The sequence below is a fragment of the Thamnophis elegans genome, chromosome 3 (genome assembly GCF_009769535.1).
Source record: "Thamnophis elegans isolate rThaEle1 chromosome 3, rThaEle1.pri, whole genome shotgun sequence".
Lineage (NCBI taxonomy): Eukaryota > Metazoa > Chordata > Lepidosauria > Squamata > Colubridae > Thamnophis > Thamnophis elegans.
Window position 1 is genome coordinate 105108209 of NC_045543.1, and position 288358 is coordinate 105396566.

At 37.2% G+C, this 288358-nt stretch overlaps 10 protein-coding genes and 1 long non-coding RNA gene across 15 annotated transcripts in view; 6 read left to right on the forward strand and 5 right to left on the reverse strand.

The window, feature by feature from the left end:
* The first annotated feature begins 10558 nt into the window (after positions 1-10558).
* Positions 10559-50246, forward strand: ELL2 (elongation factor for RNA polymerase II 2). 2 transcript variants are annotated; one of them, XM_032214788.1, is made up of 12 exons: positions 10560-10796; positions 18936-18983; positions 26976-27097; positions 31124-31287; positions 32815-33074; positions 36740-36864; positions 36991-37084; positions 40204-40777; positions 44717-44783; positions 46018-46189; positions 47631-47675; positions 48829-50246. In XM_032214788.1, exons 1-12 carry the CDS (start codon positions 10665-10667, stop codon positions 48943-48945), a joined length of 1920 nt encoding a protein of 639 aa, XP_032070679.1. In that variant the 5' UTR covers positions 10560-10664; the 3' UTR covers positions 48946-50246. The 2 variants fall into 2 exon arrangements, with proteins under 2 accessions (XP_032070680.1, XP_032070679.1); XM_032214789.1 differs by lacking the exon at positions 18936-18983 and having other exon boundaries at positions 10559-10796.
* An 18547-nt stretch (positions 50247-68793) lies between these two features.
* On the reverse strand, positions 68794-89234 carry LOC116505959. 2 transcript variants are annotated; one of them, XR_004254991.1, is made up of 3 exons: positions 89089-89234; positions 71065-71186; positions 68794-69894 (listed from the first exon to the last, which is right to left on the reverse strand). It is a non-coding gene; the product is annotated as an uncharacterized LOC116505959 (long non-coding RNA). The 2 variants fall into 2 exon arrangements; XR_004254992.1 differs by lacking the exon at positions 89089-89234 and adding an exon at positions 73613-73656.
* GLRX (glutaredoxin) lies at positions 86762-91975 on the forward strand. Its single transcript, XM_032213467.1, has 3 exons — positions 86762-87109; positions 89265-89377; positions 91741-91975. The coding sequence occupies exons 1-2, from the start codon at positions 86903-86905 to the stop codon at positions 89373-89375; spliced, it is 318 nt and encodes a 105-aa protein (XP_032069358.1). The 5' UTR covers positions 86762-86902; the 3' UTR covers positions 89376-89377; positions 91741-91975.
* A 3361-nt stretch (positions 91976-95336) lies between these two features.
* On the reverse strand, positions 95337-130788 carry RHOBTB3 (Rho related BTB domain containing 3). The gene is made up of 12 exons (XM_032214374.1): positions 130360-130788; positions 129925-130150; positions 126534-126726; positions 118275-118426; positions 116014-116125; positions 113868-114233; positions 111225-111337; positions 106955-107075; positions 103024-103197; positions 102136-102302; positions 100872-100968; positions 95337-100025 (listed from the first exon to the last, which is right to left on the reverse strand). Coding segments are annotated over exons 1-12 (1839 nt in total). The 5' UTR covers positions 130362-130788; the 3' UTR covers positions 95337-99909.
* Positions 130789-134728: 3940 nt separating this feature from the next.
* Positions 134729-147343, forward strand: LOC116506214 (carnitine O-palmitoyltransferase 2, mitochondrial-like). The gene is made up of 5 exons (XM_032213864.1): positions 134729-134907; positions 135937-136017; positions 136977-137083; positions 140639-141937; positions 147018-147343. Exons 1-5 carry the CDS (start codon positions 134729-134731, stop codon positions 147341-147343), a joined length of 1992 nt encoding a protein of 663 aa, XP_032069755.1.
* Positions 147344-149534: 2191 nt separating this feature from the next.
* On the forward strand, positions 149535-164276 carry SPATA9 (spermatogenesis associated 9). Its single transcript, XM_032214764.1, has 5 exons — positions 149535-149595; positions 150723-150811; positions 159975-160202; positions 161665-161760; positions 164049-164276. Exons 1-5 carry the CDS (start codon positions 149535-149537, stop codon positions 164274-164276), a joined length of 702 nt encoding a protein of 233 aa, XP_032070655.1.
* A 7071-nt stretch (positions 164277-171347) lies between these two features.
* RFESD (Rieske Fe-S domain containing) lies at positions 171348-179395 on the reverse strand. Of its 2 annotated transcripts, none has more exons than XM_032214766.1 (4): positions 178857-179395; positions 172182-172362; positions 171838-171872; positions 171348-171625 (listed from the first exon to the last, which is right to left on the reverse strand). In XM_032214766.1, exons 1-4 carry the CDS (start codon positions 178887-178889, stop codon positions 171362-171364), a joined length of 513 nt encoding a protein of 170 aa, XP_032070657.1. In that variant the 5' UTR covers positions 178890-179395; the 3' UTR covers positions 171348-171361. The 2 variants fall into 2 exon arrangements, with proteins under 2 accessions (XP_032070657.1, XP_032070656.1); XM_032214765.1 differs by lacking the exon at positions 178857-179395 and adding an exon at positions 178558-178707.
* Positions 179396-185449: 6054 nt separating this feature from the next.
* On the forward strand, positions 185450-186790 carry GPR150 (G protein-coupled receptor 150). Its single transcript, XM_032213865.1, has 2 exons — positions 185450-186239; positions 186345-186790. The coding sequence occupies exons 1-2, from the start codon at positions 185450-185452 to the stop codon at positions 186788-186790; spliced, it is 1236 nt and encodes a 411-aa protein (XP_032069756.1).
* A 6997-nt stretch (positions 186791-193787) lies between these two features.
* On the reverse strand, positions 193788-222256 carry ARSK (arylsulfatase family member K). The gene is made up of 8 exons (XM_032212533.1): positions 221236-222256; positions 219548-219677; positions 219115-219274; positions 215295-215577; positions 210204-210375; positions 207864-208085; positions 205399-205623; positions 193788-194358 (listed from the first exon to the last, which is right to left on the reverse strand). Exons 1-8 carry the CDS (start codon positions 221398-221400, stop codon positions 194090-194092), a joined length of 1626 nt encoding a protein of 541 aa, XP_032068424.1. The 5' UTR covers positions 221401-222256; the 3' UTR covers positions 193788-194089.
* A 123-nt stretch (positions 222257-222379) lies between these two features.
* Positions 222380-271137, forward strand: TTC37 (tetratricopeptide repeat domain 37). 2 transcript variants are annotated; one of them, XM_032213252.1, is made up of 41 exons: positions 222380-222470; positions 224130-224221; positions 224883-225026; positions 226243-226334; positions 227485-227560; positions 229067-229207; positions 230245-230343; positions 230425-230533; positions 231664-231804; positions 232179-232280; positions 232776-232915; positions 234824-234910; positions 235003-235106; positions 235179-235305; positions 236111-236290; positions 237798-237922; positions 238964-239217; positions 239741-239843; positions 240501-240677; positions 241494-241638; positions 242372-242450; positions 242549-242610; positions 242698-242754; positions 244792-244860; positions 245416-245490; positions 245939-246080; positions 247112-247205; positions 250314-250391; positions 251403-251527; positions 252218-252341; positions 254775-254996; positions 256560-256632; positions 258298-258351; positions 258449-258545; positions 261474-261602; positions 262853-262974; positions 263794-263952; positions 266410-266562; positions 267578-267708; positions 268663-268786; positions 270594-271137. In XM_032213252.1, exons 2-41 carry the CDS (start codon positions 224132-224134, stop codon positions 270672-270674), a joined length of 4686 nt encoding a protein of 1561 aa, XP_032069143.1. In that variant the 5' UTR covers positions 222380-222470; positions 224130-224131; the 3' UTR covers positions 270675-271137. The 2 variants fall into 2 exon arrangements, with proteins under 2 accessions (XP_032069143.1, XP_032069144.1); XM_032213253.1 differs by having other exon boundaries at positions 222431-222470; positions 224033-224221.
* A 1395-nt stretch (positions 271138-272532) lies between these two features.
* FAM81B (family with sequence similarity 81 member B) overlaps positions 272533-288358 on the reverse strand; it is a gene marked incomplete at its 5' end in the record, with an annotated part of 24632 nt that continues 8806 nt past the window's right edge. The window contains 5 exons of the mRNA XM_032213254.1: positions 272533-273630; positions 274277-274466; positions 278792-278927; positions 280360-280466; positions 284327-284456. Coding sequence (XP_032069145.1) covers positions 273500-273630; positions 274277-274466; positions 278792-278927; positions 280360-280466; positions 284327-284456 — 694 coding nt within the window. The remainder of the gene's footprint in view (positions 273631-274276; positions 274467-278791; positions 278928-280359; positions 280467-284326; positions 284457-288358) is intronic.

Below are 288358 nucleotides of genomic sequence, written 5' to 3' on the forward strand. Positions count from 1 at the left end.
GTGGAGCTGCTTTCCTAATGCATTTTAACCCTTTTGTGATAGCTACAAGGATCTCTCTTTCTCTCTGGCAGGTATTTCTTCCTTACATCCTATTACTGTCCCAGCCTGTTTTGTTACCCTTTCTGTTTTCTTCCCTTCCTTTTAGTAGTTACCTCTTAGCACATTTCCATTCAGATTCTTTTGTGGGGCTGTTGCTCTCAGAGGGAAGAAAAAATGTGTGAATGCTTATGTATGTAAATTTAAGCAAGTATTCGTATATTATGCACACAGGAACACACATGCACCCATATAAACACATACACTTCTGAAGTTATATGTACAAAAGAAAATGTTTTGTATATGCATAAGAAAAATAATGTTATAAATAAAGGACCTCATTTAATAGGCAATTAATTTTAATCAAAATTTATTAATTTAATTACTATCTTTGTCCTGGTCCAGCAGAATTCATTCAGATGAACTGGAAACCCTAGGTCAATTCACAAGATTGTTGTCTATTGGTTCATTCATTTATTCTGCCTCCTTTTCCTTTTGTGAGGTGAGTGGCCTTAAATAGTCAGATTTTTATAGAAATATGACACAAATATCTTGCCCTCTATTGAAAGCTGAAAAAGACCGTTGGCTTACCTGAACGGTCGTTCTCGGGGCACTGCGAAGAGAGCCCAAATGCTGGGTTAACACAGCCTATCTGCCCTTGGACTGAGTGATGTTTTTCTTGACCACGCCTCCCTTTGCCTGCACATGCTCAATTCGAAAACGAAGGAACCGTCCTGTAATCAATTACAGTCAATACAGCCACCATCGTTCAAAATACAAACACCCGGGTGGGTTTGGGCTCTCTTCGCAGTGCCCCGAGAACGACCGTTCAGGTAAGCCAACGGTCTTTCTCCAGTGCACTGCTCAGAGAGCCCAAATGCTGGGACATGCCCAAGCTATTGAGTCCCAGGGTGGGGAAGCGCCGAAGCCTCTGGCATTTCAGCCACTCTTTGTAATACTCTTCTGCCAAGGAGGCTTCGGCTGAGGCAAAGGTGTCAATCTTATAGTTTCTAATAAAGGCCGTGGGGGAAGCCCAGGTGGCCGCTCTACAAATGTCTAGGATAGAGGCCTGGGTTGCCCAGGCTGCAGACGTTGCAGCGCTCCTGGTGGAGTGAGCGGTGATTCGTCTCGGAGCCGTCTTGCCCTGGTGCTCATATGCCAGTTTGATGCCAGCACGTAGCCAACGTCCCACAGTGTGAGAGGAGATCTTGCGGCCCAGGGACGCAGGGAGGAAGGAGACAAAGAAAACCTCTGACCGGCGGTAGTCCTTTGTTCTCTTTACATACGTGCGCACGGCCCGTCTCACGTCCAGCTTGTGCCACTCACGCTCCTTAGGGTGAGAAGGATGGGGACAGAAGTTGGGCAAAATAAGTTCTTGAGTCCTGTGAAACAGGGAGTTAATTTTCGGAGCAAATAACGGATCAAGTCTCAATATTACTCTGTCCGGGTGAACTACGCACAAATCCTCCCTGACAGAGAGCGCAGCAAGCTCGGCTACCCTGCGAGCGGATGTAATGGCCACCAGGAAAGCAGTTTTGATGGTGAGGTAGTGCAGACTGGTCTTTTTCAAAGGCTCAAATGGGCTTTGGTCAGGGCCTTAAGCACAAATGGAAGATCCCATGACGGATACCGGTGAACAGTTGGAGGGCTGATGTTCGCTGCTCCCTTGAGAAAGCTCTTGATCTGGGGGAGCTGACTCAGCGAGCGAGAGGAGCCCTTTGCCAGGATGGTAGACAACGCTGCAACCTGGCGTCTGAGGGTGCTGACTGCAAGGCCCTTATCCAGACCCTCTTGCAAAAGTCTAGGGTCTGGGGGATCGAGGCTGAGGAGGCCTCTATGTTCCTAGTCTTGCACCACCGTGAGAAAGGCGGCCCAGGTGGCATCGTAGATTCTAGTCGTAGAGGGCTTCCTGGACGCTTGGATTGTTCGAATGACCTGGTCAGAGAATTTTTGCTTTCTCAGGAGCTCCCCTTCAAGTGCCAAACGGCTAGCTGCAGCCACTGGGGCTCCGGATGGGTGATGGCCCCCTGGCTGAGGGCAATCTTGTCCCGGGGGATTCTCCAAGGTCTTTGAACTGAGAGGCTGACCAGGTCTGCGTACCAGGGCCTTCTGGGCCAGAAGGGAGCCACCAGAATGAGGTCTGCCTTTCGGTCAGGAGCTTGTTCACCACTTGAGGGATGAGCGGAAGTGGAGGGAAGGCATACAGAAGTCCCTGAGGCCACGCTGACCTCAGAGCATTTGTTCCCTCCGTCTGGGGCGAGTGGTAGCGACTGAAGAAGCGTGGGAGCTGTGTGTTGTTGTGTGTGGCAACAGGTCTACCTGTGGCTTGCCGAACCTCCTCGCGATCTGCTGGAACAGGTCCGGGTGCAGGCGCCACTCCGAGTGGTCGATGCGTTGGCGGCTCAGCCAGTCTGCTTCCCGGTTGCTTACGCCAGAGATGTGATCTGCACTGAGAGAAGCCAGATGACGTTCCGCCCACCTGCCCAGCGCTTCTGCCTCGAGCATGAGGGCCTTTGATCGAGTGCCCCCTTGCCGGTTTATGTGCGCTTTTGTCGCCACATTGTCTGTCATCAACAGTACATGAGCCCCTCTTACTAGAGATGCGAACTTTCTCAGCGCTAGGCGAGCTGGCCTCAGTTCCAGCCAATTGATGCTGTGGGCGGCCTCCCTCTGAGTCCATCGGCCTTGGGCTAGGTGGCCCTGACAGTGAGCGCCCCACCCCAGGAGGCTGGCATCCGTGGTGACAACTAGTCTCTCCGGCTCCTTGAACAGGCAGCCCTTCCTGACTGCCTTGGACCTCCACCATGCCAGAGACCGGATCACCTTTCATGGGAGCCGAACCCGCCTGAGTGAGTTGCTGTTCCTGGCCCTCTGCACTGGCAGCAGAAACCACTGCAGCTCCCTGGCGTGAAGGCGAGCCCAGGGAACCACCCCCAGGCACGAGATCATTATCCCTAGGAGCTGGGACAGCTGAATGATGGGTACCGACCTGGCAAGGCTGCAGTGCTTCACTCTGCGTCTCAGGTTCGACAGCCGGTGTGGCGAAAGAATACCTGGCAGGAGGTGGAGTTGATGACCGCACCCAGGTGCTGTATACAGGTGGATGGTCGGAACTGGCTCTTCTCCATGTTGACAGAGAAGCCATGGTACTGCAGGGTCTGCACAGTTAGAGAAACATCGCGGTGTGCCTGCTTGGTGGTGAGAGAGTTAATGATTATGTCGTCTAAATAACATTCCAGACGAACCGGATGGTTGCGGAGATGAGCCGCTAGCACTGCCAGAATTTTGGTGAATGTTCTGGGCGCAGATGATAGCCCGAAGGGAAGAGCCCTGTACTGGAAAAGCTTCCCTTCCGCGTAGAACCTCAGGAACCGCCTGTGGGCCACATGGATGGGGACATGCAGGTAGGCCTCTTTGAGATCTATTGATGTCAATAGGTCCCCCTCCCTCACACAGCCCAGGATGGAGTGGAGTGACTGCATCTTGAACCTCTTGTAAGCCAGATTGCTGATTTAGGCTCTTGAGGTCCAAGATGGCCCTCCACCCCCCTGAACTTTTGGGCACTAGGAAGAGGATCGAATAGAAGCCCCTCCCTGCTGATCCCTGGGGACTGGCTCTATCGCCTCTATCTCTAGGAGATGGCAGATTTCTGCCCTCATGCGTTCCCTCTTTTCTGGGTTCCTGGGGGTAGGACAGCGGATAACCTTTCTTTGGGGAAAGGATAGGAAGTCCAGGAGAAGGCCCTTGCGAATGGTGTTGAGGACCCACTTGTCCGATGTTATCTCCTCCCACCTGTCGGCATACAGCCGTAGCCGACCCCCGATGGGGGGATCCCTGTGACCGTCACTTTCCCTTACGAAAGGGCCGGGATCCACCACTGTTGTTTCCTCCTCCTCGGAATGGTCTCCGAAGGAAGACTGGGATTGGTTGGCACGAGCCCCGAAGGATCTGTCTTGGTGCCTATCCCCCCCTGCCTGAAAGGGCCTCTGATAGGGGGAAGGGTGAGAAGATTGTCCTGTTTCCTGGCTCCTGTAGGGTCTCTTACGAAAGGACCCCGCCCGTTTCCGGTCACCCCTTTTAAAGGTTGCCGGAAGGATCTTGCGTTTGTCCTTGGTTTCGGTGACAAACTTGTCCAGGGCCTCTCCAAACAGAAAGCCCCCTTTAAATGGGGCCGATGCCAGCTTCCATTTAGCCTTCATTTCGGCCTGCCAGTGCCTGAGCCATAGGAGGCGGCGGGAGGTGATATTGGAAGCTAGAGCTCTGGAAGAGAATTTTGCTGCTGTCAAGGTGGCATCCGCCGAATACTCGACAGCGGTAATAATCTTGGTTAGCTCATGGCGCCACCTAGATTTCCTGGGCGGGGGTCTGGACCTGAGTTGGCGCAGCCAGAATAGGGTGGCCCTAATAAAAAAAGGGAGGCAGAGGTGGATGCCTTGATGGCCCAGGCAGACGCCATGTGTGTTTTCTGACATGCCTTTTCTGACCTCTTATCTTCTGCCTTAAGTCCCTCTAGGAGCTCAGCTGGCAGGTTGGAATTGGAAGTCAGAGACACGACTGGGGCATCTACTTCTGGGAATTTGAGGATTTCCTCCATTTTATCTTCTACTGCATATAGAGTTCTATCCCCCCCACTGGGGTTTGTCTCTTTGAACAACCCATGCTTAAGATCCTTGGAAGTGGAAGCCTGAGAGGCCTCAGGCCTGGAGGTGGGGCCTAACTCTGTGGCCGTCATGGCTTTGTGCAAGATAGACTTGAATAATGACGGTTGAAATAGGCCAGAGAATTTTGGCTTGTCAGGGGTGGGGTTTTCGTCTTCGGAAAGGGCGAAAATCTCCCCTTCTTCCTGCTCAGAACTTGATAACCCAGAGTGAGAGGGGCTTGAAGATGGGGAGGAGGATACAGGCTCCTTAGAGGTGGAGGCCCGAGGTTTGCGTTTCTCCTTTGGGGCCTTGCCCTTGCGAGAGCCCTTGCGCTTAATGCCCTCAGCTATCCCTTGGGAGATGGCTAAGGCAATTACCTCCCTCATTTCATCCGAGAGAGCAGGACTTTTTCCCCTTTTTTTCTCTTGCTTACTGGGCCTGCGCTGGCTAGGCCTGCCTGAGCTGGATCCACCCTTCCCAAAGGGGGAATTCTGGACAGAATCTCGTTCCTCTCCGATGGAGGAGCTAGGGGAGTCGGGGTACCCCCAAGATGCTTCAGGAGATGGATCCCTGGATGCATAGTTATCCCCAGACAAGAATTCACTGTCCCCGGGGGATTGGGCCTCACGATCAGGGGAAGCTGACTCCCTGCTGCGACGGTCTGGGCTAGGTTCTGGCTGAAGGGGCCTTGAAACCTCCCTGGGATCCACTGTGGCTCTTGGAGAAGACCTTTCAAGTGAGCCTTTGTGCCCTTTGCCTTTATTTACAGAGGGATCCAGCTTGCAGCGCTTGCTGGAGGGCCCCACCTGATCCCCTAAGGCCTCCCTGCATTCCTCAGCCATTTCAGGTCCCCACGAGGCCTGGAAGATGGCTGGAGTTGGGATGGGCACGCGCTGGCCTTTGCAGTCCAAAAGCGCTGGCAGAATCTCCAGGAGGGAAGGGCCGCCTTGGGGTCGGATTTCCTTCCTCCCACCGCCCTCGGTTCCCCGAGACTTAGCTTATTTTCCGGAGGGAGAGACTAGCTGGCTTCCCAGACTAGCCCCCAGCCTCCCCGCGGCGTTCTGCAGTCGTTGAGGGCTCGCTGAGGCTCCGTTGGCTGGCTGGGCTCTTCTTGCTGCCTTGTTCCTAGCACGCTCTGAGCTCTGCCGCTCTGCCCAGTGAGTCGGAGCGATCCAAAATGGCGGGGGGTGCGCACGCAGCCGCTTCCCGCTCTTTCCAGCCCTGAAAGGCGTGCGAAGGCTCCAGCCGTCGCTGCTGTTGCCGGGCAAAATGGAGCAGGCGAGGGAATCCTAGCAATCCGGCTCACCTGCTTTAGAGCCTTCTCAGAGCCTTGCTGGACTTTTCCTCCCCCTGGGACGCCCCTGTTCCAACAGGGAACTTGGTTTATCCCACTAATTGCTCCCTTGCTAGCCAGCCCCTCCAACCCCCTGCAGTGCTTGCAATTAGCAACAGCAGGGAAACCCGGCAGCCCTTCTCTTAAAGCAACGGAAGCCTCACTGGAGGTAAATAGACAGACCTGATGTAGAAGCGTGATTTCCTCTATCTGAGAATTTAAACGTGGTCCAAATTGGGAAACTTTTTCCAGCCTTTCTGCTCTTAGACTGGAGCTCTCCCAAAACAGCCCTAACTCGGGCGGACTGAGTTTTCGAATTGAGCATGTGCAGGCAAAGGGAGGCGTGGTCAAGAAAAACATCACTCAGTCCAAGGGCAGATAGGCTGTGTTAACCCAGCATTTGGGCTCTCTGAGCAGTGCACTGGAGAAATATCCATACAGATAAGTATCAGTTAAATATTTATGGTCACCCAAATATACTACTACATAACAATCCTTTTCTCACCATGCCACAAAAAAAATTATTTTTAATTCTCTTTTGTCTCTGTACAACTGCCCTATTGAGTATTCATCACTTACATATTTTAAAAATGGCAATTTCACTCCTTCTTTTCCCTCCCATTTTCAGTTCCTATTCTAATTGTGTTTGTTGTAATAGCAATAGCACCTAGACTTACAGTACATACATATATTCAGGTGCTTTCCAGCACTCTCTAATCAGTTTACAGAGTCAGCATTTTGCCACCAATAATTTGGGTCTTCATTTTATCAACCTTGGAAGGATGGAAGGCTGAGTCAACCTTGAGCCAGTGAGAATTGAACTGCCAAACTGCTGGCAGTCAGCAGTCAGCAGAATTAGCCTGCAATGCTGCATTCTAACCACCATGCCATTAACCATGCTTGTAAATTGAATTAGAGGTTGTTCTTCCCCAAGCTGAATTCTTGAACACATACAATAAAAATGAAGGAAATGAATAATGACCAGGTAATTATTATTCAAAATGGCTACATATAGTGTAACTGCAGTAAAGCTACTTAAACCTCCTCAAGAAGTTTGGGATGTGTCACTGACTCACAGGGCCCTTCCAACTTTATTACATACAAATATTTTCCACAATTTCTCCTCCCAGCTTTTATCAGGTCACTAGGAAGATACTTCTGCTGCCATTCCATCAGGATAAGTAAAAGTCTAAAAAGCTCAGAGGTATTGTTTGTTAACCATTACTTGCTATCTCTACTTCCCATGACCCTTCCTACAAGTAGCACATGGCAGGATGTTTTCTTCCTGTTTTATCTCATTTGGGTTCAAAAATGTGGAGATACTGGAGTGGGGGGCTAAAAATCACAGGACCAATGTCGAGTGAAATTGAAATATGCTTCAAATATTTTTAAAACTGTACATTTAATGGACTTGATCATAGTCTAAACCTTGGCATATGAGAATCCTGCACTCATACTGCTTATCATTATGTTTTCATGGTATAAGTGCAGATGTTTCTCCTCAACTTTATTATGTACTTCCAATGGGAGAGGAAATGCTATTTCCAATGGGAAAGGAATTACTATTTCTACAAACAAAAGCTTGTAAAAACCTTAGGTAGACATAAGCAAATTTAAAATCTCAGCCATGCTTTTGATCCTAATTGGGTACCCGAGCAGCTTTTTTGTCTTGATAAATTTTTCCCTTTGAAGCTAGAAAGCTAGCATTGAATGTTCTGCAATAATATTTTGCACAATAATACTCTGCAAAGAATACAATTACATGCAAATATGTTTATCTTTAATTATCCTTAGATTAATCTTTCTAAAACCTAAATCATCCATATATTTTTAACTTTAATAGCTATGCTACTTGGTGATCTGGTGGAGTGCAATCATAATGTATCTCTTTATCAAACTTCTGGGAAAAAATACTTACCCAGCATTAAATCCTAATGCACAGAGAAGCAGTATTTAATCCTGGAAAAAACAGGATTATGCAACCAATCTGTTGTAATCAGCTACCAAGCAGATCACCATCACCTCCCTTTCTCGGTATATGTATCAAAAACTATGATGTTCTAAATTTGTACCCAATATAGTAGCCAATCTCATAACAGCAGTACATTTATTTTCATATCAGATTACATTCTGGTAAGAGTTTCAGTCTTGAAACTAAGTATTGTATAAAAATATGTCCCATTTAATAGGTATAAATATAACTGGAAACTAAACTTCCAACAATACCTTTAAAAGCATATTAATAACTTTCTTTACACCACTGGATTCTTATTCCAAATAAAAGTTTTTAAGACAAAATAAATACATCTCTGTCAACATGCAACTGTTAAAGATCTTTAAATGGTCTTGTTATTTTAATTCATTGGCCATATTCAATCTGCCACAAAACACAGAGTTTATTAGACATGCTATTGCAGAGTGAGCCAAGAGGAGGAAAATTGTGCAATATACAGGAATTAGAACCATAATCCATTCTGGCTTTAAACTAAGTAGAGGAAAGCATACTTTTTGCTTTTGGTTTGTTGAAGATACCAAGAAATCTATTATTGGTAAGTTAAATATGAGCTTCTATATGACTTAGCGAGACAGGTGATATTAAGGCAGGAGATAAAATGGATCAACATTTTAAAAATGACACTGAACTGTGATTTAGGGACTTTAACAATAGAGGCTGGAAAGAATTACCATAATGGTGGTCATTTAAACTGTAATTCTAAACATAGTATCTGCACTATACTACAGAACTACCGGTAAGATCTATCATTTATTTATTAACAATTAACTGCACCAGAGGGCAGAATAAGAAACAATAGTTGGAAACTAATCAAGGAGTGAAGCAACCTTTAATTAAGGAGAAACCTCCTAACAGTGAGAAAAATTAATCAGTGAAAGAGTTTGCCTTCAGAAATTGTGGGTGTTTCATCACTGGAGGTTTTTAAGAAGAGACTGGACAGCCACTTGTCTGAAATGGTATGGGGAAGTGATGGCGAACCTTTTCGGCACCAAGTGCCCAAACCAGAACCCATGCACACATGCATGTGCCAGAGCACCGGAAACCTAAAGACCAATTGGCGATGGCACGTGTACCCACAGAGAGGACTCTGCGTGACACTTCTGGCATGTGTTTCAAAGGTTCACCATCACAGGTAAAGGGTCTCCTGCTTGAGCAGGACTAGAAGACCTCCAAGGTCCCATCCAGCTCTATTCTATTCTTATTTTCATCAGATACAAAGAGAGAAAATAGCTGAGTCTGTCATATCAGAGAGATTTTCCCATACTGAGCATCATCACAAGTTCGCCAAGAATAAGATTACTTTAGAATAAACAAGTTTAGTAGTATGAAAGTAATCCAGTAATCCAGAAAGTAATCCAGAGCAGAGGGGAGATTGCTCTTAACATTTACTATAACCCCCTCCCCAAAACACACACATTAAGAAAAGATAAACATATGCACTTGACGGATAAGGTTGTACTACTGGGGGGAAAAAATCAACCGTAAGAGTATACTCCTAGTTTAGTCATGGTACTCCTGCCTTGCCTCATACCTATTTTCACCCATGTGAAATGAAGGAGCCCTTACTTTTTTTCAGCAAAAAAAGTTTTATGACACTTTAAGTATACATTATCAATTCACAAAAGTATGCATAATGATACAATTGTGACTTTTCAAGAAGTCACAACATTTTCTCATTAAGCAAGATTGATTTAGAAAAGGAGGGCTCTGCACGGGAGTTGGACTAGAAGACCTCCAAGGTCCCTTCCAGCTCTATTCTGATTAAACAACCTTGTCTAGTCAGTAGGCCAATCCACATGGAAGTTCTACACACTTATGTACAACTACAGCAGGCAGGGAATAATGGCACACCTGAGCTCCAGAAAGAAAAACACACCACGAAGAAGGCACTCTTGAGGCATTCAACTTTATATATATATAGTAATGGCATAAGTTGTGCTGCTGCTGCTGCAATAAAGGGGAATGCTGCTCTGAAGTTCAATCAGAATAGAGCTGGAAAGGACCTTCTAGGTCTTCTAATCCAACCCCCTGCTCAAGCAGGAGACCCTACCATTTAAGACAAGTTGACCCATTTATTGTAGTTAATTTTTTTTTACAGATCTGCTGTAGGAGGAAGCTAGGCTGCAAAGGTTTTACAATTGATCCCGGGCAGCACCAGAGTCGTGAGGGAGCCCACATAACGCAGGGCAACTCAGACCAAGCGTACATAATGAGTCTACAGGTGACTCAATCCCAAGCGTCAATAATGATATAAACGTGATCAAATACCGTATGAACCGACGTCACCAGGTAGCCCCACCTCCTCCCGCTGACCTCGGGTAAGCTCCTCCGCGCGGAGTTGGAAAGAGCGGTGGCCTGGCGCCTGCGCGTGGGGCGGGTCTTGCGTGCCGCGGCCAGGCCGGGCGCGTGGGAGAAAAGGGGCGGCGCTCCTGGGGTGTCGGGGAAGGGGCGGCGAGGCTCCTGCTGCTGGGCTGAGTGGGCGGGGTGCCGCGGCGGTGGCGGCGGCTGCGCGTTGCCTGGTACGTCAGCGGCAGGATGGCTGTTGCTGCCGAAGTGGCTGTAGCGGCAGCAGCAGCAGCAGCAGCCTCCGGTGGCGGCTTCGCGGCCCCGTCGGTGGCTGTGGGGCGGGAGGTGGCGTAAAATGGCGTCGCTGCGGGAAGGGGGCAGGTATGGCGTATCCTGCGGTAGAGTCACGCAGGACAATATCACGGTGCTGCATGTCAAGCTGACCGAGACCGCCTTTCGAGCACTGGAGAACTACCAGGGGAGCAAGGTGAGGAGAGCCCCGGTTAACCTGGTCTTAGCCGCCGAAGAAGGCGACGCTTCGCCTGGGTTAGGAGGTCGGTGACCCTCGGGGATTCCCCCTGGAGTTAGCGCGGAGACTTAAGGACCTTTTTTAAAAGGAAAAAAAAATAAAAAACTAACTGATGGAAAGAGGTAACCTTTATCCGGGGGCTCATCGGATCGGGGCTTGGAAGGAAAAGAAGGTTGAGAGGGAAGCAACTGCGGGAGCCACTTTAGGTTCTCCTTAAGAGAAGGATCCCCTTCAGTTTCCTTCTATGGCTGCCCGATCAGTCCAGAGCCTTAACTTTTTCCTAAAGTCTGTTTCCCTGTTCTTCGATCCCCCTCCCCCTTACGATCTCTTTTCAAAAGAAAAAAAGAAAACTTTTACGGGATACAAAGTTTCCCGAGCCGCAGCTGCTTTCAGGCAGAAAGAGATGAGGGTGACGCCGCCTGGGGTTAATGCCATCTTTTAAAAATGGCATTTACCCAAGAAAATCGCCTTTCTGGGTGTCGGTGCCAGCTTGTACCTCCGGAGCTGGCCGTGACCAGTGCCGGCCGTTCCCAGATGAAACCGATTCTGCTGAGCTGTCATTTATTTATGGGCTTTGGTCTTCTCCCTCTGGCCTCTCGCTGCCATTAAATGTGTGTGGGAGAAAATAGGTGTGGGTACATTTGGGAACTCGGTTTTCTTCTTGATTTTCTGAAGCGTGTTTGGTGGCTGAGTTTTTAAGTGACAATTGTAACATTGACAGATTTATTGCACATCATTATAATGCTGTCACAAATATTAAATCTTCCTGCCATCCGAACTCCCTTCCCCCATTGGCTTTTTTCTCCCGATCCCCGAAATGGGGCCAAATTGTGTCACTTATTTGAAGTGGCCCTAACAGCTATTCAAATTTGCAGTGCAATATATTTAATTTGAAAAAAAAGATTAAATATTAAGATGCATTAGCTTCATATATGAGTGTCTGGGGACACTTAAAAAAAATCGGAGATCAGATCAACAAAAAGTGACCTGTAGGATCTGTGTTAATCTTCTTTTGCAGAAGTAGGAGGCAGGAGAGTTGCTGATCTCTTTTATTATCTAGCTGCAGCTTTCCAGTGGAAACTTGAGCCCTCATTTGTGTTTGTTCAAAGCACATTAGAGTTCCTGTGTGCTACCCTGTGCCCAGCAAGAAGGATTAAGCTCTATTTAACTGGAATTTTAACATGGAATTTCAAATTAAATTTGCTTCCCTTTCTTTTTACCTAAGTTTCTTTTGTTACTGGCTTTCTCTGAGTGTTCAGAGAAATCTTGGGGGAATTGTTGAATTGCAGAGATTCTAGGGAAAAGGTGCTGATCAAACTTTCTTCTTTTATTTTTAAATACTCTAGTAAAGTCATTTGCCAGCAGGCTTCTCTCAAAAGGGCTTTTCCTTTAAACCTTCTAACAGCAATAGATAAGCTGAGAACATAACTAAACCAGACAGAATTTAAATAACAGGTTCTTGACAGATGGCAGACTATTCCCCCATTCTCCGCCCTGTTTTCTCCTAGCTGTTCTTCTTGCAGAAAGATGAGTCAGACATGGTTTTCTGAGAATTGACCTCTAAATTGTGCCTTTTCTTATGACTAATGGTTGTTTTTCATAATAAGCAGGGTAAATCTAAAATAGTGAACAAAATAAGTCTCCTTCAATGAATCTGACTCTTCTGTAGCTGTGTGACTGGGTCAACTTTCTTTCCCCATTCAGCAAACTATAGCCAGTTCGGAATATATATGGAATAATTACTTAGTACATCAAACTCTTTCCCTTGTTAAGCACCAGTGGAAATTATTACTTCTGTCAAATAACCCTTACAAATCAACTTCAGATTGGAGCTTTAGCTATAGCATATGTTTGTTGAAGAATTGAAACTGCAGTTATTCTTATTTTACCATGAAACTTTTATTCAAGAACAATGCAGAAAATGCTGCTGGTTGTTAATGTAGCCACCACATTTCCTTCCCTTTATTTTTTGGAACTAGAGCAGTTTAGCTAGATTTCTAAATCAAATATTTAAAGAAGAAAATTAATCCTGAAAGTTTACACCATTACAGATATTTTTAGTTTCTTCTATTTCAGCTAAATGAAATGTAACACAAAAGAGTTTTCTTCCTCTTGGAAAAAAAACAGTTAATATTTGTATCAGGAAAATCTAATCTTATTGTACTGCGTATTAGGTTAGCTTTAAAATTACTATCAGTTCATTTCAGATTGAAAATGATTGTCTTCAAATTACTTTTACCTTTTCTATGATCAAAGGTATTCTGCATTGTCATACACTTGGAGTTATTTTTTTGAAGCAGTTTATTTTATAGAAAATAAAACATTGAGAAAAACTTTTAATATATATGAAATACCAAATCTACATAAAGGTAAAAATTAAATTTTAAACAATATTTTTTGTCCCCTATACAACTTTGCTCTGAAATATATTGTTTATCAGTTAAACAATTAATACAGTTTTAATTGTTAAAAATATATCCTAAAGCAGAAAAAATAATTTATTTTATCTGAAGCAGTGACATGGGTTCCACATTCATGACTATATAAAATGTGTGCTAATCTCAACTTTCTTATATGGAAAATAATTACATTTGCCTTGTAAAATTTAAATGATTAATTTAAAAAGTGTAAGGATGACAGGGAATCTGAAGTATTATAAATTAAACTAAGTATACAATCTTTATACATTGGGGAACAACTATACTAATATTTCAGTCTAGAACATATTTCTGAGAATGTGCATATATATATATATATATATATATATATATATATATATATATATATATATATATATATATATACACATACACACCCACACATACATACATACACACACATACATACACACATACACACACACACACACACACATACTGTAAATACAATGTTTATTTCTAAATGTTATAAACAGGTTCCTTAACTAGTTGAAAAACATAAAATGACCCATCTAATTTGTCTTATAAAATGATATTAAAATTGAATTTTTCAAAACGTAATTTTCAAAGCACTTTTGATACAAAGGAAGTTGCACATTATTTAGACAGTTATCTATAGAGCTATCAACTAGCTCTTGATAGCTTAAAAATCATCAATTTCTGAGCAAAAGTTAGGGTTAACCTTGCTTATATTGAAAAGGTAATCTACATTAGCTTTTCCATTACTGAACTAATTCAGCAGCAAAATATTCTTAAACATAGAATAGGAAGAAATAATTCCTATAACTAGATGTTATATATAGCAGGAATAAATATAAATTTTATTTATTTGTTGCATTGCATTTATTATTGCCATCCATTCTAAACGACTTAATTTAACACTATTGTAACCAGACATATGTATCGACAAATCCCAATAAACAAATTATTTAAAACAATGCAAAAGCTTAATATAAATTCCTTAATTTAGTAGGCCTTCGTGCCTGTTATTAATAAGGTATAGTGTTCATTAAAGAAATTTAGATGTTAACTGACAGGGTAACGTTCAAAATAAATGCAACCACTTTTAATATGCTTTATAGCATATTATGCTATAGCATAAACAATATAGAAATTGAAACGTTCACATTATTGTCTTACAAATAGGCAGTATTAGCTATGAGATGCATATGTCGTTTATAGAAACACTCAAACTTTTAAGCTATATTGAAATGTCATCTTTGTAATGATTAATAAAATAAACTAATGCTAGTATTAATCCATGACAGTCTGTCTTATATTTGACTCTGTCTCTCCTCAAATAAAAAACTTTTAATTTCATTTAAATATAATGATGAGAATATCTCTGTGACCAACTCTTTTTCTGTTGCTAATCTGTGTTCAGTCTTGCTATATTAGTATCTAAGCATACATTAGCACTATTCTAATTAGCAATATTCTAGATGTAATCATTCTTGAAGATCAGCCTCAAAATAAATGCTGTTAGAATTTGATGAATGTCAAGGCTTTTTATCTTCTTATAACTATATGGTAATTATGGTCAATACAAAAATGCATATGCAACTGATTTTTGACATTTTATCCTGGCACAATTAAGTTTCTTCGTAGACTTCTGGAACCAATTTCAAAATTCTGTTTTGAACTAAGATCCCCAAGTAATTTCAGACCAAGCTATCTAAGGAACCACTTACACATGTAGATCTCTGTATTCAGGTATTCAGAACTGTTTTAAATGTCATAGGTGTAAATGTCATAGGCTTATTCGGGGGAAGGAGTTACTCCCTCCCACTGTGTATACATGGGATCAATATCCTGCATTTTAAAATAAATGGTGAAATTGTCATTAAAGGCAATGGACATGTCTTCCAGCATTTCTGAGTTTCCAGTGTAGGATTAGCTATTCATTCAATGTGCATCTATTATTATATCTGCAGCCTTCCATTAATGTTGCTAGCTATGGCAGGGATAAATCTGTGTTTACTTTTTATTTCAAGTCTGTATGCACGTGGCTTCTCTTATCACTAGCTAAGATAACTTTAGTCATTCTGCTCAATTTCCACATATGGCCATGATCATTATCCCAGAACTAGTCAGAACACAAGCTTCCAAGGAACAAGGCAGGTGTTCAATTGCCCCTAGTCAATCTGGCTGAGCCCTAGAAATTAAGGGAGAGTGAAGAGAAACATAAATGCCCACAAGAGAGGGGGGAGGAATTATCTCCCCCCACATGAGTTTTAATACCAGTATTCCCAGGTTTTTTTTTATTAATTTCAAGCTCCTCCGGAAGCCATTTTAGCATACCAAATATGTAATCACTGTTCAATCACTTTCCAATAGAAAAGTCTGTTCTATTAATGATTGACATATACGGTCGGGAAAAGAAGTTCATGGTTAACTTTTTTTAAAAACATGCCTTGTGGGAATAGTTGGCTGCCTGTGAAATCCGGATTTTTGTTTTATTTATTAAATAGATTTATGTAGACTTGTGATTGAGCATTAGATTTTCTATCTAAAATCTAGGAATAGATTTTATTCCTACAAAATCTAGGAGTAATGGCAAGAATCTATTATTTCTAACATATTCTTAAAAACATTATTTTCTGAGTTTCTATAGATTTTATAAAAGTATCCTACAAATAGATGCAAATAATATTAGCATTATTTTATATACATTGTCAAAAGCTGGATGGTGCTTGAGAAATTGAGTTATGGCAGTTCTGCATATAATCTACTGCAATCTACTGCAGTGCTGTTGTCCAGTTTCCTAGTGTTTATGTGATGGAATGTAATCCACAGTTGCAGGCGGGAGGGGCTCGTTCCCAGTTTGGAATGTCTGGAAAGCAGGAAGAGGGCAAAGATGGCAACCCCTCCCCCAGGAGTTCACAGAATGAATCTAATTGTTATTGCAGATAGTTGCTCTAGTCTGACAAGATTCTGTTAATAGCTGAACAACAATAAAGAGCTACTCAGAAGTAACTCTACATGTAGTTCTTGGTTCTTTGAACCTGATAGCTTGGGTACATTCGTCTCTATTTGCATTTTTAGTTAGTTAAGCATGTAGTTAAGCAAAATGAATTGGAATTGATTGAAGTAACAATGCAATTTTTCAGTTCTTGAGTTTTGTGGACATGGCCATGTAGCTTGGTTGGCAAAAATACGGAATTTGTTTGCCGATGCTTTCTTGCCAAGGTTTTTTTTCCCTTCAACTTCCCAATCTAACCTGCATCCTTAGTAGTTCCTGATAGTTTCCTGTCCAAATATGAGTCAGGCTGCCTGACTGAACAGAATTTATTTGTCAAGAGTAACCAAGGTCAGCTTCTTGTGCCCATCAGCCTGGATTTCTTTTATTTTGCATTTTTATTTTTTAGTGTGGTTTAAAATAGCATAATCACTTTAAAATGTAACACTAAATAGAGTTGAGCAAAAGTGTGTTTGAAAGCTCTGCTTTGCAAAATGTAGTGTGTTTGTCTGATTGAAATATCCTTCTTTAAAGGGTTAAAGAAACTGCTTTGAAATGGTTACTTCAAAAACTGACTCTGATTGTCTGCACATGGGTGTCCATGCACAGACAACACTTTTGTTGATGCACTGTACAAACCTAGTACTAGCTGTAAAAAGGCCATTTGTCTTGAGATTGGGGGCAGTATGCTCTAAATACCAGTTCAAGGGGAACAATAATAGGAGCTAGATATTTCTCATCTGGTTGGCTTCTTTGAGTTTTAAAAAAGCTACATTTTTATGGGCTTTTTGCCTGATCTAGCAGGCTACTTATGTTGTTAAATATGCATAGGACTGAATTCTTAATTTATTAACATTTGTTGTATAACCAGCATTTCTTTTTTACATTCAAATTAAAATTGAGTAGAAAGATGTTTGGGAGCTACAGAAATGTAAGGCTAGGGGGCTGCATGGAGGCTGTGTGCAGTCACAGGTTGTCCACCCTTGTTTTGGTATCCCAATTCAACTCTCTCCATTGACAGAGCTACAGGAAGAAGTTGGAAGGATACAAATATATTTTATGAGGTTTGTTTTCTATAATAAACTAGCTAAAGCGTTTTACTAGTTTGTTGTAATTGAAATCCAAACCTACATTTTCTAGTGTTGCTCTTGAAGCCAAGCCAGATGAGAATACATTTTGGCCTATCTACTCAGCACTGAACTATGATTTAGCATTTTATATATATATACAGCCAATCTTTAAGTAATGAAGCCCCTACTATCCATTCCTTATGTCTCTCAGTGGTTAAATAAAGTTCCTTGAGTTAAATTCTAAAAAGTTGGCCTTTTTGTCGAGAGGAGATAGATAGCTTATAGTTTGAAGCTAAGGAGAGGGGAGATTACTTTTTAAAGTAAACTTCTTATAATTGATTTTTTCCTAATATTATAAATTTTAACAATACCAAAGTATTTTAAAAATCATTTTACAACTATTGAGTTGTTATTGATTGATATTTTTCTGAAATGAATTCATTGAGGTGCTGTGGAATACTTTTTAAAAAAGAAATAACTAAATTGGTCAGTTAGTTTTTGTTATTCTTATTAGGGCTATTTAAATTCTTCGAAAGGGGTGTTCAGGATATATAGCTGTTTTAACTGTTTTAATTGTTAAGGAAGCTATTTTTTCCAAGCTCATAAAGCTAACATTTTGCCTAGCAAAGCAATTACCGATGGGGAGACAGACAGGAATAGATTCTAAAACTGCTGTAGGAGTCAGGAAAAAGATGTAGCTGTGTTAACATTTTGAGAAATGGTGCTTTGTATACCTACCAAAGTGTTTCTAGGCATCTGTTTTGAAAGATTTGTACTGCCATAATTGTTATCAAAACCCAATTAAAAAAATTTTCTTCTATATATTTCATTAATACAAAAGGCAGCAGAAAAATTATGTATGCCACCCAAAGTCACATTCTGTAGGTGGCTATAGAAATCAAAAGTTCAAAAACAATTTTGAACAGAGACTTGGTATGTAGAAATCATTTGCTGTTTTATAGTCTGAGCTATGTGTTAATAAAAATTATGGTTCATGAGAGACAAATAGATTTTTTAATAATTAGATATTGCTGTTTTAATATTTTTGCATTGATTGAAGAGCATGACTTTTAGTATTTTCACAATAAAGCCATTCTTTCTATTTTATATTCATATAACTTCCAGTGTTTTCATTCACAGTTACTGGTTTCCTTTTACCACAATAGATACTGTATATGTAGTTAGGTAATTAGAGAGAAAGACAGAGCTCTATTTCAGTTTAACAAGCCATTTACTATTTAATATTTTAAATGCTATTCATTGTGTGAGCATTTTAAAACTAATAATATATTATGTGTCTAGCAACTATTGAAATAGATCCTTAATTAGTTAATATTAATAGCAAATCAACTAATGTTCTGCTTGTCTTTTACATTGAAACCAAATGAATTAAATTTTATTTGTTTTGCATCAGTACTGTATTTCTATTTTAACTAGAAGCACAAATAATGTTATTTCAGAGATTCCATATCTAAAGTCTATAATATTAGAAATTATTTAGTATATAATTTCTTATGGTATCTCTTAACATACTTCTGTTAAATATGCATTACTTACATAATTCTTTATAATGTTTTGCTAAAATATTTTTTACTTTTAAACTTTTGTAATCTTGCTTTTTTTGTTTTAGAATTTAATTCCTTCTCGACCTTCAATACAATTTCAAGGGCTCCAAGGGGTATGTATTTTTTATTTTAAAAAATGTATCTACCTACAGTTAAAGCAGTTTATATTAAATAATGAGCTACATCTGTTTTAAATTATTTTATGCATTGAATAAGCCATTTATAAACATTGTATATTGGAAAATCTTGTTTTATAATATTGTGATAAATGATCAGAATACCATGTGATTTATTCATTTATTAGATTTATGTCTGAATTTTGTCAGACACTAAACATAATGCTTCCTTCTCTCATTTACTTCCAAAAACCCTCTAAGGTAGGTTCAGTTAAGAGTGTATGACTGACCCAAAGTTAGCCTAAAACTCAGAGACACCTGGATGACTTTATTTATTCAACTGGACATTATGTTATCATGGTAATTTCTTGTACTTGTTAGTTTGGTAATTTTAAAATTATTTTTGAATGAAAATAGTTTGTAAGTTTGAATATTGGGAGGCAGAATGGCATTGAAAATTTTAAAATTAGCCAAAAAAATTTGAAGTTTTGCTATGTAATTATTTCTGATAATTGCTGGATATATCATTTAATACTGGCTTAGTATTTACTATTTACATCAGCTTATGCTACTTCTTTTAAATATTTTGTTTATAATATATCACTTGAAATATTGATCATTTGGACTGTGAAAAAAACTGTCATGTTTGCATTATTCATATGTAAATTTTTATCAGCCATATTACTTATTTTTTGACAAATGTTTAAATATTTAGGAGAAAGAAGTTAGGCATTAAATTAGAGGCAACATGGACTCTAGTTATGTATGTGATCAAATTCATCTTGTATTTATTTTTAATATAATATTGGTAGTTTTCTTTCTCTACACTTCTCCTTCACTGCCTAATATGAACTGAAGTAATACCGTATTTTTCGGCGTATAAGACGCACTGGAGTATAAGACGCACCCTGGTTTTGAAGAGGCTTTTTTTTTAAAAAAAAGTAGGTACATAGATAGAGGGATAGAGAGAGAGAAATAGAAACAGAGAGAGAGAAATACAGTAGATAGGTAGGGAGAGAGAGTAGGTAGGTTGGTAGATAGAGGGAGAGAGAGAGAAAAATAGAGAGGAATACAGTAGATAGGTGGGAGAGAGAGAGAGGGTAGGTAGGTAGGTAGGTAGATGTTACCAGGTGTTTTTATCCATGTGCTGGAGAAGGAAATCGTTGACAACCTGTAGCACCTAAACCTTTGTTTCTGCTGGCACAGCACTTGACCAATGTAATTCTCATCAATCCCTCTAACTAAAAGCTTTCTGAAAGGAAAAAAAAAGTTTTTGCACTCTGCAAACCTCCCCAAAACAGCCCATTTTTAAGGAAAACGGGCCCGTTTTTTTTTTTTCAAATAAAAGGCATGAATAGCTTTGGGGGGGGGGGCTTGCAGAGTGCTCCTGGGGAGTGGGAGGGCAAAAATGAGCCAAAAAAGTCCCGTTTTTCACAAAAACGGCCTTTTTTGTCAAAAAAATTGTATGCATAGCCTTATGGAGGCTTATAGAGTGCTCCGGGGGGGGGGGCAAAAATGCCCTGTTTTTGCTCATTTCTGCCCTCCCCAGCCCTCAGGAGCTCCCTGAAAGCTTCCATAAGGCTAAGCACAGCCATTTTGATGAAGGGGCGGGGCTTCGGGAGGCAAAAAATGCTGTATTCATTGTATAAGACACACCCATATTTTCATTCTCTTTTTAGTCTTATACTCCCAAAAATATGGTACTTTAAATGGAACATAAACTGTGACCAAAATTACACAAGCACAATTGTACTTGCATGTTATAAAATGTTGTAAAGTAATAAAAATTATTAAAATATAACAAAATGTGGCATGTAAGCATATTCATGTTTATAGGTGTCTATAAATTTCAGGTGTATGGTGGATATGATGGCTACCTGGTTATTCATTTGTTGTCTGTCTCCTAGCTACCTGAATTTTCTTAATTCTTTTTGGAAATATGGAATAGAAGATGAATAGCTTTTTTTAATTAGAGTAAGATGCTTTGAATGTTATGGCTATGATTACTAGAAGAAAATTAAATTAAATCAAACACAAAATAAAAAGCACACACATACACAAAAATCCTATATTCATGAATTTGCTTTTAATGATTTCAATAACTACATTTTAGTGTATTTTTTCCTCAAAACAGATCTGAGTTATTTTTTGCTTGTATATAAAACATTCAAACCATTTTGGGAATTTTTATGTACTGGCTTTTATGGCTGTACAGTGCTTTATACTAAGTTTTGGAATTGATTTTGAAGGCAGAAAGGTGTGAACGTAATATTTGTCTGCAACTGTTTAAAACAGCTGTGTTGTTTCCCAATATCATGTGGCAATTAAAGAGGACAGTTTTGTGATTTGGGGAGAGGTGCAGCTGTTTTAAAAAGTTGTAGACTACTCTTATGATTATCCTTCTATTAATTTTGAAATATCTTCTAATTATTTTCAAAGAGTTGCACAGTCCTGTTGGCTTGGACTCTATAATTAATAAGGCTCACAGTAATAATAATAATAATAATAATAATAATAATAATAATAATAATAATAATAATAAACTTCAAAGTATTCTTATTGGATCTGTTACAGAGTGATTACTTTGTTTCAAGGATTGTGTTTAACATTACAGAAATAGCCTTTTCATGCCCCAGATTGGTCTGGTGGTAACCCATTCTAATAGTTGCTGGTTCCACAGTATGATTTTAGAAAACATTTTCTCAGTATGTAACATGAGAAAGAGGTAAAGTGCCTATCTTTTTTTGGCTTGAGCTAAGAAAAAAAAAGAAAAAGAAACTATTATGGAGTGATGAACTATTCCCAATTTCATGGCAATCAGTATAGGTTGTTCGATTGTATGTGATCCACTTATTTAAAATAGCAATATCAGTTAGACTTATATACCGCTTCATAGGGCTTTCAGCCCTCTCTAAGCGGTTTACAGAGTCAGCATATTGCCCCCACAGTCTGGGTCCTCATTTCACCCACCTCAGAAGGATGGAAGGCTGAGTCAACCCTGAGCTGGTGAGATTTGAACCGCTGAACTGCAGGTAACAGTCAGCTGAAGTGGCCTACAGTACTGCACCCTAACTACTGTGCCACAATAAAATACAGTTTATTAAAGTTAAAGTACTTTGCACATATGAAATTCTCATGATAACTAGTTATCAGGAGTTGAAATTTGTCATAAAAATAAGTATGAGGAAGAGTTGAGTTATATACCATTTTGATTTTGATCATTGAAACTGCTTGTTCAGACTATTTCCTCAATATTTATATGCCATTCTTATCTGTGTACCCAGAGGGTTTCAGTCAAGGTGGCCCTTAGCAGGGTCAAATATTGGCTGTTTAATTTTATAGCAGAGTGGATTGAGTCTTGTGCATGACAAGAGTCAAATATGCAACATGACAAGCAGAATATAAATCAGTAGACCAAAAGGGAAAGAGGTCATCCCACACAGGTATACTAAACTGTATACATTCAATACTGTAGGATCAAAACCAAATGGGACTTATGGAGAGAAATGATATGAAGAAAACAGGCATGTAGAAAGATGTCTTTCATATAGAAAAACTAGTTAAAATTATTTATAGCAATAGCAATATTATTTCAATAGGGTATATTGTTTAAAATATATTGTTTAAAATAGGTGAATAATCACACACACACAAACACTTACATCATCATTTATCCTAAAGGCTGCAATAGATGTAGTCAGTGGTGGGTTAATTATATAAGTGCTGGATTTAGTTTATATAAGCTAAGTACATTATTTGCCATATTCCTGTTTTTATCAAGTCCTTTCCCAATCAACTTTCCAAAGGGTTTTTTTTTAAATACCTTTTTAAAAATAAATACCTCAACATATTGGGGGCAGAGTTCTGGAAAACACTTTCAAGTAGAAAAGGTGTGTTTCTGGATCTTTCTGCCCCAGATTTTTCATAAATTGCCAAAGGTTTGGAATTTGCCCAAAACAGAAACATTACCACAATTCTTATTATAAACCAATACTACTCTTAAGTGATGGGAAAGAGCAAAATGAAATCAAATATCAGGATAAGGGTGAGAAATATTTAATAAGCAAGCTTATTGAAGATATTTTAATGCAAAGTAAATTCTAGACTGCAAAGTACCATATGTTTGATTTTTCAGTAACCAAGTGGTTCTCTCTAATTTCCAAAGTTGCTACTACAGTAGTAATAATATGGTTGATAAAGTAAGGTCTATATTAACATGTTTGGATGTTAGTTATATAATAATACTGACAAGGCGATATAGAATTGTAATCAATATTGATTGTTAAAACATGACTTTTTGGTTAGCCACCTGTTAAAGCATTTGGGGGGGAAATCTTTCTTTGCTCCTATTTATTTAGCTTAAAGATGAAGCACAGTACTTCTATTCCTATTTGTGAATTCAAGTTATTTAACTACAGTTGTACATTGATCAGTCATCAAGTGAGCAGATCATACTACTCTTGTCTTTCCTATAACCAGTAGATTCAGTAATCATTAGTTTGCAAAAATTAGGCTACAAAACAATATTTGTAATTTATAGCATTGTATTAGTATAAAAGACTTATTAGACGTAATATTGCCTATTCAACATGCTAAATTTCAGTTCTTTATTTTTATAAATAAGTTCACACTGTAATTTCTTTGCCCTTGCTAAATGGGTTATTGGTGGTAGATTGCACTGTTGATATTCATGTATCAAATGTGGAACCATATTGTGCTGTCAGTCACAATCATATGTGAATATGTTTAGTTTTTATTGCCACTTCAACTGCAGCTATTTTTTTGTGTGTGTGCCTAATAGAACAATAAAGGGTATTATCTATAATTTCAAATAATGCTCTTCTGAGAACATTTCTTTATGAAAACCTTTGAAAAATATATTTAAAAGGAGACCATTTCTTTCTTTGTATATGCAACGCTCCTACTCCACACATAGATTACTCATGATAGCTACTTATCTTAGGATCAGCTGCAGCAATTTCTCAGGCAGGCTTTTCTCAAAATGAATAAGCTAAAAATAGGAATTTTGTTTTAGGTACATAAAGCATGTTCTACATTATTAAGGAAAAGCCCCTCCCTATATAATTATGTATAGAAGCAAACTACATAGATTGGCAGTCATTTCTTACTTGCACTCTGGTAGTTCAACAAAAACTTACAGACACTGAATGCAGGAGGCTAATTTAGGATGCAGATTAGGCTTGTGAAACACTCAGGTATTGCTTACCTCAGCCTACTCCTTATCATTTGCCTTCTTTGAGACAACTATTTCACATAGGTTTCATAAACTATGGAATCTTACACCCATTCAATTCTTTTCAAGTACACCATGAAGTAACATATAGGCATGTTCTCTTCTGTCTCAGCAATATACTTGACTGATGGCTGCCAACTTATTCTTGGTTGACTCTTACTTTGACTATGGGAGTGGTTTTAGATTAGAAACATTTGTTGGGCTCTCTGCTGAAAGGAAAAGCAATATATTTGGCATTTAAAAAAATTCAGCATGATATTCTTTGGGATATATTTTTTGAGATTTGGGGGCGGGGGCATTGCTTACTGATACATATGCACATATTTAAAAGGATGGGTTACGGAGGGGGATGCAGGAGTAGCAGCTTTGGCTTGGATTCCATGTATTGCCTGATATCTCCATGAATCAAATGGAAGAACCTATCCAGAGATCTGACATAAGATATAATATGATGTTATCAGCCAACTTAATTTCTTCTATGGGTTTGGGTGTCTGTACTTGGGCATAATAATGTCTGGATGAGAAGTAATAAGAGGTTCTGGCAACAGTGCCTGATATTCTCATCATCTCTCAAATTTTTGCAATACATTACAAATAAGACTGACTTGTCATGGCCCATCAGAGCCCAGTTTGAAGGAGGAGGAGGAGTTGAAACTGGCTGGCTGACAGGGATGGAACATCTTCTTTGGCATGTTTGGAGAGGCCAGAGGCTGAGGACATTGCTGTCCTCGTCCCCTCAGGCATTGGGGGAAGTGGTCAAGAGACAGAGAGTTTCCTGCCCTCACAGACATGGGAGGATTGGCTCCTGACAAGTTGCTGATAGACAGCAGATCTCCTCTTATGAGGAACATCTGCCTCCTTCACTGATCCAAGGGCACAGAGAGCAGAGCATAGGCAAGCTCAGAGAAGGTCTGCAGGGTACTTGGGAGAAGGCTGTCCCATTCCACCTCACACCTGGAGTGGAGTGATTTAAGGGGAAGCTGTGTTAATCTTTGCAGGAACAATTGTTTTGGATTACACACACACACAGACACAACACACACGCTTTGATTTGTGCCATTTTGCCTTTGTTTTGGGGACTGCTATTTGTCTTGCCCATGCCTTGTGGACTACTTTTGCCCTTTGCTGTACTTTACCTCCAGAACAGCCGTTGCCATGTAGCTTGTCTTTGCCCTGAGGACTGCCATTTGCCTTATGCCTGGATTTTGCCTTGTGGACTTTCCTAGTATTATATGGGCTGTTGTTTGGGGGACTGTGGGGTGGCTGCCTTCAAAATAGTATGGGGTGGAGCCTTATTGATTTTTGAAGGGCCATTTCTTGAACCACTTCTTGAGGACAGTAAAAGACTCTCTAAAGATCTGCCTTTCCTTGACCACCTGGGTCATAACATGACTGAGGACTACTCAGAAATTGCAGTTGATACAAAATGCAGCACTCCTCTTTTTGGCAGGTAAGAGATGCTACACACATATATAGCACTAATGGAAGACATTTTCAGTTTTCGTTTACCCATTTTTTTTAATATTACTTAGCAATCCTAAATATCTGTATATAGAGGTAATCCTTTCTTACCAACCGCAATTGGGACTGACTACTATCTTGTTAAGTGGTGCAGTTGTTGTCGTTAAGTGAATCACCACAGGTTGTTAAATACAATTTCATGTGATTGTGACTTGCAACTTCCTAACAGCTTCCCATTGACCGTACTTGTCGGAAACCTACTGTGCAGGTTGTAAATGGTATTTGTGGGATATTGCGGTGCTTATACATGCATGCTGGTTGCCAAGTGCCTGAATTGTAATCATGTGACTGTGGAGACACTGTGACAGAATATTGCATCAGAGCAAACCTTGAAGATAAAATGATGCAAATTTTCAGAAGCAATTACTGTGTTTCCTCGAAAATACGACCTGCCCTGAAACTAACGCCTAGCCACATTTTTTGCGTGGGCAAAAACATAAGCCCAGCCCCAAAAATAAGCCCCCTGGATACACACACCCCTCCAGCCAGGCAGAGCATTGCTCACCGACCTAGCGGTATGCCAAAAGCACCAGGCCACGGGAGCTGGGGGGGAAAGGCGCTCATGTTGCTTGGTGCCTTTGGGAGACTGCTAGGTTGGGGAGTGGCATTCTGCCTGGCCGGAGGGGGGAGTTGCCGGGAGGCTACTCCCTTGTGAGCTGGCTCCCGAAGAGCTGGGCACAGCCTCAGGGGCAAAGCAGCCATGAGTTGACCACGCTCATGAGCAGCCGCCCAGCAAACCCCCTCTTCAGCCAGGCAGAGCACCATTCACTGACCTAGAGGGTATCCCTAAGGCGCCAAGCCATGTGGCGCTCTGCCCACCCCCCAGTTCCCGCAGCTTGGCACATTCGAGATACCCCCTCGGTCAATGCATGGAGCTCTGCCCGGCTTGAGAAGGGGTTGCGTGAGTGCCTGTTCTGCCCTGCTGCGCTCTGAGCATAACTTCTTCTCCGGCTTCCAAACTCCAAAGCTAAACTGCCAAGTCTTCCAGCAGCGGCCGCTCTAGGTATGCGCTCTATGATTGTGGGCTGGCTGCTGGAAGACTCTCTGTCCAGAAGACTGTCTCTCTTGGACTCAGTGGATATGTCAATAGCATTTCACTTGTTATATCAGAATCCTATATTGTAAATTACTGTAGTTGTAAATATGAAAAAGTGTCTGCTTAGTTTCATAATTATAACATTATAGATAAATATTTGCATTTGTTTGTGTTTCAGCTTGTAAAGATTCCCAAAACTGATGTCCCAAATGAAGTCCATACCTTTGATTTCTACCTGTCAAATGTTGGCAAAGATAATCCTCAGGGAAGCTTTGATTGTGTCCAGCAAACTGTTTCAAGGTAAATGATTTACTAATGGGAATAAAAGTGAATTTTTTTTAATTGTTGCTGGTATCTGTAACCTTGTTTCAATGAACAGTGGAAAAAGAATTCAACTCAGCAAATACTAAGTATAAACTCTAGTTCTAAAATTGTTGTGGTCTTCTGAAAAATACAGTTAGAGAAATTGTCTTGATTAGATCTCATTAAGTTGTCTTTGGAAAATGCCAGTTCTACCTCTGGTCCTCCTTTGTTTTGTACGTATGACAAATTATGTTGTCTACTTTGGAATTCCATTCGTTGTAACAGTATACACATGGCTGAGCGATATTCCACAAAATTCACAGTGAGAAAGAACTATTTTATTTCTCAGCCTTCTAGAAATGGTGAACGAATCCAGGATGAAATAATTATGTGATCAAAAGTGTGTGTGTGTGTATGTGTGTGTTAGTTACATACATTAAACATACTTAAAACCATCTGGAAATCAAGAGAAAATGTGGTTTTTAATTTTAAGGATATCAGACTACCTTTTTTGTAATCTTAGAATTTTTATTAAGATGAACAGAATCAGAACATTGATAATAAAAAAGAGTTAGAAAGGAAGGAACAAATATAAAAGCAAATATAACCAAACCAAAAGTTAGCACAGGATGTTAATTATTTACATAACTTCAGGAAAAATGTAAAAGTCGTAAAATCTATATTCGGTATTTGTGTCTGAAAGATACTTGTATAGATGAAGGCATTATTTATATTAGATGAAACCTTTCTTAGGCAAATGTATTTTACAAATGTAAAATGTATTTTAAAATGAAGATTCATTGCATTTTGTTTCTCTAATACTATTCCTATACTTTTCAATATCTTTTAATTCAAAGAAAAATGTACTAGACTACTTAACTTGATGCACGAAGGAAAGTAAAAGTAGAGTTATTACATGCACACTAGAGTCCAAGATCTAAAATTCAAAACAGAGAGATTTAATTTGAATAGGAGATTTAAAGGTAACATGATTAAATCTAAACCAACTTGAGACCGGAATCAGAAAAGATTGGAATGTAGTAGTAGATTGGAATGGAAGTAGAGAATGGTAGATCTTTATATCCTGCCAGTTCAATTTAGGAATTTCACATAATAAAATTCTTGAAATATTTCTTTTGAAGCTCATTTAACAGAAAAATAGCCTGTTGAGAGAAGTATGTCCTGATAACTTCCAAAAAACAGTCCAACAAAACAGAAATGTTGAAACAAATTGGAAAATGACCTATTTTCCCCCGCTCCCCTCTCCTCATACTGCTTTAAAATAAATTCTTACTAAGGTTAAAATGTCTGCCAAGTTGGTACCCTCTGGCCAGAGTTTGTCAGTAGAAATAATATATTATGAGCTAATTATGAAATCAATCCTGAAAAAAATGATGTATATATTACCACTATTGAATAGGTAGTCCTTGACTTACAATCACAATTGGGACCAGAATTTCAGTTGTAAGTCATGACGGTCATAAGCTGAGACACCCATGTGATCAGACCCAATTTTATAACTATTTTTACAGTGGTCATGAAGAGAATCATGCTGTTATAATGCTGAATCATAGTCATTAAGTGAATCATGCAGTCTCAGTAGTGCAAATGCATTTCTCCAAATTGACTTTTTTTAACCATTAATTGCTGCAATTGATCATAAATGTGAGCCTATTAACAACTGCCTGAATCATGTGACTGGGGGAGGCATGACATTTGACAACATCCAGAAGTGGTTTAAGGGCCATAAAGCACCATTTCTGAGACTGTTGTAACTTTGAATAGTCATCAAACCAGTCATAAGTCAAAAACTACTACCAGTAGTAGATATAATTCAGTATGTGTATGAAGAAATAGCCTATGAAGGAATGACAGTTGAAAATGAAAGAGCCAAAGAATTTCAAAGTAGTCACAAGCCCTCGTACAGGTCAAATAAAGAGATTTGAGAGTTAGTGACGGATAGATTTAAATAGATTCAAGCAAGGTAGAGAATTGCACAGTAAAGGACAAATCCAATCCAGAAAAGAGCAGAAGAATCAAGTTGAGTCACTTTTTTTCCTCCCCCACTTCCCCATCTGCCAAAATGGATTCTAGCAGAATCAAGTTAAGTCATTTTTTTCCTCTCCCCCCCCCCGCCCTCATCTGCCAACATGGCTTCTAGCAGAAGATAGCAATAGCAATAAGACTTATATACCACTTCACAGTGGTTTACAGCCCTCTCTAAGCTGTTTACAGAGTCAGCGTATTGCCCTCAACAATCTGGGTCTTCATTTTACTGACTTCGGAAGCATGGAAGTCTGAGCCGGTCAGAATCGAATTCCTGGAGTGAGCAGTGAGTTAGTTACTGCATTCTAACCACTGCGCTACCATGGTTCTTGATGGCCTACTCTGAATCAAATTCAACTCTTGGTGACCCCATGCATACACCCATATAGTTTTTTTTTATTTGCTATGGTATAGAAATTTTTTACCATTATCAGGGTTTTTGTTTTATCTACCTTGGTATTTCTTGGTGATCTTGCATCTGAGGACCAAACAAGTTTCACCTTCCTAAATTTTTACATGATCAGCAAGTTGCTGTCATTTTTATGGACCTCTAGCAGAATTTGAGACATAAACAGCAGAGCAGCTCTTCTCAAAGTTCATTGATACGAGATGTTTTGGAAAAAACAAAACTGCAAGAGCGCCTCCTGTATTACTGAAGCTTCCTCTTCTGCATTAATGTTTGAGGCTGCATAAGTAGTAAGCATAAGAAAATCTATCCAATCTCTAAATCACTTTCCACACTTTCCAAAGCAATTCTTAGGCTTTTGATTTGCTTTAATGCCTCACTATAATATGAATAGTTTATAATAATCAAAAATCAAATTGACTTAATCTCCTTTGGACTAAATCACTCTTTAAGCTTCACATAGGCATCTTTCAACAGTTATTTTGTTCAGAAAATTACTTGACCTTGAAGCAATTTAAATGTTATTTTTATACAATACAGTATGGAGGATGTAAGTCATATGCATCTTTTAGGGAAATGAGTATTTTTAAGATTGAAATGTAGCATTAGAAATATGAAATCTGTTCTTTAACCCAAAGCCAAAAAAATTCTGAAATTTTATCAGCCTTCTGGTAAAGATCAGTCAAAATAAATATATGTGACCAGCATTCTTGAAAAAGACTTATTTATTTATTTAAGCATTATTAATGTACATCTCTTTTCCAAAGAGTTGAGATGACATACAGTTGCAAATAGATTAAGAAATTTAAAAATGAGCCCAGAAGGTAGGAGTGAAAAGAAAATAGCATCAATATGTTCATGTATTCTCCAATAGTTGAGTTCAATTCAGTTTAGTTCAGAGGTGGGTTGCTCCCGGTTCGGCCTGGTTCTGCCAAACCGGTAGTGTTGGCGGCAGGAGGTTCCACCCACACACTCAGACACTTCAGCGCATGCGCAGAAGCAGAGAGAGGGAGAGAGGGCGCACGAGCAAACCATCAGTAAAACCAGTACAAACCAATGACTGGTCTAGTTTATTTTTAGGGACAAACAAAATAAAATACTTTTCATAGCAAAGTCTTAATTTTCCCCCATAAAATATTGTGATGATTACTTAGTATTATGTCACTAAATAACATGGCAGTTATTCATAATCAATGTATGTTTCCTCCAGATTCAGAAAGGAATACTAGTTGCTTGAGAATCAACAACAGGAATAACTTTTTTAAAAAGCCTTATCCAAGTGAAATTGATTTCATTAATATGATTTTGCTTTCACAAATCATTTTAGATTTCATTTGATTTAATATGGCAGCAAATTACTTCATTTGATTTAATTTCCCAGTTTAACCCATATAGACATTTTTAAAGTTTGCTGAATTTTACAGATTTTCGTGTAGTTTTGGCAAAAAACAGAGTAGTACCTCAAAGTTTATAACTACCATTAAATGTATAGAAAGATATTGAATATTATTGGGACAATTCATTTTGCATATTTGTTGCAAATAAAATTGTTTTCTTCCTTTATTGCTTAGTACTGGATCATCACAGCTCAGTTGCCTGGGATTTATACAGGATAAAATTACTGTATGTGCAACAAATGATTCTTACCAAATGACCAGAGAACGTATGACCCAGGCAGAAGAAGAGTCTCGTAATCGAAGTACAAAAGTCATAAAACCGGGTGGACCATATGTAGGTATGACTGCGTTTTTCTTTTCTTTTCTGTAATTACTTAAATTCTAATTATTGTATCATTTAATACCAAAATATTGTAATTTCTATAAAGTTGGGGTTTTTTGTCATTTTCTCTTTGCTCTTTTCAGTAACGGTTCCAGTAGTTTAACATGTTCCTTTTGTAAATCCAAGTTAAGAAAGTTTTCATTCTTCTGATTTACTCTTTGAATGTCTCCTTTAATCATTTATTTAAATTATTATTATTTTAATAATTATTACTAATTGATAATACTATTCCATGTTAAATAAATAATTATTATTAATAATTATTTAATTATCCAGACATCAATTGGCTTCATTCGTAAATCCATTGTGCCATCTTTTTTCATGTAGCTTTTATATTCTGGCATTTTAAAATCCATTTTCAGATCCATTACATCTTCTTCAAAATCACTTTTGTAACCTGGCATTTCTTTTGAAGACCAAATCCCCAGATCAGCCTTAATCTCTGTTTTATCAACAACAACAAAAATCTGTTGTTCTTCTACATTATAGAATCAGTTTTGTAAATAATTGATTATACTGTTCCTAAACAGTCTTTAATTTCTTCTATAGTCAAATAGTATTAATTGAATTGTAATTCCAACAAAGACTACCAATTCAAAGCCACTTTCAAATCACTGTTTGAAGCCACAGTCATCTGATACTTTCTCTGAAAAACTGAGTTGGTGGTGATTCATCACATAACTTTGTCTTACTGTTCTTCTGTAATAGGATAAAGATAAGGTGACAGGTTTCCAGCTGTATGAACTATGCACATGCTCTATCGCTCTTACTCTCTTCTCTCTCTTTTGGCATATAAACAGAAAAACTTACCAATAGAAAGTAAGAGCATGGATTAGAGAAGGGGACACACTTTTTTCCCTGTCTCCCTAGTAATGGCAAATTCCCTCTTGGAATGGGAATTAAAATGAGGGGTTTTTTTTAAATTACTATTTCAAGACTTACAGTAACACTTTCAGTGTATGGGAGTGATTAAATGGCATTCTTTGTATAATTCTCAGTGTTTTGAGAGTAGAAGACAATTGTGGATTGGTCTTAAAGAACTTTTGAGAGATTAGGGAGAAGATATTTGTCTCCCATTGTTCTTCAACTAGCAATCTATTAGCTCATGCATTCTTAAATTACTATTTTTGAAGCACTATTGAACTATTAGGAGACCATAGGCTTGGCCACTAAAAATAGCTTTTGATTGTTCCATTGAATAACATGTTGCTGTCATTGAAGAATATAATTTCATAATTCTGTTTGATCACTTGTTAGACATTATAGTGCTTGAAATTATCAGAGATGATTATTTGTCTTGAACAATGAGAGACATGAATTAATGATTTATATAAATTAAACATATAAAATTCATAATTTGTAAACATAATTGAAACTCTTGTATTTGAGTTATATTTCTTTTTCAGTTTTTGTTGGGAAATAAACTTCAGGTTTGTCCAAGGTGTACAGATCTAAAAACAGGGGTTTTTTTTATTACTTGTAGGTAAAAGAGTACAAATTCGAAAAGCACCACAAAGTATTCCAGATGCAGTTCCTGAAAGGAAAAGGTCTACCCCCATCAACCCTGCAAATACAATACGGAAGACCCATACGAACAACAGTATTTCACAGCGGCCTTATAAGGATAGAATAATTCACTTATTGGCACTGAAGACCTACAAGAAACCAGAACTTCTTGCCCGCTTATTAAAAGATGGAGTTAGTCAAAAAGATAGGAATTCCCTTGCTGCTATTCTTCAGCAGGTGAAATTTTATTTACACTTCTGCTTTCTCTTTTGTTTTATAACTTCTATCAATTATGATGGATTCTTTCAAAAATTTTACTTTGCTGAGATCAAAATGAGTTTCTGGTTACACATGTAGGTTTTTAATTTGAGCGTATTGAAATTCATCCATATAGCACTAAATTAACATTTGATATTCCAGACATATTATGTCCAGAATTTGAAATTTCTTGATTCTTTTTTGCTCTTTATTCCATACTCTTCCTTTGTTACTCTGTTATTATTTGTACACCCTAATATAAAGAATAGTGAATGCATTACAATAAGATCAAGTACACAAAATTTATTTTTCTAATCTTTAACTGTCTAGACTTTCAATAATGATGTTTCAGTTGTAATGCATTGTAATGCATTTAATTTCTATCTAAAACGGGGGTGTCAAACTCATGGCCTGCAGGGCAGATGTATCATGCGTTGGCCACACCCACCCCAATTTAGCAAAGGAGGGAAAGTTGTGATACATCATGTTACCACGTGATGCCACGATTTTGACACCCCTGATCTAAAAGATGTGTATTTCTTTTTAAAAAACAAATTCACCAGGTTGTGATCAGAAAAAGTCTTTGGTAAAATCCTCACTTTAGAGGCCTGAGTAACAGTTTTTTGGAAATCCATATCATATCTATTCTTGAGAATGATTGGTGTCTTCCTAGAATTATCCTTTTTATGTTTCCATATATCTATTAGTATTGAAATGTCCAACAAATCAAAAAGTATTTAATAATTTTCCTGAGGTGTTTTTAATTTTTAATTTTGTTCCTGATGTTGGTTACATGTGGAGAAACAGCACTGTTCCAATTGCCTGTCAGGCAACAATTCTCATATAAAAGGTTTATCAATTTTTCCATAAGTTGTTTATAAAGTCCCAAAACAAAGGTTTCACATTCTTGTAAATGAATTTCTACTCTTACAAATCTACTGTCTTCATTAGTTATTATTAATTATGATTTTAATTGGAGTTTAATGTGTAGAACAGCACTGGGATTTTTTGGTGTTGCCGAAACTAATTCATCTCCCAAATTTAATAGATCAAGGATTTAACATCTTTATTTGTAATATATGTTTCTTGTAAGCAAATTATATCTTGTTTGAATTTCTTCATGTAATGAAATACATTCTCTAAATTTTATGAATGGAATTTGCCTAGTTTATATTCCAAGTTAAATTCAACTTTTAAAAAATAGGCATTTATGTTCCATGGTTAGATAAAGCTGTGCTTGTAGCACCAGGTTCCAAATTGTATTTTTCATCATCTTGTACATCTTGTGGTTTTTTTGTCAAATTGCTTATTAATGTTCTCTATGGTTTCATTTTGAATCTCTTGCAATATAAATTCCTCCAAAAATTATCTTGTCCTTTGGACAGTTTTTATCAAAATCTTTCTTGTTGAAAAGTAAAAGTTATCCCTTCTATTTTTTTCCCAATGAAATTGGATAGTTTTCCACTTCAGTGTTTCAATTTAAAAAATACTCCTTTCATCTAAAATTTGGATGGGAATTTTGTTTGAGATTATTTATCTCTTCATTGTCAATTTTCAGTTTTGAAATGGAATGCTGTTGAAAACATCTCTTATCCCTTTCCTTGTAAAGTATACTAAAACATCTCTTGGCACATCTCTTATTGTAGCAAATGAATTGATTTGGTACACTTTGTCAATTTACTCTTCAAAGTCATTCTCTTCCTAATCTAAAAGATCTGACAGAGACTGAGCCCACCTTATTTCTGATATCCTCTGAAGCCTCTGAAATAGCTATAAATCTCAGATGGAACTCTTTCTTCCAAACTACAATCAAAGCTACCAGATTGTGTGAGTGGGGTGTGTGTGTGTGTGTGTGTTGAGTATAAGATGCACGTTTCCCCCCCAAAAAAGAGCATGGAAATGTTGGTGCGTCTTATACACCAAATACAGCCATTTTTGTCCTCCCGAAGCATGCCCTGCACCCCATTTTTGCAAAAAAAATAAGGGGTTGTTTTTCGCAAAAACGGAGGTGTTTCTTCCTTCCTCAAGCCCCCAGAAGAAGCACTCTGCAGGCTTCAGCAGGACTGGGGAAAGGGGAAAATGTCCCCGTTTTTGAAAAAAAATGGGTGAAAAATGGGACGTTTTTCACAAAAACAGAGGCATTTTCCCTTTCCCCAGCCCTGCTGAAGCCTGCAGAGTGCTCCTGGGGACCAGGGAGGACAAAGCTTTTTTCCCCTTATTTACCTTTTCAAAATCTTGGTGAGTTTTATACATCAGTGCCTCTTATAGTCCGAAAAATATGGTACATTATCCAATCCTCTTTCAAATTTTATATCTCTGATTCCTGATCTATTTCTAGAATTTCTAATCTTTCATTAGTTTGCTTTATTTCTCCTGACACTTGTTTCATTTTTTTAGACATTTTTTTTACAAAATTATCCATCTTGTCCATTTTTTTTCAAACTTTCTTTCAAATGATGAAAACTTATCCTGTTTAAAGTCATGTGAATGTGTCAACTTAGCTTCTAGTTCCTCACACATTTAATTGATAGATGTTACTGGCATTACTCTTTCAGCAAACTACTTAGTGGATGGTGTTCTGATATCTCAGAAACTTTACAGGCTGCCATTCTAAAGTGATCAAGCTAATAAAATAAAAATAAAATAATGCCAGGAAAAAAAGTGAATTTCAACCTTATTGTTATAATTATCAGCAGTTGCCAGCATATGTCAGCCAGAGTGTCTAAAACTAAATCAGTCCACATATCATTTTGTTTGCTCTGCTTTATGAGCAATTTTTAACATAGATTAATTTAATATATCTCTAAGATGTAATAGTCCAAAAAAAGAAAAAAACACAAAAAGAAATACTTATCCGCTGAAGAGAAGACTCTCTTCAACTGCCAACTGTATTTGTAACACAAATCCAAAATTGATATAGAAACGTGTGTCAGCGGACTTGAATGTTCACAAACAAGTTGCACCTCAACCTTTAACAATATTATATTCCTTATACCCCAACTATTCCACTCACAAATTGTTTATTAGAACCTCTTTTTTTTGCAATTCACACTCAAGGAGCAGCTGTCCAGTGATCTAGCAGATTAGGTTCCAGCTCCCTCTTTGGTCCAGAGTGTATGAAGAATCCCATCACAGTTTGCAGGAAGCACTAAAAAGATGAAGGACTGACTCCATGCTGAGACAAGCTGAAGTTGTTTAAGCCGCCATGTCCCCCTGTGCCAGAAGTCCAGGCTCATTTAATTCATAAGGCAGAGTCAATACTGAGTTGCCTTTTTGTTTAAAATCTAAACGCAACATTCTTGAGAAAGATTTTAGTAACCCTTCCAGGTTAGGTAGTCTTCCAGAAATGTGATCTTGCAGTAGATCCCCAATTAACAGAGTGGCTTCTTTCTATTATTCTATTAGTTTTGGTTTTTTATTGAAAAACATAATAAAACTATAGTGGTAGATTTTATGATCCTTCTTTTTTTTTAGAAATCTATCTAATAACATGGTTTTAATAATTTACCAATTAAATATTCAATCATGGGCCACAATACCCATAAAATTAATTTATTAAGATTCAAGATATTAAGTGTGATATTTTCAGATACTTCATCTTGTAGTTAATTTTAAGTGTTTGTGTTTTTATCTCTAATCTGTAGGTAGCCAATCTGAATCCAAAAGACAACTCTTACACTTTGAAAGAATATGTTTATAAGGAAGTTCAAAAAGATTGGCCTGGATATAATGAAATAGATAGACAGTCGCTGGAATTAATACTTTCTCGGTAGGTTCAAGGCCTTTCACATCCTGTGTAGATATCCCAAAAAATTAAATACAATCTTTACAATCTTGATTTAGTGTAGGGCATTTTGATTTTCATTGTAATATTAAACGTGGATAATCTTTACAGAAAACTACATTCATCTCAGAATGCCACCAGCACCAGCCATCTGGGATCTCCTTTGAGGACTGTCAAAGAGGTTGCATCTTCTTCTCCTTCTCAGGTATTTTCCTTGTCACTTTAATTCTACGTTGTGTAATAAGATAATACATGACAAAAGTTGAGGGTTGGAGGAAACAGCAGTTGGAGAAATCTATGTGTGAGTGATGGAGACTTATTCTGAACTTTGGATCATTTGTGTACAGTCCTGTTGTATACACAGGTTGGATTGAAAGACTTGCTGCTGGCTAACATAGCCGGCACTGCAGAAGAAGCACAAATAATTTGGCTGCACAGGATATATGTTATGTTTTCAACGTATTAACTTATATGTCTCTAAATCAGTTTCACGGAATATCGACAGATAACAATAGCATTTCTCTTTATGATATAATGATGAAAAATATTGGTTTTATAGCAATATATGATGAAGGAAACCTACCAAACCTCGTCCAAATCAGCACCACAGAAATGATAGTTCCTTTAAATATTAATTTTAAAAAGTAAAATGAAATTGCCAATGGTTATATCATATCTTTGAAGAACTAAATAAAATGCACAAGTATATTTCTCCTGCTGAGGCTATACCAATATTTCATAAGATTTCAAGTGTCAAAACAAACATTATTTGCAAGATTTGGTAATCCCACAAGAATTTAAACACATAGATAAGCATCCTCACCACAATGTCTCTGAAGTATTCTTGCAAATGAGTTTGGGCTATCTGTTTATATTCTGACCTTGAAGATATAAATCCTTCCAGGGTGGCATTAATATAATACATTTTTTTTAAAGTAGTCGGGATCTTTTCCAAAGGTTGATGATTATGAAAATACAATAGGGAAAAATGAACCTACTTAAGAAATATACAGTATTTCAGAAGGATTGGGATAGTTTATTCCTTCTATGTTGTATACTTTTATTTTTGATTATTTTTATGAAAATGAAGTGCCAAGTAAGACACATGGAAAATTTCTGAAGGATAGATTCAGAGACTTGGGAATTTAGATAATTTTAAAAAATGCTGCTCTTATGCTGTGACCACAAAGCCACAGAAAATTCTTAAAACAGAGCTTTGGTGAGGTGTATGAAGCCAGCAATTGAAAGAAAAAGGGACTTAAACATCAATTTATTTTCAAGAACTCACTTCTCGTTCCTATAGATTCCATCAAATCTCTCCTACAATTTTTACCCTTAGAAAGAGAAAGGGGGGAGGGGAGGAATCACAGGAATCACAGGAACAGTTGTACTTGTAAACTGTATTAATTCAGTTTACTTTCCAAAAACACTATAATTATAGATCCTTTCATTAAAAAAACCCTACCAATTAGGAACTAGAGATATCAATCACAAATTATACTGTATCTTTTTGCTATATGAGGAATTTGAAGAGAAATTCATTTCTGCAGTCAGAGTGTTTCTTCAGATCACTAATGAAACCCAGGGAGGCTTCAGGCTACCCTTCAATCTTTAAGTCCAGTTAGTATATAATTTGGCTAAATGTCATGTTCACCACTACATGCTGTGTATGTGGTAAAAATAGTTTTAAGGTCAGTATTGTTTCAAGTACTGGAATAGAAATTATATAATTACAGTTACAAATGAGATTAATTAGAGCAGCAAAGTCCCTAATTTTAATTACTTTTCAAATAGATTTTTGTTTGATTTTTGGAATATTTTATTTGATATAATATTTATTTATTAAATTTATACATTGCCCACCTCACCAAAGGCAACATATAAAACTTTTTTCATTAAAACTGATTTATTTAGAGATGTAATCCAAAACTCTTTTCATCCTTTATATGGAGCACTAGGACATATCCTATTTCCTTCAGTGTCAGGAACATGTTTTGCAACTTAGCTATTGCCACATTAGTGTTGCGTCAAATGATAGCTGGCTCTCACGGCACTCCACTTTTTGTGTCAACATGAGAGCCACAAAAGGAAGTGCGTGTGCATGTATGCATCTGATTTGTCCTCAAATATTAACATTCTTATTTCTTAAGTTTTATACTATAATGATCTTTGTGCAAAAAATAATTTTAATTTGAAAAGCATATTATTACTTTTCTGTTTATTTGAAACCTTTCTTGCAATGAACAAGGTATACTCAATTCTTCAAATGAGTTTATGAGAGCCATATGGAAGTATGCTGAAAATTTAAATGTAATGTTCCTAAAACTTCAGGAAGTTTCTATATCAGCGGTTTATGAAGGAGCATACTGGCATAAATCAGAAAGGCATATAAGAATGGAGGGATTTGTCTCTTTGGTCTGCTGGTTTCACTGCCTATTGTTCCTCCCTTGAAAAATAGGACTGTATTCTGAAGCATAAAGCTGGTAGAAGCTTCTGCATTATTCTGAAATAATCCCTGTGCCTACTGATCTAAGGCCAATCAGTTTACTTAAGTTGCCATGTGCTTGCCATTAGTTGTTTTTCTAGGTTAGCAATCTCACACCAAAGTATCTTGAAGTAGCATCAAGGAGCTTCTGAATTAATAAATAGCACACAGCCTGGGTGTGTATCCTTATCTTCTTGGGCACACAGTCAATCTTTGTTTTTAAAATAAGATCAGCTCCACAGTCAAGTGTGATGACTTAATACATGGCGTGAAGAACGACTGAGCCTAATCAGAGGCTGGAAACTCAGCTCTTTGATTCTTAAAAATGTTTTAAGAGGGATGAGATTAAGTAAAAACTAAGCGTGTTAAGTTTTGTGGGCTGAACCCATTAGTGTTAAAAGTGCTAGAAGATTTTATATATAGTGTTCTACCTCAGAAACCTGATAGTAAAGCCTGGTCCCTAACCCTGTATTACATGGGCTATTAATTATTCTGGTTCTACTGTTTCCCTTAAGCCTGAAATAGTGGTCAGATTTTAGGGAAAGAAACCTATTTCTAATATGTTTATTGCTGATCTGCTAGGCACTGTGTATAATAATGGAATAACCAAACTGAGGACTTGTACTTAACTATGACCATTATTATCAATTAAATATAATCAACTATATCTTGTTCTTGACCACTTTTGAACTAATATTCTTTCTACTTATGCTTGATTTTTATCATTCTTTTTATTCCTCATCAAAGTAAAACAACCTAGTAATTGCAATCTCTACAATTTAAATTGAAATTTTAATATAGAGAGAACTAACCATTGTATTTACCATATTTTATTACAGAAACGGCTTTTGGATTCTGACTTTATTGATCCGTTAATGAATAAAAAACCAAGGATATCTCATCTTACCAATAGAGTTCAACCAACATTAAGTAGCCATTTGCCTGTTTCTGGTGAAAAAAGTGCTGAAACTTCTCAACCGCCACCACCTCCTGCAGTTGCTGCAGCACCAACTGCTCCACCATTTGTTTCAACTTGTCTCCCTGTTTCAAATCCTCCCCAGACTGCAAGTTCTAACTCCAATTCCCCAAGCACTCCCGAAGGTCGGGGTACCCAAGACCTGCCTGTTGACACCTTAAGCCAGAATGGCAATATTTATGAGGACCAGCATCAAAAATACACTTCCAGGACTCCACTGGAAATCCCAGCACCTTCTGAAAGTCTGTCAGTGTGCCCAAAGTCTACAGATGAAAAACATTCATCACTATACAAAAAGTCCAAAAAGAAATCAAAGAAGCATAAGGAGAAGGACCAAATAAAAGACCATAACACTGGGAATGAAGACAAGAAAATGAGAAACTGTGAAAGCCACGAAATTACCAAACTGAAGAATTCCAGCCAGAAAATGAGTGAAGGTATTGTTTTTGCATCTCACTTTGAACTGCAAGGGAGCTAGGCCAGACTACTACATTAGCATTGCTATGTGAGATCTCTTTGGAAATATTTATATTGAAGAAAGATTAGGGATAGGTTGTTGATATCTCTGATCCCACTTGGTTTCAGAATGCAACCATTTCTATTGTCAGGGTGATGGTGGTAACAGAACATGTGAAGGTATCGCTCATGTTGCAGAAATGTCATAGGAATCTAATGTGTACTTAACTGATTCCTAAATTTGAGAGGCTAATCAGAACAATCCTGAGCAAATCTACAGGGAAGGAAATGTCATATTTGAGCAAAGATTACCTTTTTTGTCAGTTAATTGTATCTTACAAAATGCTGTTTATAATAATTTACTCTTAATTATTTTAAGTGGTTGCATTAAATTATTTAACTAGTGAAGTAACCACTACAAATAATGATGGGAATGATTTACAACCAACTTTTGTATTTAAACTTTCCATTCCGTCAACAAATCATATTCATTTGCTATATAATAGGAAAGAATAGGAATACATTTTAATATAATTTTTATTGAAGACATTTTAACAAAGATTTAAACAATACAAGTATTGTGGGGGGGGGGGAGACAAAGAAAATAAGAAAGAATGGTAAATGGAAGAAAAAATAGAAAAAGACAGAAAAAATAGAAAATATTATAAAGAAGCAGCTTCCAAACATTTTGACAATGATTACAACTGTATTTATATTTTATCCCCTCTCTCTAACTTCAAAATTTCTTCCTTTTCATAAGCTACCCTTTCTAATTTTTAAACCCATAAATCAAAAGTTCGTTTTTCTTTTCTTTTTTTCAGCAAAAGGTCCATTAGGGATTTTAGTCACATAGTTGTTGATCTTTCGCTAATGAGTTAATTTTGCCATCTCTGCTAGCTCTGTCATCTTCACCAACCATCCTTCCATTGTGGCTATTTCAGAGTGTTTCAGTGTTTTGTTTACTCATGTAATAGTCTCAATGTCAACATCCACCTCAAGAATCCACCTCCACTTCCAATACTGATTAAGCAGCAAGTATAAATAAAAGTAATTTTCCATGGCTTCTTTTCTAATTCACCATCCATTAATTCCTGCAAGAAAATATCTGGTTTAAGTTGAAAGTTAACTTTGTAGCAATATATGTATTTGAAGCCAGAAATTTCTGATTTTTTTTTACTAATCCACCAAACATCATAAAATGACCCCTCATGTTGTCCAGTTTCAACATAAATTTGAAGTACCTTTATGAATTCTAGACATTTTTCTGAATGATAAATAATTTTATAAATGGTCATACATCATTTTATAAAAATGGTCTTTTAAATTATAATGTAAATTTCAATCCTTTTAACCACATACAGTATATTCCCACTTTTCCATCACTAAATAATATTCAAAGTTCGTAGTCCATTTTCTCATGCATTCTGTTTCAAATTTCAATAAAAATTTATACATTTTAGCAAGTTCATACTGATCATTTATACATAGTTCACTTTCAAATTCTGTCTTCTGCTCACTTTTATATGTCTTATTATTTACCTTAACTCTTAACTATGCACACAAAAACCAATACAAACTAAATCCCTGTGCAGTCAATTGATCTCTTAATTTCATTTTATATTCTCCATGTTCCTGTTCTAATCATTCTCAATAGGCTAACCATTTTTGTTTACTTACTGTTTCTTTCTTATAAAATGCTTCTTGTGTTGAGGCCCATAAAAATATTTTCAGGCATGGCCTGGATTTACGTCAATTCCATATTTTCAATATGGCACTGCTTATATAATTATTCTTAAACTTTGCATTAACCTTAACTTTATTGTACCATAGAAATCCATGTTATCCAAACCTCAAATCATGCATTTCTAATTCTAAGCTCCTTTTATTTCTCAGCAAAGGAGAGGAGCAATATTAACCAGTAAACACATCCCCTATTCAGTAGTTTACAAGTTTAGTTTAGTTTTGGTGCTTATCTAAAAATAAACATTCACTAGAACCATGCTCCTTCCCAAGAGAATGTGGGAGGAGTTTTGGAATCAGAACACAAAATAAACTTTTTGTCTATTACAGCTCCTAATCAGTGAAGAGGCCTTGAGACAGGCTTGGTTTGGGTTTTTGAGATATCTCTGTGTAACTTGGCAAAATCCAAATTGTAAACTGATTTCTCTGATGTAAACTGGAAACCTGATATATCTTAAAGGCAAAAGTTTGTCTTCACTAACTTGTATTGCTATGGCATGGCTATGACCACATTTAAAGCATAGTTTTAAAATGTTTCTAATAATTTCTAATAAGCCTTTGTTCAAATAAATGTGTAGGGATTACATGATGTTAATGGGTCATATTCTATGGGTCATATTCTATATGACTATGGGTCATATTCTAGAAATGCACATGCATGCATTTTATGGTGGAAAAAGATCAGCCTGGAGAAACCCAAGTGTAAGATTCAGCCATGAGTCATTAAGGGGTGACTTTAGTAAATCATTCTCTTCCAGCCTAATTTACATCACAGGATTGTTGTTCGGGAGTGAAACGGGGGGGGGGATACTCTATATGCCCTTCCTACCTCATAAAAGAAAAGTGGGATATAAATTTAATCAATAAAATTAATAAACACGAGATAAATTAATACCTGGAGCCAGTCCTGCATTCCATTTGGTTGATTTCTTAACACAGGGGTGCCTACTCCCCGGGTTGCAGCCCACTACCAGGCCTGGAGCTGTTCGGAACCAGGCCAAGAAAGTGGCAGGCGAGTGCATGCGCACACCTCCACACTTGTGCAAGCAGTGGGCGCACATGCCCACCACTCCTGTAAATTGAGCTGTGAGTGTGCGCTTGCGTGCCATTTGCACGGAACCATTCCATCCCTGCTGGGCCACAAAGCTGGAAAGATTGGGAACTCTGTCTTAGCATTGCATTATACCAGCTTGGCATTGTAATGTTTTTGCTAAAGATTATATTCTGCTTTTTCAGAAAGACCCAATTGCTAGAAAAAAAAGAGAACAAAGCTAGTTACTTACTAAATTTACTGAATACAAACAACTTCTAGTGACTAAAAATCTTGAATTATGAGCCTTCTCAAAAGGCATTAAATGAAAAGTTATAACAAATAACTTATGAAAATTTATCACTGAATGGATATAATAGGTCTTTTATTAACTGGAACTCCTAATATGGTATCTTAGATAGGTTACGAATGCTTTGATAGTCTCTTGTTTAATAATACAAAATAATACTCCAAGCTATCAAAGATAGCTACAAACATACACTTTTAAAGAAAAAAAACCCAGATCTGCCTTATATAACTTAACAACATAATTGGTGTTTTCTTCTTCCAGTATTTAACATTTCATGATATTGCAGCAAAATTGAAAGTGTTATAAATCTCATTAATACAAGAGATTCTTTACAACCCAAACCATTATTTTAACCATACCACTTTAAAGATTACTGTAATGGATCCATCTTATGTTATGCATTTCCATTTCTCTATATTACTTGTTCTGTGGTAAATTGCATGACAATCTAGCATGTTCAAAGTTTTATGTTACTGGATGAGGGACAAGAATCCACGAAAAGGAAAACACTAAGCGTTCCACTCTTTTTTATTGCAGTTCTGCCGGATGTTTGTGTAAAATTCCAACATATGTCAAATTTTTTGAATAGTTGGGAAGATGCTGTAACTTCTGAGAGGCTTGTCTAGTAGATTAGAATATTGTATGCAGGCTGCCATTATTTCTGCATTTGTATTTTTGCCCCTGGTTATTTAAAATTTTGCCATATAACTTGCAGTATAAATAGTTTAGCAGCGAAAGGTGCTCTTGATTCTCGCTTAAAGCTAATCCGTAAATAGGAGTAGCATCGTAATCAAGTTTGACTTGGAACATTATCAAAATCTGAAACTTCTATTTTTATAGGTGTTAAAAAGACATGTACTGCCACTACAGATCCTTTGTCAACAAGTGAACTACGAGACTACTTTGTGTAAGTGACTAATCTTGGAGAAAGGGGTGGAACAGTAAAAAAAACTATGTTTATGCAGCATTACCTAGATTGATGAACATTTAAAATGTAAGAGTTACCAGGGTTTTTATATCAGAGTTGCATAAAAATGTTGCACAATTATGCAATTTATGTTGTATAGAAAAACAACTTCATATATAAGCCACCTGTCTCAAATACTATTCCAAATTGAAGTGCCTGCTTTTGTTACCACTGGACTTTACAAAATAACTATTCACTAAGGTGTTTGGACAGCTTGCCAAGCAAAAAAAAAATGGCTTCTGATGCTACCACCTTGACACTAGTACAGAATTCTGACATTTTTCCTTCCAATGTATGTCCAGATATTTGTAGTAAATTGCTTTTTCTTAAACAGAAGGAGTTTTCAAAAAGGAAAGTGTAATAAAACTTTTGCAAAAACAATCTTGCATTTATATAACATTTTAAAGCTTGCATAATTCTAATAAAGGTAACATTAATGGCAGCAATGGAAGAGAGATAGATAAAGAGCTAAAAATCACTGGAAGTTTGCTTTTATCCAATACTGACAGATTGTTGCATGCTGCTTTTTTATTTTTTACTATCTAGTTTTTCATCCTTGCAACACTATGCAAGGGAAGTATATTTTCTGAAAATTGGCGTAGGACAAGGTTTTTGTTTGTTAGCATTTCTAAATGGGTTGTACTAATTTGTTATAGATAGATACAGAGAGAGACAAAGGGTCAATTAAAAAAACTGCAGGATTTTAGAGACAGCAGAGCAGCAAGGACTGAAAAAAATTGGCAGCAAAGTGCTTGTCATAATGAGAACTCCAGATAAAGTCCTGAGTGTTCTGATACAGTTGGATAATTTTCCTTTGCTTTAAATAAGTTGGGCTTTTTATTAACTTTGTTTTCAAAGTTGAATCAGTTGTATTAATTCTAGAAAGTATGAAATTTGAACATATATTCATAGAGGGATTAAACAGTTAACTCTCTTTAAATATTCTTGGAACTTTATTTGAATCATCTCAACTATTAGCTTTATTAAATAGCTTTGCATGAAGCCATGAAAAGAATGAGATATATCTGAAGTGTAGAAAATTTAGTTAATAATGATCATGCAATGAGTGTTATGGATTAAGGATTATAAGTGTTTTAGATAAGGTTTTGAAGAATTTCTACAATATTTAGGACCAGGCAATATTATAAAAACATCGTTTTTTTATTTGCAACAGCAAATACATAGCGATTGTCTCATATGAGCAACGTCAAAGTTACAAGGATGATTTTAATGCAGAATATGACGAGTACAGAACTTTGCATGCCAGGATGGAGAGTGTAACTCGGAGATTTATGAAACTAGATGCACAGCGTAAACTACTCTCTCCGGGAACTAAGGAATATCAGGTAAAGGTTGCATTTACAACTGTTAAAACTCTCTTCGTAAAAGTCTACCTCATGGCTGAGATAGTAATACTGGATTATACAAATGTGCAAGTAGTTACGTGCAGTAGTCAGGTGCAAGAAGACATTGAAGCATAGCCAGCCGAACAAATAAGTTTAAAAATAGTTTCTATCCTTGGGCTGTCAGACTCTTAAATACAACCACAATCACTCCACACACATGTGGAAACATATGACTAGTTTCTCTTTTTCTTTTTTTTCCTAATTACTTGCATTGGGATTATTCTTTCTACTATTTATGTTGTTTGTATTTTTTATCATGGATTGCACCAGAGAGGCTAAACCAACTTTCGTTGTATACATGATGCACAATGACAATAAAGGCTATACTAGTCAGGTTATTTTTGCTTCTTTTAAAAGAATCCATCGAGTGGATGAATGAACAAAAGAATGAATGAATGATTCATACAGTAAAACTTTTATAAAAATATTTATTGAAGAATATTCCACTGTTAGTGATTCCTACTATGTAGATTTATTTGTTTTTTGTTTATTATTTATTATGATGATGTAATCTTGCTCAATTCTTTCAAGGCTGCTGCAAAAATGGTATAATTAGATTGGATTGTTTGTTTATTTATTATATTTCTGACAATACCTTTAATAGTCAAAATACTGAATTACAGTGCTGAGTGCAGATGATGAAACAGAACAGAAGTAATTTAGTGCTTAGGAATAGGTCCAAATCGGGTTTTTTTCCATTCTATAAACTGGAAGAGTTAATATTATCGTTTAATTTAATTATTGATTAACAAAAAAGAACTGGATAGCAGAGAAATACAATTAAGAGGAAACTGCCCTATCTAGGTCTGCTTAGCATGATGGTCAGAAAGCTTTATCAAATTTTCTGATATAAAAAATCTCTGTTACAGAAAGGCAGTACTAGTAACACATCTCTCACTGCTAATAAGATTTTTCCTTTTTGTTAGATCATGATAGAAAAAGGAACCAATGAGCGATCTCTCATTTGGATTTTCAGACTCTAGATGTAAAACACTCTAACTTTGAGGGAAGAAGTGACAATTTTTGGTAAAAAGAAGGGAAATGTTTTGCATACATCGTCCTAGGTCTTCATACTGCACATGTTTTATACACTGCCTGCTTGCTTAGTTCAAAGAAACTGTTAATAATTAAAAGTTATGTAATTGTATTGATTCAATTCCCAAAAATGCTTTGCTACACACAGGGGTGTGAAAATAGCATCTGTCTACATACTATCTACTATATTTAAGCAACCACATCCTTCCCCAGGATCATGTGATAGCTGTAAAATCCCAGGAAAAACTTGGATTTTTATGCCCCTATGTACACTTTTATGGAATCAAATTCAAAGTGCTATAGATTTAGCTGAACTTTATAGCCATTGAATTGTTCTTGCTTCTAGGTCCTTCATGAGGAAGTCTTACAAGAATATCGGAAGATTAAACAGGTTGGTGTAATTTCTATTAAAAATGATACACCATATTTTTAAGTTAGCGTTGTTATAGTCTACTTTATATAACTGTATAAATTTAATTTTGTTGGATGTGATTTAAAACTACTTTAAAAAGCATTGGGAAATATATGTATAGGAATGATAAATGTTAAAACACTTGTAACCAAATGACATGCTATATGTGATGATGGGTTTTTTCTGTTTTGTTTTTTGTTTTTTTTCATTGTTGTGGGTATGTGTTGTCTATGTAACAAAAAAAAAATTTAAAAAAATTATATAAAAAGCACTGGGAAATATTTGAAATAGGCAGCTAGAAAAGCTTAGCCAGATTGAGACGCGAGCTCAGTGTAACAGAAGCTATTTTATCCTTTCAGTAAAAGTTGTGGTTTCATGTTATATTGTTTCTTAATCTTTTTGTAAAAAAATTGTGTTGCTCATATTTGTGGGAACTACAAAGGCACAGAGATAAAACCATATAGCAGTTTTTAGGTGCGTCATTTCATTTGAAATTTGACTAAATATACACTGCTTATCCCTTTCTTTAAAGTAAATTTCAGAAAATGCTATTTTTTACTATTTTGAAATTAATGAATTTATCCTATTTCTGTATTTCTTGTTTGATCTGTGAAATATACTAATTATATTTTTAGCTGCCTTGGGAGTATCATATTTTTAGAGTACAAGACACACCAAGATTTTGAAGAGGCAAATTAAAAAAAAAAGTTTTTGCACTCTGCAGATCTCCCCAAAACAGCTGTTTTTTTGCAAAAACAGGCCCCTTTGTTTTGTTTTTTTTAAAAGGGCATGAATATAAGGAGGCTATAAGGAGTGCTGCTGGGGGGCAAAACTGAGCAAAAAACGACCCTTTTTCGCTCATTTCTGCTCTCCCCAGCCCCCAGGAGCACTCTGGAAGACTCCTAAATGCAATGCACGGCCATTTTGATGAAGGGGGCGGGGTTTCAGGAGGCAAAAAATGCTGTATCAGTGTATAAGACGCACCCAGATTTTCAGCCTCTTTTTTGAGGGAAAAAGGTGCGTCTTTTACTCCAAAAAATATGGTATTTATTAAAAACAATAAAGCTATGTAATTTGTTTAAAAGAATGATGTTCTGTCAAAAACTTACTTTATTTTTATTTTCTGTTACAGTCTAGTCCCAACTACCATGAAGAAAAGTACAGATGTGAATATCTTCATAACAAGTTGGCTCATATCAAAAGACTTATAGGAGAATTTGACCAACAACAAGCAGGGTCATGGCACTAGGGCTCTGGACCAGAAGATGTGAATAAACTAAAGATTATTTATTTAAAATTCCATACAGCTTATTCTAAGATTTAAAAATAAGTGAACATTCTCTAAGGCAGGAGCATTAGCAGTCTGAATTTGCTATTTTGTTGTTGGTGAGGATGTTGCTTCTCTGCATAGTTGAAGCTGCTTTTCTCTGGTCCCCTTTTCCTTAATTCTTACTTGTTTATCCATGGAAATCATTTTACCATTGGGTAATGGGGATCCAGACTCTATAGTTCTGAGATTGTACACAGTTTTCAAATGAAAAATTGTAGTTTAAAAAAAAAGCTTTTCAATAACTACAGGTCTATTTTCTGAATTGTTTTCTTCTGAATGCAAAACTATTTGCCTTAAGTGGTACAGCGTTTTAAAATTTGCACAAAATAAAACAAAAATGATACATTGTTCGGGGAGGGTTAAAAGGTGGTATATAACTTTTATATATATATCTATATATATACACCTATCAACAAGAAACACTTATTCCTGTGATTTCAACCCCCACTACAGTGGTTGCCTTACGGTGTTTTCTTATGTACCTAAAATATACTTAATTAATTTTACCATAAGTACACTGCTTCCCTTTGTGTAAAATGGGGAGCATTCTGTGGCCTACTGTGTGTGTGTGCGTGTGTGTGTGTGTGTGTGTGTGTGTGAGAGAGAGAGAGAGAGAGAGAGAGAGAGAGAGACCGAGAGAGAGGAAAGAGAGTTGCATGCATACACAATATGGGGGCTGGAATGGTACATAGGCCAAATGTTCAGGTTGATGTAACTAACAAGTGTTAGTACAGGACAAATTTGTCAGCTTTCTTACCAGAGATGAATTGATACTCTAAAAATAATTCTATAGTTTGGAGCAAAATTATAAAATTAAACATGTAGGTGGCCTATTTATATACTGCTATAAAAGTATTTTTGAAGAGAAATATGCAATGAAGCTATTGCCTACATAAAATGTATATTTAAAGATTTTTTTTCCTGAGGATCAGGATATAACAAAGATGTATTTAACTACAAAATACTGTGATCATCAAACAGCACAAACTTTCATTTCATGGTGTTAATTGGTTTAATTTAATTAAACCATTTTATCATGTGGGAACATAAGTTATTTGGTCAAAACTTAGACTTATATTTGTCTTTTCTTTTTGTCTTAATATATTTCTTTCAAAGTGCTGCCAATTGAAAAGGGAAGCATTATGTTTACAAATCTAATTTTTTTTAATGTTTGCCAAAAATTTTGGTAGTATCTTTAATAAACTTGTCTTCAGCATCAACTCTGTTGTCATGTATTGCTTACTAGAATCTAACTTACAATGGAATCTGAGTTGGTGTATTATTGTCTTACAAAAAAGTTTAGATAATAGTGAGGCAGCGCAATTGTAGCCATTATAGTATCTCAGGTTTGAGAGGAAGGTAGCAGACTTCATAATATGCCAGCTTTGAGTCTGTACCAAATCCTGCAGTGTTTTAGGTACACAGAAGAACTCAGGAAGTGGCACACTCACACAGACATCCAAGCACTGCCTCATTCCCATTCTCTACACTAGAAGATTGTCTGGGAAGGCAGTTGCTCATCTCTGGAAGTTCTGAGCTCCTCTACCTGTCTTTTCCATCCCCCTTAACTCAGTTATTCTGCACCCCCTCTTCCTCTCTGGTGACTCTTTCAAGGCCTGAGGGACCCAGAACTACCTCTTCCTCCTCCGGTCATTGCTCCTAGGCCAGAGAGTCTACACCCTCTTCCTCTGTTGACCCTGGCTTCATCTCCTCCTCAGAACTGGGCTTTGATGGGACCATGACACCCACTGGAACAGTGCTTTATACCTAGTGTCCTAAAATGCCACTCTAGACACTTCTAGAACAATAGTCAAAATATCCTCAGCCAATGGACCCAGAATGGAAAATGGCAATCATGCAGCAATTCATTATACATTTGCTTGAAACATGCTATTTTATTTCAGTTATGTTTTGCATAAATGCAGTTATTTTTGCATAAATGATATATATTTGCATAAACGATCAGATCTCTTTTTTTAACAGTGGTATATAATAAGGCCGTAGAATGTTTTGTTTTGATTTGATTTAGCTGAGGTATTTTAAAAGACATGAAAATACAATGAGAATTTACCGTATATACAGTCATTGAGGCTGCTACATTTGCTTCTAGGATTGCATTGCTTGCTATTGAAAGCTCCCTACCACAGCTGCATTGTTGAGGGGGAAAAGCACAGTGCTTTCATGACTTGCTGACACAAGCCATGTTTGTTCACCTGCACTTTCAAAATATATCATCCAAATGAAATCTAAAGCATTGCACAGTCCTAGCATTTATACAGGAAGGAGAATGTGATTTATCACTTGCTCTTTACTCATCAGATAATATTACCTTTGTCTCTTGCTATTTCCATCCCAAATCCTAAATGTTGCACATACAAATCGTGTTGCTTCATGTATACTGTTACATTAATCCTATGAAACTATATCTGTCTGCTTCATAATGAAAATATTATACTGGGTACTTACCGTATGGGAAAGATCAATAATTTAGTTACTCATTTTAATGGTTAACAAGGAAGAATTTTAAAACTCCAGTTGAACTGGCACTTCTAATTCATTTATACAATCAGCTTTGATGTATTGTGGAAATGGTGTATCTTATTACAAAAGAAAACAAAAAAAAATTCATAATAAGGTAACTTTCCTGTGTGTCCCTGTCAGCTAGATTCCCTTTCTGGACAACTCAGCAAAACAGAAAAACACATTATGAAATCAGTGAAAAGGTGTATCACATTGTTCACATTGTTTAACTCATCTTATTTGAAAGCAAAGCTTTGTTCCACAGAGATTGTTTTTTTCTCTTCTGCCTTGGTAGGATCACAACTAGAATATTACATCCAGATCTAGGCACTGTATTTTAGAAAGGATATTGACAAATTGGAGCATCTCCAGAGAAAAGAACCAAGATAATCAGAGGTTTAGAAGAAAAGTATGAATTTAGTCTGAAGAAAAGAAGACCACAGGGAGACGTGATATCTGTCTTCATAAATCCAAAGGATTTTCGTGTTATAGACAGGACAGACTTGCTCTGCATTGTTCCAGGAATGTAGACAAGAAAAAAATGATTTTAAATTATAAGGCAGGAGATGTTGAGGGACATCAGGAAGAGTTTCCAACCATAATAGCTATTTAACAGTGGAGCAGACTGTCTCACAAAGTGGTTGACTGTCTTGTGCTGAAAATACTTTAACTAAGACTGGATAGCCAATGACAGAGAAACTGTAGTGTTGCATTCTTGCCCTGGGCAGGAGATTGATCTTTCATGATCTCCTAAGATACTTTCCAAGCTTTACATTCTAGAATTCTCTAGCACAAGATAAGATATAGTTCCTTTAGAGCAGGGCTGTCAAACTCCCGGCCTATAGGCCAAATGCATCACATGCTGGCCATGCCCACACCCTGTTCAAGGGGGGGGAGTCCTGATATGTCACATGACCCCCGCCATGACGATGTGAGTTTGACCCCCCTGCTTTAGAGAATTTTAATCAAGAGCTATATTTATATCCCACCACAAAATATCCAAAATATTTTAGAAACAAATTCTAAAGTGTTCTATATTACTGTGTTTCCCTGAAAATAAGACAGGGTCTTACTTTCTTTTGATCCCTGAAATAAGCACTTCGCCTTATTTTCAGGTTTTTTGAGGTGCAGGAAGCGGCGAGCGTGGTCACCTCATGGCTGCTGTGTTGCAATATTTTTGGGGAGGACTTATTTTCAGGGGAGGGATTATTTTAGTACATGCACTCAAAAGCCCGATTGGGCTTATTAAAGTTTTAACAGAGTTCAATGTACTTTGCAATTTAAAACAAGGTTAACTAGGCTTTAGGAACAAACAAAACAAAACATAAGGTAAAAGTGCCATAAAATTGCACCAATATTTGAATGCCTGTTACCCACATACAGCTAATGATGACCAGAACTGACTGTAGAAACAGGGCTATTCGGGAATGATAGTCTTCTCCTGAGAAGACTATTTTATCTGAGCAGAGGACTATTCCCAATGTGCTTTTCCAAGCAATGTAACTTGACACTTCTTTACTACCTGCCCTTTGAATTCAGCAGCATCATTGCTTCCTTCCAATTGTGGAGGCAACAGTGTATTATGTCAGGCTCAGAGTCTTTGCCCCTAGACCAGTGATGGCGGACCTTTTTTGGCTCACGTGTCAAAAGCAGGGGGGTCATGTGCAGGCTTGCCACACCCATAATGCTATGTGCACGTCTCCAGCATGCATGGACGCATGACCAATGCTTCCCCCCCATTTTTGGCATGGTTTTTTCGCCCTCCCCAGGCTTCAGATGCTTTATGGGAGCCTGGGGGTGGCGAAAATAGCCTCACCCATCCCCCCCCCCCCGGAGTGTGAAAAACCGGCCTTACAGCCAAACCAGAAGTTCAGGAATGGACTTCCGGTTTGCTAGTAGAGTCATTTTTTGCCTTCAGGAAAGCCTCCTGATAGCTCCGGGAGGCTAAAACTGGCCCACCAGTTTGCTTGTGGGGTCAGTTTTTGCCCTCTGGAGCCTTCAGGGAAGCCTCCTGAAGGCTCTGGAGGGCTAAAACTGGCCCTTAGAGCAAACTGGAAGTACGTTCCTGAACTACCGGTTTGCTCATAGGGCCGGTTTTTTGCGCTCCAGAGGCTTGAAGCCTCCGGAGGATGAAAAATGGCCTCAAAAGATGGCTGAAGTCAGCTGGCCAGTGTGCGCATGTGCGCTGGCCAGCTGACAGGGCAAGCCTCGCGTGCCCTGACAAATGACTCCGCATGCCACAGGTGGCACACTTGCCATAGGTTCGCCATTACAGCCCTAGACTGAAGAACCAACGAAATTAGTTCTATTATGATTTTTTTTGCAGCCCTCTCTCCAGCCTTGTTCCCACTCAGAAAGGAAACATCTGGGCCCAGGAGAATGGTGAAGTCAATAGCCAAGTAAAGGTCTTAACTGGACCTACCTAAGACTACTTTGCTAATATAGGTAGTCCTCAACTTATGACCACAATTGAGCCTGAAATTTATGTTGTTAAGTGAGAAATTTGTTAAGTGAGTTTTGCGCCATTTTATGACTTTTCTTTCAACACATGATCCTGGGAGACTGCAACCCTCATAAATATGAGTCAATTGCCAAGCATCTGAATTTTATTCACATGACCATGGGGATGCTGTAGCAGTCATAGAAAAATAGTCATAAGTCACTTTTTTCAGTGCTGTTGTAATGTCAAACGGTCCCTAAGTGAATTGTTGTAAGTCGAGGACTACCTATAATACCAACAATAATTGAGATTCATCATGACCATGCATTGTTTTAGGCTGGATTTTGTTCTTTTTTAGTGATGTAAGTAAGTTTAAATATTTTCCTCCTATCCAGCCCTCTCCAAATCTAGCACTGCCAGGAGAAAATAAGAAAACAGAGTCATTTTTTCCACTTTTACTGGTGATTTTTTTTCTCTGAACAATTTCTACAAATGAGATTAAATCAGCACCTATACCCGGCCTATATTTTGAAGTGTGGTTGTCCTGTTTCCCTTAGTTAACCTTCTCAACCATAGGATTTTACAACAAAATCAGAGAAAGGAACACAAGAAATCCTACATATTCAGGGATGTTATGCCAGGAATCATAGTTTGCTGCTTAGTCAAATGGTGAAATATTGTGACTCTAAAAGCTATCTATTGCGAGGTGATATTAAAATGTTTCAGCAGTGATGCTGCCTGTAATGAATTGCACAAATTTTTAGTCTTAGCATTTTGAATACTCACAGCACAAAGTGGAAAGTGAACATTAGAACACATTCCTATATTTCATGGTAGTAAGGAAGCAACTGCCTTGTTCAGAACAAAAGTCAAATAAAGAGATTGTGCCAAATTACAGTATTTGGAAAAGCACAGGGCTCTTTTCTTCAGTGGATTAAAAAAAAGGCAAATCAATCAATCAATGGGTGTTCAGATTGCTGACCCAATAATTTCTCTGCAGAGAACATGCACACACAAACAGCAGATACACTTGCAGAATTCTCTGATTAAAAAGGCACTGGTAGAATTTTGCTACGAAAAATTCCAGTCCAAGCTGGAAGATATTTCACTTCCAAAAAAAAAAATTGGAAACATGTTTGAAAAGCTAGGTGCATTTTACGTTGTTTGTAGCATTGACAGATTGGTATGATTTCTAGATTATCACGCTCATCAGTTTTTTAGGAATAACAGGGTACAAATAACATGCTGATAAATACCATTTTTAAAAATGCCACACTTCTTCAATGTAAAACCGGAATGACACAGTATGTAAAGTTTGCTTCCTTTATAAAAATATGATTTTTTCTCTCCTGTAATTGCTGTCCCATAGCTTGATTTGTATGTTGCCTGCTTCCAATTCAATCTTATTCACAGTACATTTTTGCATTGATTGATTTTGCATCCACAATATTAGTGTTTTGTACAGTAAAGTGGAATCATACAAGATTCCATATAACAGTATTTGTGAAGCATAAATTCCAGAGAGATTTTACCCACTGTAGCAATGGTGCTGTTTCACAATCTGCTCTTTGTTCACTTTCTTAATGCCTATATATTTATGTCTAGTCTAGTTTAGGCTATGCAAATGAATTTCTTACTGGTGCCTGTTTAACTCTAGCATTGCCATAGGAAAAAAAGTGTAGAAGACTTAATTGTCTTTTCATAAAGCCTGACAATCAGGTCCCTAAACAGCAAAGAACTTGGTGCATACAGTACTACTTACTGATTAATGAAGAACTGACCTCACACAGACAAGCCTACTGGTCATATATAATCTCTTTTTCCACCTAAAAAACCAGTTTGTTAATCTTTAGAACAGAAGGACTTTTGTATTCTTGGAAAGTCTTCTCCAAAAACAGAGGTTTTTTTTCCTATTACATAGTGCTTTCCTGCAATTTCTCACCTGAAAGCTACAACAGTATATGAAATAGGGCAGAAGCTCTTAGAGACAGACAGTGTGGCTGGCTTGACTAGAGATGAAGCATAACTTCAGACATCTTCCTGAATTTCCTTAGTTGCATTTCACAGTCACGTTAATTGCACTGTGTAATTGCTTTAATTGCATTGATGTTTTCTGTCTTTCAAAATGAGCGTCAGAGATGGATGATAGAAATAAAGCAAAGGAAGGAAAATTTCAGTTTTATACATATATATTCCCTTTACCTTCATGATGCAAATGATTTCAATGTCTCTAATAACAGCAGCCTCTATAGCAAGGTACTAACCTTGTACTAAGTGGTAGACATACGTACATTAAAATCAAGATACCGTCGACCTGCAGGCTTATGGTTTAAGGGCCCATGCATACATACAGACAAATTGATGGAGAAAGAAGGGAAGAAATTAAGTAGGACACAAGCTTTTAATTCTAACTTGGCTTAACTTGGTTTAGGTGAAACTTGGCTTAATGCCACTAGCTGTGAGAAGTATTTTAGAGTCCTAGTGACAATCATTTAGACATGAATCATCAGTATGCGGTGGCAGCAGCCAAAAAAGCCAATGCAATTCTAGGCTGCATTAATAGAAGGATAGAATCAAAATAATGTGACATTCGATTACTACTTTGCAAAGCCTTATTAAGACCATATTTTGAATACTGCATCCAATTCTGCTCACCACAATATAAAAAAAGATGTTGAGTCTCTGGAAAAAGTGCAGAGAAGAGCAACAAAAATGATTAGGCAGCTAGAGGCTAAAACTGGTTTCCAAACTTTTTCAGTCCACTGCCTCCCTGGTGCTACAAACTGATCCTCAGTGCCCCCCACCCAGTGGTAGAATTCAATTTTTTTATGACTGGTTCTGTGGGCGTGGCTTGGTGGGCATGGCTGGGGGAGTCATGTGACTGGGTGGTTTGCACGACGGAAGGAAGATAGTAACAGTAAAATTCAAAACTGTAACAATTAATTGCACATTTATTCAAAATCCAATTTAAAAACCTTTGTAGTTAATGTTAATTCAACAAAATTGTTGAACATGATCCAATGATACCAGGTTTTCAAAATCTGATAGTCATTTATCAAGAACCTTAGTAACTAGTAAGTTAGTAAACTTAGTAAAATTTAGTAACTACTTCACTGTTCAGTAAATTCTTAATGTGATGGATGGGCTTGATGAAGGGATACCAGTTTCTCAATGTCTGGTTTTAAGTCACTTAGCAGGAGTCTTAAATCACCACATTCAGTAATCTGGAGTCAATTTCTTTGCTTGGAGAGAAGTTGGATGACCACACTGAAGCCACGTTCCACCAAATATGATGTTGGAAATGCAACAAGGAGCTTCTTAACCACTGTCCATAGTGCAGGATAGCAATCAGAAATTTCTTTCTGTAATCAAAACTCTTGGTATGGTTTCTTGAACTTTGGCTTCAGCTCAATGTCACCAACATTTGCTTGAATTATTTGATAAGATTATTGCATGGTACCTAGGGATTCCCAATATGGAAAGTGAGAATGGGAACATTTTAACAAATCTATATGTTCTTGGGTTCTAATTTTCACTAAAGAACTAGGGGGATGGAAATGGAAATATAGACAATGGAGTCCAATCCCCTTCCTCAACAGTTTGTAAGCAAGAATAACTCTAGCAATATGTAGACTTTTACCTCTTTGGGGAATCATTTTCTTTTTTTAATTATTATTATTATGATTTTTTTTATTTGTCCCAATACAACTCATGCAAAGGGTCATCCACAACTACATTACATTTTCCACACTCATATTTGTGATTCCTTATAACTTCTTTAAGCTAAACATTTTTAGTACAAATCAACGCATTGACATATATTACTAATGCAGTTTCCTATCTCTTCCATTGACTTAATTAACACCTTATGTATTGAATACAAGTATATCAAGTATTGGTTAAACATGACTTGAAAAACATCTAATTCAAATGTATAAGCTGTGAATTTATTATATAATCACAGGCAAACATTGCACTTATGCCTAAGTCCTCTACCCACGCACATTATAAGACAAATAAAACTATCTTAGCTGGTTGTTGTAAATATTACTCTGCTAATTCAACAAGAAATGCTACTGCATGAATCAGTATTTTGCAATTTTCTTTCCAAATTAATTCAAAATGTATATCCAAATTTTCCTCTATTTTTTCCCCAAGCACTAGGGAGGATTATATTCAGAACCAGACACTTTTGCGCTCTCTCTCTCTCTCTCTCTCTCTGTGTGTGTGTATGCGCGCTTCTGATTTCTAGAAAGAATTTCATCTGTTTTTCAAATTTTGGTCCCTTACAGGGGTGGGTTTCTCGCCCCGTTCCAACCGGTTCAGTTGGAACGGGGCCGGCGGCGTCCTCGTGCACGCGCGCAGTGCCCGCATGCGTACTAGCGTCTGTGCGATGCTCCAGCTGCTCCTGGAGGATCACGCAGGCACTGTATGCGTCCTGCGCATGCGTGGAAGCGCAGAACTCGTCAAAACCGGGTAAGGAGCACGGGTGGGCCCTTTGCCGTTCCCGGAAGTTACTTACTTCCGGGTTTGCTGACCAACCGGTTCGCGGGGACCCACCCCTGGTCTCTTAGGATTCAGCAACCTTGCAAGGATCCCAGGCTCACTTATAGCGCAAGGTTGCATGGCGGCCTGCAAGCATGGACATGGGGGTAGGGACGGCGGTGGGAGCTTATCTCCTAGGCACTGGCCACACCACGCAAATTACCACCTGTCACCCCGGGGAGGGGAGGTCTGGCCACCAGCAAAGGGCTTCCACCGAGGTACCCCATGCAGGCAAAATAGCAAGCTAGCGAAGGAGGATCTGCAGGGCACTGAGGCTCCTTCGCCTTCCTTCGCTCCCACTTTGTCTTGATGAAGTCGCTGCAGCTGCCGGGCGCGGACGGATGGAGGTAGCCAGAGGGGCCCAAGTGGGCGAGTGGGTGAGCGATGGAGGATCAGGCTTGCTCGCCCACCCGCCCGGACTGCCCCGCCGCTCTGGCTACCTCCATCCGCCCACATCCGGCAGCTGCGGCAACCTCATCAAGACAAAATGGGAGCGAAGGGAGGTGAAGGGGCCTCCCTTTGATCACTCGCTCCCCCTGCCCATCCACACTATGCTAGCCCTGCCCACCGCTCACTGATTGGCTGGCTCACCAATCGTCCCGCCTGCCTCTAAGAGCCCTATCTATAGAAAGCCAAGCAGAAAAAAGGTAACTGGGTTTAGATAGGGCTCTTAGAGGCGGGCAGGGTGATTGGTGAGTCAGCCAATCAGTGAGCGGTGGGCAGGGCTAGCATAGTGCGGACGGGCGAGGGGAGCGAGTGATCAAGCAGCTTCCGGGTGGGCGGGCGTGAGTGAGTGAACTGGTTCTAAATGGCTTGCTAGAGGGGGCTACCTCCAGCACTCCTCTGCTGCCCCCCTTGCCTCTTAGCACCCCCCTAAGCCATCCCACCCACCCCCCAGGGGGCGGTACCACCCACTTTGGGAACCACTGGGCTAAAACATACAAAGAACTGTTATAGCTGGTCTGTCTAGTCTAATGAAAAGAGGGACTAGGAGTGACATAATAGTACTGTTCCAATATTTTAGGGGCTCCTACAAAGACAAGGGGTCAAACTATTTTATAAAGCACCAAAAGGCAAGACAGGAAACAATGGTTGGAAATTAACCAAGGTGGGAAACAATCTACAACTAAAGAGAAATTTCCTAATGGTGACAGCAATCAACCAATGGAATAGCTTGCCTTCAGAACTTGTGGGTGCTTCATCACTGGAGACTTTCAAAAAGATTGGACAATCATTTGTCTGAAATGGTACAGGGTCTCCTGCTCAAGCAGGAGGAACTAGAAGGCCTCCGAGGTCTCTTCCAACTCTATTATTCTATGTTCTAATTATGGAGAAGCAACTGGGATACTATATCAAACCCTCACCCTCTCCTTTCCTCCCTCCATTCTCCTAATTTCACCCTGGTTTTCAACATGAGTAACTAAAGAGAAAGACTCTATGTACATTCATCTGAAAATAATTGTAACCCATGTAATTAGGAATGCAGGAAATGCATTCAGTTATATAAATAAGCATTAATAATCAAAAGTGCTATAGTCCAAATCAGGCTTAATATATCTTCCTAATAACAGCCCCATATAGCTAATAACTGAATAAGTAATGAAGGAACATTAGTCTGGTTTCTTCATTTAGGACCAACTGCCCGAAGTAGGGCAGCAACTTGCCAGGCACACAACCCTCAGGCAGAGAAGAAATGGCTCCATGCTGGGCAGCTGAAGGGCAGGTGTGCCCATCGCCCCACATTGTGGTGTCATCAATCCATGGGCCCAGAGCTGTTTCTTCTCAGCTTAAGGGAGGACATGAAGGGCACGGCAAGATCAAAAAGCTGCTGCCCTACTTTCCTGCTGCTGCTGTGTGTAAGTAAGATATTTTCAATTGGTCTGAGCACCAACCTGGACAACCTGGAACTACGCCGCCTTTGGTCTGACCTAAGCATAGTACACAAAATTGTCTGCCACAATGTCCTGCCTGTCAACAACTACTTCAGCTTCAACCTCAATAATACAAGGGCAACCAATAGATACAAACTCAAGGTTAACAGCTTCAAACTCAGTTGCAGAAAATATGACTTCAGCAACAGAGTGGTCAATGCCTGGAATGCTCTACCCGACTCCGTTGTTACATCCTCAAACCCCCACAACTTCAACCTTAAACTGTCTACCGTGGACCTCACCCCATTCTTAAGAAGTCCGTAAAGGGGGCGTATATGAGCGCACCAGAGTGCCTACCATCCCTGTCCTACTGTCCCCATTTATTTGTACTCATTTCCTTTGTTCATATCCATGTTTATAGTTATACCTGTTATCTTTTACATGTTTGACTAAATAAATAAATGAATAAATGAATAAATAAATAAATAAATAAATAAATAAATAAATAAATAAATAAATAAATAAAGTGAGGCAGTGCTCTGTTTTCCCTTCCTCCTGCTGTCTTTCATTCTATTTAGTCCTCACTTCACTTCTTACACCCTCTAAAATAGGTAAGAAGCGATGCTCCATTGGGGGAGGGTGGAAGGAAGTTGTTACCATAAGAGAGGCATATGGTTATCAAGTTCTCCAGAGTTTAATTTAGCTCTCTAAAGATGCACATTTGCAGTTCTGTTTTCTCTGGGTCTGCCAGGGGACAGGTTGGCAATTTTTTTAAAAAAGCAACGTTTAACTTTTCAATTGCTTTCATGTAGCTTTCTTTAAAAAAAATATCTTTAGCCATCAGGGAACTTACTCAACCTACATACTTTTGGCAATATAGTGTATCTCCACTGTGACATATTTCATGAACCAAGGGCGTTTTTGGTCCATTCTTCTTCATTTGTAAATAATGCAGGCTTTCATTTCAAACTCATTGCAAACAAATCTTTTTTTATAAAATAAATATGAGGTTAGTCATTAGTGGGATGTGGGCAGGATCTACTATACATATTTACATGGCAAACACTGTACTGTACATTTAATTGAATTTTAGGCCAATAGCTCATTCATCCTACCCAAATAACTTGCAGGCAAATATTAAAAACTTCCAACCCAATATTTTTTTTAATGAATTACACTTTCAAATCCTGATAAGATTCAGGGGGGAACCAATTTAGAGCCCAGTTTAAACTATAGTTTAGGCTCAAGAAACCTGAAACCCTTGTGTTTTCCCATTAAATATAACTGGACAACACTGTGGGAAAATTATTCTTTTTTTTATGTGACGGAATGTATTCATTCAGTTAAATTACATACTACTAATGGTCTAAGAAAAACCAATACAGAAAGGGAAACAACCTTGAAATGCTGCAATGCTGATGAAGCCTAGGAAAAAAACACTGTTGGTAATGGAAAAAAATAAAAAGATTGACACATGAAATATATGAAATCTGAACCATATCTAGATGGAATGATTGGAGGTGCTAGAAAATTGAAAATAAAATTTCAAAACATTGGAAAGAATGGATAGAATTGAACTAAAATGTTTCTGAAAGTCAGATGTGACTTAATCAGATGAAGAGATGGGAACAAAATTATTTTTTGCCCTAAAGAAGTCATATTATCACAGCTCTAAAAATCACTTTAAAATCGGAATGGCTGGATATTAAACGAAAGCCACCGAGACTACTTTATGGTTTAATACAAAACATGAACCGCATCTTACAATAAATTATAATAATCTCATTAAATAATTAAGGACTCCAAGTCCACCCAGTATTGTGGTTGAATTAATAACTGAAGCTGGTAAAGGCATATAGCTGGTATTGCCACCACCATATTTTATTGGATAAAATATAGTGCTTTTGCATCTACTTCTAATTGTGCTTTCAGTTCTGTTGGATATGCTTAGGTCTACGACAATGTCATTGGCATCCACTATTTCCTAGATCCTGTCTGAAGCTTCAGGAGAATAAAAATGCCAGTATTTTGTGAGATATGATACTCCTGCTTGTCTAGGTATTTGTCTCGCTACACTGTTGTTTATCATGTGTTCTGTTGGCTGGCATGGTAATTCTTCCTCAAATGCTACATCCTTACAAACATGCTTGCCTAACCCTAACCTTAATCTTAACCCTAACCCTAACCCTAACCCTAACCCTTTCCCTAAAGGACTGGACAAAACAGCTCAAAATTACTTCAATCCTAAAATAATGCTTACCAGTGTAGTAGAACTGTAAATTGATTTGCTGGTCAGGATTATGAGGGTGCCCCTCCCATTGGCTTCTTATCAACACCAATTTGTATTTTTGAATCTGCATCGTCCAGAAGGAGAAGCAATCTTTCTTGGTTCTCCACCTCTTCTCTTATCGTCATAGAAAATGCTAACTGGAGATTAGCTCAAAGTCACTTGGTGAATTCCATGACTGGATTTGAACCTATCACAAATAAAATCAAGTTCATTTTTTAACTGTGAATTCTTATGCACTTGACACTGTCCCTTCCATACCAAAGAAAATTATTGGCAGCCTTGGAAGAATGAGGGGGTCCAAATAAATGCAAGGAGCTGGGAACCCCTCAAAATAACAAAATAATCCTACAGAGAACAAGAATAAACAGTCGCAAATTAAAAATATGTATTTATCATTTGATTTCCTGTGATTGACAGGACCTTTAAGGGGAGGTGGCCTTTCTAAGGCAACTGATGGGAGGTTGACAGCTATTGTATAAGCAGCTGAACTGTTCACCCTTTTGCAAAAAAGGGGGGTCTTTAAGGAATTCATCCTGTTTAAAGCAAGACCCCAAGCTTAGTAGATAAGCAATGCTGGTTGAAAGAATTAAAACTGAGGGGGTCAAAATGGAAGAAGTTTCCAGGAATAAAACAGGACTGATTAAGCAGATAGTAGACACCCTGCACTGTGACAAGTTGTGACAAGAGCCATATGTTTCATTGATTCTCTTTTACTGCTTTTCTGTGTCCCTGGGTTGCCTATATAAAGGTGAAAATCAGGTTGGCAGAATGTTTCTACACATAAGAAATTAATCAATGCAGCAGTATCATAAGCCCTTTTAATTAGGTACTTCTAACTCCTGGTCATATAAGCCAGCTATTTTTTGTTGTTGTTGTTCATCTTCTTAAGTGGGAGGGAATCCTGAAGACTGCTGACTCATGAAATGTTCCAGTAGTCATTTGAGAAGCCCTGGTGCCAAGCAAGTCTGATCATGATGAAGGTAATAGGAAATGTTTTAGCAATAACTGAGTGTTAGAAGATTAGAAGTGTTAGAAAATTCAGGTGTACATTTTAGGACTATTTAAACATAGTAATTGGAGAATTACAGGCAGTATAAAGAAACTTCTCTGCTTACTGAATGGGATCAGCATAACCTCAGGACATCTGTTATTTATCACGCACATGGATTGTCTATTATAATATATATACTGCTTTCACTGATCATTATGTTATACTGCACTCCACAAACTAATAAAAGGAATTTAAAAAATAGGGTTTCAACAATCTTAATTCTGCTTGTATTAACTGCTGTTATAGAACCCATTTACTAGAACCATGATGGCGAACCTATGGCATGGGTGCCACAGGCAATGTTCCCTCTAATTTTTTTTCCGTGTGTGCTGAAAAGTATAGTGTTCGAGCAGCACATTTTCATGCCTGAGCACCTGAATTTTTTTTAGCCATAATTGCCATCAGAGCAGATGTTTGGAGGGGGGCAAGGAGGAAAAGGGTCCCCTCCCTCTCCCTCAGACCCCCAGGAAGGAAGGGAGGGGAGGGGGAGGGAAAGGAAAGAAAATGAGAAACAAGAAAAGGAAAGGAAAAATGAAAGGAAATAGAAAAGAAGGAAAGGAAAAAGGAAAGGAAATGGGAAAGAAAGAAAGAAAGGAAAAAGGAAAGGAAAGGAGAAAGGAAAGGAAAAGAGAAAGGAAATAGAAAAGAAGGAAAGGAAAAAGGAAAGGAAATGGGAAAGAAGAAAGGAAAGGAAAAGAGAAAGGAAAAGAAAAAGAAAAGGTAATGGAAAAGAAGGAAAGGAAAAGAAGGAAAGGAAAAGAGAAAGGAAAGGAAAAAGGAAAGGAGAAAGAAAAGGAAATGGAAAAGAAGGAAAGGAAAAGGAAAAGAAGGAAAGGAAAAGAGAAAGGAAAGGAAAAAGGAAAGGAGAAAGAAAAGGAAATGGAAAAGAAGGGAAGGAAAAGGAAAAGAAGGAAAGGAAAGGAGAAAGGAAAGGAAAAAGGAAAAGAAGGAAAGGAAAAGAGAAAGGAAAGGAAAAAGGAAAGGTAAGGAAAAAGGAAAGGAAAGAAAAAGAGAAAGGAAATGGAAAAAAAAGGAAAGGAAAAGGAAAAGAAGGAAAGGAAAAGAGAAAGGAAAGGAAAAAGGAAAGGAAAGGAGAAAGAAAAGGAAATGGAAAAGAAGGAAAGGCAAAGAGAAAGAAAAGGAAAAAGAAAGGAAGTTAGAAGAAGGACAGAAAGGAAAAGGAAAGAGTGGAAAGGATTGGTACTGCTCAAAAATCAAGTCTCAAGATCCCGTGGACCGCTTTGGCTCAGGCAGTCCAATCCCATGCTGCTCCCCTCTCTCCCCAAAGCGAAGGGATCGCAGAAAAAATGCTGAGCTCAGAACGGGGCTTCAGATGAGACAATGCCTGAGAAACCCCGGATGTGCAGAGAAATGCAGGCTACAACCAGCAAATCCCATTTTCCCAGGAACTGACGAAGCCCCAGAGGACCAATAGGAATTCTCCCTTCTGCAGTGTCATCGGTCTCCGGGCAGAGTCTTCCTTGATTTCACCAATCAGAAATCAGAGTTCAGAAGAGAGGGAAGGGGGATATTTTCAGTCACATGTAAAGACATTAAAAAACACTGCGCTGCAGTTTGAAACTTGTGCACGGTGTTTCTTTGTTACCTGCGCGGCCGCTCACGCACACAGCTTAGAGGGAACGCTGGCCACAGGCGGCAGGCAGAGGCTTCTCTGCAAGCATATGAGCCGTCATACCAGCTCAGTTCCGCAGTGCACGCACGCACGCCTCCCACTGGCCAGCTGGTTTTCAGGTTCCTGCTGCACGGGGGCCAAAGGGCATGCAAGAGATGTGCATGCATGTATGGGGGCAGGGGGCACATGTGAGGGGTCATGCATGCATGCACAGGGATGGGGTGTGTGCAGGGGGCTGCATGCGTATGCACAGGGCAGGGCACTTGTACAGGGATCACACAAGCATGCATGGGGGCGCATTGTGTTATAGGTGAGCATACGCATGCTTTCAGCGCTCTGTGCCGAAAAGGTTATCCATCATTGTACTAGAAGATAACCTCCTGATATTGCATGCTGTTACTATGTGGAACCTGTTTCCCCATAGCTGCCATAGCTATTCCCCAAAAAAGGCCAAAGCAACATTAGGACCAGAGAAAATATGGTAGAGGATTGGGATGTGAGCTTATGCTGTTTTGTCTATTGGGCAAGACCTACAAAAAGCAGGCCTGTATCCATCCCATGTTTAAAAGTAATGTGATGTAAACCACAGCTGTTTGCAAACAGCCATGATTTATAGGCTAGTACAATGTGTGAAGTTAGCCAACAGTGGCCTATTCAATAAACCATTGACTGCTGCTTGTGGTGGACACAGGAATTCTAAATGCCATGAAAATAATAAGGATAAGCTGCAATTATGTCACAGGCAGATGCAACATGCATAATTTGTAGCATGATTCATGTGATATCACTTGCTGTACTGGTTACCCCCACCCCTAAGGATCCCTCTGGAATGCAGTGACTTTAAGGCACATACAGTTTGCTCCATTAGACTAGTCTGCCTACTCTGGTATCCTCTTAGATATTTAGATTAAAATTCTCATCATTCTTTCAATCAGCACATTCATTGGCCATCCTATTGGGTCAAATTAGAGTTGTAGCACCACACAACTAAAGAGGATCAGTTTAAAGAAGCCTACCCTAAAGACTGGATACTGCCTGTTGGCAACCATGCAGTCATCACACTTCATTCTTAAATAAGTGATATCTATCTGTCTGTCTGTCTATGTCTGTTGTCTGTCTGTCTGTCTATCTAATATATCTATATCTAGTTAGTATTAAGTCCTGCTGACTGACTGCATAGTCCCTGCGGGGTTGTTGCTGTTTTGGCAATATTTTGGAAGTGCCCCAAAGGTGCTTTTTCAAGAGGCAGCTGGACTTTCTGGTTTTTCTTTGAAGACATTTTGCTTCTCATCCAGAAGCTTCTTCGCCTCAGAGAAACACCAGGAAGTCCAATCGCCTCTTGAAAAAGCACCTCTGTGACAACCAATACCTGGATGACTAAGCATCTCCATAGACATTTTGGGAAGTGGTTTTGCCTTTACCTTCTTCCTAAGGCTGAGCTAGAATGATTTGCCCAGCTGACTTTGTACCTAAGGCGGGACCCTCATGGTCTCCCAGTTTCTAGCCTGGTGCCTTAATCACTAGGCCAAACTGACTCTTTAAACATAAAAAAGTTCTCCATAAAATAAATGTTTGTATATGTATTTTAAAGTTGAATCTCTTATCTGGATTGTGACTGTGATGAATTGTACATACACAGACTGGAGATGTAGAAATTGTGGCTGTACTAAAATTCCCTCCATTCCTCATTATTGCTAGTCCAATTTGAAAATTTAGTGATTTCCAAAGGTTCAAATATGTCTTTGAAATCAAGAAGAGCATCATTCCTAGTTCAGATGAGTAAATTTCCTTCCTCAGCAAACCCAACTTCATATCTTATTTTCTTGTGCTGCTGCTCACCTCCCAGGGTGGAGACCAGTCATTAGAATTAAGCATCAGCTCATTAAAAACAGGGCATTGCTATAAAAGCAAGGAAGCTGATGACAAACAGCACATCATTTATGAAAGCCCAACCTCAGCTTGGTATTCAAACTTGGTGAATCAGGAAATTTCACTGAATGAGTAGGACAACAGAGGATTGCAAAGCCTGTTTGTAATTAGCTACTGGCTTGCATATAGTCTACATCATCCTGGGATATGCACAGGATTGCCACAATTATTATTCATTTCTAATGGTGGTGTCATTGTAGATGATGCTTGATCTCAAATATTGTGATACTGCATCTTTTGTTGTTGTTTTCAGTCCTATGGATTGTAATCTTTGTAAGGTTTGACAAATGCACAGCTTTATTTCACCTTACTCACTCCATCCCATGCAGTAGGAGGAAGTAACTTTTCAAGTGAAACATGAGGCAATGGTAGATAAAATCAGGAACTGATGTCTGAGAAGAAAGAACACTTTTTAAATAGAAAAATATTTAATTTTTAAAAGCACTAATCATGATTCCCCATGTTTTCTGGGAAATTCTGGGAGTTGAAGATCCACACACTTATAGTTGCCTAGCTTGAGAATCACTGCTCTAGAGTAAATCCACCACAATGTTACAGTAATATCAATGATCACGGGTGATTGCAATAGCTGAATCCACAGACTTACAATGCAAATAAGTAAATAATGGTAATATTAGCAAGATTTCTCAAGCTCCTACCATTAAATGAAATTGAAACTATTAACTATATTCTTCTGTTTCTGACTAGCACTGAACTGATTGTTTCTCAAAAAGTTAATTTATTAATTTAATTTAATTTTAAAAAACTATCCCCACAACCACAATAAATACTTTTGAGTCACAATTGCTCTATCAACACACATCCCATTTATATATGTCATATTGTCCCCAATCCTTTCCAACCTGCTTTGCCCTATTTGGCTGGTTCCCTAAAGGCATCCTATTGCATCAGCATGAATAAACTCTCTGGAAAAAATGCTATCTTTCAAAAGCAAATATTGCACACATCATGAAAAGCAAATGTTCAGTAGATGCAATTAAACATAAAGAGATTTTGCAATTGTTGTTCAAAACTGACACAGAGGTTGACACTGAAGTGTTTTAGAAATTTTGTTTTTCTTCCTCTCTGTATGCCACACACACCATAAAACTAGAATTTTGAGAGCTGTAAGGCTCAGAGAATCATTCAGGTCATGAGCTGAAAGAACAGCAATAGACTTTTTTTCTATAGCAAGATCAAGGTTTGTGATGGGGCTTCTTAAAATCCAAAGCCTTATAAAATTGTGAGTCCACAATATATTGTTGTAGAGAAAAATAATGCCTTCCTGACATTCGGGAAGTGTGTACTCTTCAAGGATGTACTAAATTAATTTGCGTTGCATTTTTTTAAATTATCACCTAGCATTTATTTTGATGCCAAAGAAGCCCGAATTCCTATACAGTGATAATACTTAACAATGATAAAGAATTAGATAACATTTAATGTATATGTATTTGTTTGTATGTGTGCATATAAATAAACAAAAACTCATCTTTTAATTTGAGTTTATTTTTCATTCCATTGTTCAACAAACATTTCAAAAGGCATATTTAGTAGTCTTCTGCCCATTGTTTTGTCTTCCAATTATTCTGCGTAAACTACTCTTAGATATAATGTGTCATTTATTGTCACCAAGTGGCACCTGAGTGATTTGAACATGAATCACCTGGTTCCACATTCCGTTCCTTTATTTAAATATACATTGAATAAGTTGGCCAATTAGGATGAGTTTTAGGGTTCTTTTAAAGAAAAATCCATAGAAATAGGAAGAAAAAAAACAGGATATGGAATTTGCAGATCAGGAATTATGATAGTAGAATAGAAGCTATCAAACAAAGAAAAAGTTGTATAAAAACATTCTTTCTACTACCATTTTGCCATATGATTACTAAAATTGTGTTTTGTTTTATTTTTTTCTATTTTTTTCCCTTAGAACAGATGGTACTTTGTTAATGTAGCACTTCAAATCTGTGTGGGAGATACAGAGAGGCAGATCGGCCAGTAGAAAGAAAGAAAGAAAGAAAGAAAGAAAGAAAGAAAGAAAGAAAGAAAGAAAGAAAGAAAGAAAGAAAGAAAGACAGACAGACAGACAGACAGACAGACAGACAGACAGACAGACAGACAACAGATACGTACATGAGAAAGATTGTGCCCGGTCAAGGTACATGCAATACATCAGGAATCAATTTTGAAAGCAAGCTTAGTGGATGACAGTTTGTTTGAAAGTTTATTTTCAAGTGATGGCATACTAAGATATCAGAGGACTTCTAAAATGTTTGACCTTGGTATAAAACTCAAAAATAAACATTATTTATTTATAACTCACTTATTGTTACCCTAATGTTTAATGATTTGTGACTTTTTCCAATGTTTCTCTCTGCATTCTGATTCAATTTACTTATAACTTGCAATATATTGCACATAAACAGAAGAAAATGGTAGGAAATTTCTTTCCTACATTGATGACAACTTCATTGTTCATTGACACTGGAATACTTCATTGTTTATTGGTTGTTCTATTGATGCACAGACGTGTCTCCAGGCTGTTGATAGACTGGCAACAGAATCACATGTGTATGAATCAGAGTTCTGCAAAGACATTTTGAAGTACATAATCATTTCAGCTCCAATATATAAGTATTTAAAGAGAACATATCAAATGGTTTTAATTAAAAGTAGTATTGCTCCTAGGGCTAGAAGGTCAATTAGGGGCATGGAATTTCCTCAGTGTAATAGCATTTTGTTTCATATCTAACTGGAGTGTGTACCTCAAAGAGCAGCTAATAATCTAGGAAGGTAGCTAAGCTTTCCTTGGTTACTGACTCATAAAGAAAACATGATTTTAGTAACGCATCCCCCTCTATTTGGCATTTATTGTTTAATTTATTTATTTCATGAAACAAATATTCACAGCATTATTTTAAACTTTAGACTTAATGGTCTTAGTGAGCTTTTTGATGGTCATATCAGCTATTGGGGCACAGGGGAGGGGGTAGAGCTGTGCTCTATGCCAGTGTTTTTCAACCTTTTTTGTGCAAAGGCACACTTTTTTCATGAAAAAAATCACGAGGCACACCACCATTAGAAAATGTTAAAAAAATTTAACTCTGTGCCTATATTGACTATATATAAAGTGTTTTTCCCACGGCACACCTTACACTATGTCACGGCACACTAGTGTGCCGCGGCACAGTGGTTGAAAAACACTGCTCTATGCAGAATAATGTATTCTGTGCTGTTTTAAAAACTACATACGTTTTCACCCTTGAAGAAAACTAGTTTTTTGTCCAGTGGAGAATACAGAAACATGATGGTTGAAAAGTACCTGGCAAAAGTGAGCTATGATGCTGGACTGATAACCTAAGACAGTGTCTTTTTTCAGTCTGTTCTTGTTTTAGTCAAATATAATTTGTAAATTAATATTTAAGTTTGTTGGGTGCACATTTCCATGCATGCAGAAATGACTGAAAGTACAGATGGATACTGGTTAATATTAAATTCTAATATCCTGAGGATTTTAACTTAGTACATGTGAGATATTGATGTTTTCTAAGACATGCGGAAACTAAAATCTCAGGAAATAGAAGGGGACGGAGAAGAAAGACAATGAAAACTGTATACAACAAATGATATTTAAGTATCTCAATAATTCAATTCATAAAGATTATTAAGTGTTGCCTGGGGCCAAACTCTCTCAACATACTGTACTTAATCTGACAGAACTATTATAAAAAGTAAAACAGGGAGATGTTTATGGACCTTCTCAGTCATCCAGATCATGGTTGTCCCAAAGGTGCTTTTTCTGAAGGCAACTGGACTTTCTGGTTTTTCTTTGATGCCGTTTCGCTTCTCATCAAAGTACCCTAAAGTACCTTAAGTACCTTTAGATAAAACAGAGAGATAAAATAAGACAGGGAAAACACTGAAAGCATGACTTCTGACATGGTTCCCCAAGTCCTTTATCAGCATTGACAAGACATTTGTGTATGTGGGTGCGCTGCGAAGCTGAGGTGAGGATGCACATTCTTCTGCCTAGATCACTTGACCAGGTGGAAGGGGCTTAGACTGGAGGAGGCAATAATATTGTAAGTCTCTTGCATCTGCCTTTTCCATAGATCAGTGGTTCCCAAACTTGGCAACTTTAAGACTTGTGGACTTCAACTCAGAGCTGGCTGGAGAATTCTGGGATTTGAAGTCCACAAGTCTTAAAGTTGCCAAATTTGGGAACCACTGCCATAGACAAACACTGAAAGAAGTTGAAGGGAAAATTGCCTCATCTGACTTAACCCATTTTGAAAACTTGATCTTTCTTTTACTGTTCCTCCCACCAAGATACATCCATCAAATCTGCTCATATTCTATTTGATGAACAGGGGAAAAAAACCCTTTGTTGGGTTGGAAAGGAAGAAAAAGAACCAGTTAAATTAGACAAACCTTCCAAGCATGAGCATTGCAAAAAGTTAATGGACTAAACTGGGCTGAAATGCTAGATGAAGAGTAACAGTGTTTTGTTTCCTCCTGCCAGGATCAGTCAAATAATCCTAGCCTGGGTATAGAAAATCCAGCCTTCTTTATCACTCACGCATCCTGCAGTTTGTTCTTAAAAATCAAACAATTAATTTTGGGGAAGGCACATTCTTTTTGGAAGGATAACACAAGCGCCAGGGCTACAAGCTCTGTGTTGCTAACGTGATATACATCCTTTAAATAAATATATTCATTGCAGTGCTTTTAGGAAATGTTCAGATGTTACACAGAAAACAGCTATGTAACTACCAATTATATGAAGACTAGAAGCTCTATAGCTCTCCAGCTATGATTCAGCACAGCGCATTTTTCTTTGATCAGTGACCAAACTGGCTTTAGCTCCCAGGTGCTGGTGGCTAACTATAACTCAAAGGCTACACATTGCTCACCCCCCAAATTAAATAGATCCCATGGCTTATAAATGCCACATAAACTCTTAATCCCTGTTTAATTTGACTGGAATCTACTGGATACTTTTTCTTCTATTATTTCCCCCTAAAAACAATCTATCAGCCTGTGTCTATGATATATATGGTAGGGGAAAATTGTGCAAACATTTCATGTGAATGTACTTGCAAATGCTTACAATACTCATAGGTTTCCCTGAGATCAGTGGATACTACCGTGTTTCCCCCAAAATAAGACCGGGTCTTATTTTCTTTTGACCCCCTGAAATAAGCGCTTGGCCTTATTTTCAGGGAGGTCTTATTATTTTTGAGGTGCAGGAGGCAGTGAGCGTGGCCACCTCATGGTTGCTGCTGTGTTGCAATATTTTTGGGGAGGGCTTATTTTCAAGGGAGGGCTTATTTTAGCACATGCGTTCAAAAGCCCGATTGGGCTTATTACCCGGGGAAGTCTTATTTTCGGGGAAACAGGGTAATAGATGTGAATATCTGTCCAGGGCCATTAATGGAACATACCAGACAATACCAGTGTCAGATCAGGAGCCCAAAGTATTAGATTATATGAAACATGATAGCAACATGGATTACTATTTTCTGAATTATGAAATGTGTTCATTTTATTTGTTTTCTTTCTATTTTATTTCTATCTGAATATTCTGCCTGGTAAAACTGGGTGGAAATTGTTCAAAATAAAGCTCTTCTTTAAACTGTGCAAAGCTCTTCATTAAACTTCACAATAGGTCAGACTTAAAACTTTGATCAATTGCAGTATTTTTCTATGTTAATGAAATTAGAAAATGTAACATAATGGAACAATGATGCCATCTACAGGGCAAGATGGCATTACATAACATAAATGGATGAACTATATCCTCAAAAAATTTCATTAATGACACTTTGTGCATAAGAATAACCTATTAGGTATATTCATCCTGCCTTATGGAGACCATGTATAAAGAGAGGAAATTCTTCCAATTTTGTGGTCTATATATGCACCCAACTTTGGGTTATAAGCATATGACCTTGTTGATGATTTGGAATGCACCCACATTCCTCTAAGCTTTTCATAGGTTCTGGGCAAATTTGCATACCTTGGCTTCATTTTATAAATTGTCTTAAAATATGCACATTTCCTCAATTCTGCTTAACTCTAAAGAAATATTTGTTTCACCTCCAGTGTCTTTACTTTCTTTAAATTTAGATCTGAAGGGGAAGTCAATGAAAACCATATTTTAACCCTTTTAATCTTTTGTAATCAACCTGTAACTACTGAGGCTATTGTTGTTGTTATTGTTGTTTTGTTGTTGTTGTTATCTCTTTAATTCATTAAATATGAAACACAGTCAACTGAACTTTTAAAAATGTGTCACAAATACCTTTGACTGGTACTGATGGTTGATATGGGTTGCTGCCAGCATCCTAGGTATCAACCAAGTATCTTCTTAAAATGTACAATGTTCCGAGTAGCACAGTTTTTTGCAGTTCTGCTGGTATTATTGCAGGAAGCTGCAATTTATTAGTGTATTTTATAAAGTTCTTGGATATGGTATCAAGTGCCCCGATGACAATGGGTATCACTGTTATATGTTTCATCCACAGCCATGGAGTTTTGATGGCCAGGTCGTGATATTTTGTAATTTTTTTGTTTTTCTTCGACTCTGGCATCTCTTGTCAATAAACTGTATGCTTTGGCCCTCAACAACCATGATATCTGGCTTATTGGGTTCCAAATGATGGTCCGTCTGTATTCGAAAGTCCCACAAGATCTTCATTGTCCCATTTTCGGTGACTTGTTCCACTTTGTGCTCCCATGACCTGTCATATTTTTTTTAAATAATGTGTATTATTGTTATTGTGATTGTGGTTCATATAATGTCTTTCAACCCATAAGGTACCTAAAAAGTTAACAGCACACAAAATATACAAATTTAAAGTACTCTAAATTAACTCAAATTACTATAAACAGCCTTATTGTAAACTAGCTCAAAGAAGCTGCAAAGGAAGAATCTCGCCAAACTTTTCCTAAAGCCATAAAAATGGGAACTTAGGACAGCTCCTAAAGGAATACATCCTGTAGAACAGAGATCTCCAAACTTGGCAAATTTAAGACTTATGGGCTTCAACTCCCAGAATTCCTCAGCCAGCAGCTTGAGTTGAAATCCACAAATCTTAAACTTGCCAAGTTTGGAGAGCCCTGCTGTAGAAGAAGGAAGTCCTGTACGTGTCAAAGAAAGATATTTTTAAACGACCCTTTCCTACTGATTAACTGCTTCAGATCAAGGTAGATTGCTCCTCAAGAAGATTCCATTAGAAGATTCAGGTATCCTGTTTCTTTCCCACCAGACTAACATCTGCTTCTTTCCATTTGACATGCCCTCTAATAATCAGGTGGAGGAATATGCACTTAAGTAGACTGAGACAGAACCATGAGGGATCTTGTGTTCACAAGCTTCTTGTGTTGTTTTCCAATGGATATGAGAGACATAGTTATAATTCCCAGTGAACTGTTCAGAGTTGGCTGAAGACAGTTAATTTAATTCTGAACAGAACCAGGGCTGTTTGGAGTTAAATGTATCCCTTTACAAATATTAGACAGGTAATCTTACTTGCTTTTCTGAGCATATAATGTAATCCTAATCACCTCATAACTAAGTGCTATGCAACAGTGGTGGGATTAAAAAAAAAATATTATGGTTCTGTGGGCAAGGCTTGGTGGACGTGGCAGGGGAAGGATACTGTAAAACTCCATTCCCTTCCCATTCCAGGGGAAGGTTGCTGCAAAATCCCCATTTACTCCCAATCAGATGAGACTTGGGAGGTAGAGTGTAGATGGGGGCAGGGCCAGTCAGAGGTGGTATTTACTGGTTCTCCGAACTACTCAAAATTTCCGCTCCTGGTTCTCCAGAACTGGTCAGAACCTGCTGAATACCACCTCTGCTATGGGATCTGGGCCATTGAATGTATGGAAGATAATATCAAATGGTTATGGTTATTTTGTGAATCAAAGCCCTGAATTTAAAGAGTAGTTCAAAGTTATGCAGGGAAATTATTCTGGAAGTGCTCAGGAAAAAGCTAGATAATGTCATGGAGGCAACATTGATAATTACTTTAATACAAAATATGATTTTGTATTAATTAATGCAAAATACTTTAATACAAAAGATGATTCCATTATAAGTTTTACACACTATGCACAGAGGTGGGTTCCTACCAGTTCGCACCAGTTGGTAGAACCGGTTCGTCAAATCTACCGAACCGGTTAGAAGAGGTTCCACCAGTGGACCCGGAAAGCAGGCCACACCTACAGAAGAGGTTCCAAAAATGTTTGAAACCCACCACTGACAGACACACACACACACACACACACACACACACACACAGACTCACAAAGAGAGAGAAAGAGAAAGAAAGGAAGAAATAAATAAATAAATAAATAAAAAAGAAAGAAAAAGTGAGAGAGAGATGAAAGGATAAAGGGACAGAGAGACAAAAGGAAGGAGAGAGAGAGAGAGAGAGAGAGAGAGAGAGAGAGAACACATGGCCGGCAAGCCACTCCTACCAGGTCACATGACCGGCAAGCCACTCCCACAAAGGAGGCCACACCCACAGAGTAGATTCGAAAATTTTTTGAAACCCACCACTGACTATGCACCACATTCGTATAGGTACTGGTAAATAAACCCCATTAAGTTTGATAAGACGTATTCCATGTCAGCAGGATTAAAGATCTGATTTAAAATCTTGAAGTTGTGATTAAACTATGGATTGCTCTTCTGCAAGTCATCTCTTAGATGCTTTGCCTCCGTTTGTTTCCCTCTTTACTGTTTCATGGACTTCCTAACAGAATAAGCAAGGACAAGTCACGAGCCGCCTTGCTGCACAGGGCCATTTTCTCTTACCCTGTCCTCACTGACAGTCAGCATTCATCCAGGCTTACTTGCGCTTCCTAAATAACCCAACAGGATTTTGTATGGCTTTATATTTGTATAGTATTCTTCAAAATATCTGTGCATTCCCAAGTTTTCATTCACATTCATTCTAACATTTGTCCCCCCCCCCCCGCCCTTAGTTTCACAGTCCACCTGTGTGCACTGAAATCTCCATTCTGTATGGTCTGCAGAAGATCCCTAGCTGAGCTTTGCAGGGTGCGTGCCATCTTTCAATCAGTCAAACCTTATATTTCCAACCATCCATGTTGCTATCAACCTTCCAGCTTTAACTCTAGAGCTGTTATAAACCTTTTTTAAAATTGTGCTACAAAAAATTGCATGGCAATTATCATTTTTTCTCAGGAATGATGCCTGGGGGTAATGCCAAAGATATTTATCTTGTTTTCATTTGTCTAGCTTGTCTTGTGCCAAGTGACTACTTTAACCTGCTACAACAGGGTTGTCAAAGTCCAGGCCCACGGGTTGGATGCGTCACCCACTGGCCACGCTCACACCCATTTTAGCAAAGGGGGAGAAAGTCCCAATATGCCAAGGGACACTGACGTGATGACATGGGTTTGACACTCCGGTGCTACAAAGTTTGGAGAGCCTGTTCATGTTTCTCCATTGCTGACTTTCCATTCTATACATTGATATTGGTCTGATGACTATTTGATAGGCTTTGGATTTCAGGTATAAAGGAATCTTCTATGGCACTAATAAAAATGTAAATTTTGAAAAGGGATATTCTTTTGTAGAGGCACCCAACTTGTCTAAAATCCTTTCCTCTTTTTTATTCCTTGCTATAATTTCTCATCTACATAAGGCAAAAAGAAATTACTGCATGTCATCTAAATTAATTTTATCAAAGCCTATAGGAAAGAAAAATATATCTAGAAAAAGATTATTGATGTGAAACATGCATTTTGGTTTTGGGTTCTGCTTCTCCCATCTCTTCTACCTATTTTCTAGTTCCATCAAAAATGCATAAAATAAATGTTACCTTACATATCAATTTTTTTCTGTTCTATCCATTGTCACTCATGGTAGTACCAGACTAACTTGATAAATACAAGCAGGACTGAAACCGCGACAAGGCAGTTGAGAAACCAGAGTGAGGTGTCAGCAGGGATCCCTTGAGGATAACAAAACCACAGAACACACTTAGGGAACCAACTCCACAGAAAACGAAATGGAAAGTTACACACTAAAAGAACTGGAGTGAGAACTGAATGTACTTACTATGCATTTTATTGCAACAATAAGTAGTTGCAATAACTACACTGACATACAATAATAAGTTATTTATAACTGTGGCAAGACTTGCAGCATTTTAATCATGAGAATGATCAGAACTAACATTGCTCCATTGATAGATTGGCATCTTAATCCATTGTCCACATTCTCTGAGATACTCCACCATTCCCATTAGGCTTACAGAACATTCATTCCTCCAGAATAATGCTCAACAGCAAGCCAGTTGTGTTGGGAAGAAAGGATTGTTTTTTAATAAGCTGTGATCTGACTAATTGTTAATAACAATTGATGCGTATTATGCTTTTTTATTTTAAAATTATTTGAAAAGTCTTCATTGTGGCCTGAACTCTGTGAATTTTCCTTTGTTTATTTAAAAGATTTCTACCCATTCAGGGAAGAACTTGCAAAATGAGTCGCAAAAAATAGCAAAACCATGGAAAGGGAAAATATTAAAATACATTAAATATTAGTAAGCAGACTAAAGAATGGTTGTCACTTATATATTATATCTTAATGACATATAAAGAATAACTCCCAGCTTTAGAAACATACTTGGAAAAGATAGCTAAGCATAGCAGCTCATAGAATGCTACATAATTCCAAAAAGAATTGCAAAAATAACTGAAAAATATTTTAATTTGTTTCTAAACATATATAATAAAAAGAGGGAGGGTGGTTTATTGATGGCATTCAAAATTATAAGCATTATCAATCAATAATTAATTTTGTACTACATTGTAATTTGCAATATTGTACTAAAAATGAATGAGCAAATTGGAAGATGTTTTAACACCACCACCCCCTCCTCGAGGACAGCCCTAGCTTTAGGGAAGTAAACATGGATATAAGCAATCCTTCAGATATACTTGCTGTAAATAAAGAAAATTAACAGGCATTCACATTTATTTAAGGCAGGAATGTCAAACTTGATTTCATTGAGGGCCGCATCAGGGTTGAGTTTGGCCTCAGGGAGCCGGAGAGGCTATAGTCAGGATGGGGATAGTGGGTGCCTTAGCACTCTGCCTAGAAAACAGGCTCCTGAGCTCCATTTGCAGCTGCAACAGCCTCCTGCAACCCCCTGCTGGCAAAAATGGAGCTTGGGAGGGCCACAAGTGGCCCTACAGAGCTTCGTTTTTGCTGGCACAGGCACTGTGGGCTAGTCCTTCACTGTTCCCAGGGCGGCTCCATGGGCCAGATCTAAGCACCCCATAGGCCAGATCCGGCCCCCAGTCCTTGAGTTTGACACTCCTGATTTAAGGTAATGTTTTTGTCATGATCATGTAATAAAATCATCTCAAGTATAATTATCTCCATTTAAATAAAGACTTCAGGGTTCGTTAATATTTCATGTAGTTATTTTGAAATCAGAATTAGTAGACTTATCCTGACGTGCTAAAAATCCTTTAAAATAGAATTAAACTTTTCCTCAATCCCAAATAGGAAAGTGCAATCACATCCAAGATCAATGATTATAATATACACAAGTTGGAAGGTCCAACAACCAGGCAGTCTTGGCAGGATTGAACCAAAGTCCATTCCTCCCTATCCAGACCTAGTCTCCGGACACTGGATCAAGATATTGACAACTCACCTGTGTAGCCCAGGATTGAGATGTGCAGTTGGTATTATCTGTGTGGTGATGATACTAAAGCCCAAAAGGTTTCACATGCCAGAAGCAGGTCTTTTCCTTCCACTAGCTCATATTTTCTGATCTCACACAAAACTCACAGGATAGGATGCCCTTTCAATATTTGGGTTAGCTTCTGATTCAAATATGTTTCAAATGTTATTTTATATTTAAGAAAAAGAAACCCAAATGTAAATATTACGTTCAGGTTGAAAAACTGGATGGAAAAACACACTGTGATTGTATATTTTCACAAGCCTCCTTCAATTATCAGAAGTATTTAATCTTATCCAGAGCTTTCTGAGGAAAAAGAAAATGGTACATAATACATTTCTCCCCTCCTGGAATATATTTGCTTTATTCATACATTAGAAAGGAAAAAAAGTCAATTTAAGAGCAAACAGGGCTGAAAAAAATGGTGTTTCAAAAGGCACATAAAAGCTAAGCTTCCTTAATAGTTTTTAAAACCTGAACATTAGACATGTGTAAATCTTTACCTCAAAAGGCTCTTCAGGAAAAGATCAAACTTTCTAACACATAGGTCAAGACATTCTAGTCCTCAAGATTCTGCAATCATGAAGATTTTACTCATGTTCAAACAAATCCTGATGTTTTTATGTTTGCTCATGTTCTCGCTGAGCAAGACCAGCATTTTTTGCAACATCTCCAGTTTTATCCATCATGAGTTCTCATTAACCTCCAAAGAAATAAATAGATTAATAGAAAAGTCCAAAGTTTATTTTTAATCAGCGGAAAAGGTAGTGAAAAGCAGCATTGCCCTAATTATTATTGAAGTCTGAAAATTAATTATTTTTACCAATTAAAAATAATATTGAACCACAATATTATAACTTTCTGATACAGCCTATAAATCCTGCAAGGAACTTCTTCTTTCCTTCCTCTTTTACCACTTCAGGTGTTAAGGGAGGTACCAAGTTCTGGTTCTTGGTCTTCTGGTAGTCTCAACTATTGTTATTTAGTACTGTTGTAGTGTGGACACCCTTTGTCTCTCCATCTTCTTCTGGGTCTGCCCTGTGTTCTTTGACCTTCTCCTCTTTTTGTATATGCCTTGTAAGCTCAGTGGCTAAGATGCTGACCTTATCGATCAGAAAGTTCGGCAGTTCAGCTGTTTGAATCCCTAGCGCCCCATAATGGAGTGAGCTTCTGTTACTTGTCCCAGCTTCTGCCAACCTAGCAGTTTGAAAGCATGTAAAAATGCCAGTAGAAAAATAGGAACTACCCTTGATGGGAAGGTAACAGTGTTCTGTGTGCCTTTGGCATTTAGTCATGCCGGCCACATGACCAAGGAGACGTTTTTGGACATTACTGGCTCTTCGGCTTTGAAACAGAGATGAGCACTGCCCCCTAGAGTTGGAAACATATATATGCAAGGGAAATCTTTACCTTTACCTTTACAGTATGGAATCCCACTGCATTGTCTCCAGGTGAGCAAACCACTTTGTTTGCCACTTTTCTATGTAGTTTAAAATTATTTCTATGATTGTTCTGACCTAGGCTTCACAAAATCATGAAACAATCCTTGTCCCTGCCCCCCCCCCAAAAAAAACCTCTTTTTATTTGGCTAACCTGAATTCCTAGCATTCACATTCAGCAAAGTCCTGGCAAAAGTCTTTCAAGGGTGAATTGCAAACACAGACCTTATCAGTCCTTGTTGCCAGGCCTTTCACTTTACCTTATGTTTTATTGTTAGTGTCCATTTTGGCATTGGTAACTTAACATGGGAATGAATATGCTTTGCATGAGATGCTTCTTTGTACTGATAAGTACTGCCTTGTTTTGTAGGAATGAGCTTCTATAAGGAGCAAAACCAGGTATTGTGATGGGGAATTTTGTCACTTTTTTAAAACTTTCATTTGGGGGACAACAAACTTTCAGTTGCAGAATAAATATTTATGTATGCTTTCGCAACTCAACCTTCCTTTGTTTATATTATATTACCTAAGGGATTTACTTGTCTATCAATTATTAAAATGTTAGAAAACTGCTATATGGCATGAAACATAATATACATATTATTTTAATTTTGCATGCTTCTTTCTCTTTTTTATATTATCAATTTTTATTAGTTTATAATGTAGCATATGAATAAAATGGAAAAGTACATAGTACAAGAAAAAGGGAAGAGAAAAGTAGGGGAAAAAGAGAGGAGAAAAGAAAGAAAAGGTATTGACTTATGATTCTTCAGTGCAATAAATAAGGCATAAACATCAAACCTCAACTTTTTACTTTACATAACAATTTAAACTAGCCATTTTGTATAACAACAAATCTGTCTAATCAGTAAACCTCAAAGTCAAAGTTTCATTTTTATTCCACCTCAAGCATAAAATCTAGAAGCGATTTCTAAGTAGAAATAAAAGTATTTATGTTTTTTCTTTCTTTGACCAAAGCACTCAATTTAGCCATCTCTGGTAACTCCATCAGTTTTTGCAGCCATTTATCCATTGTGGGGATCGTGGTGGCCTTCCATTTCTGTGCTTAATGTAGTCTTGCTGCCGTCAACATATATAACATCAAAGTTCCCCAAAAAAAATTCCCAGGTCTTTTTCCATTAAAAGAAAAGTCTCTGGGCTTCTATAGTTACCTTAAGAATGTTCAGTATTAAGATATGAATCCTACTCCAATATTTCTTTGCTTTATCTATTTATGTCCACCATAACTGATAAAAACTCCCTTTTTTATTTTTACATTCCCATTTGAAATACCATTATACATTCTTGACAACTTGTCTGGAGTTAAATACCAACAATACATCATTTTATATGTGTTTTCTTTTATGCTACAATTTAAAGTACATTTTAAAGCTTTCTTCCACATATTCTCCCATTGTTCAAGCATTACATTATAGCCAAAGTTCCTAGCCCACTGAATCATACAATGCTTTACTTGTTCATTTTCCAAATTTAAATTCAATAACATTCTTTAGAATTTAGCAATAATATGTTCATCGTTATCTCACATTAAGATTTCCCATTCATTTTTATCAGTCAAACCCATAATTCCTCTTGTCTAATTTAAACTTTTCTTTCAATTGTAAATATGGAAAACAATGGCAGATATGACCTTCTGATTCTAGCTCCTCCTTAGGACTTGAGAATAGGGTCACCCAAGTTGAAAGATATTATTTTTCTGTAAGTCCACCAATTAGGCCTCGTCACCATGCATGCTTCTTTCTCAAAAGGCGGGCGGTGCCTTATTGATATCTACATTAGCGTAAGAACTGAATGTCTCAAGCCACACTCAAAAAGTAGGGCAAGGAGAAAAATTAATGGCAATTGCATTCTCATTTCTACTTAACCAAATTAAATATGCTAATGAACAATTATATGCATTTCATCATTTCCCTTATCTGTCACATAACAAATACAATTTAGAAATTACATATTACAATATGTACACATTACAGGTAGTCCTCGACTTATATTTAATGACCGTTCAATGTTACAGCGGTACTAAAAAAAGATGACATGACCATTTTTCACACAACTATTACATCGTGGTCATGTGATCAAAATCCAGGGGCTTGGAAACAGACTCATAGTTATGATGATTGTAGTGTCCTGGGCTCATGTGATCATCTTTTGCGACCTTCTTACAAGCAATAGGGAAGATGATTCACTTAACAACCATTTTATTAACTTAACAACTGCAGTGATTCACTTAGCAACTGTGACAAGAAAGTTCATAAAATGGGGCAAATTTCACTTAGCAAATGTTTCGCTTAGCAACAGAAATTTTGAGTTCAGTTGCGGACTACCTGTACTATATTACAACTTTTGGAACTCTCTGGAAATTGCATCAAACTTTTGAAAACTACTTGCTATCCTGGACTTATTGTCCAAATTGGCTAAGCTTGCATTTCAGTTGCAGATGAAGCATGCTTTTCAGATTAAATTAAGTGGAGAAACTCCATGAATAAATCATTTCCACTGCAGAAAATATCCGTCTATCCCAAATAAAGCTCTGCAGCTGCCAACAGAAGGAGGTTGGGCCAAGAGATTCTTGTTGTTCTCAGCCTCATTTGATTCTGATCATGAGACAGAGGAACAACTGAAGTTTCAAAAAGGAAAATGGGGATGTCCAGCACTGAAAACTGAAACCGTGACATTTGCCTTAAATAATTTCTGACCAGCAGCCAAATATACAAAATAAGCTTTGCCTACCAAGGAACAGTATCTCTTTTCCTCCCACACTTGAATCAGCCTGGGAAGAAATTTCCAATAGCAGCTAGTCTTTCCTTCTGAATGAATGCAAAAGATTTGATTCTCCAGATGTGGAGCATATTTTTTGTAACAATCCAATAGCCTCTCTTCTGCTCAGGATTTTCCCAAAAGGGACCAGGTAAACATAGCTTTCCTGAAGCCCCCGGAGCGCAAAAAACTGGCCCTACAGGCAAGCCAGAAGTTTGGGAATGGACTTCTGGTTTGCTCGTAGGGCCAGTTTAAGCCCTGACAAATGGCTCCGTGTACCACCTGTGGCATGAGTGCCATAGGCACTTCACCCCAGTTCTAGGCAGTGGTGGAATTCAGGCAGTTCGCACCACTTTGGGATAACCGGTTTTTAACTTTTGGATCAGTTTGGTGAATTGGTTGTCGCAAGAAATCATTAGGACAGAGAACTGGTTGTTAAATTATTTGAATCCTACCGCTGATTCTAGACTAAATGTAACTGGTTGTTTATGGTTCAGTATTTTGTGCCAATACAGCAGCTACTGTGAAACTGTAGTCAAATAATCCACTGTATTCTTCCACAAATGCCATAATCTGTATCCCTATGGGTCGATAGGCTGTATCTCTTTCCAGGAATCAAGCTGCAACATCTCACAAAATGACTACTTTAAACAATCTAGCAATCTAGCCCATATGTATTCAACAGATGAACTACGGTATAGTCAATGTGATTGATTGCTCAAAGCATTTGTTTTAAATAGGGATTGGTAAAAGTCTTAAGGACTTTTCCCCTCATGCCTCTGCAACTCCTCCGACTGCACCTCTCAGATATAATAGGTAAAAGGTTCCCAGTGTGAAAACTGCAACTTCATCTAGATCAGGGGTGTCAAACTGGCAGCCTGCAGGCCGGATGCATCACACGCAGACCAGACCCACCGCGGCTCCGCAAAGGCAAAAAAATGTCACGATACATCATGTGATGCAATTGAGTTTGACACCTGGGATCTAGGCTCGCTGCAATGTAAATCTTCACATAGGTTAAAACAAAAATTATATCCTCAAAGTACATGGTATCCTTCTGCGATGACTGCGGGAGGTGGGGCACTGTCCTACGGTGGTTCTCCTCTTACCTCTTGGACAGGTCGCAGTCGGTGTTGGTCGGAGGGCAGAGATCGACCCCTAGGCCCCTCAATTATGGGGTGCCGCAGGGTTCGGTCCTGTCCCCCCTCCTGTTTAACATCTACATGAAGCCGCTGGGTGAGATCATTCGACGGCACGGGATAAAATACCATCAGTATGCAGACGATACGCAGCTGTATCTGTCCGCCCCGTGCCAACTCAATGAAGCAGTTGACGTGATGTGCCAGTGCCTCGAGGCTGTTAGGGACTGGATGGGGGTTAACAAGCTTGTTCTCAATCCGGATAAGACCGAGTGGCTGGTGTGTTTCCCCCCTACTAATTGGCCAAGTTTTCCATCTCTCAGGCTGGGGGGTCAAACAGTACGCCCCTCAGACAGGGTTCGCAATTTGGGAGTCCTCCTGGACCCACAGCTGACTTTTGAACACCACTTGTCGGCTGTGACCAGGGGGGCATTTGCCCAGGTTCGCCTGGTGCACCAGTTGCGTCCCTACCTGAACTGGGAGGCCCTCACAACAGTCACTCGTGCCCTTGTGACCTCTAGACTGGACTACTGCAACATGCTCTACATGGGGCAGCCCTTGAAGAGCATTCGGAGACTTCAGCTTGTCCAGAATGCAGCCGTGCGAGCGATCGTGGGTGCACCTCGGTTCACCCACGTAACACCTATCCTCCGCGAGCTGCACTGGCTGCCTATTGGTCTCCGGATACGCTTCAAGGCGCTAGTTGTCACTTATAAAGCCCTTCATGGTATTGGACCTGGGTACTTGAGAGACCGCCTGCTGCCAATCACCTCCACTAGACCGATTAGATCCCACAGATTAGGCCTCCTCCGAATTCCATCCGCCGGCCAGTGTCGACTGGCGACTACCCGGAGGAGAGCCTTCTCTGTGGCTGCTCCGACCCTTTGGAATGAACTCCCCGTGGAGATTCGAACCCTCACCACCCTCCAGGCCTTCCGCAAAGCCATTAAAACCTGGCTGTTCCGACAGGCCTGGGGCTAAAGAGCTGTTGCCCCCATCTGGAATGGTATGACTGTTGTGTGTTTTTAAATTATGTATTGTTATGTACCATTTATTTTTTATTTTTTTGTCTGTACCCCCCCTTCCCTGATTTGATTTGTTAGTCGCCCTGAGTCCCCTTCGGGGGGAAAGGGCGGCATATAAATCTAATAAATGAAATGAATGAAATGAAATCATCCTGGTTGGCCCCACTCGTTTAGCATTAGTACCCTGCCCACTGCCTCAAATATTAAGGTAGACGCTGGTCATCAAAATTTCTCACCCCTACTTTAAAATGTAATCCAGGTGTGTCAAACTCAAGGACCGGGGGCCAGATCTGCCCATGGGGTGGTTAGATCTGGCCCATGGACCCACCTTGAAAACAGTGAAGCACTGGGTCATAATGCCTCTGCTAAAGAAAATGGAGCTTGGGAGAGCCACGCGTAGCCTACCTGGTCTCCGTTTTTTACCACAACAGCTTCCTGTGGCCCTCTGCCCACAAAAATGAACCAAGATGGGCTGTGCGTAGCCTCCTCAAGCTCCATTTTCACTGGCAGAAGGCTGAAGGAGGCCATCATGGCCAAAAACTGAGACTTGATCAGTGACATTGAGCTGGCCACGCCTACCCTGGCCATGCCATCTGCCCCCCCAAGGTCAACACAGTCCTGATGCCTCCCTCAATGAAATTGAGTTTGACACCCCTAGTATAATCCATTGAGTATTACAAATGTGTGTTGTAGAAGAACTGTATTAGTTTGTAATAGCAAAAAAAAAAAAAAAAAACCCCAGAAAAAGACTGGTGGCTCCTTTCCCAGCCAATGGATTTTATTAAAAGAGATGCAACTCATGAAAGCTTATGCCTTTCCAAAAAAAAAATCTTAGGAAAGATGGTACCAGACCTCTTCTGAAAAGTGGGCATTCTAGAAAGACACATGTTGGTTCCAATCAAGTGGCTATTAATTCTATTGACATGTCCAGAAATGGTAAAATAAATGCATTAAGGTAAAGGAGCAGGGATTACTGGTTTCATGCTATAACTTCAACGGTATTTATTGGACAAACTGATATTCCAGCCTTCCAGTAAATTCCCTGTGCATCTATGCATGATTTTCTGCAATTAGATACCCTTTTAAACCTTCATCCTGATGAGCAACTGTTGATTGATATAACAGAGTTTCAAGACAATAAAGCAGGCAAATCCAAACACAACACAACCAGCAGTAGTTAATTGTGGAATTTGTTAACTACCCGTGATCTAATCATTTCACACCCTGAGTGGGAAGCGCCTACATACTTCTACTAAGCAATTGTTCAAAGACTAAGCAATCATTGTGCATATCTCTTTAACAATAAGAAACAGAGAAGAAGAAGCTCCTCCTACAGGGTGTTGGCTCTCAAAATAAGGAGGAGGCTTGGAACTCATATAACCTGACTTTTGTAGAGCAACTGAGTTTTTGCTTTCTGTTTTTACTTCTCTCAACCTCAGAACTTGCTCTTGTTGCTGGGAGCTACTGAGAATTTTAGGATGGCCGAGCAATTTGTAGCTAGTCATATTGCATCTGATACAGTGGTTGTGTTTGGAAAGAAGAGCTGCCCTTTCTGTCAAAGGGCACTAGATCTTCTGAAACAAATTAATATCAAGTCTGGGCATTTCAAATACATTGATCTCACAAGCCAAAAGAATATGGATGACATTCAAGACTACCTTATGCAGTTAACGGGTGCCCGAACGGTGAGTTTTCTTTAAAAACAGAGTACAAGAGGAATGTTATATCTAAGAGTAAGATCATGTGTTTTGCCTTCTGAGTATATAAGGAAAAGATCTCTGTTTTCATGTGGCTGTTTTCCAATAATATAACCCACATAATATGCTCTTTTAACAATTGAACTGTTGATACAATATTGCTTTCCCAACAAGCTGAAATGTGGGTGAGGAAACAGCTGAGTAATTATTTGCAACAAAGTCACCAGCTATAGGATTTGTGTCTGGATCACATTATGTAGGTGGATAGAATGAGTTTTGGGCTACATTCCCACATATAAATGGAGTTTATTTGGAGCTAGTTTAGTGTTATGAATCAAGCCAGTTTCTGTAGTTTGTAAACTATGGTTTAGGTTTGGTAAGATGTGATAAATATCAATAAACTTTGATATGGCAAAGGGAAGCAATGCTTACAGCTGTTAGACCATAATATGAGTTGTTCATAATCTTTTAGCCTAACAAAGCTCAGAAAAATGGATGAAATGAGTTATGTGCTCTTTGCGTTCTAAATATAGCTTGTTTCTTCATCTGGCTCCTCAGAATGTGCTCAGAGCAGTACTCCCTTCTGTCTTTGCAAAACCCTTACCTGGTATCTTAAACTGGGAGAGGTAAAATTTGAATCCTGGATCTATCTTTGGAAACAGCACTATTTAGAGACCAGAATGCAATGTCTCTTTGAAGTTACGGGAATATAAATGACTATAGACAACATGATGCACTGGGTCATTCTTTCAGAGATAAACTAACGGGGGGAGCAATGGGAAAGGGAGTAACTTCTGACTTCCTGCTGGCTTCCTGATCAAGATTACTTGTGGAAAGCTGGCAGAGAATGTCGGAAATCAGTCCTCTTCCTCCTCAGTTAACCTGTGAAATTTCCTGCCCCTTTCCTGGGGACGGGGGAGAGAAAAGGACTGAGGACTATGCATCCCCACTCCCCATCCCTCCAGGGAAGAAAGCTTACCCATTGACTGATAGCATCCTCTAGTTCAGCTCTCTCTTGCCAACAGGTGTCCAAGTCACTGCCTTATCCTTCCCTCACTGCCCACCACTGTTAAGACATTTCAGATTTAGGTCTCCATTCCAAAGCAGTCAATGACTCTTGCCTGTTGGGCCCTACCACCAACCAATTCAACACCTTTGCCAAATTTCAGTCCCATGGTAGTAGTGGGTCTTGGATTTCGGATGCATTCTTTAAGTAAGCCCACATGTGGTATGTTGATTCAAAACTTGTTGCGCTGTGATGCACCTATATGTCTTGTTGAAGGTTACAAACACACAGTTTTAGTAGCATATAAACCAATATGTTGTTTTTAACTTTTGCAAGAAATACTTTTGCAAAACAACTTTCTCAGTGATTATTCTGGGAATTGTCTAGTAGATGTTACACTGGTAAAGTTTGAGGTACATTCATGTATCACTGAGTAAATGCAAGTATAATTGGTAAGGGAAAATTGTGTTGCTTTTTCCTAGTCATGGGGTGCATTATTTAAAATGGTTGAAAAATCTTCTACAAAGTAGGTTTTTGTTTCTTCATGGAAATACAATGTGTTCACTCCATAATCTTGGAAGTTCTACAACTTAATCATGACTAGTATGCAGAGATATAGGGAATTTGAAATATTCCCACACAGCAGACATACTTAAAAGGAAGATATCCCATATGTGTTCTGAACCAGCTGCATTGCATATCATAAGTTCTGTATTATATAAAGATGAAGTTTCATAAAAGTTTTTTTCATATTGCAGCAGAGAAAACAGAAAGCCAGAGTCCTATTTCCTGTTTACAGCTATGTAACTAAAATGTTTCTTGATATGCAAAGCAAGAGCCAAATAAATTTCTCTGCCTTCAGAACACAATGCATGAGAAATAACCCTGGGGCATTTCGGCCCCTCCCAAGAATAGCCCCAAGCAACTAATGTGAAACCAAATTGATGCCTTTTTTACTCACTCTCTTAATGGTTGAAGTATCCCTTCCCTTTGCTTGTTCCAAGAAAAGGAGGTACTGTAGAGTGAAAGAAGCTAGTTTCACTGAATACATTACTGCATGTGAAAGGCATAAATGCAGTGTGAGTGAAAATGAATCCATCAAGCACTGCTGAGTAATATGTTATGCTTGCTTTCTAGGTTCCTCGAATTTTTATTGGGGAAACGTGTATTGGTGGTTTTACAGATCTAGATGCTCTAAACAATAGTGGAGAACTTTCTGTCATGCTACAGAAGATTGGGGCTCTGTGAAGGTAAGCATCTAGGTGTGGTTCCAATTAATATAATGGGATAAGGAAATCAAGATTCCCTTTGAGAAAATTATCATCAGAGAGAGGCGTTTTACCTATAAGAATTTGCAAAGTCTCAATATACAGATAAGCAGCATGTTAGTGGCTGCTTTTGCAGATAACTTAGTGCACAGAACTACATCCAAGCAGTTGCATGAAGGCTGAGTTGCTCTAATTAGCACAAAGCTTACTATAAAACAGGGGTGTCAAGCTTGCGTCGTCGTGGCAGCATCACTTGACGTATCATGACTTTTTTTTCTCTTCGCCAAACCAGGCATGGGTGTGGCCAGCTCATGACGCATCCAGCCCACAAGTTTGACAGCTCTACTATAAAACATGATTGGTCCTTGACTAATATACTATTTTTTTTACCACCCTGCTTTTGCCTTTTCTTGGAATGCTTCAATTGGCTTCAATGCAATACTCTCTAGTTGTTAGCCTGATCGTTCCATTACTTCCAGCCAGTAGGATTTATGGGGACAGAAAGATGGCAGTAGGCTAACTGTACTAACTTTGAATATTCTACAGAAGCATGTAGTTCATGGCATCCTGTAGAGTAGGGCTATGCAACTTTTTCAATTTGAATGCCAGTATTCCTTCTTACATTTTGTAAAAGCCATATATCTAGGGAGATTCTCAGTAATCCAAGGACATGGTTGTCCCGAGGTTGCTTTTTCAAGAGGCAACTGGACTTTCTGGTTTTTCTGTGAAGATTTTTCCTTCTCATCCAAGAATGAAAAGCAAAACATCTTCAAAGAAAAACCAGAAAGTCCAGAAAGTTGCCTCTTGAAAAAGCACTTTCGTAGAAGCCATGTTCAATGTCATAACATTACTGAACTGGCAAAGGTTGACCTTTTCAGTTTCTTCTGTCTCTCATTCTCTCTCTTCATTTGGAAGAGGTTTGGATGTTAAGCTTGCAACATGGGAGCTCTAAGTCTTGCAGAGATTGAGGCAACTATTTTGTCTCCTAAATCATTACAGCAGTTAGAAGCATTTACCTAATTCAGAGTGAGGTTCACTAATTTTAAGATGTGCAGTGAATGTCCCCAAGCTTTTAAAATATTAAATATGTTTGAACTATTTGTAACTTTCTAGCATTAGCATGAGAAGATGTGTCCCTGAGATGAACACTGGTGGGCCTTTACTCCACCTTTGAGTTATTCCCTCCCCCCCCCAAGATTAATAATTTCTAGTGAGAGTTACAAGAAGCAGACAAAAATCATGTACATCTAGAAGGAGAGTTAAAGCAGGAAGAACAATCATATTCCCAGATTGTTCCTTGAAACCGAACAAGAACTTCTGAATTAGGATTAAGATATTGTTTACATTTCAGTGCAGAATGTGAGAAGTGCCTAATTTTGCATTTTCTAATAAATATTAAAATTGGGTAATATCCATTTTCCATATTTCACAAGTACTTTATAAATTAAAAATATTTGTTGATACTCTTCATATTATTTAGTTGAAAATCTGTAATATAAAAAAAAGTTGCTGGCAAAATAAGGACACTAGGCAGCATTACAAACAAATTATATCTATATATCTACACACACACTCACATGCACGCACACATATACATACACACACACACACACACACACACACACCAGAGGTGACATTCAGCAGGTTCTGACCAATTATGGAGAACCGGTAGTGGAAATTTTGAGTACTTCCGAGAACCGGTAAATACTACCTCTGACTGGCCCCACCCCATCTATTCTCTGCCTCCCAAGTTCCAGCTGATTGGGAGCAGAGATGGTATTCAACCAGTTCTGACAGATTCTGGAGAACCGATAGTGGAAATTTTGAGAGAGGGGAGAGAATTTTGCAGTAGCCTTCCCCTGCCATGCCCACAAAGCCACAGCCATAGAATCGGTAAAAAATTTGGAATCCCACCACCGACACACACCATGTGCATACAAAATTATCAAGTTCAGTTCACAAAACATAACAGATGTTATGTTTGAAATTAAGGAAAACTTTGATCTATGAATCATCCAATGTATCTCAGTTTAACATATTGTAAGTATACTGAAATATTAAGCACTTGCCTTTTCTCCCTTTCCCTTTCCCTCTCCATTCTTTTTCCTTTTTATGTTGTGACTTTTCCAGCTCCAAACTAGAAAACAATTATTACCTTGTTTTCATTAACCTATAAACTTCTTTGGCAATCTTTAACTCATGAGCAGACTAAACAAATACTTTAATAACAGCCGACTGTGAATCAGTTTTTCTTAAAACAAATGTGTCTTTTAATATTCAGCTGTTTTTTTTAACGCTCATTTTGCTTTGTCTGGAAATTCTTTAACTTTTTTTTAAACTTTCAGAGCAACAATAACTACAGGATGAAATCACCTTGAAGCAGCACTTACAGGATTTGGGAATTAGATTAATTGGCTGTCCCGTCATGTCTTCACACATTGTATATTTCTGAAGGAAGGCAATACAAAAAAAAAAGTTTTGCTTACTCTCTGGCTTCTAAGGCACAACTTTACCCTCTTTTGAGATCCTGTTTGTATGAACTGTTTCTCTGCTAATAAAGTACACATGACCCCAAAAGAATATTTGTTTCTTTTATTGTCGTTTGAGCAATTGGATTACCTCTGCTCTCTCTGGGACAGTTCATCTTTCTGTTTATCATTTCAATTTATGTGGCTGTCCACCCATGACTTTCCGTGCTTTTTTAAAAAATTACTTCTGTCATTTACAGCTTTCTTTGAATCCCTGCAATTTTTTCCCCTCTCTCCCCCCTTTTTATCCCATATTTAAAAGGCTTCTTGACCTTATTCCAAAGTTTGAGAGTTCCTCTTGTAAATCGGGTACCATATAATTCTTCAGTGTTACGGTCCAGATTATCTCCTTGATTCAGCCAATATACGTGACACATAAGGGACAATGATTTTGTCTTTTGATCCCTAGAACTATTTTATGATCACTTATGATCGTTAGGCACATTCTAAGAAGTCAGTAATGAGCAAAAAAAACACATGATGAGCATAGAAATAAGTATGTCCTAGATTGATGGCCCTCTGGTAAAATGTTTGCAGACTCAGTAATAAAAGCTAATGGTTGAGCATCTGGTAGCTGTTTTCCTATTCCTTCTTATAATGCCAAGGGACACCTGAGATGATATGGCAATCAATAAAATTAAAACAAAAGTGCCTTTTTGAAATTCTTTGAGAAAATTTGGGGTCATTACTCAGAAAGAAGTAATTAAGAAATGCTTAAGAAGAAGTAATTAAGAAGAAATTCTCCAGCTATTTTCCAAGGGCAGAAAAATGACAGCAGCACAACTACAGGAAAAATACAATGGAAGGGGATTCCCTTATGATTTCATCCTGTAGGATGTAATGAAGTCCAGGAAGCCAGAAAAAGAGCAGATCCTGGAACAATTATTAAAAATTGCCTAGCATGCAGCTCTTGGCTAAGTAAGTGTGAAAACAAACCATTCCAGTCATGAGAATTTCTGATTTTTGTCTCCTTTAAACATTTTTTTAAAGCAAATTACTTTTGGTGAGGTTGAGAAGGAGCAGATTTTTTTTGTCAGCCCTAGCAAATGACATATAAATCCTATGGCATAACTTTTGTTTACTAAGGCTGTGGTAAGAGGTAGATCTATATTTTAGTTAATTTTGGGGGGGGAAAAGGTGCATTCAAATTTATTACCAGATTTATATCTTGCACCCATCCCAAATGTCTAAATAGGTCAAAGATTATAAAATTATAATCCAAGAACCATTTAATGCAATGATAAGCCAGTTACTACTTAAACCAGGGGTAGTCAACCTTTTTATACCTACCGCCCACTTTTGTATCTGTTAGTAGTAAAATTTTCTAACCGCCCACCGGTTCCACAGTAATGATGATTTATAAAATAGGGAAGTAACTTTACTTTATAAAATTTATAAAGCAGAGTTACAGCAAACCCCTACCGCCCACCATGAAAGCTGGAACGCCCACTAGTGGGCGGTAGGGACCAGGTTGACTACCACGGACTTAAACTGACCTTTGAACTGTAGTGCTGGCGTAAGTTACTGTGTACACTATGGACAGCCAGAGTAACAAATTTTAAATTGTTTAAAACCAGACACATCATTGGAAGTTATAATCATAAAACTATATCTGATTTACTTTGGTCATGTATGTGTGCAAATTCATTGGATAAGCCAGTGATGCTAGGAATGGTTAGTGGACAAAGAAGGAGCAAGCAAGCACACTGGCTTGATAACATTTAACAATTAAAATTATTCAACAGTTAAAAGAAGCTGTGCTTGATAGGGTAGTCTGGAGAGCATTTGCCTATAAAGTCATCAAGAGTCAGATCCAACTAAATCAATGGTAGTCAACCTGGTCCCTACTGCCCACTAGTAGGCGTTCTAGCTTTCATGGTGGGCGATAAGAGTTTGCTGTAACTCTGCTTTATAAATTTTATAAAGTAAAATTATTTCCCTACTTTATAAATCACCATTACTGTGGGATCGGTGGGTGGTTAGAACATTTTACTACTAGCAAGATAGAAAAGTGGGTGGTAGGTATAAAAAGGTTGACTACCCCTGAACTAAATGGTTACAAACAACCATTAAACTGACAAAACCTTTGAAATCATTTTTATACAATAATTACTCTGCTTCCCCTGCCCCCAAACACATCCTGCTTTTTTATATTTACAATCTAAAAGAAGAGAGCTAAGCTTCAGTATTAGCTTCTGTTTTGTTTTTGTTTTTTAAAAATCAGGTTTAGCTGCAAGATGGCAAAATTAGTCATTTTTCTCTGTTGTGGTAGAAATAGTTCTTCATGTGTCTTTAGCAGTAAAATCAATGAGTCTTCATTCATTTTAAAATAGGAAGGCATCTATAGCGTCTCCAGTTTGGTGCACTTCAGGCAGATTGCATTTCAGTTCTTACAATTCTTTAATATCCTGGGTGGGTTTTTTTCATCCATACATCTAGAAATCTTATTTTTAATACAATTTTGTACTTTTGTTAACCATAAAAACAGTTCATTAGGAAAGCAACCACCCTGAATGATGGAAGAATTTGAAAACAGTGCTGCCTCCTGCTGTGGAGACTAAGCATAATTTAAATAATTAAATAATTTCAGCATTGAAGATTTAATGTGATTTTCTGTAGCCAAATAACCATTAGTGCTTTTTTTAAAGTACATTTAAACGTGTATACCCAATACATTTGTTTAAAGGGTTGCTTTTTAAAAGGCATTACATTTCTCTGTTATATGAAAAAAAGTTGAAAAGATGAAAACAGTCCTTCTCAAACTTCATTTCATTTGTTACTTATATAACAAATTCTCATGTCCTTACATATTTAGAAATCAAATTCAATAATTACAATGATGTATACATTCAATTTGCAACATGATTGTGCATATAGAGATGATGTCAATTTATGATCTCCTAGGGCAGTGATTGCTAACCTTTATGTCCTCACATGCTGGAAGCGTACTATTGTCCGTGCATGCCAACACCCACAATGCAATGCACCCCACTACCTGTGCAGCTGCGCTTGACCCCCCTGGTGCTTCCGCTCGCGACAACTCCCCCCCCCCCGTGCAGCTTACTCAGCCTCCTGCACCAAGCCAGGAGGGGCATTTTCACTCTCCCCAGGCTCCGGGGCTATCCTAGACGCTCTGGGAGGGTGAAAACAACCTGTCCTGGGCTCCAGAGGCCCTCCAGAGGCTGGAAACAGGCCCATCTCCGGAGTTCTGGAACTTCAGGGAAGCTCGTTTTTCACTCTCCCCAGATTCTGTAGGCTTTCCTTGAGCCTCTGGAAGGGGAAAAACAATCTCCGTCCGGGCTCCTGAGGCCCTCACTGAAATCTCCTGGCATAAAAAGGAGTATGAGGGGCCACACACCCCATGCTTATCCCACTCCCCTTTGCATGTGTGCACATGCCCCCATGCCCCCGCCCCTGCACATTTGCACGCATCTCCCGGCAGAGACCTGAAAATCAGCTGGCCAGTGGAAGGCATGAGCGCATGGTGGAGCTGACCTGGGCGATGGCTCGCGTACCCTCAGAGGGCTCTGCATGCCACTTGTGGCATGCATGCCATAGGTTCGCCATCACAGGTGTAGGGTTTCCAATCTATTGAAATATGTGCTCTGCTACCCAAAAAAATCTGGTGTATTTTGAAGATTGTTTCCTATATTTCTGCACAGAGTTAGATCATAAAGTGACACAGACCTCTTGGATTTCTGAGTACAGTAATAATAAGCATTAATATCAAATGAGTCTTTTGAAAGTTTTTATTATTATTTGATAAGCATATTTTCTTGTCACACTTCAGGCATTTATGAAGCTTAATTTTTTTAAAATGTTATTTTGAAAGGAAGAGGCCTTTATTTTAAGTGTTGCTAAGTAGTATAAAAGCAGGTTCCTTTTCAAAGCTATTGTCATTAGATACATGTAATTAGTGTAGAAAATATTGGAGTTTTGAACAACATAAACATATGCATGCTTTTTAGCTTCTTCTCGGCTATGCTCTGTCCTTACAAGTAAATGCATGATTTAAACATAAACCGATAGAGTTTGGGAATATACCAGACTATAAGCTTAAAAGGTTACCATTGTTACCTTATTGTTACGGTCAACAAACAACATAGATTTTGATGAGAAAGGTTTAGAATGTCTGAGAATTTTTACTTTGGATAAAAGACACAGAACTTCGGGTAAGGATATGACTGAGGTACATAAAATAATGCATGGTACAAGGATGATGGTTACTTGTATTGCTTTCAAAGGAGCTAAGATAAATTCACCTGGGCCAATTCATAACTATTCTGGATATTTTCAAATACCTGTGGTAGAAGAAATAAAAACAAGAGAGGAGAATGTCACCATCTCCTGTTTACAAGCATAACAGAGGAACCTAATTGCCAACATGTGAAACAAAATCCTGGACGTTTTCCAGGAGAGAGAGACATTGTGACAAAGGATCTATTTGCCTTTCCTACACTGGTTTAGTCAGTCATTCAGTTACAACTGTAATGAAGCCTGCCAAGGGCCAGTTTTGCAGAAAATTGTTAAGTAAATGCTGGTTTTGGGGAAACCATCACATAATTACAGGACACTGTAATAAATGCAAGCTGGAGTGTGGTCATATGACCCTTGGAAGAAGTAGAGGTCAGAACTTTGAATCCAGGTCATATATACCCCCAGGGCTGTCCTTCAGAACTCTGAATGGTTGCTACGCAACCAGTCACAAGTCAAGAATTACCTCTACACCTTACAGGTTAGTTAGCCTTTTCACCACTTGTTTGTTTGACTGAATGAAACTGTCTTCATGATTAAGTTTTGAGGTCTTTTAACATCACTGGACATAACAGTTCACAAAATATGCAATTTTATAGCATATTTTATATCAATCTATGCAAAGGAATTTGTACCAATAGGGCATCTGTCATCTTCCTTTAAAGACATCCCTAAAATTCATTTTAACTGAGAACCATGTCAGGATTGGCTGAAAAGAATTTTATTTTTTAAGAAAAACACAGCTCTCGCTCTCTCTTAGCCCAAGGTAGGTAGCAATGGCAAGCTGCTTCTGAACTCTTACTGAAGAATACTGCAGGGACTTGCCCAGGCAGTGATCAGGAATCAATACTGGTTTCAACACATTTTTTTAAAAAAGGAAATAGAAAGCTGTGCAATGCTTCAGATGGGGCTATGAATAAATGAAGCCCTGAGTCTCCAACTCAGAAAGATTGCTCTATCTGTTTCCAGCCGGATGCTGCATTCACTTTTCTGCACGTTATGATATACAGCTTCCTAGTCAAAATCTGCAGCTTTGCATTGCCAATCAATTACTTACAATTAAGGATATACAACGTATGATAATTTTTTTACTTTAAATTCTAAGATCCAATTAAATACAGACAGCTTAAAAAGTGTTTGGATTGAAGCTATTTAATGGATAGTCACAAATAAGCACTTAATAAAATGTCATACTACAAGAAATTAAATAGCATAATTAAATATTGTGAATTTAAGAACCTGTTAATCTGTAAAATTATTACATACCCAACACATAACAAAATGAAGGGGCTTTTTTTTTTCTTTTGCAACAAAGCCACAATCATTCATGTGATAAATTTCAACAAACACTTTAACTGTAATTTTAAGGTTGCATCTCTGTAAACTTCCATGCTGGCTTGATATTGACATTTATTCATTAAAAAACAGTAACATTGCAAATAGAAATGCTTTTCTTATAAAAATAGATTTTAAAGGAATGCATTCAATATGTGATCTCTATAGATTACTACTTATCAATTCTTGGGTATTAATAAATATAATGTTATCAGAAATGTAGAAGTTGCTGCAGATTATCTTTCACAGTAGGCATACCTGTCCATTAAAATGTTTTAAGAAATATAATAAATTACAACTTAATCCAATGAGTTTGAAGGACTATGAATAGCTGTCATAATCTGAAAAGAGATTATAGTGCAGTGCATGTGCATCCCAAATAAACCATGAATAGTCTGTCATTTTATGAGCTATTTTGCAAAACATGCCATTGCCATCCAAGGATTTGCAGGTTACTAGTTGCTAGTTATACATATCTGCAGGTGAATTCAAAGATGTTCAACAATACAGTATTCCTAGCTATGTAAGAATTAATAAACATAAGGTACTCTATATGTGGCTTCCCATTCTGTCCCTATACAGGCTTGTAACAGCATTCTTCATACTGTCATCTATAATTACCTTTGTCTACTACTGCTGCATTGGAATGTAAATATTTTGAAGATAAAATGTGTCATAAATATTATACACAACAACTTTCAGATAAAAGGAACATTTACACTAAATCATAATCTTAAAACATTTTAGTCATTTGAAAAATTATGCCTAGATTTATAGATAAAATCACTAAAATCATTAAAATACATTACCCTTTTTAAATTAAAGCAAAGGAACAGGTTAAAAATGGATTTTAATGTATCTATTTCCATGGAACTTATAGTCATACAAAAATGCTGAAAATGTTTTTAAGTTTCCTTAATAAATAAAAAAACCGCTACTAGAAATAAATTAGTTGTAGTATCCTATTTGGCATTTTAAAAAGAATACAAAATATTATATAAAACATTATTTATAAGAGCCATTGCAATATTGTGAAGCAGTGCGTTGTCTCTGAAAGTGTGTGCTGTGGGTCAGATAGTTCCTGATTCAAATGTTGCTTCAATTAACCATTGGAACATTCTAATGCCACCTTTGTACATATGGAGGATACAATGTAGAGGTCATTGCAGGTCTATGTGGGTTGTAAAACATACACTTAACCACATATAAAGACAGAAAATACTACAATCTTAGTAATAATGTGCACCTACGCAAAAAAGGGAGGTACAAAAACCTCAGAAAATTGGCCAGATCAGCCCCATTGTCTAAATGCAATGCAGACTCATCTGGGAAAATTGACAAGAACGCCTTAATGGATAAAATATGTCTGGGGAAAATGGACATGCAACACAGCCCCTAGTTGAGTTTATTAAATTCTGAAATGAGAAGGGAATTATAGAAAGGACTCAGTGGATTAGTGTGCTCATGTCCCAAGATTATAAAAGGTCTGGATCCATATGATCAGAGTATGTAAATTTAGTATTTCCGCCTTCTTCCCTTGGCCTCTCACATACTAAATATAGGAAACAAACTATAGAACAACTTTCGGGGATGAATTAAATAATATACAAACATACACAGGCTACTGATTGAATTTACACAGACCTTTTTAGGAATAATGTTATTTTCAAAATTGTGAAATGATTGTTAAATTATTATCTACCTGGTGGGAAGAATTTAAAATTGTTATTGTCAGAATACTGTAAGTGGGTTATTTTTGCACAAAAAAGAAACATAAGAAAATACTTTTATATATATGCAATTATACAGGAAACAACACCAAAATATTTTTCAAATGTAATTTTGTTTTACAATACCTAGAAAAACCATACTGGGATTTTTTTTTACTATACAAGATTCCCCAGTGAAGGGAAAGTTTAAATAATTTTCTGAAGAGATTTTTTTTTTCAGAAATTTGATGCAGATTGGGATGAGGTACAGTTTTAATTCCAAAATAGAATCTTTTTACAAGCTCTGTTTTTTACAAAATATACAATTTCTAAAAGCTCATAAATAACTTACTAAAATCTTCAAAGGAAATAGCTAAAAAAAGTGAGTAATGAATGCAGAATCTCTCCTTCAAGCTCCTGGAATCCTAGATACATAATAGACTAACAAATATTCCAAATTAGTACATATTCCTCCAAAAAATTTAAAATAGTATAGAATCAGACTTAACAATACAGCTGAAATTCATCTTAGTAAATGCATATGTTACAATATGTTTCACATGCTTTTAAACAGTACCTTAGTTATTCATTAGCAGGTGCAACATTTCAGCTAAATATCAAATTTCAGTTGTAAGATTTCTGAAGCACAGCTTTCAATCATTCATAAATAAAGATCATTTTTTAAATTTTACATTATTAGACAGTGACATTTCCGAGAATGAATGTAGTTCCTGTACTCTGCAAGCTGTCTCAGGTACATACTAGAAGGCCATCTGTGCATCTCTATGAAATTGCGTTCGTCCACTGAAGAATAAAAGGCAAAGTATTGTATATATTTTTAGTACTAGAAGGCTGCTTATTCAGCCTAATAAGTCTGAAAGTCTAAGACATTTTTCTTTATAAGTCAGAAATCTATGTGGTTTACCTTATCAAAGTATGACTGATACTTCCTCAGTCTAACAAGATGACAACATTTAACTAAAGAGACCTGGAGTGCACCCACTAAATCTGATGGCATTGGGATGGATAAAAGCAATTGTGACAGGTTGATACTGCAAATAATCAAGGTCCTGTACCATGAAGGATTTTATAGGTAAACTAACATCTTAAATTGCACCCAGAAGCTGACTGGTAACCAATGCAGCTCATGTACCAACTATGACACCTGGGCATGGCAGGCAGCATGCATATTTAATAAATGATTACTATAGTGTCCAATATTACTTATGCCACTGCCTTTTGAACCAAATGTAGCTTCCAGATGATCACCAAGGGGAACTCCATGCAGAATGTGTTGCAATAGTCCCATTATGAGATGACTAGGGCATGGGTGACCATTGTTTTAGGCCTCGGTTTCTTTAATTCCCTCCACCATTCTCCCAATTCACAAGCTTTTTAGAATCTTCCCTGCAATCAGTTTTGGAAAGATTTGTAAATCTTAAGTATCCAAGAAATTGTTTCATGCAGTATTTGCAGAGCAAGCCTCCTTTTTACAGTTAACTAAATCCACTTGATTTAAATTTGGTGACAAGACAGAATCCTACCCTCTTGCTAAAGAATATCAATTTATACATCCATTTGATATGGAACACAGCATAATTTGTCTCTTTAAATAGCATCAAGTTATTTAGGAAGCAAGTTGTCAGTTACCTGAAAGATCTTCAAACTCAGGTTTTTGACTGAAGATTAAGTAATTAGAAGCAATAAAATGAAGCAGCCAATTTGAAAGACAATCCGAATTATGAAACTGGAAAAAAGGATTAAAAAATAAAAGAGCATTGGTACTTTAGCAAGGAGTTTGGATTAAATACAGTAACTAGAATAAACCTTTGATTTGCAGAAAGGTAGTTGTGGTCTAACAGTTAAGATACTGTGCTGTGACCGGAATATAGGCAGTTTGATATCCAAGTACGATGTGACGCAAATGGGATGATCTCCCATTCTTGCCCCAGCAGTTTGAAAGCATACAATGTGAATAGATAGTTCTGGTGTTTGTTTGTTTTTTTTAAATGGGACTATTTAGGCAGTGTTTCATATAGCCACATTTGCATTTTAAGCTTTTGTTTCTCTCTACCTTTCATCAAATTAAATTAGAAAGCTTTTAAATTAAAGCTTTTAAAGCTTTCTATATTTCCTACAGTTGGGATAGAATAAAGAATATATAACTTTATTACGATTTTTTTTTGTTTCTTCCATTTTCAGTGTTTTCTCTGTCTGCTATTCCTAAGCAGATAGAAATGAAGGCATGCCATATTTCTTAGAATTCAGAAGTATGTAATTCTATTGTACTACCGTAGAAATTTAAACTATTTCAATTAAACTCAATTAAGACATGTTTAATTATATTTAAATGTTTATACTTTTCAACTTTATACAGTATGTCAAACATGGTTTTATGACCAAACCACTATATGCCTAATGCATTCTATAAAGTTACAAGATAACACTCTATCTGCTTATATCTGATAAAATGTATCTGCTTTAACATTTAATTTTTTTTCAGAATACCCAGAAATTGTGTTTTCTGTTGCTTGAAAATATTGAGAATTTTATATCACTAACTGATGGCATTAGCATTAGTTTATACAGTAAATGTGATAGAAGAAACCATACAAGACAGTAATTTGCATGGGAAATAATAGATTATGAAAAGAACTTCAAATTAATTTTAGTATTGATGTTTTTCCAGAAATCAGTTTTTTAATAATGAAAAAGGAAAGGATTTTCAGCTATCCTTTCCCCTCGGAAAAGTTTACAGTTGATCCATTAACTGCAGTTTAATATTGAGCAATCCGCAAGTGGTAAGTATTTCATGATATAAAAACAATATTTACTTTCAGCCTTTGAAATGAATCAGCCTTTGTTAACTACTGAAAAGATACAGATAAACAATATATCAACAGGAAGTACTTACTTTTGCTTTCTGAAGCAAGCTGACCACACTCAGGCTTGTAGATGTTAATTCTCTACTAGGCATGCTCTGGAGTTGTGTAATTATATAAAGCTCACAGATGTGCTGGAGCCTTGAAACCTGGTACATCTCAGCACATATTAAAAGTGACATGGCTTGCAGAATGCTGGCTGATTAAAATAGCAAACCCAGATTAAAACTGATGCAATAATTATCTACTCGTTTAAACATCGTATTAATCTGTAATTCCTATACTACTGATTCAGAATTAATTTTTAAAACATTCTGCCACTACGTATAATCTATTGTAAGAACACTTGAGATTTGATATCTGTGAAATAGATCTTCATCCCATCTCTTCAAAGTGGCTACTCCAAGGATGAATGCAATGCATGTTTAAATATGTTGCTTTCTCTTATTCACACCAAAAACATACATCAAAGTCACTTGCAAATTAATAAACACAAAGTATCATTCCTGATGTAAAAACAGATTGCATAAAAATTATTTTATTCAACATACATTCCTCTTAGCCTCCTTATGTCTACTGGAGTCTGTGTGAATGAACCACATTTAAACCCATTAATTTTATTTCAATTAATAACGATTCAAAATTTTTGGAATCTCATTTTAGAATAAACAGAATCAAGCTTTAAAAAGCACCCATTTTTGACTACTGTTGTTAATGTTGACTGCTGTTACTGAGATGTTTTACCATCATTTAATAATAAGTAACATGTTCAAATGTATTTATATCCAAATGCAAAAATCAATACATTCACAGCTCTCTCTCGAAAAGCCAAGACTTTCAATCCAAGAATTCCTTTTTGAGCTATCACAGTATTTAATGCTATTCAAAACTAAAGCCACTACAATTTAATATTTGCATACCTGGACAACAGGAGTCTGTATATAGATACTCTAAAAAAGATAGAAATGTATCTTTGGAAATTCCATAAACTGGAACCAAAAAACTATTTGATTCAATATAGTTGCCATTAAACATAGCAGCCATTACTTCACAGCGAGCCACCAGGACTGCTTTGTGAGCTGGTACTGTAGCACCTACAAGGAAAGAGGTTGGATGAAAACAGTATCATGTGAGGCAGGCATTCTAAGAAATTATTATTATTATACAGTTGTATCACAGCGGCCAGTTGTTTCGCCGGATTTGGCATTGGTTACTAGTCGGGCCCCACTCAGGGGCCTAGGACGTCATAACGTATTTTCGTAATATGCGTGCAGATCCAAGCAGTGCAACTTTTTGCATTTGACTGATGGTGATTTTGTCAATTTTTAACTGTTTTAAATGTAATTCCAGTGCTTTTGGAATAGCACCCAGTGTGCCAATTACCACTGGAATTACCACTGCTGGTTTGTGCCATAATCGTTGAATTTCGATTTTTAAGTCCTGGTATTTTGTGATTTTTTCATGTTCCTTCTCAGCTACCCTGCTATCACCTGGTATTGCGATGTCTATGATTGTGACCTTATTTTTCTCAACCAGTGTGATGTCTGGTGTATTATGCACCAGTATTTTGTCTGTTTGTATACGAAAATCCCACAAGATCTTGACCATCTGATTTTCGGTGACTTTTTCAGGCTGATGTTCCCACCAGTTTGTTGCTGTTTTAATATTATAATTTTTGCACAAATTCCAATGGATCATTTGTGCTACTGAATTGTGCCACAATTTATACAATCATTAATTAATAATTAATTGTAAATGGCAAGATGGTTCAAGCATCAATGTTTCAAGAAAAGCATCACATTTCAACTCAATACGAGAATAAATGTTTAGTTAAACTTGATTCATGATAGTATACTTTGCCTTCCCAAATATCATAGACTCCAGCTATTTTGGGACTGCAAATGTCCAGCCAGCAGGTCCCATGCTATGCTGACTGGGAAATCTGGGTATTACATTTCTAAAACATCTTGAGGGGATATTTTGCATTGTTTTATTAATACTGTAATCATATACTATAAATTTATCCTAGGTAAATATATATAGGAATTCAGATTTAATTTAATCTGCTTGGCATAAATTATTCTGATTTGTGAATCTATTCCGCCTTTAATATATATGAAATTAATAACTTCTACATGTTAATTGAGTTATTCTTATTCTATTTGGTGGGATTTCTTTAGTAAATATACTTGAAAATAAATCATACTATTGTTGAAAATCAATTCCTAAATAATACTACTCCTGTTCAAGATTTATACTGTAGTGCAAAAACAAACTGGCTGTGAAAATGTCTATTCCCATTAATTAATACATTCTACCTCTTTTTTAAAAAGGAAATAAAGAATAGACTGAAAGACATTTATTTCGCAGGTGTAATGGAAAGCTCCAATTAAGCAGACTATTTCTTTGAAAATAAAATTGCCAAAAAGCAATTTAGAAGTTGCCAAAAAGCATTTTGACATTTGATCAATGGTTAAAGGGGGGGGGGAAACCCTTTCAACATTTCCTATTTTTTAATGCATTATTCTGCAGCAATATATTCTGGCAAGGTATTTATCTATAAGTATCTATAAGTATCTATCTATGCATGGTACTCACTAATGACCACTTAAGTGCCATCATCATTTATTCATCAAGGACAGAACAATATTTTGCATATCACATAAAAGTACTCCCAATTATCACCTCACATATTCAGCTGAACCTTATCATTATAATGGTTCTGGAACTAATATACTGTCATGAATCCACCCCCGGATTCCTCTCCAGATATCAATTCGGAGAAGGAGGGTGAGTTTGAGTCTACAGAGAAAGGCATGGAACTGAGTATTGGTCAGGATTGGGGCTCAGAGAATTTGAGCAGCCTCAGCTGGGTCAATCGAACCAGCAACAATCTAAGGCCGAGGAAGACAAGCCACAGCTGCAGCAAGTTGGCCAGTAGGATCCTGGTAGGACTAAGAGCAGTTGTTGCTCATTAGCAATGAGAAGGCAGTCCACACCTCTTCCTGATCCAAGGACATGTACCGTGTTTCCCCAAAAATAAGACCACCAAAACATCGCCACCAAAAAAGGTCTTATATTTTGGGGGGGATGTCATCCACTGACTCACCTCACTTGCACATGTGCCCCCCCCTCCTTTTTGCTGTCATTAGGCCTTCAGGAACTTCTTCGGCTGGCAAGGAAAACAAGGCTTTCCTGAAGGCCTCTTCAGTCGATAACAGAGGTCCGGATTGATCCGGAGCTCTGGTATCGGCTACAGAAGCCTTCAGGAAAGGCCTTTAGGAATGGCCTCTGCAGCCGATAACAGAGTTCCAGATCAATCCGAAGCTCTGTTATTGGCTACAGAGGCTTTCAGGAAAGCCTTGCCAACTGCAGAAAAATGTGCAAGGCCTGGCTGCAACTATCCAAATGTAAGTAGTAGGGCAGCTCCACCACCACCCCCATCCCCATCCTAGCTTAATTTTTACCCATGCACCCTGGAGTGGGCAGGAGTCTTAATTAGGGATTATTCTGGGGATAGAGCTTATATTGGGTGCACATGTAAAAATCAAGGTAGGACTTACTTTTGGAGTAGGTTATATTTCGGGGACACACGGTAGAGCAGAGAGGGGACAGTCACAATGTGACTCTAATGAAGGGGTGCATTGGCATTGCCTCCTTAATCTCACCTTGAGGACTTGAGTATTGTTGCTGGAGCAATATGCCCAATTGTGTGCCTTGTGTGCTAGTGCTGTGCATCCTGACCTGTTTGACTCGTGGACTGCTTTCCTGGACTTTCCCTTTGGATTTGGTTACCCAGTGATTGTTGCTCTACTGAGCTTGGAATTTGGATGTGCACAATGGGGGTGCTTTCTGATGACCTGTTGGGGGAGGGGGTTGAATAAACACCTGTAGAACTCTTGCCATACATGCAGGAGGTAGCAGGGTAGCATATATATTTCTTGCCAACAATTCAGTCATCATAAATAAGTTTTATTCATTTCTGCACTACATTCTGTCAGCCCGATAAGTTAAAACAAAGCAGGGAATCAGCTGCATAGAAAGACTAAATTACCTTTATTGAATAACAGAATATTTTAAGTCTGAATGTGCTGACCCTTTTATCGCTGCCCCTCCCTACTTCTTATACCCCAGTGATCCAGGGAGGTGTCTGCTTGAATCACTTTTTAATCATGTTTCTCAAGGCTTAAAAATGTTTCACACTCATTTGCCTAGATAGCAGTTCTTGCCTATTTCTGTCCAGATCATCTTCTTTACTCTCTACACTTTCTTATCTAAAGAGAGACTCCCTTTTAAATTTCTTTAAAGAGGAATTAACATACAAATGAATAATTGTTTTCATTGTTTTTGTGAACCATGGTACTCTGGTTCATATCACTTTATTTCTCTTTGGAATTTTGAAACAAGCAACAACCATTGTTCCTTCACTTCCTACACAAAATGTCCAAAGATTAACATTTAAAAGCAAACTGTCTCTATTGCCAAGTTATGTTGTTGCATTTCAAAGACCTGTTTGTTTTCAGTTTAGGTTAAGGATTCTTTTCATAATAAGGGGATATCTAGAAAATAATTCCTTTGGACACATATCCAGTTTCCTTGACAAGTTTTTGTTTTTGTTTTGCCATTGCTTCCTTGCAATGGCAAGAAAGCCAAAGTTTCAAGAGACTGACTTGCTCAAGACCTCCCAGTTGATCCTCTAGTGAAAGGAAAGGGAAATTTTCTCACTTTTATGTTAACATTGTTTCCTAATTAAGTCAAGAAAATGTTGCTTTAAAGGCTCAGGGGATACAGTGACATTATTTTCTATTATTTAAAGAAAATATAAAAAAACAATAATGCTTTATAACATACCTTGTATTTTGAACATGACATCAGCTAATACTGTTGTGTTAAAGAAAAGTCTGAGAGAGGTGTTACATAAATGTAGCGGTGTTTTTGACAAATAAGTTCTATAATTTTGTGAACCGTTAACCTGCAGAATGAAAAGATGGTTAAATACATACAGTTTTTTAACTTAAGCTTTAATTTTTTTTTACCACTGCTATTACCATATTTTTCGGAGTATAAGATGCACTCCGCCCCCTAAAAGATGGTGAAAATTTGGGTGCATCTTATACACAGAATGTAGCCCTGCACGCCCACCAGCCCCCCACCCTTTGGCCTCTGCCTCTCAGTAAATTACCTCCTTGCAGCAAACGGGGAAATGGGCCTTGTGGAGGCAGCAATAGGCTATGGCAATCCCTGCACCTGAAACAGCTGATCATCAGGAGGCCCGTGCTGAAATTGAAATTGAAACTGAAACGGGCTGTTTGCTGCAAGGAGGTAAATTGCTGGGGGGCAGAGGCAGATTTTTTTTTCTTGTGCTAATCAGGCTAAATAGCAATAGCAATAGCAGTTAGACTTATATACCGCTTCATAGGGCTTTCAGCCCTCTCTAAGCGGTTTATAGAGTCAGCATATTGCCCCCAACAACAATCCGAGTCCTCATTTTACCCACCTCGGAAGGATGGAAGGCTGAGTCAACCCTGAGCCGGTGAGATTTGAACAGCTGAACTGCAGTCAGCTGAAATAGCCTGCAGTGCTGCATTTAACCACTGCGCCACCTCGGCTCTTACACTGAAACAGGCTGTTTGCTGTTTGCTGCAAGGAGGTAAGTCAATAACTACCGTATTTCCCTGAAAATAAGACAGGGTCTTATTTTCTTTTGACCGCCCCCCCAAAATGTTGCTTGGGCCTTATTATCTGGGGGGCTTATTGGTTTGGGGTTGCCGGGTGGCTGCTCTCTTGCGAATGGGGGCCTGAAGAGCCAGGCACAGTGGCAAACACAGGGGCAAACAGCTGTATTGTGCTGTCGCAGCAGTGCATCACAGAAGCCATGAGGTGACCACACTCACAAGCAGCCGCCCGGCAAACCCCCCCCCCCACTTTCTAGCCAGGCAGAGCACCACTCACCGACCCAGTAAAATCCCAAAGGTGCTAAGCCGCGTGGCGCTCTGCCCGGCTGGAAAGGGAGGTTGTGCGAGTGCCTGTTCCACCCCAGCTCGCATGGGGGGGGGGGAGATGTAATGCAAAAAGGCACAAACTGAAGTGATGAAATTTACAAGCAGGCTTGAGACCAATTGGTTAAGGGTATAGTTAATACTGAGAAATACAAAGGCAGGAGAAGAAAAAACAGTAGGAAACTTCAGTACACCACAAACAAGCAGAGCCCAAGTCCTAAAAAGATAACATAAGGGAACTTGTAGGAAGGCAGTTATGAGAAAAGTATTTACTATAGTAGTAGTATTTCTGTAAGGTGTAGTTGTTCTTCCAAAAACCTATATCCATTGGAAAATGAAAAGCAGAATAATTTGGCTTATAGGGAAGAATTTAGTTAATAATGTTATAATACCCATGTTTTAATTGGAGTTTTTCAGTCTTTCAATCAACACAATTCTCATTCTTTCTCTCAAACCAAAATATATTTTTAGTAACAATGACAGACGTGTATACAATCTCATCCCACCTTACTTTGTTCAGTATTTTATTCAACCAAATTTATATTTCATTTTTCAGATTTTTTAATCTTATTATGCCGTATTCCATAGTCCATAGAACAGTTTTGATGTAGGGCTTAACATATTATTACTAATATATTAATTCTAGTTGGCAACCCGGTGTTGCCTGGGCATTTATAGACATCGAAGCATTTGTCTGACAGGGAGCTATTGAGATGGGCCTTTCTTTCCCCTACTCCCATGCCAGGGGTGGGTTTCAACAGGTATGGACCGGTACGGCCGCACCGGATGGAGAAATTTAGCGTGCCTTCCGGTACCAGTTGATCAGGAGGCCCCGTACCGGAAAGCTATTTCCCCTCGTTCTTCACTCGCCCCGCCCATCCTCACCATGCTGCCGAAAAGTTCTCAGAAGAACCAGAAGAAGAAAAAACTGGTGAGTGGCTGGGGTGGGGGAGGAGGATGTTGGGGAAGAGGGAAGAGGCAGAGGGGCTGTTAGAAGAGTGTGTGCGTGTGCACAGGCTGTGAGTTTTAAAAAACATCTGAGTGAATCCAGGAAGAGGCAGAGTGGCTGGAAGATACTATAGGAACACACTCTTCCAGCCTCTCTGCCTCTTCCCTCTTCCTGGATTCACTCAGATGTTTTTTAAAACCCACAGCCTGTGCACACACACACACTCTTCTAACAGCCCCTCTGCCTCTTCCCTCTTCCCCAACATCCTCCTCCCCCATTACTCAGACGTTTTTAAAAGTTATAGCCTGTGCACACACACACACTTCCAGCCCCTCTGCCTCTTCCCACTTCCTGGATTTACTCAGACGTTTTTAAAACTCACAGCCTGTGCACACGCACACATTCTTCCACTTTTTAAAAAACATCTGAGTGAATCCAGGAAGAGGGAAGAAGCAGAGGGGCTGGAAGAGTGTGTGCTGTGCGCAGGCTGTGAGTTTTAAAAATGTCTGAGTGAATCCAGGAAGAGAGAAGAGGCAGAGGGGCTAGAAGTATGTGCGCTGTGCAGGGCATGTGAGTCTTAAAAACGTCTGAGTGAATCCAGGAAGAGGGAAGAGGCAGAGGGGCTGGAAGTGTGTGTGCTGTGCACAGGCTGTGGGTTTTAAAAATGTCTTGTGTGTGCACTGGCTGTGAATTTTAGAAATGTCTGAGTGAATCCAGGGAGAGGGAAGAGGCAGAGGGGATGGAAGTGTGTGTGTAATGTGGTCAGTAATGTTGAAGACCAACAAAGACAGCCATATTTCCTCTGTAAGTAGCTGTTTTATTGTTTTGTGTACTTATTTTATTCTTATTTAAGTAGTAAGTGAACAAAATAATAAATTTCCTTTTTTTATATCTTCTTTTTGTAGGTCATTCTTTTGGGCAAAGAATTCAGTGACATCAACTTGGTCATTCCCACCCAGTCACATGACTGCCAAGCTACTCCCACCCGGTCACATAACTGCCAAGCTGCTCCCACTCAGTCACATGACTGCCAAGCTACTCCCACCCGGTCACATGATCACCGAGCCACTCCCACCCGGTCACATCCACTCCCACAAAACAGGCCAAACCTACAGAATAGGTTCTAAAAAATTTGAAACCCATCACACTCCCATGCCCATCATCCCTGCCCTCTCCCTTCCCCCTTCCATGCCTTCCTAGATAGATAGATGATAGATAGATAGGTAGAGAGACAGACAGACAGACAGACAGACAGACAGACAGATGGATATGTGGTCCCAGAAAGATAATTAACATATACTCATGCAACTTACTTTTGCAACCCAACCCAAGATCACTAAATATTTTACCTTTTGTCCAACCCCCCTACCAAAGGAGGCCCCTTGTGGAGTACTGTGAGCCCTGCAAGAGCAACTTCTCCCTGAGCCCTGATTTCTGTGACAATTAAATTAGTTTAAAATGTTTTCCCTGTGTCCCCAGTGGCGTAATTTCTAATTTTTATTTTCCCCTTACTAGAGGGAGCCCTCTTGTGGAGTACTGTGAAGTACCATGGCAACTCCACTGCACTGTACAGTAGAAGCCATTTTACAGCAGTACAGTAGAAGCCATTTAAAGGCACAACAGGCTTTCTTTTCTCTCACTCTTTTTTATATGACAAAACGAAAGTAATGACAAGAAAAAATGTTGAATAATGAGACTATAATATAAGTATGCATTATTATTAGAAATATATAAACGGATTGAACACAAGGATTATGATTAACTTGATTTATTTGTGTTAGAATATATGACACTCAGGTGCCACACTATTCATGCATTGAATTGACATTTTGATAAAAAAATATAAAAATAAAAAACTTGAAACATAAAAAAAGGCACAACACGCTGCATCTTAACAGAACACACACACTCTTGAGGGGTGCTGGGGTGTCTTACCCTCACAGTATTTTTCTCCAGAGAGTAAGTCATCTGTGTACCAAGTGTGGTTGAAATTGCTCAACGCTGGAACATACATACATACATACATACATACATACATACAGCCTTTTTTGTATAGATTGAATTAATTAATTAATGAATTAATACTTTTTATAAATAAATATTAGCCTCATGTCTGAAGAATAAAAATCTCTTTATATCTTTTACTTATAATAAAAATAAGATTTCAACTTGCCTTTCCTGGAATTTTCAAGATACATTTTACTCTCTCAAGAACAAGCTCAACATCCCCTGAATTCTTCAGTTTCTTTTTAATGTGCTCTTCCAATAGGTCCCATTGGAAAGCACCTAAAGATATGAAACAAGTACTTTTAAAATGGCATACAGGACATCACTTTTAGCACAAATTATCAATCAAGATACCAATCAGATGTGTGTATGAGCTCCCTTAATGATTGCAACCCTGTGCAAACAGTATTTAATTTTTATAGATTCCACTGCATTGTCTTTCGCTGAATCTAATAAAAGGCAAATTTTACCCATTCACCCATAGAAATTTCACTGATATTGTGCACTACCACCCTGCCATAATTTTATTTAGAAGCAGCAATTATCTTCTTTCCTGCCAATTCAGATACTCATAATAGGAGGAAAACATCGTTTCTTTCCCTTGGCTGAAAAAGGAAAACAAAAGCCTTCACCTCTACTCTACACAAAAAGGAGAGAAGAGAAATAAACCAACAGGACAATAGTGTACATACAGCATAAGATCTGTGGAGTCCTTGGAGCTCTCTAAGCTTCTCTAAGCTCTAAGTTTCATTACCCAACTAAGTAACATGATCAATGTTATGAATGGGAGGTTTGCTGCCTGTTTATATACACTAAGTGACCTTGTCAGTATTTGTGGGGATGGGATACATGTAGTCTTCACAATTGAAACCATAATTTCTTTTGCTAAGTGAGACAGTTGTTAAATAAATTTAGAACCATTCTTGCCTCAATTGTTAAATGACTCACAGCAATTATTAAGTTACTAACATGGTTGCTAAGTGAATCTGACTTTCCCATTGGCTTTGTTTGTCAGACGATCACAAAAGATAATCACACGATCTCAGAATATTACACTTGTTATAAATATAGTCAGTTGCCAAGCGTCTGAATGTTGGCCAGATGATCATGGGAATGCTGCAACAGTTGTAAGTGTGAAAAAATGATGATGTCACTTTTTCAGTACCACTAAATGAACATTACTCAAGAAGTACCTATGTTTTCATTAATAGTTCATCGATTGTTTTCTGCTTGATTGTTTGCCTGGGGTTAATCCCGGGTTATCTGGATGGTGGTTACTACAGAAGATGCATGCTGATCCTTTTGTTTGCTTCTTCTCCTTTTTGTTGTTTCTTTTGAATGGTGCATAAATGTGGTTTATCTCTATATAGGAACTTTTCCAGATGCCATAGAATCTTCCCAAGCTTCAAAGAAGTAGAAAACTGGGAAAATACTATGTTTTTAGAACATTCTGTGCTTTAGTAATAACAGTTTAAACTGAAGGATCTAAATGTAATCTAGTTATACTTAGTTTCTGCTGTAAATAGGACTTCTGTGCTCAGTGTTTTGTATTTTAATTGTTTGTACCAGGACTGTACATTAAATAACTGAAAAAATAGCTCAGGGTCCAGGAAAAGGGGTGACACAGGTTGTTTCCAATTGGAACACAGAACTACAATTTTTCTAAACCCCAGCCCCAAATGAGTTTCCTATGACTTTCACTTATATTGCAGCTAAGCCAGTAATAAGTCAAAACTTGTTTTCCAGCCAGCCAGAATCCTGCCATAGAAGTTCCTTCAGCTGACTACTTTCATTAAACTAGGATTTTGTCCTTCATCATTCTGTTTCTGTATTTAGGTAAGAAATATCTCTGAAACAATGACCAATGAGCAACATTCTTTTAACCAAAGTATCTCAAATGGGATAACTTCCAGAATCTTGGACTCAGCCACAACAAATGTTATAAAGCACTTTATGACATAAAATGATCATAAAACGTTTTATGACATAATACAAAATGTCATAAAATATTTCCTGTGATCAACTTCTTGTGTTTCATTGTGCCATACAGTTCAACATGAGGTACTTTCAAGGCAGATACATCTCTGAATAGCTCCCTGAATTTTTAAGAATGTTTCAGTACATTAGAACATCTGCCACTGTTGAAGGCATTAAGGAATCTGGTAAGGAAATATCTCTACGATAGCCCAATGGGTTATGGATTGCCTACTGACTTTTAAATGATCAAAGAAAATAGAAAACACTATTGATATTCTTCAAAGTCTGCTGAAAGTCCTCTATAATATGACTGGCATTCAGATGGCTGTGGTCCCATATAGTTATAAACCTCCTTTCTGGATTTGGCAGTAGAGAGAAAACATTTTTGTTCTGTAGCAGCTTATCATACATTGAAAAAAACCTATCCCCACGTGTTCATCCAGATATCTTTAGTATCATAGTATTTTGTATTTCTATACTCTTCTTCTGATGCATACACAGACCTCTTGGAAAACATGGGCTCCCAACTTAGGGAATAAACCTAATAAGCATGTAAGTGGAAGTTGGTGGGAGATCTGTGTGCTTACAGAAACAACCCTACAATAAAAAAGCTTTTTATAAGAATATTTTTTTAAATGGACTTCTCTCAAATAGTTTGGTGGACTAGGAACACATGTCTCCACATGTACTCTGAAGGGATACTGTCAAAGTATACACTAACTCAAAATGCATAGGCTTCCATATTAATAAAATAATATGTACTCCGCTGGCAGTAAGTAACCTCTTCCTTGTTAACAGACAATAAACAGCTGGAACTATTGTAAGAGGATACCTGAATAAATGAAGTGCAGAATATCTGTCAAACAAGAAGAGAAGAATGAGTCTTTAACAATGACTCTTACTGGTGAACCACATGATGTGCCATGTTTTAATATGGGAAACAGAGTTTCCTGAGAGGCTGCAAAGAGAGACTGAGCAGTTCTAATGATAGAAGGATCCTGAATGTCAGTTGGGTTCTTCACATTAAAAAGCAACATGAAGACATGGCTAATAGAGCATAAAACAATCCTGTGTGCTTTTGCTACCTCCTTCATGTCTTCAGAGTAAAATATCACATCAACACACTGGCAGCAGAACAACAAGTTATGTAAATCAGAATCATAATGTGAGGCTTCGCCTTTTAAGATAGGCATTTTTTCTAAGCAAGAGAGACAGAGGGAGGGAGGGAGAGAGAGAGTGAGAATATATTAGAAAAGAATTCATAAAATCATTGTTCATAAAATTATCACAGTTGAAACTCTGCTCTTTCCCACATAAAATAAGATTGTCTTGTCTTAGAATAGGGTGACTGCTTTTATCATTTGTCTATCTCCCCATTTTACATATGCAGCTCACAAGGCTGGCTGCTTTCATACAGTATAAACACTAAGTTAAAATGTGGTTGTTTCACAACTCAGTTTGTCTCATAAAAAAGAGCTTTATGAGGATTTTTTAAGTAAGGCAATTCTGCTCCTAAATAGTAGGCTTGGAATATCCAGGTTACAAAAATATATAGAACTACATGATTTGTTGAAATAGTATTTCATAATATGAAATGTTATTTCAACAAATTTAAATAATTTCAAGCACAGAATAATTATGAATTATTTCATAATATTTCAATTAATGGTTTATTATAATAAAGACATGTTCTTGGACTCTGCTCAGTTTGCCTCATTATTTCACCCATTATAATCTATGCTACTACCAGGCACAAAAGGATTGCTCAATCCTGTACAAAAGGAAAGATCTAAGACCACTTCTTTGTACCAATCCCATTCTAGATAATATTTTGGACATAAAAATCAGATAACAACATCTCTTTTTTTTGTGCCTTCAAGTCAGTCTTTGTGCCATCAAGTTAGTCGTCCCAAAGGTGCTTTTTCAAAAGGCAACTGGACTTTGTTTTTCCTTGAAGACATTTCGCTTCTCATCCAAGAAGGAAACTTCTTTCTGGAGGAGAAGTGAAACATCTTCAAGGAAAAACGAAGTCCAGTTGTTTTTCAAAAAAACACCTTTGGGACAACCATGACCTGGGTGACTAAGAATCTCCATAGACCTTCAAGTCAATCCTGGCAACTGCCTGTACTAGATTCTTTAAAATTGAGATGAGTGGACAGAAAATGGCATACGATACCAACTTATTATTTTGCAATTTGGTAATCAGACATTCTACGCTTATCCTGAAAAATAAAGAGCATTTTGAGATGTCCAATTTATATTGGGAAATGAAATGAAACATAAAATAATAATTATCTGCTCATAATTCATGGATTACTTTACGTCAGTAGTAAATTTCTGTCAGCATTATCTGGACCTGAAAGGTCACCATTAAAAATTCTACATCAACTTCTTCCTATATTTTATATAATCAGAGAACATTATGCCCTATGTAATTGATGGGAAACATGCCCGTATCCTGACACAATTATCCACACACTGATGAAGACTCTGTACAATATTATTATTTTAAAGGGGGGGGGGGGGCATTCAAATGGATGTTCTAGTTTCCATCCTGTTACCATTTATTCTTCTGAATGCTTCTGGAATTATAAACCATAGAATAAGGATGGTATATGATATCCTTAAAGACAAGCATTTTGTTTTAAAGCACTCCTGTCCATCTTCAAGAAAAAAAGAAGGAAAGGACAAACCCTACAGATAATCCTCAACTTACAACTTGTTGTTTTGGTGAATGTGATATTTTATATTTTATTATATTTTATTTTTTATATTTATGGCAGCAATTATTTTAAGAATCAGCTCCTCTGATGAAAGTCACTTCGTAATGCTGCATTGATCATGACAAATTTCCAAATGTTCTCTCTGGCCCAGAAATGTTGGAGATTCCATTAGGAAATACAATTTTAAATACTAATCTCATGAGCTCTGTAAATTACAACATTATACAATCCACTGCAACAGATATTGGAAGGCACCTGGCTGATCAAGCTGAGGTGGCTTAACTCCATGACATTTATGGCTTTTCTTCCTTTTCTTCATTTTTTCAGATGATTTCTGATTCAAGCTTTGTATCATAAAATATTCCAGCTAAAATCAAACAAAAATGTATCACTAAATTTCGTAATAAAACTTATTTAAGAAGATGCAATTGATCAGTGTTATCCAAGTATTTCTAATTACTACTGTTGTGTTAATCTAAACTTTCCTAAATGCTCTGGATATAAATAGTTTGCAATCCTGCTTAAAAACTGTTTAATTCTCACTAAAACCAGCAGAAAGTAATCTAACGAGATTATATATCTGTAACAAAAATGCAGCTGACTGTAGTGTACTGAAAGTGTTAGAAACTATTTTTATAGTGTAAAAATCCTTCTTCTTGGACCAAATCATGTAATTTCATTTTCTCTGAAATCACATAAATGCCCAGCTTAAATTGCCACTGAGAGAACAAGAGACAAACAGCAAATAATCACAGTTAACCTGAGGTGACAGTCTGTGCTGCCCTTACCGTTCATTGCAACAGGTAGGCAGAATGACATACTGTATGGTAAGGTCTACATTTTTCTTCCAGATTTAATAACACAACTTTCTAAGACCACCATAATAAAATAGTAAAAGTTCATTATAACAAATAAGAAATTTATACAATTTATAAAATTATACTTTTATAAAAGATATATAAAAATTTTTGTATGCTCTAAAGATCCAAAGTCACATGTGTAATGAAAGCCATGTTTAGTATTGATTTAGCCTTGTGACAGAATTAGGAATAATTAACTTGTGATTTATAAGGAAAGATAGCCCTAAAATTAGTGCAAGTGGGGTATTAATATGCTTATCCTCAGAGTATGTTTTCACAAATAATATTTAACACTTCACAGAATTTTTGTGTGAGATTTAAATGTAATAATAGTTACATGACATTATATAAGAGATATGTGTTTAAAGTGGCAATAAAAACTATTTCATTTTTATTTTACCAGCACTTAGAAATGTTGCAACTATTTGTTTTATAAATGAGAGATACCATGTGTTTACATAAAAATATAATTAGCACACTTTACAAGTGATGATCCCTCATGCTTTTTTTAAAAATAGTTTGAGGAATACATCTAGAATAACTTTCCTTATTATTCTAGATTATTGATTACCCTATTTTTTTGATGTGAAAAATTCACACGCATTGAAGCCCCTTTTTAAATCTGCTGAATCAACAAAGTTGATGGCATAGTAGTTAGAATGCAGTACTGCTGGCAGACTCTGCCCACAGTCTGGAGGTTGATCTTGATCAGTTCAAGGTTGACTCAGCCTTCCATTCTTCCAAGGTTGGTAAAATGAGTACCCAGATTGTTGAGGGCAATATGCTGATATTGTAAACCATCCAGAGGGTGCCGTAAAGCACTATGGAGCAGTATATAAGTCTAATGCTAAGTGATATTGCAACTTCCAAATTAAGATTAGTGATTCTACTAGTAGCAGCATATATTATTTCTCAGAAATAATTTAAGAACCATTGTTTATATTTTAAGAAATTAATTCATTTGTAAATGCCATTTATTTTATGACTGAGTTTATTTCTCTAAGTCAAATTAATTTAATGGTGATTATATTTACAACATCTAATATTTATTTAGCCAATGATCAACTGAATTTATTAATAGAAATGAATTAGCTGTCTTCCCTGTAGACCCCGCATGATGTGATGACACTGATCTAGAATAGTAACTTCAGGTTATTAAATTCTTAAGTACCTCATGCTATTCTTTTAAAAATGTATTTTAGAATATTAAATATAACAATTGTGGCTAGAATGTCTACACTGATTTCTGTCACATGACTATTACTCCCTCTTTCTATAAGATACTGCAGCGTATTGAGAAAAAATATTAAACATATTTCTGTTACATAATTTATAATTATAAAAATAGTTTGGACTACATATACTGAAGTAATAAAATTTTAAATCAGCTCTCCACAAATTATCAACCTTCTGAGGTAGTAGGATTGCACTTTTCAGCAAAAATGTTGGGGAGAATTGCTGAGATTTGGTGAGAATTGAAAGTTTCAATCCAAATGTATCTGGAGGATGCCAATTTGCAAAAGACTGACTTATAAAAGCATGGACCCTGATTTTGTGTCACATAGTTTCACAGTTGTCCCCACTAACATCTGATCTGAATTTTGCAAACTCAAAAGAAAAACGGGAAAGACTTTTATCTTAACACATTATACTTACCACCCCACCAAAATATTTTCCTATGTAAAAATCATTGAGGCTATGCAGTTCCAAATAAGTGGCTCCTAGTTCTTTAGCAAGTTGAACACCTTCAGAAGCTGTAACACAGCTACCTCTGTCTGAGATACACAAAGGGCAAGTGCAGGGGACTTCTGTGAAAAGAAACAATTCGTGCAAAATAGTTTCAATACACTGGTTCTTATTCAATGATTCTAAACTCTAACATGTTAGTTATTCTTTAAACCATGCAGTATTATACCCCTAAGGAACGGATGTGGACAAAAAATTATATAATTATTTTAACTTGAACTGTTATTATTAGATACTATTTCTCTCTCTCTCTCTCTCTCTCTCTCTCTCTCTATATATATATATATATATATATATATATATATATATATATATATATATATATATATATATATATATATATATCTTTAAATTACTTCATGCTACTTAGATTTATCTGAAAAGCAATTGCATCGAAGTTTTCTATGATGAATCGCTTCCCACCTGAATACAAATATGATTTACTATACTAAAATTACTCTTCTTGTACTGTAGGGGGAAAACCTTTTTTTCCTAAGAGATCGAAATCTCATTCCTGGTCTCCTTTTGGATTACTTTAACCTGAATATGAGAAACTATCATGGCTATTATTTAACTATATATTATTACAACAAATGAAGTGTGTGTGTGTGTGCGCGCGCGCGCGCTAAATAAAGTTCACTTCTGCAACAGTTTTTGTTTTCTTTCCCAGAGCCTTCTGTAATTCCCCAAACTGGGTCTGAAAAGTTTATGTATTTTTTGGAATAATATTGGATGGAGCACTTAAGGTTCTCTGACATTCACAGAGAATTGTACTGCTGAAACAGAGAATATTTGTAGCGCAGGGTTGAAATGAGGAGTCCTCAGTATTTCTTGCAGATGTTTCATTAATCAAACTAGGGTTGAAATAAGGGGTTCTTGGTATTCTCTGACCTCGGTTGTTTTCAAACTAGGTAACATCTTTAATTGCCAGTAAGGAGTGTGACAACTCTTGACAGGTAGGATGTTGTCTGCTACCTGTCAACGACTTCTTCAGCTTCAACCTCAATAATATATAGGCAAACAATCGATACAAACTCAAGGTAAACCTCTCCAAACTCTATTGCAGAAAATACGACTTCAGCAACAGTGGTCAGTGCCTAGAATGCCCTACCAGATTCTGTTGTTACAGCCTCAAACCCTCACAGTTTCAACTGTCTACCAACTGTCTACCTTAGACTCTCTACCATGGACCTCACCCATTCCTAAGAGGTCCGTAAAGGGAGGGGTGGGTGCCTAAGTGTACCAGCGTGCCTACTGTCCCTGTCCTACTGTCCCCATTTATTTGAATTCATTACCTTTGTTCATACTTATACCTGCTATCTTGTACATACTAATAAACAAACAAACAAACAAACAAACAAATGTTAGCTAGTTTGGTAATGAAATGTACAAGAAAACAACCAAGTCTAGAGAACACCAATAACCCCTCAGTCATGTTCTTTTAAGATTCCAGCCATAAAATCACAATATTTTTTTTTAAAAAACAAGGAAGACAGAAATGAAAATCAAAGAAATATCCATTTATTATCTTTTCCCAAGAGATTAGTTTCAGATTATTAAAAGCTGGTTTTTGAGAAAAAGTGTAAAAAAAATGAGGCATCTTTGAATTATAATTCTGGAAAAAAATACTGATAAACTGTGAGAAAAAAACTAATCAATCCCAGACCAAATGCTATAAAGACTGTTCTCTTGAGTTGATAAGCAATAAGTGGAAACCACATACTTTAACATACGATGTGAGTGGATAATTGCTCAAAAAAATATTATGTGTGGCAATGCTGACATAAGGAGAAGGAAGAGATAGCCGAAAAGGTTTGTGGATGGGATTAAAGAAATTACAAGGGTGTCTTTGGAAGTTATTACTAGATACAAGTCAAGACAGAGAGCATTTATCCAGTAAATTACTTGATGGCAAAAGACATCTGAACTTTGCTTTTAGCTGGTTCTCTCCCCACTCTCCAATTGGCTGAAAGAACACAAAGGCTATAGGAAGTACTGGAAATTTGACTCAATTAGACTTTTTGTGATTTTATTGCTTACCCAAGGTTCTTTCTAGATCCAAGCCTATGACTATGATCCTATGAATGGGGCTTCCCTTGAAGAATATATAGAAGTTTCAACTAATACAAAATGCAGTGGTGTGCACAGTTGTGTATGTTATTAGAAAAGTACACTTTTATGTTCTGTAAGCTACATTGGTTGCCAGTTTGCTTCCAGTCCAATTTACAATGTTGGTTTTAACCTTTAAAGCCCTTCATGGTTTGGATTATCTGATGGACTGCTTCTTCAAATTTATACCTGCGCAATCTATTAGGTCTGATAGAAGGCATATTGCAGGTTATATCCTCAAGGGACTTACGCTTGGCGAGCCTTCTCTTTGTCAATAGGACTGGGGTCTCAGGAAACGAGTGAAATCTTATGATAGCTCCATCACTGTGGGTGATTCACTTTTTCCTGTGCAGTGTTTTTTTAATGATGACTGTTTTATACTTTTAATAATGATTGTTTTTATGTATTTGTTTTAACTAATTGTTGTACATATCCCAGAGTCATTCTTGTGGGGTGGACAAGCATATAAATGAGATAGCTAGCTATAGATAGATAGATAGATAGATAGATAGATAGATAGATAGATAGATAGATAGATAGATATAGATATAGATAGATATAGATATAGATATAGATAGATAGACAGACAGACACATAGACAGATAGATAGACAGACAGACAATATGTCTTTTCAGAAGTAGACCCTTCTTGTTCAATTAAATTCACTCTCAAACAGGATTATAACCTAAATAATAATAATAAAATAAAAATACATATGTATCAATACATGCAACAGATATTCTACTAGTTTATTATTAATATTGAAAGTTCTTGCTTCTTTAAAAAAACACAGTTCATTTTACTGAAATATTATCTGCGTCACACAGAAATAATCATCCTTTTTCATTTAAATTTTCAGCTAATGAAAACTTTCAAATATGAATTATAGTTCTAAGTGAATAGGCTATCGAACACAATAAGGAGAATTCTAAACTGAAAGCTATCACTCAGCAAAGGTATTGTGGTTAATATAATATTACAAGAGTATTCAATATTTATTGCTAGGGAGTCAATAAGCCTTGCAGACTGAATAAATATTCTCTGGAAGAAAGATATTCTTACAAGTGAACAAGCAATTATTCATGTGTGTGTTTGTGTGTGTGTATTCATAAAATTATTAAGATTTAAGATTAACTTAAATGCTTTTTAAAATGTATAATTGTACACCTCTTCATAGTACACTCAAAATTAGCTCTGTATCCACTTATTTTAATAAACTGCAAATGAATTCTACTTGATAATCCTTCAAACAAAAGGAAGAAATTCTCATCTATTAACAGTGGTAAATCACATTATAAATAACTAATTATTTCAATCAGCTTATCACCATAAATAAATTATGTCCATGTAGGACAACAGCAACAGTTTAAACAATATTTCTAGTTATATCTATAAATACACCTATTAGCACATCCACATTGTTATTCTTCAGAAGTACTAGTGATTAGGATTTACTTCATAGTAAATTTTCATTCTAAATCAGATATTAAATAAGTGAAGTCTTTTTATTTTTAATGCGACTCTGGTACTGTGATATTTTTCTTTGTACTGTCAATACAATTTCATCACAGTGCAAAGCTGTTTTTTCTTCCAAATCTGAAAGCGCTTTATTTTTTCTTCCCTAAAAAAAAAGCTACAATATACAGCAATGTAATAAAAAAGCACGCCCTTGCATATGATTATCAAACAAAAGATTTTTTTTGAGAAATATTACCACTTGAAATTTGAAATCCCAAATTACAAAATTGGAGTGTATTTTTAAGCAGTCAAATTCAGTCCTGTAATCCGATGAAAACACCCCGAGCAATTAGTTAACTTACCTCCACTAACACACACAACAAAGGGGAGACTACCAGAGGTGGAATTCTGCCAGTTCTGACCGGTTCACCCAAACCAGTGGCAGAAATCATGGGTGGCCCTGCCCACCCACCCCCACTCTACAGCGCATGTGCGGAAGGTGGAGTGCATGCACATATGTGTACACAAGCATGCTCACATTTGCGAACCAGCAGGGAAGGTAAGTCAATACCACTCTGGAGACTGCCACTTATCTGAGGAATTGGTTCTACTGTTAAACTGTTCTCACTCTTAGAAAAATTTTTCTAATTAAGTCAGAATGTATCTTTCTGCCCTGAATTCTTTCTGACACCATTTTATATATTTGGAGATTGTATCCTCCTTATCATCATTTTAAGCATACCCAGCTCCTTAGAACTGTCTTCATACCATAGTACTTCATAGTCCCATGATCATCCTCAATATCATTCTCCTAACGTCACAATTTCTCTGAATTTTTCTTCTAAGTAAATGTTCAGAACTGAGGGTAATATGAGGTGGGTCTGACTAAAGCAAAATAAATGGAAAGATTGCATTATTTGGGCATTATACTTCTACTAATGCAGTCTAAAATTGCACTTATTTTCTTTGCATCCACATTACACTGCTTCCTCATATATACAGTACATACATGCCTTATGTTCTCCTGCACATTTGATATTCCCTTCCTAAGAACTTTGTACTAAAGTTCATTTTGTTACTTCCAGCCTAGTTTTCTAACCTATTTTGATCACGTTCAATGGTGTTGCTAATATTTTAGCTATCCTAGCTAATTTTGTGACATCTATAAATCTGATAGGAATCCCATCCATCTCTTAAACTTATTTAGAAAAATACTAAAAATACCAGACCTAGGATTGATCCGTATAGCACCTGCTCAATATTGTATTCAGTAGTAGCACCGATAAGCATTCCCTGAGTACAATTTTGAACCAAGTGTATAGCCATATGTAACTACATTGCTAAACAGCATGTTTTGAATTCTTCTGTTGAAAGTCAAGATACATAATGACTACAGAATTTCCATAATCTATTAAGAAAATTACCTGATCAAAAATGAGGTAAGATTAAGTCTGGCATCCCAGCACCCCCATGGTAATATAATCCCAATCTAGGTGCTTGGCAATCAGTTGATACATCCAGTTGTATAATATAATTATCACATGATTATCAAGGTGCTACTTGTCACCCATAAAGCCCTACATGGTAGTGGATCTGGGTACTTGAGAGACCGCCTACTGCCAATTACCTCCACGCGACCTATTAGATCTCATCGATTAGGCTCCTCCGAGTTCCATCTGCCGGTCAATGCCGACTGGCAACTACACGGAGGAGAGCCTTCTCGGTGGCAGCTCCGACCCTATGGAACGATCTCCCCGTGGAGATTCGTACCCTCACCACCCTCCAGACCTTCCGCACAGCCCTCAGAATCTGGCTATCCCGTCAGGCCTGGGGCTAAGACTGTAACCCGCCCGAATGGTATGAATGTTGTGTTTTTAATTATGTATTGTCTTATATGTTAAAAGTTTGTCTCCCCCTCCCCCTTGGGTTGTGAGCCGCCCTGAGTCCCCCCAGGGAAAAGGGCGGCATATAAATAAACTTCTACAATCTACAATCATTTGCAATCTTCCTTGCCCGCTTCCCCAGGAAGTTAGTGGGGAAATCAGCAGGAAAGACCGCAGGTTGCTGGGGTAAATCTACACACACACACACACACAAACACACACACACACACACACAGCCTCTCATGCCATACTGGCACTCACATGCCTTGCGCATCCTCCCCAACCCACACCCCAATCTCTTACTCATGCTTCTGACACACACCATTCAACCTCCCCAACTTACCCCTCTTGTGCACCCTAACTGTTGCGCACCCTCCCCTCCCCTCCCCTGCCCAAACCAAACCTCTCATGTAATCTCTTGCACCCCCTCCAACTCACACCTCACCTCTTGCACATTCCTTTACACCAGAGGTATCAAACTAGCGGCCCTCAGGCCGGATGTATCACACACTAACCATGTCCACACGCAGTTTAGCAAAAGGGGGGGGAGTTGCGATACGTCACGTGACATCATGGTGACAACGCATGACCTGGGCCCTCACCACACTCTCGTGCATCCTTCCAACCCAACGTCAGCCCTTGGGCTGCCATTCAGGGAAGGAGCCCGTCCATCGCCACACTTGCTCGGTCATTCTTACACGCCACCAACGTTGCCACGTTGATGTTGACTCTCTGATGTTGGAGGAACCTGTAGCTGCATGTGGCTCTGTAAGGCTTCCCTCACCACTCTGCAGAGTAACTCTTCTACTTGGGTGTAACTGCCTCCTCAAAAGTAACTCTTCTACTCGGGTGCAACAGCCTACTCTGACGTAACTCTTCTGCTTGGATGCAGCTAACCAAGAAGGAGGCTATGATGACACTGAGTGGGGGTGTGGCTGAGGGTGTGGGTCATGGTGATTCGTGATGGTGATTGAGTGTCATCTGGGTGGAGTTGTGGATGGAGCTGGTTGGGGTAATGGTATATATATATGAGTGATGGTGTTAACTTGGTTAGAATTGACTTGGATTTGCTTACTTTTGTATCATTGTCATTTAGTGCTGGTTATCATGTAATATTAGATAGAGATAAAGTTTTTCACCAAACAAACTGACTCTCTGTTTGCACCTCTCAGGGATTCCCTCACATCCTCCCCAAACCCTTGCTATACCCTCACGCACCCTCCCCAATCCTTGCCTCACACATCCCCTCACTCTCCAACCTCCATAACACCTCTCACATGCCCTCTTGCAAACTCTCCACAACCCTCACAATTTCTCCTTCGCATCCCCATGTGTCATCTTGCTTTCTCCCAAACCCAGCAGTAGCCACTGACATGCCTGCCGGCCTGGGACTTACAACTTCCTGTCAGTTTCCCCACTGACTTAAGCCAAGGAAGTTGCCTTGCTTAATGATAATAAAATTTGATTAACAATAGTAACTCAGACTGTAGGATTTGCCACCTCTGAGTGATGCAGTTGTGCTTTACAAGGGCACTGCTTAGCGACCAAAATCCAGATCCCAATTGCAATTGTAAATCAAGGACAATTTGTATAACTTCACATAAATATTGTCTAAAATCATTAAACAATATTATGAAGAAGCTTAACTGCCAAATATGTTTTATGATCAAATACTCAACGCACCACACAAACTGTTAATTTATACACACATTACTTAGAAAACCTTCTCTCACAATTACAAAATTATGTGATTCTTTAGCATGCCTAATCTACTATGAGTTTAGGAATCACTGAAGTTATGCTAGTTTTGTTCCTTCTCAAGTTCAGAAAGGCACGCAGGTGCTCACAAGGAGGCAAGTGAAAATATGAAATGCCAAAACATCATATCACAAATCCTATGACTTAAATATTATGACAATAATCAAATATGATACAATAGACTTTGCATCATGACACTTTGTCATCTTTCCATCATTAATTGTAATTAGTCATATACCTCTATGGAAAAGTGATACTGTCCTGGAAAAATCTGCTGTTCATAGTTGTACCAAGTAAATGTTCAAAGAATCACATCCTTCAATTCTTTAACATTCTAACTCAGAAATCTGCTAATGCTTTTAGATGGTTTTTAAAATGAGCATACAGGTAGTCCTCGAGTTACGACCACAACTGAGCTCAAAATTTATGTTGCTAAGTGAAACATTTAAGTGAGTTTTGCCCAATTTTACAACTTTTTTTGCCACCATTGTTAAGTGAATCACTGCAGTTGTTACTAACATGGTTGTTACATGCATCTGGGTTCCCCTTTGATTTTGCTTGTCAAAAAGTCGCAAAAGGGAATCACGTGACCCCAGGACACTGCAACTATCATAAATATGAACCAGTTGCCAAGCATCTGAATTTTGATCATGTAACCATGGGGATACTGTAATGTCATAAGTGTGAAAAATGGTCATAAGTCACATTTTTCTGTGCCATTATAACTTTGAACATCAACTAAATGAACTGTTATAAGTCAAGATCTACCTGTATAGGATGATACTGTTCCAGGTTATTCTTATTTTTTTCTCTTTCAAAAGGTAGAATATTAAGTTCAGTTCTAAGAAGTATTAACTTTATCATGAGTGATCTAATAACAAAGCTTTTTCATCATGATTCATCCAACACTTAGCATAATACTGATATCTCAGCTTTTTATAACATGACTTCTAGCACATACCGTTTTGTCTTGCACCAACAGCAGAAATTATAACTGGAACTGAACAGTGACTAAGTGTTTTCTTTATCAGTGGTGCATAAATATCTTTAACTTCTTGAAATGAAGATTTGTCATTTACAGAATATTTAATCACAATGATATCTGCTTCTCCAATGAGGTTCCGAGATGTGTACCAGTCACTTTCAAAAATATCCTATATATACAAAACAAAAAGATGGAGCTAAATTCCCTTTTTTATTGATCAAGAGATCAGAGCACACAACTGTATAATAATTGAAAGTTTACTAAAACTTAGGATACATTTCTTTAAGATGTCCGCAATAAATCAATTTGTTCAAACCATCTTGCTTTCTATGTCTCGCCTGCAGCAAACTTTATGTTAATAAGTCTTTTTTACAGTTATGAGTTTGTATACATAGGGTGATGAAACTAACAGTTCATGGCTGTAAAGGATTTCCAATCCAGCTGTCTAAATATTAAGATAAAGTTTCTATTCAATTATTGATACATTTTATATACAAAATACATCCATCAAAACTACCACTCACTCATTTCAATTAATTATAGCAATATCAGTTATTGGTGCAGTACTAATACATTTTGAAAGCAGAAGCATTTGACTTTTAAAATGTTATTCTTACTGGAAATTAAGGAAAAGGTATAACTGAAAACCCTGACCTTGATTTACTAGATACCGTAAATAACTGTCACTAGTTCTTCATTTCTGAAGATCAGTAAAACTATTAGAAATCAATTGCTAAAATTCCTAACAAAAACAGTTCTTTTTTTTTAAGGTTGTTCCAACCTCCTTTAATGATTGAAGAGCAAATAGCTAACTAAACAAAACATTTTACAAGGGCAATTAGAAATACTTTTTCTGAGATACTGACTGTGCCAGCTTAAGTTTTCCTACATTTTCCCATCATTTACAAATACCATTGTACCCCTTGATCACTCCATCTTTTATTACAATCTTTATAATGCTTTTAAAGTTCAAGTTAGAATCATGATACATTTATTCTTATAAGAAATTGAAGTTTAACTGTTTTTCCCCCGTGACATTCTGGGAAGCTCACTACTTTAGAAATGAAAGGTCAGCCCGATGCCCTTATTGTCAGCTGATGAAAACTTTAGGCCTACTATGAGTGAATTTTCTGCACTTTTTTGTAGTATCACAATTCAAAGGACTTCAGAAATCACACAATTTGAAAACTCAATTAGATTATCCAATATTTTTAAGTAACTGAGAAAAAAGAGAACATAGACTAAGTTCAGAATGTTCAGAGGTATGAGGAGTACCTGCGAGTGGAGAAGGAATGGAAAAGAAAGACAAAAGTTATGCAGGAACAATATTAAGAGAAGACACAGAATAGACCGTAGGAATAACAAAATTGAACTGACATAATGTAGTTTGACATGATGAATATTCAGAAGTTTTACACCATGAATATGATGGACTGTATACATTTCTCAATCCACATTTTGAACCTAACAAATTATCCATTAGGAATGAAATTCCTAGATTTTTACACATGCAAGATATTGCTCAACCAATGACAGATATTCCTAGATATTGTCTCTCTATTTCAAAGATTCAGAGATCCTTATTCACATACAGGCAAAAATTATGGGGTGGGACTAGAATAATTAGAAAATAGCAAACATTCCATCTGAGTACAAATTAACATCGTAAATACCACAAGTGATGTCTGATTTATATATATGTAGAACACTTTACAAACTGCTGCAAAATAGTGACCTCCATAAAAAGTTAATCTCAGATGCAGTTTATTTCTGAAGTCTTATATAAGACATACGTAACTAATGGTTGAAATGCACTTTTGAGACAAAAATACAGGATCACCAGGATCAATAATCTTCAATTATCTGTGTTTGCATGTAAATGTATGAATTTAAAGTTAGTATGTAAACTTAGGTCATGTTTTCCTAATTACTTGGTACAGACAATTACCTTCAAATGTGCCCCAATCACTCTTCTGTCTCATTAGAAGTCTTGAGCACTAAATAGATTCCCCCCCAAAGTTATCTATGCATATTTCATATATAACACATTTCATGGAAGGGGGAGGGAAAGGGTGGACTGAAGCTGAGTATCGATCCAGTAAAGGTAGGTCCTAGATATGATCATCCAAATAAATTAGAAAAAGTGGTTTTGAGCATGTCTCTTCAAGCAAAAGTATTTTAACTAATTCTTTGTATTAATTAGCTTTTAAACCTGTCCCATCTCCAGACAGGAAACCCTCATCATAAGTGAAACTTCTATAAAAGAAATCCTTTTGGCTCAGATAACTGCAGTGGTTATAATACTGTAGTGTTATATAATTCTACTATTCAATAATGTCAGTAATAACAGTGTGAAAAACAACACTGTGGTGAATGATAAGAACTGTCTCATCTTGTTTAGCTTACTTTCTTAGTTTTCCAGGCCACCCTGCATATAGTGATTACTTCTGCTGTGTCCTGGTATTCTAAAAATACACTCACCCTAATATTCCTCTTAACCTCTTTCGGTCACAGATTGGAAGCCTATCGTTTACATTATAAAGGATTGTTTTATCATTTAAAATTTAAACTCTAGGAATATGGTCCACAACTATCAGATCGTTTCAGGGGATGGATCCTATTAAAATATGTTATCTATCACCAATAACTAAGATAAGCAGCATTTCACTTGTAAGGAATATACTACCAATATCATCTGACAATATTGATAGCCTTTCATAGAAATGTAGCTCTCTGCTTTTTTCAGATACGGGATTTATTTCTTGTATTTAAAATTTAAACTACAAGCTATTTATTCACATCCATATAAATCACTCAAAATCTCACATAAAGATATGAATCTAGGTAGTTGCCGATAGGAATTCTAATACTAACATCAGAAACATAACTGAAAGCTATTTTTTGCATGATTAAGAAAAACAACAGTCAATTTTTACAAGTTTACATTCATGCAGTATAAATAATATTCTAAGCTGAAAGTTAAACAATTTGCTTTTAGAAATGATCCAAATTAAAAGTTAATATTGAAAAAACATATTATATTCTATTGGTTTCAGTAAAAAGTTTTATTCTATGACAAAAAACTGTTTCAATATAGGAATAAAAATACTTTTTATATTTTAAGCTTATGAGATACCCCAAAATGTATTTGACGGGGAGCAATCTGTAAAAGATTCACTCTTTTTTATCCAATTCAACATATTAAGGGGTGAATATTATTTTAGCACTTGGCCCAGATTATAGTAAAACTACAATTCTGCATGTGATTGCAGTGAAATAAGCCTAATGGAATACTATGATACTTAGGTACTTCAAAATAAATATGTTTAAAATTGATCTATAACTTTTTTTTATTACATTCTCTTACCCAGAGAGGACAGTCATGTACCACCAATCTGACATTTCCAAACACACAAGCTTGATACTCGGTGAATGCAGGATTTCTAAGGTAACTGGCAGAGTTTAGTAACAAATTACTGTCAGTCTCTGAAACTAAAGCACTTCTCCCAAGATAGGTCCATATCAAACTCTTCTGCTGATCATCCTCAGAAAATCCATCTCTTTCATTCCCAAAGGCTACAATGTGAACAGACCTACAAATAAATAACATTTCAATATGTTGAATTAAACATTTACTAAAACAAAATTAAGAAAATATAGGGCGGGGAAAAGAGGAAAACCAAATTATATATATTTTTAAAAATAAACCCAGACCGGTGTACATTGATATAAACACAGACGCACAGATATGATTTTAGCGGATTCCTAACGCTAAAGGAACAAACAATAATAATCCACATACATGATTTTAAATCCAGAAGCACGAAAGCAAATTTCCTTGGAACTCCACAAAAGCTGCTTGCATTACAAATCCAGAGCCGTTTGAATTTATTCTTCCTCCATTTCCTGAGGGTCTTTCATTCACCTAGTCGCAATCGCGGTAGCTCTGGGGAGTTTCCGTTCATGTCTTGTTGAGCAATCTTGTCTCTGTAAACCAGAAAGAGGGTTAGCTCCGTGACAATAGCTTGCTTGCTTGCTTGCTGTGCTGAAAATGAAATTAGCACATAAACTCAGCAACTACAAGCCTCAAGCTCAGCCATTGCCTCGTGACGTCAGTATACGCTACCAACAAAGAATATTAACATCCGCAAAAGGAAGAGCGCTCTATATTTCTGCAAAGCCTGATACAATCAGACGAAACCCACACACATAAACTACAGCTTTGGGAAGGGTAGCATCTCACTGAACAGAAGGCGACTTCGTGATATATTGCTGCTGCTGAAAAGAGATGCATAATAAATCCATGAGCTCACTGGCAGCCAATCCACTTCCAGAGTTGCCATATGCAAGAAGTCAGGCAGATCAAGTTAAGAGAAATGTCAACATTCTAGAAAAGAAATGTCCCCAATTTTAAATACCTTCCACTAGGCAGTAGCAAGACAGTAGCAGTTTTTAAAACAGTAGGAATACAGAACCTGACAGATTTCACATTGAGCTGTTTATGATCAGTTAACCTGATCAGTTATGATCAGGCTAACATTAATTTTTACTTAATCTTAAAATAATCTGTTGGATGTATTTTTCAAAAAGTTTGCAATGATTTTCTCATTTCCTCATTTTTTGTGATCAGTTGAAAAAAAATGTCATTTTGAAGAAGAAAAAATGAGCATTTTAATTTCAACATTTTCCCTGTCCTGGGTGCTTCTATAAATTAATAATATTATAGAAATATCATTGTCAATAAAACTCCTGAAGGAATGTTTCAATTACAAACTCTGGAGTTTACATGAAATACAGAGGAAAAGACCTTTTCCTATATTCTGAATATAGTAGTGAAATCTGTATTGCTAAAATGAGGGGAAAGTATGCAACATTATTTCATCCCCCCCCCCAATTGCTAAAGTGTAGTTATTCAGCCTTGAAATGTAAAACAAGTTAGGTTTGCAGTAACTTTATATTATATAAAAATGTATTTTAAATTTATTTATTTTCAAAAATTTCAAATATGTTATTCAGAAAACAACTTGCTTAATTTAATGAATTTAGCATAGTATGCATAGCAAAGGTATTATTTAACCTACTGTCATTGTGCAACCAAAGAGGCATTCTTTAGCCCAAGAGGTAAGTACTGGCAAATTTGGGGTTGCAAAGTACAAAAACAAATGTAGAGGAGAAAATCTGGTAACTCAAAACAGCCCAGTAAATACTAAGAATATGCAATGTATACTGACTGTTGCAGGGCAGAAACATAACATGAGGAATTAAGGGAGGAATTGTATTTTTGATTAAAGGACCTGGAATTCTAATAAAATAAATGTTAATAATAAAATAACTCCAATTAAAGATGATTCACAGTAGTTTTTGTTTTTTGTCCCACTTTTGGAAAAAACAGTTCTGGGAAAACACTGTTTTATACACTAAATAGTCCCAAAGGATTCTGGAAAGTTTGGGCACACATACAAATATCCTCAAATGGAGCCAAAAACCTGCATGTGAGCTATCATTATTATAGTTCATATCCCCTGTGAATTCAGACAGTCAAAGAAATATATCTTTATTTGCTATTTCAGTACTTAGGTCCTTTTATTTATTTATTTTTCTTTCCATTTAACCCAATTGGAATTGGGAGTTAACTGTGCCAATTCTGCTATTGGGCAACTGTCAAAGCTCTAAGGAGGCTTAGGCTCCCTCCTATGTGTCTTTGGCTAACAATTTGACATGCACGTTCTAGTTGATGTTGCAGGCAGGGAATGTTATATAAGTAAACTTAGTCATCTTTGTATTCACCATAATGGGATGTGTAATTTCCTAGAGACAAGAAAATGCTCTGCAAAGTTAAAAAAAAATCACAGCCTTAAGCTGCATGTTTGTTTGTATGTTTGCATGTATTGTAGACAGAACGAACAAAGATATGCAGTTAGAACCTAGCACTGAAAAACACACACGGCCTAGTGTCCCAAAATATTATAAACTCTTATTAGTATTCTAAGACATTAGAAACAATAAAATTAAAATTGTTTGTGCAAATCATTGTTTTATTAAAATATTAATATGTATGTCTGCTCAAAACTGTATGAATTTCTAATATAAATCAATGTAAATTATTTAAATTAAGGTTTTTCCCTTAGTAATGTATATTAACTGCTATAAATCTGTCTAACCTGATACCCTTTATTGTTGTATAAGTAGTTTTACAACCATAATTAACCAGATCTTGAGTTAAATGGTCACTAAGTGAAACTGTGACAAAACTTATTTTACTTCAATCTTGCTTTATAAACCAAGTCATAAATGCAAGAACTGGTTGTAAAGTTATTTTTTCATCATTGTTCAGTTGTGAACAGTTGCTAAATGAATTACCGGTAGTTGCTAAACATGGACTATCTATAGCTTAGTATTTATTATAAATGTTTTATATAAGATATAAGGGAGTCAAGCTATACTCAAAAAAAGCACATAAAATGAAAGCCTAAACATGCACATTATTTTTTCCCGATAATTCAGTAATAAAAATAAGTGTCATAACAAGATCTATTATTTTAACTACCCACTGTGGCCTGATAATAAATTTGAGATAATATTCCACCCTGGAATATAGATTTATGACATAAACGAACATCGTGATCTCTCTCAGGGACTATATTACAGTGATAAAGCAAGATGTTAAAATGGAACTCAAGGTTTCTCTCTTGTCACAGCAAAATTAGTAGACAGAACTTTAAGGACCACAAAGCATTTTTTAAAGAAAGTTATTTCAGATTTTATATGATAAAATTAAATTTATGGAAAAAATAGCAATTTTTTATTTTCTTTGTTTGAATATAAAAATAACTTGAGAGCTCTTATAAAAATAGGAATTGTACATAATTCTAAAACAAATCTACTAGTAGCATGTTTATTAACTACGGTACTGTTTATAATTAAAGAGGATACTTTGAAATAAAGAAATATTTTGAAATACAAAAAATGGAAGGCACAAAATGTCAATGTCTGAATCACAAGCAGTGCTGCTTCATTTCATTTTAAATCTCTTCATTCAAAATCTGGTATCTCTGACATTGTTTATTGCAGAATTGTGTCCCTAATTTGTTGCAGATGACCTGAAGAATGACTTGTATACAATGAATATTATTGATGTAAAGTTAGGGAAGTTTTATTGGGCAAGATGCTTTTCATTAATTAGATTTTAATGGGAAAGTGATTGCTAGGCTCTGTCCCTTCCTCCTTCCGTCCCTCCATGCCAGAAAATAATGAGTGCCAGTGGCTTTTAACGTTGACTACAAGGTAATCCCATCAGATAAATTAGAGTAATAGAAATGATTTTTTCCTGTGACTTTACTTAGGGAAGATGAAGCTGATTATTATTAATGGTGATAATAATAATTCTTATGTAGCCTGACTACCAGCAACCTTTTTCTTTATGGTAGGTGAAATACTTTAGATAGAAATGAGTCACTGTTCCACTTCCATTGTTTCAAAAAGAAAAATTGAACTGGAATTTTTTTCTTTCCTATTTCCAAATACAGCATATTTCTGTAGTGTTTAGATTCATGTGTATTAAGAAGGTACGTCTCAAAGAAAGTCTACTGAAAAGAGAAAAACAGCCTTAGGAAATTCTATCGGGATTTTTTTTTAAGAGTACATATGTAAAGCTTTATTTTCTTGTTATTTTTAATATACAGAACGTGTTTTAATATATGTAAACTCCATCCCATACATGTTCCCCTTTAGGGGAGAGATGGGAAGATGCGGCCTCGGTAAATGGGACGGCGACAATAGGGATTCTCAGCTATTCCCACGACACGGAGGGTAGGGAAAAACGTTCGATGCTTCCCACGTCAGTCAGGTACCGTATAAATGATTTAGCAATAAAGCTCGGCCAGCAGCGTTTCCTCAAAGGCTGCTTCCCCCCGCGATGAGGTGCAGGGGTCAAATGCGGCGGTCAGCGAGCAAGGCAGCCACCGCGGCCTCGCTCGTCGTCCGCGTTGCCCCCTCAGAAGCGAAAACGGCTCCTCGCGTTCTCTGGTTGCCTTGGATACCAGACGGAGGCCTTCTTTCCTTCAGCCTTCGGCCGTTTGCCGCCATTTGGAGGAACGCGTGCTGCCGAAGGCCGGTTGCGGTGGGGTAGCATTTCGTCCTTTCTCTTCCCTCTCCAGGCCGAGTAGCCTGACATGCGCCGAGCGAAGCCCCCCTGGGGCGCCTCGATGCTGTGGGAGTGCGCGGTTAGCTGCCGCCAGTACTGGAGGACCGTGGGACAGCCGGAGGGGATCGTGTCGGAGCAGGATACTGACCATCATTTCGTGCATCGAAGCACCATTCCTACCATGCATTTCCAGCCCAGCTTGCCCAGGTTCCTCTGCCGTTCCCCAAGTTTCATGGAAATTTTTTGGGGGGGAGGAGTAAGCTGACTTTGAGTACATCGAAAACATCCTTCCTTCTCCCTTTTCCGTCATTCTTGCAGTGTAGCTGGATCACTTGGTTGTAGGGGAAAGCACTTGGATGCCCCATTTCTCACACACTCTTTGTGAATGTAACCCAAACAATACTATTTAAGCCGTTGGGCCTCTTTCAAAAACAGCATCCGGTTGCCGTTGGAGCAGGGCAGCTGAGCTCGGGGTTTGAAAAGAGGTCTGCAATAGCTTCTCCTTTTTCTAATGTAACTCTCCTGTGAAGATCCCCATACAAAGCCCAATCTCTTTCTGCCCTAGTCAAAACAAAAATGTTCGTGTTCAGGTGCCCTTGTCCAATATTTCATAAATCCAGATAAAAATATTCTTCAAGGAGGCGGGGGGGGGGGGACGGGACACCATACCTAAAACTGGCAAGGCAGTTTTGTATATAAACAGTATATAAACAGGGAATAAGCCTGCCTACTTTCACCAATTATGTTACCTAGTTGGGTAATAAAATATCTAAGCGAGCAATTAAACTCAAAGTGCAGTAAGGATTCCATAGGTAATTTCATCTAAGATCTGTTTAAATATAAACTTGGATATTGATTTTATAAGATTTATTAAGTTAGATTTTATAAAATAATAATTATTTACTTTCTGTTACAACACAAATATTAAAAATAACTAAGTTAATTTTAAGATTTATGTTGTTAAAAAAAAACAGCTACTCATCCATATGATTGTACTGAAGGGAATACTCTTGCTACATCTAGTGTGTATCTATCCTAGTTAATGAAAACATCTAGGAAGGTGACAGGAGGCTGGTTAAGGTAATCATCTGTGATTGCTGCCTTTCTCCTTGATAGAAATAATAGTATGTCCTTCAAAAAAATCTCTGGAAATAAATAACAGCTAAGTTCATATATGGGATGAGAGAATTGATACAAAATGCCAATTTATAATTTGTTAATTATATCCATTTTAAGGTTGCCTATTCCTAAACTGGAGGACACTATTGGTAGATACTTAGCTGCTCAGAAGCCGCTATTGAATGATGAACAATACAGGTATAAAAAGACATTATATAATTATATAATAAAAGAACAGATAAAGCAATTATATTTTTAAAAATATGAATATATCAAAATATACAAAATACTTGTTTCTCTGTAAATGATTGTATTTGGTACTCTAAATAGTCAGCTCTTTGTTTTGTTAGTGAATTTTCTTTTGCTGGCTATGCCTAGAGGAAGAATTATAGGACAATGCTGAATTATTGTTTTGCACACATTACAGACCTCCCCCCCCAAAAAAAAATCCCAGATTCAGCTTTCAATATGTCCTGATTTACTGAGCAAAGTTATTGTCTGGAATTCTAGAAAATTGTTGATTAGATCAGTGGACTAAATATCCATATTCATACATAGCACTAGGTCAGAATTCTATAGAACTCTGGCCTATCATTTATGATCATTTGCATCTTTTCCAATTGCTCCAGCTTGGGTTTGTTTCACTAGCAGGAGAGACAATATAATTATAAACTAATTGGTCTCCTCAACAATCTTAGAAACTAACTGTAGATACTGTTTCTTTATTCTGGTTTCTAATGAGAGAGGAAGACCAGAAATTCCAGTTTACAGTTTTTCTTTCTTTTTAGTTCTGTTTACTTTAGCATCTTTGACTAATGGGAAGGGGAGCCCAACAAAGTGATCAGGTAACACTCTGCACATGAACATAAGCTTTGAACTATTGTTACATACAAAATACAGGCAGCATTAGGTAATTTTTTTAAGTCATTTTTGGTTAGCTCGAAACACTGAAATCTCACAAAACTGGGCAATTTCATGGTATATGTTTGTTCCCACATGATTGTGCACAGCATCTGGAAAAGTTCCTGATCACTAACATATTTGGAACAAGAATATTTTATTATAATTAAATAATAAATTATAATGTAATTAAAATTATATTAGTTATAATTTCAATGACTATTCAAGTGCAATAATAATCCATTTGTAATTTCTAGACTTACTGTAAAAATTGCTACAGAGTTTGGAAAAGGAGAGGGGAAGATCATACATCATGATCTTCTTGAACATGATCGGATTAATAATCATACAAGTTATATATCAGGTTTGTTTTTAATATTCTTGATTATTCTTGAGTCAAACATAACATTATTTAAGCTTGTTTTATTTGCTATTTATTTTTATTGAGCAAATATATGTATTTTGTTTTTGATGATCTGGCTTTATAAGAATAGTATCTATTTTGAAACTGCAGTTTTTTATCCAAGCTTAAAAAGTATGTTATACAATGGCATGTTCACTCATGATGAAGGAAACAGGATGGTAAACAGTTTCATTGGAGTTCCATGGCCCACACTAATTTGATTGTTTCCTACAGTAATTTAAAGGTCATCTGCAAGCAAGTAATTTGGACCTTGATTAGGCTCCTTGATGATTTAATTAACTTCCATGATCATGAGAAAGGGATCACAGAAAAAGAATGGGCTATTTTTTATCATTATCCTACCTATTACAGTAATGAGGAGGCAGATCCTACAGATTAACTCTGAAAAAATATTATCTTGAATGGAATATTATTGCTTCTGAATAGAGAATTCACTGAAATCATATATGTTTTCATGTATGAACTCATGAAACTTAAGACTTTATTCAAACAGAAATATGAAATAACATATGATAAAAATATGCCTCTGTTAATGTGTTATATGAGGTGGACTACTTTTGAAGTTCTGCTCATAAGCTATGATCTTCATCTTATTGTCTATATCACATTTACAAACTAAGAAGAATCATGTATGAAACTTTATAGAAGTGAAAAACAGGTGAAAATCCCTAATTGACACATTGTTTTACAAAAGCAAATTAAAATATTTACTGCTTACCTTATAAGAATTGCTAAGCTAATACTTAGTTGCAATGTTGTTCAGAAATCTCATTTAATTACTTTGAGAAATTTGCAAAACATAAGTCAAATACAAAGAAATGAAATGAATAAAAATTAAAATGCCTAAAACATAACAATTGTAATTAATTGTTTTTAAGTATCTCAGCAGGTAATAATACTTAACTAGCCTTTTCGGATTTGGATTTGTTTAGGATTTAGGATTTGTTTTTATTTTTGTATTATTTTAATGGTTGAGAACAAATTATGTTCAGTTAAGCCGAGGTGGCGCAGTGGTTAAATGCAGCACTGCAGGCTACTGCAGGCTACTGCTAGATCAGCAGTTCAGCGGTTCAAATCCCACCGGCTCAGGGTTGACTCAGCCTTCCATCCTTCCGAGGTGGGTAAAATGAGGACCCAGATTGTTGGGGGCAATATGCTGACTCTCTGTAAACCGCTTAGAGAGGGCTGAAAGCCCTATGAAGCGGTATATAAGTCTACTGCTATTGCTATTGCTATTGCTATTGTTGTATGTTTGGTTTGCACAATAATATCGTATAAAATAAGGTATATTGGGACCGACTGTCTATTGCCTCGAAATTCCGTGGAATATTTGACCATAAATCAGTACTTGTGTGAAATGGTGCGCGTGCGGGTATCTGTCTTGATTCCTGTGATTACTTGGATTAGTTCCTGTAGTTATCTTGACAAGAGATTTCAGAAAAGAAAATATTAATAGCAATAGCACTTAGACTTATATACTGCTTCATGGTGCTTTATAGCCCTCTCTAAGCAGTTTACAGAGTCAGCATATTGCCCCCAACACTCTGGGTCCTCATTTTACCAATCTCGGAAGGATGGAAGACGAGTCAACCTTGAGCCGGTGAGGATCAAACTCCTGGCAGTGAAGTGAATTAGCCTGCACTACTGCATTCTAACCAATGCGCCTCCATACCTCTAATAGGTAGTTCGGTAACACATAACAGGTAGTCCTCAAAATATGACCACTCATTCATGACACTTTAAAATTACAACTTCTAAAAAAGTGGGTTTAAGATCTGTGACTGAAGTTATAACTATTTCAGTGCCCCACAGTCATGTTATCAAACTTTGAGTGCTTGACTGCTTGCAAACAATATAATAAGGCCGAGCAAACTGGAGTTAGCAGCAGGAGTAAACTGGCAAAGGTCAACTAGTGTCACTTGCCAATGGCAGCATCTGGGCTGGAGTAGAGGCCTCCAGAGGGCTCAGCCAGCTGTTACCGCCCCCAGGCCTCTACTTCAACTCCAGCACTGCCCTGCCCCTGAGAAATATTGCCTCAAGCCTCATACCCTGGCCAGCCACCCCACCACCAAATCCATAGTTCCACCACCACCCTCATTTCACACACTCCCTTGCACTCAGCTAACCTTCAGTTAATGATGTCTGACTGTGCTATATGTGAGGCAACTGCTGACCACTCCAGGCCTTCTTCCCATACACATGCCCCAAACCTTCCCCAGGACTTTCAAGAACAGGCACCCTATTTGGAGAGCGGCACAAACCCCGTTCTCACAGGGCTTTGGAAGACTTCATTCTCCAAATCATGGGTACCATTTCTTCTCCAAATAGTGCCCTTGATTTTGTAAGACCTGGGGAAGACCAGAAGATTTCTGAAAAATTGTGAAAATGGGGCATGCAATTTGGAGAAGGAATGGTGCACGCAGCCTTGGAAGAAGGCCTGGCATGGCCAGCAGCTGCTTACAAACAGTGTAATCAGGCCGAGCAAACTGGGGTTAGCAGCAGGAGTAAACTGGCAAAAGTCAACTAGTGTCACTTGCCAATGGCAGCATCAGGGCTGAAGTAGAGGCCTCCAGTGAGCTCAGCCAGCTGTTACTGCCTCTACTTCAACTCCAGCACTGCCCTGCCCCTGATAAATATTGCCTCAAACCCTGGCCAGCCATCCCAGCACCATTGTGCAAAGCTGGAAGATTGTGGTACAGACAGATGTTTGGTAGAACTAACTAGAGTAACACATTATGTTAACTTAAATGCCAGATTAAGGAAACTTGTACAAATATGAAGATGTGCTATTTTTATTTACTTGATTAAAAGTGACAATTTTATATGACATTAGGTTGAAATTAATCCACTTTTACAAGACATTTAAATACAATTACAGAAAAATAATATATCAATTTAATCAAAGGTGTTTCCAGTGTGGGGAGTTCTTATACAATTATGTCAGAGAAATTGAGGTTATGTTAGAAACTTAATTGTTTATAAGAAATAAATGAACTGATTTAATCCAGTGAAAGTAATGGAAATAGAGTGCTGTATTGGCACTATGATTAACAAGCTATGTTATGTATATTCAGGAGATGCTGGAGGGTCATATGCCATACATCAATTACACGGTACAAAAAGCCAACTGAAAGGCTCAGGAAAAAAACTAAACATTATGTATTCACCAGATGCTCTAGCTTCTTTATTTCTGACTTCACAGATCATAACTAAGAGCATATTCAGACACATATATTGGAGATTTTTTTTAAAAAAAGTATATTAAGAAAGGGTGTATGTTTTACAGAAAGTTACAAAAATAAATGCAGCTTTTCTGGTATTTAAAGAAAATGTAGAATGAAACAGATTTGAAGGGACCTGTTTGATTTTCCATAATACATCTATACAAACTAGTGTTTAGTGTGTTTAGTGTTTATTGGTCTTGTATGCTAGTCTTTCAAGTTTATATATTAAACATTAAAATGTATTTTAACTGAATTATTTTTATTTTTGTAGGACCCTGGTATGACATGTATCTTTCTGCGAGAGATTCAATTGTTTTCAACTACAACCCTTTCATTTCTTTAAATCCTGATCCCAAACCTGGATACAATGATCAAGTGGTTAGAGCAACCAATCTTGTTGTTTCGTCGTTAAAGTTTCTTAACACCTTGAAGAATGACTATTTACGGCCAGATATATATTATGTAAACCGCAAATGGGGTCAAAGCAAAATGTTCAAACACTTCATCCGTGCTCTTCCATCTAATCTATCCTGGTATGGAGCATATTTAGTGAATGCTTATCCTTTAGACATGTCACAGTATAAATCTCTCTTCAATAGTACCAGGATACCTAATTTAAGTAAGGATACATTATTTACAAGTGAATTTGCAAGACATTTGTTGGTGATGAGAAATGGTCATCTTTATGTTTTTGAAGTACTGGATCCGTTTGGTAACATTCTACATCCATCTGAAATTCAAGCTCATTTAGCACAAATAATATTTGATGCTGATCGTTTGCCTAAATTTGAACTTTCATATCTCACAACTGAAGAAAGAAATACTTGGGCAAATGTAAGGCAGCAACTTGTCCAAAACGGTAATGAAGAAAACTTGAAGAAAATTGACAGTTCAGTCTTCTGCCTTTGTTTAGATGATGCTTCCCCGCAAGATGAAATTGAACTCACTCATTGTTTTCTTCATGGATATGGTTTTAATCGCTGGTTTGACAAATCCTTTAGTATGATTGTCACTAGTGATGGAAATGCGGGAATAAATTTTGAACACTCTTGGGGAGATGGTGTTGCAATTCTGCGTTTTGTTAATGAAGTCTATAGAGACAGTACAGAGCATCCAGCTCTTGTGCCAGAATCCAGTCCAGCTTTATTTGTTACAGCTTCTGACAAGCTTGAATTTAATCTGAATAATTCAATAACATCTGCAATAAATGCTGCACATATGAAATTTAATGAAACATTGAAAAGGTTTACCGTAAAAGCATTTAGATATGAAAAATATGGGAAAGAGTATATAGTGAGTAAAAACTTGAGTCCGGATGCTGTGTTTCAACTTGCTTGTCAAATGGCTGTTTATCATCAATTTGGAAAATTTCTTCCTTCTTATGAAGCATGTAGTACTGCAGCTTTTAAACATGGTCGCACTGAAACAATTCGACCAACATCTATGTACACTGCAAAGTGTACAAAAGCATTTATTGCTGAACGAGGAAAGCATAGCATTCAAGATAAGAGAAATATGATTGAAGAATGTTCGATGTACCATAGACGCTTGCAGTTGGAAGCTACATTAGGTTAGGCCTTTTCAATACTTTGTTATTTTATTTTAGTCTTGTGATAAAGTCTAGGAATGATACTTACGTGGACTGTCAAATAATTTGTGTCATTTAACCTTATAGAATATGAAAAGAATGGGATTTCTGTTGTGGGATATACTTTATGGAAAGAATAGTTAGAAATTTTCACATAGTTTAACTAGTTCTTAGTTCCAACTTTGTTATAGTTATAGCTTTGGTATGGTTATAGAGAAATATAGAATGTAGCAACATTTTAAAATATTCTTTCATTTATATCTGCCTGTCTTCTAAGTAACTCAAGTCATGCTTCCTACTGAATGGGGATTTGAATCCTACTCTACCCATCTCTAATCCAATACCACTGCTACACTATATAGGCTTTTTTAATTATGGGAAGAAAAATGATATTTTTGCAAGCTGTTAAAGGATACATCTTTTTGTTTCCTTCTGGGCACTTTGAAAAGATTGCTAGATATTACCTTATTCATTTTTTTCAACTTCTACCATGCTGCAATTTTCTAGTGATCCCAATCCAAGCACTAATTAAATATGACTGTCAAGATTTTTTTCCATTTCAGTCAAGAAAGTGCCATAGTGTCATCAAGAATTGAGCTAGATTTGAGGGCTATTTTGTTTTTAATGATATTAACCAATATCTATTAAAGGTTTGTATAATTCATCACTTGTTTAGTGATGAAGAAATAACTTTATGACAAGTTGTTGCATTTACAACCTTCAAAAGTCTAAAGTAAAAGCCAAAATAAAATAATAAGTAAAGTTATGGTATCACTTAGCAACTACTTCACTTAACAACTGAGTGATTGTTAAACTGGAATTACCAATAGCATCTATTTAAATGAGAGAATATAATCTGTCCAAATGAAGGATAGTCAGGGCACAACATATTTTGAAAGGAGATGTATGATTATTATTTTTTATTAAACAAAAGTTGTTTGTATTAGAGAAAGACTTGGGAGAGGAGGGGACAGCAATAAGCAAACATTGGATTACAGTTCTATTTGGGGATTCTACAATAGAAGGAAGTAAGCTCAGTAATATCTGGATGATCCCAAATTCTCCAGTATTATAATTTATATACATTCTTTATCTTCCAAAAATTATGTGGAATTATGGTTTGTGATTGTTATAATTACAAAGGAAAGGAAAGGAAAAAGTTCTTTAATTCAGTAATTACTATATCAATAGCAGCTCCTATCCTGTGAAATACCTTTCTTCCTGAAATCTGGCAGGCCTTCACCCTTTTTGCTTTCTGGGAGGAACTACTAGCTTTTCCTCAAGAGCAAAGTTGGAGCCCAAAGATTAGGAGGATTGGGAATGGTAGATCAGGCAACTGATTGTCTTTGTTTTCTTGATTTATATATTATTTGGTTTTATTATTCTTGTGGCTGCCCATAATTGTGTTTGATGAGATAGGTGGCCATATATACGTGTATATTTAAAGTAAATAAATTACTATAGAAGCTTTTGCAATAATTCTACATTTAAAACTTAACTTTTTTAGCATCTTGGTTTATTTGTTTTACAAGCAGGTATTTCTAAGTAAAATCATCCTAGTAATACAGACTTGGATTTTTAAAATGTATTTATTTAGACTAAAGAGAATTATTTGAGACTGATTTTTAATCAATTATGGTATATAGAAATTATCTTTTTCTTGATATGGGATTAGTTATTAGGACTAGCCATGAAAGTTCAGTATTTACTAAATAAATACTGTTGAAGACACACACACACACACAAATCGTAGATTTTCACAGGTGTAGGTATGCTGGTCTTGTTGCATTTGGGTCTTGTCCCGCTCCTAAACAGTGTGAATCAGAAATGTCTTCACTTTGGGGAGTAATTATAAACCATTGTTTAATGAAGTCCACTTTCCAGTTTAGTAGGATTTCAAATTTAACAAAACTAAATAATTTGGGCTGAAAAAACTTTGCCTTGGCATTTATTATATTTAGTTTTTCCTTTTATTTTCTATCATGCAATAGCACAGGGGTGTCAAACTCACATTGTCACGGTGGTGGCACATGACATATCAGGACTTTTTTCCCCTTTGTTAAACCGGGTGTGGGCGTGGCCAGCACGGGACACATCCAGCCCGCAGGCCACAAGCAGTACTTGTGTACTTATGTCTGGATACTGCAAAATGTCTGGATACGGGATACTTATGTCTGGATACTGCAGTATCCAGACATAATGCATTCTCACATAATGCGTTCTCAGCATTGTAAAAGCCAGTCTGCATGTTACTAATAGTGTAATTCTGCTATAACATTCAATGCTAAATCTATAAGGTCCATTGGTATTTTTGCTTGGAAAAGATTTGTGACCATTTTATACATTGCATCTGACATGCACAAGAGTAATTCACTTTTACAGAGACCTTTCTTAATAACCACTCATTTAATGATCGTTCAAACGTACGACATTGCTGAACAAATGACACTTACAAGGTCCTCACAGTTTCAGCCATTGTGGCACCTCTGCACAATGATGACACATGATGTCACATGATCACAGTTCAGACAATTGGTAACTGGTCTACATTTCTGACCATTGTAGCTTCCTAGAATCATACAATTGAAATTTGCAACAAAATTAATGGGGAGGTGAATAAGAAGTTGAAGTTGCAATCACATGAGATCCTTAAATGACCCACAGTGATTCACAATAGAGGACTGCTGGAACTACCATAACTAAACAACATGGGCATGTAACAAAATAAACAAAATATTAAAAAGTTATGATATTTATGCAGTTACTTATCAAGCACCTCTAAATTATATTAAAGTAATCAAAATATCTTTACAATTCCCAAGGCAAGTCACAACTTTTGAGCACCCCTAATATTTGGAATTTTAAAGTTGACAAATTTGACACACCCTAAAATTGTAACATAACACTTTACAGTTATTTAGTGACAGAAATTCCAGTTTAATTGCCATTGTTGAGCAAGAACTACTACTAATTTTTAAACAATATATTACTTACTAATTAATTAAACTTGAAAACCTAATTCAATATTCCTTTTTCATTTAAATCTTTTCTGTCGTGTGTATATCATGTCATAATAATACTAGTTCTTCATTATTGTGGTCTCTGTGCAAAAGGCATAGGTGTTCTGCGTTTGCACTGAAACTCCATCTGGAACCTTCTTTAACTGAGATTTTAGCAGGAAGTGAATCCATACAGTTCATGCTCCGGGCCAAAAATTGGTCCACCAATGCCTCTCAGGATCAAAGCACTCCTAATTGGGTAAACATAACCAGAACTAAGAAATTTTGTCTCCTCCCCTTCCCTTTTGGAATTTGGGAATATAAGGAGCAAATGGAAAGAACATCATTACTTAAATGGAATAATAAGCTGCACTGATACAAGCAATTTCTTTTCAGAGAGAAGCAAATCAAATGTTACTGTTACTGTCACTTATTATTCATATATGTGGTGCCCAGAGACCATGATGAAAGAATAGATTGCTTAACTGTAACTACAGCTCTTTGTCTTGTCATCCATGCCACAATTTACTGAGCCACAATTTTCCTTGCTACAGGTGCCTGCCTTGGTAGGCATTCCTGATTTCTGAACTGAAATGACAGTCTCTTGAGAACTGAGGGGAATGCAGGAGTTTCTTCTAGGAGCATGCACAGTAGGGATACACTTTCTGCCAGAAATCCCATCTGCAGAAGATTTCTGGTTGAGCTTGGTGCAGGTACAGAACCCATGTATTTGTTGGACAGATGATCACTCAAACAACCATAGTTACAGGTAAGCTAAAATTCATGTCGCCATTCGTTTGTATAGCTGGTTTTTGAATGTTTGGTGAAAAATGGACACAAATATTTTCATAAACTTCCTGTATTCCTTCTGCCAAAATCCACACTAGTGTTTGTATGTGTGTGTGTGTCACTGCCAATTAGGATCCCATGAAAAAGTCTGAAGTTTTCAGATTTTTATTGTCATTTATAAAATAGTTATTTAATATTATGGAATAATATGGAAATAATGTATAACAGAAGATGAAAAAGTAAATAGAGAATAGAATAGAGGACAAAGTTTGGGAGAAAAATAGATAAAATGATAACAAAATATTAAAAGCAGAATGCAGAGTTGCAGTACTGATAATACAGTGCTTAACTTCAATTTATTTCTATAAGCTACAAACATTTGTATTTGTATATATATATATTTGTAATATATATACTATATATTAAATGATACCCCAAATTATATAAAACCCAATGGCTGGATTCATACAACAACTTAAGCAAAAGCATACAAATTAATTCATGTCTTAGTGCACTGCAAAACTATTCAGTCTCTCTTTGGAGAGTTATAATATTTAGGATTAGGATTAGGATTTATTTCATTTATATGCCGCCCTTTTCCCCGAAGGGGACTCAGGGCGGCTCACAACTCAGTCAAGGGAAGGAGGTACAAATGGGGGATAAAAAAGACAAACAAACAATACAGAATTTAACACACACAACAACCATACCATTCGAGAAGGGGGGGGCAGAAGCTCTTTAGCCCCAGGCCTGCCGGAATAGCCAGGTTTTAAGGGCTTTGCGGAAGGCCTGGAGGGTGGTGAGGGTTCGAATCTCCACGGGGAGTTCGTTCCAGAGGATCGGAGCAGCCACAGAGAAGGCTCTCCTCCGGGTAGTCGCCAGTCGACATTGGCCGGCGTTTGGAATTCGGAGGAGGCCTAATCTGTGGGATCTGATCGGTCTATTGGAGGTGATTGGCAGCAGGCGGTCTCTCTTATATTTTAACATGATAAAGTAGGAGGAGTTGTTTTCTTGCACAGTACTAGAAATCAGAAATTATATAAAGAGGCAAACAATCAGATTCCACAGTCGACCAAACATGAAACAATTCCATGACTTAAGAAATGTTGATTATGTCCAGAGTTTGTTGGTACTGATGAGTCTTAAGAATAAATCTATTTATGGTTAGATGGTGCTTGATTTCATCATGTTCTGCACATACCTATAATGTGTTCATAGTATAAATATCCTACTCACTCTTTATATTCAATGAATCTGTCTCTTTTTTTATCCAGGTCAAGGATTTGATCGCCACTTATTTGCTTTGAAGTATCTTGTCCAGCGCAGAGGTGGAACTATTCCTGATATTTATACAGATCCAGCCTATAAAAACATAAACCACATTAACATTTCAACCAGTACACTAAGCACTCCAGCAGTTAATCATGGTGGATTTGGACCAGTAGTGCCAGATGGTTTTGGGATAGGATATAATGTGTTTGATAACTGGATAGGATGCATCATTACTAGCTATTTGGAACAGGAATTAGATGAACATCTAACATGTCTTCGGTGCACATTAGATGATATATTTGAAGTCTTAGAAGGCCACCTTAAATAATATTACATTATTTTGAATTGAGTACATAGCTATTCAAAAACAGCTGATATTTAAATAATGCATATATTACTATGAAGGGTAATAGAAGATTAAGTAGCACAACAAAGCTGTTCAAAATGTGTTCAAAATTAACACTTTAAATCTTAAAGTAGTTTTAATGACATAATAATACTTAAATCTTTGTTCTCCATTATATTGTAACCTCTTTTTTAAAAAAATATATATATCAATATTTTCAATTAATTTTATTGATTTTCTGGAGCTCTATGTGCTAATAAATCAACATTTGTGGAAGAGTATAAAATGTTGAAATTCCAAAAACCAGCAAAAGTAAACTATGTAAATTATTTATTAGATATATTTTTATTTGACAAAGCCAATGCACAATGGGTTTTTAAAAATAAAATGTTGAGCTGGATTTCATAACATGGAAAACAGTGCAAATATGTTTTGTCATGTGAAAGGATGATATTATTAAAATAAAGCGACTTTTCCCTTTTATATTTGCTTGCTGAAATTACTTCATCTAAATGAGAATAATCAGATATAGTATTGGTGTATTGTATAATGCAGTGTGCTATACTAGTCATTAATAATGAGTGTTGTTATTTTTGTAACATTGAGAATCTCCATAAATACTGCTTTTTGTATTTGCCTTTCACATCTAAGATATTTAATGTACAACTCTGAATCAAATGAGCTTTTCCACTGCCATATTCGGAGTGTAAGACGCCTTTTTTTCCCTCCTAAAAGAGGGTGAAAATTTGGGTGTGCCTTATATGCTGAATATTGCTGAAGCCTCGCCCACCCACTGGCTGTTTTCGGACTCTGCAGGCTCTGTTTTAGACCTGTTCCAAATTGCAGGGATCACCACAGCACATCACTGCTTCCATACCTCATGTTTTTGATCTCTGAGTCACATTTTCAACCTCCGAACACCCCATTTTAGACCCATTTCAGGCTGCGGGGATCGCCACAGCACATTGCCACTGATCACCACCTCTGCGTATCACATTTTTACTTCCCGCACACCCCATTTTTCGGCTCTGCATGTTGCGTTTTTGGGTGGTTGCAGGAGGCAGGGATTGGTGGCGGCGGGGATCTGAAACTGCCCAAAAATGCGACACGCGGAGGCCAAAAATGGGGCGCATGAAGGCTGAACACAATGCGTGAAGGCAATTGGTGGCAATGTGCTGTGGCGATCACCATAGCCTGAATTGGGTGTAAAACAGCTTTTGGGGGCCCAAAATGTGACGCGATGGTCTGTGGCGATCCCCACAGCCTGAAACAGTTGATTGTGGGTATTCCGGGAGGCTGATCCACCCACCAATCAGCTGCTCGTGCTGAATCAGGCTGCAATAACGTGCTGAAGCTGATCAGGCTGTTTACTGTTTGCTGCAAGGACGCTAGCCAGATGAATACCAATGGATGCTGGTAGGCAGAGACAGAATTTTTCCCCCCTCATTTTCCTCCCCCAAAACTAATGTGTGTCTTATACTCCGAAAAATACAGATATATATTTCTCTGGAAATAACACATATGGTATTTCAAACTTTTATTACAATATTATTAGTTATTATAGTAACAAATATTCACATTAGTCTGTAATCTCATGTGAAGACAATCACAATTAGAGGATACAAGGAAGAAATTTAGGAAAGAATTATGAAAAAATATTTTTGGGGGGGTTCTAAAATTGAAATATTTTTATATGAAATGAGATGGAAATCAGGAAATCTTGAGTCCTGATCTTGAGAAATAGAGACTTACATTTTTTAAAATTAAAGAGTATGAAATTTGGAATATTTTATTTGTTCTAAATTTTGAATAACCCAGAAATCTTGTCGTCCCCCAAACTGGTTTTGAATTTTGGGTTTGAGTCTACTAATGATTATACATCTGCTGATGTTGTACCAGTTTTCAGATTATCTCATACATTCCTCCATTCCAGTATATTGGAACTATTTGAAAGTCCTGTCTGTTAAAAAGGCTAATTTGGTATACATGAGGCACACTGATTGCCCCAGGCTGTAACTGTGTTTGAGAGGTACATTATGTTCTCATAAAGGTCTCCTGCCTTGAAGGTAGAGATATGCATATGTATGGGATGCTGTCATTTGTGGTTTGAACTATCCGTTTGATTGGAAGACACCATCCTCTAACTTTAGTAGTAGTAGCAAGCATCAAAAAAATGGCCCTTAGGCCAATTGGCTGGATATGTGGAGAGATTGTCAGGAAATTTGCTGGACAAGGTATGAAGTCTAAGAATATTTTCAACTTAAATTTTCAAACATTTAAAAGAACTCCAGCTTCTATCATATGTGCACACATATACCTAACTTTGTTAAATTTGGCTTAAGATAACCAAACTCGAAGAGAAATGTCATTGAGCGAAAAGTTTCAGTAAACTGCCTATACGTTTAGAAATATGTGAGAGATGGGCTAAGTTCCCACAATATTTTTCCTTACAGAAATTTCTGAAACTCATTGCCTCCAGTTGCCTCCACAATTTTAGTCAACAGTAAAGGAATTTAGCAATAAATTAGTCCAGCCAAATTATTAACCTCTTGGAAACAGGAGGCAGATCTCATCAATCTGGCTAAAAATTGACTAAAGTTTATACATATAAGAAGTTGTCCTTAGGCCATACCACCATTTTGCTAACTGGATGCCAAAAAAAATTTGATTTCTCCAAATTACTGCTTAAAAGCGAGATCAGGAGAATCATAGAATCGTAAGGTTGGAGGGGTCATTCTAGTTCAACCCCCCAAAATGGAAATTAGACTTTCCTGGGACTGAGCCACTGTACAATGCAGTGGTGGGTTCCGGTAGAGACTACTGCCGGTTTACTCAGGGATGCGCCTTGCATGTGCTTTGCGTTTAATACGCAGTACAACTAAAATTGCTCTGCGCATGTACAGAAGCAAAAAAGAAGGTGCTGCCAGGAGAACCATTTCAGGGGCGTGGCAGGCCTGGGTCGCTGCTGGTTCCAGCGACTCAGGCCACCAAGCTACTACTAGTGCAGCTGAACCGGTCCGAGCCCACCACTAGCACAACGGAGAAAAAAAGAAAAGAATATTGATACTGGGCATAATCATCACATAGTCTTCAGAATATGGTTCAAATTGGGTAGGATCCTGTGTTCATGAATGGGGCCTAACAAAACCTGAAGGGCATTTTAGTTTCCAATGCTAGCTTAACATAATAACATGGTTTCCCACTATAGTAATCAAATATTGATTGATACCTACTCAGTCCTTAGCCCTGATATTATACCTCATTTAACCCATTTTTTTTTACAAATATACAACGCTTCATGTTTGAAATCAAATTTTGAAGATCAAAATTTTATTATTTTAATTATTATATTTCAATTCAGCTGGGGTTATACAGAGAGCCATCTTGGAAGTTATAGATGAGATTAGGGATGAATTTCCAAATCTATTGAGGCTGACACGTTCAAACCAGGTAATATTTCTTAAATTACTGCATTTCCTCGCTATCTTAATGTTCAAACGTTTCCATAAGGTACTTTGTTACATTTCATTTACTTTTCATTTTGCAAAGTCTCAGATTAGAATGAAAAATTTACCATATAACAGTAAATATATTCAGTTCACTAAATACATTTACAATACTGCATACCTACGTATGTCATATTTAGTTTAACTTTCTTTAGTATGAGTAACCATAAGTTACAGTGTCATATAAGAAATAAATATGATTAAAAGCAACAAAAAAATTTTAATTATTCAGTGATGCAGGTATCCATGTTGTACCTTTATATCATACTAAAAATGTACATATATAATTTATACTAGAATAAAGGTGATCTTGAATATATCTCTGTAACAGTGGCCAATTTGTATAACAGCTTGCAAAAGATATAGAAATAAGGGAAGTAGATACAGTAATTGTCTCCTTACTCTCCCCTGTCTCCTTGCAACATTTTTTATCAGTTATATTGGTTTGAGTGGTTGCTACAACTATTTTGTTTTAATAGAACAGAATGGATAGATTTTTTTTTTTAAATTATGAACCTCGTGTGAAATAAAACTCTTGGCAATTGTTGACCAATTTTCACTAAGCAATGATCATGCTGGCTCAACATGAGAATATCTATGCAAAAGTATGTGGCAGGGAATCAAGTTGAAGAATGATGTTTTAGCAAATGACAATATTTATTCCTTGTGTGCAACACATTTGTGAAATTGCTTTCATTTTCATAAAATAATATGATAATGTAATAGCATACAGTGCTGAGTATAACAGGCACATTGTATTGAGCCACCAACATTGGGCCACCAGCTAGCCAACCAGACTTTAGGCTTAAAGTTCTGCAAACTCTATGATCAGTTTATGGTTCAGTATGTTGTTCAAACAAAGAAACTGGCTTGGATACCCCACAGTTAACTATAGTTAGACAGGTAACATGAATGGAGTTGCTCAATTGCGAGGGTGAAAGCTATTGTTATAAGTAGATACAATCTAGTCAAAATATCTGCTTTAACTTGTAAAGTTTAACTAACTTTGATGTTAGTCATACAATTGAAGGACAAATCTATTTATCCCCATATAAAGAATATCATAACAACAACATTTATCCATCATAAAGACATTGCCAAAACCCAAGTTCATGGGAGTTTGTAAATTTGGAGCTACCAGACCTGGTCCGCAAAGATCCATAGGTCACTAAATGTCAATACAAATAAAGAAACTCCTAATTGAAGTAATGCAATCAGATAGACATGTCAACATTTGAAAAAAGATTGTGTCAGTTTTCTTCAAAATAGGAGATTGATCTGAAGACTACAAATCTTTTGTTTTGGATATATCCATATATGTTTTTGTTTTAAACTGTTTAGTGATGTCTTACACTGAAGCAAGGGTTTTAGATATGACTTTTGCAAAAACTTTTTCTTACAGACTCCTTTGATTCCTCAGATATTTGTCTGAAAAACTGAGTTGAGCCTCAGGAGCAGTGTGCTGCAAGGGGGGTTATACAAAAATCTCCTCCTCCTCCTCCTCCTCCTCCTCCTCCTCCTCCTCCTCCTCCTCCTCCTCCTTTCACAGAACAAGCCCATCTGGCCATAGAACAGTCAACCTATGCTGGAATGTAGTCTAGATTCCCACAAAGGAGGGTCTACATTCCAGAGGATCAAGAGACAGCAAAATTTAGATAGTTTGATTGGGAGAAAGAGGGTCAAGATTGCTCCTCCTTAGAACTTCTCAGAGTATATCTTTAGTGATTTAAGTAGTTACTTTAGTTTGGAAACATTTCTGCCTATATAGGTAAGGAACAATATTTCCCTGATAGAGGAAACTGTTTAGAAGTATCTCTACTTGTCTTTATTTTTGCGGGCCTGACATAGCCTGGATTTCACCATTTATATAAGTTAAAGGCAAATCAAACCACTTCTGAAACTTCATGCAATTTGTCACCAAATTGTATGAAGTTGTCTATGCAGTTGCCCAAGTTAAAACTGACTTAGGCATAAATAAATAAAGTTTCCAAATGAATTTTAAATAGCATCTCACCCCTGCTTTTATTTTAAAAAACATAACATACAGGAGACTATTGTAATAACAAATGTCATTATTGGATAAGAGATTCCTTTCTATGCAACAATATTTAATGTTTGAACAGCCTTTGGAAGAAAAAAATTGCTAACTATTTTACAATAGAAACCTATGGCCCAGTTACAGCACATTGATGTTGAGACATTCTCTAGCAATAGCTTGAAATTTGGAAGATGAAGAGTTGCATTTTCTAATGTTTCACCTTTTTAAAGACTTTAATTTGGAAAGATAGTATAAGCTTAACTAACAAGGAAGGAGTGATCTCAATTTTTCTATATGTTGCAATATTCCACTATTTGGAGCTTGCTAATGTTGGATTTGGAAAATAATCAGTCTCATAAGATTGGCAAGAAGATGATTTGTAACTTTCAGATTTATACCCCTTTCTCATAATTCTCAAGACACAAGCCTTCAAAAATGCTGGGATTGTAGCTAACACATCATTAAAATCCCCCCTCCCCAAGCTCTTCTATACGAAGCAAGGTTGAGTAGAAATATTTGAAAGAGGTTTATACACTACACTTATAATTGCTATAAAAGAAAATTGGAGGTTACTTCTTTATAATTCTTCTTTTTCTTTTTAAAAATGTCTGCACCTTTGTCTTTGCTCTTTTTCTTTCTTTCATTTCTTCTCTTTTTCATTCTAAATATTAGTTCTTTTTAGGTTTTATTCTGTATTAAAAATTAATCAAAAGTTATTTTTTAAAAATACTCCTGATATTTTGAAAAAGAAAATCTTCCAGGCAGTGTACTCATCAAATTTATTGAAAGGTGGAACTGATTTATGAATCACTAGAATATGAATTATTAAGATTATTTCAATAATGTATGCTTGGCTTGCATACACTGCTTTAATTTTTTAATGGTTTATATTATACTTTTATTTAGAGACAAAATAATTTATACTTTTATGAATGTATGATTTGTATCTGTACTTTCACATCATTTTTAACAGTTTCAAACGTATTACTAGATTCACAATCTGAAGAGCCACTCGTCTTTCTGGAGGACTAGATATACAACTTGGTATCTTCAATTAGATCCTCAATTTAAAAGTGGGCCAGAACATTTTTTAAAAATTATTATTTTTCTTCCCCTGAGCTACCATCTGTATGCTTCTTCTGTTTTGTTTTTTTTTAATTAGTTCAATGGTACCCTGTGTCACCATACTTGCTGCCACCAGTCCAAATGGATAAGCACAGCACTGATGCCTGAGTTTAAACAATAAATCAAATAAATCATATTACTAAATATATACAAGTTTCAACATTCCACCAACAATCTAACCTTCAAAAAAAAGTACTGTGAAAAAAATGGATAGTTTGGGGAGTGGTGAGGGATAGTAAATGAAGTTGAGGTGGCAAGTTTCAAACCTGGCACTTGCACAAGCCTGTTGGTCAAAACATGAACTGCCCCCACCCCCACCCCAGAATGCTGAATTTGTTTTTCCCTGCTGGGAAAGTAGCCAATTTATAACACAATGTGGTAAATTGCAAGCTTTTTATTCTGTACAGCCCAAAGAGTTGTAATCTTGGGACTAAATCACAAATTAGCATAGCTTTTATGCACCCTTGGAAAACATGGTCATTAGCAAGCAATAGGCAATGAGGGACAAAGTATTCACAGCCCTGCTAGAGAATGGCCCTCCCAGAAGTAGATTCATTACTAAAATATAGCCCTTGTCCTTCTGTCCCTAACTGATAAAGCTGGTAATGAAGTATGCAAACGAATTTATATGCGAAAGGATAGCGGAAGTTAACTCTGACTCAGCTGCTGGCTTCGTACAAATTCCATGATAAGGGTATCACATAGGCTTCCCAGAATTTTAGGGCAAGGCTGTGAGGCCCAAGAATAAGAAGCCCAGAGAGAAAACATCTACGGGCAGAAGTGAGCAAAATGAAGGCTTTTGGGTTTGGTTTGGTTTGGTTTGGTTTTTTTTTTTTTTTTAACAAAATGGACTTTCTCTGGCTAAAACTAGCTAGATCAGTCCCACAGGCAGGATAAGACATGCAAGCAGGCTAACCACTGTACTGTTGAAGCAGGAGGATAGCAATATAGGCAGCAGAATCAAGACACTCTCCTGGAAAAGGACAAGAAAATAAGTTTTACTTTAAAGCAGGTTGTCCTGAGTGCATATGACACTTATTTGTTTCTAAAAATGAAGAATAAATAATAAACCAAGGCAAAGGTTTTTCACTCTCTGACAAAGTATAATCTGACAGCATAAGTGAGAAGCTAATTCATAATAAGATCTCACATGACACATGCAATCAGGTTATGTGAACTTGTCCCCTTTAGAGAAGTCAGTGGTTCAGTGTTATAAACCCTAAGAAGGTTCCTTCTGAGCAGGGTTCAGCAGCTCAAGATGAAATGGCTTTGCAAGACAAAGACCAACAGGAAGGGGGTATTCCAACCACAATAAATATTACCCAATCAGAGAGTGGAGGCTTCTGCTTTCAATGCCGCCAAGTGCAGTGGATAAATTGTTATCCCTTTGTCTGTAAGAAGTGGAAAAGATACTTTTTGAGACAATGCAAACTAGGGGTGAGTTGAGGAAGAGGTTGTATATACAGTATTACAGTCCTCCAGAAAGACGGGTGGCTTATGTTTGCACTAGTACAACAGGAAGAGTGGATTTGTCCCCAGGCTTCCAACTGTGTATTATTTATGTACAGATGGGAAATAAAAGGTTAACAGGCACTCCTTTGTTAAAATGTAAACCTCTGTGTGCTCCAAGGAAACATGGCCCTTTTCTGTCCCCCATTTCCAGTTCCATTTTCCCCTCTCTACTCTATTGCTAACTATTCTCCATGGATGGCTTTTGTTTGTTTTAGCATTGAGCACTCCCTCTCAAACAACAAGATTTGGTGTATCTGTTTTTCTAAAATATGCTGACATTTCCCTCCTGGTTTTCAGTGGATGAACATGGGCTACAGTTCTGAAGTGCACTAATAATCTTGACAGCATTTAGTGAATGAACAATAAATAAATTCATGCTGAGTCTGTAACCTCTTATTTAATACAGTTTATTCTGCTTTTCAGTGGTAATCCTATGTTAAAAGGCTAATAAGATTACTAGAAATAGTGATGCTTATTCAATTGAAATAATAACTGACATTATAAATAGAATACAGCTGTTTGGGAGTTGTAATATTAGAATATAATAATTAGAATGTAATATTAGAAATATATAGTACTTCTTTATAATCAGACTATTTTAGTACCAAATTTTACTGTTTTCAATGAAATTATTATTATTATTATTATTATACAATTGTATCACAGCGGCCAGTTGATTCGCCGGATTTGGCATTGGTTACTAGTCGGGCCCCACCCAGGGGCCTAGGACGTCGTAACGTATTTTCGTAATATGCGTGCAGATCCAAGCAGTGCGGCTTTTTGCATTTGACTGATGGTGATTTTGTCAATTTTTAACTGTTTTAAATGTAATTCCAGTGCTTTTGGAATAGCACCCAGTGTGCTAATTACCACTGGAATTATCACTGCTGGTTTGTGCCATAGTCGTTCAATTTCGATTTTTAAGTCCTGGTATTTTGCGATTTTTTCATGTTCCTTCTCGGCGACCCTGCTATCACCTGGTATTGCGATGTCTATGATTGTGACCTTATTTTTCTCAACCAGTGTGATGTCTGGTGTATTATGCGCCAGTATTTTGTCCATTTGTATACGGAAATCCCACAAGATCTTGACCATCTGATTTTCGGTGACTTTTTCAGGCTGATGTTCCCACCAGTTTGTTGCTGTTTTAATATTATAATTTTTGCACAAATTCCAATGGATCATTTGTGCTACTGAATTGTGCCGCAATTTATAATCAGTCTGCGCGATTTTTTTACAGCAGCTGAGTATGTGATCAACAGTTTCATCAGCTTCTTTGCAAAGTCTGCATTTGGCATCATCAGAGGATTTTTTGATTTTGGCCTTAATGGCATTTGTGCGGATAGCTTGTTCTTGCGCAGCCAGGATTAGTGACTCTGTTTCTTTCTTTAATGTACCTGTTGTTAACCATAACCAAGTTTGTTCACTGTCCACTTTATCTTTTATTTTTTCCAGAAATTGGCCATGCAGTGCTTTGTTCTGCCAACTCTCCATTCTTGATTTTATCACATCTTTTCTGTATTCTTGTTTCGTCTGTTGGGCCTTCAGTAGATTTTTGTTCTTTACTTCGATTAATAGATGTTCTTGACTTTCTTTTAAATAATCAGCCAGTGCATGTTTTTCTTCTTCAACTGTTTGCTTCCCTTGTAATAATCCTCTGCCACCTGATTTTCAGGGCAGGTACAGTCTATCAGTATCACCACGTGGATGTAAACTGTAGTGCATTGTCATTAGTTTCCTGGTTTTTCGGTCCAAAATGTCCAAATCAGCTTGTGTCCAGTTAATTATACCAGCTGTGTATCTTATAACTGGTATTGCCCATGTATTTATGGCCTTGATTGTATTTCCACCATTCAATTTAGATTTCAAAATTTTCCTAACTCTGTTGGTGTACTCTCGCCTGAAAATAGTTTTTACTTCTCCAAGCTTGATGTTATCCAACTGCAGAATGCCTAAGTATTTGTAGGCTTCATTTTTGTTGCATTTAATTAGTTGGCTTGGCCATTGGGCATTTCAATGCCCTCACATGCAATGATTTTGCCCCTTTTTATGGATACAGTGGCGCATTTTTCCATGCCTAACTGCATTGAAATATCGGTGCTGAATACTCGGACTGTGTTTGTCAATGATTGGATTTCTATTTCTGACTTTCCCTAGAGTTTCAAATCATCCATATATAGTAAATGCGAAATTTTTTCAGCTTCTTTGGCTGTTTGGTAGCCTAATTTCACTTTTTTTAAGATTACTGATAGTGGGATCATCGCGATGATGAAGAGAAGAGGTGAAAGTGAATCACCCTGGAAAATTCCTCGCTTGATATTAACCATTCCGTAGATCTCATTCCCTACTGCTAACTCAGTTCTCCATTGTTTCATCGCCTTTTCAGTAAAGGATGTAATATTTTTGCTAATGCCAGTTGTTTCTAAGCATTTTATGATCCAACTATGTGGCAGTGAGTCAAATGCCTTTTTGTAATCAATCCAGACCATATTCAAGTTCGTTTTTCTGTTCTTAGAATTTTCTAATATCATTTTAACAATTAGGAGCTGATCTTTTGTGCCCCTGCTCCTTCTTTTGTTGCCTTTTTGCTCTACTGGCAAGATGTTGTTTGTTTCCAAATAATCCATCATGTTATCTGCAATAATGCCTGTGAGTAATTTGAGGGTTGTTGGCAAGCATGTTATTGGTCTGTAGTTTTCAGGTGTTGTTCCTTTAGTTGCATCTTTCTGAATCAAGTATGTTTTTCCAGTTGTCAACCATTCATCAATTTGGCCCTTTTGTAAAATTTCATTCAGTTGCCTGGCCAATATTGCATGTAAACTGGTCAGATATTTGAGCCAGAAACCATGTAATTGGTCCTTTCCAGGTGATGTCCAATTCTTTACCTTTTTTACTCGATTTTTGACCATCTCAGTTGTTATTTCTAATACTTGCATTTGTTTGTTGCCAATGCTTTTCTCAAAGTCATGTATCCACTTTGCTTCCTTATTGTAGTCCTTTGCATTTTCCCACAATTTTTTCCAGAATTCAACTGTGGCCTGCTTTTCTGGTTTTTCACTTTTGGTGTCACCATTCACATTAAGACTTTGATAAAAATGCCGTTGGTCTGTTCGAAATTGCTGATTTTGTTTATATTGCATGATTCGTGCCTCATATCTTTCAATTTTTCTAGCTGTTGCTGTTATCTGCTGTTTTACAATCTCTACAGCTTCATTGATGCTTCTTGTATCCAATCTATATCTTCTGATTAGCCGATCTATGGTTTTGTTGTTTTTAAGCCGTTGCTCCTGCATGTTCTTTAAGTTACTAGCATCTGCCCTTAATTTTTTGACTTTTTGTTCTAATCAGATTTTCCACTTTGGCCTTGATGCTTTTTCTGTTGTGTGACTAGGTACTTTGATTTTAATGCCTAGTTCATTAGTGACTATTACAGCTGCGCTGTACATTAACTGGTTCATTTCCAAGATGGATCCCGATTCAATTGTTGAAAACACTGCATTAACCATTTTCATGATAGGGGCCAAAATTTTCTTAGGCACAGTTTTTAGTGATGGTAAACGTTGCCTTTCCTCATTAAGCAGAAAATGCTCCATGATCTTATCCTTCAATTCTTTTTGTTTTTGAGTTAGTTCATCAGTTGGTTCTATGACAACTGGTTCTAGTGGTGGTGGTGTTATTTCCTCCCCGAGAGCTTCATCTGGGAGTTCTACTATAATGTCTTTAGTTGTGTCTTGAATATCAGTTATTTCCGCTTGTGATATTGTTTTTTTGGTTTTGCAATTTGCCTGAATTTCCTCAAGTTCAACTTCACTAAACACTTTATTCCGTATAATAAATCGCCTTTGATCTGCTAGTCGGTGTTCACTAACATTTGAATCTGGATATTGTTCTTTCCATAATTCATACATTTGCTTTAAATAACCTCTTTTTTCTGGCTCTGAGTTGTAGTAACAGGCCATTATGGCACGGTTTTCATCTGCACTATATTTTTGTCGATTTGTTGGCTGGTCCAGTTGTACCCCACTTGTCGACGGATGTCCAGGGACCTCAACATCCACCGCGGCCCTTGTTAACCCGCGCGACGACCGATGCGGTATAAAATTTTTATTCGTTTCTTTCACCATATTGTATGGGTTGGCGGGATTTTTTTTATGGGGCCAGTTGCCAACCTGACCCCAACCCTCCTCTTTTCTCATCCGGGCTTGGGACCGGCAACGGCGGAGTTGTTGTTGTTGTTGTTGTTGTTGTTATTATTATTATTATTATTATTATTATATTTTATCCTCCCTAATAGTGTGTGTGTGTGTGTGTGTGTGTGTGTGTGTGTAAATATAGTCAACACATAGGCAAGTAACTACATGTTAACTATTTTTCTTACAACAAATTGACTATTTTTGTTCTAAATCTAAGAGCTTTTTTATTTCTATTTCAGGAAACAAATCCCAGGGTGCAGAAATCTGAGTCAGTTATCACCAGGGTATTCTATTCAGCTCATGGAGCTATCATTATGAATGGGCTAACTACACTATCACAGTCTTCAAACTCCATTGCAAAAGTCTTACAGCCGCAACTTGTTAGAAAATTAACAGAGTTAAATATCTTATCACGACGCCTTTTGAGAACATCAAATACTCCCAAGCAGCCTTTGTATAAGATAAAAGTAGGTAAATTCAGCTATCCCTCCCAAAGTCTTAAATAAGTTCTACTCTGAAAGTGCTACGGTCAAACATATCACTAAGCAACAGTCTAACCCTATAGATTTAGCTTAGCCTGTGTCAACCCAGCCCTAATAATTTATAAATCATCTTTTATGGCCTAGATTGCCATGACAGTCTCTGTGTTAGGCAGTCCTATATTTTTAAAAAAAATTACTTTCCCTTATCTCAAAATTACATGGGGGACAGATAACTTGGCCCAATTTAATTTAGTTACTTGATCACTACATTCACACAATGCAGGTAATGCTTAATGTATCATATCTTTTGGAGTATAAGACGGCACCTTTCTACCCCAAAAAAGAGGGTGAAAATCTGGGTGCATCTTATACACTGAATACAGCATTTGTGGCCTCCCGAAACCCCACTCACTTTGTAAAAATGGCTGTGCATAGCCTTTAGGAGGCTTCCAGAGCTCCTGGGGCTGGGGAGGGCAAAAAGGAGCGAAAAACAGGGTGGTTTTTGCTCGTTTTTGGGAGCCCCAGCCCTCAGGAGCACTCTACAAGCCTCCTAAAGGCTATGCATGTCCTTTTTTTGACAAAAAATGGGCCGTTTTTGGGAGGTCTGCAGAGTGCAAAAACTTTTTAATTTGCCTCTTCAAAATCTTGGTGCGTCTTATACTCTGGTGCATCTTATACTCCAAAAAATACAATAATTAGGATCAGCAACCACCATTGCTAAGTGACACATTTGTTACATGAAACATCATGTGACCATGCTCAATTAACATCACTCTGGCTGCCATCATTAAGCAAATAATATATGGTCATAAGGGGAGACATCATATAGCTGTGACTTGTGATTTTATCATCAGCTTCTCCATTAACTTTCTCAGAAATCAGCTGTGATGTGCAGAAATGACAACCATGTGAGTGCGGGGATACTGCGGTAATCATAAATGCAAGGACTTGTTGTAAAGTTACTTTTTCAGTGCTGTCGTAATTTAGAAGAGTCACTAAATAAGACAGTCGTTAATCAAGGACGACAGCATGCTAAACTCCTGACTGCTACTTAATGGCTTAGTGAATGGTTGAATTTACTTGGTATATAAGCTGAACAACTTGCTAAATCACTAGAAAGTGATTTCCAGGGAATCAGTAAACTGCATTGTCTTATTCACATAAAACTCCATCTATTTTCTCCTAACACCATCTATCCTTTTTTCCTCTACTAGAAAGAGGAAAAAAAGATGAAAGAGCTGCACCATGTCCCTTAATTAGTAATACCAGGAATTCAATTCACTTGGTATAAAGGACAGTTCATATGTTGTCTAACAGTTTGTTATACTATTAAGAAACAATACCTTAATTCTTTTACTGAAAACTGTGGCATTTAAAATTGAAATGATCACACCCACTATATTATAAAATGAATGAATGATTTTTTTCCTCTGTTTTCTCTCTTCAGGACAAGAAAGTCTTCTTTTATGATATTATTTCCTACCCAGCAAAGGCTGCCCTTACCAGCTTAATGTGTGCTTCTTATGCAGCATTAATTTTTCTGGTGGGTTAATAAACTAGTGTTCCTCTAGCTTTTCTCATACAAAATAGCATTTTATTCTCAGCAAGTAAACTCATAATCAATAATTATAGAATTTTGGCAATAGAGCTCATGTCTCATTTACCAATGAGCAAAATATGAGTTCAAACATCACATTAAGCCTTAAAATGGTTTGGTTATAGCTTAGATATGTTTAGTGAACTGTGAATAGTAAGCCTTGTTTTATGATTAATGTGTTTCGCAAATACAACCAAGACTATCTAGACTATCCCACATGCCATGATTATACTACAGACCATGATTACAAATGACAAAAGTTGATGAAGGAAATATGAGATGCAAAGAATCAGGGCCATACGTTAAGTTGCAGTTCAGAAGATTTATTTCTCAAACCTATACATGAAAATCTAGTCAACTAGAGTTTAATACTAAATTTACAGATAAGGGTCAACAGATTCAAGAGGGATTTGATTTAGACCTTTGTGGGAATATGGTAACTTTAGACTGATAACTTGCTTAACTCTGTTCCCAGCTCTACCGACTCTTCTACAAGAATCCAGCCAATATACTTGTAGGTTTTATGTCTTACCCTAATAATGGGCAAGATTTAATAAAACATTTATAGCATTGTGTCTTTAAAAATGTTAAGATACAGCCCACCCTTCTTTCAAGGTTCTGATTGAAGTCCTACATTTTTTTTTCATATTATATTATTAAATGTATACTCTGCTCCATGTGGGCTACAAAAACAGCTTATAAAATATAAAATGTGATAGCAAATTTTTAATCAAAATTAAAATCAAATCAATAAAAACCAACAGTAAAAACCGGTGGAAAAAAATTTGTTACTAACTTATATTAAAGCCATTAAAATGACATAGGAAATTAATTTGACTTGTATAATATATCAATTTTCTATCAAAAATTACACTGAAGGTAGCTAACATCAGAAAAAAATACAATGAATATGTTCACACAGCAGCACAACAGCCTAAACTAAGTTGTCTGATCCAGAATCTCAGCTAGTTCTGGGTTTGACTGATCCCCTAGTATAGGGGTGTCAAACTAGTGGTCTGTGGGCCGGATGCATCATGTGCAGGCCACGCCCACCCCACCTCTGTAAATGGAAAAACATCAAGAAATGTCATGTGACGACAATGTGACATGGCGAATTTGACACCCGTGCCCTAGTATATAAATTTACTTGTTGGTTCTACAAAGAAGTGGAAGGCTATAACAACCACAAAAATAGAGATGTTTCATCTCTTCATCTTTTTCATTCCTCCTCCTGGTAGGCTTGAAGAAGGAAAAAAGAGCATGGAGAAGGTGAAGCCACCATTATCCCCATTAATAATGCCTTCAAACTTGATCAGATCATTGCATTTTTTGAGCTGTGAATGAAAAAAGAAGGAAGTGAAAGCCAGTCATCACAGATGATGGTAATCTGGAATAGGTCAAAAACATCCAGGTGGCAGCCACAACCACATAAAGACTACCCCTTTTTCAAGATGGGCATCACCCATCTTGATGCTTTAACTCCCCATCCCTGGTTGTTCAAGGAGGAACAGTTTCAGTTCAGTTCAGTTTTTGGTTCTATGGCACCCGATCACCAGCCTAGATATAGATGTCAACCAGGGGTGGGCTTCAAAAATGTTAGCAAAGGTTCTCTGCCCAGTTGCTGGGTGGACGTGGCCTAGCCGGCCTCCTACACCATGGTGATGGGCCGTTTTTGTCTTCCCTGGGCTCTGGAGGTTTTCTTTGAGCCTCCAGGAGGGTTAAAACTGCCTCCCCAGACTCCAGAGGCCCTCTGGAGGCCAGAAATGAGCCTGTTTCTGGCCTTCCTGAACTTCTGGTAGTCCTGTTTTCTGCCCTCCCCAAGCATTTGTGCCTCCTGCACTTACCTGCATCCAAAACAGGCTGAGTGGGGACTTCTGAGAGGGAAGGGGTGGGCAGATCCAGCCAGGAATGGGATTTGGGAGTTCTCTGAACTGCACAGAATCTTAGCTAGAGGTTCTTCCAAACCCTTGTGAACCCCCAGCAGCTCACCCTTAATGTCAGCCTCCCCTACTTATTTCTGTCATAGAGTTAACTTTCCAGTGATTTATTATTTTGTTGTAATTAATGCCCAGAGTCACCTTATGGGGGAGATGAACACATACAAATTTAATAAATAAAATTAATACAGTCTAGCCAGTACTAAAACTACAGGGCAACACACTCTCCTTAAATTAGGAAACAATGTAGATTATTTAAAGTTAATTAAACAAAAGTATTTCTTTCTATGTGAACAGGCAGTCTCCATTAACAAATTGCTGGCAAAATTAAAAGGCATCATTGAAACAGAAGACACTTCTAGAGAAAGCAGCAGTGAAGATGTGGATGAAAATGGATTTCCCAAAGACCCTGAAGCAACTTCCCCCCTTCAACAAGACTCTTCAATACTTCCTATTAAAGCATCACAAAAGAGTGGAAGCATCCATACTCTACTATCAGCAGTGGATCAAGAAAGTGAACAATAACGGTTCTTTTTACAGCTTTGACTTTTCAGCCTATATCCACATTGTTTTATTAAATATACAAATATATGAGCATGGTTCTCATTTTCCATTCAAGAAATGCCAGGATGCGGAAAGCATACGGAAGATACATTTTGCAAAGGCAGAAATCCAAATGAAGCATCTTTTTCCAAGCTGATAATAAAGCCAATTCAACTTTTGTAAGCCTTGGCATGACTGCTTTAGAAACTGCCTAGTGGAGGGGAAAAAAACTGATTTATGGATAAATTACTTGTATATGTCATGTAAAAGTTTCATCTCAAAACAGAGAAAGATATTATTAAATAGTTAAAGTTAAAACGTGAAGGAGGAGTAAGTATAACAAGTTCATCATTAGAAAACCATTGGGAAATGCTGATGTTTCTTTTAGTTGACCCTTGTCCAGAAAGCTCATAATTTCATAGCTTTCTTTGCCTCTAACTATGCAAATACATTTTTTCTCACAGGCTCATTTTAAAAACAACTATACCTTTTTTTTAAAAAAAAAGAATTCCATAACTTACAATTCCAAAGAGCAGGCATTTGGTTCGGTTTGGATTCTCTCCCTTCAGAAATCTTATTTGCCAGACAACTAACAACATACTGTGTGGAAGGCATCTTGCTCTGAAAAAGCCCCTCCTACACAACAGTGTGTGCCAAGTTGTGCCAAAGCTACTGTGTAAAGAAGTCTTTGTTACTTACAACCTTTCTAATGGACAAATTCCGACCATTAGAAGAAAAGAGCTCTGTTTGCAGCAAGAGGAGAAAGAGAAGTCTTGTTTGCAAAAATCCCAGTCCTGATTAAGCGTTACAGATACCATGTGACAGCTCCTTTAACCAGGCCCATGAACTCCATTTCCTACAGGGTCTGTTCCTGAATCCACCAGATGTTTACAGTGCTGGCGCCACAGTTGATTCCTCTACCCAGCCTGGCCTGGATTTTAACACATGTTAACGAGTGGTTGGTTAGAGTACACACACCAACCAGAAAATCCTTATAAAAAGGCTCCAATGTGAACTATTTGGGGAAAAGGTTGTACAGTAAATAGTTTGTTGCATCTTAATATTGTATACAAATTTAGCACTGAAGCGCAAGGTAAAGCATCTGTTTACTTCAGTGTATGTAAATAACTATGAAATCATAGTTAATTTTGATATTCATTTAAAGACCTGAGGCATAATAACAAATTACAACCCACCAAAATATAAATTAGCACTAAAAGGTTTGTTTAAAATGATATTTACAGTTAAAAACACACAGCAACAAAACACATACACAGGTATCTTGGAGAAAAGAAGTAGGATTCAAGAGAATCGGCTTGAACAAATGCAGGGACAAGTCGGGATTAGAATATATTCTCTCCTGGATACTGGAATATTTCTTCTCATAACTTCCTCCCAGGCAGCTGAGATTCAAAACAAGAAAAGTCTCCAAAATTGCCTGCTTCAAGTAGCAGAGAAATGTGTTTGCCCAGGAATTCAGCTACTGATCTGCATAGGTCCGTGATGGCAAACCTAGGGCACCCAGAGCCCTCTCTGCTGGCACATGCGCCGTCATCTCAGGCACATGCGCCATCACCTCAGGTCACCTCTGTGGCGTTTCTTTTGTCAGCTTCTGTTTCCTTGCAAAAATCTTACCTCTTGCCACGCTGTTGGTGTTGGGATGCCCTGCCTCCCATCAGCCATCTGGTCTCCATTGCATATGTGTGCGCATGTCCGTGTGCATGTGCACATGGGCATGTCTGCACTATGTCCACACATGCAAGCACGCACACACACCTTTGGACATGCATGCGCACAGTTTGGGCACTCAGTGTCTAAAATCACTGGGATAGGTTTACCATACTAGAGATAGAAAGGATTACTAAAGCCTACAGATCTACTGTGTGTATGTGTCCTAATCCCTCGAAGCTTGTTTTCCTAGAAGGGCCTGTAAAGAGTTCCTGGTTAATGCAAATAACCTGCTTGACTTGCATTAAGCAGACATTTGTGGCCTACCTGCCTTACTAAGAGTAACTATACTGCAAAGTAATTGGTATATTACAAGCCATTACAGCAAAAGTCAATGTACCATGTACCATGCGTACAAGATAAAGGATGAGAGTCTCACAACAAAAATTATTTCTTTATTTAAAAATCCCTAATACATAGCATGGAAAAATAGTATTTCCGTTTATTTAAACTGATAAGGCTTTTAAATACATTTTTCATACGAGGGTTAAACAAGAATTCCATTGTAAGGAAAGTCTGTTTTGGGGAGAATAGACATTGTAATTTTTAAGCTTTAGGTGAGCTAGTATTGTCACCCTGATGCCCTCTTAAGTATGTTAGAAGTATGTCTATAACCCCAAAGAAAAACAGATGGCAATGCATCCAGCCTGGCCAGAATGAAGAGTCAACAAAATTTCAGAACTGTGATGGAAGAGAGGTAGGAGGGTAACTAATATCCATATGAAAAGACCACATTTCTTACAAAACTGGAAACCAAATAGAGAATAATTTGAAGATCAGTGTCTCAGGTACATTACTTAGAAATGCTTCTGTTTCCAAAGACACTTCCACAAGAGAGTTAGAGAGTAAAGTTTTCAACCTTGTAAACCAGGTTGAAGAATCAATGGCAGGCATCAAATTCACTGGGAAACACACTAACATTAGCAATTGTTTAAAATGATAGTACCAGCGTTAGCATCCACAGAGAGTCTCTGTGAGAGACCAAGCCTATATGTAAACATAAAGCAGCATTTGTAATACATCATGGGACTGGAAGAGTACCTCTAATAAGCTTAAATTGAATGGTTTCAAGGATGCAAAGCTTTCTAAAAATACAAACCTGGCCATTCTAGAGAAGCTGGGATGCCATCTTGAATAGAAAGCCCTTTCAGGCATATAGTGAGCTCTCTCCAAATGGAAAACAAAAGAATAATTGAGGAGCCTTGCTGAACAACACTTACCAGTAATCAAAAAGTTCTCCTCACGATACTGAAGTCTGGAAAAAAAAACTACTTTTTTTGGGGGGGGGGATTTTATTATTTTAGTTAAACAAAAAAAAACACAAAAAAAGAATCATCTTTCGTTACATCTTGTAGAAAGTGTATCGATTGGTTACAAATATATTCCCTGCGTTTCTTCCACAATCTTTACATATACTTCATTCAAATCAAATTGTACATTTTAAGTCAAGAAGGAAAAATTATGTATTTTACTATCCCTGTACCATAATTCTCATTTGGTTACCATTATTTAAACATGTTTTTATCTAGAATCATTTATATTTAAAGACACAACCACCTACTGATTCATTTGCAGTTTCAATAGATCTCCAATAACATTACACCTTTATGACATATTCTAAAGCAAATTCAGTTAAATAAGATATCTAACATAATACACCTGTATGTATCATTAAATATTATCCATTAACATTTCCTTGTTATTATTGTAGTTGACTAAAAGTTATTTACTGTTTATCTCACCTCTCCTCTCCACAGGCCCACACAATATTATACCTTTATAGCCATCTTTAAACAATCATTTATTAATAAGATTTATAGGACTTTTCCCTCATTTCCAAATTAGTTAATTGGGTGCTAAGAAAATAAACCTTAGACATCTAAGACAGTCTGAGGGGTGCTAACATTTCTACTTAACAATCACCAGAAGTACACATTAACATTTCTATGGCCTGGTTATTTATCCTAACTAAGGTTATCATTTCACTATTAGTATCATAGTAAATTATATGTTAACAAATAAACATTCAATGGTAGTCTAGGACAGTCTATAAAGTACAAAGATCTCTACTTAATAATCATCAGTAATTAACTAGGTTTTTTTTCCCATCAACAAGCGTTATTAACCAGTGTCCTTCCAGTAACAAAATGGTCTTTCCTCTCTCGCCAGCTGTTGTGTCAATTCTTTTCCCGTGGCCTTTCCAGGATTTTAAGACTTCTCTCCGCACCTTGCAGCTTAAAAGATCTCTCCTGTAGTTTGGTTGCCCTTGAGTTGTTATTAATGTACGCTTAACTTTGGTTGTCAGCTTTATTTCTGAATAGATTTGTCTTATTAACTCCATCTTTTTCGCTCTTTCTTTTTCTCCTGCATCTTGGAGTTTGGGGTGAAGCACCAAATTATCAAAATCACTTTTCCAACTTCCCTTCTTTCCACCTTGACTCACGTTTACTCCATTAATAAGTTCATCTAACTTCTTATCTTTATTTTCTGTATTTTCATTCGCTTCTTTAATTTCTGGGGTTGCAACCCCTTCATCTTTTTTTGTGATACCCCATAGTCTGTCCCATTTCTTCTCAAATCTTTCAAGTCCTTCTGAGAAGTTTTGAAGTCCAGCAAAAATGTTTTGAATTATCAAGTTTTCTTCATCTGAGGATTGCTCCATTTTTAGAGTAAAAAAAATATAAAGAAAAGGCAAAGAAAGGAATTTAGTACTTTCTGCCACTCTAGCCTGTCACAAATTTTAAAGAATATATTTATTTTAATTTTAAATCTTAAGCAGATGTTCTTTTATGGTTTTCAAAGAAGAAGGGTTCTAATCTTTTTCTTTCCTTTTGCAATTCTTGCCAGGATATTTTCCACACGTGCCAGCAGTATACTATTTGTGACCTTGGGTCTTTATCAAGTTTTAAAAACAAGTTCCAAACCCTTCTGTTACAAAATCAGTGTACTCAGATGGGAGTGAACAAAGGATACATTGTTACAACAGCAAAAGAAAAAAGAAACTTCAGACTTGGGCTTCCAAGTGGCAGATTCGACTATTTTAAAGACTTTTTCCTTGAGTATCTTTAATATGATATTGTAACAAGTAGCAGGAGAAATTTATTAAAATAAAAAATAATAATTTAAGCCAAAAAAGTTAAGGTAGTGAAAACAAATAAGAGAAAAAAAGATCCTTTCACCTCAAACGGAGAGACAGGAAATGTTGCAATTGCTTCAATCTACAAAACATCATTACAGGCAAGAGCAAAAAACTTTCTAAGGCAGTCCAATAGGGATTAAATATGCCGCTTTGTTCTTGCTTAAGGGACTAATTTAGCTTAAGAAAAGAGTTTCTTAGGGCAATCTTCTAAAAGAAAAGAAAGAAAACCTCACCAGATGAAAACACTTTCACTTCTCTTTCTGGAGCCGTCTCCAACTATGTCAGCCGGGGGAACTGCCTGTTTGCTGCCGGTTGGAAGCGCTTCCCTTGGGTCAATCAGGGACTTTGTGATGTCCCTGCGACCAGCAAGGTCTTGTCTTCCCAGTCATCATCTCTTTGGGACGGTTTAGGTCCTGCCAGACCGTCCAGGGGCAAAAGTGTCATCGGCGGATTCGGACTGTCGAGTCCGCATGATGTAACATTGCGACATTGGCTCCTCCTCCAAGGGTATACCTACTTGATAGCATTCTCTTTAATTTTCCTATTATTAATACTATGACGATGTCACACAAATACTGTGAATTAAATTTTCTGAACCTATTTTATTAGTTTTTCCTTAGAGCAGGAAGTGACAAAGCCCTCAGTGCTCTTCTCACTACTGAGAGATGACACGATCATGATCTCCACTGCACAGAAAAAAGCTAGGACCAACTAATAATGGGAAGTGATGAATGAGAGAAGACCCTTGCTTGTTAACATGTAAGTCAAAAAATAAAATCTGTGCTCAGGTCATTGTCGTCAGCCATTCAGTTTGTCTGACCCTCGGCACCTCTATGGATCAGCACTCTTCATGCCCAGAGTGAAATCAACTTACCTTCGCTACCGGTTTTCAAATGTGAATGCATACGCACAGGACCTTCTGCACACGTGCAGAGCATCAAAAATGGGACGTGGGCAGAGCCTCCCGCCGCTACTGCTACCGTTTCGCCCAAACTGGATAGAATCGGCTGAATTGCACCACTGCTTCATGCCCTTCTGTCTCACACTCAGATCCACCATGGTCATTCCAGCCCCAAGAGAAGCATATAATTCTCAAAGTAATGTTGGAGTGCAGGAATTAAATGAAAAGAAGCAACATTTCATCTATTAAGATTTTCTTCTTTTGTCTCACATCCTCTCCCTAGGAATTAGCCCAAAGGCTTTGGGCTGGAAAGAGTATTTATCAGTTAAACAGTGGATGGCCAGATGGTGGTTAAGAGTTGATTAGTCCAATCTAAACTGTGTCTTCTCCTCAACTAAGATGTTTTCACTTGCAGTCTGGTTCAATAGTTGTAAGTACATTTATTATTTAGTTTGCTGGCTGATGGGTCAAAAATGGCAGCATAAACTAGTTTCTTCTTTCCATAGGATTGAACAATAATGACATAGCTCCACTCAGAAGGAAAACATGCTGAGCTGTTTATAGGAATGAATAGGACAATCAACCCTAACTCACCAGTCCTTGTTCTACCTTAATGAATCAGGGGTGGGGTGGGGTGGAAAACATCTCTTTCCATGTCTATTCTGGGTTTTACTTGGGAAATGAGGTCCTTGATCTGAGTGTGGACATAGGAGGCTGCCATGAAGAAATATTTGAATAATTAAGTCCCAGCTGGATTATTTCATTTTGAAAATATTTTGGAAATAATTCTCCCAAGATCCTGCAGATATTGGATAAAAACCTATATCACTAAGGGAGTGTTGCTAAGCGAATATATCACCAAGAAACAGAATTCCTTTTAGATAACAAGACCAGAATTTATACAGGTAGTCCTTGACCGGCCACAGTTCATTTAGTGACTGTTCAAAGTTATGGCACTGAAAAAAGTGATTTATGACCGTTTTTCACACTGATAATCATTGCAACATCCCCATGGTCACGTGTTGTACATTCGGATGTTTGGCAACTAGTTCATATTTTTGACGGTTGGAGCGTCCCGGGCTCATAAGATCACTTTTTGCGACCTTCTAACAAGCAAAGTCAATGGGGAAGCCAGATTCATTTAACAACTGTGACAAGAAAGGTCGTAAAATGGGGCAAAACTCACTTAACAAATGTCTCACTTAACAACAGAAATTTTGAGCTCAATTGTAGTTTAAGAGGCCTATCTATATTCAACAGTTTTTTTCATTCCTACGAAGCAAAATGTTATTTAAAAGTTTATTTCTCTGCAATTTTTTCTGTTTTGTATTTTTCAGCATAGTAGTCAGACTCTTTATACTCCATTAAATCTGAAAGAGTCACATAAACATTTCCGTTGTCCACGGTGACTCTGTGAGTCCTTTGTTTTTCTCCTTTTGATTTCCACTTGGGTACTGCAGATGGTTCTTTGGGATTTATTGCTTGATACAATCCTTCACCTGTATTCAGAGTTATTTTATACTTATGCCAAGGACAAATAATGCATGATTGCCCATTGATTTCCTACAGACACAAGGGAAAAACAAAAACATTTTCATTACCTTATAAACATTAGAAATATAGCCATATATTGTCTACCTACAAATTGTCTCTGATCATTTAGATCATTTAGTTAATTGTATTTGGAATGTCCCCGCTTTTTGATGCTTTCATTTATATGAAAATATTGGTTACCACATTGGCTATCAAATTAAGTGGCTATTGTGTTTACCTACCTCTATTTCACCAAGATGTAAGGGACCTCCTGCATCTATTAAAAGATAAAATATATATTAGAACAGAGCTATTAGTTATGGTGGTTGTACCCTATTTCTAGTTTCAGAGCTATTATAGTTCTGAGTACAAATGGCTGGGGACCATAAGCAGGTGTGGGATACGGCATGCATTCCCTGCTTATGAGCTTCCCAACCGCATCTTGCTATTCAAGAAGTATACAGGACTAAAGAATATATGCATTAACCCAACAAGGGACTTGCTTTATTCTCATTGAATGTAGCTACATTAACAGCTATATTAAAGTATAACCTCTATAAACCTCAATGCATTTTTAAGTTCTTACGGTAACAGCGGCAATCCAGAGCGTAAAAGTGTCCACCATGGTAGAAAATAACAACTTGTCTCCCGTGGACAGTGGCTGTTGTTCTCTGGAGCTTTTTAATATCATCTTCTCTACCAACATAAATTGGACTAGACATTTCCTTCCTTTTAGATGGTTTGACCATACTGCTTTCATTAATATCCTGCAAGAAAAATCATTACATTAAAAATTAACATGAAAATAAAAACAATTGACCTAAGGGGAAAATCTAACAGTGCACCATAAGAAATATGCTCTCTTCTTCCTCATAAGGTCTTCCAGTTCTTGCTGAAAATCTTTTGGGGGGGGTCTCCCAACATATTGTAGCAGATTTTGAGAAAACGTTTTGGGCTACAGGGAAGCAGTGGAGAACTTTTCTATCTATTGAGGTGTCCCTTGCAAAATAAATTGGATTGGATGCCATCATCAGTGGCATCATTCACTTTAAAGCAGACTTGTAAACACATGATCCACCAGTCCTTTTAGATAGAATCACAAGGGTGACCCAAGTTTCCTTCTCATGTGAGATCTGCAAAACCCAAAGGAATCAAGTCTTTGGCAATCAGCCACACTGGTCAGCTGTCTTTAGCTGAAAAGCAAAGATGGTCACAAATTCTGAAGATAAAATTTATAAGTCCATAAATCTATCGTGAAACAGAACAGAAAGAAAATAAAATAAGCATTATTCAGCCAAGAGTGATGGTGGTTAATGAAATAAAATTGTTTTAAGGTATCTCATTCTGATCCATTTGGTGAGTCCCTGAATGTAATTAACTTATTGAACCAATTCAGTGCCAACATGGAGTCATCTAAAGAAGAATGCTCAAAGGAGGGAAATATATCAATATATACAATCATTCCATGCACAAGCTAGTTTTTTTTCTTTTTCTTTCTTTTTTCGTTTCTGTTATAATTTTGCACCAGTGAGGTTAAAACCAATTTTGTTGTATTTAAGTACAATAACAATAAAGATTATACTTATACTTATATTGAATGTCCCCTTTGCGCCAAATGAGCAAAGTTAACACAAAACCCACCCAGAATCAGTCCCCACTAACCATAGATTTCCCAGAAACTTCAACTTACGCTCACCATCACATATAACCCAGGAACAGTGCTGTTAGGGTGCATATCAAAAGACAGAGAGAAACCAAAGTGCTCAGTTTCAAGGAAGAATGTTGGAGAAAGACAGGCTCATTGTAGCCAAATGGCTGTGGAACCAGACCAAATATAATGGGCATCGACTCAGAAAGAACAGGGTACTGATAGCCTACCGCACAGAGTTCTCCATCTGAGAGTAATTCAATGCCCTAACAATGTATTATTTACCATTTGCTTTAAGCCTTGTTAGAAGATACACTCCTAATCACAAGCAGTGTTGAGAGGATACTGAAAAAATTACAACCAGCCCCATTAAAAATAAATTGTTGAAAACACTTTTTTGTGGAATTCAGGAATGGGCTTAGCCCAACCATCAATAAATGCTAATCAACCTTTGTGGCATTTGAAGCAAAAATAAGAAAGATATCAAGATAAAGCCTTACTTGCCTAAATTACACATTCAAGAGAGGGAAACAGACATAGTGGGTGTGTAGTTCTCTTTGTCTTTTAGTACAGAAGTTCACTGAGCCAAATCAAGTCGGTTCTTAGATGGCAACTGACAGTTACCGGCAAAAAACAAACCTGCTGGACTATCTGACCTTTTTTTTTGCCAGCAAGAAAAGAATTGCTTTTGTAGCATGTGTAGTGACCTCTCTATTCACGCTCCATTGTATAATACAGGTAACCCTCAACTTCCGACCACAATTGAGTCCAAAATTTATATTGGTAAGTGAAAAATTTGTTAAGTGAATTTGCCCCATTTTTCTTGCCACTTATGTTATGTGAACCACTGCAGTTGTTAAATTAGTAACATGGTTGTTAAGTGAATCTGGCTTCCCCACTGACTTTGCTCGTCAGAATGTAGCAAAATGACTCATGAACACTGCAACCGTCATAAATATGAGTCAGTTGTCAAGCATCTGAATGTAAATCACATGACCACTGGGATGCTGCAACGGTCATAAGTGTGAAAAATGGGCATGTCACGATTTTCAGTAACGTTGTAACTCCGAATGGTCACTAAGTGAGCTGTTGTAAGTCGAAGACTACCTGTAGTGTCTCAACCCAAGTAAAGGAAGGGGGCTTGTGTAAAAATGTTACTACAGAGTTTGACATAACTTGTCCTGCTTTCTTGCAAATAATCCTAAAAAAAACTATTCCAAACTGAGAAAGATTAATTTATAGGTGGCTGATAGTCCTCTTAAATACTCCTCTATTTCAGTCAATCTATGTTAAATCATTACTAATAGGATTGTGTAATTCAGGAAGTGATGTTTTGCAAATGATGTTACTTGAGTCAATTTAACAAAGCCAAACTTTATTATGGCTTTATATGTGTGTGTAAACCAGTGATGGGTTGCAGGCGGTACGCCCCAGTACGGAGCCTGCCCAGAGCACCGGGTACCGTTCTGGTATGGTGCTTTAGAGGGCCCACTTGTCTGCCCGATCCCCTTACCGTGGTGTAAACCTGTCAGCGCTTCCGCACATGTGCATGGCACGTACAGCACCTGCGTAATGCTCCGCCGAATAGCTGGAGTGTCGTGGAGGCTTGCGGAAGCATCATCTGAAGCTACAATGCATGTGCGTACCGCGTGTGCCACGCGTGTGCATGTGGATGACGCTGGGACCATTCCAACCGTACCGGTTGGAATGGAATCTGGAAACCCTGTTCTTCAGAAAACACATCCTACAGAAAAAAAACCTTCAAAATTGAAAAGGACTGCTTTTTTTCCCCAAACTAAAATTAAAATTATCAATTCGATGCAGCAGAAATACCTCTGGACAAACACATGAAAGGGCTTACATGTTATTAGCAAACAGAAGAAAGGGAAGCGGTGCCTTATCTGGCAAAGAAGAAACTGGAAAGAAGAAGCAGGAGTAAGTGGGAAAGTGAAGATTTCTATTAAAAAGAACAGACTAAGGACTGTAAGCAGTTTGCATATTTTCTAATATTAAATAAACAATACACATAGTCCTCGACTTACAACCACAATGGAGCCCAAAATATATGTTGTTAAGTGAGACATTTTTAAAGTGAGTTTTGCTCCATTTTACAATCTTGTCATAGTTGTTAAGTTAATCACTGATAAGTTAAGAGAATCTGGCTTCTCCATTGAGTTTGCTTGTCAGAAGGTTGCAAAAGGGGATCACTTGATCTTGGGACACAGCAACGGTCATAAGTATGAACCATTTGCCAAACATCTGAATTTTGATCACATGATCATGGGGATGAAATAACCAGGATACTAATGCCACAAATGGCAAGAGACATAAGACTGCACTATTACTGGAAAGACACAGGTTGATGTAATAAAAAATTAAGTCAAATTTAGAGCATTATGTATAAAATGAAGTGATAATTGATATAGTTAAATAATTGATTGATAATGATAATAATGCATATATATGTATTGGTTTGATAAGAGGAAAATTGATATAAATTGCAAATAGTGACTACGAAAGGAGGTTTAGAAACTCTGTTATTAAATGTTACCAATTTTTATTTAGAACATGTTATAAAGTTGTAATGTTACTGGATGATATTGGGAAGAGCTAATGGAATGCCATTATGTGGTTTTGCTTTAATATTTTATATAAAAGGACGTAAAAACAATTATAGTCAAATGAAGATTGAGGTATGATTATAGTAATATATATATAAATATATTTGATTTAAAATATATGATTTGATATGAACTGTAGGAGATGACTGTAGAAGGGATGCATGGAAGTTTTTGTAACCAATTGACACACTTTCTACAATTTGTAATGGAAGATAGTTTTGTGTTTTGTGTGTGTGTGTTTTGTCTGTTTGTGTTTATTCAAAAATAAAAAAAATCTTTATAAAAAATAAATGAATCAATGTTTCTAAGACTTAATCCAAGTGAGGTGAACAGGGTTTTTACACAATAAGAGGACAATGGCAATAGCAGTTTCTTAATGCAAGCTTAAGCAAATAAAACACAATGCCACACACCAATTAGTCACACACAGTGGACTGGAACCTGATTATCCATAGTAGTTGGTAAACAGACGAATAAATCACATTATGGATAACTGAGAGGATTGCAGCTACAGGGCAATGGTGGGTTCTGGGATCCTGTTCCAACCAGTACAGTTGGAACAGGCCCGGAGTTGTCCACATGGATGTGTGCAGCGCGCGCATGCGTCTTACCGTCCAGTGAAGCCTCTGGAAGGTTCCAGCTGCTGGGTGAAGCGTTGCACAGGCACGGAAGACTTTAAAGACAGGTAAGGAGCATGGGCAGGCGGGTGGGCCCTCCGGAGCACCGTACCGGAACAGTACCCGGTGCTCCGGACAGGCTCTGGTACGCCCGTATTGGGGCGTACCTCCTGAAACCTACCACTGCTTCGGGGAGAAGCAATCAGCCCCTGCCAATGTCTAAAGAAAATCCTGTTTGATATTTAGCTTGCATTTACCAATTCTCATTCTTCCTGTGAGTCAGCCTTCCTACTGCCAAACAGCCTCTTAAAAAGAGAAACAAGCAAAATGGTATGTGATGTACTATGAAGGAACTGGCTGAAAGTAAAGCTACTGGCACAGCATTAACAGCTGCAGCAGGCTCAGAATACAAAGACGTGAAATCTAAGGGGAGGAAGTGGGGGAGAAAAAAGAAATATTTAATGGCTGGCCACCATTATTATTATTATTATTATTATTATTATTATTATTATTATTATTCAGTGTTTGACCTCATTTCTAGGCAGAAATAGCCTTCGTTTCCATATTAAATGAATTACAATAAGAGATAGGTAGGAAAATATTCATTTGGCACTGCAGCTTTCATTCTTGTATCAGTGTCAGATATGTGTATTACAGAGATGGGTGGGAGAGAGGGGGAGAGAGGGAAGGAGAGAATATGAATCTTTAACTCACTCTTGACTCCTACATTGCCTGGACTAATCCATGCAACTTTCTTGGCAACATCTTTGAAATGGTTTGCCATTGCCCTCTTCTTAGAGCTGACAGAAGGTGACTGGCCTAAAGTCACCCAATCCAGGTGGCTTTCATGCTTAAAGCAGACTTCAATCTCCCAGTTTCTAATCCATCATAACCACTATATCAAACAGGCTCTCTATTACTCATATGCCTGCCTGTAAAAGTGATAAAATTGGCAAGATACTTTTCAGCATTGATTCGCTCCTGGTGGAACTGCTTCAGTTGATCCCTCTCAAACCTGGATCTAAATATTCATCTTGACTTATAAGTGAATTATAATTCACTTGTTATACAGGGCTGTTACTTTTTCATTTTATAATTACTTTTGTATTTATTTATGCTTCCTGACACACTGTCTTAAATAGTACCTTAAAAGGTACTTTATAAATATGCCACATTTAAAATAAAACAGCAATGTGAGCTTACACGTTAGTTCAAAATAAACTCTCCTTCAAATTTGACTCCCAGTTACCTAGTTAATGCATCTGTGCAGTTCTCTTGGCAATTCTAAAATGGTTTACCATTCCCTTCTTTGGGGATTGTTTCCAACTTCGCAATTTGCAATTCTTTACAGGAATCCCTTCTATAGTAAATATGTTTTACTTCTGCTGATCACACTGTTGTTGTTATTATTATTATTTGTCTGAGTCGAGTGTTGGCAACTACCTGCAGTTTTCTAGGTAATTTCAGAAGTGATTTGCCATTCCCTGATTTATAGGGCTGAGAGAAAGTGACGGACCCAAGGTTACCCAGCTTCCTTTGTGCCTAAGGCAGGACAAGAACTCACAATCTCCTGGTTTCTAGCCTGATGCCTTAACCTCTATACCAAATTGGCTGTCAAGGCTTAAATTATAACCGGGTTGAATTGCAGATGTAGCTAGAAGTGCAGCTAAAAGAAACATTTCTTCGGACATGTAGCACCTTTTCGATTCCTCGATTGTCTAAATATATAGCACATACATACATAGCTATTTATTTCAGGCTGTGAAATTATGATTCTATCAAGCATTGGCGTATGAAATCCAGGCTGCAAATATCTGGACAATTCAAACGAAGGGCAACCAAAGCTTTCTATTCGGCTTAAGTTTGGCGTCGGCTAGCGGTCGGAAGGATTTTTGCAGCCCAGGGACCGTAGATGTAATTGGATTTCAACTCAAAATACAGAAGTATTCCAAGATTTGGAGAATAGTAGTCTAAGGAAGGCTGACAGTGAGGTGTCACACAGAGATATTACTTAAAACTCCTGTGATCATGAGGCCAAACATAGCAGGATTATTTTATTTTTTTGTATCGCCCTACCTCGGTCTGCCTCACCACATTCTGCTTACTTCCATCACGCAATCTTTGCCACCCGCAAGGTGGCGATCGATGCGGACGTTCGTGCCGCATCCAGCCTGAGCTTGTCCGCAGTTGCAAAACCACAACGCCCAGCAGCCTTCGCGCTCCACAAAACCACAACTCCCTGCAGGCGCTGCGTTCAAGCCCTTTCTCCTATTCACTCTTCTCTTTCACGTGTTCTTCTTACGGGGAGGGGAGAGAGAAAGAGAGAGAGAGAGAGAGAGAGAGAGAGAGAAGACTTTTACTTAAAGAAGACCAACCTGTTCCATTTCGCCCGTCGAAAGGGATGCCATTCAAATCTGGCTACGAGTCCTACGCTGCAAGATGATGTTCCTGGGTTAGGTTGTTTTTCTCCCCCCTGCTGGTGCGTCACATCTGAATGTTATTGGCACTATAAGCGTCACGTGATAAAACCTGGCCTGCTGATTAGTGCTTCTTTATGCCTTGGGTTGCTTTGGAGGAAATTTTCAAGGGTCTTTCTTGTTTGCAAATCCCCTAATACTTTTTTTTTCCTGCCTACCCTGGTTTATTCAAGAAACAAAACCAGAAGCAAAATGGTGGATTTTTGGAAAATGCCACAGAGGTCTGGGGTTGGCCAGATCGAGAGGAATAATAGGGAGAAATGGTTAAGAAAAGCCTGGTACGAAGAAGAGACCCTGAAGCCCCATTTGAAACAGAACAAGAGGAGTTTGGAGGGCAGGTCAGCTTCATCAGATCCCGAAAAGGTTGAAGGTTACGCAGGTTTTTTAAAACCTGGAAAAATACTGCGCTCTTTATATTGGCTAAAGCTGGTCGTATGTTAATGCATTGTGAGACTCAGTTGAAATAAAATATTCTCTCTCCTCTTTTAGAACTTCTAGCGTTTTTGAAGAACATGAAACAGTTTATTGCAGCGTTTGGCTTTTACCTCCTTTCTGAACCTTATGTTCTTTCTCAATATCAGGTTGGCATACATGGGACCATGTATTCTATCATGGCTGAGATTAGTATATAAACAAACTTGTCACATTTGTAATTCTACAATTATTTAATTAAAATAGAAACAGCAGCAAAATGCAGCAGACCTGGTTCTGTCTGATAAGCAATATAATATAAAAAGTAATGTATGTTTCTTTAGGGAGCAGTAAGAGGTGATTACACTAATGCAGCTTTCCTTTCCAATTCAGTGGAAAATGCAGAGAAGGTTCATTTTCAATTAAGCCTTCTTGTCAGCAAGCCCAAGTTAAGCAATGTAGGTAGAGCTTTAGTATTGTGGAAAGTTATCACCCAGCCCTCTCCCAGAAAAATGAAATATCCTAGGAAATATTGAAAAGGCAGAATATTATATTCCCTGGATGTGAAAAGGAAGAAACATGTTTTAAATTGAGAATAGCTCCCTGTGGCTTCCTGCCTCCACCCACTTTGTCAATGGGCCATTAAGGCTAAACCCGTCCTTTATATAATAAAGAGTTCTCCCCTTCAGCTCCAGGGAGATGGGGTTAAGGCATGATAATATTGGCTCTTTACCCAACTCCCCACATGGCATCTGAGAACTCAACCACACCTCAATTCATAACACAGCCTAGAGAGTTGCCCCTGTATGGCCCCATGGGAGTCTGACAACCAATCAGAATACAAGCTCAAGATCAAAGGCCAGAGAGGGCATAAAACCATGGACTCAGCTTCTCTTCACTCTTCTCTTTTCTCCACCAACATTGAAGCATGTGATCACCTTTTCTGTTCAGGACTCAAGCCATGTGGTCCTGTCCACCAATAAACCATCTTTCCAAGCAGTCTCCATGTCTCCAGTGTCTTTTTCCCCACTTGGAGCCGAACCCAGGAGGACATTTCTTTCAACAATATATCAGTATATCAGATTTTATAATGTACATCAATATGTCAGATTTACTCATCAACATACCCATTACTTTATTCTGTTTTGGATATGTAGTTACTATGCAAAGTGTAAAAAGAGTTTTTAAAAAGCCTTTAAAATTAAGGGTTAAAAATGAAAGAATTAAGAAGAAAAAGACTTGCAGCACAAGCTACTTTACATATTTAGTATATTGTTTCCCTCCAGTAGATTTCTGTCCTTACAAACCATACTCATTTCTCTATACCACTTCATGAATTGTTTTTGTTCTTTAAACTTATCACTTATTGATGATCTCATCAATTCCATCTTATTACAACTTTTGGTCTTCCTTTTTTTCAATCTAACCACTTTTTATACATTAGTTTTGCAATTTGCTCTTTAGAAATTCTTTCTGTATTATCAAACCATCTCTAAGCATTTCTTTTGAATCAGTCACTCACTATTGCATTCAGTCATGTTCATTAATCACCCATTTGTTCTTGGCCCCATTTCTTCTGGTTTTACCACACATACGTAAGTACCATATTCCTGTTCCATTTATTTTGTTTTTGTTGACATATTTAACAGTCACACATAGCAAAGTCAATAAATGATTTAACAGAAAATCATTCATTTTTTGTAAAAAGTATATAATATCTATCAGCATTTGCACATCTTAAAACCTTGCATTTTTTCCCTTTTATCCTGTCAATCACAGCTTTTATCTTTAATCTTTGTTTTCCTCTTCATTCTTGTTTTTGCATCATACATTTTATTTAATAAATCATTTGGATTCTTAACCAATCATAATCACATTCAGGCCCCCACAAACTCTCTTCTAAAGTCACCATAATTTTCATTATTTTTATTTTGCTTTTTATTATTTTTACAAATAACTCAAAGCAACCAACATAGCCAATGCACCTTCTGTAGCCTATTTTCTCCACAACAACAACCCCATGAAGTGGGTTGGGCTGAAAGAGACTGGTCCAAAGTCATTATGGATTATATTCATGAAATCAAATAAAGGGCAGTACATATACACTCAATGTTGAACCATCATTCAGCAGCCAATCTTCCACCTCATATTTTGCAAAACATTCAAGCCTATTCACTTTATCTTATACTTCCAATAAATAAAAATATATACAATAAGTTGATTCAAAATATAGTTTATAAAATATAATTTTATTTAATTTATTAAATTATGTAGCAAGTCCTTTTTGATTTCATTTTTAAGTTTGAATGTAACCAGTGCTTTAAGGATTGAATGCTAATCAGTGTTTTGTCCCTATATTATTTAACTTGCTCTACCCCCACCCCAGTCATATAACAGGTGAGTTAAATTGCTCTAAATCAAAGGAATATTTCAATATTTCAAACAAAACTTCCTAACATTTCTAACTGATTTATTATTGGGTTATGTTTTTTAATAGAATAAAAACTGGGGTTGCTTTTAAAATATTTTCTGCTTATTTTGTCTTTCATTTAATGAGGGCATACTTGTAGGAAAGTTAAAAGTATAGGAAATATTTGATTTGGGATGAAAATATAAGTGAATTAATAGTGCAGTATTCTACAGCTGACCTTCCTTCTCTCTCTGTCATTATTTAACCCAAAAAGTCTTGGTGCTTTACAAAAAAGAGACATAAGAAACAATGCATAATCATATATACATACTAAACCAAGGAGAAAAGTAAGAGGTGCAGAGACTAATGAAAGCCTACAATTAAATTTACTAAATAATAAAGAATAATCAAGCCAAGACAGAATCATGGGCCAAATGGCCTCCCATCAATTTTTGAAAGCAGCTTTTGCAAGGACTGGACAGCTACTGAAAAGCAGTACTCGCAAAACTTGTCACCCCACCCTCCTAACATTCTGAAGTAGTATCCTGCTATTAGATTTCTGGTTACATTGAACCATCCAGGCTAATTCCACTGCAAGAATGTGGGCTAGCAGATCAGTCATATTCTGAACAACTACAAAACATTACTCTGGTCCAGCTTTTCAAGTAGATTTGAATAGTGTTTGCCTAGAGAAAACTGCTGCCAATTCTTTGCCATTAAAATACATACTTGGCGCATGACACATGCTTCTCAATGGGATACAATTTTTATTTCAAACTACAAAGACAACAGGGCCATTATGAGTTAAATGAAACTTGGAAACAGGTTCTTTATCAATTACGGATAGAAAGATGGCTTTGACTGACATAAAAGGGCCACAGAATCTTTAATCTTGTCATTTTTATTAAATGGAATACTAGGACAACCAAATTACCTTTTTGTGCTTTTGTTCTACTCACTGATTTCAGACTGGCATCAGAACCATGTACCACTATGTACCCCAATTAAAGGCCCAGCAGACTAGTCACTCTTAGTATTGCTCTTTTTCAGTCTCCTCTAAAAACTTGACAAGGGAAAGAAGTAGCAGCAATCATTTTTTATTTCCCTTTTCTGGCAATTGCTGGTGAGGACTTTCCAGATACACAAATGATCAATGGAGATAATAGTAATGTGGTAGGCCTACAAAACTGGGAGTTAATATTGCTAGTAAACTTTTCTAACATTATATATAAAAATTGCCATGTTCAATTATCATCAGGAACAATGAGCTTCCTTTTAAAATCAATGCTCTTTAGACTTCTTTTAAAGGGCATCAAAGTAACAGCAACAGTTAAACACACAAAATGAGTGTTTCATGAGAATGCATGAAAAATGTGACCCATTTGAAGCCTGACATGTTTATTGCTTTATGAAAATGCTTTCTAGTTTTGGTGCACCTGAGTTTTCCATTTTCTACAAAGCTGATAGACAAAAATAAGATGGAATCTGGATAAATAAAAAAATGGGAATTCATATGAGCTATTTATTTAATAAAAAATACTTCTCACAGTAGAAGTATCACTACGTTTTAAATCTCTCTGGCCAATTTATAAACATAAAATACAAAATGCAACCAAAACCCTAACCCCCAAATAATAATCATAAAATGGTGTCAAAATGTTATGAGCAACTATCAGACATTGCGTTCCCTATAAAATAAAATACCATACTTCCTAAAAGCCAAACCATTGGCAGGGTTTGTACCTTTCATGGGAAAATATGGTAAAGGAATGAAGTCATGGCACTGGCCTATTTTCTTAAACCCTCAGAAAAGGGAAATCATAAGTTTCTTCTCTTGAGAAGAGTCCATTTTACTGGGAGGATGGAATCACAAATATATGAGACCCAATTCTTAGAAGGTTACACCCTGCTCCAAACACAACCTGAACCAAACCAGTCTTGTTATCAAGGTAAGATAGTTAGAAACTGTCCTACCTACTCAAGAATGGCTGCAATAAAAGAAAGAAATTCAAGAATTTCAGCCTTGACTTTACTGTAAATTGGATTTGCATTTGAAACATAGCAACCACCGGAACGCTTTTGTAACAGCTTCATTATTAGAGCTTTCACAGCCTTGGAACTTTTTGTACCAATTTCTTGCCCAGCCAGTCTAAAGCCACTTGATAGACATCCTGCACTCAAGCCAGAGCAGGGCAAATAGGTCAAAAACAACAGTGAGCAAGGATTTCTGCTACTTGAGCCAACATCTTGAAATGTGTCAATCAATAGATTTCACTTTTACAAAGCTAAAGTTACATTAGCAGCTTACTCTTATACATGACTTACTCTTTATTTTAAATTGTTTGTATAAGATTTTATTGCTAATATGTGTTTGAACCTTGTGCTTTGATACGGCCTATAGCCATGATGGCGAATCTATGGCACGCATGCCACAGGTGGCACACGGAGCCATTTGTCAGGGCACATGAGGCACACTGGCCAGCTGACTTCAGCCTTCTTTTGAGGCCATTTTTCACCCTCTGGAGGCTTCCCTGAAGACTCTGGAGGGCAAAAAACAACCCTGCGAGCAAACTGGAAGTCCATTCCCGAACTTCCCGTTTGCCCATAGGGCCGGTTTTTTGCACTCCGGAGGCTCCAGGGAAGCTCCTGAAACCTCCAGAAGGCCTCTGGTGGGAGGGGGGAGGCTGTTTTCGCCCTCCCCAGGTTCCTATAAAGCCTCTGGAGCCTGGGGAGGGCGAAAAAAGCACGCCAAAAATGGGGGGGGAGCGCTGGTCGTGCGTGAATGCGTGCTGAGGTCGTGCGCATAGTATTGTGGGTATGGCACACCCATACACGGACCCCCCCCTGCACTCCTCCCGCTTTTGGCACATGAGCCACAAAAGCTTCACCATCACTGGCCTATAGGCTAATCAATAAAGCTATAATCTAATCTATATATGGATGTTCAGAAGTAAATTCCATTCAGTTCAGTTGCACTTATTTTAACAGGTTAGGATTTCAACATTTTTATCCAAAAACTTAGGACCTGGTCAGTGTGTGGTGTGGTGTGTGTGTGTGTTTGTGTGCACGCGCGCTATTGAAAGAAAACCCTTAACTTGCTAATTTTTTAAAATCAAATTGTATCCCAGATTTTTTTTAATCAGTTGGTACTTCCCCCCCCCCTCTGACAAGCTTAGGAAAACATGTGATTCTGTTTCTAGTGAAGGCAACTACAAATCTTCAACAGATTTTAATACAAATCAAATCACTAATAAAAAAAAGATCCTTTTCAACAGGTTTCAGATGCAGGGCCATATTTTGACAGATATACCACCGAGCAAGCAAACAAGCATCGTGGAGTCTGTGGAAGAAAGGGGGAGGGAGGGTTAAGGGGATGATTTCATTCAGATGTGAAAGGCAGCTTCACAAAGTGTGCGGAGAAACCTGGGCTCACTTCAGGTGGGTGTGAAAGACTGCGACTGTCGCTGAAGTGGGGTGGGGGGGAGGCTGAGGGGTGGGCAGAGCACAGGCGCGAAGGCTCTACCTCTCGTGGAGTGCCCACCCACGGTGAGTGCCAGGTGACAGGCAGAGCCCCTATATATGCTGCCGAGGCACGTCCATCCACACACAATCCGCGCGGCTGCTTTCTAAGAGTAAAGTTTGTTCCCAGTTTTGGCGGCCAGAGGGAGCCATGGCTGATGCGCTCGAGCCAGACAGCCAAACCCCGGGAGCCAACTTGTCCAGCCTTCAGCATCCCGCCTGGAACTTAAACCTTTCTTTGCCCTCCCGTTGGGCTTTGCCCGGACAGCCTGCGCAGACCATCGGGGCGGGCGTGATCATGCTGCTGGCGCTGGTGGGCAACTGCCTGTTGTTGTATCGGCTCCGCTGCGGAGGGTGCTGCTGCGGAGGTCGGTTCAGGAGGCGGCGGAAGATGGATTTCCTCCTGGCGCACTTGGCCATCGCCGATCTCTACGGCTGCGGGCTGGTGTTGCTCTCCCAGCTGCCTCCAGCAGAGGACGAGCGCGTTGCAGAGCCGGGAGACGCGGGGTGGGCGGCCGGAGACGCCACCTGCCGCTTGCTCCGCTTTCTTCAAGGCTCGGGGCTGCTGGCGCCGTCGCACATGCTGGTTCTTATCGCGCTCGAGCGACAGCGCTTAGCCACGGGCCCTCCGCCCCCGCAGGACTCGCTGCCGCCTTTCGTGCTCGCCCGGAGCGCCCTAGCCGCGCTGGGCTGGCTCTTGGCGTTGCTGCTTGCCCTGCCTCAACTCTTCGTTTACAGGCTGGCCCCGTCGCAAGCCGGAAGCCGCTGCCTCAGTATCTTCCCTCAGCTGCCCCGATGGCACGGACAGGTCTACGCCGTATACGAAGCCATCACGGGCTTCGTAGCTCCCGCCTGCCTCTTGGTCAGGACATGCAGCCGCATCGTCGCCACCCTCGGCGCTTCTGGATCCGAGGAGGAGGAGCCGTCGCACGAGGGTCCCGGCGGCAGCGCCGGACCCTGTCGCCTTGAGCTGCCTGGCGCCGCCGGCCCCAGCCCGCCGCTACTTCTGCGGCTTCTGCCGATCTCCAAGTGCGCGTCCCGCTCGCCGTCGGCGCCCCGAAGCCTGCCCCGCGCCCGAGTTAGGGCGCTGCAGCTGACTTTGGCGCTCGCCGCGCTTTTCGCGCTCTGCGGTTTCCCGCGTTTTATTTTGGAGTTGGGCTTCGCTTTTGCCTCTCCCGAGGTCGCCACCCACGAAGCCCAGACTACCCTGAGCAGCATGATGGCAGCCACCAACAGCGCCGTCAATCCCTACGTCTGCCTCTTGTTCCACAGTTACCGGCCCTGGGCGCGCCGGCTCCAGCGCAGCCTTTGCCGGTGCCCCGATGGACAACCCAGACGGCAAGCTCGCCCCCGGCAGCGACTCTCTCCACGGGCGGCCGCGGATCGTGCTGAACTTTGGCTCTGCCCTTGCCAAACGAAGACGCCTGCCATCGCAACAGCCAGCCAGCTAGAGAAGGAGGAGAGCCGGGTTGTTGGCGAGAGCAGATTCTAAGACCGAGAGCCGACTTTGAAGAAGGCTGCATTAGAATCCACATAGAGAAGGTCAAAAGAAGGAGAAAGGACCTTTGGACAATTAGGATGGCCTTAAATCTGTTTGGGCTTTTAATACAATGTGCTCCACCAAGTTAAGAGTAAAATAAAAGATTCCAGCTGCTTGCTTGCCTGCAGGTCACGTGTTCAAAGGCTTTTCTCCCTGAAAAAAGGAAGAAAGGAAAAGACACTGCACTTGCTCAAGAGCCCACTTTGAGCTGGGTAGTTCTTTCCAATTGCCTATTCAGTTATAAGAATTTAAGTCCATATAAAACTACATTACCATTGCAAATGAATTTTATTTTTACTGATCTGGCTCTTATCATAAGTGCTAATGTGGAATATCAGAATATTTCAACTAGATGTCTTCAGGCTGTCTGAGGTTTTGTTCATTTTACTCTATTGTCAATGTTCAAAGCAAATGGGATTGTTCGCACTTCCAGTAATTTGCATCCAAAATCTGTTGGATACAACAAGTTTCTGTTTATACACAAGGGAGTGTAACACATGATGTAAGCTGTTTAATCTGTGGCATTCACTAAATTCAGACATTTCTCCTTGTACTTTGTAATATTTATGGACGTACACAAACTGGAAATTGTGTTTGCTTGTTTTGTGCACACAACAAATACTTGTAAGCTTAGTCAAACAATTCTGGGTAGGTCATAGAGCAGCCAGACAGAACACTGTAGGGCTTGTGGTTGTCCGACTTTGTCCAAAGCTATGGAAGCATCTTACTGGCAAGCAGGAAATGTTACTGCATGTTGGCCTTGTCTCCCTTTCTCTACACAATTTGTGGGCCAGCCCATCCACCAATCTCCCTGAAGCCTTTACTGCTATGCTGCTGTACTTCTGTCAGCCAATCCCCTGGCCCTCCCCTGATCATTTCATTCTCTCTTTTTCACTTAGCTCTTTCCAATTACCTGGCATTTTCCTTGCTATCTCCCAATCCAGAATGTTTCTGCCCCAAAGGGTATTCTTGGTTTGTGTTCAAATCAAACACAGAGAAATTCAATCCTTGCTTAGACTATGTAAATATATGCCAATCTAGGCATGAACCATCAATACAGCACATACTAGTTTTATTTTTCATATTTCCAGACAGGTAGAGAAACAAGAGGGTTACTTTTGTTGCTATGCAAAGAGATTGTATTATTAATGCCTTCTGTTATTTTGTCATATTCTACATATTAATTGCAAATAAATGTCCAATATAAAATGAGACATAGTTTATTATAATAAGAGTCCTTTCTGTTCATTGTAAAGGGTTTTACTTATATATTGACCTAATATCTATTATGAATCCCAGTAAAGGTTGCATTATTGATATGTGCACATGTGTAAACAACGACAAAAATCCACAGATATAAACGCAGAAACTGAAAGCTTTCAATAATGTTTTATAGAAATTCATCTCCTTTGCAATTAAATATTAGTTGTGTTACTTTAGCTATTAATGTATGTCTTGTTGATAAGCAACAAACATTGGCAATTGCAGATAGTGTAACAGAGTATTTTTACTTCTGAAAGCTAAAGTTGAAGGAAGGCTATAAGATTTAAGCAAAATTTCTTGGAAATATGTTTTCTTTAGCTTAGACTTGCAGTCCTCTCTCTACATGACTATAAAGCAGTATCAAAAGTAGTTCATCCTAGTCATTTTTTAACAATATGCTTCTGAATTGACTATAATATGGCAAGTTAATATTCTACTTATATTCCCCCTAGTTTTTCATAATAGATTTCCATATTAAAGAGGTACAGTACAACAAATCTTTGTGCAGGTGCTCTTAACCAGACTTGTTCTCTATCCTTTCTGTTTTAACCACTCTATATCAAATGGTATTAGAATGGCTGCAATGGTACATTAAAAACAGAAAAAAACAGAATATGTAAAATGGATAAAATCAAATCCACGATATGGAAACATATTTGCACTGGAAATGTACCCCAGAAGGGTTACTAAGGTTGATTGAAATCAATCCAAAGGTGCTTTTCAAAAGGAAACGACATTCTTGATTTTTTTCCCTTAAAAACATGTTCACTTTTCATCCAAGAAGCTTCTTCAGTTCTTCTTTTTCAGATAAATGAAGAAGCTTCTTGGATGAGAAGTGGAACATTTTTAAGGAAAAAAGCTAAGAAAGTCCAGGTGCCTTTTGAAAAGCACCTTTGGGACAACCATGACCTGAATGATTGAGAATGTCCACAGACATTAAAATGAATCATTGATAACAAGTACTGATCAGGACAAAATCCATCTTCTTAATATTGAAATCAGTGTCAACTTTTTATTCAATTGTTCCTTTCAGAGGCACAATTACGTTTCACTACATCTAAGATCAAATTTTCGGAAGTAGGGAAGGGATTATGGCAGCTCAGAAAGATCAGAAATTATTTTTCTCATAACAGAAGCAATGAAATTTTTTGGAGTGGCTTTCCTTTCCTACTCACTTTCCTTTCTTTTTGAAACAGGATTCACTTGACCAATGATATTATTCCCCATGTTCAAATAATTATTAGACCCAATATCATGGCTGTGTAAGCTACAATGTGAATTCAGATTTCCCTAGCCAACTACCCTTGGAATCCCTAAGATGGTATCATGAGTATCAGTGGACTTGTAGATATCTCCTTTGGGGTCTACCATCCCAATTCCTCATTAATGTTAAAATAATTTATTTTTTTAAAGAATTAAAAAGCAATTGTATTTTGTTATAAATCAAAGTGCTGTTTTCCAATATTTTGTTTCCAAGAATCCCATTGGGTGCTACATGGAATTGATAAATCTTTCCAGAACATAAAGACTACACCCGACTGCAGTTCAGTCTGTGGCTTGGAAGCATTTTCCTTCCACCCATTAAATGGGATAAAAGTTGTGGAGTGGGTAGATATTATTCAGAAAGGAAAAAAGGGCAGGAAGCATTCCCACCCATTTGTATGCTGTAAATGATACTTCTTGCTTGGCTATTTCCCATACAGCATGATCTCCGGGTGCGCTTCAAGGTGCTACTTGTCACTCAAAGCCCTCCATGGTAGTGGATCTGCGTACTTGAGAGACCGCCTCCTGCCAATCACCTCCCTGCGACCAATTAGATCGCATAGATTAGGCCTCCTCCGAGTTCCATCTGCCAGTCAGTGTCGACTGGCAACCACACGGAGGAGAGCCTTTTCAGTAGTAGCTCCGACCCTTTGGAACGATCTCCCCGTGGAGATTCGTACCCTCACCACCGTCCAGACCTTCCGCACAGCCCTTAAGACCTGGCTAGCCCGTCAGGCCTGGGGATAAAGATAATATGTCCCCACCCGAATGATGAATGAATGTTGTTTACTATTTTACTTTTATGTATTTTTTTGCGTTTACTGTCTCGTACCCCCCCTTCCTTATTTTATGTAAGCCGCCTGAGTCCCCTCAGGGAAAAGGGCGGCCTATAAATTCTAATAAAATGAAAAAAAATGAAAAAATGAAATGTGCATAAAATGCATTCTAAATTTCAAAAATGTCCACCAATGGCACAAAAGGGTGACAATTTGTCTTACAGAGAAACCCCTCCCCCCTTGATGAAATTTATGGTCTAAAGGAGAAATACTGTTCAGGCCCTCAAAAAAAATCAAATACTAAACTTTGTGTGATACATAGTTTGCAGAAACAAAATATAAAGATGGGAAAAAACAAAGTGGTAAACATTGAAAACCACTGAAATCTCTCATTGACTATGGCTTAAAAGTTGACAAAAAGTTCTGAATATGAGCACTTTATTATGATAAAGTGGGAGAGGCAAATTCAGCAGAGAAAAGAAAGGGTGGGGCTTTTAAAAAAAAATTCCATCACTTCATTACTCTCACTATGTTTCTCAACCTTGGAAACGCTTAAGATGCATAGATTTCAACTCTTAGGATTCATGCTGACTAGATAGATACATCCATGTATTTTTCTTGATAATAGTAGTAGTTAGGGGTTTTTTTACTCTGAAGTTAGCCTTATGATTTCTTGATGGCCTTTCATCAAAGTGTTAATCAGGCCCTACCTTGTCTAACCTTTAACCCCAGACCAGTCCAACCAGGGGCTGCCTTCTTCTGAGACCTTAATGGAAAGACTTTTGCTACCTAGAAAGAATAAACCTTTGTACACATCCAAATATGTCCACATGTTGGGTGAGTGAAATCTTATATTTACATTTTCTAAGTGTTCATACTGTAATGACTGGTGTATCCCTTGTTCATATATCCCATATGCCCAAAATGTTAGATATAAAATAAAATCCAGCACAATATTTGGATTATGGACTAAATGAAATCAATGAGACAAGTTGATCATTACTAAATCAATGTACTTTTATATATTTATAAGCAAAGTCAACTGAGTGCTGATAATATAACATTGCTGTTGTGGACAATACTACTATCTATGGCTTCTGGTCATGCCTCATACCAAGCTCCAATATGCCTCAGAATAAAATACTGCTGGATAATAGTTTGTTCTCATGTTCCATTTGTGGGATCCTGTTGAATATCTGATACATATGGTAAAAGGTAAAGGTTCCCTTCGCACATATGTGCTAGTCGTTCCTGACTCTAAGGGGCAGTGCTCATCTCCGTTTCAAAGCCGAAGAACGCTGTCCAAAGTCTCTGTGGTCATGTGGCCAGCATGACTAAATGCCAAAGGCACATGGAACACTGTTACCTTCCCACCAAAGGTGGTTCCTATTTTTCTACTTGCAATTTTTATGTGCTCTCGACTTGCTAGGTTGGCAGGTAAGTATGAGGGTAATGCTTCTGGTCAGGTCCTGCATTCCTAATGGGATGATTTTGTTTCTTGAAAATGACAAAAATCATATAAGGAATTGCTCTTTAATAATTTCAGCCAACATCTTGATTGTTCTAAACATGTCTGGGAAGCAGTTTTTCACACACTATCATTGCTCAAAGAGTGGCCAAATGTTTTCATGCAACCTGCTACAGTGGGAAGTACTTTATCTTGGAAGACTTACTTATGAATCACTTAGATCATTTGTTCTCAAGTAGAGATAAAATGCTTAGAAAAAAAGGGACAAGGGATAAGAAATTAGGCTTTGGCCTTTTCTACTGCTCCAATTCATATATGATTGAAAGGCTGTTCTTAGTATACTATTTAGCCTAAAAGTCTAGTTTTAGCACAATATGCTTTGCAGAATGATGTCCTCGTGTTTGCTGTGTCCACTTAATTTGGCTTCTCTAAACTATTATATTGCAATCGACTGCAGAGCTGCTATGGGATTTCCCCTATCCTTAGCAAGCGATCATATTCTTATCTTAGCAAGTCAGTAAAAGTATAACAATTGGTTCACAAGATCATTTGAATTACCCTCTTGCTCCATTTCTTTCCTTTGAATGTGAGTTTATTGTATTATGTGTGAGCAGTGCTAGATTTTTTAAATTAAAAATAATATGCATAAGATTAAAGGATGATGCTACATACATATTTTATTTAACTTTGGCATCTCCAGTGGCACTTTATAATTATGTCTCATAATAAAAATATGAATCCTATTAGTGTTATTCAACTATAGTTAACTTCATAATTGCACTATGAAGTTGGTGTATTTATCTAAACCAGCATTTGGATCAATGATATTGGACTGAAAATTTCCAACAGTCTTGGTAATTATAGCAAATAATGCCCTGGGGAGCCAAGGTTGAACTATCCTCTTAAGTCATGATTTAGACCAGTGATGGCGAACCTATGACACGCGTGTCAGTGCTGACACGCGTAGCCATTTGGGGTGACACGCACAGGATTTCATGCGATTCATCCTCGGCTCCTGCACGGCCGCCGAGGATGAAAGAATCTGTGCTGGAGGAACGGGGGGGGGGGCGGGACGTGTGATCTCCCCCGCCCACACTCACTTACTGTATCGCCGCCGCCCCTTTCTGAGCGCAGGGGCTGCTGGTAAGGCATGCGTGCCGTGTGCACACACGTCATCAGCGCGGCGAGGGAGGACCCGCAGGAGAGGAGCGCGGGAACAGTGCGCGCCTCTCTCCAGTCAGGCCGGCACAGAGAGTCTACTCCTGGGACTGTCGGTTACGACCGCACCACAGCAGGGAACAGCGGAGTGCCAACGGGAACTGTGAGCGCCATTAGCAGCAACTATAAATTGCGCAAAATTATGTTTTTGTCGAAGTGACACACAACGCGAGTTATGCTCAATTTTTTGCCGATTTTTGACACACCACGCCAAAAAGGTTGCCCATCACTGATTTAGACTAACCATTCTTTATTTTATGTTAGATATAGACTGCATTTTTATCTCACACTAAACTGTGCTTAATTAATGACTTGTTGAATCAATATTGGACTAGATTTATACAATACCAAATGTATGCATATACATATGCCTATGTAATAAACTATCTGCAAGCAAACAACCAAGTTCAAATGCCACCAAGGACTCACATTGTATGGCTTAGTTACAGGCTACCATTTGGAGAACCTCAGTCGAAAGTACATGGTATATTTCTTTTCTGAGTGCCATACTGTAGGAGTAGAGAGAAATACGTTTGGCATTTTTTTACATTAAAAAAGCCCAGAAGGCAATCAAATCATTGGGAAAGTAAGGGGAGAAATGTCACAACATGCATGACCATATGATTGTATAAATGCAACAACTGAAATACTCTATTAGATGTTGGGATACGCCAATAGAGGCATTCAAAATTACTACCAGTTCTTTGGGTATGGCTTGGTGGGTGTGGCATAGCTTAGTGAGCGTGGCACAGCTTGATAGGCGTGGCAGGGAAGGATACTGTAAAATCCCCATTCCCTCCCCTTTTGCAGGTTAGTGCAAAATCCCCATTTCCTCCCGATCAGCTGGGACTTGGGAGGCAGAGAATAGATGGGGGTGGGGCCAGTTAGAGGTGGTATTTACCGGTTTTCCATACTACTCAAAGTTTCTGCTACTTGTTCTCTAGAACTGGTTAGAACCTGCTGAATACCACCTCTGGGATGCACTGTTGTAATGGCGTCACCATTTGACCAATCACACTACTGCATATGTTGCAACACAACTGATCATGCAGCATCATGTTATCCATTATCAGGTTTTCTTCTTAATTAGTTTTAAATCTGACTAATGCACCCTGGTTAAGAAATGTGTTGGTAGGGAGAATTTATATAAGGAGATAGGGAGGCTGATAATAGTGGACAATTTTGATTTTATGTTCCCTTTTACAGCAGCAAGATATAATTATTCAAATATCATGTACAAATGTTGTCTGAAATCTTACTAATTCATTCATTAATCCATGTGTCAATGGCATGTTGATATTTCTTTGGGTTCTTTTTCCAGCTCCAATGCCATCTGAGGTTAGCTATTATATCTGAATAGTTTTGCCCTAAACTTTGCTTCCAGTTGATGAATTGCTGTTTATTATATTGTTCAACAGCAGTAGAGACTTTTGGATAGTTAATTATATGGTATAGCTTCTTGTTCAAAGATTGTGTGATTGCTGGAAACTTTGTGGCTACATCGGTTAGTTCATCTGGGTCAGTTGAAAGATCTACAACAAAGAAAAATAATAGGTTAAGACAAATTACAATAAATATAAGCTTAATTTTAGAAAACTAGAATTCTGTAGTCTGTCTAATTGAATCACTCCAATAACAATTAATGTTAATTAAATCAAGAAATTACTGTACTTTTGCAATAAACACCATCTTTGCAATTCCTCCATCAGTTATGTTATCTGTTCTGACCTAGGCTTCACCAAATCACGAAGCAGATTCCTTGTCCTGATTAAAAAAAACCTTTTATTAAGCTAATGTGAATTCTTCTCATTCACATACAGCAAAGTCCTGGCAAACAGTTTTTCAAGGGTGAATTTACAACCACAGACCTTATCAAGTTTGGAGAGCTGCCAGGCCGGTATCTTCCAAACACAATGCTGTACAAGAAAATACTTGGCAAGGAGTCTCTAAGAGTCACGAACAAATCTTCACACTAATTAAGCAAACTGTCTCCTGCAAACTCCACTCCCCTTTCACTCCTCTTTATTCCCTATGGGAGAGGCCATTCACTGTCCACCTGTGCCTTTATACCCGAGTTGGCCCTTGTTCCTTAACTGTTCCTTTTTCCTGGCAGCTCTGCGCATGCGCACATTAGGAACAGGCTCCACCTGTTCCTCTGCCCCACTGATCTCCGACTCTGAAGGCAGCTGATAACTGTTGAACGGCCCTAGCCCCATCTCTGCCTCTGATGCAGAGCACTCATCAGAGCCTTCCCCAGACTCCAGGACTGGCCCATGTTTCTGCCCAATCTCCTCACTGTCTGAGTCTGCCACCAGTTCCGCTGGCTACTGACGGGCCACAACAATTATCATATTAGAATATCAGAAACACTTCCGGGGAGTGGCCTGTCGCCGGTCGGCAGCTTAACAGAGCTGCCCCCAGAATTCAGGATCGTTATCTACTCAATATCAAGAAGATAACTCTTTTTTCAGACAAGAAAAAAGCAGTGAGGAATCTCAGCTGGTAAGAATCTTCTTTGAAGTTCACAGTTTGTTTCTTTGTGAGCTGTGGACGGAGGGGGAGAATCAACCCAAAGCTGAGTCATTCAACTCCGACCTGAACTTCGCAGCTGTTATTCACAGCACGAGACAGGATCCCCTCCCCCTCAGGACAATCTTTAGAAAAGAGACTATTAAAAGTCAATACGAGCAAAGACCAACTTGTGAACTTTAAAATCTTTTCTCTATCTGAAATACCAGCTTCAATGTTATAAAAACCTCTTTTGCTTAATTGTCTTCAAAATGGCGTTTACAGCTTCTGCATCTGTTATCTCCGGCTTCCTGCTACAGAAGTAAAGAAATAATCTCTTATAATTTAATTAGAGCTACTCCCTTAAAGCTTTCAAGACTCTTTGTTGACTCAGACACATTCCAAACATTCTAAATGGACTTTCTCTTTTGAAATCCTCCGTAAAACCCCTTGGGAAAAAAAAAAAAAAAAGAAGGGAAAAAAGGGGGGGGAGGAATTTCTTTTTCTCCACATAGCACAGTGGATTAGTAATTTAGAATAAATAATTAAAACCAAAATATAATGGCATCCAAATCAACCTCTGTTAAATTACCTCCAAAAACGTCTCCCATACCTGGCACAAAGTTGCAGCCCCCACCATCTATGCCCCCTAGTGGAGATGTACTAACAAAAGAATTTTTTCTGGAAATGTTCAAAGAATCCAGAGAACAGAACTTAGAAATGTTTAAAGAATTCAGAGAACAGAATCTAGAAATGATTAAAGATTTCAAAGATGAAATAAGGAATGAGATGGAAGTTCTATATGACAAATTCGATACCAGGGTCACTAAAATGAATGATAATATGATGGGAATTGTAAATGTGATAACAGAATATATTTCTGGAATGGAAGATAATTTAGAAACTCTCAATGAAGCTAAAACTAACCTGATATCCAAAACTGAAGTGGTGGAACAAAAAATTGATAATGCTGAAAAACAAATTATTATGATACAGTATAAGCAGATGGAGCTTGCATTAAGAGTGAGGGGGCTGCGTGAAGAAAAGCAGGAGAACTTAAAGCAAATGTTTTCTGAAGCTTTTGACCGTCTGGTGGGAAAACCGGGATCCAATTTTGATTGGCAGATTGACAGGATTTTTCGTGTTAACTCATGGGCGGCAAAACAAAGGCAACTTCCCCGAGACGTGGTAATATACTTTGTTACAAGAGAATCTAGAAATATGATACTACAAGAGTCCTACAATACTAAGCTTCAAATTGGTGGACAGGACCTGATTGTTCTGAAAGAAATACCGCCTCAGATGCTAAGAGCCAGAAGAGATTATGCTTTTCTGGTGGAAGAGCTCAGAAGGCGCCAGATACAGTACAGATGGGATGCCCCATTCGGTATTATAGTTACAATGGACAAACAAAGATATCGTCTCAGCTCTGTATGGAAAGCTCGTGATTTCTATCATAAGATTCTGAAGATGGGATATCCTGAACCTTCGGGATATGGTGAAAAACCACGAGACGAACAAGATAAACAGCAAACCACACAACCATCAGATAAAATGTATCATCTCCCTCTTCCGGAAGGGCAAGGAGTCAAGGAAAAAAGATCCAACCGCAAGACCACCAGACAAACGGATAAACAAGCTACTATGCAACAATCTCAACAATCATTGGCCACTGACCAAGGAGCTACTGCAACAAGCTCAGAAGCTGTGGGAGGAGCCAAACCAAAGGTGAGACAGGCCTTGCGGGAGGCTCTAAAAAAGCTTCAGGCAACCAAAAATGACAACTAAGATTTTGACATGGAATGTTAACGGATTGAACTCTCCACAGAAAAGAAAGAAAATATTTCATTATCTTAAACAGTTTAAGAATGACATAATTTGCTTGCAAGAAACTCATATCAAATCAACCGATCAAAAATATTTGTTTAACCCCAAACTGGGCCAACATTTTGCGACCTCAGCCATGGAAAAGAAAAATGGCATAGTAGTATATTTAAGAAAAGACATTAAAGCTGAGCTAATTGAAGCAGATCCCTTTGGAAGATATATTGCATTAGATTTAATCTTAGAAGGGAAAAAGACGTTACTTTTGGGAATTTATGCTCCTAATCAACAACAAGATGGATTTTATAGAAATCTCCATGCTAAATTAGTACAGTGGGATTTTGAGTCTTGTATATTAATGGGTGACTGGAATGGCGTGATCGACACCAAAAGAGATAAGAAGACAGCTCGCCTGAACACCAAATTTCGAGCTAAGTTACCCAAACCCTTTTTTGACATGCTGGACGACTTTGAATTGCGAGACGCTTGGCGCGAGAGGCACGCAGAAGAATATGACTTTACCTTTTTTTCCAATAGACATCAATCTCTTTCAAGGATTGATTTTATACTAATTACAAATGATTTACTTTGTAGGGTGAAGAAGACAAAGATTATGGCGAGAGCTCTCTCAGACCATAATCCAGTCTGGATGGAATTGGGAAGGGTAGCCCAGGCAAGAAGGTCCTGGAGGTTGAATGAAAACTTATTTAGATATGAAAAGTATGTTAATGATTGTAAAAAATTGCTATCAGAATATTTTGTCTTCAATATGAACAAGGGTACATCTTTGGAATATGTATGGGATGCAAGCAAAGCGTATATGAGAGGAGTATTAATGAATATAAATAAAATACATAGATACAAACAAGGGCAAAAACGAAAAGAATTGGAAGAGGAAATTAAAGGGAAAGAGTCAGAATTAACATTGAATCCAGGAGATACAAAGATTAGGGAAACAATTGCTATATTAAAATCTCAGTTTGATATGCTGATCTCTGACCAGGTAGCTACTAGTTTATTATATGCTAAACATAATACTTTCTGCAATGCAAATAAACCCGGTAGGTGGTTGGCTTATCAGATTAGAAAAAAAAGGAAAGCTCGAAATGTAACCAAATTGTGTCACAGAGGGAAGGAAGTGTTTCAACAGGAAGAGATTCAAAAGGTATTTCGGGAATTTTTTACAGAGTTGTATAAAGGGGATAAAATTAAGGACGGAGATATAGACAAATACCTAGATAAAGAGAAAATCCCCCTAGTCAGAGAAGAACATAGGCATAAGCTGAACCAACCTATAACCTCTGGGGAAATTTTGCAGGCAATTAAACAACTAAAGTTAGGGAAAGCACCAGGCACAGATGGTTTAACAGCTGTTTATTATAAATATCTACAGTTAGAAATGGTAGAACCCCTCAGAGAACTATTCAATAAAATTCAATCGGGAGGGAAAGTGCCTCCCTCGTGGAAGACTGCGTTCATATCGTTGATACCCAAAGAAGATCAAGACCTCACCCAACCAAAAAATTACAGACCTATTTCATTACTTAATGTAGATTATAAAATTTTTACTAAAATATTAGCAAATAGGCTAATGGGGGTAACTCAGCAACTGATACATACCGATCAAACTGGTTTTATACAGGGCAGACAGATGAAGGATAACGTTAGATTAATTATCAACGCTTTAGAATACCTGGGAAAGAACAATCAAATCCCGGCCGCATTCATATTTTTGGATGCGGAGAAAGCCTTTGATCGAGTTAATTGGCAATTCCTGCTGAAGACATTGCAAAAAATGCAGATAGGAGATGGCTTTTTACGGTCAATTGGTGCAATATATCAGCAGCAAACAGCCCAGATCATTGTCAATGGAAGTCTGACAGACTCCTTTCAAATTGAAAAAGGTACAAGACAGGGCTGTCCTCTGTCCCCATTATTGTTTATTATAACTTTGGAAATACTGTTGAATAAGATACGGGGCCTGGGCGGTCTAAAAGGGATCAAAATTAGACAGCAAGAATATAGAATTCGTGCATTTGCGGATGATCTGGTTATAATATTGGAACAACCGCAGGAATCTAGTAGGGTATTATTGAATACGATCAATCAATATGGTCAAGTCTCGGGATTTAAAATAAATCTAGGAAAAACCAAAATAATAGCTATAAATATGACTATCAAACAGAAGGAAGAACTGGGGGCGACGCTAAGATGTGAGGTAGTTAAAAAAGTTAAATATCTTGGAGTTAATATCTCAATCTCAAATGGGAAATTATACAAGTATAATTATGAATCACTTTGGCATAGTACACAGTTGGAGTTGAAAAGGTGGGAAAAACTGCATTTGTCCTTGCTGGGTAGAATAGCGGCAGTAAAAATGAACATTTTACCAAAATTTTTATTTCTTTTTCAAATGTTACCAATACTTAAAAGAGATGCGAATCTTTTAGAATGGCAGAAGGGTATCAACAAATTTGTGTGGGCAGGAAAGAAGCCGAGGGTAAAGATGAAAATAATGCAAGATGCACGTGAAAGAGGAGGATTGAAATTACCTAACTTAAAATTATACTATGACGCAGTGGCATTATCTGCAATTAGTGATTGGATTCATCTAACTAATGACAGAATTTTGAATATCGAGGGATATGATTTGTTATATGGTTGGCATGCTTACCTGTTATTTAACAAAAAAACGGATAAGAAATTTAAAAATCACATCTTAAGAAATGCTTTATTGCGGGTTTGGAAAAAATATCAACATAAACTAAATGATAAAGTGCCCATGTGGGCAATTCCTAGACATGCAATTGAAAATATGAATGTAGAACAAAAACACGATAGAACCACCTATAGACAACTTCTTATCTCAGAAAGAGGGGTGATGGAACTAAAATCTTTAGAGGTACTTAAAGAAGAGAAGGTAGTTCAAACGTGGTTTCAGTATGGTCAACTACAAGCTAGGTGGAAAACAGATCAAAAAACTGGCTTTGTAAAAGTTGAGGATAATCTGTTTAAACAAATAAGAGATCAAAGCTCAATGCATATAAAGAGGATATATAATGTATTAGTACAGATGGATTCTGAAACGGAACTGATTAAGGATTGTATGATAAAATGGGCTCAGAATGTCGAGGAACCAATAATGCTTGAAACATGGGAAAGAATCTGGGTAAGAAATGTGAAATTTACACAAGCACAAAACTTGAGAGAAAATTTTTATAAGATGTTTTATAGATGGCACCTAGATCCTAAAAAGCTTGCCTCTATGTATCCAAATGTTCAACCTAAATGTTGGAGATGTGGTTCTTGTGATGCTACATATTTTCATATATGGTGGACATGTCGTAATGTTAAGGCATTTTGGATAAAAATATGGTGGATCCTGCAAAACATCTTTAAAAGAAGGATAAAATTTACCCCCCAGCTGTTTTTACTGGGTATATGCATTGATTTTACAGTAGCAGAGACTAATTTGATCCTGTATTTAATAACGGCAGCAAGACTCTTGGTGGCGCAGTATTGGAAGAAGAAAGATTTACCCACCATTCAAGAATGGACTTTGAAAGTTATGAACTTAGCCGAAATGGCCAAAATCTCAGCATATCTCAAAGAACATTCAAACGAGAGATACAAAAGAGACTGGAAAAAGTGGATTGATTACATAAAAAGTAAATATGGGACTAAAAAACTCCAGATAGCTTATGCTTAGTATCAGTAATAATTTAAATTGTTTAAAATTTGGGTAACAGTAAGAAGCTGAGTTCAATGTAGAGATATTTCAGACTGTGATTGTTCAAAAATTATACCACGTATGGTCTTTGGGAAGTCGGGGGGAGGGAAGGGAGGTGGGGATTTAGGGGGAGGGGGGAGGGGGGAAATACAATATGTGTTAAATTCCATGATTGTATTTGTATACTGTGGCTTTTCAATGTTAGTGCGAAAATAGTACAAACCGAATATACTGGAAGGTAATAGATACCGAAGGAAAGAGTCGAGTGAAAGAAGAAGGAGGGTGGAGAGGGTGAGAGAGAGGAGGAGGAGAAGGGAGGGAGGGAATGGAGAGGGAGTGATAGGGTTAGAAAGAAGGGGAGGGGAAGTAGGCGTAGAGGGGTGTGTGAGAAGGAAGAATGAAAGTTGGAGGGGGTTGAAAGAGGGTGTATGGCAGGCCAAGGTGGTATACTGGGTTTGTATTGTAGAGGGCATTTTCTATATGAGTGAGGGCCGTGTTTATTATTCAATGTCATATGCCCTGATCAAGCACAGTGAATATGTGATTGTATAGAATGAAAACATAATAAAATATACATTTAAAAAAAAAAAAAAAAAAAAAGAATATCAGAAACATGCACACACTCTGCAGCAACTACAGAAGAAAAGTATGTGTCTGGAATTCAACAGCATGCTTAGATTGCTGGTGACATCTTATTCATAGGTTGCTCCATTTGCTATCTGAACAAAAAGAAATGGGGTATGTGCCTATGCTGTCAGCAGTTTGAGAGAAGTCACCTGAAAAGGATTTTAAATTGTATGGCTCTGCACAGGTATCTTATTTGCAGAGGAAGAAAAAAAAACTATCCTCTTCTACCTTACACTCAGTCTGCAGTAAATACAAGCCTTTATAATCATAACAGTCTCCTGAGTGGGAGTAAAAAGGAGTGTGGATGGGGGTAGTGGGGAGAAGGAAAGTTCACACTGAAACTTCACCGGCATTTTACAGCCTCCCTTTGAAAGTAGAGATGGAGTGGGCAAGTAAGATCAAAGAGGAAGAACACTTTGATGCTCTCTCAGCAGGGTGAATTAATTCTGTAAAGTGAGGCAATGAAGCTGAGGACTTGCAAAGCTGGGGAAAAAACTGAAGATGTTTATTTTTTAATGATTGAATTGGTCCTCCCTTCGCGGAAGGGTTGCCTCCCAAGAAAGGAAAAGTGCTGGGTATATAAAGACCTTTGAATCATTCGCATTAATGAATAAGGAATTAAGGAATCCCAAGTTACTTAAACTGCATCCTATGATCCCTTGAAGTGCGCATGTCTGCATGTAGACCTTACTCATGAAACCCACATACACAATAAAAAGTAGAGTGTACACAAAATTAAGTTATTTTGCCAACCTTTGCAACTACAATTAAGCTAAGGTAGCAAGCTTGTGCCGATCACAAGCCTAGAGCTTTTTGTAGCTATAATTATTATAATTTAAATAACCATAAATATAGCCATAGAAAGCTCCAGTTTTGTGACTTGTGTAACTATAGCAAAAAGGGTTACGTGGCACCTCCATAGCTTGGACAGTGTGGAAGCAGCCTAGGACAGGACTTCCTTCTCAGCCTAGACTGCAATAGCACCAAGTGATTCTTCTGGGGGGCGGGAGTGGGCAAGCAGTAGCTTTGTATCTTTTACTCAGGACAGTTGTCAGAAGAGCTTTCTCAGCCTTGAGGGGAGCTGACCTGCTCTGGACCCCAGAACCCCCAGCTCATGAATTAATATGAAATATTAATGAAATAATGAAATAACATGAAATAATTAATGAAATAATTGCCTGCAAGCAAGAATTGGTGGGACTAAAAAACAGGAAGACGGTGCAGAGAGTGGTAAGGATGGCAGAAAAGATCATTGGTAGTTCACTTCCTTCTATCCAGGACATAGCACATAAGTGATGCTTGAGCAGAGTCCGCAGGATTGTCTGGAACACTACACATCCTCTTAATCCTGTTTTTCCTTGCTACCTTCTGGGAGGAGGCTTCTGGTATCCAAAGCAGAACATCTGGATTCAGTCACAGTATGTATGTATGTATGTATGTATGTATGTATGTATGTATGTAGCAATTTGTGCTGATAAATAAATAAAGGGAGACTAGTATAGATCTATTTCAAGCTATTTAGCTCTCATCAGCTAGCCATACCCTTACTGGGATTTGAACCTGTGCTGTATTACATCTTAGGCAGTGGTGTTAGTCACTAAGCCACAGGTTGTCTTCCTTTATCAGCTAAGGCAGGGAAATAGGTATGTATTTAGGCATATTTGGGCATACCAGGGGTTGTGACACAAAATACACACATACATACATACATACATACATACAACATACAATCAATATATATATATATTACAACCCCTGGTAAGCCCCAATTATGGGAGGAAGCTAACTGCTTCCATCATCTGTCCTTCGGCTCGTCACAAGAGTCCATCACGACAGAAACCCAATATTTTTACTGTTGCCTTTGTTATATTTGTGTTTTAAAATAAAATAAAACACACACACACACACACACACACACACACACACATATATATATATATATATATATATATATATATATATGTATGTATGTTATATTTGTGCTGATAAATAAAAAAAATACTGGGTTTCTGTCTGGATGGTCTCTTGTGACGAGCCGAAGGACAGAGAATGGAAGTGTGACCTTCCTCCCATATTTGGGCATACCAGGGGTTGTGACTTTATATATATATAGCATTTGTGCTGATAAATAAAGGGAGACTAGTATAGATCTATTTCAAGCTATTTAGCTCTCATCATCTAGCCGTACCCTTACTGGGAATTGAACTTGGGCTGTATTACATATCAGGCAGTTGTATACATGTAATACAGCCCAGGTTCAATTCCCAGTAAGGGTACGGCTAGTTGATGAGAGCTAAATAACTTGAAATAGATCTATACTAGTCTCCCTTTATATATTTATCAGCACAAATGCAACATAAATGTAACAAAGGCAATATAAAAAATAAAAGTAAAATTAAAAAATGGCTTTCTGCCTGGATGGGTCCTAGGGTGAGCCGAAAGAAAAGGGAAGCAGTATGCTCCTTCCCATATTTGGACATACCAAGGGTTGTGACACAATACATACATACATACATACATACATACATACATACATACATACATACATAATGTTTTCGTAGATTTTCATGGGTGTAAGTAGGCTGGTCTTGTTGTATTCGGGTCTTTTCCCATGTAAGATTGAGATTGTCTTGGCAACATTTTGGCGAGGTCTCACTAAGTTTTCGGCTTAAAGCGTGGTTGGAGCTGCTGTCTTTCTATAAATCTTGGTGGGTGGGTGTGGAGTGCTGGCTTTGTTTCAGTAAGTGGATTGCTTTAAGCAATCAATATATGTGTGTGTGTGCGTGTGTACATACATACATATATACACACATATATATGTATGGTGCAAGTATATATTTATGTATGTACTGTATATAACATGTATATATGTGTGTTATGTATATGTTTGGGTAGATACACACTTGAGAGCAGGCAATAGAATTTCATTTTTAATGTGGGCTGGTGTGCTCACAGTAAAAAAAAGACAAAAGTTATCTTATCTTATCTTATCTTATCTTATCTACAAAGTAGTAGAAAATGAAGAAGCTAAAGTGGTCAGGGACTTTAGACTTCAAACACAAGCATCCAACTTAACAATTGTTAATAAGAAGGACAAAAAAAGTTTGCCCAGTGAATGTTGCAATACCTTGGGACAGTAGAATAGAAAAGAAAGATCAGGAAGAAATCACAAAATATAAATGTCTGCAAACAGAAGTAGAATGACTATGGCAAAAGAAAACAGAGATAGTACCAATAGTAATAGGTGCCTTGGGTGCAATTCCAAAATATCTAGAGTACCACTTGAACAACATCAGAATTGACACTATCATCATTAATCAATTGTAAAAGGTAGCTTTGCTTGGAATAGGTTACATCCTGTGACAATATCTTTAACACCATTAAAAATCCACATCTGCCTATCCCACCAGGTCCTTGGAAAAGACTCAATAAGTAGAAATAGTTCAGCATGATATTGAAACCCACATTTATAGATCTCAGGAGACCAGAATAGGTTTTGGATACTTAAAAGCACAGCTATCTTCTGTCTCCTGCTGTGGGGCATGTTTCTTGCATTCTTTGACTTACTGTTCTCTATTGTACTGTATGCTGAATTAAAACTGCATGCTAACTTTCATTGATATAGATTCTTTCAGGGTTTTGTTTACAGGATCTTAAAATTTGATCAATATTCTTCACCCTAGATGTGCATCATTCCTCTGTTCTTTTGCTGAATAGAACACGGCGTAACACAGATGCATTATTTCACAGTTTTGGATCTTGTGCTAGTACAAGGCAAGGACTGTGTAGCTGAACCTGCGCAATATGGAAGTGAATCAGTTTATTTTGATCATTTAGATCACATCAGAGAATAAGAATATTTTTCATCAAATGATAAACCTACCAAACAACTGAGGAGATACGGAGTGGCCATCTGAATAAGCAATGTATTTCCACTTGTCAATTCGCAGCATGTAGGTTGAAGAATTCACATTGCAGCCATGAAACTCACTCAGAATCCAAGGAGGATGGAGCCTTCTAGATAGGGCTTTGAAATATTCATTTTCCAATATCAAAGGCATCAGTGAATATCCACTGATGTTTTTGGGAATGGGGATACTTGCAATGTCTGGAAAAGAAACGTGTCCATTTGATAGAAAACAATTAGAAAGCTCAAATAAGCTAAAATAAGAAACAAAACGTATAAAATTGAGAATTGCTATTCTGGTAATATCACTGTGCCTCTTTTATTTATGTATATTTTATGCTCCAAATGGAAATTAGCATCACAGTTCTATACTCAGAGTGATAATCCATTATATGGAATAGAGCTATTTTTAATTTTCTGAACACAAGACTGACATTTAAATGTTGTTATCTTTGGTTGTCAGAAAAAATAAAGTCTATAAAGATCTCAGTTTGAGTTAATGAAATGCACCCCAAATGTATTTATTTATATGCACACAGTTATCTGCTGAGTTCGTATTAATATGATCTTAACACTTATTCAAAAAAGCCATAATATTCAATTTATATTATACTTTGTTTATATGTTTTCAGAAGTTGTTTGCCAACATTGGTTCTTCTCACTGGTGTTAAATTTAATTAATTAAATGTACCCATGGTTCAATAGGTTAAAGTTTCTGAGTGATTATTACTATTCAGTTTTAAAATATGGTACACACAATCTTTTATATTCCTTATTCATGAGTCTACATAGAAGTCTGCAGAGATTTTTATCTGGACAACTGAGTAAGAAAACAGAATTTTTAAGATTATTTATAATCTTGTATGGGCTTCATGCAATGTCTACGCTGAGCTTTTCTGTGTAGCAATGGTAGGTTTTAGGCACCAAACTAGAAAGAAAAGACTTGAATACTAGTTCCATTTTAGGCATGAAAGACGGTTTGGGAGACTTTGGGCCAATCATTTTCTCTTAGCCCAATTTACTTCACAGGATTGTTGTTGAAGGGAAAATGGGAGAAAAAAGGTGCGTTAGGTATGTTTTCCAATTTGAGTTATTTATAAAAGTAATAAAAGCAGGGTAAAACAAATGAATATACATATGTATGAATGAATGAATATATTCTGCTGCTTGGAGAGTTGATTTACAACACACTTTTTTTGTCTCTGTCTCTCACACAAAAAATAGTTTGACTCAACAGCTATTGTACTAATTTTAATATCCATTTACAATTTTGAAAAGTTCAGTTCAGTTCAAGGAACATACTTACTATGAAATTACTCAGAACTGAAGTTACTTCAGAAACTCTTTTAGGGTGCTGACACTAAATGCATTAGCATGATTATATATTTAAGATATGAACTGGAGCTTACATGTCAAAGAATATATTATAAAACAAAACAGTATGCATAGAGAAAGCATATATTAGGGGAAATAATTATGTTTTTTAACAATCAGGATGGCTGAGAAAGTAACATTAATCATTTGTTTTATTACTCATCTAAATAAATTAAACCCTGTTGATTTGTGTTTTTATTTTTAACTTTTTGATTACAGGATAGAGCAATCAGGAGAACATATGGGGATGAACAGAACAGGAAGGACAGCAATTTAAAAATATAAACTTCAGGAACGTTGTGGAAAAAACACAGTTGGAACCAAAAATTGCTAACTAAATTGGAGGGCTGAGGATTTGAAAAAGTTATGGTTCACCTGATTAGTAAAGCTCCTGTAATAATGTAGTCTTGAAAGGACTATTTTGCAGCCTGAGAAAGCATTCTCAATTTTTGAACAATTCTTAAATCATTACTTCAAAAGTGTCAGTCTATTGAAAAGGCCTAACCCTTATTCCAAATTACAGTTAAACTTTGGCTTATGACCACAGTTGAGGTGGTCATATTTTCCATTGCTAAGCAAGACGGTTGTTAAGTGAATTTTGCCCCTTTTTATGACCTTTCTTAATATAGTTGTTAAGTGAATCACTACAGTTGTTAAGTTAGTAACTTGATTGTTAAGTGAATCTGGCTCTTTTCAACCAATAGGGTTGGGAACAACCAGAATCACCATTCAGGAAGCATTGTTCTTGCTTTTTACCGGTATTAATGTATATAGTGCCAAGTGGTGTATTAACCATTAAGCAGACAAAGCATGTGCTTAGGGCACCAGACCCAAATGGAGCACCACAAAGTTGAGAAAGAAAAAAAGCCCAAATTAACTTTGATTAATTGTCTAAGATCTTGGCAGTATCCTGTTAACTTTGTAATTCCTATCAACTACGATTGTCTCATAAAATTAACTCAGAAAGGACAGACAGCCAATAGATGAAACAATGGCAACAACAATAGTAAAAAGGCAAACAATCCCATAAATATTAATTTTATTGCTGTAGGATAAATAATGCTTACCAAGCATGGTAGGATAGATATCCACGAGGGACACCATATTTGATATGAACTGTGACTTAATATTCGGACCCATTATAAGGAGGGGAATATGGGAACTTGGTTCATACATGCTCATTTTATAAAACTGTCTGTGTTCCATTGCAAGTTCTCCATGGTCCGCAGTAAATATTATGTGAGTTCTTCCAAGCAGTCCTGTTTCATTTAGAGCAGAAAGAATCTCACCTGTAACACAAGACAAGGAAAAACATGTTAAGATATTAATTAAATAGCACTGATGTTTGCAAACATTATGTGGAATACTTCCTTGCTAGCAAGAACATTTAGTGATAAATGATCATGAAAATTTCTACCTGAAAGTTCTAAGTTTCTTTCAAAGCTTAACAATATCAAATGTAACTGAATTCCAAAACTCCATACTTGAAACTATTTTATAAAACTTAGACTTAATATCTATGGCAATTCAAAATCCTAATAATGAAATTAAAAGCCTGTCTCAAAATTTAACTCTCTGGAGATTAACTCTTAGGACCAGGTTATAGTTCATTTCCCCATAAATTTTACAAACTACATCAGAAAATTCAACTTCTTTTAAACTTAGCTTTATATCTGAGCTGACAAGTAAAACAAAGTGATCGATGTTTCAGAGTCATTCTAAAGTCTTGGCCCATAATTATTATGTTATGAGTAGATAATTAGTAAAAGTGAACATCATCACACCAACTTAAAAGCATATGTTCTAATGATAAGATTGATTCAAAGTTGTAAGAACTAATTATTATATTTTCTATCTAACACTTCATAAGGTTATGCTTTGCATCCTATTAATAAGTGTGTTTTTCAGTTTACAGAAGTTCTTAAGGTAAATTTTAGCTGGTTCAAATGAGCAATATAATATGAGCAGGTTATAACAGCTCATAATGAAACACATCAATTAAATATTCCATATTACTGAACCTTACTTTAATATGATTAATTCCTAAAGCTAAGAACAGTCCTGATTAAAAACTATATAGAGGGTAATGTCTAAATAACTGTTCACATCTAATTTATTTCAAATGTTACTTATGACAAGCATAAAAACTGACATTTCCCTTGAGTTTCTGAATGCCATGCTGGTTTTAAAGCAAGTTAGAATAATTGGAAAGAACTATGAATCTACAGTAATTGAAAATCTATAGTACAAGAAAAGTGAATGTTAATAATATGCAAGCAGTTGCAGTCAGCGAGATTACAGCCAAAACAGGACATTGTGTATCACTCAAGTTACTGAAAACTTTATCAAATTCTTTTTGGTTTATTAGATTTTACACATTTTTTTGTTTTCTTGAGTATTTTTCACTTTTTTTTTTTATAAAAAGAGACTGATGTTTTCTGAATGAATTAATATTCCAAGCAGACTCTATGCCATAATATAATTTAAAATATTTGAAGAGATTTTTCCTGTCACCTAGTGCAATGAGGCCATATTCTAAACATAAAAAGTCATATCCTGGAAGTAGTTGAAGCCACAAAGGAAATAAAAGTACAGGATTCCAAACAAAGATCTTCCCCTGAAGTTCCTCCCTTCAACAAAAGGACATAATTACAAGTGATAGGGAATTGCCGCCAACTGTCCTCAGAAAATAGTATGAGCTTATGTGAATCAGAGGTGAGTTCCTACCGGTTTGGCCGAGTAGGTAGTAACTCGGCTGGCCACACCTCCGAACCGGTTTTATCAGTGGCGCCATAGGCACCACCATCTTGGTTTTTGCTTTTGTGGATGTGCAGAAGCATTTTTTACCTGTGCATGTGCACAAAGCATGCATCAAATGCACACGCGTCCAAAGTGCATCCCTGAGCGAACCGGCAGTAGAAGAAGCTGGAACCAATCCCTGATGTGAATGCCAAGAACCAGCCCAGATAGCAGAGATGTTTTCCTTGACCCAAAGAAATATCCTTATAGAGGGTGCCAATGAAAGCATTCCAAAATATTAAGAATCTCCTTTGCTCTAAAGAACCAAAAAAGTCACAGATCTGAAATTGGTAGGGGCTATGTATGGACATTCCCAGATAATAGTTTGGAGGTTATCATGTAAAGCACGTTATAATGCTAAATATTTTAACATGGCTGTATTGTATTCTTCATGAATCTGTATAGGCAGATACCTAAATAAATAAAGAACAAAGGAAAAAGCAATATAAAATACCTTTAAGTACATTTTGGGGACGGGGAAGAAAGCTTCCAAGAAGTAACAGTTCTTAAATTTCTGACAATGTACAAAAATTACATGACTAGGATCAGGATGATGAATACGTCCATGAACGCATATTTTATAAAAGTAGTAACTTGGTATTACCTACCCAGCATGGCATCTGTTTCTGCACACATGGCATAATAATGTGCTCGAATATTTCTGATTTCTTCCTGTGTAAATTCTCCACTGCAGTTCTTGGTGTAAGTAGAATAATAATCAACTGGGTGCATCTCTGAAAATGGAGGCCATTTTGGAATCTTTATGGCATCATAATTCACCTAATAACAAAACAGAAATGTGCTGCATTTGATAAAATAGCTCTATTGTGCAGTTGTAATTTGTCAAAAATTGTCAAGTAGGTGCCAAAAGGAAGCATGCCGATTGAAAATGAGATTACAAAGAAGATTTCTCTCCCTAGACTGGTAGGTGCACAGAAATGAAAACTGAACTTTTTCCAAGAGGTCAGCTGTTGGCACTACTTAGACCCTGTAGAGCTACATTTTTTATTTGTAACATTTTTAGTGGGATAAAAGATGAAAAAATGATGGGACAATTACAAAGAGAAAACAGTCTTGTCTGGATTTTCTTTTGAAATCTGGGAATGAGTAGGATAACAGCATAACAGTAAAAAAAAAACTTGTTTCAATCTGCCCCTGCAAACTTTAATTTAGTTGCAAACCTAAATATGATGGAGTGTCACAACACACTTTGATTTTTAATTTAGTTAATTTAACTTAGTTTAAAAATATTCTTTTTGAAATGTTACTCAGTTACACATTTTTGTTACTCAAAAAATGTTACTAAGGACAGTTAACCCTTCTTCTGAGACTTACTATCTATTTTGACAAGGGGGAAACAAACAAAGGAAATCAAAAGCAGGGGCAAAAGAGGAATCATATGCATTCTGCTCAATAACACCTACTGAAGAATAGTGTGAGGAATAGGAGCCCAAAGGATTGGCCAAACGAAAGGTTTTGAGGAAGGTGTCTACTCTGATACGGTAGTCCTCAACTTACAACCACAATTGAGCCAAAAATTTATGTTCAGTGGGAAATTTGTTAAGTGAGTTTGCTCCATTTTATGACTATTCTCACCACATTTGTTAAGCGAATCACTGCAGTTCTTAAATTAGTAACACAGTTATGTGAATCTCGTTTCCCCATTGATTGTAAGAAGTTGGCAAAACATGACTCCGGGATGCTGCAACTGTCATAAATGAGTCAGTTGTCAAACATGTGAATATAAATCACATGACTAGTGATGCTGCGATGGTCATAAGTGTGAAAAATGGTCATGTCACTTTTTAGAGCTGTTATAACTTTGAACAGTCACTAAATGAATTGCTGTAAGTTGAGGACTACCTATACTGAGTGGCCTGGAACATCAGTGCAAGAAATCCTACAATCACTGCTGTGTCTATCTCGGTTTTCATGTCCTTTGAGAGATTCCCATCTTTCTGCCAGTGTCAAACTCTTACAGATTGTAAACTGAATATTAACATTTATCTTAACAAGGTATTGCTGGTTTTAAAGAAGTTTTGAAGTAGGCCTTTTGAAATTTATTCTCATATCATGCAAAAGCCTTATATATCTATAATGCATTCTCTGCCTGCAAAACGTATCTTCCTTGCTTATTGCATCTCATGTATCTGAAAACAAACCACATGCTTCCAAGCCGAATCCAGCTAATATATTGCCTTAAAGACCATCTGCTTAGCAACACATTGTACTATGAGAGCATCATGTTGATGCACTGCTCTAAGCTGAATCACCAAAGGAACAGAAAAAATGAAGTCAGGCTAAGCTCTATTCCAGTTGAGAGGAGAGAATTCCATAGTTCCACCATTCCATAGTTCTCCCATTTCAATCAGTAGAATGGCTTGTCTTCAGACTTTGTGGTGTTCCATCACTGGAGGTTTTTAAGAAGAGTCTGGACAGCCACTTGTCTGAATGGCATAAGGTCACCTGCTTGAGCCAGAGGTTGGAATAGACTTCCAACGTCCCTTCCAACTTTATAATTGTGTTATTCTGTACTGTTATTCCACATCTCAGCAGAACACCACCAGCATGTAGCCATATGTACCAATAGCAAATTGTGTTATGGGCAAAAAAAAAAGACAGTCATTGTTTACATTTATATCATATGGGTTGCATAATTGTACTGTCATGATGACAGTCTTACAGTTCTAACTCTGCTCAAGTTGCTCCAGTTAGGCAGCCAAAACCTGGATCACTCGTTTACACTGGAGGTGGCACCACAAATATATAAAAGTACTGTGTTTGTCACTAGGCAACCTCATAGACAGAAAATAAGATGCTGTACTGATTGATTCAGTAGGGCTCCAATATACTTAGATGAATCACTATAGCAGCTAAGAAAAAACAGCAATAACCTGGAGGAAGAGAATACTGTTCAAGAGTGGAAGGAATAAGCAAGTCATGGGGGTGGAGGGGAGACTTGGAGGAAACATTACTTAGCCCTGAGACAAAGACACGCAAAGTAACTTGATTTAACTGTTCTGGTTTGTTTAGAATAAAAAGTGATAGAGAAAAACTTAAATAGGCTTTCTGCTACTTTCTGAAGTAATCTAGATTGAAATAATTAATTGAAGTACTGATTGAAGTCCATTATGGGTATGTGGCTCAGTGACTAAAATGCTGAGCTTGTCAATCAGAAAGGTTGGCAATTTGGCGGTTCGAATCCGTAGTGCCGCAAAACAGAGTGAGCTCCTGTTACTTGTCCCAGCTTCTGCCAACCTAGCAGTTCGAAAGCATGTAAAAATGCAAGTAGAAAAATAGGAGCCACCTTTGGTGGGAAGGTAACAGTGTTCTATGTGCCTTCGGCGTTTAGTCATGCTGGCCACATGACTACAGAGACATCTTCGGACAGCGCTGACTCTTTGGCTTTGAAACAGAGATGAGCACTGTCCCCTAGAGTCAGAAACGACTAGCACATATGTGCAAGGGAAGCCTTTACCTTTATGGGTATGTACCCTTCCAAAATGATTAAAAGAAATCCTTCTGAACACTGCATGAGTAGGCATCACTGAGCTATCATTAAAGCAGTTTGAGTTTTTCCAGTCTTCCAAAGGAGCTTGAAAAATAGTTGTCACTGCTTTAACAGTCATAGACTTGACTCAAAGTAAGTGGCATGTTTTCTTATACGGATGCAGAAATCTGAAAAAGATAGACTACTTGAATGAATAATAGAGAGCTCTTACAAAATTCAAAGCATTTCTGTAAATCATGGTCCTAACATGAATATACTTGTAGAATAGCAATCCTAGTTGTTCCCAATTTAAGAATGTTCAGAAGTGAGTAACTAGCAAAAATAGAGCTAAATTTACATTGTATACTGTCTGGGTTAAACATAAGAACAATACTCCAGTACATGAAAATGCTATAAGAGAAAAAATATGTAATAACAATTATTTAATGGCTGACAGCTCACTAAAATTCTGTCCTAACTATAAAAATTAAATATGTTATGTGAGGATGCTTCTGTGGAGAAATTGTTTCATTACAGAGCCGCAGTGCCTTTCAGCAGCAGGAGCCATGGCAACAGGGCTAGAGAGTGTAGTAGCCATTGTAAAACATCTGGGAATTCATTTGGAATACAAATAAACAGGAGCTTTTGACTCCTCTTCATGAAAATAATAGCACTGTTTTTTATTAAAACAAAACACCTGGGTTTTTCCAGCATTAAAATAGAAAATGTAAACCAATAGAATTACATTTTCTGTTCTAGCAGACAGCAATCACCATATAAAGAGATGGTCTTGCAGTTTTTCTAAGAAAGATCAATCTAAGAGTCAATATTGTAGCTTATTATACATAACAAGAAACAGATTGGCAATGCAAAGTATATACTAGTAAACATCATAATTGCTCAGTTTATAAAATGACATTATCACATGCAACTCATACTACTAACTATGGCAGCTGGTTCCAATTTTTTTTTCTTGTGGGAAGATTCCCTAAGGGACTACAAGATAAGCAATTTTTTTCATTTCAAAGACTATTTGAGCATCAATCACTGGTCAATATAATGTATTCATTGCCAATTTAAATCCTGTAAGATTCAAGCACACATGAGTGCATGCGCGCACACGCACACACCCACACACCCCTTTTCAAAGAAAATGCTGTTACTACTATGCTTACATGATGTCTAACCATTCATAATCCATCAAATGTGGAACAGCCACATTTTCTTGTGAAACAAAATGCATTGGCCACACTCACTTCCCCATCCTCCTCCTGTCTTCCACATTTTATCCCATTAGTCACTTTATGTGGAAGCTTTTTCCAGACAGAAATCTTTCTATACAGTTCTTTAACTTGTTATAAGCAGTATATGATAGTGGGTGGATCCAGATTTAGATGCTGATAATAAGATTGTTACCAATTTTTCCCAATACTTCCTTCAGTCTCCTGATGCTGTTGTATTATTCAGCAGGTAACACTCACAGCAACCTATATACAGGGGTGGTATTAACTTACCTTTCCCTATCATGTCGCAAATGTGAACACGCACGCATGTGCTCCGCCTTCTGCGCATGTGCTTTGCCTAAAAAAAGAGCCTAAATGGGACGCCGTAGAGCCGGGGTGAGTGGGCGGGGCCACCTCTATTTCCACTACCGGTTTGGGTAAACCGGTTAGAACCAGCAGAATACCATCTCTGCCTATACTGCCAGCACTGGTGATACTGGAGAAACAATTATACCAAAGTATGTTGCTAGAGAGATGAGCCCTACTTGACTTCCAATAATTTATCTGAGGTCATTTTAGAAGTGCTGTCTTATAATCACCCCAGATCTTCATCTAGGCTAGCTAAGGGTTGACTTAGTTGGCTATGACATTGAATCCAACGTTTTTGGAAAAAAAACACCAGATTATGGAAGGCTGATCTAATAGCATGGTCAAAGTCCCTCAGCCAGAGAAGCTCACTGGATGACTTTGGACCAGTTATTATTTCTCAGCTCAAATTACTTCACAGGATGTTTTTGTGGGGAAAATTTGGGAAGAGAGAGGCTATATACTGTACACTACCTTGAGATCCTGAAGAAAAGGATAGCCCTAATCAATCAGTCAAACAAATGAATAATAAATATTAGACTGAGGTTTACTTATGTAATGATAAAGATAAAGCTGACAAAGAATTCTTATTTTTTTTCATATGCTATGTATATACATACCTTTTGTAGCCAATATGGAGATGTGAGAAATGTGGATGCCCCATAATTTTCTCCTGAGGATGGTGAAGGATATGGGTGAGGCAAATTTAGTCCAAGGTACAGAGCAAAGGGCTGTGATAGTTTAGTTGCCTTGTTCTTTATCCAATTTGCTGCTGCTTCAGTAACCTTCCAATCTTTTTGCATGACTCTTATATATGTCTTGTTGCCTATGAGTTTAGCCACAGGTCTGCCTTCTTGCTGAAGCAAAAAATCAACATTTCTGGTCCAAGCTTCCACACGGTTACTGAAAATAAGAAGAGCTTTCAAGGTATGCTTCTGAATCATAATTACATACATATTACCCAAGATTATGATGCTGGCTTGTTTTTATTAACTGTTATTGCAATTTAAAAAGTTAGGCTGCACAGTGCATATATATATAACCAAATTACACTCATTTTAAAGTTTCTACATTCCTATTTGTCTCATGCAACATGCTGAAGTAGATTGTGTGAATTGAAATCATACGACAGGTTGTGATTTATTTAATCTAGCTATGGCTACAGCTAGAATTATCCATGGATTTGTTTCATTACTGACCTTAGTCAAATATCATCCAAACCTGACTAATGGCCAACAGAGACTTAAGCAATTATTAGTTTCCATGGAAACAATATAAACTGGAAAAGTGACTGCAAAACAAAGCAATTTATGAAGCAAATTATTTTCTGTTTCCAAACTTTGTTTCATCCTGCATCCATATATGTAAATTTCCCATGCCCTCCCTGCCAAAAGGACTAAGCAAAGTACTCAACTTCCCCATTATCCTATCCTGTTTTTTAATCAAAAACTGAACAATTTCTACTCCATATGAGCGTTTTCTAGTTACCACAAAGGTCATGTCACCTACATCTCTGCTAAAAAGTGATCTGTTGTATTTCATCACATCATTTAAACAAAAACCTTTAGAAAGATTTCTGCCAGCTTCCTTAGTGGTAGCTTCCCACAGAATTCCTAAATATAGTGATTTGTGTGATTGGCACAGTGGTTAAAGTGCAGTACTGCTAACTGCTGCCTGCCTGCAATTTAGCAGATCGAATCTCACCAGGCTGAAGGTTGACTCAGCCTTCCATCCTTCCGAGATGGGTAAATGAGGACCCATATTGTTAGGGGCAATATGCTGAACTCTGTAAACCGCTTAGAGAGGACTGTAAAGCATCTGAAGCAGTATATAAATCTAAATGCTAAGTGCTATTGCTAAAAAATTCTTTGGAGTTATCCTTTCTGGAACAGAAAAACATTTTCCTACATTTATTTCTCTTCTGCTTCATTCCCTAATGAAAGGGTTGCTTACAAAGCAATCAAAATATCAGGGCAGGTTATGCAAAGCATACACAATATCCAAGGCCCTATCCCTATAGCTTTACAGTAGGACAAGTTAAAAGAAAGGATTGATGGATTCCCCTGGTTTTTTGTTTCCCTTTGATCTGATAGCATTTGTCTATAGAGAAAACAATCATTAGTTACTCTCCCTAACATCCTTAACTTGTGTTGGGGCAGGGCTAAGTGACCATAGACAGATTATTTGAATAGCAGTTTAATTAATTAATTAATTCTAAATCTATTTTGAAATTAATATTTAAATAATCATTGTTTTTTTAAAAGATGGACAATATCAAGCATTTTATAGGCTTTGTCTAATACATCTTTTAAACATGTATTACAAACAACCAAAAAATAAGAAAAGAATAAAAAGTGTAGAAAATAAAAAATAATTAAAAATAATATATAAAAAGTAATTTCGCCCTTTATTACAAGTATAATTTTAGTGTTGTCACCATTTCTCAAAATGCAACAAAACCCTCTCTTCTTTGCCTATCTCATTGCTTAACTCTAAACAAAATCTAAACGCCTTGTCATTCATTTCTTATCAGTAAAAGTTCATTAAGAGCTACCAGAAATAACTAAATATCTATTCTAACCTTGATCAAATAAGTCAATTCTATATTCCTTCCCTGTACTTTTAACAATCTCTATTTTTAATCACTTCAAATAACTTTAGAATTTCATTTCATTTCATTATTTTTGTTCCCTCTCAAATAATCCTTCAAGAACTTAATAGCTCTTTTGTATGTCCAATAAGAAAAGGTTATCCAAATCACTTTTTGTCTACTTTATGTCCCTTTTAAATAATAAGACATCAGCCAGTTTCATTTGTATATCTAGTATATCATCGTTTTTCATATCATTCTTGTAACTTGTCATATTTAAATATATATTCAAATCAATCTCAGTCTTATCCAATATAACTTATTCTTTGTCTGTGACATCACTAACACACTTCTATGGTATTATATATTATTAAAATTAATTTCTTATGCCAGTATTCAAAGATATCTTTAAAAATATCCACTGTGAAGGTGTTTTGTCTCATTCTTTGATAACAAGTCAAATTTAAGTATTCTTCCTCTTTAATTGTAAGATTTATGTTCTTCTACTTCCCTCTAGTGTCCAACCTTCAAACTCCCTTCCTATATTGATTTTTTTTCCAAAGAACGCCCTCATCCAAAAAATTATGGGAACAATTTTTAAAATTAATTTCAAATTTTTATTCCAAGTTAATCTGAACTCTAAACCCATTTTTAACTCTATATACTATTTTCCTGTTTATTCCAAATACTATTTTTTAAGTTCTAAAACTTTTCTCTAGAGCTAAAGAAGAGACCCAGTGAATGCAATAAAAACTTGTAGTTCTGAAGGGTCTTAATATTTCCAAAGCAATAAAAAATAGATCCAAAGATGAGCAAGAAATGAGTCGGTCAAGCTTTTTTCCCCAAGGGTTGAGTTATGAGCAGCTGAGAGTTATGACGTATCATTAAACCTCAATCATGGAACTCACCAGAAGTCACATTTAAACACTGATTTTTATTTCCATGAAATTCTCAAGAACTGTATATGGCTCTAAAGAAAACTTTGTTTATCTTATGCTTTCATTATTTATACCACTATTCCTACTACCACTGAGCAAATAAACATACCAGGATAGGTTTTATCAGGTAATAAAATCCCTCTGTATTAATTTTTGTATTATTAGGACTAATGTATTAGCCAGACAAGATTTGACATAAATACTACATAAAGTATGAAGTTGGATGCCAATCACAACTTGATAGTGATAGAGAATAGATGAATGATAGAAGAATGTGAAATCTGCAATGCTGAATTAGTATAAAATATATGAGAGGCATTTTCACACATACCTAGCTGGGACAAGTAACAGGAACTCACTCTGTTATGCGGTGCTAGGGATTTGAACCGCCGAACTGCCAACCTTTCTGATTGACAAGCTCAGCATCTTAGCCACTGAGCCACCTACATACCCATAATGGACTTCAAACAGTACTTCAATTAATTACTTCAATCTAGATTACTTCAGAAAGTAGCAGAAAGCCTATTTAAGTTTTTCTCTATCACTTTTTATCCTAAACAAATCGACAGTTAAATTTTAGATATAAAGCACATTTTTAAAAGGAAGAATGTCTACTGGTAGTGCAACAGCACTAACAGAAGCAAACCTTTAATTCAAAATTTTGTTTAACTATAAAATAGAAATCATTTCATGAGGGTGGAGTAGATAGGAACAGTTCATCACAATAGTTACCGGTATTCATTTTAAGAATACAAAAATCTGAAACAATTTTTACAATAAGCCCTTGACCATGAGACACTTTGTTTTCATGCTGAAAGGTAGAACACCTGAAAAGCATTTAATAATTAAAAGAAAAACAATAAAATGATCGAGATTTCATCAATATATAGATATAGCCCATTCTTTATTCACCTTATCGAATGATGTCCAGAAGTATAATCTAGTTTTCCGTATTTTTGGGTATAGTAGCCTTTTCTCCCCATAAGGTCCATCCATGTTGTATAATTTGGATCTAAGCCCTTGAAGTTGTTCCAGGACTCAGTTAAGTGAGTGAAAAGGCCACTCCACATAGCTAAAAAAAATATTAACAATATGTTTATACAACTCTCTTCTTCACTTGATACAATTTGGAAGGCAGCCCTTAAGGCAAAAACTTGTGACTTTGAAGATAATTTCTTGCTATTTTTATGGAACAATACTGTGCAAATTCCACAATTCCTATAACATGAAAATCCATCAAAATATTATCTCTCTGCTTTTTCAAGGAAGGACTATATTTTCTTTATAGGTCCTTTATTTTTGTTCTGCCATTTACCCAAATATTGCCTTTTATGTATAATTTTACCTGCACGAGATGGACAGCAAATGGGAGAATTGGTGTAAGCATTAAGAAAGAGACTGCCTTGCCTCCTCATGAGATTTATAAAAGGCAAAACTACTGTTTCATTTTCTGGGGGAAATGTTAGCCTTCCATCCTGCAGGAAAAAAAAAAAAATGACTGTGGGAATGCATTTGGAGATTAAGGAGTATTACAAATCAGTGGCTAAAACGTACAATTTATGTATTGGATACTTTAGATATGTTTTTAGGGAGAGAAGAGAGCCAGTTTTATGTAAAGGTTAGGGCACCAGGGTAGAAACTGGGAGATGGTGAGTTCTAGTCCTGCCCTAGGCACAAAGCCAGTCAGGTAATTCATTGCCATTCACTGTCTGTCAGCCTAGGAAAGAGGCAATGGCAAATCACTTCAGAAATGTTGCCAAGAAAATGCAGGGATTGAGCCATGCAATTTCCAGAAATCAGTACTGATTCAAAGGAACAATAACTTTACCACACCATCATTTAACCCTAACAGATGAAAATTTTAAAATTTCTTGCTAGAGTTACTTAAAATGATATTACAGAAAGAATTCTAATTGAGAATATTTTCTGTCTTGCCTACCTTCTCTAGATATTAGAACTGATAAATATCCTGTCCTTTTAGCCTCAAGTTCTGATAATTTAATGAATCCAGTCACTCATTTGTTCCAGCTGAGAAAGACTCTATAATTTTCATAAATTTTTTACATAGTCTACACTGTGTTTTAAACATGGTGTATTTATGGAGATTCTCAATCATCCAGGTCAAGGTTGTCCCAAAGGTGCTTTTTCCAAAAGGCAACTGGATTTTCTTGGATTTTTTTTTAAAGTGTTTCGCAGTGAAATGTTTTCAAAGAAAAAAACCAAGAAAGTCCAGTTGCCTTTTGGAAAAAGCACCTTTGGATTAAACATGGTGGATTTAAAAGCTTTTGTCTTTCAGTGGGATTCCACCAGACCAATCTGACATGTGCTCAGGCAACTGTCATTTTTGCCAGGAACTTCATGGTTAAAAGCCTAATAGTCATGCCTATTTTTTTTCTTAATCCAAATCACCTTCTCTCCATTATTTAAAAACACAGAAAAACTCGCAAAATCTCTCTCAACCTATTATTTTATTAATTGTGTTGGTAGGGCCTCTAGTGTACACAAAGAACTGTTCGAAATGTTTGCACCACTGGTTTCTTCATTCTCTCTATTCCTATGATTCCATTTGGGAGGACAGTTGTCTTGGAAAGGCATACTGTTGCTTTATGCAACTTTAGTGGAAGTACATTCCATTGGTTCAATGGGGAAATGTTCATAGGATTGCAGTTTACACAGTGAATATTTTCAAAACTATTTGGATAAAATCTAGCTACTGAGTTCACATTCAGTGCTAATGGTGCATTAGGTTTCTCCTTCAAATTGGAAGAGACAAAAAGGTGAAGCAGCCAAGAGATGTACAGTAGGCCAACTCGCCGGAACATGGGACTCTCTGTCGGATGTGGAATTACATTTCTGCCAATCTGATTATGGCCAAAGGAATTACACTCCCAAAATATCTGGAGCGCCTCACACTGGGGAAGCCTGCAGTAGCTGAAAATGAGTCTTGTGTTATCACCCCTTCTTTCCCTTCAATCAGAGTCAGTAGAAAAAAAATTGTCTAAATGGCCTATTAAAAGAAAATGAAATACTTACAAAAGAATCGCACATCACCAGCACAACATTAGGCTTTCCACAAGTACCACAGCTCTCGTTAGGGCGGAGCAAAGGCTTCGCCTTTACAGATCCCCAAGAAACAAATCGGGCCAACAGAAGGCACAAGCTAACTATTGCATAGTTTGTAAAGCAGGCTTTCCCCATTTCTTCCTTAAGATCAGAGCAAAGGCTCCAGCCCCTTCCTTTCAGAATTCCTTCTCGGAACCGTTTTCACTTCGCACAGCCAGGCAGACGATCTGATCTTCACTTGACTGAGCCTGCCGGATGATTCATTCCACAGCTGGGAAGCTCGTGATCGACAAATAACACTATTATGCCTGGAAAAGGAAATCAAAACGGCTGCTCTACGGAAAATTACCACTCCCATGATACATCTTGCGAAAATTTAGTTATTAAAGCCTTTGGTAACTGAATGTGCTAAAGCGGTCTTCTCGTCCAAAGTTAAGAATGTGCAAAAAGCTCATCCTTTTTTATCATGCGAAAGGGGGTGGGGGACGGACCGGGAAATTAAATAAATAAAAAATGAGATGTGAACCATAGTGTAATCATGCGACGAAGGAAGATACAATGTAAATACTGGACCACGGACCACTGTCTGTGAAGTAAGGAACTAGCCATAGGTTATAATAAAATTAGGAAATCAGAATACTTGTGCAGTAATGTCGTTCTGTCCTCGCCACCTAATGATAGGATCCTATGCAAGAATACATGCTTCGTGTAGAAAAAAAAACAGAACTCAATCCTCAAGGTGAAATTTTGCAGCGTAATTCCCCTCGCCCCCCAAACGATTGCTTGCATTTCTCGCAATGCAATTCAGTACATGTTATAGTACATACGTTCCAGCAATAGTTAAGAAAATCATTTAAAAAAAAGTGCGTTACACCCGGTAATAAAAAGGGAGTGTAGTCTCCCTAATTACTTTAAGGGAAAAGTTCGAAGCTGTGTACAATCAGTGATAGTAACTGCGTGGAATCTAACAGAAACGTCTCCGCCGGTGAACCACAACTCCCATCACCTCCGCGAATGCTGAGACGGAAAAGCTCGCGTGGTTTGCCCTCTGACGTCAGGAAAAAGGGAGAGGAGGTTGAAAAATAAAGAAAGAAATAAGAACTCGGCGCGCCTGCGCGGTTTTTTTTTTTTTTTTGAGAATTTTGAGGAAACGATTCTCGGTGGCTGCTGGTACTAGTAGTTGTGCCTGGCCGCTGCGACAGCCGGTGAGTGAGCCTGTTGTGCGGCCCCGGGCGAGGCTCTTTCTTGAGCCCTCGAGCGCGCTTCTTCTGCCCTCGGTGCCTGGTTTTCGTCTTCTTTGCAAAAGGAAACGCGATGAATCTGGCGCTTAAACCGATTTGCGATTTCGTTGCGGGAAAAGCGAAACGATCGGGCTCGCCGGGCGGTTCTGAACGCCGCGTCCCACCTCCTCCTCCATGTGTCCGCGGCTCCCTTTTGCTACGTGGCCTTTGGCCTGGTCGGTTCTTAGGGTGGTTCCAGTCAAGGCATCTTTTGCACCGGTGCCATGTCGCACCCCAAACATTTGGTGCAGCGTCGCTTCCCGTTTATAATTCCCTTGGCTTTCCCCATCATTTTCCTTTCCTAAAAAGTCTACTGAGAAAGAACTTCATAAAGTATTTAATTGATAAAGACATTTATTGTGCAGCTGCCCTACCTATTTTATTGCCTATTGCAAGCAAAGCAGGACATTCCTGCAATAAAAACTTTGTCTGGAAGATCCCCGAAGAAGCATGCTGAATCCTCATTCTTGGTTATAAACTTTACATGTAGGGTACATGTCATCACATTTGCCGTGTACTTTTCAACGGGTTGCCTTATATTTCCTGCTGTAGTTGTTTTCCTGATAATTATTTTAGGCATACTGGAGCCAAGAGACATTTGTTTTGCTGTATATGTAATTGTGAAGGACGTTATGGGCATTTTTAAGTATAGCTATTGATGACAGCGATGATCTTAGTATATGTGATTATATAGCTATGCTAGCAAGTGTTGTGAAACAGAATTATATATTCAGACAATAGCATTTTAAATGTTTGCCCACACAAGATTCAAAGAAATTCCTAATTCCATTCATATCTCCTTCACCATGTTTGTAATTATGCTGCTTTACATTATAGGTTACTTTTAACAATAGTATAAAATATTTTGAATATTCTGGCTGGAGAGTTCCCTCTGGAGACTATTAAAACAATACTTATAGATATGATCTATTATTGAGAGATATCTGAAAGTGAAAAAGACATGCTTTATTCAAAATGTTTACTTTGGCTGGGTTGAACTGAGAAGCAATATAGTTGTGGGGAAAAATAAGCAGGAATAATACTTTTGTTTGTTTTGCTCTTTTTGTCATTGAACTAATTTTTTCTTTAATTGCCATTTATATATATATATATATATATATATATATATATATATATATATATATATATATATATATATATATATATATATTTGCCCAACATTCCAGAGCTTATATGCATTCCACAACTTCTGCAACATGAGGGGTGAACAGGAACGCATAGGTATCCAAAGTGGAGAAACATGACAGAAGTACATATGACACAATGCAAACTCTGGGATTTACCTACTGTAGTTACATCTGACATTAAGATGCAAATACAAAAGGCCAGGGCTTGTGTTATTGCAACAAAGGTTTCATTATTTTTAACACCACAATTATTTTGGATTGCGTGTCCTGTATATGCTGTCTAGTTGAATTCTCTTATATATGCAACTGTATGTCTTTGTTAAACATTTCTTTTAACAGAGCTACGCTGCTGAGTAAAGTACTACATTATTTTACAAATATACATCAACTGTCTTCATATGTATCAGTAACTTTCTTACATTGATATTATCTGTAGCCATGTCAAACAAGGAAGTGAAAGCAGCATTGAAAAGTGCCAGAGATGCAATAAGAAATAAGGAGTATAAAGAAGCACTGAAACATTGCAAGGTAATAGTCAAACGTCATAAGTTGTCTGCATTAAAATGTTACTGTTCATAATACTGTAACCATCTTTAATGCCATCTCAGGAGGGTGTCTTCACTTGCATGGTTGTTCCTCTTTCTCTTTGCTGTGTATTCTTTTATACTATTTTCTGCAGCAGTACCTTTCTTATCCTATTTGTTTTCCTTTTATAATTATATAAAACTTCCTGGTTCATCCTATTAAGCCAGAGTTTTATTTAACCTACTTTGGTGAATTAGGCACAATCATTTTACAGCCTGCTGTGGTTGGGTTCATATAACATACTAAGCCACAAGGAAGCATTTATCATTTCAGTATTGTTTAGCATCATTTGTGAATCCAACCACCGAGCCAGGTTGTTAGTTTGTTTAGTAATGTCTTCAGAGACTGGCACTGGCAGGTTGTTTTTCCACCAGCACTTTTATATATAATGAAAATGCTGGAAATTTTCATTATTCCTTGCTATCAAGATTTTTGCACAATTTTAGATGTTATATAAATCAATCTGAATTTTTGAGTAAAAAATTCCCATCTTTAAGATAATAAATCTGAATAAGACTTTTAAGCTCTTAAATCATTTAATAAACATTTATCTGAATTGCAAAAAGAATAGTTTGATATTTTCATTTGAATTTATGTTTAATAGGCAGTATTGAAACAAGAAAAAAATAATTATAATGCTTGGGTATTCATTGGCTTGGCGGCGGCTGAATTAGAACAACCTGAACAAGCCCAAGGTGCATATAAGAAGGCTGCTGAACTTGATCCGGGCCAGTTGCTGGCATGGCAGGTATATATGACATTAATCCCATTTTCCGTACAAACATGTTTATATCAATGTAAGCATATCTGTTTATAAGAAGAAGTTGTAGATCTTCAGAAAATACAATAATATGTTAGACTCAAAGGTAAGAAGCCTTATGTTGGATTCTTCCTGATTGAATGTCACAAAATAGAATCCCCTCCTCTTTCCCCCCCCTTGGTTAGTAGCTCATTTGCACATATGCAATATAATGTTTATTATTTAAGATGCTTTGTATGCCTTAGCACTATAGATTCTTCATTTTCAGCCCCCAGAATGGGTAGCAGAGCCTCGAAACAAAAAGCTTTGTCCAGTGGAACACTCTGGGTTTTGGGTCAATGACAGTTTTTTATTCCTGTTGCAAATCAAATAGTTAATGTTATATGAGAAACAGTTGGCAGTACCTTAAAAGATTATACGGGTGATCCTCAGTTTACAACCATTCATTCAGTGACAGTTCATAATTATGGCACTGAAAAAAAATGGATGTACAACCAGTCATCAAAGTTTCCACTTGGGAATTACTGATGTAACATAATCATGATTGGGGCACTTGAGTTTCTGGCTCCTAATTACAATGTCATAAGGAGCCAGAGTCATTTGATCGCCATTTGTGACTTTCCCTGCTGGCTTCCCACAAGCAAAATCAATGCTTAATCAAAGGCATCACAAGTTGCTCCGGTAAGTCATCCCTGCTTTCCTTCTGGCCTGCAGCATTCCTGTGTATGGCCAGCACCAACCCTCCCAGACCCTCCCCCAACTTCATGCAATTTTTTGTGTGGCCTGTGCCAGCTCTCCCTTGGTTTTACCTACAATCCACTGCACCCCTGAATTCCTTCCATGGAAATCCTCCCCTTCCTAATTAATGCTGTGTGTCTTTGGGTTATGATGGCAACCAGGAATGCCTGGGATTGCTGCTGCTAAATGATGCAATCATGTGATATCACCATTTATGGCTGCAGTCACTTAACAACAGCAATCCTAATCCCATTTACCATTGTGAATTCAAAGGACTACCTGTAATCACCTCTTGTTTGTAAAGAATAACTTTATATATTCTCATCATGAATTGCTTTAATTCATTTTCTGTTATTAAATGCTTTATGTTGGAAAGTGTAGTCCATAAAATAGATAATGGAAGTTGAGGCCTTATATCACACATCAAGCATTTGCTTCCAAAGTGACATTGTTCAATTTCACCCAGGGCTTAGCAAATTTGTATGAAAAAAGAAATCACACAGATGTCAAAGAAGACTGGATTAAGGTTTACGAAAAACTACTAGAACTCTATGAAAAGTAAGAAATAGTTGAAGATTTTTTTTGTCATTGGTCAATCTTCTGTCATATGTATTTAAAATATTATTTTTAAAAAATGAGATTTCACCCACATATACTTTAGGTGGGACTATTTCACCCCTTTTGTTAGTCTGTATGCATCTCTCTCTCTCTCTCTCTCTCTCTCTCTCTCTCTCTCTCTCATTTTAAGAACATGGATGTTTTCAGCAGCAGAACTATAGTGAAGGATTGTTAGTAAACTGTTTATTCCTTCAGTTAGGAAAAACCTTCCTCTTCTCATTTTTTCCCCTGAGAATTATCTTGAAAAGAGGCAGCAAGCAGCCCTCAGTGTATTAAGTTTTCATCTACTACAAGTGGTATTATTAATGCTAAGTCCTCATTCAGAATGACTGAATGTTGTAAAATTAAAGATGATCAAATAGCAGTGAAGGAAGCCATGTCTACTAGCTTGAGGAAGACAAAGATTACAAAGGATGATGTGGATAGTGAAAAAAACTGGTGAAAAAAAAAGCAGAAACCTAAAGGAAGATGGAAGAAAGATGACAGAAAGGTAGCTGTAAAAGAAAAAAGGTAAAGAAGTCCTTGCGGATTTTACTCCGCTAGTCGTTATTGACTACAGGGATTGGTGCTCATCTCTGTTTCAAGGCCATTGAGCCAGTGCTGTTCAAAGACATTTACAAGGTCATATGCCAGCTTGTTGTCACATAGCACTGTTATATTCCCACTAAAGTGGTACCTATTTATCTACTCTCATTTGCATACTTTCAAATTGCTAGGTTGGCAGGAGCTGGGGCGAAGACAGGAGCTCACCCTGTCACATAGTTCTTGTGTCTTGAACCTGGGCTGCTGGCTTTCCATCTGAAAAGCCCAGCATCTTAACCACTAAGCCACCACACTTCTTAAAGGAAAATTGAGAAAGGATTACAGAAAGCTAGATAAATAGCAATAGCACTTAGCCTTTTATACCGCTTTACAGTGCTTTACAGCCCTCTGTAAGCGGTTTACAGAGTCAAACTGATAAATATAAATCAAGAATAGGAAACAGGATAGGACTGCAAAATTCCAAAGGAGTTAACCTTAAAAATGGATATCTTTAAGCATTTTTTTCTAAGAAGTAAATAATTAATAAATGCATCTTATTTTTTTTAAGCACTGATCAACAGAAATGGTGTGAAGTATGTAAAAAGCTTGTGGAGCTGTATCACAAAGATAAACAATATCTTCAGGTTAGTTATAGTTTTGCTCATTTTTATTTTGCTCATTGTAAATGGTCCCTTTTACAAAAATTGCTTTGGGGTAGATACAGGAAAAACTAGTTGATTTTTTTAAATAAAAATTTGCTTTGTATCCCTTGAGTTTCCTCAAAATTATGAGGCATATTTAAGTATTCACGCGGGGACATGTTTGAGTGAGTATCAATCCTAAGACCTCTTAAAATTTACTTCGAAGTGGTACTAGAACTAAGCTTACTCTTGGATGCTGAAGCATTATTTGTGACAGGAAGTGTTTTGCTCATGTACTATGGCCTTCTGTGGGTCCTAGCGTGGTCAAGTCTAGCCATAACTCTATATGTGTTTGCTTAACGATTAGATTACTTACTAGACCCAATTAGAGTGGTAGTTTGGCTTAGCCGTAGCAAATTGTTTGTGTTTTAAATTATATTATACTCCCTTTTCATAATTGCAGAGTTTTGCTTTCTGCTAGGCTGTTTCTCTGATCCTCCAGATTTTAGGTTCCCCTTGGTTTTATTAATTTCCCTTTTAACTGTATTTTAGTTTGGGTTTTTGACCTTGTGGGTCCACGATGGATTTTTTCACAGCATCATTAGGATTAGAAACATTTCAGAAATTTTGAGTCAAACATGTTATGTCAATAGTGCAGGATTTGATAGCAATTTTACTTTTGTGATTTATAGGCAGATTGTCGTCATATATCATTGAGAGAGCCATTAGGTGAATCATAATTTTTAGAAATAAATATTGCAAGGACACCTGTGATAAATAGTTCTTTAGGAGTTGGTATATTAGTATGCCAGCTTGTGAATAACTCACACTACATTTGCACTTGATTGCTTCCATTATTGTCAATTTTCTATTATTCCATTGCCTTGAAATATGCTAGTTTCTTCTAGAGTGCTTTTTTGCTGTTTGAAGTATTGCTTTTCAAGTATACATGGACGTGGATTTTAAAAAGTAGTTTTTCTCAAGTATAATCTTTTAACTTGTAATGCTTTCTTCATCATTGCTAGCCTATTTTGATGCTATTTTGATGAGTTCACATAACTTACTCATTATCCCAGTTAGTATCTCAGTTGCTCAAACCATCACTTCTGTTCCCATACAAGGAAGAAATTATTTTTTTATTTTCATTTTAGAAACAAAATAGTATAGTTTTTCTATTAAAAAGAGAAATCACGAGAAGAATCTAATAATTCTGCCATTAAAATCTATTCAGGAGGTATTTTGTAGAGTATTTATCTTTAATCTTATGCTAAACTCCAAGTGATTACATCTGTAATACATCTGGAATTTTCTTGGCAGTTTTACAGATGTTATTTGCCAATGACTTTTTCCAGGTTTTTTCTTTCAGTTTTCACATTTTTAGTCAACTGCTGGAATTCCCAGATGGTCCCTAATTCAAGTACTAACTAGGCTAATACTGCTTAACTTCAAATCACTTGCTTTGATTACAGTTGACCTGAATTGAGATGTTGTTGTCCCTTTTTTTGATAGGTGGCACGAAGCTGGCACAAACTAATAAAAATAAGAAAAGAAGGAGGTGCAGATAATGTTGAACTTCATCAGCTTTGGAAGAAATTGGTCCAGTTGCTAGAAGAAGGCATACAACTTAAAGATAATGAAATAGAGCAATTGGTATGCAATTGGGCTGTCGCTTAGATACAATACTTACTGTTTTTGAACTCTTTATAAAAATGCAGTTCTCGCCTGGAAGTATAATTCAAAATGTTTGTTTTACTACGGTAGTGGGAAATTGACAGTTTGAGTAATACTGTAAATAAGAACAGTTCTGGATTCTAATTTACTAGTAAACCCTTTGACTAAAGACTGCTGCAAGCAAACCAGAGGAATGTGTTTGATATCTGTTAGTTTTCTTGCCTGGACCAGGGTCTAATGATAGATGAACGTGTACATACAAATATGTACATGTCCCTGTTTCCCAGATGTTAACAGGAGGCCTACGTAAAACAAGAGGTGAATTCTGATGATTGCTTAATCTGTGTAAAACTGATTGACATATATCTTGGCCAATTGGAAGTAAAACCTCCAGTCTACGTCCACTGTCATATTGCCTGAACTGAGATATTTTTAACGTTTTGACATGTTTTTAATCAATGTATTAGTAGCCAATTTAATAGTTAATGGTTGTACCCACTTTATAATTGATTTTAATGATGAAGATAAAACATAACTATTCCTCTGCTTGCTTTTTAATTTTTTTTTGTTTCTTCAAGCTTTGCCCCTTAAGGATTTTGGAAAGGGGTGGTGGTGGATTATTTTGAGAAAAGGAATGGTTGGCAAGGAAATAACTGCCAACTTTTTCATTTCTTTCTTTTTTAAGATCTAGCCACCCATTGGTATCTTTATGCTTTAAAAAAACCAAATAATAATCCACTGATAATTATTTGGCTTTCATTTTTATTTCCTAACTAGTGCTGGAATAGGGTTAAATAATTTTCAGATGATAGGCATACATAACACTAAGTTGGAATTTTGAATACACCATAGTGGAATATAATGAAAAATAATAATGGGTGGCCTTGCATGATACATTAAGCCCAAGTAAACCTCATTAGGGCTGAATATGAGTCTCAATATGCCAGCATTAGTTAAAAGCTTGCTAGTTTTTGGCTTTGTTGTTTCATCTTACAATGCTTACATTGTTTTTTCAGTTCCTTAATGCGTTTGAAGAGGCAATCAATTCTTCAGAACCAGTTCCAGGTGAAGAGCACAAAAAGCTTTACAAAGAATTCCTTCAGACTTTGTCAAAAGTAAGAATAATATTGAAATCTTAAAAGTGCATGTTGACCCCTTATCAATTTTTCTAATTGTTTTTCTATTTCTATTACAAGTTTCCTCATGAGTTTTCTAGAATGAAGAAGGCCTCTAAAGAAATGATGATTATCTATCCTAACATGAGTTATCCCCTGGAAGTTCTTTGCTTACACTTCATTCAGTCAGGTAATTTGACTAGCTTCTTAATTCTATATCAATTTTTATGAGTTTGTTCATTTTCTATTCTTGTACCTGCCATTGTGGTGATTAATGTTCTCTTATCACATATCTTGAAAATCTTCAGCTGTGCTACATTATGCTGATCAAGAGATTGCAAAATGAATTTGAGTAAAAAAAATCCTACATAACTTCCTTTGAAGATTTGAAAGGTTGAATTTAATTAAGGTTGATCTGGATTAGGACATCTTAACTGTAATCTAAGTGTATATTAAAGAGACTGAGAAAGGCCCTGAAAGGAGTTTTGTATGTATGTCTTAGAAACGGAATATTTTTGAAGGAAGAAACCTGGGTAAATTATATGCTACGGGATGCTCTGTGCACAGTCACTCATGCCCTCGTCCTTTCTCACCTGAACTACTGTAACCTCTCTACATGGGGCTGCCCTTGAAGAGCACACGGAAGCTTCAACTGGTCCAGAATGCAGCTGCGCGGGTTATCATGGGGGCACCCAGGTGCTCCCATGTTACACCTCTTTTAGGCGGCCTGCACTGGTTGCTGGTTGTCTTCTGGGTGCGATTCAAGGTACTAATTATGGCCTTTAAAGCGCTCCATGGCTTAGGCCCAGGGTACCTGCGAGACCACCTACTGCCACCGGTAGCCTCCCATTGTCCAGTGCGATCCCACAGAGTTGGCCTCCTCAGGGCGCCATCAGCCAGACAGTGTCGGCTAATGACCCCCAGGGGGAGAGCCTTCTCTGTGGGAGTGCCTTCCCTCTGGAATGAGCTGCCCCCAGAGCTTCGTATAGTCCCCGACCTCCGACGCGCCCTAAAAAGTTGGCTTTTCCAGCAAGCCAGCCTGGCCTGAACAAAACAAAACAAATTATTGATCACTGTTAATTTTAATTCGAATTCTTTTTTTAAAAAAATATCATTGTCAATTTTAATTGGGTTTGGGATATTCTGTTTATTTTTTTTTAACTTTTGTATTATGTGTTTCTTTTAATGTTGTACGCCGCCCTGAGTCCTTGGAAGAAGGGCGGCATATAAATCTAATAAACCTAAACCTAAACCTATATGGTATATGTTAGCATTGCCAGATTTTAAAAAATGAGATAAAAATTCCTCTGTGTGTATTAGGTAACTTGACTGAGGAGGCCCTCGGTTGTTGTCAGAAACTTTTGGATATTGATTCAAGAAGTGGTCCAGCTCTGATCATTTTAGGGATTCAGTCCCTCCAAGAAAGAAATTACAACGAGGCTGAAAAAAAGCTTACAGAAGGTAAGTGATAATAGAAGGAAAGTGGGTCAGTAATCTATTCCAGTGATTGAATTGGAGTGGGGTCTCATTCTATTTATAAATATCCCATATCTCATAGGCAGATATAATTGAATTTGGCCTAAACTTTCTGAACTGCACCTATAGTTGCCATGTTTCCCATCTTTCCCTCTACAGTCCATTAAAATGACAGCCTGTTTATCATAAAATTATTTAATGGCCAATTTGCCCAACAGTACTGTATTGGTTTTTTTTAATATTTAACAACAAATGCAAGATTATTTGGGTGCAATAATTCTCTGGAGTGTGAATTGAGTATGGCAAGGACCATCTGTTATTATTTATTTATGATATTTTAAATCAGACTTTCCTGCCAGGTTTGCAGCAGTTCAACCAGTGTCCAGTAGGATGGTGTAATTTAGGGAAGGTGCAAATGAAAAAGCATAAATACCAAGAAGCTGTTCATTCCTGTAATCAAGGTAATTGTGGATCAATATAAAATGTTATTTATAAAAATATAGACTGCTTTGTCACAAAACATTTAATAAAGTGATTATTATAATAAAGTAGTAAAAAACATTGAAAGTGATAAAACAATACTTTCAAAACTCATTCAAAACATGAATTGCAAATTTTACCTTAATATTTTGCAGTCAGGAGCAATTCTAATAAAGATATTTTCAAGTCATGTATGTATGTATGTATATGTATATGTATATGTATATGTGTGAATATTATTTCAGACTCTTCATTTTAAAAAGAATTGGTTTATTGGGTTTTGTTACATTAAAGATTTCAGATATATGAGTATTTTTTCTTGATTTTTTAAAATATGGTAAATATTTTACACAAATTGTTTTTAAGTCACAAAATTATGGAGCCTTATCACTGGTATCTTCATAATTAGAAATACAAGATTATTTAACATTTAAGCCTATATATGATCATGATATAGAAACTTTACCTGTTTACAGCTTTAAAGAGTCTGGAACAACTTAATGACCTAAGTTTCATTCAGCAACAAAAAAATATTGCCCAACATTTCAGAGCAAGAGCCTTCATTAAAATTCCAGGTGCTAATTATGCTGATGAAGCCATATCTTCCCTCAATCAGGTATGTGAACATCTTAAAAATGGCTTTCATTAATAAAATCTGGCGTCAGCTTTAAAAAATATTTGGGGCCTCAATTATACTCTTTCCGTTTATGGAACTATATTGTGATTAGATCTGGATTGTTCTTTGGTCTTAATTTTTGTGGGAGAATAGAGGCACAAAGCAACCAATTTGTACCACTTTTATTTGTAATCTTATATTTTGTCAACCTAGGACTGAACATGTTAAACAAATGGAATTATACGTTTGTAAATTAAAACCCTCAATTCACATTAACTTTTAAAATTATGATTATATGCTTTCATCTGGCATGGTATTTAAAATGTTAGAAAACTTACGCCGGGCTGCAGTTGTAATCAGCATTTATTAGATTCCATAAATATAGTGAATATAATTTTCCATGCTACCTTTAGAAAATACAAGGGAATTTTACCTTCAAAAGAATTTGATGCATATTACCAACAATGTAAAACTTTTATTTCCCCCAAAGTAATTGCTGAGTTCTTAGAATAGCCAGCCAATCTCTTAAAATTCAGTCTCTGAACCTTAGCAAATTGCAATGACTTATAAAGTATACTCTATATTCCTTTTCATAGAAGTCATCTACCATAGACTGCTAGGATTATTGTACTTAATTATTAATTAATTATTAATTGATGGTCAGATTTAAGGAGCTGTGCAACTTTTTCTTCATGCTCAAGCATCTTTCTTAAACTGCTATTTGTTTGTTAAGCCATTTTAAAGCTAATATTATTATCAACTCTTTCTATCAAAGGTATCTTAAGAGAAATGATTATGTACAAGTCCTAAAATAGGCTCCTGAACAGAATCTCTGGAAGATAGCCAAAATGCACTAACAGAATGCTAAAAGGCAGTGAGATGAGATACCTTTGACATATTATTTATTTATCTTGATTCCAGATAGTATACAAGGTTAAAAATATAAACTGTAACATAAAACTCATGGCATCCACAGCTAAAACAATAAACCTAATCACAACAAAAACAGATCAACAATAGCAGAAGTTGTCCGACCTCCTGGTCCAAATGCCTAAACAAATATTTAGGTCTTTAGCATCTTGAGAAAATCTAATCAGACGAGTGCCTGATTTACCTGGATCTCTGGGGGAAATGCCATTGTCTCCCATGATAACTACTGCCACAGAGAACGTGTGACTCCGTGGTCCAACAAGATATGTTTTGATGGAAGGGACCTGGATGGTGATACATCTGGTGGGCTGAGCAAGTTGGAGATGGCAGGTCCCACAAATGGCATCCATATGATTAATAGTGTATAGTTTTTTAAAAAGTAAATGGCAGGGATGCAGCATTTGATCAGAACTGACACTTTGTTGTAGAGGCTAGGAGACTTTAATGATCATAATATCCATTGATAGTGTTTCCAGACCCTATCAGACTTACCATTGACAAGGGAAGAAATCTTTCCGTACACGCTCGTGGATAATTTTCTTCTGATGTGACTTAGTCTTAGGGTTTGGTTTACCCTTCCTTTACTGCCCATCCCTGCTCCCAGTGCTAGGAAGTGATTTTTTTCCTACACATTCAGTAAATAAAATGATAAAACCTTGTTGCGGTTTGCTGAGAAGTTATGTAAACTCTGCTGAAAATAGTATTTTCAAATTGTATAATTTATTCATAGCACAAAGCAGTGTAGTATTTTGGAGAGTGCCAATGTTCCTATGTAAGAAATTTGGTATGGACTGTTAATATTTGTGATTAATACATCATTGGAAGACCTAAAAGAATAGATTAGAGCCAGATTGTCATGCTATGTGGTCATTAGGATTCAAAAATGACTCAATGGCAACATAATTAATATATAGCAATATGCGATACGGCTTTAGTTTACTGAACTTTATGAACTTTGACTGCATTTCTGGTTTCTAGATCTTGGATAAAAATAATGATCCAAAGCTTATAGCGCTTAGAGGACAGGCCTATCTAAAGAAAGACCTTACTGATGAAGCTTTGAAGGTTAGTATGCTTCTCTTTTAGTAAGTCCGCTTTTTATTTTAAACATGACGACGTGTACAACGCTGAGAATTTTACATTGTATTACATACCAGATTGTGCAAGAGCTTCAATTGGCACATCCAGACCTGGCAGAAGCCCACTTCCTTGAAGGATTGATATGTTATAGGCAAAAGGAATATCATCAGGCAGAAATGAGGTACATTCATATTCATTCTTGCGGGCTATAGAAAAGGCACAATCTAAATATTTAAGTAATTATTTTTCTTAGTTTTCAGAGAGCTATAGCAAAAGAAGCTGAAATAGCTGAGTTCCATTTTTGGCTGGGCCTCACTTACTGGTTTATGAATGAGGAGACAAGAAAAGATAAATCAAAAGCCCTCACTCAGTTTCTGAAGGTAAAATATGAGATCATTCACTACTTCACACAATTAATGATTATTTCCATTTCTCCAAATCTGTGGATATTGTCTGCAAGATTAAGCAACAGATTAGTCAGTAGAAGACCGAGACCATTGGGAAAGAAACTAGAGGCCATTTCGTTTCTCTTGTTGGTCTCAACAGCTGGTTGGGAATTTGAGAAAAGGGCTTCACTGGAAGAACCAGAGGTAGTTTCCTACTGGTTTGGACCAGTTCAGACGAACCAATAGTGGTTTGCTGGCCTGGGTCGCCGGAACTGGCAGTGATCCAGGCCTGCCACGCCTCCAAACCAGTTTCCCAGTTGGGGCAACATGTTCCCCCCCCCCATTTTTAATGTTCTGCGTATGCGCAGACCTATTAATAGGCAACTGTGCACATGTACGCAAGTGAAGCAAGAGCACATGCGCAAAATTGTGCGCACACCGAACCGGCAGAAATGCCGGCAGCAACCCACCTCTGGGAATGACGGTACAATGCAAGAATCCCAGGACTAATACAAGTGGGATTTTTTTTTTTTTTGTTAATATATCTCATCCAGTTTTGAACCTGGTAAAGAGGGATAAACTAGTTGTCAATTGTGTACTGTAAACACATTTGGCTTTGGAGTAAAACTCTTGGTTCTGAAGATGTAGAGTTTTAACAAAGGTGTTATAATGCCTATGATAAAATTGATGCTTTAGGAAGCAACCGCTCGACATATTTTTTATTCTTACTGTATACATCATAACTGCTTTAGTGCAGATGCAAATAATGAATGGAAATATTCTGATATTTGTTTAATAGGCAGCAAAACTGGACAATTTCCTGGGAGAGGCTTTCCATTATTTAGGTCAATATTACAGAGATGTAGCTGGAGATAAAAAAAGAGCTCTTGGCTGCTATAAAAAGGCTTTTGAAAGAGATAAAACAGATGGCGTTACTGGAGCAGCAGTAGTGGACTTGAGCACTGAACTTGGAGACTTGGTAGAGTATATATCTTATGTGTACTTTCTAATGTATCAGTAATCAAAAGTGCTATATGTAGTCTATATAAAAACAAGGTTTCAAAAATATTTAAGTATCTTATGATGGGGAATTACAACATTTATAAATAGAGAAATTTATTTTAGAGCTTCCAGGTTACTTCTCCTCATCCCCAAATGTTTCCCACAAGTTTAGGTTATTTCAGAATACAGGTAGTCCTCAATTTACAACATTTCATTTAGTGACTTTTCAGTTACAGCAACACTGAAAAAAGTGACCTTGGGCCCTTTATCACAGTTACAACCTTTGCAGCATCCCCATAATCATGTGATCAAAATTGAGATGCTTGGCAATTAGTTCATATTTATGACCTTTGCTGTGCCCAAGGTCATGTGATCACTTTTTGTGACCACCTAACAAGCAAAGTCAATGGGGAATCCAGAGTTATTAACTGCAGTAATTCTCTTAAAACTGAGACAAGAAAAGACATAAAATGGGGCAAAACTCACTTAACAAATGTTTCACTTAACAACAGAAATTTTAGGGTCAATTATGATCATAAGTTGAGGACTACCTTGTATAGATATTGGACACGACAATCAGAAATATCCAAGACACAAATGAATACAGTAGGCACTTCCTACACTTCTCTGTGTTTGTTCCTCTGTCTTTCAGATGCAGTAATAAGGCCCTGAGTAGGCTGTATCACACTTTCAATCACCCAGACTGATTTTGCTATCCCATTTGATTCCTTTACTCCTTTACTCTAAATTTGTTCCTGCTCAGGATTTAAGTACTATTTAATATATATTAATATAGCTTAGATAGTAGCTATGAATAATTTATAGAAAAGCTGGCTATTTTTGGGAGAGGTTCTTTGTGTGAAATCTGACCTTTCCATTATGTTGCTGCTATTAAATCAAAGTTGAAATAGACAATAAGATTTAGGGGTTTTTTTCCTTCTTTTACTTGGCATTTTGTTATTTTTCAACCAATAGAGGGAGCTGACTGGATGACTGTTTTTACACATCAAAATTTTGATAGCAATGGAAGGCATAGTAATTCCACTTAGATATTATAACAATTTGACAAAAACTGGAAAAGCCAAGTTTATTTTCTTAGCCAAATTGTGGTTGCTGTTGGCATATTCTCTGCAACGTGGCATATGGGTTTGTAATTATGAATACATAATAGGAATGAATGTAGCAATGAATTACTATGGCCCATTGTTGGAAAATGCTAGCACTTTTGAATTTAGCAATATTTTTAGCATTGGTTTGAAATTAAAGTCAGCCTTTCTTCCTGTTTAGAGGAGTACAGTGTAGCTTCTAGATAGGCTGAAGCTGTGTGCAGTTCTCACAGGAAATCTTCTAGTATTTGCTTTTAATTCTACAGTAGGAAATGTAAAAAGTACTCTGAGAATGCTGATCTTACCTTTGTTCTAGTTTTTCTCAATTATCTGCCCTATAACAAATCTTCCCTAATATTTTGCTTCTTTCTGTGTTAGGAAACTGCCCTCGCAATCTTGACAGAGGTAACAGAACAAGCAAGTGCTGGGAGAGCAAAATGGGCCTGGCTTCGCCGAGGACTTTATTATCTAAAAGTGGGACAACATTCACAAGCAGTGGCAGAGTAAGACATCTTACAAATTGCATTTCATTATTTTATGCAGAAGGCAAGCTTAGCTGGTAGGCGGATGATGTCTATACATATTTCTTTATTTTATTTTAAAAAAAAAGAAAGAAGACAAACCCTCTTTTCCCTCTGTGAATGTTGGTATTTGGTCTGGGATGTAATCATTATAAGTCTTTCCTTTTGCATAAAACATTGCGCATCTTTGTCTTACACTAATGGAATATTATGGAATAATTCATCTAGACCAGGGGTGTCAAACTCGTGTCATCACAGCGTCATCACGTGACATATGGCAACTTTTTCCCCCTTTGCTAAACCAGGCGTGGGTGTGGCCATCCGACCTGCGGGCCGCGAGTTTAACAGCCCTGATCTAGGCACTGAGAAAATGCTTATCCTCTCCCAGAGAGTTCGTCTAGATATTAGTATACTTGTATTTTGTAATAAAATTTAGCATGGCATTGCAGAAGCAACCAAGTCATCCTATAGTTTACCAACAGCAACCTATTGCTATCTCTTTGGGTAATTGCATAATCTAAATCCCAGAGTGTTTGTTAAGGTAAAAGTGTGATACTTTGAAGTTTTTTTAAAAAAAGAATATTGGAAATACATTCTTTTTATTTTATTCTTTTATTTTTAATATATTTTATATATTCTTTTCATTATTACTAGATTTAAGTGTTTACAGTTCAGAATTGTCTGTTTGTTATAAAGAAGTTTATACTGACCAAGTACCCTCATCATGATGCTGATTTTTTATTATTATTATAAAAATTAACTGGTTAGCCAAAATAATCAGTATTCTTGGTTAGTTTTAGCAGAGATACCATAATAGGTTTTGGTGTTGCCTCAACAAATGGTCTATAAATAGTTTTTAAATATCATGTAGCATTGTTGCAAATGTGGGAATTTTTATTTGGTGCTTCATTTGCCTTTAGCAGAGTCTCAGTATGGAATGTTGTACATAAAACTTTTTTTTTTTAAAAAAACTTGAATAGAAGGTTGCTTATGAACCCATTACTGGGTTTTCAATGTGTCTAGTTTGCAGGCAGCTCTGCGAGCAGATCCAAAGGACCCCAATTGTTGGGAAGCTCTAGGAGAGGCCTATCTGAGTCGAGGAGGCTACACAACAGCCCTGAAGTCATTCCGAAAGGCAAGAGAACTCAACCCCAAGTCCATATATAGTATTTATAAGGCTGCTGCAATTGAGCAAATTCTTGGAAAATATAAAGAGGCTATTGCAGAATATCAACATATTTTGGAGAAATCAAAAGATTATGTCCCTGCACTGAAAGGTAATTATATATTTTATGTGCAATATATTTATTGCTAAGCTGTTATTTCAGTATAATTTCCCACTCAACATATTTCACTGCCTCCATTCCTTGTCTCTAGCCATTTCTAAATTTAATAAAATATGTGACTTTTCAAATATTGCAGGAATAGCTGTTTGGTTCTTGAAATTTAATTGTCTTAATTATGCAAGGAACTGTTGAGTCATCTAAACGTGGGAAATGAGTAAATTGCTGGTAAAATCACTTCCTAAATGTTTCATTTAACTCTGACTCCCTAAAATAACAATTCCCTTTTTCTAGTTCTATACTTCAAATGTAAAATGTTGAAGATATTTCCCTCCTCAATTTATTTTGTGCATTTAATTATTGATTGTCACATTTCTGTTCCTATGCATCCCCAAATTTTATTTTAGTTAAAAGCCATATCAAATATTTTCTGGCATTTGATACCTTGTGCTTAACGTATGTTTGCTTGTAATATTATTACACCTTAACATTTTTTTAAAAAAATAAAATAAAACAGGTTTGGGAGAGTGTTATCTCATGATGGCAAAGTCTGCTCTTGCTAACTATCTGGATGGGAAAGCTTTGGACTACATAGAACAATCACTTGATTTTTTGGCACGGTTAGTATTCTTATATAGCCATTCTTCATTGTTGACTTGAAAGATATTCTCTTTTTCAGTAAATGGCACACAGCCTATAAACCCTAACTCCCACAAATATAAGTTGCAACTCAGTTTTTCCTCAGTCAGAGGATCATAATACTACAATGTAGAAGGAACCAATCAGGTGTTGCTGCTACTTTACTCGATTAGAGGTATTTAAATAGAGCTCTGTTACTTGCTTAGATCTTCCCTCTAACACAGGGCTGTCAAGCTCATAGGCTGGATGCATCACGTGCTGGCCACACCCATGTCCTGTTTAGCAAAATGGGGAAAAGTCCCCCTGTCATGTGACGTTCCCCTACGTCACATGACAATGCGAGTTTGACACCCCTGCTCTAACAGAATAAAAACTCTGGATTTAAACTGTTGGTTTTTAATCAAATTAACTACTAGAAACTCATGGCCATTCTGAATCATGACCCACTTTCTGATGTATATTCTTAATATTCAATTGACTAATCAATACATTATTGCACTGTGGTATTAATGAACATGACCATGGTTCTCTTGACTTTGGCCTCTCCTTATGAGACAATATATACTTAGTCTCCAGATGACCACATGTTGATAAGTAGGTTGTAGCTTTATGACCTTGTTTGCATTTTTTTCTTTCAGGGCAGCAAAATATCGTCCAGAAGTATCCTGCCTTTGGAAGTTGCTTGGAGATGCCTGTAATTGTGTATGTGTTATTTCACCATCCAAAGTGAATGTGAAAGTTTCAGGTTTCCTTTTTGGCCAGAACATGGAGAAATGTGTGCTCCAAAAAAGTGATCTGCTCAGTCTTGGTGGAAGGTAATGGACCTTATACAAACCTACAAGTGTGAGTGTGTTTGAGTGATTGCTTATTCTCCTCTGAACCTGCCCAGGCATTTCAATCAACAGGGGAGGCCCAATGAAGATTTCCAGAAGTGGAAATATATGGCATATAGGAAAGGACTTTCCAGATTATAGAATGCTTTCCCTTGGGAGTTGTTTTTGCCTTCCTGACTCTTAATATTTAGGAAGTGGCAAAAGTGCATCTTATTTATTAAGAGATTATTAATTAACAATGAACTGTTTGCTGTAACTTCATTGATTTTATTACAGGGTTTTTTGCATTTCTTTTAATTGTTGTAAGCTCCTCGAGTGCGTAATTAAGCAGAATGGTGGATTATAAATTTAATAAATAACTTTGAAGAATGGAACAATAATTGTTATGCCAAATCGTTAAAAATCTTAAGGGTTAAGAATGAATATGGCCAATAACCAGTATAACTGTAATCAGGGACATTGGAGAAAAAATAATAATCATGGAATACGAGAAAGTAAAGTGGTACACATCTAGTTGGGAAAAGAAATGCATGTTTGAATTGAATTGGTTACACTCTGATTTTATTAGAAATGAATGTATGATTGCAAAATGGCCCCTATTTCATTGCACCAATATTGCCACATGACTAAGATCTATTCAGATTTCTTAATGTCTACTTGTTTGCATTGAGCAGTGTTGCTATTGGATAGGGAAGTTTTGTAACAATCATTAAAAGCACACTTAAGTATTTAATTCCATTTCCATCAGTTTTGCTAATACAAGTAATTCTGTTCATTGGACGATCCATGTTTCTGCAGATGTTATGGCCGAGGACTGAAACTGATGTCTTCACCAAATACATGGTGTGATCTTGGAATAAATTATTATAACCAAGTGCAGCATCTTACAGCCACCGACAGTAACCAAAATGAAATCAATGAACTTTTAGAGAGATCAGTACAGGTAATTTCTCAAATACAATATACAATATTAAGCCTATTGTTTTGTAGCATCTCCAAGCTATAGAGTACTAGGTTCCTTAGTATAGTATTGTAAGGTTTTTTAATTCAGCTCAGAAATTTCAGAGATTCAGTGAAACTCTGAACACGAGGCTACTGATAATCAGTTTTTATTTTCTGCAAAAAACAAAAAGACTGGACGGCCTTTTTGTCTCCTACCTTAACAGAGCAGGCAGAGAGAAAAACAGGCGCATGCAAAAAAAAAACCTTTTCCAAAAATCTTGTAGCTCACACAGCTTGTACAGAACATTACTGCTATATAGAAACATAATTTCATATTACGCAAACCTCATAGTTTTTCTCAGCGCTGCGAAACAATAGATCTTAGAAGGGTTAAGAAATACATTTCCTGACGTATAAGTCAGAGCTTTATTAGGGAATGCTGAAGACACATTTTAAGTTACAAGCAAGGTTACTTGGCAGAATCCACTTTTTACTTTTTACAAGAAATTACTTTGCTAGGCTAAGCTTGGCAATTCGCCTAGAAGTGTTATCTATGCAGTTGACACGTTAGGTTACAATGGAGTTTCTCTCAACAGCAATTTAACAAAAGCTGAATTAGGTCACACTCTGTGTATGCTCTAATCCTTCAGGGACCCTTTCAGTATATAACGTTCAATAGAGTTTTGAATTAACACAGTGTTGAATTACAATACTGAGGTCTCAGTCTCTTCCAGTGCCTGAAAAAAGCAGTGCGATTAGACAGTAAAAACCATCTCTACTGGAATGCTCTTGGTGTGGTAGCCTGTTGCAAAGGTAGGTTTTTAATGTAAACCTATGTTGTTGTTTTTTTCACAATTTAAAGTTTTACCTATCGTAGAGGGTGTTACAGATAAATCTGTATTTTTTTTTAGGTGTTGGAAACTATGCTCTTGCACAACATGCATTCATTAAATCTATTCAAGCTGATCAAATTGTAAGTACCCTTGATAGTTGCATCTATTTTAAAGGAGACTACAAGCATCCTAAATTCATCTTTTGAAAACCCTTTTCTTTTCTTTAGAACGTTGTCGCCTGGACCAATCTGGGAGTTTTGTATTTAACAAGTGGAAAAATAGAGGTAAGTGCCTGTGTATTGTATTTGTATTTGTATTTATTATACTTGTATGCCGCCCTATTCCCGGGGGGACTCAGGGCGGCAAAAAAACACATGGGGAAGGGGGCAATACAAAAAACAAACAAGACAAACAGGATACAAAGACAAATTAAAACTACACAACAATGTGTGTTTATATAGATGCTTCTGAACATTCATCAAAACAATTAAGTACAAGGAAGTAGGTGACATGTAACCGGTAATGAAACAACACAAAATGTTACACTCTCAATAACTTATTGGAGCACTTAAATATTAATATATACAATTTGAGTGCTGACCAATATTTATTTACATTTTTAATCTATTTTTCCTTTACAGTCTCGCTTATCTAGAGAATTATTGTATCAAAATAATTTTGTGAGGTAGGTTAGGGGAAGAGAGAATGGCTGCCCATAAGAGAATGCTGACCCATGAGAATAAGGATAAACTTGAAACTGGATGTTCCTGGTGTATGATGCTAGCACCATGATTTATATATAAATTGTTGATGACAAAGAGAATCATTGAGCATCTTGCTGCATTTAGATCGCTTGCATGATCTAATTTTCCTCAGACATGCCTCAGAAATGGCTGAGAGCAGGGGTGGGCTGCTGGGGGTTCGCAGGGGTTCAGGAAAATCTCTAGCTAAGATTCTGTGCAGTTTGGAGAACCCCCAAATCTCATTCCTGGCTGGCCCTACCCAACCCTCCCCTCCCAGGAGTTCCCACACAGCCCATTTTGGATGCAGGTAAGTGCAGGGTGCTGGGGGGAGGGGGGAAACAGGCCTAGCGGAAGTTCAGGAAACCTGTTTTCAGCCTCCGGAGCCTGGGGAAGCCGTTTTCACCCTCCTGAAGGCTTGAGAAAAGCCTCAGGAGCCCGGGGAGGGCAAAAACGCCATGCCCACCATAGCCACGCCCACCCAGCAACTGGGCAGAGAACCCCTTGCTAAAAAATTTGAAGCCCACCCCTGGCTGAGAGGCTTCCGCAACAAAAACAAAAGTAATGTATGTAACATATTTATAACAGTAGAATAGAAGAACATACAGATAGTTCTCTCTTAACTGGAATTTCTATCACTAAGCAAAGTGGTTGTTAACAGAAATGTCACGTGACTGCATTGCTTAGTGATGGTAGGTCTGGTAATCCTGGTTGCAGTTGTTAGGCGAGGACCTCACACGTCCTGCACAATCTTCTGGCTCCATATCACTGTCATCTCCTCAAGAAGGCCTGGCAAGTTCCCTTCAGCAGAATGAGGCTCCACCGCCCTGTTACGTTTGCCTATACTTCAACAACCTCCACCCACTTATTTCTCCCTATCTCTGCATTTTATGACCACCTTTCACTCGGCCCCTACCTAGCCTGCCCCCTCTCCCCAGCTGATGTTTGCCGTCCTCTTTCTTTTGCTGCTTGCCTGGGATCCAGGCTTTGAGCAAGAACACGGCCCCAGGATGAGCATGGCAGGTGGTATAGCTTCATCTGCCATGCCTGGCCAGAGAGGAGACAGTGGGGCAGAGCCAGCGGAGGGGGTACTGGGGTGGTGCAGGCAGCAACTGCCCCAGTGAAGATGGCAGCTCTTGGCGTCTGCTAATTATTGCTAACTAGTGCTGATCTGAAACTTTGCAATCCAGGTATGGCAGCCATGAAAGTTTGGATGAAGCCTAGGAGTAGAAAAATCATGCATATACAGTTTGGTTTAGTGGTTAAGGCAACGGGCTAGAAAGTGAGAGACCCTGAGTTCAAGTCCCGTCTGAGCCATGAAAACCAGCTGGGTGACCTTGGGCCAGACATTGCCTCTCAGCCCAGCCCACCTCACAGAATTGTTTTTGTAGGGAAAATAAGAGAAGGAAGGTGTGTTGGATGTTTGTCACCTTGAGTTATTTGTAAAAATAATAATAAAGGCAGTACAAAATAATTAAATAAGCCAATACATATATAGTACTTTTCGTAATAATTTAATACATATTTAATCCTTTTCACCCAATTTAATAATTCTTTGTTGGTTTTATGTAACTCTTCCAGCAAGCGCATGAAGCTTTCAAAGTAGCCCAGTCTCTGGAGCCCTCCCATCTAACCTGTTGGATTGGACAGGTAGAGTCTAATCTCTTTCAAATTTATATTTATGTAGCAACATGATTAGGATTTAAACAGCACATGTTTAATACCATTCCTATTAAGAATCAAATTGCCAATATAACAAGTTACTTAAAGTATATAAGCCTTGGTTTACCCCTAATTTGACCTTGGTTGAGTGGTAGTTAGCAAAAGAGATGGAGAGAAACTGCTGTATCTTTAAATTTAATATAGAACATTTTTCATTCAAATTCAAGATAGTTTCTTTTCTAGGAGTGGTTGATTTTTACATGCTGCACCTTCAGCAATGACTACATTTAGTGGTATTTTCAGTTTATGATACGGCATTTAAGGCCTATGGTTATTTTTTCAGACACTGTGGAAGCATTTACTAAGATTGGAGTTGTTATTCTGCAGATGTAAATGAAACTAGCTAGATTCAAATAACGTTTTGCTGTACCTGATTTTTAACTTCCTGTTAATCAACTTGTGGAGAGAAATAAGCAGGCTATGCTTGTGGCAGGTCAACGCAGATAGATTTGAGGTTTCAATTTTATCTTTTTCTCTTGGTAGGCCTTTGTTGCAGAAACTGTTGGTAGCTATGAAACAATGGATCTCTTCAGACACACCACTGAACTCAGTATGCATGTAAGGTGCTTTAATCAGACATATTCTATGGCAGTCCTGAAGCAGAGCTGTAATTTCAATTCAGTCTGTTCCCTCAGTATATTTGTGATGTTAGCTAAATCAACCAGATGCCTAATTCCTGGGCATGTGCTTAAGTACCGTGTTTTCCTGAAAATAAGACAGTGTCTTATTTTCCTTTGACACCCCCCCCCAAAATAAGCGCTTCTCTTCGGGGAAGTCTTATTATTTTTGAGGTGCAGGAGGCGGTGAATTTGGTCACCTCATGGCTGCTGCTGTCTTGCAATATTTTCAGGAAGGACTTATTGTCGGGGGAGGCCTTATTTTAGCACATGTGTTCAAAAGCCCAATTGGGCTTATTCTCCCGGGAGGGCTTATTTTCGGGGATACAGGATAACAATAAAATGATTTCCTAATTGAGCAGTTGTTAATTCCAGTTCTTCTCCAACAGACGGAAGGTGCAAAAGGCTATGCCTACTGGGTGTGCTCAACCTTACAAGATAAAACCAACAGAAATACTGAGCTATATAAGTACAACATCCTTCAGATGAATGCTATTCCAACAGCACAAGTTGCTTTAACTAAATATACAGGTAACTTTTTAAAAAAGATTTATTTTAATCCCTCCTGTATTCTATACAACTCAAGGTGTATAGTACTCATCCCTTCTTTCTATTTTTCCACAACAACAACCCTGTGAGGTGAGTTGGGCTAAGAGAAAAAGACATAGGCCCAAAGTCAACCAGGTGGCTTTCATATCTAAAGTAGGATTAGAACTCAGTCTCCTGGCTTCTAAGCCAGCCCTTTAACCACTACACCAAACTGGCTCTCTCCATCCTACATTTAAAATACTAGATGGTTTTAATTAGATTGGTCAAAGTGGAATCCAGTGATTATTGTGAGGCTTGGAACAGAAAAGAGAAAGCATGTTTGGGGCAACTTTCAGTGAGTTTCAAGTTCATTGTGGCTTCATGTAGAATCAATTTATAATTTATCCTTAGCAATGACTGTTTAGTAGAACCGCAGTGAACTTCTCCAGTATACATTTACGTTCCAGAGACAAGAGAAGCAGAGAAGGACTGCTACATTTTTGGTGTGTCTTTAAAAATCCCAGAGACTTAGGCTGGCCACCATTGGGAACAAGGCAACAAGCCAGCGGAGATGCTCCTACATTGTATAGCCTAAACCTAGAAGAGTTATACATCTTTTCTTTTCTCTTTCTTTCCCTTTTCTCCCTTACTCCTTTTACAAACACACTAAAAGTAAAACTCAGACTCGGAGATACAACATAACCTTCCCCAGTCTGGTACCCTCCACAGCTATTGGGAAGCTTATTAGTACTGACTATGTAATTGCCAAATATCCTGTGATAGTAACTGTTCTATGGCAAAGGATAATGTGTAGAATAAGATTTAAATGTGCACTCTTGAAAATAGTTGTATCTGAGGTAATCACCTATCATTTGTACATTAACCCACAGATGATGGAATAAGTATAGTTTATCAGAAATATTTCCTTTTCAGTTCTGTAAATGGTTCCAGTAGCCTGTTTTAGGAATCTAAATTTCAGATTGTTTTTGTACACTTCCCTATTTTCTTATTTTCTTTTGCACTTTTCCCTCCAGAAAGAATCCAGAATGATGCATGTGCTTTCACAATGCTTGGTTATTTGAATGAATATCTTCAGCTGAAAAAACAGGCAGCAGATACGTATCAAAGGTAACCTTCTTAAATACACTTTTTTTTTTTAATTAAATGTTTTATTCATTTTCATTTTCAATTTTGTACATTCACTTATATACTGGATATTTGCAATAATAATAATATAATAGTAAGAAAAAAAAAAAAACCCCAACCTAAACACAACTCATAAACCCAACCTATCGCTTTCATACACCCCTTCTTCTCCCCCTCCAACTTTCCTTTCTCCCTCCAACGATCACCCCTCCTACTTCCCTTTCCCCTCCTATCTTCCTTTCTCGCCTTCCTCACCCTCCTTCCCCTCTCATCCTCCTTACATTCCCCTCTTCCTCCCTCCTTACTTCTCCCTCTTCCTTTCCTCTACTTCTCACTATGGTGCATTTCTCTATTCCTTACGCCAAAAAGAAAAAATACACATAAATACACATTTTGAAGTATCAGTGGCAGCTTCAGTTCAATGTTTTCTCCAGCAAATACAACATACAGTATATGCCAGAAATATATTAAAATTAAAATAATTTTGATTGGTCTGACATAGTAGCAATGTAGCCATATGTCACTGAAAGATGTTTAGATGTTAGAAAATTCCATTAAAGAATTGAAAGGCAAATTAGATCATGTTCATTTGCTTCTGTTTGACAAAAATAATATAGTTAAGTTTAAATGTTTTTCCTGTTGTATTAAATTCTATCTTGAAAGTTAAAAAAGCAATACAAGTAGAAAAAAGATTAAAATAACTACACTTGTTAGCTAAACTTCCTCATGTAACTTCTACTGTTCGAAGCATAAGTTTTTAAACACTTCACAAAATGGCTCACATGTTTTTGTTAAGTCTTACAGAATGATTTTGTAAGGAAAGTAAAGAAAAGTAATAAATATGTTTTAAAACTGTACCAAGAAATAGAAAGAAAGGAAAAAATTATAGAGAAGCAGCTTCTGTTCTTCTCACCGCAGTTACAAATGTATTTATATTTTACCCTCTCTAAGGTTTCCACAGAATTTCCTTCTTTCTGTAGTCTACTTTTCCTAATTATCCAACCTATAAATCACAAGTTCATTTTTTTTATTTTCAGCAAAAATGTCCATTGAAAGTTTCCAATCACTATAACTGTATTTATTGTCTTTTGCTATTCAAACAAATTAATTTTGCTATATTGCTAATTTCTGTCCTCTTCACTAGCCATTTGTCCATCATGGGTCTTTCAGTGTCTTTCCATTTTTGTGCATATAATCATCTAGCAGAAGTTATATATAAAAGCAATCTTCCATAACTCTTTTCTAATTGTCTACCCATTGTCTACCCATCTACTGTATTTCTCTCTCCCTCTGTCTCTCTCTCTTTCTATTTCTCTGTATCCCTCTACCTACCTACCTACTCACTCTCTCTGTCTCTCTGTCTCTGTCTCTCTCTCTTTGTCTCTCTCTCTTTCTCTCTGTCTCTCTCTCTCTTTATCTACCTATCTCCCTACCTACCTATTGTATTTCTCTCTCTTTATCTCCCTCTATCTACCTATCTACTTTTTTAAAAAAATGCCTCTGCAAAACCTTGGCCTCTGAAAAATACGGTAAAGGTTTCAGCCACATACTTTCCCATTGTTTCACATTATAGCAATAGCATTTAGACTTATATACCATCCCATAGCACTTTACCCCACTCTCCAGGCAGTTTACAATGTAAGCAACATATATTCTATATATTCAGTTTTCTATATTCTTAGCTTGTTTGATCATGCTCTTTTACTTGTTATTTTTCCATTTCAAATTTCAACAAAAGTTTATACATTTTGGCAATTACATGCTCATCATTTGTACATACAGAAAGTCGACTTATAAACAGAGCATGTTGGAAGAGACACTACATCTGTTTTGTTTGCAAATCCAACAAGCATAAAATACAGTTTTTACCTTACATAAGTGGCAATAAAGGAAGTCAGGAGAAGGTATGAAAGGGTTAGTTTTCGGTGCATGAAATAAGTATGCAGCATACTAGAAACTAACCCTTTTTAACATTATCTAAGCTTCTGGAATCTTCTAGGTTGGAGTTTGTACATTAGTACCTTTGGTACTCAACTTCTTTGAAAGTCATTGAATTTGGTACTCAACACATTTTGACATGAATATTTTGTCTTGTTACTCATCATTCATTTGGTACTCAATGTGCAAGCCACTGCTTGTCGATGTCAGCTGCTTTGTGACTCAATACATTATTCCTTATGGAAAAAATGTTTGGTACTCATTGTTTTTGGTACTCATTGCACCTCTTGAAATCAATTTATGATGAATAGCGAAGTACCAGTTTATTGGCGAAAGTTGCAACTTGAAAGTTTGTAATATATGTTCAATTTCAGATTCTTTCTTCTGCTGTTCAATTCCAATTTCTTGTTATCTATCTTAAATTTTTCTCTTAACTATGTATATGGAAACAATTCAAAACTAAATCTCTCTTCAGTCAATTGATCTCTTACTTTTATTTTATATTCTCCATGCTCTTGTTATAAAACTGTCAATAGGCTCACCATCTCTCTTTGCCTGCTTTTCTTTTCAATGAAATGTATCTTGTACCAAGACACATAAAGGCATTTTTGGGCACAATCTGGGATTATATTTATGCCCTATGCTTAATATGGCACTTCTAATATAATGATTTTTAAAAGCTTTACATTAGCTTTAACTTTATTGTATAATAGAAAATCATGCTATACAAACCTTAGGTCATACTTTTCTAGTTCTGAAATTCTATTTCTCCTCTTAGTTACACTGTTTCCCTGAAAATAAGACCTCCCCGGATAATAAGCCCAATCAAGCTTTTGGATGCATATGCTAAAATAAGCCCTTTTAAAATATTGCAACACAGCAGCAGCCACGAGGTGACCATGGCTAGGGTCAAAAGAAAATAAGACCCTGTCTATACGACCCTGTCTTATTTTTGGGGAAACACAGTAATCCTTTTGGTGAGACTTATATACCTAAAATTTAACAAACACAATGACAAAGATAAAATTCTAGATACAAAATCAGAAGTGTCTTTCTATAATCAAAATATAGAATTTTTAATTTCTCAAGCATTTCATAGGAAAGCTACTGAACTGAAATGTTTGGAAGTCTTATTTATGATACTTTTTTCAGGGCAGTCCTATTGCTGACAAATTCTGAAGACAGAGAAAGATACAACATAGTGATGAGAAATTATGGAAGATCACTCTGGTAAGTTGCAAACTAAGCATATTATTATTCTTATCAAATTAAGATTCTCAGTTCTAGAAAGTATGTAGCAAATAAAAAACATGTCTCTTAAACTAGGGGTCCCCAACCCCAGATTCGTGGATTGGCACCAGTCTGTGGCATAGCAGAAACCAGGCCGCACAAATAAGTGAAGACCCATCTGCAGGATGCAGAAAGCACATGAAACCACACTCCCTCCGGTCCATGGAAAACCCATTCTCCATGGAACCAGATCCTGGTGCCCAAAAGATTGGGGGCCACTGTCTTAAAGTACTGCGGAAATCAACTTAGGAGCTTCCAGTCATTCTTTTGCAAACCCAGAGCCTCCTGAAATCATGTCATAAAAATTTGACAGCAAATAATTTTCTTTTCTTTTTGGGGGGTAAATAGGAAGTTAAACAGGAACTCTAAGACTGAAAGAAAAAGACTACCAAATTATAAAAGAGATATTTAAAATTACACCCACTCACTGTCTAATGATAATAGCACTTAAGCTATGTCCCTTGTAAATGTTGATGGCTCAAAGCACAAATCGCTTACTGTTAACTCTTAGGTAATCAGTTCCGATAGTATGTAATGGAGAAACAATTAAGATTCAAACACATTGAGATGTAAGGTTAAACTCAGTCTGTTAAACTTTATCTTCAGATATCTTTATAACCAAACAGTTCAATTCTGAACTTTTATGCCATTCACCACATTATCACATTAATTTTCACCATTCATGCTTGAGATTTATACTGTTTCTCTGAAAAGAAGACCTAATTGGAAAAATAAGCCTTTTGGAGCAAAAATTAATAAGACACAGTCTTATTTTTGGGAAAACACGGGTAGATGATCACATGTAAAGTAAATACCATTGCAAAATTGTTAAATTATCAAGCACGATTCATTAGGGAAAAATTTCATCCCCAAATTTTGATTTTTAGTTGAATTTATGTTTGTGATTTATTTTTTTTCTAATTAGATTTAGTCCTGTTTTTTTTTTTAAAGTGCTCTTGGGCGGTGTGATGATGCCATCAAGGCTTATTTGACAACTCATCTGATAGAATTTGATGATATTGTAGGAATTGCTCTGTCTTACTTCAAGAAAGGACATTTCCAGGAAAGTCAGAAGGGTAAGTATTTCAGTTGTACAGTGTCTCCTCTGAAGAAACTATGTGAAAATCACTATTTAGATTTTGTGCTGACTTAGTAAAATATTAAGATCACAAGCATTTAATCCCCATAAAGAATAGTCATAGATTGATTTCATTAAATCTTCCTCCAAAGTGCAGCTTAGTCAAAAAATATTAACAATGTGAGTTACCTCTGAAATTTTACCCAAATTAACTTTGTTTCCTAGGCCTGAGCTGCAGTTTGGTTCCATGCTTGTTTATTGTGCTGCCATAAATTGTTGAACTATCTATCAACTCTAATAGGCCTTAATTTCTATCAGTAGCAATTCTTAACCTACTTGTTTCAAAATCAGAAACGGTAGTACAGGTAGCCATTGATTTACAGCCATTCTTTCAGTGACTGTTCATAATTACAACGGTACGAAAAATGGACTCATAATCCTTGCTTAAAGTTACAGCCATTGCAGAATACTGCTATTACATAATCAAAATTTGGGAGTTTAGTTGCTAACACAGGATATCTCTCCCCCCCCTTCTCTCTCTCTCTGTGTGTATTTGTGTGTGTGCAAGAGAGAGAGAGGGGATATATATGTGTGTGTATATGTGTATATATGTGTATATATATGTGGGCAAGTATTTGATTAAGGTTGCTACTTGCCATTGTTTTTAATTTCTCATTTTTATTCCTAGCTTATGAAAAAGCTCTTGCAATGGCAGAGTCTGACCAAGATAAAGCATATATATTAACCGCCCTCGCAATAATAGAATACAAACAGAACCGAGTGGATGCTGCAAAGACCCTCTTATTTAAATGGTAAGGAGTAAGTACAGCTGTATTTCTCTAAACCTATTAAAGTACTTTAGCATCATCCTAATCCCTTTTAATAAGCCTAGAGAACTGTAGGCAAAATGGAATCCTTGCTGACTTGAGGATCTGCAGAAGCATCTTTCAAAAAAAGAAAGATAAAACAGGAAATGTCTCCCCTCAGGAATTGCACAGTGCAGTCACAAAATGCAAATTTATATCTTGGCAGGAATTGAATGCACCTTGAGGGGTGGGGAGGGGGGAGAGGTTTGGCAAATTTTGAAGGAGAAAACTTATTTTACAAGGGTTGCAATCACATTCCTGTTTCATGTGTTCTATTTAATAGCAGACTCGCTAGTGGATGAGTACCTAAAAACATGACAACACTCAGAATAAGATGCAGAGTTGGAAAATAGTTCTCAGTCATACAGCGATACAGAAGTTTGTGAGTTTAGATAGGAAGGAAATCCCAGATTGGCCTGACGTGGGGTGTTTTACCTTTCACATTCACAGAAAGAAAGTGGGGAGAGAATAGGGTCAAAATACTATCTGCCTGACTTTTGATCCTTTAGGATTTAGTTCATAGTTGAGTATAGCTGAGAATGAAATATGCATGAGTTTGGAAAAGGATAAAAAATTGGCTGGAGGCAATAACAGAGGTTAAAATAGAATAGAAACCTGAAGTTTTTTTATTAGGAATAATGTCTGCGAAATACAAAAAAGAAATCCAGTATTTAATACTTACTATAATTACTGTGGCAAGGATTGCCTTTGCCCAGAAATGAAAAAACAAATTAATTCCAAGCGAAGATGAAATAATAAGAATGGTTATGTACTGTGCCGAAATGGACAAGCTAACTAAAGAAATCCAGGGAAAAGAAGAATCAGAATTCTACCAGATATAGGATAAATGGTATAGGTGGATGGAGGAAAGAAACAAGAATCAATGAAGGAATATAACAAAACTCAAAAAATAATAGTTATGAGTAAAATAAGAGGGTTAAGAATGGTGAAATCCAAATGAAATACAATAGAAGGGGAAATAATATAAGGTGAGCGGTATCGTTTGATAATTGCTATTTTAAAGAACAGGAAGTTCCTGTTCATATTGTATTGTATAAATGTGGTGTACGTCTAAATTTTGTGTGTGTGTATTTTACATGTTTGTTAATAAAAATCATGTGTTCTATTTAATAGCAGACTCACTAGTGAGTGAGTACCTAAAAACATGACAACACTCAGAATAAGATGCAGAGTTGGAAAATAGTTCTCAGACATACAGCGATACAGAAGTTTGTGAGTTTAGATAGGAAGGAAATCCCAGATTGGCCTGACATGGGGTATTTTACCTTTCACATTCACACAAAAGAAAGTGGGGCAAAAATAGGGTCAAAATACTATCTGCCTGACTTTTGATCCTTTAGGACTTAGTTCATAGTTGAGTATAGGTGAGAATGAAATATGCATGAGTTGGTTACTGCACCTGCCTTCTCTTCCACAACTCCAGCACTATCAGATTTCTTTTCAAGGCTGATGGGAGCATGAATAAAATCAAGCTTTGGGCTGAGATTAATTTGTTCCCTTTTGCTATCTTTTTCATGAGGTGAATTTGGATATATGATACTATTACATTAAAAAAGAAAAGAAAAATAACCTACCACGTATTTGCATTTGTAAATCATGAAAACATTTCATTCATTATCTCACTTTTCAATGAATGGTGATATACTTTAATACAATAGTAGATTGCAAAGCTATTGCCAAATTACCAAGCTATCTGTTAATATGACTTTACTGCCTCCAATTTTTATTAGTCAACCATTTATTAACCCCCCCCCCCCCGGGATGTTTTGTAGCTTTTATAGTCAGGTATGTCAAATAGTGTTTTCTGAAAGAAACTGTTCTGTGGAAGAGAATTCCCAGGGGAAATTATTTGACTAGTTATTTGTCTAGATATAAGCAGAAACTAAATTTGAGTATTACTATTGTTAGTCCTGGATCTTAAATGTCACTGGTGTAAACAGATTCAAAGAATAGTAATTGCCATACTCAGCAAAATAAATCTGTACTCTGCATGGTTTCTTAGGACTAAACATTCATCTAAACAGGAAAACCTGTTCTTATTGAGTCAGACCATTGATCAGAGAACTTCAGAAGGATCTTCGCCACGGGGGAGCCAATCTATAAAGCCTGCTGAGCATGGAGGTGGAACTGACTTCTTTCAACTAGGGATATAAGCCCAAATGTAGGATCTTCTAAATGCAGAACAAGCTCCCCCGCCCACCCCCAAGCATTTGGCAATGCTTCATAAACATAAAGGTTTTCAGGTATAAGGTAGCATTTTGAATTATAAATATTGTGCCGAGTAAGCAACAGACTCTTCATATTATACTTTAAGGCAATGGTCTTTGGAGTAATAAATTTTCTGTGTTGCATTTACAGTTCTATATTACAGGAGCCTAACATGGAAAGCCTGCAAGCCTTGTGCAGTTTAGGGCTGATCAAGCAGGATGCCACACTTGCAACCGCAGCACTTAAAGAACTGTTAAAGCACCCAGGGAAAAAAGACAATGTTTATAAGAGGTGCCTTCTTGCATCTGCTGTCTATGCATTACAAGGCAGACATCTGGCTGTTCAAAGACAAGTTTCTAAAGCTGTCCACAGGTATGTGAACTATAAATTAAGCAATGTTACTTTTGCTTATCGCCCATTCCCCAAAGAAAGGTACTGTGTTGAAATCCTCTTGAGTTTTACTCGCAAAAGCTGCCCTGTGGGTTTCACTCTTTGAACTACGGCAAGGTAGAGATTTGCAGTTTGAGATATCTTCAGAATAAAAGTAGATGTAATTAGATGACTACTCTCCCCTTCTGATAGGATAAAAATCAACTAATATGAAGTATTTTTCACACTGATTCTATTATTTAGGGGAAACTATTAACATTTTCAGTTTAGGTAAGGTAAGACTATTGACATCAAATGGAAGTCAGGATGTTTAAACAAGACACTGCCTGCTGATATTCTCTGTTAAGTGATTTATGTTAATGTAATAACATTTGCAGGTACTTTTTAGGTTATGATGGGAACTGGGACTGGAATTTCCTTCATTAAGCAATGTGGTTGTAAAGCATGAAGTCATGTAACGGCAGTCCTGGTTGCTATCGTAACTCCACTAAGTAAAGCAAAGCAGAAAGAGGTGGAAGTATCAGGCAAGCAGGTTGGTGGGTGAGAGCTACAGGCAGGTATAGCAGGTGGGCACTATGGATTGTGAGTGGATACAAAGTGTGGAAAAGCAAGCAAGTTTTGTGAGTAGTGGGGATACTGCGAGTGGGCACTACAGTGTGTGTGGGTGGGTATGGCAGTTTCCCTATTGACTTGAAAGCTGGTAGGGAAGGTTGCAGCAAATGGTAACCATAAGATCTTGGGATGCTGCAACTGTCCTAATGGCAAGCCAGTTTCCCATCACCTGAATCATGAACATGTAATAGTGACAATGCTTCAGTTGTGTGAGTCTCTTCAATCAGTGCCATCATAATTTTGCATAGTCGCTGAATAAGTGGGTACAGCCTGAGAACTGCATGTAAATGAATTTAGAAGCAACTGATTTGTCATATCAATTATATTGAGTTAAATTACTGAGAATATAGTTGCAACATTCAAAATTGGGAAGCTCACTAGTATCTAACAGATTTTTATAGCCAAACTAAACACCCAGGTGGACATAGACTTTATGGCCTCATTGGGCTTCATTGATGATATCAGATATGAATATCAGTTTTCAGATTAGCAAAAGTTACTTGCTCCACATTATTTTAACAAAATCTAGAATCTATTTTGAATTGAACGACGGAGGGTTTAAAAATGCAGTTCATCTAGCAATATTATTTTGAAATTTAAATCTATTTAACCCATTTATTGTTTTTTCAGTTGGTTCTAATTAATATATATTTTCACAAATCTTTTCAAAGATACTACTTTACTATATTAAAAGGACTATAAGCATAAGTTAGAAGCATCTGTATTTACTTTACTATATTAAAAGGACTATAAGCATAAGTTAGAAGCATCTGTATTTACTTTACTATATTAAAAGGACTATAAGCATAAGTTAGAAGCATCTGTATTAGAAACAGTTATACCGAAAGTATATTTCATAATTTTAGTCTGTGTTGATAGATTCTACTATATAGAGAATTGTGACTTTAACTCTGCCATGGTCTCTTACCTAAGCAACCCCGATAACCCTGCCCTCTGGTCCCTGCTGTCAAGACTGGTCCCTCGGTACGTGCCACAAAATGCCAAGGTAAATATGCATAGATGAGAGTGCAATACATACATGCTGAATTACAGATTTATTAAATGAGCACATGGTAATAAAAGGAGTTTTCAAAATTAGCATCAACATTAGAGTTCAATCATTTTGACAAGCAGATATGTTCAACATGTTCTACTTGTCAATTGTCATATTGTTTTTTTAAAAACATAAAAGATAACCACCAACATAGCAGCTTGCTTAGTTGTACCCTTTTGTTCACATACACGCACAGACGCAAGTCATTATTGTTACCTGCTAAATGAAAGGTTCTTTGAAAAGAAATGGAGGAAGATAGGTTGACAACCCTCTCAGAAGACTGCCCTGTGAAACCTGTTCTTAGCTTTCCATAGGCTCATTATCATCAGTTGCCCAGTGCGAAGAATCCTGCCAGCTGTTCTGCAGGATTTTTTTTTCTTTTGCAGTAATATTTATTGCATTTTTATTTACAATGTTTTACATTACTTTTAAGCTCCTTTTGGCGGACAGATATCCTGAAAGTTGGGTAAAAGATGTAATAAGTAAATATTATGAGCTAAACAAATCGTGACAGTGGGTCCTTCCACAATTATGTGAGGGGTGTTAATGAGAAAAGATTGAAGTCTATTGAAAATGCTAGAATCTGGCACAATCTCAGAAGTTCTCTTTAACTGAAATGCATGTATGCTGATTCATGGAACTCTTTAGTAAATAGCAGATGTGCTGGTGGAAAAGATAATTTATAGTAGGGCTATAATAGGGAATATAGTAGGGCTATAACAGGGAATACTTGTTTTTTAAAAAGCACATTCTCCTATTTGTGGTGGAAGTTACAATCCTCTACGAGTATTGCTTCCTTGCATAATGTAGTTTTGATTTTTTCCTGGAATATATGTCCATTTTGTAGTTCCTGCAAAATTTATTTTGTCTTTGTCACCACTTTCTTAAAGGCTAAGGTTAAATAATGAGCTCTTCTCACTAGACAAATACATGTTAATTCAGCTGTTAAGTACTTTTTTTCCTCTAATGTACTATTGGTACCAATACTTAGGCCCCGACCAGTTCGCCAACCAGTTCACCCTCCTCCCCATACCATCAGAAATAAGAAGGATTTTTTTCCTTCCTTGAAAAAAAACCTTTATTTTTCCAATGGATAAAAAAGGCAACTATCTGCTACTATTTTCTTGAACTTCATTACTAGTTTTGCTTTTTATGGTAAAGAAAAATGTAAACTATCTCCTCCCATCAGCTACTGCAAATAGCCATTCAGGAAAGGAAAACAGGTGATTCTACCAATGGGAAAAACTTCAACCAGTTGTAAATCATCTGCTGCAAAATTATGTATAATGTTAACTTCATCACCTATGAAATCACTGAGGATAAAAAATCCACCCGAACTCCCATGGAGTCCATAGGGATCAGCGAGTGGGATTAAGTTTTGCCTCTTAAAAGATCTTAGTTCCCTCTCAGTGCCACTACTTTCGATTCAGATTTATCCTATGTTAACAAACAAATACAAAGGAAAAGATAAAAGATGGCTTCATTTTGTTAGAATATTTAAATCTTTGTATTTAACCATTTTTGCCAAATGCAGCAGAATTATTCTGATGTACTGTTAGTTTTGTTTTACTGCTAATATTCTGAAATGTCATTCTTAATCAATGTTTGCTCTTATAGGGTGGAGCTGTGGCAGGAAATATTGCTTGTATTCTTGATCTAAATCATGGGAAGGTTAGTGTTTTTGATGTTGAAAATATGATCACCTTGGAGCAATACTTTCTGTTTAAGAAAGTCAAAATTAGCATTTGCTCTGTATTCTTTTGTTCAGAAAGCCTTGCTGAATACCGCAGTTAATCAACTGGCCACAGGATGTCACAAAGCTGAAAACAAAAAGAATATTCTAAAAGCAGTTCATCTTTCTCCAGGTGATACTTATATTTAAGCTACTAATAATAAGCTACTAGAGCTACTAATTCTTACTCTAAATTTGACCTGTACCCAGAATCTTTTCAAGAATATATTTTAACAAGTGATTGATAGATTCAAGACAAAAAAGATAAATGACATACTAATTTATTTCTTTATTGATTATATTCGTATTTTTTCTAGCAGCTCATGACAGCAGATATAGTATATGTTTTCCAGTTTTATTCTCCCAATAATCTTGTGCAGCATGTTGTATTATAAGATGACTGCCAGAAGTCACCCAGTGCACTTTGTGATTGAATGGGATCATTTGCCTGCATTTCTCCAGTCCTAGTTCATCACTCTGAGCACTAGAGACCTAAACAATAATAAGCATCTAAGAACCAAGTTTTTATATATATATATATGTTTTTATTTTTTTAAACAAACATAAACAAACAAAACACGTAACATAAAAAGTTTTCAATTCTGTACAGTGTGTCGATTGGTTACAAGGTTTTTGTGCATCCTTTCCGTAGTCATCCCTTAAATGTTATATAAAGTCACATATTGTCAATCAAGTATATTTGTATACATTATTATTATAGTACTTCATTTGTTTGACTGTTACTATTATTTCTTCATTTTAAACAAGGTATTCTAAATTTGGGTTCATTTATATTATAATAATTCATTACATCATCTTCAACATGTCGTATAATAAGTATTGTTTATATCCTATTTTGAGTCATTTTCTTTCTTTTTTTTGGTGTTGATAACATTCTGTAATAAATTTTCAATTCCATATTTTTTTAATATAACCACTAATTAAATATATCCCATGTCCTATAAAATTGTTTATCTTTTTGTTCTCTAATTTCATATGTCAACTTACTCATTTTCATACATTCAATTGCTCATATCATCAATCTAATATATATATGCATACAATTATTATGATTATTAAACATTCATTGAATATAGCTATTATTACATCCTTTTTATATGAAGCATACTAAATTTAAACTAAATTTATATTATGACATTTCATTACATTATCCTGAACTCATCCAATAGTGCTACATATTTATCTTCTATATAGAATTGTTTATCTTTTATAAAAAAAGGCTTTTACACATCATCTCCATGGTCCTCATTTACAGCTTATACAAAATTCCATATATCAATCTGGTATATATAAATGCATTATTATCTTTATTAATCATTTATTTGACTACAACTATTATTACTTCGTCTTATACATAATACTCAAAGTTTAACTAAGTTTAACTTAATTTTATTATGACATTTCATTTCATCATCTTGTATCCTTCCAGTAGTAATGCAGTCCAATATCTCTTGCCATTTATAACATCTATATTCTAGGTGTTTTCTTGATAAGTCTTATGTGAACTTCACTTGGCAACTTGTTGTTCATTGCATATTTTGTAAAGACTTGAAACTGTTCCTTTCATCAGCTTGCCTTTGGTTATCACTGGTGCTTCTGCTGAAGATACTTTCATTGTTTCTGCCAAATTTTCTCCCCTTTCTTCATCTATGTTTTGAAGCATGAGATAGAGATACAGCTTGTCTACCTCTCCTTTCAGTGTTCCATACGTATCATTTCCCTCACTCTCGGTTTGCTGTCAGTATCAACAATTTTCTTGTCACTTTGTTTATATTTCTCTGCAATTTTTTGAGTTCTATCTTCAAGTTTCATCATTGTTCCATCAATATCCTCAACTCTTCCCTCCATTCTTTCTGTTCTTTGTTCTATAATCCCCAGATTCTTTTCAATTCTTTCTGTGCTTATTAGGAATTTTTGAATTTCTAGCATAATTTTTTGCAAAGTTATTTCCCCTTCTTCATATTGTGCCATTTTTCCAGGTTGTAAACACTGCCACTAGGACATCCAAGGCCTTTTACTAGGTTTCAAATAAATTCACTATAATCTTTCAAGTCAAGGCTTTCCCTTTACTGCAGTCCAGCTACTGATAATATTCCAGAAGAGCACCTGTGTAAACAAACTGTACTCTTCCTACTATTCTTTCAATAAACAAATTCTGAAGCCTTGAAGCACGAGATATACGTCAAATATAAAAAAACCAATATTTCCAAGCCTCCAACCTCTAGATGGCAGTGTTACTTCTTTTCCCCCTACTTTTAGCTCTCTCTCTAAGCATTTTTTGGGTTAAGAAAAAAAATGGTTAAAAAGGACAATCCTGCCGTGTGTTGAGGAAAGATAAGAAAGGAATTCTTAATCCACAAACACAAAAAATGAAAAAAAAATAGAAGAAGAAGGGAAAAAGAGACCAGTCCAATTTAAAAAGTACGAGGCATTTGTAAAAGTTTCATCCATAAAAAGGAAACAAAATTAAAGAAAAAAAGATAACACAATAGTCTTAATTCAGGCTAATCCACCGCTTACTCTTTTCTGTCTTCAATTTTAACTTTAAATCTTTTGGGGTGTTCTCTAAAAGTAAAATTTATCTCACCAATTCTGACACACTCTCTCTCTCCTGCTGAGCTTCCATTCAGGGGTCTGTCCCAACCTTATGCAGCTTAGAAATGGTTGCTTCTCTTGTAGCCAGCAAAAAGAGCTTTCTCCTGGATCGATCAGGGACTTTGTGATGTCCCTGAGATCAGCAGGACATGCTCTTCTCTATCACCATCCCTTCTGGATGGTTTAGGTCCAAAAGGACCGTCCAGCAACAGAGATATCAACAGCAATCCTGGAGCTCCAAGATTGCATGTTGTGTTGTAGTGATGTTTGCCCTGCCTTCTCTGAAGGCCAAGTTTTTTATGTGACTCAGGCCTTGAGGGTGCAGTGATTTGTTCACTTTATATTTTAGGTTTTATGTTTTGTGTGCATCCACTTGTTTAATTTTTCCAATAGTTTGGTGGTCTAATTTGAAAATGACCTCTTCCGTGTATTTGTATCTTTTCAGATGATCCTACAGCTTGGGCAGTACTCTTGGCTGCTTGCCAGGCAGAAAACACAATTGCTCATCTGCATAATAAGCAATCCAAGCAGACACATCTGGAAAAAATGATTGTCACTGCAATCTCAGCTAAGAGTAAGGCTGTTTTTTTTCTTAAAAACAACTGTTCTTACTGCTGTTTTTAACTGAAATCACTAATGAAAATATTGGTACACTGGGCTGCAGCAATGTCTATGCAGTATAGATAGAAAAACATGTTCTTTTAAGGATAATTATGGAAATTGTGCAAAACCTAGAGACCGTAGACCTGTAAGTCTGATTAAACAATCATTGCAAACACTGTGGGAAAAGAAGCTGTATAATTTGGTTGACATGCTAGAGAAGGTCTGGCAGTAGAGTGTCAGAAGGTTAACATCCATGCATTGATTCGTAAACGACCTGACTAGTCTCAGATGTTTTTTTTTACTAGAAAGGAAGACTATCTGACTTAGGGCCTTCTAGCTCTCACATAAGGTATGTGTGCCCAGTCACAATTACAATGCTGCAGCATCTTGCAGTCCCCTGTTAGCCATTTGTAACCTTCTTCCCCACTTTCTACCAGCTGGCAGAAGTTTGTAAATAGCAATCACATAATGTTGCACTTAACAGTGGCATGGGATTAACTTAATGACAGCATCTAGAAGTGCTGGAATTTACATCACTAAGTGGTGTCACATTTTATGACTGCATTCTTAGTGACAGAAGTTCTAGTCTCAATTGTCACTGCTAACCAAAACCTGTACTTTCCTTTATTCAAAAGTATTTTGCAAATACAAAACTCCTATAACAAATGGCATTCTAACTAGACCCTTTCCGTAGGTCACAAAAACATTTCTCTTTCAGTGAAAGAAACAACTTAATTACATAGTGAAAATGTAAGAGCTTAATTCATCCAATGATGATCCATCTTTCCTGATGATCAAGTATGTCAGTAGCTCATGTAACAAATTACATGACTACATCCTATCAATTGCTTTGGGAAATAGAAAGTTTACTCTTACAAATTAGGAAATTTACTCCTTTATATCATAAAGGCAGAATTTGTTTAATTTCTTCCCATTGTTGATTGTAGCAGCTAAATGCTTGAATCCAAAACTAAAAAGGGTCCTGGAGAGTTGGAACCTAAGGAGTAGAAGATAGTGTAAAATAGGGGACCTCAACTATTAACTTCCCAAAGCCAAAATCTCTCACCATGCTAAATTTTTTTGTAAAAACATAGATATAGTCATAGATATAATGTAAAAACAATTATTCTTACTGATATCAGAATAGCATACATTTTGTTATAAAGAGTTGGGTTTAATACATGGGATATTATGAAATAATGAACCTCATATGCTTTGTAGCTAAAGCCAAAGAACTTCCAGCTTCCAGAGCTCAAGAAATCGAAGAATGGTCTTTTTTCCAAGCTATTACTGGCTTAAATGAGGCAGGTAGAACTTCAGAAGCTGAGGCTCTCTGTGAAAAGGTATGATTAATGTTAAGATGACATGCTACCATTATTCAAATATAGGTAAAGTTACTGATCCGGAGAGTTAAAAATTATTTCAGATATTGTCCATATCAGAATATCTACGTGAATCCATTTGAAAAATGATGGTGAATATGCAGCAGTGACAGTACTGGTTTTGCTTACAGTGGAAAGGCTGAGATTCGCTTTAAATTTGTTTGTAAATATTAAAAAAATATTTTGCCATTAGTTTACTAGTCTTCTGCATTCTTGCCTCTTCTCATTAGCTCATTAGATTCCTTTTGGGATTACTGTAAATTAAAAAGAAGCAGATGACAAGTTTAGTAAGGTGCAGTTGCTTCTAATGACATTTATAATATGTCCAATATGCTATTAGAGTTTTTTTAGTGGATTACAAGAAGTTCAAAGCATGAACCCAGTTTTAAAAATACCCAAACAAAACTGACAGCATAAATAAATAGCACCAAAAAAAATGAAAAGTAAGATTTTGTAAAAGTCAGAAGTTAATTGAATTGCAATTATTCATACATCAATTGCCAGTAAAACTTGCTTTGCTGCATGAAACACGGAACCAGCATAACTGCTTGATCATAATGTGCTGGGAATCTTATTTTAAGCATCATGAAAATATTTTGATTTTACCAAATCGAAGTATAGAATTAATGGTTTCTTATCCTCTTTTTGCTCACTGATAACTGAAATAACTGGATTCTTTGACTTATTGAAATTGTGTTGCTAGAATAACAGCTCTGCTTTTGTTGTGAAGTGGTTTTAATTATTTTATATGGAATTAAGAGAGGTTTTTTTTGCCTCTAGGGCTTAAAAAAATTTCCTGAGCAGCCAATGTGGTACCTACTCTTAAGACAAGTTCAGTGCAAACCACTTTTGCAGTCTCACAAAGAGCTTCCTGATGCCATTTTGGAAGAGCTCCGAAAGGCAGTTCTCTCCAACTCCACATTGATTACAGCTTGGCATGTAAGTTTGTCTTCATTTATCCATGATTGGGTTCTCTTTATTATATTTCACAATACGGGGACTTCTTCATCTAGTACTGTGAATAAGTAGTCTTTCTGCTTTCTCTCCTGAAAGCCTGCTGAAAATTGGAAGGTAATATATTGAGTGAGCAGAGTGGACTTTAGATATCCCACCTCCGACTTTTGCATATGCCATGCTGTCAGTTTGGTTGAACATCCTTACATTTGAACACAACCCAGTGTGGCCAGATTAGGCATTGGAAGCTCATAGATAAGCATGGTTTTCAGCATAGATCTTTTCAGCAGGCATGTCTACCCATACGTTGGGAATGTATTTCTGTGAGCATTGCAGTCAAGTATTATAATCAAAAGCTGCTGGTCTGTGCATTTTGCCAGTGTACAAAATTTTAAAATCAGGCTGCTTAGTTGCCCTGTCGCTTTTAGCATCAAGACCCTAGAGTCAATAGAGGTTGACATAAATACGGTCAATAATTCTTAATCTTGCATCAACACACTGGCTTGCTGGCTTCTCCAGATGATTTTTAGAATCCAAGTAGTCTTTGCATTGTTGTCTTTAATGCCATTCGTCTGCTCTTATAAATGTACTTGATGTTTTGCCCAGAAAATAAGACTCTTTCATTACTGGAAACAAAAGATGTTTTGACATATGTCCAAGAAATAAAAGAACAAAGAAAAAGCTAGGCAATGAATTGTTGTCTCAGTTTTTCTGGATGAGACAAAGTGTGGATAATTGATCTGCCAATACTTGAGGACAGTAAAATAGAATTGGAGAATATCACAAAGTAAAATCGAAATCTAAAGATTATTGGCTGTGGTGGTCCAGTGGTTATTGGATGGCACTTAGAAAATCTGTGTATTGACAAAATCGCCATCTGCCAATTAGAAAGGCCACACAGTTTGGAATCTGTGTGTGTGTGTGTGTGTGTGTGTAGTATGCTGTTACATTATGGCATCCTAGATGCTTGGTAAGAAGTTGATGAATATGAAGTCAACAACAGCTAAACAACTAATTGTCTTACCTATCCCTCCCTAAGAGGAATTGGAGCAATTGAAAATTATTGGATGCAGATTTCAGAAAAGAAGAAAAATAGCTGTGTCTTGGTGTTCTTGCCACCAAGAAGTAAACCTTGGTAAGGGGCTGTTTACTCTTCATCTTTCCACACCTGCTTCATCTCCCAAAACTCGACAGAAAACCAGGACACTGTCTGGAATTTATGTGCAGAGAGAGATCATGAGAGCTGATCTAGAGAGAACACAAACTATTTTTTCAAGTGGCAACTAAAGCTTCACTTGAAGTATGCATAAAGCACAAGAGCTTCCCCAAATATCCTTTGAAATTCTGTAATTCCATCAGGTCCCAGAGGTTGACCAATCAAGAGAATTCTAACTCCCTGTTATGGTACTGGGAACAGAACTTCAGAGTATTCAAAAAGTTATCCATTTATTACAAGGAATAAAGAGTATTATCTCCCAAAACTACTCCAAGATCAAAACTAGATCAAAACTAAACTTCCTCCTTCCTCAGGAAACAAAGTAGGCAGAGAAAGTGCTGAACATCTTTTGTAAAATAATTAGTTGCGGCACTACATGACTCAAGAAGAAATAAGACTGGAATCATGTTTTAAAATAGAGGTCTGTAGCAAATTAATATAAGATAAGCCTATATATGGGTTTGGTGAAAACTTCATTTTCGTATAGTTTAAATTATGAAAATATGAAGGAATTTGGTTGTGCCTAACAGAAGCATAGAAATGCATGAATGAAAATTGAGCTATTCAGCACCATGGTCAGCTACTTTTAAGTCTTAATTTGAGCAGGCTCCAGCTCTCCCATTTAGCCATTGTATTTGAGATTCATTTGGAATGCAATGCAACAATGGTAACATTTGAAAGCTTACAGTTGATGGTAACAAAAGCCAATATTGTGTTGTGTATGAATGATGTTTGCTTCCTGGGAATATATACCTGAATTTATTTGTCCCTTTTGGAACAAATCAGCACTATCTTCATATAGCTTGCCAGAGTTATCCATACTGTCATGAAAATTGATTTGGAAACTCTCCAGAGAGGATGATTATTATACATTTGCATAACTTGTCTTATCAACTACAGCACCTTAGAGAGGGAAAGCTATATTCATGATCTTTAATTTCCTTTTTTGTCTCAGACTTCATTGCATGCTCAAAGATATGCAATTTAAGAACTTTATTGAGGTGTGTTTGCTTATACCATTCAGGAGCGCTCCATGTGAAATTCCAGATTATTGGGTTAAATATTTTTGAGATTCTTTTGAGTTACAGACATTTTATTTTTTTAAAATAACCTTGGCTGTTTGAAATTTCACTTTTAACATAATGCTTGCAGTAATGTTTAAAAACTAGAAATTAAATATAAAACATGCTTTTTTAAAACAATGGACTTGATTTCTTTTTTCCCAGTGGTTGGCACAAGTCTATCAGTCACAAGGAATGATGGTTGGTGCAGAAATGTGTTACCGAAAAAGTTTAAAATTGGCATCACAGCAAGGGAACTTGAGTGGGAAACTCTGTAGTCTTTTAAGACTTGCTAAGCTTGCATTAGAAATCTGTATGGTAAGAGTTTAAATTGTTAGATGATAAAATGAATAAATTGCAATAATCTGATACTAAAATAGTTCTTCTCAATTAACCATTATGGGAGGAATCAGAAAATATACAGATAGTTTGCCTTTGCAAATTGTATGATAAAGGAAATTGTACTAATCAAGTTTCATCACAAATGTATTATGACATAATAGTATTTGTCAGCTATTCTCAGAGATTTGCACTTTAAAAAAAGATATTCCACATTATGTTTTTGAATATTTAAATTTTACAATTTAGAACTCAAGTTGTTAACAGCATGTACTTCAGAGGTGGATTCCTGCCAGTTTACATTGGTTCGGTGGAACCATTAGTGGAAATGGCGACTGGGTCTCTGAACTGGTAGGGATGGTATGCTCGCCATGCCCCCGAACTGGTTCCCCGATCGCCGCAATATTTTTTTTTCTCCTTTTTAACTGTTCTGCGTATGCACAGACCTATTTATAGGCAAAATCATGCATGCACCAAACCAGCAGTAATGTGGGAAGAAGCCCATCTCTGATATACATATAGCTAAAATAGCCAGTGATTTTGCTTTAATATATTATATTGGCAATCAGTTCATTGTTCTGTTAGTGGAGTAAAGAATATTTTGTTAAAATGTTTTGTTAATATAATTGATATTGGGGAGTATTGTTTTACATGGTTGGTGACTTATGAAAGGGGGTACTGATTAGAGCTTCAAAATAATAATTTATTCATGAATTAAGACCTTTTTGTCTATGATATGGAGAGACGTTGCATTAAAAATAGATTTAAATAAATATTTGGTAAAATTAGTAGCTGTGGCTAATCCATTTTACCAAAAGAGTTAGAAAGTTACTTCCTTATGTTAGAATTCTATGCTACTTTTCATACTAATTAAGAGGTGAATGAAAAAAAAAGATATATCACTATGAAACTATTTTAGTTGTAATTGCTGCAAGACATAATGGTGTTAGAAATAAGTAACTGGGTGTTTACTTTTTGTTTGTTTGTTTGTTAGGCTAATGTTTCAAATGATCACTGGCCATCTCTAGTTCAAGAAGCCACAACAGAAGCTATGAAAATTTCCTTCTGTCCATTGGGTATTCTATTTCAAGCACTTATGCAGTATAATCGCAAAATGGGTTCACGGTGGGTATGGGTTTATGTATTACGTGGAATTCATTCATAAATGTTGCTACATTTTTACCCTGTTTCCCTGAAAATAAGACCTCCCCGGATAATAAGCCCAATCAGGCTTTTGAGCGCATGCACTAAAATAAGCCCTCCCCAAAAAATAAGCCCTCCCCCAAAAATATTGCAACACAGCAGTAGCCATGAGGTGACACACTCACCACCTCCTGCACCTCAAAAATAATAAACCTCCCCAAAAATAAGGCCAAGTGCTTATTTTTGGGGTCAAAAGAAAATAAGACCCTGTCTTATTTTCAGGGAAACACGGTATTTACCCTAATTCAAAAACATATAGATGGCATAAAATTAAAAGATAGTTGAGGGTTGCTATCATAAAGTATAAAATTATAATAAGGTGCAGTAGAGAGTCTCGTTTGATGGAAGCAAAATCCCTAAACTTGTTGTTTCCCTGAGAGTAAGGACATGGTTGTTGCAAATTGCTGTGAAAGTTTTATTATCAGAGAGGCCTTTTAAAATTGCAGAATAAATGGCCTGTTTGGAAGCTTTATAGGAAACTCAAACAGCATTTCTAGCTGTTATAAAGTAGCTTTGTTTGCATGGAATTATTCTTTGAACTGGGGCCAAGAATCTGATTGAGTGATAATGAAGACATTTTCTCACCTGTAAACAGTCACCATCTATCTAACAAGCTGTTTGTGCCTCCTCTTAATGTCACCGTTCAGTAATTCACTGTCTTTTAATGATGTGTTAAATTTAGTTTTATATTCCAGAATGTAACTATTTTCTGCTCATTTTTAGTGAGAGAAAATCATGCTTCCTTGTAAACATGAATTAATGTAAATATAAGGTATTTGAATACCTAAAATGCTGTAGATTCGTACTTATTTTGCCATTTTCTCATTATTTCTTATAACATTTAATCAGTATTCTACTTTCTCTGTTGTTTTTTAGAGAAACACGTCGTATGTTAGAGAGAGTGGTATATCAATCTGGATTTCCAGAAACTGTAGTATCAGTTGCCCGATGGTATCTCCTAAGACATTTATATGCTAAAGATGATTATGAATTAATCGATGTAAGAAATATTTCCATGTTATATATGCTAAGTAGGTTTCTCAGTGCTTTATTTCAGAGTTTAATATGTCCATTGTTATTTATTTAGGTGGATATATTATTTGCAAAAAAGAAACCTTTTAATGTTGCACTTATGGAATGTTCTTTTCAGGAAGCACTATTAGAATTTGTCTATAATAGCTTTAATGAAGGATTACAATTTTATGTTTGTAGTAAGCTGTTACATTTGATGTACCTTTTTTCAGTTCAAATTGTTGCATTTATATGTTGTACCATTCATTTTAACCTTTAACTTGAAAGATAGTTAAGGAACTTTGTTTAAACTTTGTTCCTTAGTTTAAGGAACTATATATGATACTTATATGTTAGATAAAGAAATATTATTTGCAATATTGAAAATAGATTTCTTTTTCATACCATAATGCATTCATGAATCAAAAGTGCTCATTAATCATATAGTTAACGGTAACCATCAGGTTATTTTTTAAAAAAGAGAACATTGATTACAGTAGTCAGTGGCTTCAGCAATTAAAGAGTTTGCCTTAATATTGGATTGCTTATTAAGTTCATTTATATGGCTACCCATCTTGCAAATGCAACTCTGAGGAGCTGACCGCACATTAAAACAATTCTTCTATTTTCCAAGAAACACATTTATCTCCTAGTTCCTTTTTGTCCCTTCATAGAATGAATGTAATCTGAGGTAGCAGTGTGGGAACTGCTTTATCTGCTTTCAAGAAAAAAGACAGTTACTCCTGATAAGTGGAAGAAGCCATCGGATTCCCCCCACCCCCCTCACCTCTTACATGTTCATACCAATTGTGGCCTGCTTCAGTTTTAATATTGAACAGAGTAAAGGTGGAATGGGAACTTTGGCTATCTTGCCACAATCGTTGGAGGAATAAACTAGGGAAAAAAATAAAAATAAAAAATAGCATGGAGGATAATGATATTACTTAAGTTACTTCACTATCCATACTTCAAACTATAAGTTGCAAAACTAGAAGTGTGCACAGGTTGTTTTTTCTTTCGAACCCAAATGCATCTTGTTCTGGTAGTTACACTTTTGGGTTAGCTGTGTATCGAAACACAAAATGTTTTTGTATTTCTGGATTTTAACTGAAACAAAATTCAGAGAGGTCCTAGAATGATTTCACAGGGCTAGCAGAACAATGTTGAGGTAACCCTAATGCTGAAGTAATCCTAACCCCCTCCCTTCGCTTCTGAGTGGCCATTTTCCCCTCTCATCTCAATGCTTCCCTTTGGTCCTCTGCTTCCCCTCCACAACTACTGCTGCTAAAGTCCCAGTGCAACAGATCTTATAGGCCCTCCCATCTTCCTCATCTCTTCCCTCTCCCCCTCTTAGTTGCTGCTAATGTGTCCACTTTTGCACCGCTTGGTTATTACAGTTCAAACTCCCAGCAACAGCTTGTCCCACTGGCTTAGCACTTAACCATATCACTTTCCCTGCCTCTCCCAAGTCGCTGCTGCCTACATGTACCTTTAACAATGAATATCCTCACTCTTTGGCCTGTTCTTTTTCCCCACCCCCACACTCTTCAGTCCCATTTCATTCTGTATATTCCAAACATCTGAAAGATGAATGTTTCAGAGCAGGTCCAGAGCATCTTAAAGCAGCAATCCCCTGCATGGAATGGTTTGGCTCAGGAGGTTTTTGCAATCCCTGCATACAACCAATTGGCCTATTTAGCTTGTGATTGATTAGCAAATAAGTAAACAACTCTTACACTCTGAGATACTCTCATTAACGCATAAATCTTTTTTTCTCTGGTTTCCAAATTCTGCAGGCTCTTACAGCAAATGCCAAAGCTAATGGAGATATTCGAGTTTTGGAATTAGACAAGAAACTCTCAGCAGCAGCCTCCTAGCACAAACATTAGTGAAGAATCAGAATAACTTTGGAGGCTTTGGGAAACAACATCTTCATGACAAATACCTTGAGTTTAAATCACAAGTGCTAACTGTCCAATTTATATTAAAAGGAAACAGTTATTAAACTATCCAGTTGAAATTTTATTGACATATGCAGTACTTAATCAGTGCCCCTACTGAGAAATTACAGTATATGCTAGTGACCTTGGAAAGCACAAAGGTTTTGACCTCCACTGTAGAGTTAAATGTGACATATTTCTGTCATAAAACGGAATCTTAATAATACGTCCATGTGTTAAATAAACTTTGGACTATATTTATCTTCATAGTCTGCTAAGACCTTGCTGTTTCTGTCCCATTTCATTTTTTTCCATTTAGCAATGTATCTTTCTACAGCTTCTCAAGCAAAATAAATAATCCTTAACTTAGTGATGAAACAATAAAATCTGTTGAAACATTGTTTACATCTTACTCTGCATGCAGAACCTTTTAATTCAGAACTTTATGATTTCATCCAAATATTTAATTTTTTCCTGACTATGTTTAATGTTATGTGTCCTGGCTGTCTTTCACGGTACAGTTGCAGCAAACCTTTGATTTCAGAGAGATGATGGGCAGAGCCTGACAAAAGTAGATTTTCAGTTCTCTGGTTTTATTCATTACCTTCATTAGAGTTCATTTGGGAAATAAATATTTTTAGTTTAAATTAGATTCAAAGATGATATGAGGCCATAGTACTTGATGCTCCCTTGCTCATCAAGTTCAAGTTGTTTCAGAATCGAGTACTTTCAAACATAGCATAAAATAGATGGTAAGTATGAAGTAGGACATGCTTATAAGAACAAATGTTATTTCATTGTTCTTAAATTGTTTTTCATATACAAATGCTGGGCTATAATTTGGAGCCAAATGGTGAAGAGGTGTATTTTAATTTTAATTTCAAGTCATCTCTGTGATTTAAAATTCTCTTGTTTTCCACCACCACCCAACCCATCTACATCCACAATTAAACCTATCAGAAAAAAGGGGTTAAGTAATATTCCTTCCACATTAAATTCTATTTTTATTAATTAGATTTATTATATTTACATCCCGTCTGACTCCCAACTACTCTGGGAGGGACAGTATGAAAAACATAAGACCAAGGACTCCAACTGAATTGCTCATATTTAACCTTTCTTAAGAATTCTTCACCCAAATGCATTAAGCTCTTCTTTTTTCCTTCGTAGTGCATGTTTTATTGATAATGACTATCAGTTTGCTTGTTAAAGTGAAATTATATTTGTGCTGCTAATCATTAGATAATTACAGTAAATCTACATTTCAATAGAATGGAGAGTTCCTTTGAAGAAATAGTTCTTAATTTTAGATATTCATATTCAAAATAGCCCTTACAAACATCAGTTGTGGAACCCACTTCTGACATAAAGGTTGACAGAATGATTCATTCTGCTTTTTATAAAAACATAAGAATTTTTACTGCTTGTAAAACCACTTTCTCTACTTGGTTTCGCTGCCTAATTAGTCCCTGCTTCTTGTGAACTATGTTCTCCCTTTTTTTGGCTGTTGGATTTGAGAAGGTAAAAGCCAATAAAGGACATCATCTGCCATTGTATTAGAATATATATTAGAGTCAGTTGTTTCCTCCCAACATTAGAAAAGGGTTTATAAGTTTACTGTTATCTACCCTATAAGACTCTTTATCAAATTTCAGTGCTACATAGAAGCAAATATAATCCCCAAAAGATGGGATTGAAGAAAAAAATTAATTTCCTCAGTGCTTTACAACTTAAGGACATTAGTACTGGAACTACTGCTAAAGAATGGCTCCCTTTGAGGTTGGCCCCAATTCTTCCTCCTATTTATTCAATTTGTTTTTAAAAACAGATGGAACTTCATAGTTGATGCTCTGATATTTTTTTCTTCGGAGAATGATTAAGTGTTGCAATGAAGTTTCTTTCAGGAAGTAAAAATGTTATGCAACATCCTTTGCATTATTCATCCACTTGATTTCAATCTTATAGAAGACTGCAAAGCAAGTTCCATCTGAATTTTCAAGAATATTTTCTCCTCAAATACTGGTAATAAATTATATCTGGAATCTCATTGTTAGAAAATGTACAGTACTTGAGAGTTGGTCAAGGAGGGACATGTTGCTTGTATCTTCTAGTTCCATAGCTACTTTGACACAAAAAAAAAACAGCATTTTAAATGTTAATAAATTTAAGTGCCTTTAAGAGGCTTGCATATCTATTCATAGAATATTTCTGGGCATATGGTTACATTTTTGCAAACTTAGCTTTTTCCTTATAAGTAAATATCAGAATTAAAAACAGTGAAAAACAAATTGGTAGCTAGAATACTGCATGTAAAAGTACTCATTTGAATTTGCAGAACAATTAAAATTGTAAAAGATTTCATAAAATGAGACAAATGTTTTAAGAAATTATTTTTCTTTTTCCTAACTAACAAAATTACATAAATGAGCAAATAAAGTTGTATAAGTTTCTCTGTAAAGGCAGGAAAGCTCCTAATTTGAGAACTTCAGGATATAACTATGGATATTTGATGTAATGGTTTGTCAAAATAAATCAAGCAATAACTTACACAACAGTACTGTTAAGCCCTTGCATTTTATTTATTCAAACAAATGAAGTGTTAATGAGATTCTATTTTAACTTAAGTCTGTTCAGAATTATGACAGTGCTTTTGTTACAGAGTTACAGGAAAACAAGTCTGATTTTGTAGAAATAACTTTTAAAACCTTTTTAGTATTTTCCCTTGATGGAATAAATGTACAGTAAATGCGAAACAAAATGTATTAGTCTTTGAGTTCACTAAGTTTTCGTCGTAGTTTTTTCATATCTTGCTTGAATTTCTCCTCTTCAAGTTTTAGTTTTGCTGACTGTATATGTTTGAGTGCGTCAAGAGAGTCACGGATAGATTGAAATCCTGGTAAATAACAGACATATTTTAGTAAAGTTGTCAATATTATCATTAATATCAAATTTTGTGTTTATACAGCATTCCAAAATAATTTTTGACGATTGCTTCTTAGCTTAAAGTCATCTTTTGAGCTACTATTTATTTATTTATTTAATTAATTAATTAATTAACTAACTAACTAACTTGTATGCCGCCCACTCTCGGAAAACTCAGGGCGGCTTACAAATAAGAAGGGAAAGGGGAATATAAAAAATAAGATATTATTTTAATGTGTCACTGAAATATTTTATGAACATTTTTTTCAGTTAAGTTAATGGATCAGCTTTAAGATGAGTTTAGTTTAGTTCTCCTTTGGTGCATAAATAATGTGAGGCCTGAAATCAGACTGATTAAAAGTATATACATAATTTTCTGGTATGAAAACAGAAGACTAGAAATAACAATAGACCTGAACTCACAATTTCTGTATCTAAATATCAGAATAATCAGTTATTTCTGCTGAAAGCTGTTTCTTGTCCTTTATGAAGAGAAAGGTTTATAAATTGAACCACAGCAAGGAGACTTTGTTTTCCTGCTTATGGTGTGATTTGATAATCTGGAGTTGCACATATGCAAACATACAAATGCATGTAAGTTTGAAAAATAACCTCACCTGATCTGTATTCATTTTGCATTCCTTCTAGTTCACTCCACATCAGCTTTTCAAATCTGGTAATCTTTGCATGTAGTTTATTTTGATCATTTTTCACCTGGCTGAGTTCAAATTGCAATGTTTTTTCTGTGTTTTCTATTCTTTTGGAGACATAGTATAAGCCATCTTCCAATTTCTTTTCCAGTATTTCCTTTTGAAAGAGTTATTGTGAAAAATGAATAGAATTACTCTACTAAAAATATTATATTTATTCATTCAGTGTAAAGGAATGAAATTATCCCTGCTTATCTGTTATATTTTTTTCTGCAGATGTTCTATAATTTTTATAATTATTTTTATTTGTAACTTTACATTTACAAAAATGATATATCTCACTTCCCAGTGACATAGGTAACTGACTTTTTATGGAACAACCAAGACGTTGGCATGGATTTAAAGCTAATTTGGTGTAAAAGGCTTCCAAAGTTTTTGATATACATTTTTCTATGAAAGCTGAAGATGTTTCAGCTTATAAAAATTGTTTGGTACAGTGAAGGGGAGGAAGGTCCAAAGAAATGTTGGATATCAAAATCCTTTGCATGAAGTGCAGATATCACAAGTATATAGTACTATTAACCGTAAAAGCCTTTTTCCAGAATTTCAGTTGAGCTTGGGAAAAAATGCTGCTGCTTCTTATTTTCTGGCTCATGTACAAGTCTGGAAAGAAAATTAAAATGAAAAACTGGCCATGAAACCAACTCTCATCATGTTTAGATCCAACATCATAAAATGTTCAACATTGTAATTAAGATCCAAGCTACTAATTAAAGCTGTGGATAGCAATTACATCATTGGTGTCCTAATTTTTGGAGTTTAAAAAAAATCATGGGCTAAATTCAGATAGATTGGTCTCTGCAATTTATGTTCAAAATTGTGGGTCAGTTTTTGGCAATCTAGTTTGTGGCTCTATTGGATCAACACCAATTCTCCCCATGGTATGTTTTGAACAAAAAACATTTTTAAGATAATGCTTAATTTGACTATGAGTTTGCTTTTCTGTTTCTCAACTTTTTTCTTGTCATCTTTTTATTTCAAACTAGCTGTACCCGGCCACGTGTTGCTGTGGCCCAGTCTGGTTAAATGGAAAAGAAAGAAAAGAGAAAGCGCAAGTTTCTAATATGTTTAATTTCACAATGCTTGTGGGTATACAATATTTTTTGTTGTTCCATTGTCTGTGCAGATATAGACATTGTCTGGTTTGCCAACTCTAGAACACGCAACATATAATTGTCCATGTGAGAAAAAATTTTCAATTGCTGGAAAGACGTTGGACCGGGCACATTTACCAACAGCATGCGAAGAAAGAAACATTCCCAGGGTGATTCCCTCCGAGCAGGGTCATGCCATTGTCAGCAGCGGCAAGGTTCGTGAAGGTCTTGCCCACCTGGCGGGCTCTGCCACTTGCTGCACCTGCCACGGCTTTCCCGGCAGAGGTGGCCCCCACATGGAAGTGAGCCACAGTGACCCCTGCAAGAGCGGCCATGGGGGACGCTCCCGCAGGCCCCAGGCTGGCGCACTCCAAGCTCCCTGTAACAGGCAGCCTCCGGAACGAAGGGCTGGATGGGGCCCCTCCAGACATGGGTGGGGGAACCCCAGTGTGAGAGGGAGTGTTCCCCATGGGCATAGTGGGGTGGCGGGTGGGCATTGCCATTGGTCAGGCCTCGGGGCTGCTGGGCCGGGCGAGACTGGTTGGGGGAGATGGTGCCGGGGCTGTGGAAGTTGTTGAGCGTCTCCTTGGAGGAGCTGCGCTCAGACTCCCCCAAGTCGGTGGTCTGGGAGAGCGAGACGTTCAGGATCCCGGAGGAGGAGAAATCCTCGGTGTGCGACTCGTTCAGGTTGTCGTAGCTCTCCGTATCTTCAGTGATGCTGCTGTTGGAGCTGAGGCTGGCCGAGATCTGTGCTGGAGTCACGCTGGTGATCTGGAAGCCGCTCTTCTTGATCTGGGTGCCTGCCGGACCCCCAATGCCTCCTCCCTGTGAGAGCAGTACCAGGCTCTGTGGTGGAGGCGTCCTGGGAGGGCAGAAGGAGACCGAGGTGGATGCGGAGGCTGGGGGAGGCGGCGGTGGCTGGGCCAGCAGGCCGGGTGGGAAGTCCTCCAAGCCGGTGCTGCTGCTGCTGGCCCGCCGAGGCAGCATCACAGGCTGCGCCATCTTCCTCTCCCGAGTCTCCGCCGCTGAGTCAGGCTGCTGCTGCTGTGGCTGCTGCTGCATTGAGGCTGGCGGGAGGAAGGCCTGATGCTGCCACCGACGACAACGCCTCCCTCAGGCGCCACCCCAGCCTGGCTGAGGAGAGGAGGCCGCTGCCACCCCCTACCCAGCTTCCCTCAGCGGCAGTAGCGAGAGGAGGCGTCCGGCGTCCCCTGAAGAGGAGGAGGAAGGAGCCGCCCCTGGTGACGCGGACGTGAGGCAACCCCTGCCAGCTGCGGCCCCATCCAGAGACTCTGCTACCACTGCAGCCGCCACCTCACGGGGCACCCAGCGGCCGTCCCAGCCCCGCTGCGTCTCAGGCTGACACCACTATTGCCACCCTGTCAGAGCAGCCTTGGCAAGGCCATAGCTGGCTCGCTGTGAGGGTGGTGGAGAGTGCGCACGGCTGACTGGGCTGAGGAGATGCTCCGCCTCCACCTCCTCTGGAGCTCCGCTTGGCTGGGCGGGGGGAGGCTGGTTTAAGGGCAGGGGGAGGTGGCTAAGGGATGGCGCAGATGCTGCCTTGCTGCAGACAGCAAAGGCCCAGCGGGCGGGGAAGGGAGAGAGGGGAGGGGGAGGCCAAAGGGCTTCGGCTCCCCTTGGCAGAAATGGCCGAAGCTTGTCGGAGGAGTGGCCGAAAGGGGAAAGGGTGCGGCCGCAGCTCAGCCACACATATAAAGGGGCCATCAGGACGAAGCTGGAGAGAGGCCGAACTGTTCCGAATATACTATACTCACAAAATGAACACTATGGTAAATGACACAGCTCAATTCCAACGCAATGCCACACTAAATAATTAAATCAAAATGAAAATAAATCAAAATATATGAAAATTGAATATAACAATGCAATCGGAAACATTGAAATGGAATCATGAAATATTTAGTATAGCGTGTGTTGCTTTTACGTCCAACAGATGGTGCTGGTTTTCAAAAAAGCATGTTTTTATCTGTCACAGGTGTGACATCTATATAATATAAGTATATAAAAACACGCATATTCGAATGCAACGTTGTGTCAAAATTGCAAAGCAATTGGTGAACTTTTGGAGATTTAAGATTTTGAACAAATGAACATTTACATTTTTATTTACATAGACGATATGTTTTCAATTATTCCAATATTTATAATTTGGGTTGGAAACCTTATTGAGTGAACAGTGGGGAATAAGCCCTTCTCTGAGGAAAATGAGCAGTTAACTACAAAATATAAAGAAATAGTTTTTAATACATTAAAAAAACATACTGCCATATAAATGTACCCCTATTATCAAATATTTTACTCATTTTTATTAGGTTTTTCATTGTGATTCAGTTACTAAGCAGATACAAGCACAATGAAGGTTAATGAAAAAAAAAACATCTCAAGGTAGAACTGAAGATTTAAAACTGGAAGGCAGAGCCATTTCTGACTGATGAGGAGCGCACAGTGATTCCAAAAATCAAAGCACTTAGGAAACATTGACTTAAAGATTCAATAGCTTTAATCTATAAAATACAACATTTAAAACTTGCTGCATGGTGCAATAATTTAGAATTAGCAATAATAGAGTATGTCTTTTAGATTATTTTATAAAACAACTAAATTGTCTCTTTTTGAAACTAAAGTGAAGTGTTCCAGATTTTCACACCAAGTGCTCCCCTCCCTCACAAAAAAATAAACATAAAAATGAAGAAAGTTATGTCCAGATAGATTGTCCTGGTCCTGGATCAGCTACTTTCTGAAGCTAAACACTTAACCTAAGTGCTTGCATGAAGCCAACATCCTTCCTCTTGCCAAAAACTCAAGCTGTAATACAGATTGCAGTTTGAAAAAGGAGCACTCTGCCATCTGTTAGAGAGTTATTTAAGATGACATATTTTATTGCCTGTGACTGAAAGAACAACATCCATAACGTAGCGGCTTAAAATTCATACAACTCTGACTGCCCCAAGTCCCCAAAGTAACTTTAGTATATTATGTTTCTTTAACAATATATTGAACACAAAAAGCAAAGATAAATGGGCTTTCAATATCTGGTAATAAAATCTGATTGATTCCTATGCTCCCTTCAGGTGTTCCAGACTTCTGTATTTCTGTTGTAGGTTCTTCGTGAGATAATCTCACCATCCTCTTTCCCCGAATTCTCATTTCCATTACTCAGCCAGTATTACTCATGTAAGATCACTGAGAATGTTAACCAGATCTAAACACTTATCCATTTAAAATCTTTCTGCTCTTTTTATAAAAGAGGCTTCTTGAGAAAGTGTGTTATGTTTGTATTTTTTGCATGAATTACAAAAGCACTTGCCAATCTCTCCTTGACTGTAGCAAAGAGCTGGTTTGTGAAATGGACTTCTTCTTGTTCAGATCTTCTCAACTCACTTTCCATCCACTTTCGTTGATTTTGAATCTGATCTTTAAAATCATTTAAAATACCATTTATCCTAATATTTAAAGAGAAAATCTTTTTAATTTTCATGAAAATGAAACATAAAACATGCAGTTGTTCTATACCATGAACTCACTACAAAAGCAATTTGAATAATAAGTACTAATAAATGGGTTTTTATGTTAATTTTTTTCTTAGTCTTAATTTTCTTATGACAACTAAACTCACGTGGCTTCACTCAAACAACTTCCATAAATCTATTCAGATTTCATGTCATGAATCAGTTTTATTCCATATACTCTTCAGTTTTGCCAATTTTGGTAGTTAACAATTTTCTGAAGTGTCAACATTGGTGGTACGGTTTTGGTTTCATAAATACTTATATGATACTTGATGACATGTATTCTCCGAACAATACAGATCTTTAAAATGTATTTTCAAAGTGATCAAAGGCTTATATATTTTTAAGCATTGTAAGTCACTTTCTGATCACAGCTTTTACATTGGCAAAACTAGATCTTTTGCAAGTATAGGGAGGAAGTTGAATATTAGCATCAATGGGAGGTGCGCGTGCGCAAACATACATGTGTCCCCAACAGATGAACAGATATATGTAAGACAAGAATGAAGTGAAGAAACATTTCTCCAAACACTTCTGAGTTGTCTTCTTATCCTGTTTTTCAAAAACATACTGATTTTACAATTAAATATAAATAGCCCTTCATCTCACATCTGATATTAGTATTTCACATCTGATTTTTTTTTAAAAAAATCAGAATGCAAGAGAGTACAGCTGCAGCATCTGTATCTGACTTATTAAAGCAGCCGCATCTTTTCAATATTAAGCAGTCATTTCAGTAGGGCTTTCACTGACACAATATCAATCTTAGGAACACAGCTGCTTCAATGAGTGTAGTGCTGCATTTAAGTTGTGCTTAAATTCTTCAAAAAGCAAACTGAAGCATAGCACAGCTATATTTTACACTTCTTTATATGAGTTAGGAAAATAAAAATCTGATATGGTTATGTATAGCATAGATGCTCTCCGTACTCGTTTTTATAGTCTTTCCTTCTCTAAACCTTCTAAAGTTTTGTTTTTTATTTATTTTATGTATTTATAAAGCAAATTTAGAAACTGCCCAATTCACTCGCAGAATGATTGTATACAAAAACAAATTTACATTGGTGACTTTCTTCTTTCTACTTATTCAGTTTCATGATAGTTATTTTGCATTAAATAAGAAAAGTTTTGTTCTTACAGCGATCAGTGAAAGTAAATGAAAGCACTGTGCAGTTTTGATTAAAGCATTGAATTAGCTTTGCAAAAAAGATTTATGTGATTTCATAAACATTTGTCCTTGTTGGCCTGTCAGGATTTTTAAAGACAAGTAAATTAATTTGGTGCTCTTCTGTCTTCGTGCCAATACCATTGTATCATAACTTCTCACAAAGCACATTAATATAATTGAAAAGCTTTGTTCCCTTACTTGAAGTCCAAGAGCTGCAATTCATGGTGTTGATCACCCTGTATTGTCTTTAAATTTGAAGTTTGCTCTGAGTTTGAAGTGTCTATCTTGCCTAAAAGATGCATTACCTAATAGGAACAACAACCACAACAACAAAACATTATGAGCTAAAATCCCAGCATTGTCATTAAATACACATTATGATTGCAGTGTCTAAGGGAAAAGTCAGAATTTCAGATTTTGACGCATAATAAAAGATTCCCATCAACTATTCCAAAATAATTATTAATGTCCAGTGTTTGTTGGATTTTTTAAATAGAGTCTTTGTACAGAAATGATCAGATTATACATAGGTTGCTAGGGAGAAAGTGAAAATGAGACCCTTTTCTCTAATAATGTACATTTTCAGGAAGAGCTATGCTACGCGATAATCCATTTGGAATAGTCAACAAGTGTGAATCTTTTTCCTGAGAAGGTTTTAATTATTCTATTTCTGTCATATTTCTACATGAAAGGCTTACCTTCGGTTTTACATAGTGACTGCTTTGAGTAACAGTCATTTGCAGTTATGACAATGATGAAAAAATAATTTTGCAACCAATCCTAAGAGGGCTGTTAAAGCAAAAGAAAGCTGAAGCAGGATTGTAAACACAGTCTTGGTTTCTCTTGGTGGCTGCTTTACTTAACAACCAAGTTTCCAGTTTCAATTGTGGCTGCTAAATGAGTACTACTTGTACCTGTAACTCATGTTATATGGTTAAGCAAGCATTTGTTCTGTTTTTTCATTGGTTGTAGTAGAAGCTTTATTTCTAAGAATTACGGGTTCGAAAGAGTTTCATTTTACATTTTCTGCATAGAACACATTTGCTTACCTTTTGTCAATAAGTATGATACTTTGGTACAGGAAAAATACAAGATTTGGGAAATTCATATATTGTTAATAGTGATAAGGTCACCAAATAAACATTTCTTTACAAAGGGAACAAAGCCCATACTCTAATAGAGAGCTGGAGAACTTTTGGTCTGTGGGATGTTTATGAAAGCCCTGGCAAAGATCCTTCCTAAGACTTTTCCTCTTCTTCAAAGCCTTCATGTTCCTCATCAAGAAGAGGTCAATGCACATATAAAGTCAGATAATTTTGAATCTTATAGCTGGCCTACCTAGGTTGACCATTGCCTCAAGAACAGTGGTAGACACTGACAGCTGTCCAGGAATCAAATTAACAAAATGAAAAATAATCTTGCCCTTAACTAGGAATACAGAAAAGGTAACAGGGTGAAAAAGTACTTAAGAACAACTTTTAGTATGATGAACCAGAAGTATATACTTCACGAGATTTTTAACAGAAAGTACCAGGTATGACTGATTAGTCTGAGAGTATAACCACATAAACATTTTAACTGTATCAATAACCTGGGAATTTCAATGGAAGAATAAGACAAAATTTACTCTGAACGTTATATAGTATAGAATGTTGATATATTACCCAGTTTTTATCGCTAAAATATATTATTCACTTTCAAAGATCTCCTGGAAAGAGCAGGTCAGATCATTTTTTTCATATTCGGCAGCAATGCAGGCTAACTTGAAAAATTCTGGAAAATGATTCACACCAGTATGAGACAAACCAATATGAAACAAATTCCTATTTCAACCTTCAATATATTATTATACTTCACTAAACCACATATCTCCTCAGAGTATATAGAATTGGCCTATAAGCAATAATTACTGAAAGGATATTATCTGCTTCTTACTGAAAAGATTGTCAAATCCCATTAATGGAAGAAAAGCTAACCAAGCATGGGAATATATCTCACTCTCTAGAATAATTTCCTATCTTTAAAGCAAACTGGGAACTATTATTCTTAGATTATAATCTAAAACATAGATTTGTACCACATACAAAATGTGGATTCATCTATGTATAGAATATATATTTTTATAAGATACAGAATTCAAAATAGCTGTTTTGTAATATGAATTGAACTTAGTAGTATGCTGTTTAATATGAAGATTTATACTGGATTGACCATAGTCTTTGTTACTAATTTTTAGCTTAAATTCAGTAGTGATTCTTAGTCCATTAATGTCAACAATTTAAAATTCATCTTTATATATTTTTTTTCAAAGTGTTCAAATACAAAAAATAATAATCCAAATACATTTTTACTTCAATAAGTCTTCTTCAACAAGAACAGATCTAATAACATAACTTTATCCAGCATTTAACTCTAATTTTTAAAAAATACAAAGTTTCCTTGGAATCTTAACTTTTAATGTCTGATGTGTGGGGTCTGGTTGACGGTACAGAGAGCAAAACAAAAAATAACAACAAAAAACCCTATTCACAAACAATTTTGCTCAAAATCTGAACACTTACATTAAAAAAAAAATCTCAGTAACAAAGCTCAAATATAGATAGGTTAAAATTAGAATGTAAGTTTCTTCCATTTCATAGAACCATAGAACTGAAAGGTATCTTAGAGGTCTTATAGTCCAACCCTCTGCCCTTATACCATTCTGGACAAATGGTTATCCAATCTTTTCTTGAAAACATCCAGCATTGGAGCACCCATAACTCAAGCTTTTCCACTCATTCTCACTGTCAGGAAATTCATTCTTATTTCCAGGCTCTTCCTCTGATGGGTTTCTGCTAATTGCTTCTTGTCCTGCCCTCATGTTCTATGGATAATAAATTGATCTTTCTGTGACCATTGGAAGTATTGGAAGACTGATATCAGGTCTCCCCTAAGCCTTCTCTTCATTAGTCTAAAATGCCTAGTTCCTTTAATCATTGATTTAGCCTCCAGATCCCTTATCATCTTTGTCACACTACTCTGCACTCTTTTTAGGACTTCAGCATCTTTTTTCTATTGTAGTGACTAGAACTCAATTCCAAATATGGCCTGTTTAGTTCAGTATAGAGCAGCACTATCACGTCCTGTGTTTTTGCTGCTATCCCTCTGTTGAGCCAATCTAGGATTGTGATGGCTTTTTTGGGCAGCTGCAGCATGCTGCTAATTTATACTTTACTGGTGATTCACCTGAACACCTAAATTCCTCTCAAATGCACTATATTTGAGACAAATTCTGCCTATCCTGTACCTGAATGCTCTAAATGCAGGACCTTAGTTTCCTCACCTTTGAACTGCATCTTGTTGAATAGGGCCCAATACTCAAGTCTGTCAAGCTCCTTCTGACAAGATTCTCGACTCTATATTACAAAATATTAGCATTTCCCTCCAGCTTAGTGTCATCCACAAATTTAATGAGCTCCACTTCAATCCCCTCATTTGGTTCATTTATGGAAGATGTTGATGAACACTGGACCCAAAAGATAACCTTGAAGTATCCCACTGCGTATCTCCTTCTATGAAAGTGTAGTTCCATTGAGGAACACATGCTGAGTGCAGTTGGCCAGCCAATTGAAATCCATCTAGTGGTAGCACTGTCTATCCCACCTTCTTCTGTCTTACCAAAAAGTAGGCTGTGGTCTACTTTACAAAACACCTTGCTGATGTCTAAGTATACTATATTCATAGCATTTCCTTAGTCCACTAATATAGCCACTCTACCAAATTGTCAGGACCTGTTTTTTAACAAACATTTAGAGCAATAATGCTTGGGAATCTCAGAACCTTATCCGAGTTACAAAAAAAAACAGCCTGTATCTTTATTTGTTTTACAATTGGTTAATAAACGATCATTAGTCAAAAATAAAGTTACGTAGAAATGGTAAGTATTGTGAAGACACAGCATCACTTTTCAATCTCCATATGTCAGCACAGTACCATGTTAATTGTACACTTGCAATGGATCTTAATTCCATCATAATGCTTCTGTGTCTCCATTACCACCTATATGAAAAAAGCCATCTGCTTTTCTCTTCCATTAACATGAGTCAGCAATTTTAAATCAAATGGAGAAGTTGAATGATTTCTAACATACAGTACAGATGAATACATTCACTTCAGAGCCACTCACCTTCATCTCAATATTATTCACATAATTGTCCAAGGAAGACTGCACAGCATGAATTTCTTTCTCTAGTTTTGAAAACTCATGCCTGATGATATTGATATCTCCAGAGAGTTTGGCAATGCTAGCATCGCATCTAGAAAGTTGATAACAAAGAAGAGGGTAGTTTCTGTATTTCCTCCATACCACAAATTCCCTCTTCTATTAATCATTCAGAATTAATGATCTCCAACAAGCAATTTTCTTTCCTAAGGAAGGAGTGTATATTTTATTCCTTTCTCTTTTCTGAGTCTTGAAACCCTTAGTTTCAGATGTCTGACTACTCACTTCTGCTGGCTGCTAAACTCTGCTATAAAATTTAACTTAGCTGCACTACAGTATTTGTTTCCCTTTTTAATTTACCCTAATGCCAACTACATGTGCTCCTCATTTTCCAGGATATTTGGAGACATCATAAAGATGTAACTCCCCCACCCTCTTTCTTATTCCACTTCTATGGACTTTTCCCCAAAATCTCCAAAGGTTAATGTATTACTGTGCAATCCCCTATGGTTCATAGTCCTTACACTTTTCATTCTTCTTCTACATTCTTTTATATCTCCGAGGCAAAATCAACAAACCCTTGTAGCATGCTGAGGATCAGCATAAACCTTTATGATTCAGAGTTCATTTTATCAGATATATAAACAGTGGTTCATTAAATTTAAACATACATAGGTTGATTGATTATGTAACATTAAGTTGTTTTCAATTCCTAGCAACCACATAGATCTCTTTTTTCCATGTCAATCTATCCCTGTTCCTATTCTCTCATGTCTCCCAGTGGTGTACTCCTTGCCTCTATAAGTGACCACCTTGCTGCTGGTCTTCCTCTTCTCTTTTCTCTATCTTTTTCAGCATTAAAACTTTTCCTAGAAAGCCTGGTCTTTGCATCAGGTGTCCAAAGTAGGATGATTTGAGCCTGGTCATTTGTGCCTTGAGTGAGAAGTCTGGGTTGATTTGTTCAAAGATCCATAGGTCTGGTTTCTTGGCTGATCACAATATTCTATCTTCTCCAGTACCAACGTTCAAAAACATCAATACTCTTCTTATCCTATAGAATCCAACTTCCATTTTCACAGTGTATCACAAAGAATACCAGGGTTTGTACAATTCTGATCTTTGTAAATATTAGACAGATCATGCTGCTTGAATACAGTATCTTCATGTCTGCTCTACACACATATACTAGATTTTTTTAAAGAAGTTGGAACATCTATTCTGCCAATTTAAGATGACATATCATTCTGCACATCTGGCAAGTAGATTTTGGTTTGCAAAAGCTTCTAACACCAAAAACATTCTTTCAGATTCGTCTGACTTTTTCACTGATGCAACATAAACTATTATGTAAAATCCCAGAATATTTTCTTAATAAACCATTTCATAGAAGAATTTTAATTTTCCTCTTTTCTGAGTGCCTTGCAACATGGCATTCTTTCTTCTAGAATGGCCTTGTTGCACATTATATCTTTGTATGTGCATTCATATGCATGTGTGTGTATGTGTACACAGACACACAGATATACATACATACATACATACATACATACATACAATGATGTGCGGTGAGCTTCATGGCTGGTGAGGCAAGCACGAAAGCCCACTGAAGCCCCGGCGTCACATCCGCCATAGAGCGGGACCGGGACCTGCTCTATGGTTGATGGCGCCGGACCTTTAAAGTCCTGCCGCCGGGACCCTGCTGCCACTTTAAAGCCATGCCCCCGGACACTGACTGCTCCAGCGAGGCTTCCAGCTCCAATCCGGCGGGCGGAGAGGGCGAAGGAGGACAGGAGGCGACGGGCGGGCGGGCGGTGAAGCGAGGCTGCTCGGGCAGCTGAGGCATGGCTTTAAAGTTGCGACAGGGCGCCGACTGCTCCAGTGAGGCTTCCAGCTCCATCCCGGCGGGTGGAGAGGGCGAGGGAGGACAGGAGGCGATGAGCGGGTGGCAAAGCGAGGCTGCTCGGGTGGCTGAGGCATGGCTTTAAAGTGGCGGCAGGGCGCCGACTGCTCCAACAAGGCTTCCAGCTCCATCCCGGTGGGTGGAGAGGGCGAGGGAGGACTGGAGGCAATGGGCGGGTGGGCGGGCTCAGCAGTGCCGCTGCACCGGCAGAGCCAGCCTGGGGGACGAGGGGCGGCCATGCCTCGCTTTGCCGCCCGCCCACCCATCATCTCCTCTTCTCCCTCGCCCTCTCCGCCCACCAGGATGGAGCTGGAAGCCTCGCTGGAGCAGTCGGCGCCCTGCCGCCACTTTAAAGCCATGCCTCAGCCTCCCAAGCAGCCTCGCTTTGCCGCCCGCCCGCCCATCGCCTCCTGTCCTCCCTCGCCCTCTCTGCCCATCGGGATGGAGCACATCAAGCATGTCCCGCTGAATGGCCGGCCTGGAAGGCATGCCGGCACTTTAAAAAATAAAAAAATAAAAAATAAAAAATAAATAAAAAATAGAAAATAAAAATAAATGTGCCAGCCCATGCGCCAGCAGAGGCGAGTAACACACACACACATACACACACACACACACACACACACACAATAAAAACAAATTACAATTACTTACATTACAAATAATTTTGAATTCCTCCCCCTGCCCCCTCCCTCTGACCCACATACCTTCCAGCTACGTCAAAAATGCAAGATTTGTTTTAGCCAGGGCCAGGCAGGCTAGGATAGTTGCTGCTAGAGTCACCACGTGGATGACTCTGCTTAAATGTTTTTAAAAAGCCTCTAAACAAAGTGCCCTCTGCAGGAAGATGCGAGAGAATCATGTGCCTCATTTGCATAAGGAATTTTTTGCTTTTTAACCCTTGCTTAACTCTTAAAAGGCAAAAAATCCCTTATGCAAAGGAGGCCCATAGTTCTCTCGCCTCCCCCTACAGTTAGCACTAAGCAGACTCAGAGTCACTGTGACTTGGAGTCTGGCAGCAACTACCTTGGCCTTTTTAATTATTTTAAAAATTCTTTCCTTTTCCTCATGAGACTGGTGAGGCCCCACCTCCCCTGCCTCCAGGGACTGCACGTCCCTGCATGCATGCATGCATACATACATATATACATACATACATACATACATACATACATACATACTCATTTCGAGAACACCCGAGTAACTCTGGACACCTTTCAATTTATAAGGGTAGAAAAAAATAAAAGAAAAAAATCTCTTTAATTTATTTTGCTGGTAATATTTTTTATTCTTGGAAACTACATAGGCCACCTCAGTCTTTCTTTAGGTTAACACTGTAAGCAAGTGATATGCAAAAAGTGCTTACATGGATGTATAAATCATTTCAATGTCCTCTAGCTTAGCTCAAGAGTAATTATTCATACTCGGCTTCATTAAAATATAGATTGTATAAATACAAGTACTGGTGCAACTATGACAGGGGTTTCTGCTGATCTTAGAGATTTGTGTTCCAGCTCTTGGTTCCTCTAAAACAAACAAGCAAACTAATAAATATCAGAAATTGTCATTGGCTAAACTTCAAACCATAAATCATCAGATGTTCTAACAATCATATAGAAAAATTCTATTATTTTCATTGTCAAACTACTTTATTCAAGGCTATCCATAGGAATAGTTTAAAAAACAAATTCAAATGCCTGTTTTTTTATGCAGCCACGACCCTACTGACTGTATTGTATATTTAATTCTGACAGTGTGCTTCTAAGTCCACTGATTTGCCAACTTATATATGCCAACTTCTATAGTAATTTTACTTAGTAATTTTACTTAAGCAAGGTAGACCTTGCTTAATGATCACAATTGGCATTAGCAACTTGGTGATAAACAATCAAATGACCATGATGGCCTTACAACCTTCAAACATTTCCTTCAATCATTAAGCGAAGTGATGCAGTTGCTATGTGAAAAATCAACCTATTTCCAAAGTACCTGGAGGCAGGACAGGAAGCAATGGATGAAAACTAATCAAGGAAAGAAGCAACCTAGAACTAAGGAGACATTTCCTGACAGAACAATTAATTAGTGGAACAATTTGC

Bases quoted from the DNA above. Each gene is read 5' to 3' on its own strand.
- ELL2 (XM_032214788.1), top strand. From the start codon at position 10,665: ATGGCGTCGCTGCGGGAAGGGGGCAGGTATGGCGTATCCTGCGGTAGA. The intron at 36,865-36,990 runs GTAGGTTCAAGG...TAATCTTTACAG, and splicing joins CTGGAATTAATACTTTCTCG to AAAACTACATTCATCTCAGA. The intron at 37,085-40,203 runs GTATTTTCCTTG...ATTTTATTACAG, and splicing joins CATCTTCTTCTCCTTCTCAG to AAACGGCTTTTGGATTCTGA.
- LOC116506214 (XM_032213864.1), top strand. From the start codon at position 134,729: ATGCGCCGAGCGAAGCCCCCCTGGGGCGCCTCGATGCTGTGGGAGTGC. The intron at 134,908-135,936 runs GTTCCTCTGCCG...ATCCATTTTAAG, and splicing joins TTCCAGCCCAGCTTGCCCAG to GTTGCCTATTCCTAAACTGG. The intron at 137,084-140,638 runs GTTTGTTTTTAA...TTATTTTTGTAG, and splicing joins TCATACAAGTTATATATCAG to GACCCTGGTATGACATGTAT.
- SPATA9 (XM_032214764.1), top strand. From the start codon at position 149,535: ATGGCCCTTAGGCCAATTGGCTGGATATGTGGAGAGATTGTCAGGAAA. The intron at 150,812-159,974 runs GTAATATTTCTT...TTTCTATTTCAG, and splicing joins GGCTGACACGTTCAAACCAG to GAAACAAATCCCAGGGTGCA. The intron at 161,761-164,048 runs GTGGGTTAATAA...CTATGTGAACAG, and splicing joins ATGCAGCATTAATTTTTCTG to GCAGTCTCCATTAACAAATT.
- TTC37 (XM_032213252.1), top strand. From the start codon at position 224,132: ATGTCAAACAAGGAAGTGAAAGCAGCATTGAAAAGTGCCAGAGATGCA. The intron at 231,805-232,178 runs GTAAGTGATAAT...CTTTCCTGCCAG, and splicing joins TGAAAAAAAGCTTACAGAAG to GTTTGCAGCAGTTCAACCAG. The intron at 247,206-250,313 runs GTAACCTTCTTA...TACTTTTTTCAG, and splicing joins GCAGCAGATACGTATCAAAG to GGCAGTCCTATTGCTGACAA.
- GPR150 (XM_032213865.1), top strand. From the start codon at position 185,450: ATGGCTGATGCGCTCGAGCCAGACAGCCAAACCCCGGGAGCCAACTTG. The intron at 186,240-186,344 runs GCGGCAGCGCCG...CGTCCCGCTCGC, and splicing joins GCCGTCGCACGAGGGTCCCG to CGTCGGCGCCCCGAAGCCTG.
- RHOBTB3 (XM_032214374.1), bottom strand. The intron at 126,727-129,924 runs GTAAGAGAATGT...TTGTATATATAG, and splicing joins TACATGACTGTCCTCTCTGG to GATATTTTTGAAAGTGACTG. The intron at 107,076-111,224 runs GCAAGTTGAAAT...TTCATTCTGCAG, and splicing joins TCTTGAAAATTCCAGGAAAG to GTTAACGGTTCACAAAATTA.
- RFESD (XM_032214765.1), bottom strand. From the start codon at position 178,647: ATGCGGCACGAACGTCCGCATCGATCGCCACCTTGCGGGTGGCAAAGA. The intron at 172,363-178,557 runs GTAGGGCGATAC...TTTTTCTTGCAG, and splicing joins ATGTGGTGAGGCAGACCGAG to GATATTAATGAAAGCAGTAT. The intron at 171,626-171,837 runs GTAGGTAAACAC...TTGTGTCTGTAG, and splicing joins TACATCTTGGTGAAATAGAG to GAAATCAATGGGCAATCATG.
- GLRX (XM_032213467.1), top strand. From the start codon at position 86,903: ATGGCCGAGCAATTTGTAGCTAGTCATATTGCATCTGATACAGTGGTT. The intron at 87,110-89,264 runs GTGAGTTTTCTT...CTTGCTTTCTAG, and splicing joins AGTTAACGGGTGCCCGAACG to GTTCCTCGAATTTTTATTGG.
- ARSK (XM_032212533.1), bottom strand. From the start codon at position 221,400: ATGGGGAAAGCCTGCTTTACAAACTATGCAATAGTTAGCTTGTGCCTT. The intron at 210,376-215,294 runs GTATGTATATAC...TTTTGTTATTAG, and splicing joins CTCCATATTGGCTACAAAAG to GTGAATTATGATGCCATAAA. The intron at 194,359-205,398 runs GTAGGTTTATCA...TCTTTGTTGTAG, and splicing joins CGTATCTCCTCAGTTGTTTG to ATCTTTCAACTGACCCAGAT.